Source organism: Phocoena sinus, chromosome 11, assembly GCF_008692025.1.
Source record: "Phocoena sinus isolate mPhoSin1 chromosome 11, mPhoSin1.pri, whole genome shotgun sequence".
NCBI classification, from domain to species: Eukaryota; Metazoa; Chordata; class Mammalia; order Artiodactyla; family Phocoenidae; genus Phocoena; species Phocoena sinus.
In genome coordinates, this window is record NC_045773.1 from 80,221,851 (window position 1) to 80,464,438 (window position 242,588).

Here is a 242,588-nt window from a genome sequence, read left to right on the forward strand (position 1 = left end):
TTTAAAATATTTATTTATTTATATATTTACTTGGCTACATCAGGTCTTAGTTACGGCATGCAGGATCTTCGTTGTGGCATGTGGGATCTTCAGTTGTGGCATGTGGAACCTTTTTAGTTGCAGCATGCAGGATCTTTAGTTGAGGCATGCAAACTCTTAGTTGCAGCATGTAGGATCTAGTTCCCTGACCAGTGATCAAACCCGGGCCCCCTGCATTGGGAGCGTAGGGTCTTAGCCACTGGACCACCAGGGAAGTCCCTAGGAAAAACTTTCTTGAAACAGATGAAAAAATTAATAGTCTTAGCAAAGAAATAGAAGTTATAAAGAAGAACCAAACAGAAACTTTAGAACTTAAAAATACGATAATCAAAATTTAAAACTCAATGGATTGGCGTAACAGGAAAGTGGAGAAGACAGAGGAAAGATTCAGTGAATTTAAAGGTAGACAAACAGATATTACTCAATCTTGGCAACTGAGAAAAGATAGACTAAAAAATGAGCAGAGGTTCAGAGATTTATGAGACTGTAACCCATTTTTAAATTGTCATTATTGAGTTATAAGAGTTCTTTTTTAATTTAATTTTTATTTATTTTTGGCTGCATTGGGTCTTCGTTGCTGTGTGTGGGCTTTCTATAGTTGTGGAGAGTGGGGCCTACTCTTCGTTGAGGTGCGCGGGTCTCTCATTGCTGTGGTTTCTCTTGTTGCAGAGCATGGGCTCTAGGTGTGCGGGCTTCAGTAGTTGTGGCACACGGTCTCAGTAGTTGTCGTTCATGGGCTGGAGAGCACAGGCTCAGTAGTTGTGGTGCACAGGCTTAGTTGCTCCATGGTATGTGGGATCTTCCCGGACCAGGGCTCAAACCCGTGTCCCCTGCATTGGCAGGCAGACTCCTAACCACTGCACCACCAGGGAAGTCCCAAGTTATAAGAGTTCTTTATATATTCTGGATACAAGTCCTTTATCTGATATATGATTTTCAAATATTTGCTCTCATTCTGTTGCTTGCCTTTTCACCTTCTTGAGGTGCCATTTGGAGAGCAAATGTTTTTAATTTTGATGAAGTCCAATTTATTTTGTTGCTTGTGCATTTGGTGTCATATGTAAGAAATCATTGTCTGACCCAAGATCTTAGGCAGAGATAAGGCACGAAGTGGGCTCTGCACCTTCCTGACATTGTCCTTAAACTCAGTTTCTGCCCACCACCCTCTGGATTCCCCTGCTACCTAACCACTCCTCTGTCTCCGTTACCATTTCCTCTTCTTTCTCTCAAGTCCCAGCCTAGTGCCCCAGCCTACTTTCCCACAAAAGGTGTGAGGTCAGGAAGATGCCAACCCTGATTCTCAGGGTTGGTGAGAGTAAGGGCATGTGCAGACACTACTACCAAGAATATAAAGTCCTGCACTGCTTTCTGGAGAATGACACTTAGGTACCAAAAGCTTTAAAAATAAGTCTATCCTCACTTGGAGGCTCCTTCTGCAGGGAAGAGAATCAGTCTGGAATTTACTAACATTGTTTTGCTCTCACTGAAGTTTTTGATGCCTACTCTCTATTTACAATCAGACAGAAAAAGATTCCCTTTAAAACCTAAGTTTAAAAATGGGCGGAATTCCCTGGTGGTCCAGTTGTTAGGACTTGGTGCTTTCACTGCCGAGGGTCCGGGTTCGATCCCTGGTTAGGGAATTAAGATCCCACAAGCTGCGCAGCAAAGCCAAAAAAAAAACAAGGGAGTAGACTGTTTAAATATATAAAACATATTATAGTACTTGTGGTGTGCAGGTACGGTGTGGGTGGTCACAAATGACTGTAGTTTTAGAAAGATGTAACTAGTGCTAGACACTGTGTATTTAACTACAGTGAATGTTTAAAATACGTCGTATTGAAAAATGGAGGAGACTTACAAGTAGATACATGTCCTAATTCTTCTCAAAGCCAAAAAAAAATTTTAAGTCTATCCTTTGGCTCAGTATTCTCTTCTAGGAATTTAGCCTAAAGAAATAACTAGACAACCGCTCAAGTATGTAAGTTCAAGAATATTTATTGCAAAAAAAAAAAGAATATTTTTTGCAGCATAGTTTCTCATATTTTTAAAGATTGAGAGCCACCTAAGTGCCGCCCCACAATAGGAAACTGGTTTCAGTGAACTAGAGTTCACCAAACAGTGGAATACTAGGCAACCATTAAGAATGAAGTTAGCTCCGATTTCCCTGGTGGCGCAGTGGTTAAGAGTCTGCCTGCCAATGTAGGGGACATGGGTTCGAGCCCTGCTCCGGGAAGATCTCACATGCCGCGGAGCAACTAAGCCCATGGGCCACAATTACTGAGCCTGTGCTCTAGAGCCCACGAGCCACAACTACTGAAGCCCACGCACCTAGAGCCCCTGCTCCACAACAAGAGAAGCCACCACAATGAGAAACCCACGCACCACAACAAAGAGTAACCCCCGCTTAGCCCGTACGTAGCAACGAAGACCCAATGCAGCCAAAAATAAAATAATTAATTACTTTAAAAAAAAAAAAGAATGATGTTGACTCACGTGTCTCCTGGTGTGTTGCAGTGAGGACACAACATCACTTCTGTGGTATTCCTGGTCAGAAATGCATAAACTGAAGAAATAACAGACATGCCTAAATTTAGGGACAGTCTGCAAAGTAACTGAACTGTATCCTTCAAAAGTATCAATATAATGAAAGACAAAATCTAAGGAACTGTATCCTTTTATTTTATTAAGATAAAGGAGACTGAGAAGACATGACAAATAAATGCAATGCATAATCCTAGATTAGATTCTGGACCAAGAAAAAAAAAGCTTTATAAAGGACATTATGAGGCAATTGGCAAATTTTGAACATGGACTGTAGATTAGCTAATAGTATTGTATCACTCTAAGTTTCCTGATTTTGATAGCTGTACTGTGGTTATGTAAAAGAAGGTTCTTGGGACTTCCCTGGTGCTGCAGTGGTTAAGAATTCACCTGCTAACGCAGGGGACACGAGTTCGAGCCCTGGTCCAGGAAGATCCCACTTGCCGCAGAGCAACTAAGTCCGTGCGCCACAACTACTGAGCCTGCGCTCTAGAGCCCGTGAGTCACAACTACTGAGCCCGCGCGCCTAGAGCTCGTGCTCCGCAACAAGAGAAGCCACCACAATGAGAAGCCCACGCACTGCAAGGAGGAGAAAGTCCCACTTGCCACAACTAGAGGAAGCTCACGTGCAGCAACGAAGACCCAACGCAGGCAAAATTAATTAATTAATTAACCTTCTTTAGAAAAAATAAAATCTCTAGAAAAAAACAAAAAGAAGGCTCCTGTTCTTAAGAAATTCACACCGATGTATTTATGAGGAAAGGGATATACTGTGTGCAACTTACTCTCAAATGGTTCAGAAAAAAATACTAATGTGTATTTAGAAAAATAATGATAAAGCAAATGTGGTCAAATGACATCAATTGGTGAATCTGAGTGAAGAATATCCTGGAATAATTTTTAGTATTCTTGCCTCCTTTCCGTGAGTTTTAAATTATTTCAAAATAAAAAGTAATTAAAAAAAATTGTGCTGGCGAAGTATACTTATTGGCATGGAAAGGCACTCAGGGTGCACCAATGCTGGGGCTGTGCACAGCCGCTGCTGACACCTCTAACCACCCTGGACTCTCAGTTCTCTGAGCTACTAGAGGAACTGGGTGTGTGGCTGACCCCAAAGCTGTCCTGGGTTGACTCAAGAAGGTTGAATGAGTCAGGGCCCTGCATTCTCTTTTGTGATTTTATTGACTCCAATTTTTAATTCAGTGACTGGCATTCCTTGCATCCTAGGGACCTCTGCGGTGGAGGGAGGGAGACATGGGAGGAGGGAAACCCACACAAATGCAGTGTTCGCTATGGATAATCCAGACTGCAAAATTTAGTGGAGACAATGTTCATTTATCATTGATGACGATCTTACACGTTCCCCTCCAAAAGAAGGCCTAGAGTTCCCCCCAAACCAGCCCAACATCTTCTCCGTTTCCCAGAAGGAGAAATCTAACAGCCCAGCAAGAGCCAAGGGTGGACCCAGAAGTCCCCTGTGTTCCTTCTGCCAAGATGAGTGGGTGGAAGCGTGCGGATTCTCTGAGAAACATCTGTACTGACCTCGCAAAACAAGCATCCTCTCCATACAAGGGGAATAGGAGATCTCTCATCACCCCACACCTCTGTTTCCAGGTCCTGACCCCACCCCGCCCCCAGGGCATAGGGCAGCCACCTTGCAGTTCCCACCTCTAGAAAGGGGAGACCACAACAACAACAGAAGGACTGGGACTGCTCCCAGGGACCCCGTTCCCCCTTCTATCACTTGCACTCCAGCCACACTGTCCTTCCTCGCCACCTCCCCAGGGGTTGTCAGGGACAGAAGGCCCCTCCCTCATCCCCCTCAATGTTCCTCCACTCCGCCCCCCCCCACATCACTAGGGTGTCCAGGACATTGTGTGACTCAGGAAACAGCTCAGACGTGAGGTTCGCAGCAGGCCGAAGAGGAGGAAGAAGGGGCCGTGGGAGCAGAGTGGGTGGTTATTGCCTCAGTGAGGGCTCTGAGGGTCCCACTGGAAGAGGCAGGGGGGATCTGGGCTTGGGCAGGGGCTCTGGAATGCAGCCCCCTTCACTGCTGCTGCCGCCGCTGCTGCTGCTGCTGTGTCGGTCAGTCGTCCAGACCAGAGGTGAGGCATGGGGTGGGAGAAGTGAGGGGACCCACCTTCCTTAGGAGGATGTCCAGTGGGCTGGGGACGTCAACCTGCATGCTTTGAGGCGACACTGGATGGAGAAGATTCTCACGCCCCAAATGGGGCTGCCGGCAGGGAGAGACAGCTCTGCCCCTGCAGCTACACAGACCCAGGCTATGGGCCCTGTGCCAGGGGTGGTGATGGTAGGGGGGATGGGCGAGAAGGTGCCCACCCCCAGGGAGAACCAAGTTGGCCCTGGAACTGGGGGACAGCGTGCTCTTACAGTCACGTTTAGGAGGAAGAGAGGGAAAAGAGGGACCAGCTGCTAGGGGAAGAGATGAGATGGAGACACGGGAAGGTCAAGGGCCCACAAAGTCCCTTTCCTGGTCCAGCTGTCCCCACCCCGACCCCCCCCCATGGCTCAATGCTGGGCCCTTCCGGGAGGAAATCCCTTCAATGTTTCAGCCATTCACCTCCCAGGAGTCCCCTCAGCGCCCCCCTCCTTATTCCTGTTGTCTTGCTTCCGAGGGATGGAGCCTGAAGCTAGACTTGGGAGGCCAGAGAATAAACAGGAAAGGAGGGGTGGGGATTAGTAACTGAGAGGCCTGGGATCTGGGGTCTGGGGAGTGAGCACCACGTGGGGATTAGGAACAAGAGTATCAAGGCAATGGTGGGGTTCAGAGCACCTGTGCGGGGCTGCTGCAGGCAGGTCCCTCCGGGGCGTCCCGGGAGGAAAAGTGGAGCGTAATGCTACCTGCTCCCATCTCATCCTCGTCTCCATCTCTAGGGTTGCAGTGCGGGAGTTTCCCAGAACCCTGTGCCAACGGAGGCACCTGCCTGAGCCTATCTCAGGGGCAAGGGACCTGCCAGTGAGTGCACCTTGTGGGAGTGGGAGACTGGGAAGGGGAGTAGGGGAGGGGACGGGGAGAAATGGGAAGGAAGGAGAAAGGGAGGAGGTGAAGCAGATGAAGGGAGACAAATGAAAGCAAAGGAGGGAGGGAGGAGAGAAAGCAGAGGGCCAGGAAGTAAGCTCTCCTGTCTCCTCCCCTGCCCAGGTGTGCCCCTGGCTTCCTGGGTGAGACATGCCAGTTTCCGGACCCCTGCCAGGATGCCCAGCTCTGCCAGAATGGAGGCAGCTGTCAAGCCCTGCTTCCCACCCTTCCCAGCTCCCCCAGCCCTCCCTCTCCCTTGGCCCCCAGCTTCTTCTGCACCTGCCCCTCTGGCTTCACTGGTGAGAGGTGCCAGGCCCAGCTCAAGGACCCCTGTTCTTCCTTCTGTTCCAAAATGGGCCGCTGCCACGTCCAGGCCTCAGGCCGCCCACAGTGCTCCTGCATGCCGGGATGGACAGGTGAGCACTGATGGGGGCGGCGAGGAAGGGGGACAGGCCGGGGCAACGGGCTGGGCTGTGGGGTAGGAAAGATGGAAATAGAGCCTGAGAGACTGCGAGCCCTTTGAGGAGAGAGGCCGAGAGAATCAACAAGCCAATTCTTGGTGAACCATTTACCCAAGATTGACATTCACCGACAGGATAGTACCGATTGCTAAGATGTTGAGGTGTTTCCAAGCCAGCTGGTAAATAGCTACTGCCTCAGCCCCCTTCGCACACCACCCTGACCCCTCTCCCAGCCCCTCAACCTCCCCTCGGTCCACTAGCTAGAGGGTCAATGCCTAGCACAGCAGGGGACTTCCAGGACTCTGCATTCTGAGCACCTGAATGGCTTCTATTCTGAGTGGTGGGAGCCCACACTGTCACCCGGGAAGACTGCAGTGGTGGGCGGTGTGACGGGACGTGGGTGCAGCCCTGGAGCGAGAGAGCAGGACACATGATGGGCAGGGTGTGCTACCATGAGGAAGTGGTCAGGGGTGCCCGGACAGAGCTGCGAGGCCCTGGAGAGAAAGGTTCCATAACACCTCACCAGGATGGGGAGGGCTGGACCAGGCAGCAAAGGCCACGAGGTCAGAGAGTGCTTGGGATGTGGGTGCATCCAGGATGGGGTGGACTAGAGACAAAGATTCTCAAACTTAGGTAGGCATAGCAGTCACCTGGAAAGCCTTAAAAATACCGGTGCCCTGTCCCAGAGAGCCTGCCCTCGTGCATCTGGGGTGGGCCCAGGACATGGAGATTTTTTAACTGACGAGGAAATTCTGAGGAAACGGGGCCTGAGACCGGGTGTGAGAGACCAGCATATGTGACAAGAAGGATGGTCAGTGGCAACTTGCCATGCCTTGTGCTTCAGAGTAGGGGCTCCGGGCGGCCCCCTCCTCGGGTCCATTGCCAACTCTGCCACTGACTAGACATGTGACCTTGCATAAGATATTTAAGCTGTCTGGGTCCTCGGTTGTCAGCCGATGTCCACACTTCATAAGGTTGTTGTCGAGAAGAAAGGGGGCGATGCTCAGGAAGTGCTTACTTAGCTCAGTACCAGCGCCACCGCCGCCAGCGCCACCATTCCCACTGGTGCACACCGCTGTGAAGTGAGTCTCTTTACCGTTATCCGGACCATTACACCCACCTGAAGATCAGGAAATCAGGATAAGAGAGGCAAGACGACTGCCCGAGGGCACACAGCTGGCGGGGCAAGGCAAGGGGCTAAGTCTCCTGCTTGCAGAGGCTGCGCGCTTTCTAATTCACCACCAAGGTCACCACTAGAGGAACCCTCCGTCCCAGATTTTCCCAAGCAGGGCTGATTCACAGTACTCCCACCAAGAGCTACATGTTCAGTTTTCAGCTTGAGAAATGTGGTCACTCCAGATATAACCCTCCCGAAGAATGATAAAAGTGAGGGTGATGGAATAGGGCAGAGAGGGTATGGGAGGGAAGGGAAGAAAATAGGGAAATTCGACACAGAGATAATCCAGAGTGAGAGCTGGGTCATCTCAGAGGAGCTGGAATTTGTGCAGTGCTAGGAAAATACCCCCCTGCCCCGTCCTCTGCCTCAGGTGAGCACTGCCAGCTCCGGGACTTCTGCTCAGCCAACCCCTGCGTCAACGGAGGGGTGTGTCTGGCCACATACCCCCAGATCCAGTGCCGCTGCCCACCTGGCTTCGAGGGCCATGCCTGCGAACGCGATGTCAACGAGTGTTTCCTGGACCCAGGACCCTGCCCCAAGGGCACCTCCTGTCATAACACCCTGGGGTCCTTCCAGTGCCTCTGCCCCGCTGGGTGGGGGGGTCCACGCTGTGAGCTCCGGCCAGGACCCTGCCCCCCCAGGGGCTGTCCCAATGGGGGCACCTGTCAAGTGGTTCCAGGGAGAGACTCCACCTTCCACCTCTGCCTGTGTCCCCCAGGTGTGTCCTCGCAGGGGTCTTCCTGCAGCCCCTCTCTCTGGGCACGGAGGTTGTCTCCCATGGGTCCCCTTCCCTCAGCTGATCGCATGACCCTGTCAGGCTTCACAGGCCCAAGCTGTGAGGTGAATCCAGATGACTGTGTCGGGCACCAGTGTCAGAACGGGGGCACCTGTCAGGATGGGCTGGGCACCTACACCTGCCTCTGCCCAGAGGCCTGGACAGGTGAGTCGTTTCAGCCAAGTTGATGGCACCAGTGGCCCAGATGGCAGCCCCTGTTCTCCACTCCTCACAGGGCCCCCAGCTCCAGCACCTGTCCCCTTCCCCTTGGCAGGCTGGGATTGCTCTGAAGATGTGGACGAATGTGAGGTTCAGGGTCCCCCTCGCTGCAGAAACGGGGGTACCTGCCAGAACTCAGCTGGTGGCTTCCATTGTGTGTGTGTGAGCGGCTGGGGGGGCACGGGCTGTGAGGAGAACCTGGACGACTGTGTTGCCGCCACCTGTGCCCCAGGTTCCACCTGCATCGACCGTGTGGGCTCCTTCTCCTGCCTCTGTCCACCTGGCCGCACAGGTGTGACACGGGGTACAGGGAGGCGGGAGGCGGGAGGTGGAGATGGTACGTGACAGAAGCACCAGGAGGGCAGCTGGGAGCTTCAAGCGGCCTCTGAGAGCCTCGCCTCCACCCTGCCCTCCAGGCCTCCTGTGCCACATGGAGGACATGTGTCTGAGCCAGCCGTGCCACCGGGAAGCCCAGTGCAACACCAACCCCCTGAGGGGCTCCACATTCTGCGTGTGTCAGCCTGGCTACACGGGGCCCACTTGCCACCAGGATCTGGACGAGTGTCAGATGGGTGAGGCACCTCCACATGAGACCCTCTCTGAGCCCCCAGACAGCCTCTGCACTGAGGAGGGAAACAGGCCAATTGTTTCCCAAATTAAAAATATAAACATCTTGGGGATTCCCTGGCGGTCCAGTGGTTAGGACCCCGTACTTTCACTGCCAAGGGCCTGGGTTCGATCCCTGGTTGGGAAACTAAGATCCCGCAAGCCACACAGTGGCCACGTAAATAAGTAAACATCTCTTTTTCCTGAATTTGTCCATTTTTGGCATCTCTGCCTTACACGGTCTTCTCACCAATCCTCAGCCCTCGAGGCCCCATTTAGTCCTCCTCCATTTTAAAGCCACAATCCCTTTCCCCACTTTGATCTCATCACCTTCCCTGCCACTCTGGCCTCCTCGCCCTTCCACCACTGACCCCTGCGGACCCCCAGATCTTCTCTCCTCCTAGCCCAGCAAGGCCCCAGTCCCTGTGAACACGGCGGCTCCTGCCTCAACACGCCCGGCTCCTTTGACTGCCTCTGTCCCCCTGGCTACACGGGATCCCGCTGCGAGGCCGATCACGATGAGTGCCTGTCGCAGCCCTGCCACCCTGGCAGCACCTGCCTGGACTTGCTCGCCACCTTCCAGTGCCTCTGCCCACCAGGTACCAGCTGAGTGGGCCCTCAAGTAGAGGAGACGGGAGACTAATCCCGAACCCACTGGACGTGACCCCTGTAGAGCACAGATAGCCTCAGGCCAGTTGGGGTCAGACAGCAAAGAATGCTTCTCCTCCTCTCCTCACCCCCCAGATGAAAACTCTGGGAAACTGACGGCCCCTGGGAGAAGGACTGCCACAGACGGTAGTGAGGCTGTGCACTGCTCAACTCTGCATTCATTTCATAGACACCGCAGGGTACACAAACTGGTCCACTGTACACAGAGGCCCATCAAGGGAGAGCAGAGCAGCAGTGAATAAACTTCATGCTTGCAGCCTCTGCTTATGCCAACCCAGAAGGCTCATCCTAATCACAGAACCTCTCCCCTGTAGAGATTGAGAGTAAACCTTTAAAATCCCAAAGGGTTGGGCTTCCCTGGTGGCGCAGTGGTTGAGAGTCCGCCTGCCGATGCAGCGGACGCGGGTTCGTGCCCCGGTCTGGGAAGATCCCACATGCCGCGGAGCGGCTGGGCCGGTGAGCCACGGCCGCTGAGCCTGCGCGTCCGGAGCCTGTGCTCCGCAACGGGAAAAGCCACAACAGTGAGAGGCCCGCGTACCGCAAAAAAAAAAAAAAAAAAAAAAAAATCCTAGACAGTCTGTGTGCTTGAATTTGGTACAACGGGAAAGGAATGCTGCAAGGCTGCACCTACCTACAAGTTAGTCTTAAGGGGGGTAAACATCTCTCCAGGGAGGCAGTGAGAGAGCCAATATCAGGGAGCTGAATAAAACCAGGAAAATAACAGCTTACTTTGTGCCCGAGCATCTTACATGCATTGTCTAATCTTTACAATAACCCTATGAAATCAGCATTGTTACTATGCCCATTTTATAAATGACACTGAGGCACAGAGAGGTTAAGTGACTTGTTGAAGGTTGCCCAGCTAGTAAGTGGCAGAGCCAGGATTCAACCCCAGAGCTTTGACAGTTTTACCCACTATACTACACAGCTTTCCTAAGCTGAGAAGCATCCAAAGATAAATGCTGAGAAAACTATCCACTAATCCAAGGGACAAGGTTGTAGATCTCAAGGAGCTTCAGAGGCAGGTTCCCCAGGCAAGAAGAGGGAGGCAGCCGAGGTCCAGCTTCAGTTCAGGGTGAGACAGTGGAGACCGGGAGGAGGTCGAAGAAGCAGGACAAGTATGGCAGTGACACAGGTCCCCAGATGCCCTTCAAATCCCCACCTTGGGGATCCCTGGTCTCCCTGGCACAGAGGTCTGCCCAGGTAGAACAAGAGGAGTGAATCACCTCCAAGCAGATGCCCATTTGTCACATTGGTACCTCGAGGACCTCCAGGCTGATCAGCCTTCCCGGGTGAGCCCTGCCTTCTGTGCACAGAGGAATGGCCCCAAAAGGCACTTCCCCAGAGCCGTCCCACATGTCCCGGCAGGAGCCCTGCTCCTCGAGCTTTCACACCTGAGGGGGGTAGAGCCAAACACAGCAGAGCAGCAGGGCCTCGGGTTCATCTCTCCAACCCACACGCAGACGGCCCCCTGGGAGAGGCTGCCTGCTGGGGCACAGGGCAGGTCAGGGACAGGGCTGGTTCTAGAACCCAGGCCTCCTGGACAGAAGGGGTGAGCAGCTAAGGCAAGGCTGGCCTGGCTGAGCCTCGCTCTTGACCCCTCCTCAGGCTTAGAAGGGCGGCTCTGTGAGGTAGAGACAGACGAGTGCGCCTCTGCCCCTTGCCTGAACCAGGCTGACTGCCACGACCTGCTCAATGGCTTCCAGTGCATCTGCCGGCCCGGTGAGTGCAGATTCCACTCCACGGTTCCAGCCTGGCAATCGCCCGTGGCCTCTTGAAGCTCTCTCGGGCCAGACCGTGGAGCGCCCCATTTCTCCAACTCCTTCTCTCTTCTCCAAACTCTCTTCTGTTATGTCCTCCAAATCTTCCCCTGCTTACTCGCCCACCCTCATCTCTGTCCTGCCAAGTCACCCAAATATCCCTCCTCTCCAGCCCTCCTGCAGAGTCCTCTGTACTCTCCCCCTGCATGCCGGGGGTCCCCGGCTGGTCTTGGCACTGTTCGCCACGGATGCAGGGAAAGTCGCCCCAGGCCTTCCTTCTCCAGCTTCACGGGACATCCCTCTATTCCCTGTTATGATAATAACTGATGTTTATTGAATATTTACTCTAAGCCAGGCACTTGGCTATGTACTTTTCAGGCATTATCTCACTTAATTCTCTCAGTGATACCATGAGTAGTTTATATTATCATTTCCCTTTTACAGGAGAATAAAGTGGAGCCTAGAGAGGTTGGGTAGCTTGCCCAAAGTCACACGGCTGGCAGGTGGCTGTTTCACCTTTATGCATCACCCTCCTGTCATCTCCACCTGTCCCAGGTGTCTTCTCTGGAAGTCCTCCAGGTTCACCTTTCCTAGCAAGGGAAAGGGCCAGGACCTGTATTTATTCTTTTGATAAAATGTATTTTCAGCATTAGTACACATATCCAGTTATGCCTTATTTATATAAAGACTAAAGTTGGGCTTCCCTGGTGGCGCGGTGGTTGAGAGTCCGCCTGCCGATGCAGGGGACACGGGTTCATGCCCTGGTCTGGGAAGATCCCACATGCCGCGGAGCGGCTGGGCCCGTGAGCCATGGCCGCTGAGCCTGCGCATCCGGACGGAGCCTGTGCTCCACAACGGGAGAGGCCACAGCAGTGAGAGGCCCGCGTACAGAAAAAAAAAAAAAAAAAGACTAAAGTTACCAAGTTATGCTCTATTTTGTCCTGAAATCCAAATCACTATTTGTAAAGCTCCCATATTGGTGCCTTCATTATATAATGACACATTTAGACAAAACCCCAAACCAAACCATTTGAAACAAGATTCTCTCCCTTGCAATTTGTAGCAATGTTATTTCTGTATTTGTAAAGAGAAGGCTAAATACCAGTGTTAACTCCTAATTTCTTGTTTGAATCCATGAAATCATGCCTGTAAAGCTCAAACATTTGTAACAAACTCCCCCATAAATCTAGAGAAAGTCAAGAAAAGGGAAAAAAAGACCTTGGTCATCTCTCCCCTCTCACTCCCAACCCCACCAGGATTCACTGGCCCCCGGTGTGAGGAGGACATCAACGAGTGCAGAAGCTCTCCCTGCGCCAACGGTGGGCAGTGCCAGGACCAGCCTGGATCCTTCCATTGCAAGTGTCTCCCAGGTAAACTGGGGCTCAAACTCTGGAGGCGAGAGTGAGGGCAGGCGCAGACTTCCGTGCAGGTCCCTGACCCTCCTGCTGTGCCATAGGCTTTGAAGGCCCACGCTGTCAGGCGGAGGTGGACGAGTGTCTGAGTGGCCCATGCCCCACTGGAGCCAGCTGCCTTGACCTCCCAGGAGCTTTCCTTTGCCTCTGCCCATCTGGCTTTACAGGTCAGCGGGGGAGGCATTGGAAAGAACTGGAGGGGTATTTGAGTCCATTTGGGGTACAGTAGAGGTCACTGATGAGCATTTGAGCATTGGGATGTGAGAACAGAATGAGAATGGAATCCCTTAAATTTATGCAGTGCAAAACCTGCACAACCGTACAGGAGCTGAGGGTGAGTGTTACTGTAGGACCCACATCAGGCCCAACATGAGCGGCATGACTGGGGAACAGGAGCAGAGGATGAGGTTCAAAGGCAAGCCATTCATCTGCTTATTTAGCAAACATTTATTAAGTGTCTACTATGCCAGACACAGACACTAAGTTGAGCAAGAGTTGCTATCCTTAAGTGGATTTAAATCTACTGTAGAGAGACCAACAAGTTGATTATGGGCCAGAGACATGCTCTGAGAGAGGAATGCACAGGATCCTATAGGAACACAAAGGACTGGCCATCCCAGACTAGAGATGAGAAAAGATGGCTGAACGGAGTCTTAAAGACTGAGTAGGAGTTTGTCAAGACAGAATGCTAGGCAGCGCGTTTTAACTGCAGATAACAGCATGTGCAAAGGCACGGAGGGAAGAAAAGCACACCCCGCTTAAGGGAGTGTAGGACATCCAGAGCTTAGGCTACAATGGGGCGAAGGTCAGAAACATAGCAATTGTAGGAAGGCCATGGCATGCAGGACCCCATGTGGCATTCTAAAGAAGTTGGTATCCTGAGGCATTAGGGAGCCACTGAAGGACAGGTTCATGAAGAGTGAGCAAGTCAGGCATAAGAAGCGGCCTTTGGCCCCATCAAGGACGGGGAGGGACTCCGTTTTCTCTCTGACCAATCTCCCCACACCAGGTCATCTCTGTGAAATTCCCCTGTGTGCCCCCAACCTGTGCCAGCCCAAGCAAAGATGCCAGGATCCGGAGGAAGAGGCCCACTGCCTCTGCCCCAGTGGAAGCCCTGGCTGTGCCCCAGCTGAAGACAACTGCACCTGCCACCATGGGCACTGCCAGAGGTAACATCTCCCAGGCCCTCCCCATTCATAGTCTCCTCTGGGTCCTCCTCAGCTAAGGCAGGAGAAAAGAGCCAGTGAGGGGTGAGTCTGTAGGAAATGACCAACGGGGAATGGGAAGAAGATGGCAAAGTTCTGAGATCACAACCAATGAGAGGGTTTGACTGGTGAGTGTTATCCAATGAGGGGAGAGTTCATAAATAAAGAGGGAAACAGAGGACTAGGGAGGTCAAAGCAGAAAGAAGAGTATTAAATCCCAGGACCAATTCATCTCATCATTCATTAGACAAATATTTATTGAGCATCTACTATGTGTGGATACATTTCCAGGCATTGGGGGAGCAACACAGAACAAAAGAGACAAGGTATCTACTCTCATGGAGCTTTGGTTCTAATGAGGAAAGACAGACAATAAACAAGTTATAGAAGGGATGGATGAATAGATTGATAGATAGATAGATAGATAGATCTAGTTGGAGAAAATGAGTGGGACAGGTAGGGCAGAAGGGGGACAATGCTGAGAGCAAAGACGCTGAGAAAGGGGCCAGAGTCCCAGGGCCAAAAAAGAAGTCATAGGGGTCTGACCAACGGGGAGGGGAGAAGAGAAAACCCCCCTTTCTTTTTATGACCAGATCCTCGTGTGTGTGTGATGTGGGTTGGACAGGACCAGAGTGTGACACAGAGCTGGGGGATTGCGTCTCCACACCCTGTGCCCACGGAGGGACCTGCCACCCCCAACCCTTTGGCTTCAACTGCACCTGCCCCACAGGTTACACAGGTGAGGTGCTCCCTAAACCGTATATACCCTGCGCTGACCACCATCTAAATCAAGGGTAAGGCCAGTGGAGACGTGTGTCCAAAGGGCTCTGGATCTCAGTCACCACCAAGAAGAACTGGGCAGGGGCTGGGACTTCCCTGGTGGCCCAGTGGTTAAGACTCCACACTTCCACTGCAGGGGGTGCAGGTTCCATCCCTGGTCAGGGAACTCAGATCCCACATGCCCCACGGTGCGGCAAAAAAAAAAAAAAAAAAAAAAGAACTGGGCATGGGCTACAGAGGGCACGGGTGACGTAAGAGGTGGTGAGAAAAGAAAAGAGGTTGGGGGATGGGGGTGAGGAAGGGAAGGAAACGGAAGAGCAGGAAAAGAAGAGAAAAGGAGGTTTCCCTTTCTCAGACCCCACCCGCTTCCCTCAGGGCCCACTTGCAGCGAGGAGGTGACAGCTTGTCACTCAGGGCCCTGTCTCAACGGTGGTTCCTGTAGCCCCAGCCCTGGGGGCTACTCCTGCACCTGCCCTCTGAGCCACACCGGGCTCCGCTGCCAGACCAGCATTGACCACTGTGCCTCTGGTGAGTGCCCACCATGCGCTGGGTCTGGGCCACAGGAGGATGGAGAAACTGGTCAGGGTATGTTTGTACCACATTTAAAAAAGAATTAACTGGACACAGTGAGCCGTTGTTTGCGTGGGGAAGTTGCGAGGGGCGGGGGGGTGCCCCGTGTGTGGTGTGACTGAGGCCACAGGCCAGGTTACAGGCAAGGAACCCAACCCCTCACAGCCTCCTCTCTCCAGCACCGTGCCTCAATGGGGGCACCTGTGTGAACAGGCCCAGCACCTACTCCTGCCTCTGCACCACGGGCTTCCAGGGCCCACGCTGCGAGGGAAGGATCCGTCCCAGCTGTGCGGACAGGTGAGCAGGGCACAGAGACCCCTGGAGGGAGGGAGGGAGGGAGGGAGGGAGCCCTCGCCACCCTTCCTCTCCATCTCCTCTGGGGCGCCATGCTGCCTCTCATCCCACATCCCACATCCTTTCACTCTGCCTTCCCTCCTACTTTCCCATCTCCCCAGTGGTTGCCTGCCACCACATCACACACTCCCTCCCCTTGTTGCCCTGGCCTTCCTCCTACTGTGCCCCCTCTCTTTCTTATCCAGCCCCTGTAGGAACAGGGCAACCTGCCAAGACGGCCCTCAGGGTCCCCGCTGCCTCTGTCCCCCTGGCTACACAGGAGGCAGCTGCCAGGTGAGGGGCACTGAGCCAGGTGTGCTGAGGAGGGAGGGGCAGGAGAGCTCTAGTAAGAGGGCCTCGGGTATTAAAAGGTGGCAGCAGGGAAGCTTAGGAGAGGTATCCACGTGAAAGGAGGTGTGGAAGTCTACGAGTTGAGGTCTAACTTGAGATCTGTATGGTTCACTGAAAGGATTTCTGATCCCAGCGACTGTTCTGGGATGTGGGTATCCAAGGAATCCAGGGAGGGTGACCTAGTCCCAGACCATTCAGGAGAGAGTTTTCAGGGTAAGGGATTTTGAGACACTGGCAGGGGACAATCTCTAGGCCTGGGAACCTGGTGTTCTTTCCTGCCTCACGCTCCCTCCTAACCCTCAGACGCTGATCGACTCATGTGCTCAGAAGCCCTGTCCACACAATTCCCACTGCCTCCAGACTGGGCCCTCCTTCCAGTGCCTGTGCCTCCAGGGATGGACTGGGCCTCTCTGCAACCTACCGCTGTCCTCCTGCCAGAAGGCTGCTCTGAGCCAAGGTACTGACCCAAGGACTGACTATGGGGCAGACGAAGAGCAAAAGAGTGTCCTCCTCTACCCTACCCCTAAGGACTTCCACACACAGCATTTGGACAAACAGTGGACCAAGAGTCAAAGCAACACAGACAACCAGTTATCGATGCTGCAGCTCAACACCCAGGACAGCCTAACACAACTCAACTCCTAGCATCACGTTCAACACAACACAAGCAACACCACCCAGCCCAGTCAACCAGACTCCAGTTTAACACAACCACCAGGGACATAACCCAGTGATCCAGTGTGGAACAACTCAGCACTGTCTTTACCGTCATAACTCAGCTAGAGTGAACCACGCTTAACCAACTACACTGAACACACTCGCCATGCCCCACTCACTTGGATGTTATGCCAACCCCCGGGTAAAATTATTTCTTGTTCAAATAAGTTTTGTTATGAGAAGAACTTAGGAAAGAGACCATTGTGAGGTTAGGGGATGGCTGATGGGAATCACTGTGAGAGAACATCAGAGGATGCAAAACCCAGGGGATGGACTTAGACCATTAGTTAAGCCACTTCAGGTGTCCCCACCTGAAGTTTCTCTTGAGTTCTTTCTTACTTGAGACATTTAAAGCCAAGAATATAGTTGCTTATAATGCCCTGATAAGCCAAAGAAGAGGTATTTCTCTCCATTCTGACAAAACAGGCAGGAGGAGGAACTTGATTTTTTTTTTTTTTAAGTTGGGGTATAGTTGATTTACAATGTTGTGTTAGTTTCAGGTGTACAGCAAAGTGAATCAGTTATACATATACATATATCCACTCTTTTTTAGATTCTTTTCCCGTATAGGCCATTACAGAGTATTGAGTAGAGCTCCCTGTGCTATACAATAGGTCCTTATTAGTTATTGATTTTTTTAAATTAATTAATTTATTTATTATTTACTTTTGGGTGCATTGAGTCTTTGTTGCTGCGCGCAGGCGTTCTCTAGTTGCTGCGAGCAGGGGCTGCTCTTTGTTTCGGTGCACGGGCTTCTCATTGTGGTGGCTTCTCTTGTTGTGGACCACGGGATCTAGGCGCGCGGGCTTCAGTAGTTGTGGCACGTGGGCTTCCGTAGTTGTGGCACGCGGGCTCAGTAATTGTGGCTCGTGGGCTCTAGAGTGCAGGCTCCGCAATTGCGGCCCACAGGCTTAGTTGCTCCATGGCATGAGGGATCTTCCCGGACCAGGGCTCGAACCCGTGTCCCCTGCACTGGCAGGCGGATTCTTAACCACTGTGCCACCAGGGAAGCCCTAGTTATCTATTTTATATAGAGTAGTGTGTATATGTCAGTCCCAGTCTCCCAGTTTATCCCTCCCCCACTTACCCCCTGATAACCATAAGTTTGTCTTCTACATCTGTAAATCTATTTCCATTTTGTAGATAAGTTCATTTGTACCCTTTTCTTTACATTCCACATATAAGCAATATCATACGATATTTGTTTTTCTCTGACTTACTTCACTCAGTATGACAATCTCTAGGTCCATCCATGTCGGGAACTTGATGTTTTAATCTCTTCAGGGTCAAGAGTTACTGACTCCTCAGGCTCCGAGTGGCCTCCACCCACCCCAGGAATGTCAGTGGCCCCTCCATGGACCTCTCCGCTCATTGTCTGGAGCCCCTGAGCATCCTTCCACCCCACCTAGCTTTATCAATCCCTGTGTGTCTCTCTTCCCAGGCACAGAAGTCTCTTCCCTGTGCCAGAATGGAGGCATCTGCATTGACAGCGGCCCCTCCCATTTCTGCCACTGTCCCCCTGGATTCCAAGGCAGTATATGCCAGGAGAGGGTGAACCCCTGTGAGTCCAGGCCCTGCCAGCACGGGGCCACCTGCATGGCCCAACCTAATGGTTATTTCTGCCAGGTGAGAGGGTCTAGAGGAGGTGGGGGAAGACAAATTTGGGCTGGATGTGGGAAACAGCAGTCATGGGGCAGAAAGGGGAGGGGGAGAGGGCATTTTCTTTTCATTCACCCCACACATCCAACCAACCACCAAGTCAGGTTAATTTTACCTCCTAAATATTTCTCAACTCTGTCCTTGCCCCTTCACCCTCATCCCACTGCCTTAGTCCAGGGTTTCGTTGCATTCCGCCCGGACGCCTGCATCAGCCTCCTAAGTATCACCCCTGCCTCCACACTTGTCCTCCTAAAGGTTCGGCCTCTACTCCACCACTAGGGTGCTCCGTTGAAAATATTAAGCTGGCCTGTCACTCTCCTGCTTAAAACCCTTCAGTGGCTGCCCACCTCTTTCGCAGTGAAGTCCCAAGCCCGGCACGACCCAGCCCTGCCTGCCTCTCAGGCCTCATCTCTCCCCGCCAACCCCTAACCCTGCTCCAGCAACACAAAACTGCAGCTGACTTCCCTACACCCCAGACCGGCTCTCTGGGGGCTTTCCTCACCCCTCTTCCACTGGATGGTGCCCAGGAGGCGTCTGCCTCGGGGGAATGTCCCTAACTTCTCTCCAGACTGGGTCAGGGCCTTACCTTGGTGGTTCAGGTCACTGAGCAGGACGGGAAGGCAAAACTGGGACTCAAGTCCAAGCAGCCTGATCCCTGTACTCACAAACACGAGTCTGGATAGAAGGCATGATCCTTTAACCACCCTCTTTCTTTAACTTTTTTTTTTTTTTTTTTTTTTTTTTTGCGGTACGCGGGCCTCTCACTGTTGTGGCCTCTCCCGTTGCGGAGCACAGGCTCCAGACGCGCAGGCTCAGCGGCCATGGCTCACGGGCCCAGCCGCTCCGCGGCATGTGGGATCTTCCCTGACCGGGGCACGAACCCGCGTCCCCTGCATCGGCAGGCGGACTCCCAACCACTGCGCCACCAGGGAAGCCCTTTCTTTAACTTTTAAATTTTATTTTTTAACTTTTTATTACAAGCGTTTTCAAACATACACAAAAGCAGCGTACTGATCAGTAGTGAACCCCCGTGTACCCATTACTCAGCTCTATTTCCTCTTTCATGAAACTCCTTCCTCCAGAAATTTCCAAACACACCCCTCATCTGCTTCTTCCGGCTCTCTGGCCATTCCTCGGATGCTTTGTGAATCCCTTTTCCTCCATTTTTCTGAAGCCTTCCTGGTACTCCATTCTCGCATACTCTCCTTCCTCCTGCAAGAACTTGGCACGTGATACAGACCTCATCAATGACTCTTCCCTCACTAGCAAAATGGTATGAGATAATCAGAAAATGGTTAAGGTCATCAGTTATGGAGTCATAGACGCATCGAATCCCAGCTCTGCCACCTACCAACTGTGTGGCTTGTGCAAGTCACTCATCTTTCAAGGAATCAGTTTCCTTTTCTGCAAAGTGAGACTCAAATGAGATGATTCATATAGAGGGTTGTTAGGAGGGTTTTATGAGGTTATGTATATAAATTACGCAATCAGTGCTAGCTGTCTCTCCTCTGGTTGACTGAGAATTTCATAGAAGCAGGGATGAGTTCTAATTTTCTCTATATTCCTAGAGCCTGAAAAGGTGCCTGGCATAAAACAAAGCAGGCGTTCAATAAATGGTTATAAATTAATTAAGCATGAGCGAACCCAGTGGGTGTGTGGCTGGGGGAAGAAGGATTTTTCAAAATCGGAGCTATATCTAGTGGCAATGAATCAAAGAGATTGTTTGGGACTGGGAAGTGGTTAAGTTGCGTATTATCGAATAATTGTGTATCACGTGGAGTTGAGGTACAAGGGTTAAGCTACACGTGGCTGTGATGGACGGTGAGCTGAGTGATGCTGAGTTGGAAGGTGGGGTGCTGGCAAACTACCTGGAGCTGGGTCCCCCAGAGTGCCAGGATGGGCTCATTTACTGGTTCCCTGTCTGACCCCCTTTGCCTACAAGTGTACACCAGGCTACAGTGGACAGAACTGCTCAGAGGAACCTGACGCTTGTCAATCCCAGCCCTGTCACAACCATGGAACGTGCACCCCCAAACCTGGAGGCTTCCACTGTGCCTGCCCTCCAGGCTTTGTGGGGCTGCGCTGTGAGGGGGACGTGGATGAATGTCTGGACCAGCCCTGTCACCCCACAGGCACTGCAGCCTGCCACTCTCTGGCCAATGCCTTCTACTGCCAGTGTCTGCCTGGACACACAGGTAAGGTCTGAGAGAGGGCGTATGAGCATTTCTGGGCACAGCTGAATTGACCATGGAAACCCAGACAATCCCCACCCATGAGGCAGCCTAGTCACCTGGTCCATCCCCCTGCCTCTACACCCCACACCAGAGAACATGCCCACCACCCCTTTGCCTGTGCGGCTAGTGCTGGGCTGTCTCCCAGGAACGAGCTAGCAAGGAGGCAGCGACTGAAACAGAGTGTTATGTTTAACCCCACCCCTGCCACAGGCCAGTGGTGTGAAGTGGAGCTAGACCCCTGCCAGAGCCAGCCCTGCTCCCACGGAGGGTCCTGTGAGGCCACAGCAGGACCACCCCCAGGATTCACCTGCCACTGCCCCCAGGTGAGAGACCACAAAACTGCTTTCTCTGTTGCCCCCAACGCTGACGTAAGGTGAGAATGCCTGAGCCGGGAACCTGGGGGAGCACTGGATTGGCAACTATTGGAGAAAGCCATCTCATGTCCACAGTGGTAAGTGGCTCTCAGCAGCAGTCGTGGGGAAAGGCAGGATCAGGTGGTAGCATGAATGGAACTTTCAGAAACCACGGGCACTGCCTAAGGGAAGGTACCCAAGGCCAGCTGGGTGAGCTTGGATAAGTTCCTTTAACTCCGTGTGTGTATTTGTTTATAGACCTCAGATGCATAAAAGTGGGTTAATTAAGCCTTGGTTCATGATACACTAACATACAAACTAACATTAGTTTAGGTACTGCCTTCTTTTAGTTATCCTTACAAGATAACACCCATGAACCTAAAACAAGAATTACAATACTAATAATAACTCTCATGTACTTATGTCCTCCTGTTGTATCCTGTTCCCCTTCCAGAGGAAGAGAAAGTACGTAATCCTATCTCCAAGGATCAAGATAATATAGTATTAGTTCAGTTACTATTACTCTGTTAACAGTTTCGTCTTCCAGGACTCACATCATGATGATGGTTCACCCATGTTTTGTTTTGTTTTGTTTTGTTTTTAAATTGGTGTATAGCTGATTTACAATGCTGTGTTAGCTTCAGGTATACAGCAAAGTGATTCAGTTATACGTGTACATAGATTCATTCTTTCACCCACTTTCTTGCGAACAGCTGTTTCATCCATTCTCCCCACTATGCAATATGTCACTGTGTGAAAAAAAAAGGAGGGGGGGACATGGTTTCCACTACTGTAAAACGATGAATTTGATGTTCTCTGAGGCCCCTTCCAGATATGAGAATCTAGGACCCTCTGAGTTATCTTAATGCAGGGGTTAGCTTAAGGGGAGGTGGGGAGAATATTACAAGGTCCTTCCCCCAATTTCTCTCCTCCTCTCCGCAGGGTTTTGAAGGCCCCACCTGCAGCCACAGAGCCCCCTCCTGCGGTCTACATCACTGTCACCACGGTGGCCTGTGTCTGCCCTCCCACAAGCCTGGATTCCCACCCCGCTGTGCCTGCCTCAATGGCTATGGGGGCCCTGACTGCCTGACCCCACCCGTCCCTCCAGGCTGTGGCCCTCCTTCTCCATGCCTACACAATGGCAGCTGCTCAGAGACCCCTGGGCTGGGGGGCCTGGGCTTTCGATGCTCCTGCCCTCCCAGCTCTCCAGGGCCCCGGTGTCAGAGGCCTGGAGCAAAGGGATGTGAGGGCAGAAGTGGAGATGGGGCCTGCGACACTGGCTGCAGCGGCCCAGGAGGAAATTGGGATGGTGGGGACTGCTCCCTGGGGGTCCCAGACCCCTGGAAGGGCTGCCCCTCCCACTCTCGGTGCTGGCTTCTCTTCCGGGATGGGCAGTGCCATCCACAGTGTGACTCTGAAGAGTGTTTGTTTGATGGCTATGACTGTGAGACTCCTCCAGCCTGCACGTGAGTCTGAAACCCTGAAGGGCTGGGCGGGGGCAGGGTGAGGGTAGAAGGAAGGACACAGATATCTCTTGAGCTACAGCATGACCACAGCCTCAAGCTTCAGGGAGTTTCCACCCTAATAACCATTGCTAATTAGGGGTATAAGACGCTAGACTCCAACCCAGAGGAATGGGGCAGCATGAATATTTAATGTGGGGACCAAGAAAGAGGGCACTGCCTCTTTCAGAGCTACCCTCTGAGAGCTGTGGGATCTCTGGCCTCAAGCTTCTCTCTCTAAGCCCTGTTGCCATGGAGTATCTCCCCTAGCAACCAGCATCCCTGAGGGAAAAGGGCTTCACTTCAGGGAGACAGGAGTTTGGGAGGGTAGAGAGTGGGGACAGTGTTAGCAAACAAAGGTGTCAGTAGACATTAGGGTGTCTGGACTACCTACCATCCGGGGTCTAAGCCCATTACTCCAGAGCTGCCCCCACTTAGCAACCAGAGCCCTAGAGGCTGTGGAGTATTAGGAATCCTCTCTGGGATGAGGAAGTCAGGTTTCTTTGGGGGTCCTGAGTCCCCGTCTCCTCAACCCACAGTCCAGCCTACGACCAGTACTGCCGTGATCACTTCCACAATGGACACTGTGAGAAGGGCTGCAACACTGCAGAATGTGGCTGGGATGGGGGCGACTGCAGGCCCGAAGATGGGGACTCGGAGTGGGGGCCCTCCCTGGCCCTGCTGGTGGTGCTGAGCCCCTCAACCCTGGACCAGCAGCTGCTTGCCCTGGCCCGGGTGCTGTCCCTGACTCTGAGGGTAGGGCTTTGGGTAAGGAAAGATAGTGATGGCAGGAACATGGTGTACCCCTATCCTGGAGCCCAGGCCGAAGAGGAGCTAGGAGGAGCCCCAGACCCCTCTCACCATGAGAGAGCAACCCCTCAAACACAGCCTACAGGCAAGGAGACGGACTCCCTCAGCACTGGGTAAGAAGGCTGGGAGGCGGGGAAGAGGGGGCAGACATTAGTTTTTAACCAGCAGAGGGAAGGGAAGCAGGGACCAACCGAGGGGTCTCTGCGGTGCCTTCCCCGCAGGTTTGTGGTGGTGATGGATGTGGACTTGTCCCGCTGTGGCCCCGACCATCCTGCATCCCGCTGTCCCTGGGACCCTGGGCTCCTGCTCCGCTTCCTTGCTGCGATGGCCGCAGTGGGGGCCCTGGAGCCCCTACTGCCAGGACCCCTGCTGGCTGCCCACCCTCGTGCAGGCACCGGTAGGTGGCCCCGTCATTTCCCCTGACTTTGCTCCCAGGCCAGCTTTCACGCCAGCAACCAGCAATGAAGTCAAATGAAACAGAAGCACTGGAACCCCAAATGTTCTTTGTGGAGACTTACCTTTGTTAACGTTCTTCTCCAGCTAGATCTCCTCATGGCCCATTTGCTCTGCAATCTCCTTTACTTCCCTCAGTACTTTATTCTAACCTCTATCACAGACCGCCCACAAACCTTGGGTTTCTGGTCTATTCTACTAAGCCAAGAGTATCCAACCATCCCCGTATCAAACAATTCATAGCACATGAGAGAATAATAGCTCTTATATACCACTTACTACGTGCCAGGCCTTGCTCTAAGCATTTTACAGTATTAACTTATTTAATCCTCCCAACGACCCCTATGAGGCAAGTACTGTTATTATTCCCATTTTACAGTTGAGGAAACTGAGGCAAAAAGAGGTTACTGCACTTGTCCAAAGGTCTCACCAGAGTACCCAGCCTCACGAGGAATGGCCTCTTTTTCTGACTGTGTCTCTTCCACCAGAGCCCCCCGCCAACCAGCTTCCCTGGCCTGTACTGTGCTCGCCGGTGGCCGGGGTGCTTCTCCTGGCCCTCGGGGCTCTTCTCGTCCTCCAGCTCATCCGCCGGAAGCGCCGAGAGCATGGGGCCCTCTGGCTGCCCCCTGGGTTCACTCGAAGGTCTCAGACTCAGCCAGTTCCCCGCCGACGCCGGCCCCCGCTGGGCGAGGACAGCATCGGCCTCAAGTGAGAGTGAGAAAGAACTGGGGCTCAGGGAGGGGACTCTTTCCTGTGGAGATATTTATGATCAGAAGCAATAAGAGATGCTATGCAGAAGTTGAAGACACGGGAAGGGGAGACGGGTGGGAAGACTGCTGGAAATCTTAGGGACCCTGAAGGTCCTCTACCCACCCACCCCCTTCCAGGGCACTGAAACCAGAGGCAGAAGTTGATGAGGATGGAGTTGTAATGTGCTCAGGCCCCAAGGAAGGAGAAGAGGCGGACCAGGTGAAAGCACTGGGGCAGGAATGGTCCTAAAGTGACGGAGGGGTTGAAGGGACAAGTCAACCTTCCTTCACTGATCCTTGCTTGTCCTGATCCCCAAGGCTGAAGAAATGGCCTCACCCTCCAAGTGCCAGCTCTGGCCTCTGAGTAGTGACTGTCAGGAACTCCCCCAGGCAGCCATGCTGACTCCTCCCCAGGATTCTGAGATGGATGTCCCTGATGTGGACACCCGTGGACCTGGTATGTGAGCCAACCCAGACCAAGAAAATGAAAACTCCCTTTGACCCTTTTAGAATCAGAAAGTCCTTTGACATCAGAACTGGAGAAACTAATATTAGAGTGAGTGCTTCCAACAGCCATTCTCAAAGTGGGGTCCCAGGACAGAAGAATCAGCATCACCAGGGAAATTGTTAGAAATATAAATTCTCAGGTTCCACTCCAGAGCTACCGATTCAGAAATTCAAAATATTGGGGAATCTGTGTTTTAACAAGCCCTGCAGGTGAGTCTGATCCAGGACTCAAGTTTGAGAATCACTGCCCTAGAATGTTAGAGTATTAAGGCCTGATGCTTCCTTTTACAGATGAGGAAACCAAAGCCCAGAGAAAAACAAAGTAGAAAGTCACTTGACTAAAGCCACACAAAATCAAGAACCCAAGCTGGGCTTCCTGACACCTCAAGCTGTGACTCTCCCTGAGCCTCCATGTTCTCCCCCTTCCCCAGTTGTCTCCCATTTTTCATGTCTCTCACCCACAGATGGGGTGACACCCCTGATGTCAGCAGTCTGCTGTGGGGGAGTGGAGTCCAGGACCTATCAGGAGACATGGTTGGGAAGCCCTGAGCCCTGGGAACCTCTGCTGGGTGGAGGGGCCTGTCCCCAGGTTCACACCGTGGGCACTGGGGAGACTCCCCTGCACCTGGCTGCTCGATTCTCCCGGCCAACCGCTGCCCGCCGCCTCCTTGAGGCAGGAGCCAACCCCAACCAGCCAGACCGGGCAGGGCGCACCCCGCTTCACACCGCTGTGGCTGCTGATGCTCGGGAGGTTTGCCAGGTCAGTGCACACTGGGGCTGCTAAAGGAAACGGGGCAAACTTGCAAGTAAGGCTGGGCAATAGCATCCTCTGGGTTTGGCAGAGAGGAAGGTGATGTGAGACTGGGGACTGAAAGAGAAACAAGAACAGATGGATGAATATGGATTCGGAGGTGCTGAACAGTGTGAGGGACCTTAGCTAGCAGTCCAGATATACCAGGGGTCACTGGCCCTCTCTGCCGCCCCACCCCCACCCCGCCCCAGCTCTTACTCCGCAGCAGACAGACTGCAGTAGATGCGCGGACAGACGATGGGACCACAGCCCTGATGCTGGCCGCCAGGCTAGCTGTTGAGGACCTGGTTGAAGAACTGATTGCAGCCCAAGCAGATGTGGGGGCCAGAGATAAATGGGGTATGGATCTGGGGAAGTTGATGTTGTGCTATCAAGAAGTTCAGCAAATGGGGGGTGTGAGATAAGATGCAAAAAAGGGGGGTTAGCAGAGGGACCAACTGGAAGCTGGGGCATTCCCTCCCACCCTGCTGTCAAGGTGGTAAATCTGCACAGTACGGTGGCAGTAGGCAGCAAGTGAGTCTGCCCTCATCATCCTCAAACACACACACACTACCCTAGTCCACTGGGAACTAGGATGGGGGAAGAGTGTGAGAAGGGAGGGGGTCTCGTGGGAGGGACGTGGTCTGCCGGTCCCATTGACCCCAGAACAATGCCCCATTGTCCCTCCCGCGCGCCGGTGACGTCACTGGGGCAACGCTTCCTGCAAGCCGGCGGTCACCCGGGCAACGCTTCCGCCTTTGAGGGACCCGGCGGGCTGAATAGCCCTTCCCCCAAGTCCAGAATCCGTGGGAAACAGGAACCCAGGCGTCGGGCCCCCAGCCTCGGGGTAACAACCTCTCACGTGGTGCCCTAGGAAAAACCGCGCTGCACTGGGCCGCCGCCGTGAACAACGCCCGGGCCGCCCGCTCCCTTCTCCAGGCCGGAGCCGATAAAGACGCACTGGACGGCAGGGTTAGAGCGGGTAGCGGGCCCCCCCCCCACCCCCCCACGATTAAGCTGACGCGGGAGAGGTGCAAAGCGCCGGAACTCCGAAAAACCTGAAGGGGGAGGGACCACCGGTCAAGCAGGAGGGCCAGTCTTGTGGGCGTGGCCTTCCCTGACCGCCCCCGCTGGCTGTTTCCTCCCGGGCAGGAGCAGACGCCGCTGTTCCTGGCGGCCCGAGAAGGAGCCATGGAGGTAGCCCAGCTGCTGCTGGGGCTGGGAGCCGCCCGAGGGCTGCGGGACCAAGCCGGGCTAGCGCCCGGGGACATCGCACGCCAGCGCAACCACTGGGATCTGCTGACGCTGCTGGAAGGGGCGGGACCACCGGAGGCTCGTCACAAAGCGACGCCGGGCCGCGGCGCCGGCGCCTTGCAGCGCGCGCGGACTGCATCAGGAAGCGTGCCCCCGCGTGGGGGCGGGGCTCAGCCGCGCTGCCGGACGCTGTCAGCTGGAGCCTATCCTCAAGCCCGGACTTTGTCCGTAGACTTGGCCGCCCATGGGGGCGGGGCCCATTCGCACTGCCGAAGCCTATCGAAAGGAGCAGGAGAAGGCCCGCCCCTCCGCGGCCGTAGGTTTTCTGCAGGCATGCGCGGGCCTCCGTCCAACCATGCAATAGTGCGAGGAAGATCCGGGGTTGCGGCCGGGAGCGGGGGTGTGGCCTCAGCTGTTGACTGGCCCTGCGATTGGGTGGCTCTAGGAGCCTGCGGCCCCGCCTCCAACACTCCAGTCCCACCTCCTTGCCTCACTCCGTCCCCTGAGCGGGGATCCCCTCAAGTTGCATGGGGTCCCCCAGCCCACCAAGTAATACCCTTAAATGCGGGAGGCGAGGGTGAGAAATAAAAGGCTGCATGTCAGGGAGGGATTCTAAAAGTGAGTACTCATTAAATGACAAGCAGTATGGAAGGCCTCCAGATTTTAAGATCCTTGAGCCTCAAAAGTGAGGGGTCATGAGTGTAGTGTCTCTCCCAAAATGGTGTATGCCACATCGTCTTCCACGTGGAGAAACTGCAGCCCTGGAAAGAGGGTTCAGGGTGCTGGGATGAAGCAGGCCCAACCTCTCTCACAGAAAATAAGGATGAGGTGTTACAGGAGGATGGAGTGGAATGGGAGAAGTACCCCTGAACCAAGAACTGCAGACAGATAGAATGTAAGATGTTCTTTCCTGTATACTGTTTCCAAAGGGAGCCTCTATCGCCTGTAACCCCCACTACCCACAAACGGCTGACAGATATTTATTGAGCACCTCCTGTGTGCCAGGCACTGTGTAGGCACAGAAGGCAGGGCCAAGGGTCACTCCAGCTGATGACTCCTTGCATTCTCCCCACCTCACCCCACCCCCAAACAAACCACTGCAGGGATGAAGTGCCACTCTTCTAGCCACCACTATATCTAAGAACCCCAAATCTGTCACCCCATAATAAAGCTGATTTGAAGTGTTACCGTCTTTTGGAGGGGTTGGGGAATGGAAAAAACACGAAGTTGACTGCAGAGTGTTTTCAGAATTTTGTGCCCTAGGTTCAACATTTGGATGGAAGCTTTGAGTATAGTTTTAAGGGCAGGAATGAGTAGATTTGGGGTCCTATGTTAATTTAGGGTATCATCTAAAGGCAAGAGTCTCTAGTAGCCCAATGAGAAATCACACATACACACTAAACCATGCATACTCTTTGTCCCTCTTCCAAGGGCATTTTTTTATAGCCACTTGGGAGATTCCTGAGGCCTCATGTAGAGGGAGATGGAGAGAGCACCTCAAACTTTAACCACCATTCAGCAATATGGTTATACCTCTTTCATGGCGATAGACCTGAGACACGGAGACATGAAGCATATTGAAAACGAATAATAACTACCATTTATGAGCATTCACTATGTGCCAAATGCTTTATCACATTTGATACTTGTATCAACGCTATTAAAAAAACCCTCCATTTTACTCCTTCAGAAACTGAGGCACAGAGATTGTATTTGCCCAAGATTGCAAAGCCCTAAGTGGCAGAACCTGACCTTTTCATCATATTTCATGTTCAGTCACTCAGCTAACATGACAGGCTGCCATTTAGAGGTCCCAAATGTCTCTGTCCTGTTCCCACCTTGGTGCCAGCCAGCCTGACCAGCATTGATCAAAGACCAGGGCAGGCTGCGGTCCCCTCTCCCTTTTCCATTTCATGACGAAAGGAAAGCTTCCCCTGCGTCTCTTACGTTTGGTGCATATTTTGTGCCCTAAATAGACTCTAAGCACGTATAGGGCAATGATAACTATTTAACACATATTTGTTAGACACAGTGCTAGGGGTATATGTATGTTTGAGGGCCTGACATCCTCTGCTTCCCACTGGAAACATGCCCCTCCCCGACCCAATAAGTCTGAGGGAAGCTGGGAAGCAGGGGGCAGGTCCTTCTTAGGGAAGGTACCTGGGGTAAGGAGTGGGGGGGGGGGGATTCTGAGGAGTGAAACCACTTCCTCTGTAGCTAGTTCCTGTGTTGACAGAACTGAAGGGGAGGAGGGGGGTGGAGGGAACAGAGCAGGAGGTTAGGGGGTTCCTGAGGCTCTGGAGATGAGAGAGCCAAAAGTCCTTCCCCCTCTGAACCCCCATCCCTACTGCAGCTGGAGGAGTTTTTCCAGTCTCTGTGCTCCCCCGGGGCGAGAGAGGTCAAGCAAGCCGTTGGGTGGGAAAAGAGAACTGGAGGAAGTTGACAGGGATGGGCGGGGCCCGGGGGGGTGCTGACCAGGAACCCAGCTTCCTGCTCAGTACCCAGGCATCCAGCCCCCGGCTCACCCCCACCCCTTTCAGCCCCTACTCCCCTCAGGAACTCAGGGTTCCGGCCCTCCTCCCAAATCCCAGCTACCCCTCCCCCATCGGTTTCTCCCCTCCAGGGGATGGAGGCTGAGAGACCCCAGGAAGAAGAGGATGGCGAGCAGGTGAGCTGGCACCGGGTTGGGGAGGCTGGCATTGGGAGAGAGGGAGGTGAGAGGACCTGAGGCAGAGACTGAGTAATGGTGGACTCAAGGGACTTGGACAGGCTTGGGCACAGAGGCAGGAACAGAGACGCAGAGAGAGGAAACGGGCTGCTGGCCTAGCCCTCTGCCCACCCCACCCCCACTTGACTGGAACGGATGTCTCTCAGCATCAGGGCCCCCATCAGGATGAGCATGGCTGGCCCACTGTGAACACCAGCGATCGGCCTTGGCGATCTGCTCCTCCGTCCCCTCCTCCTCCAGGGTCCCGCCAGACAGGTACCCCCACCCACCCAAGGAGCTCCCTGACCCTGGTGCCCACATCCTTCGTGATCCCATGACCAAGGCCCAATCCATCATGGGCTCTCTCCCCACCTCCTCCGGATTCCCCATCACACCCCCTTAGCTCTGACCCCCCATACACACACACCCACCACTGCTGTCTGCCAAATTCTTTGGGTGTCTGAGCCCTCCCCCTCCTCTCCCCAGCCCTGGGGCCCCGCTCGGCCTCCCTGCTCTCCCTGCAGACTGAGCTCCTTCTGGACCTGGTGGCTGAGGCCCAGTCCCGCCGCCTAGAAGAGCAGAGGGCCACCTTCCATCCCCCCCAGAACCGTCCAAGCCTAGGCCAAGCCCCGCCCCGGCCTCTTGAGGACAGAGAACAGCTCTACAGCACCATCCTCAGTCACCAGGTGAGACACCCATCCCCTCCCCACCAGGAGGCAAGACCCAGGCTTCTTGGTCTCTTGGCCCTTGTACTCTTTGGGGGTCCTACCCCTCCTTCTCCTCAGGCATCTGCCCCCCTGCCCTGCCAGGTCCTACTCCCCCTACCCCCATCACAGGTGTCCTCACACCAGCCCCTCACACCAGCCCTGGCTCCTTTCAAGCCCTGCTCCTCTTAGAACCTCACCAACAACCTCCCTTCCCTCCGTTCCTCCAGAGCCAGCGGATGGAAGCCCAGCGGTCAGAGCCTCCCTTACCCCCGGGGGGACAGGAGCTCCTGGAGTTGCTGCTGAGAGTTCAGGGTGGGGGTCGAATGGAGGAGCAAAGGTCCCAGCCCCCCCCACACACCTGCTGAGACTTGAGCCCCACCAGCCCCTCTGCACTCCTGTGGCTCAAAAGCTGGGCAGCCCACTGCATGCCCTCAACCCTGCCAGGCAGGGGCACCAGAGACTGGAAGACCCAGCAGAAATCTCAGTATTCATCGCCCTCATCCACCTTTCCTGGGAACCGGAGCGGGTGAAATCCTCAAACCCTGGGAATAGTCAAGGTAGGATGGACATTGAACTCCCACCATGACCAAGTATGTAGGAGCTTGAGGCCATGAGAGGATCCCAGCCACAGTGGGACACCTCACCCTCTCCTCTGATCTCAGGGAGTGGCTGAGAGTCTTTGTCCTGAACTGTGGGGACACCCCCCGTAGTCAAGCCACCAGGCAGGATCTGAGGGGCTCATTTCCCAGAGGAAAGGCAAATCTCCCAAGGTTTTCACCTGAGAGACAGTTCCACCCTCCTTCTCAGTAAGAAGAAAGGAAGAGAGGGCACAGAAAAGACATAAAGACTGTTCTCCCACCTCCATCACCGGCACACCCAGCCCCTGGACTGAGGGGCCTACAGGCAGTGAATGGACATTTAGCCCTGCCCACCCTCCCTTCCCACTGCTGTTCTGAGCTGTCTGATGTTTGGTTATATGAATAAATGTAATTCCCCTCTGGACTGAAGACTGGTGTTTCGGGTGGCGGGGTGGAGGGTAGGAGGGTGAGGCCGGAGGCCACCACTCTCCCCAGTCTGGCCAGAGGCCAGCTTCCCTCCCTGGCTGGTTAATTACTGGCTCATTAGGCAGCGGCTGGAGACCTCCCTAATTATCCCCCCAGCCCCCCTCTCCTGGTTTTAATTAAGTAGAACAGGGAGGGGATTCATTAGGATAAGAAATATGAACTAAGCTGTCTGTGAACCCAGGCATTCCAGCGGCCAGAGTCCTCATCAGTTAGATCCCGGATTCAGAACCCAGGTGCAAGGCCCCCCAGCCTTCAACACGCCCCCGCTTCAAGGCCACAGAAGTCCAGCCCCTGGGACCTTCCCTTATTTTCCCCACGGGCTAGTCTCCTCCCCTCGTCCCCTCTCCCCTCCTCCACTCGTCTCCGTTCCTACGTTTGTGTGTGTCTCTCTCCGCCCCCAGCTCCTCCCTGTTCCTCCTCTTTTCTCCCCTCCTCTTCCTCCCCGGCTCCCCTCCCCCAGCCTTCCTCCCTCGCTCCCCCCCTCTTCTCTCCTCCCTCCTCCCTCTCTCTCACACACACCCCCGCTTGGGCCTCCTCTCTCTCTCTCTCTCTCTCTCTCTCTCTCTCTCTCCTCTCTCTCCCTCCCTCCCTCCCTCTCTCTCTCTCTCTCTCCCTCTCTCTCTCTCTCCCTCTCTCTCTCTCTCTCTCTCTCTCTCTCTCTCTCTCTCTCTCTCTCTCTCTCTCTCTCTCTCTCTCTCTCTCTCTCCCTCTCCGGCTCCATTTTCTCCGCCGCCGGGGGCCGGGGTCTCCCGTGGGGGGCCCAGACGGTACCCCAGGTCTCCCTTCAGGGCCGGGGTGAACCCCCGGGAGAGCCGGGAGCGGGGGAGACGGGCGGGGGTTGGGGCGGAGGGAGCAGCGGCCCCAGCGAGTTTGGGGGGGAAGTAACCAGGCGCGGGGGGGGGAGGGGCGGAGCAGGGAGGGGGCCTCAGGGCCCCCCCCCAACTATGGACGAGCGGCTGCTGGGGCCGCCCCCTCCAGGCGGGGGCCGGGGGGGCCTTGGATTGGTGGGTGGGGAGCCTGGGGGCCCTGGCGAACCTCCCGGTGGTGGAGACCCCGGTGGGAGTAGCGGGGGGGTCCCGGGAGGCCGAGGGAAGCAAGACATCGGGGACATTCTGCAGCAGATAATGACCATCACCGACCAGAGCCTGGACGAGGCCCAGGCCAAGTGAGTGCCCCCAACCCGGTCCCCACACAGACCCAGCAGAAGCCCCATTCACAAGCTCTGAATCTTCTGGGAGCTCCCCAACTCCAGGACCCTCCCCAGGATACTACAGCTCTTCTCTCCTCCCCTTACTCCCGGGAGCCCCAAGATAAATGATCCCCCTCAAACCTTCCTTCACCCCCAGTCCCTGAAACCTTCAAAAAGGGGAACGCTAGATGGTCTCACTCCCACCCCACCCCGGCCTGTCACTGACCCCCGCCTACACACACACATACACACACACACACACTCTCTCCCCTGGAACATCTTTCCATCTCCAGAGCCCTCTTCTGGCTCCCAGACTAAGAAACAGCTATGCTGTCTTCTCCCCTAACTCTCCAGCCCACCCTCATCCTAGGGGCCTCCACACCCCTTCCCAGGGCTGTGACCCTTTCTCTCCATGCATGGCCCAGCCTCCAAGGGCCCTCACTCACCCTTTGCCCCTGCTCAGCTGACACTAGGAGCATCAGAGCCTCCCAGCCTGCTCGGTCCCAGGACCCTTCACACACCTCTATACTGAACTACCCACTTTAGCTCAGCACCCCTAGCCCCCTCTGGCACCTCAAACTCTGACTCCTCCCCAGCCTCCTGTCTCCGCTGAAATTTACCCCATCTCTCATTTCTGCAGCCATTCCCCAAATCCCCTCTGTACGCTTCTAGACCATCTCCCACAACCTCCACCCGGCCACGGTGCCTTTAGCCTGCTGCACCTTCCCTCTGTCCAGCCAAAGCCAAGCAGCTTCCCCATGTCTCCACACTCTGGGAGCTGAGCTCTTCCCAAGAACCTCCTGACTCCATTCGGCCTCCAATCCTGCTTTCTCCCACCACAGATTTACCCACCACCTCCCTTACTCCCAGGCTCCCCTCTCTTAGCCTCATGGGTGTGTCGTTTTGTGGTTGTCTTTCCCACTCCCCCATTTCTGTAGCCTCTCAACTTTTCTCTCCCATTCCTCCCAAGGAAACACGCCCTAAACTGCCACCGAATGAAGCCTGCTCTCTTTAGCGTCCTGTGTGAAATCAAGGAGAAAACTGGTACGTGGGTCACCCCTTCTGATTCCTCAACTCTGGGGACAGAACCCTGTTCACTATAGAACTGGGGCTACGAGTTTGACAACTTGGGGCCCTGAGGAAAGTGTGGGTCAGGAAGATTGCTAAGGGGGGCGCCTGGGAGGGAACCCAGGCCTGGAGGCTTGGGTCTCCAGGAGGCACCAGGAGGGCTGAGAGCTGGGTGTGGGGTCCCTGGGTCCCTAAGTCCACTCGCCTGCACGCTAGGCCTCAGCATTCGAAGCTCCCAAGAGGAGGAGCCTGTGGACCCACAGCTGATGCGCTTGGACAACATGCTTCTGGCAGAGGGTGTGGCCGGGCCTGAGAAAGGGGGTGGCTCAGCCGCAGCAGCTGCGGCCGCCGCCGCCTCCGGAGGCGGCGTGTCCCCTGACAACTCCATCGAACACTCGGACTATCGCAGCAAACTTGCGCAGATCCGCCACATTTACCACTCGGAGCTGGAGAAGTATGAGCAGGTGAGGAGAGGAAGCTGGAGTGGGTGGAGGGAGAGGCCCTTAGGGGGAATGCCAAGGCCAAGGGGCTCCTCCTCACCAGGCCACGGGCCCCCCCTGCAGGCGTGTAACGAGTTCACGACTCACGTCATGAACCTGCTGAGGGAGCAGAGCCGCACGCGGCCGGTGGCACCCAAGGAGATGGAGCGCATGGTGAGCATCATCCACCGGAAGTTCAGCGCCATCCAGATGCAGCTGAAGCAGAGCACCTGCGAGGCCGTCATGATCCTGCGGTCCCGCTTCCTGGACGCCAGGTGCGGCCCGGGGCCCCAGGCCAGCCCCCAGCCCCCAGCCCCCAGCCCCTTCACGTCCTCCAAGCCTCTGGGCCACCAGGTTGTGCAACACAGCACCGTATACCCCGTGACAGTGGTGCTCTCTGGAGTTGATCAACGTGGTGGCCCTGCCTCACCACCCCCTCTCCCCCCTGTAGACGGAAACGCCGTAACTTCAGCAAACAGGCCACTGAGGTCCTGAATGAGTATTTCTACTCCCACCTGAGTAACCCATACCCTAGTGAGGAGGCAAAGGAGGAGCTCGCCAAGAAGTGCGGGATCACCGTCTCTCAGGTACTGGGGAGGCGTGGGGAGGGGCTTTGGGGGCACAGCGCTCTCCAATCCTGTTGACTAAGGTGTTTACAGAGGGACAGGTTTCCACCCGACCCTCCTTTCTGCCCCACACCCCACAGGTCTCCAACTGGTTTGGGAACAAGCGGATTCGCTATAAGAAAAATATTGGAAAGTTCCAAGAGGAGGCAAACATCTATGCCGTCAAGACCGCTGTGTCAGTCACCCAGGGAGGCCACAGCCGCACCAGCTCCCCGACGCCCCCTTCCTCCGCAGGTGGATCCCGCTGCCACCCTGGCTGGCTGTTTCTGCGCGCTTCCTGCATTTGTTCCAACTTCCTATCTAGGCGGGATCGTAGCAGAGAGGGGGCCTTCTGGGGTGAGAGGGACCAAGCTGAGATGGGGTGGGGATATCAGGGGGCAGAGGCCACTCTAGTGAAGCTACTTCTGCCTTTCTTCCAGCAAGTGGCCAGGGGAGGCTCAGGAACAGCCTGCTCCTTCTGAGTGTTGCAGTGTTGTTTGGTAGAGAATTTGCGTATGGTGGCCCAACCCCCAGAGAGCTAGTTCAGGGGGCTTTTTGAAAACTGAGAGCTGTGATGAGCCTCCCGTCTGCCATCACAGGCTCTGTTACACTCTTCCCTAATTCCCCCTCTGCTCCCCCAAGGCTCTGGCGGCTCTTTCAATCTCTCAGGATCCGGTGACATGTTTCTGGGGATGCCCGGGCTCAACGGAGATTCCTACTCTGCCTCCCAGGTCAGGTGGTCCATCTCGCCTTGAGTAGGGCTTTCCCAAACTCAGTTTCCCTACTTGAGGATATGAGACTTCTTTTCCTTTGAGGCTTCTCACTGTGTCCTATCCTCCTTTGTTGCCTGCAGGTGGAATCACTCCGACACTCGATGGGGCCAGCGGGCTACGGGGATAACCTCGGGGGAGGCCAGATGTATAGCCCTCGGGAAATGAGGGTGAGTACCTGAAGCCCCTCTCTCCACCTCTCACCAGGAGGGGAGGGCCTTTTCCCTGGCAGCGCTGTCCCGTGTGCTGGATTTCCTAAAGCCTTACCTCAACTGTCTGCCTCTTTTTCCAGGCAAACGGTGGCTGGCAGGAGGCTGTGACCCCATCCTCAGTGACATCCCCGACAGAGGGACCAGGGAGCGTTCATTCTGACACTTCCAACTGATCTCGCCCCTCAGGGCCACAGGGGTAGGGGCTCACAAGGCACCTCTTGAAGAGGACGCAGGCATCCAGAGGACAAAACCCAGACAAAGGAGAAGCACAAGATAGAGAAGGGCAAACGGGGGTCATCCCCTCCCTGGCCAGACTCTCTCAGTGCTGGGGGTGCTGACTACATGGCAGGGAAGATGGGGCCCCTTAAGGGGAGAGTGGGGTCTGTCTCCCCCTTTTTTCCCTTTTTCATTCCTTTTTTTCTCCCCCTTTTTCTCTCACATAGAAACACACGCACCCAGAATCCTATTTTTCAGAGTTTTCCTCTCCTCCTCTCTCATACACGCACGTACAACTATTCTCTCTCTCTCTCTCTCTCTCTCTCTCTCTCTCTCTGGGCTCCCCCACTCTCCTTCCCTCACCCCACTTATCTGCTTTGGGATCTGTGGAGATGCCAGCCCTGCCCAGCCAGAGATGCCAAAAATGGGGACATGACTTCTGGACAGAGGACATGGGCCACGCCCCCTGTGCCTCCCCACCCCCCTGCCCCCCCAGACGGCTTTATTACCTCATACGCAGCTCATCTTAAACCAATAGAATCGCTCGGTGGACGGGAGTGTCTGACTCAGATATCTACCTCGGAGGGAGTTTCTGCTACTTTAGGGAATTGTTGACTGGGCTTTGGGGTTGAACTTTTTTTTAAAGGAAAGAAAAATTAACCCTGGGATCCATCTGTATTTTTTTAATTTTTATTTCGGGGATTTTTGGTGGTGGTGGTGGTTCTTAATTTTTAATTTAGTTTGGGGAAGTAGATGTTTTTATAAATACGTTGATTTTTTTTTTTTCATTTCTTGCTTTCCCACATTAGGGGTGATAGCCAAAGGGGTCATGATAAGAAAAAGGGGAACAAATAGAACTGGTGAAGAGGCCTGCCTGCCTCCACTCCTGTTCATCAGGAAGTACATTTAGCAGGGCACCAAGCCTGCCCCCTGAAATCACTTAGGTGTTCTCCTTTGCTTCCAGGGTCACCGAGGTGTTCTTTGCTCGTGCAGGCAGCTTTCTGCTGCATTTGGTGTGGAAGCAGTCAGGGCTTGCTCTGCCAGCCTGTTCCCCACCACCCTTGGGCAGGGCTAGACTCGGTAATTTTGAGCAAATGTCACCTTCCCCTGTGAGTGACACATCTAAAATCTTTCTTTTAAACCACTATTTGCAGATAGGAGGGGGAAGAATGGGGAGGGGGGTTATTGCCAAATATGTTAAATATGGGTTGGGGTGTTTGTGTATGTATCTCCCTCAGTTTCCCCAGAAACGAGGTATCTTTTTTTTTTTTTTTTTTCCTCAGTCCAAAATCGAGAGGGTGGGGAGAGAGAGGAGGGAGGCTTCAAAAAGCCAGGTATGAGGGAAGGTAAAATCACCACTGTCCCACCCTCGGCCCTGAACCCCTCAAATATCCTCAGGATTTCACAAGACTGTCAGTAGGGAACCCCTCCCGTCAAAGATCTAGGCAGGCCTGGGGGCCAGGTTGGGAGTGTGATGGGTGGGGGCGGGAGGCATGGGCCTGGGGCAGTTCTCTCCTCACTTGTAAACTTGTAGTTTCACAGAAAAAAAAAAAAACAAAAAACGCAGTTTTAAATAAAGAAGTTTCTTTTTTCCCTGGGTTTAGTTGAGAATTCTTTTCAAAAACATGAGAACTTTTTTTCTCTCATAAAGCCCCAAACGGGATTTTCCCCCGAGTTCCCAGGCCATGCCCTCACCACCCAGGCCCCAGGTTTCACCCCTGCCTCCTCTCCATGGGAAACAGCCAGACCTGAACCCTGTTGCCTAGCAACCTCGCCTAGTCGTCCAGTAGCCCTGGGTGGTCTGGTGCAATAGGCTGGGGGTCCTGAGGGGATGAAGAAACCCTAGGAGATGCACTCCCCACCCCCATGGATGTGGCTGTACCCAGAGGCTGGCAGTGCCCAGGGGTGGGGTGACAGCTGTTTCTCCCAGTACCTGAAGGACTCTTGTCTGAGAGAGGCATGAATTCCTAGCATTCCCTGTGACGGGACAAGACGGGGGAGATGGGGGCAGGGGAGAGGGTACAAGCCCCACCTAGGGTGGTGGCCACAGCAGCAAGGGGCAGACAGAGCCAGGAGCCTGGGAAGGAAGCAGGATGGCAGCAGGGGCAGCAGCTGGAGCCTGGGTGCTGGTCCTCAGTCTGTGGGGTGAGCCCTGCCCCCCCACCCCCACACCAATCCTCCTCACAGAAAGCACTCTGCCCCTGTCCCCGAAACTCCCCACAACTTTCCAGGAACCTCGGTACTGCTTTTCAATCTCCCTCATCCGCCCTGTTATAGTTTTATTAGCTCCCATCTCCCTTCCTGCCCCTCCATTGTGGTGCTGTCTCCCAGGGGCAGTAGTAGGGGATCAAAACATCACAGCCAGGATCGGGAAGCCACTGGTGCTGAACTGTAAGGGGGACCCCAAGAAACCACCCCAGCAGCTGGAATGGAAACTGGTAAGTGGGGCTCCTGTCTCCCCACTTCCGGAGAGACCAATGACGATTCGCATCTCCTCCTCCCCACCTCCCTACCTCCCTACCTCATGAGCCCTTTCCCAAACGGCTTGCACTGTTGAGGCCCCTCTCCTCTGTCCCCAGAACACAGGCCGGACAGAAGCTTGGAAGGTCCTATCTCCCCAGGGAGGCCCCTGGGATAGCGTGGCTCGTGTCCTCCCCAACGGCTCCCTCCTCCTGCCGGCTGTTGGGATCCAGGATGAGGGGACTTTCCGGTGCCAGGCAATGAGCCGGAATGGAAAGGAGACCAAGTCCAACTACCGAGTCCGAGTCTATCGTAAGGGTTCCAGGGCCTTGTTCACAGCCCACCTCTCATCTAAGGAAAAGCCTTCTACCCCAGCCCTTGACTCCTGGGCCCTGGCATGTGAGAACTTGGCTTCAGCTGCCCCCATTCCCACAGCTGGGGTGTATCTTCAAAGCTGCAGCCTCTGATTGGAATTTTCCCTCCTTCAGAGATTCCTGGGAAGCCAGAAATTGTTGATCCTGCCTCTGAACTCATGGCTGGTGTCCCCAATAAGGTAGAAGAAAAGGCGAGATGTGGAAAGGGGTCCTGAGAATGGGAGGGGAGTGTAGCTGTGTGTATGTGTATGCATTCTCTTATTTTCAAAGACGATGAGGTCACTTTTTCCCCAGGTGGGAACATGTGTGTCCAAGGGGGGCTACCCTGCAGGGACTCTTAGCTGGCACTTGGATGGGAAAACCCTGATACCTGATGGCAAAGGTGAGTCCCAGCGTCTCCCCTCCTAGCTGCCTTCTTTCTGATCTCTCTCCCATACCCACCCTGGAATGTCTTGCCTTGTCCTCCCCCCACCATAGGAGTGTCTGTGAAGGAAGAGACCAAGAGACACCCTGAGACAGGGCTTTTCACACTCCGTTCGGAGCTGATGGTGACCCCAGCCCGGGGAGGAGCTCCCCACCCCACCTTCTCCTGTAGCTTCAGCCCTGGCCTTCCCCGGCGCCGAGCCCTGCACACGGCCCCCGTCCAGCTCAGGGTCTGGGGTGAGCACAGAACTGGGGAGGGCCCCAACTTGGGTGAGCACCTGTCGGAAGGTATGACCCTCAGGAAGGAGAGGGTTAAGCCCATGGCCACTGGGACCATAGACAGGTGTAACTCTCAACCTCATGCCCCTTCCCACCCCCAGAGCCTGTGCCACAGGAGGAAGTCCTGTTGGTGGTGGAGCCAGAAGGTGGAGCAGTAGCTCCTGGTGGTACCGTGACCTTGACCTGTGAAGCCCCTGCCAAGCCCCCTCCTCAAATCCACTGGATCAAGGATGTGAGTGACCTGGAGAGGGGGCTGGCAGGTAGCGAGATACGTCATTGGCAACTAGGAGGGCAGGGGGTTCATGGAGAGCGAGGCAGGCGAGGAGGTACAAGGGTATCTGATGATGTGGAGGCAAAGACAGCAGTATGGGATGTGTTGGCAGGGGTTTTAAGAGTCTCCTGTTGGGGCTTCCCTGGTGGCGCAGTGGTTGAGAGTCCGCCTGCCGATGCAGGGGACACGGGTTCGTGCCCCAGTCTGGGAAGATCCCACATGCCGTGGAGCGGCTGGGCCCGTGAGCCATGGCCGCTGAGCCTGCGCATCCGGACGGAGCCTGTGCTCCGCAACGGGAGAGGCCACAGCGGTGAGAGGCCCGCGTACCGCAAAAAAAAAAAAAAAAAAAAGTCTCCTGTCCCCTTTTCCCCACCAGGGCATGCCCCTGCCCCTTCCCACCAGCTCCGTGCTGCTCCTCCCTGAGGTAGGGCCTGAGGACCAGGGAACCTACAGTTGTGTGGCCACCCATCCCAGCCATGGGCCCCAGGAGAGCCATGCTGTCAGCGTCAGCATCATCGGTGAGGAGACCTCTCTCCAAATCCCAGGGACCCTGGGGGCGGCTGAGGGACAGTGCAGGTTCCAATTCCCTACCCTATGCTAACACTGTCCCCGAGAGCCACCCCACGCTTCCCTCAGTGCAGCCACACCCAGGCCTTCTCTGCCCCACACAACCCAAGAGAAGAGCCCAGCCTGTCTCCTCTCCCCTCTAAACTGAAGAAAGGGAAAGGCTCCGCCGGGGCTCCCACTAGCCTTCTCCCAAACTGAAGCCTTCCCTTCTGACTTTGTTTTCCAGAAACAGGCGAGGAGGGGCCAACTGCAGGTGAGGGGTTGGATAAAGTCAGAGAGAAGCAGACGGACCTCAGCATGACTGAGGGGATGGGCAACAAGAAAGGAACTGTGAGGGCTGTGCCCTCAGTTCTCCTCGTCTCCCTACAGGCTCTGTGGAAGGGCCGGAGCTGGGAACTCTAGCCCTGGCCCTGGGGATCCTGGGAGGCCTGGGGACAGCCGCCCTGCTCATTGGGGTCATCGTGTGGCAAAGGCGGCAACGCAGAGGAGAGGAGAGGTGAGTGGAGGAAGCCAGACACCTCCGACTAAGGGCTTCCAGGCAGCAAGGAGGGGTGTGGGGGGAGAAATGACGGAGTGCTGGGAACCATGTGCAGAATTCTCCCCAATCCTCCTCCCCAGGAAGGTCCCAGAAAACCAGGAGGAAGAGGAGGAGCGCACGGAGCTGAATCAGCCCGAGGGGCCTGAGGCAGCAGAAAGCAGCGCAGGAGGGCCTTGAGAAGCCCACAGCCAGACCCCATCCATCAGCTCCCTTTTTTTTCCCACCCTCTTTTCTGGCCCCAGACCAGTTCTCCCCTGTATAATCTCTACCCCACCTCCCCAAACTTTCTTCCACAACCAGAGCCTCTCACAAAAAGTGGAGTAAACACCCGACACATATGCTCTTGTGTACGTGTGATGCCCTCACCCCCTGCACCCTTGAGAGCCCTGAAGGAGAGGGTCTCACCCCCACGCTTCACCACACCACACCGACATCTACTGAAGTTGGAGAGAAATGCTCCTGTCTTGGAAGGAAGGAGGGATGGACAAAGGTGGGCAGAGTTCCCGTGAATACATCTCAACTTGTTTATTGAATTTGTAATAAAGGAGGTAGTGAGGGGAAGGAAGCACTTACGAGTCAGGACCCACATTAGACACCGGGGAGAGAAAAATTAAATTAAATCAACAAGGGGAATATGGGGGAGAGTCAGAGGGAGCCTTGCCCACCTTTCAACATCAAATCAAGAAATGGGGGGGAAAGCAAAGGATCAGGAGAGAGGGGAGACAGACCTTGTCTTCAGTCCATCCTCCTCTCCCAGAGCTGGGAGTTACGATGCTACTGAGCGAGCAGTTCAGAGCAAAGGTTCTCCCATTCCATGCACAGGTGTCACTCCTCCCCACACCCTCCTGGAAAGTGGCCAGGGCTGCCCTTAGCCAACAAAAATGGAGGGCTTACAGGGGAGGGTCCGGGAATAAGGAAGGCTCAGCAGGGACCCCCAATACTGATTTTCCTCTGGCTGGAGGTGGGCAGGAAGGAGACACAGCTCAAATACTGAGCAGCCAGAAAAAGAAGAAGACGGCGAGAAACAGGAAGAGGGAGTCCTGCCAGCTGGAGGCCGGGTGACCCTGTCCTAGATCCACACCTGTGGAAGAGAGGAAAGCTGTGGAAGAAATATCCACTCGTAGGCTGGAAGCAGGGCTGAGGAGATTCAGAAGGCTCGCTGGTAGTAGCTGAGGGAAGGCTCTTACCTGTACCCCGACGGAATGGCTCGTGGGTATTGAAGACGGTGGTGAAAAAGCCAAAGGGAAAAGCGCCAACACCAAATGAGAAGTGAAAGCCCCCAGTATCGCCAAATGGCTGGAATCCCTAGGGAGACGAAGAAAGTCAGTGGGGAACGGGGCAAGTCTCTGGCAAGGAAGGAATACAATCAGACAAGACTCACCCCTCTGCTCTCTGGAGCGGGTCGCTGGCCCTGGGGGCGGGGTGGGGTTTTCAATCTGAGGAAGAGGAGAGGGCCTATCAGCAGGAAGTAGTCCCTCCTCTTCCACACCCCACTCCCCAAGCAGAACCTTCCACTTTCCCTCAGCATCACCTCCCCTCTCTCACCTGGGATCCCGGGGCTTCTGGCTCCCTCGCCCGTAAAGGGGGACAACCTTTTCTCTGCTGATCCCAGCTTTACACACTGGGCACTCTTGCCGCTCTGGCCGTGCCTCCAGCCACTGGGGGAAAAAAATGTAGTGGTTTCCAGTACACAGAAGGGTCTTCCAGCTCCTCAGACCTCCCCATCTCCCTCTTCATCTCCTCTGCGTACGCACCTGATGGAGACAGGGCCAACTGGAAGGGGAACGAGAAAGGTCAAACCAGTTACACAAAAGAGAGACACAGACCCAACCTCAGGGTCCCATCTTTCCCCCTCTTACCAGGTGTTACCTGCTGTTTCTTTTCATATTTTCCACAACCCCTACCATACTAGCCAACTTGGCCTTGCTGCTTCTCTGATCTTCCAACACCTAAAGCTACATCCATCCTCAACATGCTCAACCCTCTCCTCTCTTCTCTCCCCCAGCAAACACACACATACACACAAATCCTCACCCCTTCCTTCTCTGCCTTTCGACTTAATTTCCAGTCCTGTTCAACCACCCATTTCCAGGTCTCCTCTTTCAGCCCCAGCCCTACCCTTGCCCCCATCACTCCCAGACCAAACCCCCTTTACCAGCACCTTCTCCCGCTACTCCTTTTTCTCTCTCCTATGCCCAACAAAGTCCCTGTTTCCACAACTCCTTAACCTTTGGGGGATGCCCCTCCACAGTGCCCTTGTCCCCAAGTTTCCCATACCACCCCTTGCCATATCTCACCTGCATGTGATCCCACCTTCCCCAGATGTCCCCCTACTCAACTGATGCGTGCCTCCCCTAACCTTTGAGTCTAATCTGATCCCACCTGTACAGCTAAGACCCCTCCCTTCCCTGGGGTAAGGTGGCTCGCGTCTCGCCTGCACAGATGTGCAGAGCCCCACTTCCTCTTAACGCACCCCTTAACACAACTAGGTTGGCTCCTAGTTGCTATGACTTTCCTTTCCACAGTTCTCCTCTATACAGACGTGACCCTCTCGCCCACACATACCCCAAAACACGTAAGAACCCCCCTCAAGCCTCACCTATGAGAATGTGCCCTCCGATTATTTGTATGACTGTATGGTCGCCCCCGCCCCCAGCCTCCCCAGTATAAATCTGAGCCCCACTCCTTTTCGCACCCCTCTCAGATTCTCACCAGTACAGGTGGCCACACACACTGACCACAGCTTCCCGAGCAGTCTCCAGACATATATTACATTCGAAGGTCGCGCCCGCCCCGCCCCGCTCGCGGTTTGGCCCTTCGGGGCCCCCGTCCTCCTCCTCCGCTGCTGCCATGGCCGGTACTGTTTTGCCCCCCGCGTGCCCCTTAATCCCCCGAAACACACATACAGACGCCGCAACAAACGAGAAACCGCCTCCGGCCCACGATCTTTTGGCAGGCTTCAAGGTTTTCTAAGTACTATTGGTCTCAGTGCCTGCCAATCATACAGAATCGAAAGAAAGGACTGGTCCAAAGGGCGGGGGAGGAAAGAGGTTTACGTGGTCCCGCCCTTGCACAATGACTATTGGCTAAAACAGTCACGGTCAGTTTGCAATGCCATGGGATTGGTAAATATTCCATACGTCCTGTCGCCCCGGCCAGGGAGGGCTTTATTCGTCTGAGTAGTTGCCAGTCATAACCAAAGGCCAGAAGCAATTGGCTCAAGACTACTTAGACCTCGCCCACTACAAGCCCCTGTCTTTCTTTTACTTCCTCTTTCAGAGAACGTCCGGATTCCTTTGGACTTTGGAGCGTATAGCTCCAAAGCAACTAATTGGCTAGAACTCGACGGAAAATGGAGGCCAGGTAAAGCGCGCGTGCGCAGTAGGAGGAGGGAAGGGGTGGGCCAATCCCATGAGAGTTGCGCTTTCTCTGGTCCCACCCCTTTACCGCTATATTGTCGCCATGGTGACTGCTCTACAATTGGCGGGATTTGGGGTTCAAAAGCCTTGTCTTGGCCTCATCCGGGTCCTCCGACTGCGGTCTCTATCGACTGATTGGGCCGTTTTTTTCGCCCCTGATTGGCCGAGGTCGGAAAAGACGGCGAAGAGCTCGGAAAAGAGGACAAATGCTAGGGTCGCAGGGTTCAAAATGGCTCCGGCTTCCTTCGGTGACGTAAAGAGCAGAACTTGGGTCCGCCCCTCCCTCTTAGTGAAGAAGGGAGCAGAACTGGGGTTAGCCCGACGTTTGGATGGTGCGAGCATCGATCTGCGGCGCTGGTGTTAACCCATCTCCCTCGGCTGGACGACTCAGCCCGCCCCTCTTTAGGTGATTTACAGAGCAGAAATGAAGTAAAGGCCCATCCCCTTTTTAATGTGACACAGAGTAGAACAGAGTTGCCCTAGACACCGTTTTAAACCTTAAAGAGCCGAAAAGGTCTAGCTCCACCCCTTTGTGAGTGGGTGAAGAGGCAAGATCCACCCCCTTTTAGGCGACCCGCGGCGGAAAGGGGTTAGGCCCGCCCCTTCCTTCTTGTACTGTGCCCCGCAGAACTGGGGTCTTCCTCCTGGGCTGGACCCCTGGGACTTGGGCAAGCTGCTTCAGAGTTTGGGCCTTTCGTACGAGTTTGGGCCTTTTCTACAGTCACTGGCCCTCACTGTGGCTCAAGGAGCAGAACTAGGTAACAGTCCTCCCATTACCAGTGTTCTTTACATCTTGTTCCTCAGGGCGTGTAAACTCTTTCAGGGCAAAGGTATCTAGTGGGGGTGGAGGCCAGACACAAGCTGAGGGTTCTTCAACAACATCCTGATAAAAGGTCCCACGTGACTCAGTGAGGAACGGTGAGAAGTTAGGAGCTGCCTACGGCAGGGGAGGTTAGTGTTCGGGAAGCGTGTAGAGGTTTAGGGAAAAACCCTATTGAGAGGCAGAAGTGGAGACCAAGAAGGGAGGAGTGATGGAATGATCCTGATAAGGGGATGGTGGGAGTATGGGGCAGAGGGCAGCAGGGGCTGGAGAGAGAGCTAGGTACATACTACAAAATTAAGGAGGCATGCTTATACCAGAGGAATCAGCATTCTTCCTCACTTATTTTTTCAAGAAAGCAACCCTAATGCCCAGTTTCCACTGGAAGAAGAGTACATTTTTTCTACGTTGAGGAGAGGGGTAGTCTCAGCTTGGGTGAGTAAGGAGACTGATAAGAAGGAAGGAACTAGAAAAGAAAAGGTACTGAGGTTAAAGTACATCACAGAAGGAAACGGGCAGGGAGAGGGCCTGAGAGTGTCCCTTCTCTCCAAAGACCAGGAAGGGGTGGGGGTGGGAGGAGGTCAGTGGAGGAGGGAGCTGGACTGCTGGGAGATAGTGGCAGGGACAAAGGGCAGAAACCAGACAAGAGAGCTGGAGGGTGAGGTGGAGTGAGATGGAGTCCTGGAGAGAAAAAGAAGAGAGGTGAAGAACTCAGAGCTTGGCATACAGTAGGTGCTTGATAAATATTTGGACTTGAATGGGGGGACAGGAAGAGGGAGATGGAAAAGGGTTGGAGTTGGAGGGAATAAGCAGCAGATGTGGGAGTTAAGGAGAAAAAAAGAAACAAGTTGACAATAAGAGGAGAGCTGATGGAGAATGAGAAGGAACGAGCCAAGGAAGGAATACAGCACCAAGGGACACGCAAGCCATGTGTGCTGAAAGGAAGTTGGAGAAAAGAAGGTGCAGCTGGAGCCAGAAAAGGCCAGAGAGACCGAGACGGAGCCCAGCTGAGCTCTCGTAGGGTGGAGCTAGCAAGAGGAGACTGAAACATGTGGGGAGGAGATGCCTGGGTCCCCGGGAGGCGATTGGCAAAACAGGGCGCCCATCACCGCCCCCTACTTCCTGGCCAGCCCCGGAAACCAGCGGGCGTGGGGAGGGGTGGCGGGGGATAGCGGCAGCAGCAGCCCCAGCCCTCAGAGAGACAGCAGGAAGGGAGGGAGGGAGGGAGGGAGCTGGGGGGACAACCCCCCACCATTCCTACCGCTATGGGCCCAGCCTCCCACTCTCACCTCCCCTCCATCGGCCGGGGCTAGGACACCCCCAAATCCTGTCGCCCCCTTGGCACCGACACCCCGACTGAGGCAGAGACACAGCCACCCGCCACCACCGCTGCCGCAGCCTGGCTGGGGAGGGGGCCAGCCCCCCAGGCCCCCCACCCCACTGAGGTGGGGGCAGGAAAGGGATGGGAGGAGGAGGGAGGAGGAGGCTAAAAGGGATGTGGAGGAGGGGATGGGGAAAGATTGGGTCTGGGAGGGTGGGCTGGGGAGAGGCTTGGTGGGAAAAGGATACAGGCCGACTTGGGAGAGGGTTGCTGGGGAAAGGAGAGGGGGCCTGAGAGGGAGGAAGGATGGAAGAGACACGAGGGAGAAGAGGTGGAGACCTTGTGAACTTGAGATGGGGGTGTGGACAGGGAATCTTGGAGAGGAAAGCCCCAACACCTTCCCCAGTTCCTTTTCTTGCCCTTTGGCCCCACGTGACCCTTGCGGGGTAGTGGCAGGCAGAAGGCAGTTTAGTGCCCTCCTTTCCCCAGCAGAATTTGCTTCCTAGGGATGCCCCGAGACACCTGTTTCTCTCAAGGCACAGGACCTCTTGTTTCTCAGTGGCCTTCCATGCTGTGTTCGACCCTTACTGACATACAGATGCCTTGTGGGGGACCATGTTTTCTACATTGAGTGGGTGTGCCTTTGATGTGTTCTATGGCTTGTGTGTGGCTAGTTTGTCCTGTGCTCTCCATGGGTTGTGGAGAAATGATGTGTTATCTTCCATCAGAATTGCCTGTTCTCATATCTTATGTCCGTGTCTCATGTCCAGTCTTGACGTGTTCACATGTGTGTGTTCTCATCTGTTGCATCTGTTATGTGGTTTCATGTTTCTTGCACATCTTATGTTTACTTTAGCATGTAGAGATCATACCTTATTTTGTTTGGGCTCACAGGTTATGTGCATAGTCCCACCATATGCAGTCGTCTTTGTGTGTGGGATCTCATGGCTTAGCTACTAGCGCACACTCATGTTATGATCGGATTGGCCTGTTTATTGCATGTGTTTTCCCAGTCCCAATTCACAGCGCACACATGTGTGCCCCTTCGCATAATGTGCTGATGTGACACGTCCACAGCTTGTGTGCTTCTGGTTCCATACACTATTTATTTCATAATTTTATTGCCAATATATTTTGTGAGCTGTATGCTCAGTAACTCACTTGGCACTCCATTGTGCTTATAAATCCTCGGACATCCCTGCTCTGGAGAGAGTCACTTAATGTCACATATTAGAGGAAAAGGCAACTGGGCCTCCGTGTCCCTAAAGAACCATCCCCATACGCCTTACCTTGCTGACCCCGCTGGCCCGTGTCTCTTCATACACGTTACATCCGGTGCCTGTGAACAGTCCGTGTCCATGGAGCTCAATGCATAGCACAGCGTCAGCTCTGCCATGTACATTATCTGTCCCCCGCTCTTTGCACTGTTGGCATGTATTTGATGACAGCGGCGTCTTTCCCCTGTGGCATGTTAATCCCCTTTCTGTATGTTTCTCTTGTGTGCAAGGTTGTGTGTGCCATCTTGTCTAGATTGCTGTCACTCTGCCTTCACCGTGACCCTGTATTGTGTATTTTTATCCAGAGTAGGTTACTGTTAGGCCTGGTGTGTTCATTGCTTTCTTGGTGGCTTTTCTTTTCGTAGTTAATAGTCCTCAAGAGGGTAGCTATCTGATTGGTGTTCAGAACTGTTGTCTCGTTAATTATGGCTACGTGGGTATGTACACAGCTTTATAATCTGTTCAGCAAATGTTTATTGAGCATCTTCTCTGCTTCCTTCTGTCCTGGGCATTGGGAATAAGAAAATCTCTGTCCTCAAGCTGCTTACACGTTAGGGAGGGAAACAAAGATAACCTCAAGTGGTTACACCCTGTCTAGTGTCAAGATGAGTGGTTCTCAGACTTACGTGCACATCAGACTCACCTGGATGGCTTGTTTAAAATAGTGTACAGAGGCATGGGCCCAACGGCCTAAATTTCTGATTCAGTAATCTGGAGTGAGGTCCAAGGATTTATTTTTCTGCACTTGGAGAATCAGTGATCAAGGTAAAAGTGTAATGAAAACACAGGCCTGGAGGGGGTTCAGGAAGACCTCCAAAAAGTGACACTGAACTGTATAAGGCAAGTGAAGAGGCAGAAGAACATTCCAGCCAAAGGGAACAGCGTGTTCACGGCACAGAAGGGCGAAAGATAATGGTGTGTCTGAGGAACTGAAGTCAGTCAGTTTGACTAGAGCGAAAAGGCTTTTGTAGGGATGTGGCCAGAGGTGTAAGCAGAAGTCACCTTGTCAAGAAGGGCCTTTGGGCAAGAGAGATACTCAAATTTGTGCCACAGAAACATCTGTGGTTGCCATGTGGAAGAGGGATTGAAGGGGAAGAGTTAGGAGCCTGTTGCAAATAGTCCAGGGGAGAAGTGCTTGTTCCAGCTTGCGGGGGCAGTAGGATGAAGCAACTCAGAAAGCCTATTGTCCTAGAGCTGGCAGAGTCCCATTTCCTCTATCACCTGTTACCTTCACCCTTGGCAATGGACTTACCTTGGAGCACAGCCCTTCTGTCATTGGAAGCGCGTGCCTTTGGCCTTGATACAAGTGACAGATATTTGCCTGAACACCATTTGTGTGAACTGTGACCCTGCCCCAAACCGTGGGGCAGAGTGGAGGAAGGAGGAAGAGCCTCTTCCTCCTGAACTCTTTCCTCTCCCAGGGCAGGTGGTGTAATGACCCTTTTACTCTCTGCCCTCCTTTTTTTGCTTGGTGAAGCCTTACACACTGCATGTCTGACCACATTGCCTGCAGTGTTGCTGGGAGGGAGGGAAGTGGGTGGTGGGATCTGTTTGCCTGTTTGTGGAAGCAGGATTAGTAGATATAGGTACGTCCATGGGTTTATCTGGGAACAGGGAGCCTGCCTGGGTGGAGAGGGGTTTTACTGGGTATGAATTTACCGTCCTTTATCGGTCATGGGTGTGATTGTAAGTTTGCGTATGTGTGTGAACAGGTCAGTCTTTGTATGGCTGTGCGTGTCCGAGTTTGCGTTAGTGACGAGAGCCCTTATTCTTGCCAGTCAGCCCCTGGAGAATGTCTGTGTTTTGTCATTTCCACTGTATCTGCTGCGTGCTATGTGTGCATTTGTGTGTATATATACAGGCAGCAGCGTAACCAAGTGGTTAGGAGCACAAGCTGCTTAGCTTTAAGCTAGGAAGTGCCTCTTAGGAGTCGTATCACCTCAGGTAAGTTTTTTAACCTTTCTGGGTCTGTCTCCTTTAAAACGTAAATTGGGTGTTTCATATTTAAGGACTTAACATAGTATATAGACCAGCCCTGTCCAACAGAACTATAATGCAAGCCACATATGTAATTTTTAATTTTCTGGTAGCTACATAAAAACGGTAAAAGTAGCAGGGTGAAATTAATTTTAGTGTATTGAACCCAGTATGTCCAAAAGGTTATAATTTCACAGTGTGATCAATATAAAAGATTATTAATGGGATAGTTTACATTCTGTTTTTCCTTCAAAGTCTTTGAAATCTGCTGTGTATTTTATATCTCTAAGCACCCCTCAATGCAGACTAGGCCACATTTCACGTGCTCAGTTGCCATATGTGGCTGGTGGCTACCATATTGGACAGCAGAGGGATAGACCGTTATAAGATCCTTACCAGCTACAAGCGTTAGCTCTTATTAATGTCCTGTTGTTGTCTTGTGTCTGTGAGTTGTGGATGTCCATATCTTGTGTCTCATGTCTGAATGTATCTGGATCCTTCAGGGACAGGGGTGGGAGAGCAGTCCTGAGCTCCCATCCCCACCACCCCCATCCTAGAGAGGCTTTCTGGACAGGTTTTAACGGGAGCCCTGGCCCCCAGAGCCCCCCCAGACCCTGCCTTCTGCACCTTGCCCGCCCCGTCCCCAATCCAGGAACCAGGCCCACTGGTTCTGTCCTTCGCCCCGTCCCCTGCAGGTGACCAGAATGGAGCTGTGGCCAGGGGTGTGGCCTCTACTGCTGCTGCTCTCCCTGCTGCTGCCCACTCTGTGGTTCTGCAGCCCCAGTGCCAAGTACTTCTTCAAGATGGCCTTCTACAATGGCTGGATCCTCTTCCTGGCTGTGCTCGCCATCCCTGTGTGTGCCGTGCGAGGACGCAACGTCGAGAACATGAAGTGAGGGGCAAGGGGTTTTGGGTGATGAGGGAACCTTAGGGTCAGAAGCAAGCAGGGGCTGGGGAGGGCACTGAGTGTGTAGGAGACACTGAGCGAGCCCAGGGACAAGGAAGTGGAGAAGACTGCAAAGATGCCCAGGAAGACGGGCCGGGGAGGGGGGCTGGGGCCTGCAGGTGGACGTCAGCAGGTCCCGCGGGAACCCCTTGCCTTGTGGAACCTCCACAGGATCTTGCGTCTGATGCTGCTCCACATCAAATACCTGTACGGGATCCGAGTGGAGGTACGAGGGGCTCACCACTTCCCTCCTTCACAGCCCTACGTTGTTGTCTCCAACCACCAGAGCTCCCTCGACCTGCTTGGTGAGCAGCCTCCCCTAGCCACGCCCATCCTCCTGCAGCCCTCCCTGGGATCCCCTCCCCCTAGAGGTCCTCAACCCTCCCTCATCTGGGGCGTTGCCCCCTTGCTCCCCCTGCAGGCCTCTGCCTGGGGTAGAGCTGCCCTCATAAGCAAGATAATACACCTTTAGTCACCTTTTCTTACTTTCTGGGGCTTCCCCCACCCCTCACCCCCAGGTCTGCCTCTTCCTTTAGTTCTAGTCCCTGGGTGATGACCTGGGTGAGGTATCCTCACCCCACCCCCACCTCTGCCCTAGGGATGATGGAGGTACTGCCAGGCCGCTGTGTGCCCATTGCCAAGCGCGAGCTACTGTGGGCCGGCTCTGCCGGGCTGGCCTGCTGGCTGGCGGGAGTCATCTTCATTGACCGGAAGCGCACTGGGGATGCCATCAGTGTCATGTCTGAGGTCGCCCAGACCCTGCTCACACAGGATGTGAGTCACCCTGGGGAAATGGGGGTTATGGAGTAGAATAGTTGTAAATAAACTGATGTGCAGGGCCACCAGGCCTCACAAGTCCCATTACAGCATCACAGCCATTTTCTGATCCCTCCACATGTGTGTCTTCCTTGACTCTCTTTCTTTCCCAGGTACGGGTCTGGGTTTTTCCTGAGGGCACGAGAAACCACAATGGCTCCATGCTGCCCTTCAAACGTGGCGCCTTCCACCTCGCAGTGCAGGCCCAGGTGATTACTCCTTCCCGTCTACTACTGCCCCTCAAGCCCCCACCATCCCTTCCTCTCTTGGCAGAGGCTGGTCCTGGGGACCTCAGAAGGGAGCCGTGGGCTGATTGCTTTTCCTCTCCCTCAGGTTCCCATTGTTCCCATAGTCATGTCCTCCTATCAAGACTTCTACTGCAAGAAGGAGCGCCGCTTCACTTCAGGTGAGGGCTCTGTGCAGATCTGGGGTTCGGGGGTGGCCAGAAGGGCCATGGGAGAGGCGAGAGGGACATCCCCGTGGGGCAGGAGCTTCAGTCAGCGTCAGCACTGAGATGTCCACAGGATTATCTAATGTGACCCCACATCAGCCAATAAGTATTTATTAAGCACCTCCCATACCCTGCTAGATGGGTAACACTTGGACCCTCCAAGCGAGGCCATTACTGTCTAACCGGAAAGATAAAGCCTGTGTGCACAGTTACGGCATTCGGCGGTGAACACTGAACCCAGACAGTGGGGCCGGCAGGGTGCTGAGGTGCCTGGACTGGGGCTGGGGAAGGCTTTGCGAGGGAGGGCCTCAGAGAACAGGTGGCAGCTGGTAAGCCGAGGGGGAGTTGTCCACGGCAGAGAACTGAAAGGTTGAGCAGGGGACTAAGTATCAGGAGAGCTCGGAAGCCAGGCGCCACCTGTGGGCAGAGTCCTGGTACACAGGCCATGATGGTGCTCACCCCCCTCCCAGGGCGATGTCAGGTACGGGTGCTGCCCCCAGTGCCCACAGAAGGGCTGACACCAGATGACGTCCCAGCTCTGGCCGACACAGTCCGACACTCCATGCTCACCGTTTTCCGGGAAATCTCCACTGATGGCAGGGGTGGTGGTGACTATCTGAAGAAGCCTGGAGGGGTGGGCGAGGCCCAGCTCTGAGCTCCCTTCCCATCTACCCCCACCCCCCACCGCTGTCTCCACACCTACCAGCCCTGTGGGCCCGAAGCTGGGCCAAGCCCTGTTCCTCATTTCCCCTCTCCCCACCTGTTCTCTTCTTTGGAATCTTCAACTTCTGAAGTGAATGTGGTTACAGAACCGCTCCCTGCCCCCTTCCCAGCACCGCCCCCCAACAGACTCTTGCCTAGGTGCGGCCTCCACTCTGAACCCCACCTTCCGTGCCATCCTGTCTGTGGGACAGTCGCCTCCCCCTCATCTTCAGTGGTTCAGCCTACACAAGGGTAGGAACACTCCATTCTGTCCCCAGTGGACCCTCTTCCTTTGTGGTCTTCTCTACCTCTCCACCCCACGTTGGCCAGTGGATTCATCCATTCTGTGGAACAATTTCTCACTCCCATGTCCACGGATTCAGTGGACTCATCCATCTGTGAGGACGACTCCTCACGCTGTGGCTGGAAGCTGATGCCTGGAATACTTCTCCCAGGCTCATCCTGGAAACATTCCTCAGCACCTTCTCCCTCCTTCCCGTGGAGCCTCCTGTCAGTGGGGGCTGGACTCTGTCACTCAGAGGTCTCATCCCTGCCCTTGTCCAAGTGCCCAGGGTTGAGCACACTCTTGGATGCCACATTTCTGCTTCCCCTCATCCTCTGGGTATAGTTGTTCAGTGGTCCTGGCCCCACCAAGCCCCCTACAGCCCTGCTGTACCATTCTAACCAGACACAAGGGGAAGAGGCAGACATCAGGTGCTGCAGTCACTTCACCCTGGGGAGCTGGGGAAAGGAACTGAACCCTGGCTGGAGGGGATGGGAGGGCTTTTAATTTATTTCTCTTTCTTTTGAGGCTTCCCCTCTCTGAGCCAGTTTTCATTTCCTCCCTGTGGCATTAGCCACTCCCTGCCTCCCACCCCAGACCTGTGCTCACAACTACGGAGGTGGGCTGGGAGCAAAAGGAGAGGGTGGGACCCAGTTTTGCGTGGTTGATTTTTATTAATTATCTGGATAACAGCAAGAAACCGAGAATAAAGATTGAGAGAGATCTGGGCACTTTCTGGCTGCATTTGTTAAGGAGTTAAAAAAGCAGTTCTCCTCCAGGCCTCTGCCCCAGCCGGAAGACTCAGGGGCAGGCCAAGACAACCCGCCTTCCTCCTTTCTTCAGCTTTCCAAAGTTTCCATTGTTCATTGCTCCTTAGTGGCAGATAGCCTTATCTGCAGCTCCCCAGCCGGCCAATCCCAGAGGATTAGTGGGTCCAGTTTCTGTATAAATTAGTGGGGCAGGGGCTCTGCAGGGGCTCCTTAACTCCGCCGATTGAGGCCTGGGCCCAGGCTGTTGTCCTCGCAGGAGCCTGGTTAATGACAAGGAGACAGGCAGACACATTGACTGTGGACTTCTTGGACGCCTGGAGTGGGCCCTGGACACTGAAGGATTGACAGTCTCGCTCACCAATAAGTGGAACCACCAAGTTGGAGACAGACCAGGAGAAGGGGTGGTAAAGTGTGGGAATCTGGGGAAGGTAGGGGGTGAGTGAGTGGAGGAGAAGAGATTTTGGACAAGAGAAAACTGAGTTGGGAAAAGGTGTCTGGAAGAGCTGGGGGCAGCTGTTGGGAGATGCGGGTCCCCACAGAGAGGGGCATGGGGACTCACAGGCACCTAGCCTCTCCTCCAGCAGCAGAACCTGGTCACTGAGAGACTCAATCCTGTCGCCTCGGCCCCACAGCTCTGCCACCTGTTCGGGCTGCAGCTCTTCTGGGGGCATGGGCAGCACTGCTCGGACCCAGGCTCCAGCCTGACTGGCCCACTACAAAGGAAGAGACACCTCAGAGTGTTGGGGGTGGGGTCTGCCACCCAGACTTGGCCCCAGGCATCTCCACTCACCTGCTCCAGCCGCTCCAGGCGCCCTCGAAGCTCCCGAATCTCCCGCCTCAGGGCACGCTCATCGTGTCCAGCCTCCCGAACTGGGACAAAGGAGCGAGCCGAGCGTGACCACTGCCCTGGCCCCGCCTCTGGTCCGGCCCTCCGCGTGCCCCACGCACCCATCCACTCACCGGCCACGCTGAGGATGCTGGCACTGGTTGGGGGCTCTGGGGCCCCTTCTCCGCAAGTGCGCCCGTCCGGGCCCAGCACCAGGCCCTGGGGGCAGCCACAGGTGAAGCTGCCTGCTGTATTGAGGCATCCGTGCGAGCAGAGAGTGACGCCAGCCCTGCATTCATCCACGTCTAGTTACCGGAAAGAGGAGGGGGCTGAGGGGGGCGGGGCGGAGGGGGGCACCATAGCGGGTAGGGAGGTTCTGGCGCCACCCCGAGGGAGGGCGAGGCAACTCACCCACGTGACAGTGCTTCCCACCCCAGCCCGGGGCGCACTCGCACTGGTCTGGCCGGATGCAGACGCCTCCGTTCTGGCAGGGCTTGGCGCAGATGGCTGCGGGCGCGGGAAGCGGGGTTCAGAACCCAGCGGAAGGCCTGGCTCTCCAGCCCGGCCGGGCGCACCTCCCCCGAGGCCTGGGAAGACCCAGCCTCACCTTCATCACAGGTGAGCGCCCCGGGATGCCGCTTTTTCCAGCCCTGGCAGCACACGGCGTGGGTCTGCTGCACCTCCCTCCTTACCTCCCGCCAAGCCACATGGTACGTGGTCCTGGAACACAGCGCCGGGCTCTGGACATTGGCATATGGGTCCTGGTCCCGGTTCTGGGGGTTCGTTCCTCTTGAGAGACCCCAGAGCCCAGGCTCCCCCCCCTCACCTGTAGGTGCTGCAGACACGCCTTCCAGAGCACAGAGTCAAGTAGGGCTTATATACGGGTTGGCTGTAGGACTCGTTGTAACGGAGTGGGACCACCAGCGTCTGCTTGGAGCAGACCCCCTGACTGCACCCATGCGGGGGAAAGTGAGAGGCATTGAGTGGGCCAGGCCCTGGGGAGCCAGGAGCCCCACTTCCCTTCAGGCTCCACTGAGGCCCCACCCTCCCTAAAAATGACAGCCTCCCCCCCATTCTGAACTTTGTTTTGCCACCTGTGAAACCCCAGCCCCGTCAGGTTTCATGAAGACCTCACCCCTGGCCCTGCCCCCTCTGTTATCACCTCTCTTTGAGGGATCCACCCTTGGCCCCCTCGCCTGTCATCAGTAGCAGGAGGAATGAGAGTCCGCCTAAGACAGTGCACAGCTCAGCCCTGGACCCCATGTTTCTCCTTGACTTCAGACTCTGCCAGCTGCAGGCAAGAAGAGGTTAATGGAGGCCCTTCCCCTCTCCTGTTAACTTCTCCAGTTCCAACCCTTCCAAGAGCAGTCTGCTGGTGCCCTTTAAGTGGGGCAGGACATTCATTTGCACGCTTGCACTAGCCACCAGGATTGTCTACACCCGCAGGTACATTTAACTAACACCCCCCTTCCTTTAGCACGTCATGGTCCATGCAGCACCATACAAGCTCACAGCCCGACACACTCCCTCCACCTCCCCTCGTGACCCTCCTGTCTCTGACGTGCCCTCTTCCATCCTAATCCTCCTACCTTCAAAATATCAGATATGCACCATTACACCCCTTTACACCTTGTACACACCCACACACCTGGAAACCCCACCTTAAACACATTCCTGCTACCCTCACGCACCCACACCACCACATACACCCTGGACCCACTCCCCTCACTCAGACAACACACCCAACTCACACTCAACTTTAAGACTCTGAGTGACCCCCAGTCTTTCCCCATTGACGTTCTCTCCCCACCTGTCTTTCCCCCTCTCCTGGAGACTTCAGGCCACCAGCCTCAGAAGCAGCAGCTCAGACTGGTGGGCGGGCTGCGCGGGCTGCAAAGGAGAGGAGGGGCGGGCCAGACAGAGCCCTCCCATTCCTGCCCCCTCCCACAAGCCTCCTCCACAGCTGGAGCTTGGTCAGTTCAGTGGGGTCCAGATCCTTACTCCCTTCACCCCACCAGCCAAGCAAAGGGCCCCTCAGAAGTCTCTTCTCAACCCTATGAGGCCCCTTATTTTTGGAACTCCCCCAAATCAGCAGAGACTACTAGCTTTAAACACCAGCAGCACCCCTGGCCCTTGCCCTCCATCCTTCAACCCAACACAGACTAGGGAAGAACTGAGGGGCAGGAAAAGTCAGAGCTGGCAGACAACAAAGTGGGGTCAAGTCATGGGAGAAAAGGCAAGAGCAGATGTGAAAAGAAAGAAGGGTGCGGTGGGGACTGCCCAGGGCAGTAAAGGGAAAACTGCCCCCATTTCTTGATGACATTTGTTAGGACCTGGTGGGGGGTATGCAAAGTTGAGTCAGCCACCGCCCCCCATGCCAGAGCAGACAGGGCCTTATTGTCTCCACCAAGATTCCTTCTTTCAGGAAGAGGAGGCTCATTGTCCAGCCCCTCGCCCAGCTCTGGCCTACAAAGGTCAAAAAGGGGCACAACAAATGCCTACCCTGACCCTTAGCCCCCTCGTCTAGCCTGGGGGCTGGCTGGTGCATTCCACCCATGAGGCTGGGGCCCAAACCACTAGAGCCCTGGGCTCAGCCCCCCAATCACAGGCTGGGACAGGAAGAGAATTGTCCTCAGCAGGAAAGAACCCGCAGAGAATCAGGAACCCACACAGAATGGGCATTGAGAGAGCGGAAGCACCAAGGGGGTCCCACCCCAGACCAGGCATCCGGGCACCCGGGCCTCAGGCTGTCCATCCCCACCCTCCTTGGGGAGCCAGGTCTCCCTCACCTGGAAATGAGTCAAGCCAAACTGAGTAAATGGAACTTTATTTCCATAAATATAGGGGTAACACCCATTCAAGGGTAGCTAAAAGAGGGGCTGGAGCCTCAAAGAAACTGGGCTCCCCAAGGGCACCCCAATACTGAACATAGGGACTGGGGGATCCCCAAACCTGAGATGGGCCTCACGGGCCACAGATATTCCCCAACACTGACACTTCAAGAACGGAAATGTCCCCATAGGGGAGCCTCAGAACCCCACTCTCATGGGTGGTCCTTCCTGGGGGTTGGGAGGGCTCACAACAGGGGAGTTCAGACGAACAGGGAACATGGGGAAAACAAGCTAAAAATGTCCTGAGTGGCCTGGAAGGAGACCCCTGTGGTGGGCAGGAGCTGGATTCTGCACCTCCAGCCAGAGTCGAGGAGCAGCCACGAGTAAACCTGGCTTCTCACTTCCCAAGCTTGGCCTTAAGAGGATGGGGGAGCCCCAAACGAGAGGACACGAGATGGCGGAAACCAGGATTTGCCTTTCACAGAAGAGCGGAGGAAGGGGCCCTGGGAGCCCTGGTTGGTGGGAGAGCGATGAGGTGGTCACGGGCACACCAGGGCCCCTGACATCCAAGGCTACCACTTGGTCTCTGGACTGGGGAGTTCCTGAGGGATCCCTCAGGAGAGCCAAGGTTCAATGCAGGTCTCATAAAGGGTACGGTTGGAGTGCCAGGCCGTGTGGGAGATCCCAGCCATTGGACACCTCACTATGGCCCCCCGAGCCAGGAGAGTCTTCAACCCAAAAGAATCCCGCAGATAAACCTTCAAGGTGGGCAAAGGGGCATGGAAGAAAGACATAGGGAGGACAAAGTAAGTTCCTGCTGGTGTCCCAGACCCCCTCCCCACAGGGTGAACCTTTCAACTCCTGTTTCAGTGGCAGAGAGAGCCACGGACAGCTGGGACAGTGCGCGCAGAAAGGGAAGGTAATTCCAACGAACTCACCAGTTGCTCCTCCATCTCCAGGACCGTCTCATTTGCATCATAGAAACCAAAGAAGCTACAAAAAGATTGGGGGGTAAGGGGGAGGTTATCAGGAGAGCTGGAGAAAATCAAGGTGGGCTAGGGTCCTTCGGGAACTCATGGCCTGTTGAGGACACAAGCAGCAAGGAGGACACTCAAAATACCAATATTTAACTGGGTATCATGTACCTCATGAGGTGATGCACTGAGGGTACAGCATCACTTCTGCAGAATTCCCATCAAAAATGCACAATCTGAACCTAATCATGAGGAAATAGCCAACAAACCCAAACGAGGGACATTCTATAAAACAGCTGGCTCATACGCTTCAAAAATATCAACGTCGTGTACAAAGACCAAGGAAGTATTCCAGATTAAAAGGGACTAAAGAGACATGACAACTAAATGCAACACAGGATCCTGGGTTGGATCTTGCACTGGATTTTTTTCTATAAGGACAATTGGGAAAATTTGAATAAGGTCTACAGAGTACTGTATCAATGAATGTTAATTTCCTGATTTTGATCATTATTGCAGGTATGTAAAAGAATGTCCTGTACATAGAAAATAGACACTGACGTGCTGAAGTTTTCAAGGGTGAAGAGATATCATGCAACCTGCTCTCAAATGGTTCACACACATACTCCGTACACATATATATATGTGTATATATATATATATGGAGAGAGAGAGAGAGAGAGAGAGAGGGAGAGGGAGGGAGAGAGAGAGGATGCTAAGGTAAACTCGGTAAGATGTTAACATTTGGGAAATCTAGGTGAAGAGTATACAAGATTGCTTTGTACTACTTTGGTAATTTCTTGAGTATGAAATTATTTCAAAATTAAAAGTTCTTAAATTTTTTTAGTTAAGAATATTTAACTGGCATGGGCACTGAGTGGACACAGGCCATAAATAACTGAACAAATGCCAGTATGGGCTATGGGAGCAAAGAGGAGAGGCTACTGACCTAGTTTTAGAGCATCAACAAAGGCTTCCCAGCGATTACCCTGGACTAAGGAAGGCTGTCCCAGGCAAATGCAACAGCAAGAGCAGCACAGAGGTAAGGCACAGCTGGGTGCGGGGGGTGCTGGGTTGGAGGCCTGGAGGCCTTGTTGAAGGGCTGGATTTCACGCGGTAGGAAAGCAGTAGGGGCACAAAGACCTGGATTTTAAACTCCAGCTCTGCCACACACTCCCCACTGTGTGTGGTTGATCATGTTGCTTATCTTCTTTGCCCTGTATAAGAATACCTCCTTTGTAGAGAGGAAGCAAAACATTGTGGTTGGGCTTCCCTGGTGGCACAGTGGTTGGGAGTCTGCCTGCCGATGCAGGGGACACGGGGTCGTGCCCCGGTCCGGCAAGATCCCACATGCCGCGGAGCGGCTGGGCCCGTGAGCCATGGCCGCTGAGCCTGCACGTCCGGAGCCTGTGCTCCGCAACAGGAGAGGCCACAGCAGTGAGAGGCCCGCATACCAGAAAAAAAAGAAAGAAAGAAAAAAACATTGTCGTTAAGTCAGACAGCCTGACTTCACCACTTAACTAACTCTATGAATGTAGGCAGGTTATTTAATCTCTTTGTACTTAAGTTTCCTTATATGTCAAAAGAGGATAGTAGTAATTACCCTATAGGGTTGTTGTGAGAATTAAATGAGCTTTATTTGAAAAGTACTTAGAATAATGCTTTGGGACATAAAAGGTGCTACATAACCTTGAGCCATTCTTACCTTCACAGGATTGTTTGAAATGAGATAAAAAATAAATCCCACCTCTAACTATTATAAGGCATGTCACTCATTCACTTAAAACCTTCCAGCGTGTTCCGTCTCACTCAGAATTTTCAAAAAGCAAGGGCCATGGTTGCCAGGGGCCAGGGAGTGGCAGGGATGAGGGAGTTACCATTCTTTAAAGGGTATGGGGTTGCAATTTGGGAAGGAAAAAAAGGTTCTGGAGATAAATAGTGGTGATGCTTACACAGGAATGTGAATGGACTTGATGCCACCGAACTATACACTTAAAAATGGTAAAATTTTATGTTGTGTATATTTCAGGAAAAAAAGGGGGGGTGCTTACTGTGCCCCACAAAGGCTCTCTGTAACTGGCTCCCTGCTACCTCTTTCACCTCCTCTCCCACCCTCTCCATAGCTCCCTGCACTCTAGCCACATGGGCCTCTTTATTCCTCAGACCTGCCCCAGGGCCTTTGCAGGTGCTACTCCTGTCCCCTGGGTTGTTCTTCCCCCAGTTTGATGCACAACTCTTTCCCTCACTTCCTTCAGTCTCTGCTCAAATGGCAGCTCTTCCAGAAGGACTTCTCTGGCCAGCAGCTAATATAGGCCGTGGCCATCCTCTAATCCCTTCCCCTGCCTTATTTTATCACCACTTGGCATATAGATTTACATTTATTATCTGTCTCCCCCACAAGAATGTAAGCTACATAACACCATGGACTTCTCTTTCATTTACTACTGCATCCCCAGGACCCAGAACAGTGCCTAGGCACACAGAGTATTTGTTGAGTGACTAAAGTAGATCACGTGACATTTCAGATCACTCATGATGATCAAAGGCAGGCACATAGTGCCGTGAAGCCATGGATTTTCCTGAGGAATAGGATAGAGGGATGAGCTGGAGGCTATTACAGTAGTCCAGGTAAGTAAAAGAGGTGGTAGGAAATGTGATTACATGGCATATGGAACTATACACACGTACCAATGTCATATTCCTGGTTTTGATATTGTGCTATAGTTACATAGGATGCAACCATTGAGGGGAACTTGGTGATGGATACACAGGACCTCTCTAAACTATCTTTGCAGCTTCCTACGAATCTGTAAATATTTCAAAGTTAAAAGTTTTTACAAAGTGGGGTTGGTAGGGATGGAGAGCAAGCAGACTCTACCTAGTAGAGTCAGCAGGGCTTAGTGACTGGCTACGTATAAGAGGCTAGGAGATGACTCCCAGGTTTTGGTCTTGGGTGACAAGATGAGTGGAGGGTAGGGGTATTACCCAGTGGAAGCAGCAGGCCAGTTTTAGAAATGAGATAAAGATTGGTGGGGGCTGGAGTGTCCTTAGCCAATCTTCAGGCCACACAGTCCCTTATTACCTGGACTGCCAGGGGGTAATGACACCATCATCAGGGCCCCCAATCAGCACCAGGCGGCCCACACGAAGAAAGTTCTTCCGCCAAGCTGCAGAGTGGGAAGAAGAGAGCCTGAGTCAGTCACAGGGGTCAGGCCAGGTTGGAGAGGGGAACACAGGGGGTCAGAGAAGCAGAAAATGGGACCGGGGTAGGAGCCTGGGGTCTTACCAGTGGCATTGGGATGGTCTCTTTCCCCATTGATCAGGGCCAGGAAGCTGCTGGCATTGAGGTACAAGTCATCATGGTGGGGGTCTGGGTACAAACAGCAGTTAGAAAGGTTGTCAGAGAAGCAGGGAGGAGAGGCAAGACCAGAGGCTGGAAGACCAATCTGGAGGCTAAAGTAATAGACAAGGTGAATAGTAATATAATAGTAGCCATGATCATTGTAAACATAATAGCAAACACCTTTTTCTAACACCTACGATGAGCCAGATACTGTTCAAAGTACATTACATTCATTCATTTCTTTAATCCTCATAACCACCCTATAAGGTATGTACTATATCATTATACAGATGAGGAAAATTGAGTCACAGGAAGGTTGAGTAACTTGCCCAAAGTCATGCCACAGGGCCAGGCTTCAAACCCAAGCAGTCTGGACCCAGCAGCATCCATGGTCTTAAAAACTATACCAGGCGTTTGCAAACTATGACTCATTAGCCAAATCCAGTTCACTGCTTGTTTCTGTAAATAAATTTTATTGCCAACACAGACACACTCATTCATTTACATAAGATATATGGCTGCTTTCACATGACTGTGGCAGAACTGAGTGGTTGTGACAGAGACTGTACGGCCTGCAAAACTCAAAATATTTACTATCTTGCCCTTTAAGGATACAGTCGGCCAACCCCTGCAGCAGGCTATACTCTCTAAGGCAAATAGGGTGATACACATAAAGCATTTTGAACAGTGCCTGTTCACATAGTAAGTGCTCAATAACTGTTAAGTTATCATTATCATTGCTGTTGGTTATGGTAGAGGTGGGAGCAGCAGGCCCTATCCTCCAGGATGCCCTTTCCATGGAGGCCCCAGTTTGGCATGTCCTACTCACCATGCCAGTAGTTACAGATGGAGAATTCCTGGCCCCAGGGGCTATAGCAGATGCGGTAGAGGTTGGACCTCATGGAGGTGGGGAACAGCCACTTCAAATAGTCCGTGTCTGGCAAGAGAACAGCAGTGCCAGGTGGTTCCAAACTTGTGCCCTCAAGACTCAGGGTCCCCCCCCCATGGAACCCACAGTGCCCACTCACCTCCATACTGTCCCATCTGTGGAGAGGAGAGAGAGATGAAAGAATCCACATTGTGTTCATCCATCACAGACAGCAGTGCCCGGCATACCAGGCCCCCTGCAGGCAGAACACCACATTGGGCAGGGACTTAGGGACAGCCGGGCCAACACTGCCCCCGTCCGCACCCCCCACACACACAGTGTACCTAAAGGAAACTGAAGCCCAGAGACGGCACACACCCTGTGTCAAAACATCCACGTCATGTAAGTGACAGAGCCAGAATTCGACACTGGGTGTCCCGACTAACTGTAGGGTGCTTTTTACTGTCCCACTACCTTTTATGTCCAAGAACCATGGGTAATGGGCAAAGAAAGGGGCAGCAGTGCAGGGAGCCTCCCTCCCACTCAGGACACACACAGAGATAAGACCCAGGTACTGAGGGAAGTCAGAAAAGGAGGGCTCAAGTATCAGGGCTCTGGCTGAAGCAATGTGGCTCAAAAAAGGGAACACTAGGCAGTGTCCCTCAGATAAGGATCAAGCCTCAGATAGGGCTTAGGAGCTGGGGTGGGAGACGGTGCCTACCCTGCGAGTAGCAGATGAGATGCACCCCTTGAGGGGCCTTTGCCATGATGGGGGCCACAGCCTCTCGGAACCCTTGCACCTGTTCCCACAGGGGCCGCAAACTCTCTCTCCCATCGAAGAGATCGAGCACTGTCACCACAGTCCCAGGGTGTGTCTGTGGGAAGGGGGCAATGCCCCAACCGGGGATGGACGATGAAGCCCCTCCACACCGACCCCTGGCCAGCGCCCACATGCCTATTGTGCCCTGCTAGAACTAACGATCTCTCGTCCCCAGACTTTCCCCACGCCAGCACCAGCTCCCCGAGGAAGTTGGCAGGCCCAGCATTCAATTCCCCATTCTCCTTCCCCAGCCTCTGTAGACGCCACCACCAACGCCCCACAACCGGAGGTCCCCTGCCAGACCTCGTTGATGTATTCCAGCAGGTGGCGGAAGCTGTACGAGCTGTCAAAGAGCCCATGCACCACGATGACCGGCTTGTAGGAAGCCCGATGGGGCGCGGGGGTTGCGGGCAGCAGCAGCAGCAGGAACGGCAACAGGAGCAGGAACCCCGCCGGGGGGAGCCGCAGCCCCGGGAGCTCCAGCATGCTCCCGCCTGAGAAGGGGGCGATGAGGGCCTGTGAGAGAGATGACAACACCCCCTGCCTTCCGAACAGACGCCGGCAATCAAGCCTCCCCTGCCCGTTCCCACACCAGGTCCTTGTCACAAAATATCCTACTTTTACTCTAGTCCTCTCCCCACAAACACCCCCCCCAACCGCATTGTAAACGCACTGACGCTCACCCAAGCCCCGCCCCTAACTCAGCGGGGACTCTGTCCCCAGGCCAGCATCTTCCTAATGCATCATCCCAGCTAGGCGAGACAGGGGTTTTGCAAGAAAGACCCCTGAGCAGCAGCGCAGGACCCCTGGAGAGTGCAAGGTCCCACCTGGCCTGGCTCCGTGAGCCTCGCGCTGCCCGCTGTTTACTTCCCTGCAGCTTGGAACCCACGTGGGGGAGGGGAAGGGTGTAAGGAGAACGCGCGCAGGGGAATGACGGATGGGAGAGGGGAGGCTGCTCAGGGTCGCACTCAGCCGTCACGTCCGGGGCTTTCCCTACCAACCGTGCCAGTGTCCCCCGCAACGCAGGCCCGAGACTGGAGGGGCAATGGAACAATCCATTGCGCCGAAAGAGCGGGGGAGGAAATAGGTGGAGCGATCCACTTAGACCGGCGGGGAGAGGCAGAAGCAGCAAACCTGTCCTGGGAATTGAGAGACTGCCTCTTCAGTCCCTGCGGCAGCAGCGACCCAAGGGTCCCATTTCCCGGCCTTGATTCGCCCTACTTCCCAATTCAGGCGTCCGGCTCCGCAAAGGAACACGGAGTTTAGTTCTCTTTCCCCAGGGAGGCGCTGGGAGAACAGACTGGGGGAAGGTAGTCCTTCGCATTTCGTCGTCCGTCTGATGAGGGCTGAAGGTAGCCCAGGCGGACCCTACTCCTAACCCCTTCCCTCCCGCCCGCGCCGGATCTGCGTCTTACAACTCTTCATCCTGAAGTGCTTGTAGTGCCCTTGTTTCCAGAGACACGGAGAGCCCTCGAGGCCCCTCGAGGTAAAAGTGCAGCTTGGCCCAGTTTCTTCTGTCCTACTCTACTCCGGGGCCCATCTGTGACACCACCCCCGCCCCCCAGGGGCGGAGGGACCCTAGGGCAGCGCTGACTCAGGCTCGTTTGCTTTCGGATGAGTCTTTCCACCAGAGCGACTTCACAGCCCCGCCCTGAACTTGGAGCTCCTTGTGGGCGGCTCCTTACTCAGACCTTCCCACTCGGTCTGGACTTCTGAACTCCAGGCGACCCGCACCTCTCCACCTGTGACCCCTACCGATACCCAGGTGCCCGGGTTAGGGCTTTTACTTAGCATTTAAAGACGCTTCCCTTGATTTAAAAAAAAAAAAAATCGAAACTTCTTTGAATTCCTCTCTCTATTCACAAGGTCTTTGCCAGTCTAAGTCTCTCCCAATAAAACCAACTTGCGCCCCGAGCTGTGTAGAGGATGGGGTGGCGGTAGAGGGTTCGGGGCGAACGCGAACGCGAACGCCTTAGAAGCCAAGTGAGCGGTATGGGGCTGTGATCTAAATCTCTGGGGCCTGGGAATCGCCCTGGCAAGCGCCTCTCTTACAACTCTGTAGTTTCTGCCTGGAGTCAGAGGGGAAGGACAGAGCTCCGGAGAGCGACTGCCTCAGACGGGGGCCGGGAAGTACTAGTCTAAAGGGGGAGCGTGGGATGGGTAATAATGACTCCCAGTTACGTTTTTGCAAAAAGCCCAACTCTGGTCAATCTTGGCTGACTGCTGATCTTCACCCCCTATCCCCACGTACAAGCTCCCAAGATACAATAAGCAAAATAAAAAGACTGCAGTTACCGCTGTGCCCCCAGGTCGACTCAGGCAATGGCGCTGCGTCTTGGCGGGGGTGGTGGGTGGGTGGGATTTCAGGAATGGATCTGAACACTGAGGGCCCTGGAAACTCTAAGAAGCCCAATAAGTAAAAGGGGGAAGGGGGACCAAGCACGTATTCCCAAACCGAGCTGCCAGCAATAAGCAGTTGATCCATCCTCTCCTCCCAGTGGGCTTCAGCTCCTTCTTCCTGGAGAGGAAAGGTATCTATATATCCCCCAAGCTTCCTCTTCGCCCTACACTGCAACTCCCAGCCCCCAACACACCACAGGCCTCCTACCTCTGAACTGCTATAGACCAGAGCCTCTCACTTTACCTCCCGATTCATCCCAGGCCAGGGTGGCAGGTCAAGGTCATAACCCTGGGAACTTTTCAGGCCATGGCCGGCCTCAACTCTGCACACGGTTTTTTCTCTCTCTCTATTTTGTTTTGTTTTGTTGTTTGTTTGTTTTTGGTTTTGTTTTTACGGTTCTGTCTCATACAGTCATCTCTCCTACAGAGGGGAAAACTAAGAGCCAAGGATTTGGGAGAAAATCCTGAGATCTTACAGGGACTCTGAGGGAGGGTGAGGAGGGGGAGGCCTGACTGGGCTGAACAAGATCCAGAGGGAACTGGGGTATTGAATCCACTGAGCGCCTGTTCGCTGCCTCCCACAATATAATCACTACGGCCAGTCTTGGAGGGGAAGACTCTAGAGAGTTCTTTCTCCCTCCTTCCTTCCCTTAGTACCACCCGCCTTGCTCGGTCTTGCTTGCCTCCCAGTTTCCATGACAACTCCAAAGGAGCCCAAACTGGGGGCTTGAATGCCGGGGTGAGAGGAGGCGAGACGTAGTCCAAAAGCGGAGACCGAGTGGGGATGCGTCTGGAGGATTCCCCCTCCCTCGCCTCGGTCCCTTTAAGCTCCCCCCCTCCCTGCTTTCCCTCCGCCCCCCGCCACCACAGTCTTCATCTCTCCATCTCTGCGCTGCTGCCAGCTGCGCAATCTGCGCATCCAGACTCCGGTGCTAGCCAGGGATCCTGACTCCAGACTCCGGTTGCACGGATCCTGTCCCAGCGAGACAGCAGGCATGTCATCCGAAAAGTCAGGTAGAAAACAACAACAAAACCTCCAGCCCTCTCCAGTGTCTCCTGACTCTTCCCCCCCCCCACCCCCTCCCTTACCCCTCCCTAGCGGTTGGTTCTGTTTCATTCCCCTTGTATCCAGCTCTCCACACCCCGACCCCCAAACCCCCTCCTCTTTTTATATCCCTCCCTTCTCTTCCTTTCCTCCTGCCAGTCTCAGCCTCAGTCCCTTGCCAAAAACATGGGTTAGGGGGGCAGGTTGAGAGGGCGAGGGAAGTACAAGAGTGACTTAGCATCAGCCAGGTACTGCATGGATAGCATCATTGCAAGTGACAGATGGACAGATGACACTGGCTCGCATGGAGACATCCGATGGGGAAATATGGAGAGATGATCAGATGGGGGTTGCCAGGGGAGTAAAATCCAGATGATCCTTCTTTAATCTGTCCTAAAAGTAGTACTGAGACTCCCAAAGGGACTAGGGCACCCCCTCCCCACTGAAGGAATGGCAGAGAGGAACATGTTATCCTACCTGTGTTTATACAACTGTTGAACTGAGCACATGTTAACATAGTGTTGTATGTCTACACACGTGCACACACAGGACCAGCTCGCATAGGCTAGCCCAAAGGCAGCCATAAGCCAAGGAGCATATGAATTGGGGTCTGCAGGTTAAAGCTGTGTGCCCATTGCTGAAGAAGGGAGAGGAGCAGAAGAGAGTTATGACCTCAAAACTAGATTGAAAAGCGGGGGTGGGGGGGTAGCTGATGGCCTAGATACAACCTCTCTGCTGCCCCAAGAATGAGAGATGGCTTCTCACCCATCTCCTCTCTGTCTCTCCCATTATCTTCCTCCATCCCTGACCCTATGTGTCTCCCCCTGCCCCTCCTTATCTCATCTGTCTTATCTCTCCCCACACCCCTGCTCACCGCCCCCAGGCCTCCCTGACTCAGTCCCTCACACCTCTCCACCACCCTACAATGCCCCCCAGCCCCCGGCCGAACCTCCCGCCCCGCCCCCACAGACAGCCCCTTCCTCGCACCATCACCACCACCACCACTACCACCAGTCTGGCACTGCCACCCTCCCGCGCTTAGGGGCTGGGGGCCTGGCTTCCGGGGCCGCCGCTCTGCGCGGTCCCTCGTCCTCCGCCACCTTGCCGAGGCCTCCGCATCACGTCCCGCCCGGCCCGGCCGCTGGGGTACCCCCACCCGGCTGCGCTACCTTGCCCCGCATGCCACCCGACCCTTACCTGCAGGAGACTCGCTTCGAGGGCCCACTACCCCCGCCGCCGCCCGCCGCCGCCGCCCCGCCCCCGCCGGCGCCCGCTCACACTGCCCAGGCCCCGGGCTTCGTGGTGCCCACGCACACTGGAGCGGTAGGCACGCTGTCACTGGGGGGCTACGTAGCCCCTGGTTACCCCTTACAGCTGCAGCCTTGCACTGCCTACGTGCCAGTCTACCCGGTGGGCGCGGTGAGTACGGGGCGGACAGGGGCCTGGGGGAAGGGGGGGATAGAACAGGACCTGGAATTGGGGACACACTGAGGGGCTGGTGGGATAGAGAAACAGGGCCAGGGGACCAGGCGGCGTTCTGGGGCCAAGGGAGAGTAGAGACTAAGGAAAAGCCTGGGAATGGGGCGAGGCGGGGAGGGAGTGGTCTGGTGGTCAGCTGGAGTCAAAGATCAAGGCCTGGCAGGGGAAACAGCCTAAAAGTCCAGAGGAGGTTTGAAAGAAGGAAACAACCCTCTTTCTCTGCCAGACGTGGAAAGTTGGTGGGCTCAAGGAGAGTAAGAGTGACGTCCTCTCCCCACAACCTTCCTTCCACAGCCCTATGCCGGCGGGACCCCGGGGGGAACGGGAGTAACCTCCACGCTTCCCCCGCCGCCCCAAGGCCCAGGGCTGGCCCTGCTGGAGCCGAGGCGCCCGCCCCATGACTATATGCCCATCGCGGTGCTGACCACCATCTGCTGCTTCTGGCCTACGGGCATCATTGCCATCTTCAAGGCAGTGCAGGTGCGTGGGGGGGGTGGGAGAGGGGAGGGAATGGAGGCGGAGTATGGAGAGGAGGGCTCACTAGGTCTTCCTTAATTTCTATGGAGTGCTGGACGTTTTGGGGAGCACCTTAGAGGGAGACTGAGGCGTGCGGCCGAGGTAGCAGCTCTCTGATCTGCTCTCCCCCACCCTCCCCCGCAGGTGCGCACGGCCTTGGCCCGCGGAGACATGGTGTCAGCCGAGATCGCTTCACGAGAGGCCCGGAACTTCTCCTTCATCTCCCTGGCCGTGGGCATAGCAGCCATGGTGCTCTGTACCATCCTCACCGTAGTCATCATCATTGCTGCACAGCACCACGAGAACTATTGGGATCCGTAAGGACGCCTACAGCCCGGCCCGACTCTGCGCCCCTAGACCTCCCAAGCGCGTTTTGCCGTCAAGCCGCGGATCCAGCGAGCGCCCTGCACACCCGCTTCTGGGGCCACCGGACTTGGTTACATCCTAAACTAGGCCTCTACAGAAACTCTCGCCTTGCGGGCACGCTCCGAATCCAGTTCCTCAGGAACCCCGCCAAAACCCACACTAACAGGGACGCCACTTCCTGGGATTCCGGCCAAATGCCGGGCCCCTCAGTCGCTCCAGGCCCCCAACCCCTCTAAATACAGCGCCCCCGGCCGAACTCCCTCGGTCACTGCTCCCCAGCCTGGAAACTTGTCCCTAAAGCCCCGCCTCCTGTACAGGCTCCGCCCCGGCTCTGATAAAGCCCCGCCTCCAGGTCGGCAGGCTCCGCCTTCTTTTCTTCCCTGCGGGGTGATTCAGTCCGGTGATTGGGTTTGTGGCGCCAGGCCTCGCCCCCTTACTGACAGACTCCTCCCCTTTGCCCGGCGCGAGAGCCGAGCCCCAGGGTAGCCACGCCTCCACGCTCACTCTCATTTTTGCGAGTACTGTTCCGTTTCTCCTCCACCTCATCCCCGCCTCTTTTCTTGCTAATCCCAGAACCTCTGTCTACTTTTGATCTTTTTGGAATGAGATTTGGGAGGTTACCGGTTTCAGAACCTTCACCCTGGGATGAAGATTACGTCCCCGTTCTCTGTAAATACTCCCTTCCTCCTATCCCAACTCCTGGGCGGTCGGGCAGAAGGGAACCTAGGGTACAAACCTTCCAGTGTCCGGAGGGAGCCGGTCCCTCCCCGTCCCCTCGGTAGTCCTCACCTTGTTCTGATCTGTGTGTGAGTGTGTGTGTGAATTTCTGAAAGACAATATTAAATAGATTAAGTGGATTTATCACATGCAACTCCGAAGACTGCAGCCTTGCAAAGACCCTGCTTTTTTGGTTTCCTCTTTCACCTCCCCTCATCTCCCCTTCTGGGGGCATGGGCAAAGTGCGGGAAGAAAACTGACAGAGACAAAAGTGCGAGGAGACAGATTCCCAGGACACCAGAGAGACAAACACAAATATGGGGGGAAGGGGCCTCCCTGGGAATCCTACTGGGGAAGACCTTGAGATCCATCCTTGGTAGGGATTTCTTTACCCAGCACACCTTTTCCACTCCTTACCAGACTGGGCTTAAGGCTTTGGAGAGGAGGGAAGATTTACACGCAGACCCAGGGATCTATCCCCAGAACTCCAGGAAGTCAGGAGGAAAGAAGGCAGACCATTCTGAAAAAGTTGGCCAGGGGTAGGGTGGCATGGGGCAGGGAAAAATGCCATCTGCCCACAGCTGTTCCTGCTTGCAGGCTGAAGGGTGGCAGACAACTTGGATTAGCCCTACTTGGTGTGTTGTACCAGTGTAGGGAAGGCAAAGGGAGCAAAGAGCTGTGGGAGTCGGGCTGCTATAACAAAAATACCATCACTGGATGGCTTATAAAGAACAGAAATTTACTGCAAGTCTGAGATCAGGGTGCCAGCACAGTCAGTGCAGGCCCTCTTCTGGGTTGTAGACCTCTCACTGTATCCTCACTTGGCCGAAAGGGCTAGGGAGCTCTTTGGGGTCTCTTTTATAAGAGCACTAATCCCACTCGTGAGGGCTCTACTCTCATGACCTAAGTACCTCCCAAAGGCCTCACCTCCTAATACCATTGTGTTGCACATTAGAATTTCAATATATGAATTGGGGGAGAGGGGAGGGCACACAAACATTCTGACCAAAGCTGAGTGCCAGGGAGGAAGTCCAGAGCCTCTCAAGTCTGCGTGGGGCTAGTTGCTCTCTCCTATCCTGACATCAACCAGGAGACCTCTTGGGGAGGGGGAGGAGGCACAAGCGGTGGACTTGGTATCTTCAGTTGTACACCTGCAGGACAGGGTCCTATCTTGTATTCCATGCAGGATACTGCTGAGACATTGTCCGAGACAGCAGGTATGAACACTGAAGCTCATGAAGTTTATAATCTAGAAGGAAAGCCATGCACTGTGATAGGAGACATGGGATGAGGATGGGATGGAGTATGGAGATCATGGGTTCTCCTTTGGATGTTTCAGGTTTCATGTGCCTTCCGTACCCAATTTCGTGAAAAAAGAAGTGACATCTGCAGCTTGCACTTCCTCGCTACCTACTCACTTTTCCCCTGTTGAATAGGGTGCATTGTTGTCAGAAATGTCTTTCTTTCATACCCACTGCTTCTTAACCCTTTGAAATACGCTTCCATTCCCACCTCTACCGAAATTGTTCTTTCAAACAGTACGCAATGACCAAAAGTTACCAGGAGCCAAAATCAATGGCATTTTCACAGTACACTGCCTCTCTGAACCCTCCCATGTGCCCTAAGTATCTATATCTGGATTTCTTTTCCCTTCTCTGAGAATTTCCCTTGAAAAAATCTCATCCACTCCAAACTCGGATGTCATTTGTAACCAGATGCTTCTTTGCTACAGACTGAATGTGTTTTCCCAAAATTCATCTGTTGAAGCCTAATCTCCAATGTGATGATGGGGCATTTGGGAGATGATTAGGTCTTGAAGGTACACCCTCATGGATGGTATTAGTGCCCTTATAAAAGAGACTCCAGAGAGCTCTCTTGCTCCTTCCACCATGTGAGGACATAGCTAGAAGAAGGCTGTCTATGAACCAGAAGGAGCTCTCACCAGACACTGAATCTGCCAACACCTTAATCTTGGAATTCCCAGCCTCCAGGACTGTGAGAAATTTATTTCTGTTGTTTATAAGACAGCCAGTTTATGGTATTCTGTTACAGCAGCCCAAGTTGACTAAGACATTCTGCAACCTATGTATTTATAGGCAGACATTCTTCTGGTGCTTGTGGAACACGGACGGTTGGACAATGCTGCTGGTTCTCTAAACTCAGCAGGTTCCAAACCAAACAGATGAAATGCTACTGAAAACCTGCTTCCCTACCTTTGTAGACAGCACCATTTCCTGGGCACCCTTATCTGGAAACGTGATGCCCCTTCCACCTCCTTCCTGCCTTTACTTCTGGTGAGCTGTTAAGCCCAGTCAATTCTGCCATCACAATGTCTTTTTTTTTTTTTTTTCACAATGTCTTTTGAATCTGTAATTTTTCCCAACTCTTGCTGGAAAAATGACCTCATCTAGGATTATTGCAACAGCTCCCCTTTCCTACCTCTCCCTACCTCAAGTCTCCCTTGACACTGCTGTCAGGTTATCCTCCCTAAACACACTTCTCACAACCCCTTAACACACCTCTCAAAAGCCCTTCAAGATTCCCTATTGTTTACTCACCCGGTTACACAATTTTAATCTGGCCTTCAACCTCTTCCGTAATTTGAAATCATCCAGCTTTCTCTGGAACCAAACTGTATTATTCACCATTCCCACTTCAGGTCTTTACCCAGCTGTTCTTCAAATCTAAGACCTCTTACTCCAATCTCTGCCTGTTACAAACCAAATTGTTTGCTGCTTGTCATGTGTTTCAGACCACATCTAAGCTTTTGCTCACGATATTCTCCTTCCCTTCACATCTGCTTCTTCACTTGGCTAAAATGTACCTATCCTTCAAGGCTCAGATCAATTGACCCCTTCACTCCAGCAAGAGGGAATCTCTCTCTATTACGGGTTGGACTAAAGCAGTGGGTTTCTAAACATAGCTCCAGGCATTCCTTGGAGCCATGATTTTTACCCCTGGCTGTACATTATAGTCATCTGGGGAGCATTTAAAAATCCCAAACCCCAGGTCGCATCCTAAACCAATTAAATCACAATCTCTTGGGACTCAGGCGTCAATATTTTTAAAGACATCCCCAGGGGATTCCAAAGGTCGGGATCCCAGCCAAGGTTGGGAATCACAAGCTTAGAGGCACTTTGGGGACCACCGCAGAGAGGAGAGGCCGAAAGGTGTGGCTTCGACTAGAGCAAATTTCTTTAGGAGAAAGTATCTGGGTCTAAAACATACCCATTGTTCACTTTATCTGGATTTTTTTCCCATCTCTTCCGGCTGAGATCTTGATGTCCTCACCTTACCTTGTCAGCTACTTGAAGGCAGGAGCCAAATCTGGCTTATCTCTGGTTTTCAGACCCTCACAGATAAAACCTCTTCTGTCAATCTTTGAACTCAATTGAATGGAAAGGAATTAAGCAGAGAAAGAAGTGAATGAAAATGACTTTTCCAAGATCTCATCACCTCACTCAGATTCCTCCCTCGGAGGCGTATTCCAATTCATTTCTCCTCCTACCTTACCTCAACTCCCTCCAAGAGCAAGGATGCCCGTGGCTCTTGTCCTCCTATCAACAGAGATTCTATCCTCCAGGAGGAGAGTCTTTGGACCCTCTAACAGCTATTGGGAGCTCTGATTCCCCCATGATTCGATTCTGGATCACCACTCTCCTGTTGAACCCTCATTGAGGATTCAGTATCTAGCTTACTGCCTTTCTCTCTACCATTCCTCTCTACCATCTACCTCTGCCATTTCATTATTTTTGGTGGCTTCAATATCCATGTAGATAACCATACAGCACCCTCGTCAGTTCCTTCCCTTCCTCGACTCCAATGATGTTTCCCCCCTCCCCAGCCACTGTCTCCCTGTGTCACATCTTTGACTTGGTTACCACAAATAATTGCCTCCCCTCCAAAATCTCTTCAGTCTTTTCATGTCACCCCTCCTCCTTCACTTAGTATCCCTGTTCCAAAAATTCTTCAACCCCACCTGGACCTCCCATTCATTGACTCTCTCACTCTTCTTTGCCGCTAGATACCCTCATTTTTTACTTACCTCAATACCTACTGCAGATCCCAAGGTTCAACACTGTAATTGCCTCTCAGGCCTTGCACTGTTTTCTTGGTCCCTCTCCCTTCAACACATTTTATCCCTGGTTAAATCCAACTCTGCCTGCACCACACCTGCACCCAAGAGCTGAATGTGTCTGGGGAAAAAACACACAGTCATACCGACTGGTCTCGCTTCCTTTCCGCCTTCAGTGTGGCCTGCAAGCCTGCATTTTCCCACATTCCCCAAATCTGAGACCACAATTTCATAAGATGACCACCTTTCTTCCTATCTCAGTTAGAAAATAGAAACTCTCAGAAAAGAACTTCCTCATGGTCCCACCCCCAAATCTACCAGGCCACCTGCATCTCTGTTGAATTCAATGCCTTCCCCTTGTTACTGCAGAGAAGCTGACCTGCTCACTGCCCCCATCCCATCTGTGCGCTGGGATCCCATTCCTTCTCACCTGCACAGAAATGGGACTCTTGAAATTATCCCCTATCTCTCCCACATAATCAGTTTTCCCCTCATTACTGAAACATTCCCATCACCATATAAACACGCTGCAATAATACAGCTCATCTTTGAGAATAAGGGGAAAAAACTCTTTTAAAATATATATATATATATTTATTTGGCTGTGACAGGTCTTAGTTGCCATGTGCGGGATCTTCTTTGCGGCATGCAGGATCTAGTTCCCTGACCAGGGACTGAACCCAGGGCCCCTGCATTGGGAGCATGGAGTCTTAGCCCCTGGACCACCAGGGAAGTCCCAAAAACTCTTTTGCTACTCACCTATGTAGTAAAAGCACAATGTTCAGAATAGTGGTTACCTCATGACAGGAGGAGAATTCTTTTGTTTTTCAATTTTTTAATTGAAATATAGTTGATTTTGTGTTAATTTCTGCTGTACAGCAAAATGATTCAGTTATACATATATATATCTTATCCATTATGGTTTATCATAGAATATTGAATATAGTTCCCTGTGCTATACAGTAGGATCTTGTTGTTTATCCATTCTATATATAATAGTTTGCATCCGCTAACCCCAAATTCCAATCCTCCCCTCTCCCACCCGCCCCTCCCCCAGGAGAATTCTGAGTGGAGAGGGATACACAGGGAGGGTCAACAATAGCAGAAAGATTTTACTTCTTAAGCTGCAAGATATTCATTTAATTACTTTGGAACCTATACGTGCCGGGGTTGAGAAACTCTGGTCTAGAACCATTAGCAACATTTAACACAGTTGATCACTCCCTCCTCCTTGAAATGCTTTCTTCACTTCTACTCTTTGTGGATCCAGCTTAAGAAAGTGTCCCCTAGTTCCTTATTTGCTGCTGCTTCTCAGTTTTCATTGACTCTTTCAGGCTCCTAAGTATTAGAGGGCCTCAGGACTCTGCCCTTGGCCCTTGTCCTCTACCCTAATCCAAGCTCCTGTGTTACCATTGTCCCTTGGCTAGCCCCTTAATTGGATTTCCTGATTAATTGGGTTTTTGCCTTATACAGTCCTTCCTTCATGAAGAGACCACAGTAATCTTTTAACTTAGCAGATGATATCACTCATCTTGCTCAAACCCTCTGATGGCTCCCGATCACACTTAGAACAAAACACTTACCTTGGCTCATGAGGCCTACCTGACCTGGCTTCTCCCCACCTCTCTGACTTCACCCCCTCCTACTCTTTCCCTTGCTTACTCTGATTCACCCACTCTGGCCCCCTTGCTGTTCTTCTAGCTGCTATGATTTAGCATAAAAATCTAATTCCTTCCTGCCTCAGGGCCTCTGCGCTTGTGTTTTTCTCACCCTGGACACCCTTCCTTCAGATATCTGCGTGCCTGCTCCCTTATGTCATTTATGTCTTTGCACAAATATCACCTCCACAAGGAGACTTTCCCTTGTCATATGATTCAAAACAGCACCATGCACACCTGGGGGCGTTTTCTGTCCATTCCCTTACCCTGCTTCATTGTGTTCATAGCACTTGCTGCTTTATTTTTTCCTTTCTGGTGTAGTTATTTATCTAATACCACCTTGTACAAAATTGACATTATATTTTATTGGTTGATTTTTATTGCCTATTATCTTCACTAGAATATAAGCTGCAAGAGATCCAGGGCTTTTTTCCACTGCCTTATTCCCAGAACCTAGCACAGTGCTTGGCACAGAGGAGGCCCTCAGTAAAGATTTGCTGAATGACTGAATAAGTAGCTCATGGAGTTGTGTGAAGAGAAATGAGGTAATATACATAAGACACTTAAAGAAATGTCTGGTATTGTGGTCATAATGCGTGGTCAGGTGTTGGTAAAGACCAGCTCTTATAATTAAACATTTCACTGCGGAAAGGCTGCCTTTCACTACCTCATCCTGCCTGAAATCTCTGCCTATAAGGGAAGCATAAGCAAAATGGTTTGGGAACAGAGAGGGGAGAGGAACTATTTTGACATAAATCCCAGCAGAACTAAAAGCCACAGAAACTACCAAAGCTAAACAGAAGGGGAAATGTATTTAGCCTTTGGAAAGCTAGAATTTTTGTCTCTTATGCTGATGATAAATGGCAGAAAATAAGTACAGCATATGGTTGCATGTGGTGAGTATGGAATTCAGGGGAATGTGAGGGTGTAAAAAGTTCCAACCAGCTTGATGCCTGGTGACAGGGCAGCAGGAATGGGTATAGGAGAAGCTGAAATTGACAAGCCAGAGATGAATAACATGGGTGTAAAGTGGCTTTCCTTTCCTTAAGTCTCCTGCTTTGTGCTGCTTCCTCCACCTGCAATAAATCCCTTCAATCTCTACATGTCAAAATTATGGCCATCCTCCAAGGCTCAACCCTTTGGAGACCTTTTCAGATCACCCCCAGTTGGAAATAGCTTCCCTTCCACTTATCACTTTTGCCCTTGCATCTGGAGTTTCGTTAACTATAACTCTTTACCCTTGTTAGCCTACTGATGGGGAGTTCTGTATTTATTTCCATGTCTCACTGACTAATCCTGAGTACTCAGTAAGGGTTACTGAATAGATAAGAAAAGAATTATTACCCCCAAACTGGGTTCACCTCTTGGTGTGTCGAGCCAAAAGACACAGCCAAGCCAAGGATAGGTAGAAGGATTTACTACTTACAGCAAGTAAGGAGAACACCAGGAATCTTTCCCAAAGCAGTGTCTTCTCAAACAGCAAAACTGTGGAAGTTTTCAGCTAAGGGAGCATACTCATGAAGGGGCTTGGGCATAGTATGCATATTCTTGAAGGGGCTTGAGCAGAGGAGCACAGAATTGGGGCAAAGGTCGACAGAGTCCAAGCTTTAGTTTGAAGTCATTAGGGTCAGAAACATTAGTATCCTTCAGGTGCTAGTTGATCTGGTGGTTGAGAACTTATGAGGGGTGTTAAATTCTGCAAAATGGCTCAAGAAAGTGCTTCTGGCTAATTCTTATCATTGATACAGAACTGGGAGTCTTTACAACTGATTTATTATCTTTGCTATTGTTACTTCCTTTTTTTCTCTCTTTCTTTCTTTATTTTTGGCTGCGTTGGGTCTTTGTTGCTGTGCGCAGGCTTTCTGTAGTTGCAGCGAGCGGGGGCTACTCTTCATTGAGGTGCCACTAGGGAAGTCCAAGGATCGTTACTTCTTAAGATCATTAATACTAAGACCTGTTCAAGGGCAAGCATTGTGGCAAGGCTTAGATCACAAAATGGTTTAGGCCTAAAATGGCTTCTCTTACGTTTAAAAGCTATTATCGGGGACTTCCCTGGTGGTGCAGTGGTTGAGAGTCCGCCTGCCAATGCGGGGAACACGGGTTTGATCCCTGGTCCGGGAGGATCCCACATGCGGCGGAGCAGCTGGGCCCGTGCACCACAACTACTTAGCCTGCGCTCTAGAGCCCGCAAGCCACAACTGCTGAGCCCATGCGCCACAGCTGCTGAAGCCTGCGTGCCTAGAGCCTGTGCTCTGCAGCAGGAGAAGCCACCGCAATGGGAAAAGCCCGTGCACCACCATGAAGAGTGGCCCCCACTTGCCACAACTGGAGGAGGCCCTCGCGCAGCAACGAAGATGCGACGCAGCCAGAAATAAATAAATTTTTTTAAAAAAGCTATTATCTGGTTCTTTTCTTCTGGGGATCCCCCCCCCATTCTATCTGCTTACAGAATGTTACTTCACCCATTTAGAGGGCAAGTGTCATATGCTCCATGTGTGCTGAGACAACACGGAACAACCACCAGCTCACAAATTACCTTGCATCAGCTCCTGAAGCTCTCCTTGGGTTCTGCCATCAGATTAGATCTTCCTTCCTTCCTTCCCTCCTTCCTTTCCTTCTTTCCGCTGCACCGGCATGCATGTGGGATCTTAGTTCCCCGAACAGGGATCGAACCTGTGCCCCCTGCATTGGGAGCGTGGAGTCTTAACCCCTGGACTGCCAGGGAAGTCCCCAGATTAGATCTATAATGAAGGCAAAACAATGCCTTTATGGGGTAGGGCAAGGAGAGCAGCAGAATATGGCCAGATCCTCTGAGATCCCATGTTCTCTAGACAGGCTTGGGGATATAATCCTCCAGGCTTATTTCCTTTTTTTTTTTTTTTTTTTTTTTTGATTCCTTGGTGACTATCTCCAGAGAACTGAGCTGTAGAATACTAGGACTCAGGGGCAGGGAACTGGGAGAGAGCAATCAGTGTGAGTCAGTCAATATTCATGCAGTTAACACTTTAGGGGTACAGCCTATGCTATTTCCCATTCCTGAGTTTTCACATCTTGGCCCCTTCCTAGACCTGTGTTTCTCAAGCTGAGACCCAGGGGAATCTACAGATCCATGAATGTCATCTCTGGGGACTTTTCAGTCCTCTTATAAAACTTAACTTTTGTGTTTTCATTTTAATGGGTCATCTTTTTATTGTTTGTTTGTTTTGTTTTATTTATTTATTTATTTGGCTGTGCCAGGTCTTAGTTGTGGCACTCAGGATCTTTGTTGCAACGTGTGGGATCTTTTAGTTGTGGCATGTGGAGTCTTTAGTTGCGGCATGTGAGATCTACTTCCCTGACCAAAGATCAAACCCGGGCCCCCTGCATTGTGGGCGTGGAGTCTTAGTAGCCACTGGACCACAAGGGAAGCCCCTGGGTCATCTTTTTAAAAATAAAAATATTTCCATTCTAGATGATTTGGATTACTGTCTTCCCCCCACCCCCCTTTCCCCCCACACCGCATAGCACGCTTAGCACCACACAGTCATGTGGGATCTTAGTTCCCCAGCCAGGGATCAAACCCATGCCCCCTGCATTGAAAGCATGGGGTCTTAACCAGCAGGGAAGTCCCTGGATTACTGTTTTTAGGGGTTTGGTGCCTATGTTTGTTTTTATATATAGTCACAGATGGTGACAAGGGGTTACCTAAGGAGATAAAGTTGACCATTTAATTCAGCGTTTCTCAGTATGGGGTCTATTGGTGTATTTTCAGAGGTTCAGTTCTAACTCATTCTTTAGATGGCAGCAAAAATGTCTCATCCTCAAGGGATAGTCCCTCATCCTTCATTCACTCTCATAGCATCTCATGCTTCTTCATACCACTGTAATTACTTATTCTCCATGGCCAAACTATAAGTTCCACGAGAGCAGGGACTGTCTCTGTCTCATTCATCTATGTATCCCTAGTTCCTAACATCCTGCCTGGAACATAGCAGGTGCTCAATAAATATTTGTTGAATGAATGAATGAAGAAGGAGATAAAACACAAAAGAAATAGAGGCAAGGTCCTTGCCTCTTCAGTTCAGTTGGAACTGAAACATACACACACAAAAGAGTAAGAGACATTACAGAGCAATACATTTGTAACAGAGTACAGTTTCTTTTCATTGAGAGAAGCTAATCTTTGAAGGGTCATTGGAGTGGACCTCTCAGTTAAGGCACACATAATACAAATTAGCAATCTTTGTCCAGGGATTAGGATGTAATCAAATCTTTTGCGACTCATTCTAGACTATCTGCCTTTCCCAGAAATCCCTGAAATGCAACAGGGAAAAGTGAGGGAGAAAAGGTAGATTAATTTTCAATAGGAATATAAGGATTCCAAGAATCAGAGTATTTAGCCTTAGTTGCAGTGGACTAAGGTTACTAGAGTACAGAACCTAGAAATAAAACTTGAGAAAAAAAAGTCTAAGTTAGTGATCTGAGACGCAACACAAAACGGAGAGGACTGTTTTGACACAAGTCTGTGGCTAATGATGAAATTACCTCCCCTCCTGGCTGTCCTGGCATGGTCCTTGTAGTCTGGGGCACAATGGCCGGGTGTTAGAGAGCAAACTGAAGAGGGAGTCAAAGTGAGGACGGAGAGTGGGATTCTCCTTCCCTGAAGAGCTGTGGTAGCCCAGCCTGTGCAGGGAACTGGATGAGCAAGCCTGAATCACAAAGGGGACCTACATGTTTTATTAGGAAGAGGAGGACAAGTTTTCCACGGGTCGCCCAGTGGAGCAGGTTATACCAGTTATAGGTACAAAGTATATGACAAAACTAAAGGGGCACAGACCAAAGGGTGAAGAGAATGGGATGAGGTTATTCTAGAATCATACTATGCAAACTGTGGTCCATGGCCAGCCTCAGCAGCAGCCAAGAGCTTGTTAGAAATGCAGAATTGGGGCTTCCCTGGTGGCGCAGTGGTTGAGAATCCGCCTGCCTGTGCAGGGGACACGGGTTCGATCCCTGGTCCGGGAAGATCCCACATGCCCGGCGCGGCTGGGCCCGTGCGCCACAACTACTGAGCCTGTGCTCTGGAGCCCGTGGGCCACAACTACTGAGCCTGCGTGCAGCAACTGCTGAAGCCCGCGTGCCTGGAGTTCGTGCTCCGCAACGAGAGAAGCCACCGCAATGAGAAGCCCACGCACCGCGGCGAAGAGTGGCCTCCACTCGCCGCAGCTAGAGAGGGCCCGCGTGCAGCAGCAAAGACCCAACACAGCCAAAAATAAATAAATAAAATAAATTAATTAAAAAAAAAAAAAGAAATGCAGAATTGCAGGGCCCACCTTAGACCCCCTAATTCAGAACCTGCAATTTAACAAGTTCCCCAGATAGTGTGTAGGCACGTCAAAGTTTGAAAAGCACTGTCTAAGATTTCTTGAGGAAGAAGAGCTTGAAAGGCATTAATGAATATGGGGTGAAAGGTAAGGCAAGCTTCAGGTGGTCCCCTAAGGGAATAGGGCCGGTTGGGGAGCAAGGTTTTATTTTGAAGCACCCTGGATTGAACGGGCGAAGAAGCAGGCGGGTTGACTCTGGCTGCGAGCCCCGAATGCAGGAATAAGGAGAATAGCACAGGCGGGCCTGAGGTCGCCAGATATAAGGACTGGTCGCTGCCGTGTGACACCAGCTCCACCACTCCCCGCTATATTCTCATTCGCCCCAATCTCCCATTCCAGGCCTTCTCTAGATTTTCACTCTCAGTAGCCTGGCCAGCCGTACCTCGCCTAGTCAGGTTTGATTTGGCCTAGCTCGGTTGCTAAGGCCTGGAGCTTCCCGGTTACGGGGGTGTGGCGGGTGAGCGTGTGGGGGAAATGCCGTCACGTCCAAAAGGCGGGCTAACCTGACTTCTCCCTCCTCCCGATTGGCCGCCAGGATTTTAACTAGATTCGCTGTCTCGCGGGCTCCAGGGTTAGCCGTCAGTGTATCCGTCCAGCTGTCCCCTGCCCACCCACCACCACCCCCGACCGTCCTCTCCGCCTGGGGCAAGACTCCGAGGACAGTACCTCAGTAGCACTTAGCTTCGGAAAGAGAGGTGATTTGAAGGGTCCGGCTGTTGCCGCCAGGCGAGGCGCTTCGACCGCCCAGGTACTTTTTGACTCGATCGGTGTCCGTAGTTGGGACGGCTACCCAAGCCGCAGGGAATTGTGGAACTTATAGTTCTGGGTTAGTTCGGGGCTGGAACGGAGGCTCGAGCCGGGAAAGGAATCTAAATAAGATTCCTGCAAATGACATTATTTTTACTTATTTTTTTTAAATCAGGTGCGGACCTGAACCTGGTCCATCCCTTTCTGACCAAAACTATTTACCCACATTGGAAAGGACCAGGTACCTAAATGGAGACGCCACCAGTCAATCCAGTGGAAGAGAAGGACACCTCTCAACCGCAGCAACAATGGGAAAAGAACCTTGATTTAACTACTCAGATTAGGCAGCAGCCCCGAGACCCTCCTACTGAAATCCTTGAGCTCAGAGTGAGCCCAGATTCAGACAGCCAAATTCTAGAGAATCCTCAAGAAACTGAAAAACTGGCCGCTGGACTTGAAGGAGACTCTAAGTCTCATGGATCAGCCAGTGAGGTGCCAGAGCCCCTTCAAGCCTCTGATCTCTGGTACTGTCCGGATGGGAGCTTTGTCAAGAAGATCATAATCCGTGGCCATGGCTTGGACAAACCCAAGCTGGGCTCCCGCTGCCGGGTACAGGCTTTTGGATTTACTGTGGGGTCAGGGCTGCCAGAGGGCTGGACAGAGCTAACTATGGGGTTAGGCCCATGGAGGGAAGAAACCTGGGGGGAGCTCATAGAGAAATGCCTGGAGTCCATGTGTCAAGGCGAGCAGGCAGAGCTTCAGCTCCCTGGGTGCTCTGGACCTCCTGTCAGGCTCACACTGGCCTCCTTCACCAAGGGCCGGGACTCCTGGGAACTGGAGGCCACTGAGAAGGAGGCCCTGGCCAGGGAAGAACGTGCAAGAGGCACAGAATTATTCCGAGCTGGGAACCCTGAATCGGCTGCCCGATGCTATGGACGGGCTCTTCGGCTGTTGCTGACTTTACCCCCACCTGGCTCTCCGGAACGAACTGTCCTTCATGCCAACCTGGCTGCCTGTCAGTTGCTGCTAGGGCAGCCCCATTTGGCAGCCCAGAGCTGTGACCGGGTTCTGGAACGGGAGCCTGGCCATTTAAAGGCCTTGTACCGAAGGGGGGTTGCCCAGGCTGCTCTTGGGAACCTGGAAAAAGCAACTGCTGACCTCAAGAAGGTGCTGGCGGTAGACCCAAAAAACCGGGCAGCCCAGGAGGAGCTGGGAAAGGTGATCATTCAGGGAAAGAAACAGGATGCAGGGCTGGCTCAGGGACTGCGCAAGATGTTTGGCTGATTAAAAGTTAAAACCTTAAAAGAAACAGGAACCTGTGAAGTGTGGTCTATGCTGTGAGATTTGGGGGGTGGGGGTGGCCCAGAGGGAGGGTTTCACCCATATCCCACTCGCAGCTTTTGCCTTCCTAGGGGAGGTAGCAGTGGTCTCAGTGTCCCCCTTTACCCTTTTACCATTAAAAAGCCATATGGTCATGTGTGCTGTGTTTTGGGGGGCTTATCCATCTCCGAAGATGAATAGAAGCCGTCTACACTTCTAAATTTAGGACACGCTGGGGGGGTACAGCGAAACTTCGAAACCTGGTAGCTCCATTTCCTAGGCGCTTTCAGGCTGGGTCCTGTTTGGCGCATGCGCAAATTTCACTGCCCGATGCTGCGGAGGTGCTAGCCTCCTGCCGCACTCCCATTGGCCCGGCCTGTACAGCCTCCTCTTCTATTGACTCATGTGCTCAGTGCCCAGGTCTCTTACTGGTGGGTAGAGCTTCTGGGCCGCCCCCTTTTTTTTAAGCGCCAACTGATTAGTTGATGATGGGGAGAGGCGGGCCTTGGGAGCCGTCTCATGGTTGGGGGGGCGGGGGGGAAAGATGGCGGAGCTGATGCTCCTCAGCGAGATTGCGGACCCGACGCGCTTTTTCACCGACAATTTGCTGAGCCCGGAGGACTGGGGTGCGCGGAGTGAGGCCTCGGGGAGGGGAAAGGGCTGTGGCGTACTGTGACCCTGAGGCACGCAGGAGGAAGCGGAGGCCCAAAGAGGAAGGCTGGGCAAATACGGAATGCACCATCTGAAAGAGGGCGGAACGGGAGGCTAGTTGTGCTTTCGGGGGATGTGGGAGTTGGGGAAGACCTCCGCTCCTGCGGAAATATGGAGTTGTTCCGGGGTCGGGGAGGGAGGGGCTGAAGTTCTTTGGCTATATCACTTTTCAAGTGGGCGGGCGGTGGGTCTGACCGAGCCGAGCCAATGAGGGATGGGTCGAGGGCTTTGTGTGGATCCGAAAGCTGCGCTACCGGAAGACCCCCCGACCCTCCGCACCTCTTGCAGACAGCACCTTATACACCGGCCTGGATGAAGTGGCCGAGGAGCAGACGCAGCTCTTCCTTTGCCCGGAGCAGGATGTCCCGGTATCGCTCCCCAGCTTGGTCTTTTACGCTTGGTGGGTGAGGGTGGTCGCAGAACCAGGACTCATCCCTAGGCCTGAGGTCATCTGGAGCCACCCCTTCATCCTCACACTCTTGCCATCTAATATGCTCCCTTATTCAGTTTGGCAGCAGTTCCCTGGATTTGGGGATGGATGTCAGCCCTCCTGAACCCCCCTGGGACTCTCTGCCTATCTTCCCAGGTAAGCTACCCTGTGTGATTCCCTCATCCAGAAACCCTGAGCTTCCGTTGTTTCCCAGAAACTGCAGTTCCTCTTATCCTCACGCTTCCTCCACCTGATTGCCTGCGTACTCTTCTCCCTCTTTGATTCTTTATGTGTTCGTTCCCCCTTGCCCCAGTGAGGGGTCCTTACCCCATAATCCTGGACACTTTTTGGACTCTTGTCAGGCTCTGCTTCCAGGTTATTTTCTAACCCCTTTCTCTCCAGATCTTCAGGTGAAGTCTGAGCCATCCTCCCCCTCCTCTTCCTCCTCCCTCAGCTCTGAATCCTCGCGCCTTTCTGCAGAGCCCTCCAGCCAGGTGAGAGTCATCTCCCTCCTACTGTCTGTGGCAGGGACTCAGCTCCCTCGACTTCACCTATAGATGCTGAGGAAATGATTTGTGTGCTGTGAGTCATGGGGTGTTGGTGGGAGGCTTCTTTTCTGCCTTTGCCATTTCTTTTATATCCTCATTTTTCACATTTCCATTCTTTGGTTGTCTAGGGTTGAAGGTGGAGTTTTTTAATATACAGAGAAATGTGGCAGCCATGGGGGGCCTGGGAAGAAGAGAGTTGTTAACTGCTGAGAATTCTGGAACTTTTCTTGTCCACTCGAAGGCAATATTTGAAATCATGAGACTTCATCACCCCTCCCAGGAATAAAATAAAAAGAGAGAACCAGGGGCCAGACACAGCCTAGGGAGATGCTGAGTATGAATGTCAAGTAATTGGTGATTTGTAAGCTCGAAAGCTTTTGTTCTTGCTCTTACTCTCAACATGTCCTTTGTTTTCTTTCCTCGTTTCTGTCCCCCCTGCTTTACCCTGACTCGTACCCAGGCCTCTGGTGTAGGGGAGGTGCTGGTCGTGAAGTCAGAGTCCTTGACACCCTCACTCTGCCTCCTGGGAGATGATCCAACATCCCCATTTGAAACCGTCCAGATCAATGTGGGCCCCACCTCTGATGATGCCTCAGGTAATAAGAGCCTGCACCATCCTCAGGCTTTACCAAGGTAGAGTGTATGTATGCGTGTACACACATGCACGCGCACGTGTGTATGGGAAGCGGGAGTGCAGTCAGCAGGACGGGGAGGAAAAGGTGGGGAGGAGAAATGGCAGATAACCAGGAGAGAGGCCGGGAGCGGGAGGGAGGATTTCAGGAAATCACAGCCAGCGAAGCACGGAAGAAATGGGGATGATTTTTCTTTCTTTTCTTGTTCCTAGTCACCTGTTGTGTGATTTAACTTCCTGTTGCTTTGCATAAACTTGCAGACAGTTTAGGGCATTTTTATCTATGTGACTTTCCCCCTGAAGGTTTTATTATACAGAAAAGTTGGAATACCATATACCCAACTCCTGGATTCTACAAGTAACATTGTTTGTGCTGTTTTGAAAAGCGTTATTGAGTTTAGTTACTCTTATATGTTTATTGAGCAGCTACTCCATGCCAGATACTGGACACGGTGCTGGAGTTGCAAAGGTGAAGAACACGTTGACCACCACACTGACTTGAGGCCCCTGTAGTGTGGTGGGGGGAAGAAAGCCAAGCAAGGTGTACTAATTCTAGGATAGAGCCTGTCACAGGCACCCTGAAAGCTCACAAGAGGGGGCCTCTCACCCGATTGGGGCTGGCTCAAGGGTGTACTCTAGGCGGAGGGGTTTCCTGAGCCGAGTTTCAAAGGACACATAGGAATTAGCCAGAAGGAGAACGTGGGGACTGGTTGTGTTTGTAAGGAACCTGCATCTCTTTAGAGAGGATGTGAGGTGGGGTAGTAAAGAAGGGCTAGGAGATGCAGAGGCTGCAGGGCCAGGTAGGAACCCTGCTAAGGGACTCTTAGCTTTTTTCCTGTGGGCAGTTGGGAGCCTTTGAAGAGTCAAGCAGGAGAGCAATATTATTAGGAAGAGGACTCTGGTGGCAGAGTAGAGAGTGGATTGCAGAGACATAGGACTGGAAGCAGAAGGAGGACCAAGAAAGAGGTTCATGCGGTTAATCAAGTAAGATACTCAGCTGCTGAGAAGAAGGCAGATTTGAGGAAGCATGAATTAGAATGGATGAGTGCAGTGACCCCCCTGGGCATTGAAGAGAGATAGGGGTGAAAGAGTGTGCCTGGGTTTCTGGCTAGGGCAGCCACCCGGTGGGTGAGGGTACCGACCACTGGATAGAGCCTGCAGGAGCAGGAGCCCGCTGGTCAGGGAGCACGTGGTGAATTCAGTGTGGGACGTGTTGGTTATTTTATTTATTTTATTTTATTTTATTTTATTTTATTTTATTTTATTTTATTTTTTTTTTTTGCGGTACGCGGGCCTCTCACTGTTGTGGCCTCTCCCGTCGCGGAGCGCAGGCTCCGGACGTGCAGGCTCAGCGGCCATGGCTCATGGGCCCAGCCGCTCGGCGGCATGTGGGATCCTCCCGGACGGGGGCACGAACCCGTGTCCCCTGCATTGGCAGGCGGACTCTCAACCACTGCGCCACCAGGGAAGCCCCCATGTTGATTATTGATTTCAAAGCGACTTCAGGGTTTCCTAGCACCGCCTCCCTTTGGTTGAACTTTAACGAGAAGCTAGAAGGCAAGAAAGCCCCAAGGTGCACTCCATTCATGTTTTCCCCCGGGCCTCAGAGTAGGGCAGGGAAAGATGGAGAGTGGATTTGGAGGGACAAACAGCTCATATCCAGCATACGGATTAAATGTTACAAAGAGGACAAACAAAATACGGATTGAAAAGTCTATAACAGCGAAAGATTATTGATGGTTTTGCAAAGGATAGTGGTTTTGGAGTCAGAGTCTCCCCTGGTATTTAGGTATTTTTGAGGGCCTGTACTTTACCCATCACTTTGATAGACATGAAGCATAAGACATAATCCTTGCTTTTGGAGAGTTTCATGAGGTTTATAACACATGGTTAATAGCTCAAACAGTGGTCACCTCTGAGGAGGGGATCTGGGTGTCTGGTTGACAAGGGAATGAAATTTCCTTTTCACTGAATTCCCCTTCCTTCCTTTGGGATTTTGTATCATATGACTGTATTACCTATCAAAATATATAAGTAGTTATGACATTTTGAAATAGCAGTAGTGGCAATCATATAGTTAAGTATCAAAATGCGTGCTGTGGACCAGAGGTAGTAGCGGACCATCGACCTCAGGGCTGAATCTGGCCCTCGGACGGGTTCACCTACATGGGGCAATCAACAGGTCTTATAGATAGGTTTTTTTTTCTTTGTTTTTATTTTTATTTTTATAGATAGGTTTAACAGAAGCCATGAAGGCTTAGAGGTGACTGAGCTTTGAAGGCTGGCAGAAGGAAGAGAATCTGTATGAAGGGACAAGCAGTGAGCCCTGTTTAAGGCCAGTTGAATTTGGGTGAACGGCGAGGCTTGAGAAAGAAAGTGACCAGCAGGCAGCTTGGGAGTCAGGATCAGGGTGCAGGGGGGCAGTCAAGGGTAGAGATGCAGACTGGGCAGTTGTCAGTGTGGCAATGCGTGATCGTGTTGGGCCAGGATGAGGTGGAAATCCAGCCAGACAGGATTCTGGGCCCTTATGAATGCTGCCGAATCCTCCTGCTTGGGCCTCCTCCATGTGAATGGACAAGGTGTGTGAGGAAGAAAGAGGAGAGCAGAAGCACAGGGACAGCCTTGAGGGAAGCTGAGCAGGCGGTGAAAAACAACTGATAGGGGCCACGGAAGGAGAAAGGGAGTCCTGGGTAAAGAGGTAGGAGGAGAGGCAGCAGATTAGCAGCTCCATGGTGCCCCTCCTCTGGATTGCCCTCCTGGGCCAGAAGAGTTTTCCTTGCAGGTACAAGGAGAAATGACCATGTCTCCCATTTCCCCATCTTAGCTCTCTTCTCCTTCAGTGTTTGTCTGATATCCAGCTTTTTGTCTCATCCCACTGTTCCGCAGATGTCCAGATTAAGATAGAGCCTGTCTCTCCATCTTCCTCCATCAACTCAGAGGCTTCCCCGCTCTCTGCGGAGTCCCCCAACCAGGTGAGCATCCACTTCCTTCTTCCCTCCAGCCGCGGTGCGTTCCTTCTGGCTCTCAGAGGTGTGAGAGCTTTCTCTTCTTCAGCTCCGTCTCCTCAGCACTCCTCCTGACTCACATATCTTCTGGAATGCCCCACATAGGCTTTTATAGGAGAGGAGGTACTGGAAGTGAAGACAGAGTCCCCATCCCCTCAAGGGGTGTACTCTGCGGGATGTCTCTAGGCCCCCCAACTTGGAGCTGTCCAGATCAGCATGGGCCTGTCCTCTGATGGCTCCTCAGGTAATGAGGCCTCCTGACACCTGGAGTCTCTCACAAGAGGCCTATAGTCCTGACATTTCTTCTTCCTTCCTTCCTTTCACCTTCCTTCAGGCAAACCCCTGCCCGCCCGGAAGCCACCACTGCAGCCCAAACCTGTGGTGATAACCACTGTCCCGATGCCACCGAGAGCTGTGCCTCCCAGCACCACTGTCCTTTTGCAGCCCCTTGTCCAGCCACCCCCAGGTACTAAAGAAGGAGAGAAGGAGGTGGCCTGGATTGACCTTCTCAGGGGGCTCACAGCCATTGAGCCTCCCGACACTTGGGTGCTCAGGTGTGGGTGTGGACACAAGGAACCCACCTGACTTCCAGCTCTCTGACCTCCTTCTCCTGTCCACTTGCCCCAGTGTCCCCAGTTGTTCTCATCCAAGGTGCTATTCGAGTCCAGCCTGAGGGACTGACCCCCCCTGCTCCACGGCCTGAGAGGAAGAGCATTGTTCCAGCTCCCATGCCTGGGAACTCCTGCCCGCCTGAGGTGGATGTAAGCATTTACTGGGGAGGAGAGGAGTAGGGCTAGTAATGGGAAGAGAAGAGAACTGTCATGGGAGAGAACTGTGGAGTGAGAAGGGAGCAAAAAGTGAGGAAGCAGGCCCGTAAGATGGTCCTGAAGGTTAACGTGGACCTCTTTTATATATGAGTATCTACTCCGTGTAGTTTTAGGATCCTTGGGTTTGCTACCCCTGCAGATGGAGAGGTGGGCGTGGTCTTAGTACATCAAAGTCAGGGGAGTCATCCTGTGTTAGAGAAGAGGGAGGCTGCTTCCTAGGGGAAGACCAGGTAAACTGTTCTCTTATTTTAGCAAGCGTCAACTTCGGGTACTAAAAAGGAGAATTGAGAAGAAGGAAGACCACCCATCAAGGAAAGGAACTGAGGTTCCACCAAGAACCAGGATGGGGGAAGTTCTTCCTATAGTCTAACTTCTCTCAGTGCTGAGGAACAGCATTAGGGAGTGGTTGAGAGAAGGGCCCCTTCCCTGGAATGTTTTGGCAGAGAGGGAGAACCTCTCTCTGGCTCTGTAGGTAGAGGTTAGGAAGGCAGGAGAGTGGCCCCTGTGAGCTCTGGGTGATCGGTCCCTGGAGTTGGAGGGTGTGATGCCCCTCTCCCTCCCCTCTTTCCCTCTCTCTCTGACCCTTTTGTGCCCAGGCAAAGCTGCTGAAGCGGCAGCAGCGAATGATCAAGAACCGGGAGTCGGCCTGCCAGTCCCGGAGGAAGAAGAAGGAGTATCTGCAGGGGCTGGAAGCTCGGCTGCAGGCTGTGCTGGCCGACAACCAGCAGCTCCGGCGGGAGAATGCTGCCCTCCGCCGGCGGCTGGAGGCCCTGCTGGCTGAGGTAAGACCCGGGTGTCCTTGGGAGACCCGTGGGAGTACGGGCTCCTTGGGATGACTCCCCCTCTCTGGCTTCTCTCTTTCTCTGCATCTTAGAACAGCGAGCTCAAGTTAGGGTCTGGAAACAGGAAGGTGGTCTGCATCATGGTCTTCCTTCTCTTCATTGCCTTCAACTTTGGGCCTGTCAGGTGAGACCCTCGTTGCCTCCCCAGAGCCTTCTGGGTGGAGCCCACCCGCCGGCTGCCTGATTGCCTGCTCTGGCACAGTCACTTTCATTACTTGCACACAGACAGCTCTGATGTCCTTGGCACTGATGGTGGGTGTATCCAGTCAGTCCCTTCTTGTTCCCTCATTGCTCTCATAAGTGTTATGTCCTGGAGGAGATGGTGGTGAGAACATTGATAAAAATAGTGACTATTAAGTGCTTAGTGAGTTCTGGGTCCTTGGTTAAGCACTCTCCTTTCCTCATGTTTTCTGGCTCGATGAGTAGGGACTTCTCTCTTTCCGTCCTACAGATGAAGAGATTCAGTCTTGTAGTACAGATCGGAACCAGGCGGGCTATCTGTAGAGCCCTCCCCCTTAACTAGCCCCTCAGTAAAGCTGGAATTCTTCCTCGTGCTCTGTCCTTTCCTATCCACAGCATCAGTGAGCCTCCTCCAGCTCCCATCTCTCCTCGGATGAGCAGAGAGGAGCCTCGACCCCAGAGACACTTGCTGGAGTTCTCGGCGCAAGAGCCAGTTCACAGAGTCGAGCACCCCCAGCATCCCTCCCAGGGTCCCAAGGAGACCCAGCCCAGCTCCACGGGCCAGCCAAGTTTCAGGTGAGGAGAGGGCCCTCTCTCTTTTGAGTGTGTCTTCTCCCCCAGAGTGACCTTTCCTTTTGAGGGGAGCTGGAGTTGCTCTCTTGCCAGCATGACCTTCTCCGTTGATGGGAGAGCACTGGGCAGCCTCAGGTCATTGCCTCGTCCCTGCCTCACTCCAGGAACCTGACAGCCTTCCCTGGGGGCACCAAGGAGCTGCTGCTGAGAGACCTGGACCAGCTCTTCCTCTCCTCTGATTGCCGGCACTTCAACAGAACCGAGTCCCTGAGGTGTGGGGCATTCACAACTGGGGCGTCTTCCCTCTTGTCCCGAGGCCCCTCCGCAGACAGCCTGGCTGTCACTGTGTGCTGAAGCACCAGCTCTCTGTGCCCTCTCTCTTCCCTCCTATGCGTGGGCGAGGAGAGTGGGAGTCTTGGCCTGGCACAGAGGTTTTACCCGTCCTCTGCTTGCCCAGGCTTGCTGATGAGCTGAGTGGCTGGGTCCAACGCCACCAGAGAGGCCGGCGGAAGATGCCCCAGAGGCCACAGGAGAGACAGGTAGGAGGGGGTGGGGCTGTTCAAGGAAAGCCACTTGAAAACAAGGGCTGAATGTCCTGGGGATTTTAAGAGGGCATCTTGTTATGGGGCTTTGGGGGCAGTAGGAGGGTGGGTGTGCGGTGGCGTCAGCTCCCAGGGGCTGTCTGTTTCTTTTCCCTTTTTCCTCCACCCTCTTCAAATCCTCAGATACTTCTCCTTCCAGAAGTCTCAGCTATGGAAGAAGTTGCCTCCAGTTAAGGCAGTCCCCACCCAACCCCCTGGGCCCCCAGAAAGGTGAGTCTTGAAGGGGGGCACTTATTTGTTAAGTGAGGTTCCACCCTAAAGAGCTATACCCTCAGGAGCTGTCCTGTGCTCATCATCATTGCCACCAATGGCGTGATGCTCCCCTTATCCCCTGGGGGTCTCCTGTCTTTCTCTCATCCTTTCCCCCTTCCGCACTGGGAACTGGGCACTGGGCTTAGTTCCTCGCCAATCCCGTTTCCCTGCCCACCTAGGGATGCTGTGGGCCAGCTGCAGCTATATCGTCAACCAGACCGTTCGCAGCCAGAGTTCCTGGATGCAATTGACCGACGGGAAGACACATTTTATGTTGTCTCCTTCCGAAGGGTGAGTTTCTCCTCCTGGCCCCATCCCCGTCACCCTGGGTTCCCCAGCAGTCTGCCTGCAGGTTGAGGCTGTAGAGTAGGGCCGGGGAGCCTGTCAACATCTTTTCCTCCACCCTCCCAGCCTGGCCCCTCTGTTTCCCAGGACCACTTGCTGCTCCCAGCCATCAGCCACAACAAGACCTCTCGGCCCAAGATGTCCCTGGTGATGCCCGCCATGGCCCCCAATGGTAATTCTTTCTCTGCCCAATGTGGGGAGGGGTCCTGAAATAGAGGAACAAGGAAGTTCCAGTGGGGAGACCCAGCATGAGGAGTTGAGGGGGGAGATGGGGACAGGAGTGGTAATTCTAGAGAGATGCTAGATGCATGGGTGAGAAGAAGCCAGAAATGTCTGGAGAGAAAAATAAAATGCAGGACACTGCTGGGAGGAAGATGAAGGTGCGGGTCCTCCCTCGGTGAAGCTGCTTAGGGTGTGCGGGCAGAGGGCTGTGGGCTGGGAGCCTGCCGGCCTCTTCTTTATTGTTCTCTTGCTGTCCTCTCCCCTGTGACCTCACACTCATCAGTGTCATTTGTCTCCCGACTTCCTTCCTTCCCCCTGCGCCACCTCCCTCCCTCCCCTCTCATTTAACTCCCACTGGGGCTCTGCTTCCTCGCCACTGCCCTTCCCCCACTGTCCACCTCTACCGTTCTGACCCCTCCTCTCCGTCTGCCTACCCCTTCTCCTCTTCCCTAACTCCCCGCTTCTCACAGAGACCCTGTCAGGCCGGGGGCCCCCGGGAGACTATGAGGAGATGATGCAGATCGAGTGTGAGGTCATGGACACCAGGGTGATCCACATCAAGACCTCCACGGTGCCCCCCTCACTCCGAAAACAGCCGTCCTCAAGCCCGGGCAATGCCACAGGTGGCCCCTTGCCAGCTTCTGCAGCCAGCCAGGCCCACCAGGCCGCCCGTCAGCCCTCTACCTCAATCATCCCTGACCTCTACGACTCACACTGACTTAGAACTGGGGGGCAGGGGGTGGGGGCGACCAAGTGGGACTGTTTCGAATTTTCCTGATCCCTGGGCTGGGGGCAATTGGTAAAGGAAAGACAGGGTATGGGGGTTAAGCACTTATTTGGAGGTGGGGGGAAGTTTTCCTCTCTTCTCACCCCTTTTTGGAATATAGGGCTCCTCATTTCTGTGAACCCCGTGTCCCTGCTTCTTTCTTTGAGGGTGTTGAATGAGCTTAAGTTTTGGGGTAGGTGGGCTCCTGTACACTCTTTATTCTTTTGTTTCTGTTTGGGGGGTGGAGGTGGGAATTTAGTCCCCAGGCAGGACTAGGGAAGTTTTTACATTTTGGAGCTAGTTCCTGAGAGTCAAGGAGGAGAGGTGGAGGGAGGTCAGGTGTATGTATGTGCATATCTTCTTTTTTATTATTAAATAAACAACTTGGAGAGAGTTGAAGGAATGGTGCCTGCCTAACTGGCTCGTGACGGGGAATTCTGGGGAAAGTGACTTGCATAGGGCCAGGGTTCAGAGAATCAAGTACTGAAGACATGGCTGGCTCTGGGGTGGGGTGGGTGTGTGATCGCAGAGCTCACGTCATCCCCTTATCCCCACTCCTGCAACGCGGGTATGTCTGCTGTCTAGCGGGGGAGCGGGGGAGTGGGGAGTGGGGGAGGGCTGTCCCATGGCGTGACAGGCTGGAGGATGCAGATCCCAGAATGTGTCTGAGTAAACAGGAAGGACAGGGGGCCCCACGCCCTTCAGGGTGAGCGTCCTCCCTGGGTCCTCTGCATTCTTGCAGGTTCTCCCCCACCTTGCTTTCCAGGATTAGCAGCTTGAACTAACAGTGGAGATGGGGCCAGGGGCTGTGAGCCCAGAAAGGAGGAGACACAGTGGAGAAGGGGGCAGTGTTTGGAGGGAAGGGGCATGTTGAGGAGCATCTCCTTAGCCCTAAACTGGAGGAAACTGAAACGTGAGAGTCCAGTTGAAAGAAAAGGAGGAGCATGGGGCCAGCAGGAAAGGCTGTGTTTTCTAATTAGGAGGAAGGGGAACAGGGCAACGTGTGAGGGGCCGAGTCTCACTCAGCCTGGGGGGGATCCCCATCAGCAGCTCCTGTCCAGCAGCACCACGGGCCTGGCCCTGCAGGAGTGTCCTGGGTCAGCGGGAGGGTGTGGGCTAGGCCTGGGCTCAATGCCCAGGTGGCTGGACAGGGGCTGCCCGGGCCATAAGCCGAGGGCTGAAAGCGGGAAGAACCTCACGTGTTCAGCCAGGCTCCCCCGCTTCCCCATTACTGTGTTTGGGGTGAAAACAGACCAAGTAACTATGGCAACCTGGAACCTAGGGCCCCCAGGAACTAGGCCTCTCCTCCCTCCAGAGGGCAGCCCTGGCTCCTCCGCCAGCACTTCCTGTCCCAAGGTCCCTCCAGCCGTTTCCAGCCTTATGCAGTGAGTGCAAGGAGAACAGGGATTTTGCAGGCAGAGCACCTGAGTTGGAGTCCCTGCTTTGCCTTTTGTTAGTGGGTGTCCTTGGTAGGTAACAAACACTCTGAGCCTTAGTTTCCTCATCTGTAAAATGGGGTACTCCTACCTACTTCTCAGGGTTGATGTGGGGAGGAAAAATGACGTGCAGGCTGCCTGGTCCTTAGTGGACACACTTTTCTCTCCTCCCCTGCTCTTTTCTCCCTCCATTTACATTGTCCTTTTCTCCTCAGTTCCGCTTTTCTCCAATCTGGGTCCATCACTGTTTCATTGTCCCATCGCTTTTTCTCTTTCCTGACCCCAGCTCAGGAAAGTGCTTGAAGTACTGGCATCTCAGACTGGGTGCTCTGGGGTGGGGCATACAGCTCCTCTGGCTTAGTGGCAAGGGACAGCTGGCACTGTGGTGTGAACCGAGAGTCAGACTCTCTTGGCCAAGGGCATGGGTGGTGGGAAGGACCAGGAGAGGCGTGGAGAGTGGGTGTGCTGTGGAGGGGGAAGGCAGGTCAGTCTGCCGCCCTTCAGGCCCACGTGGGTCTCCAGCTGCAGCCCCGTCGAAGGCCACCGCAGCATGCTGGCCATTGTCACTCCTGCACCTCCTGTTGGCCCCCTTCTGGCTCAGACCCTCTTTATCTTTCAGTTCTGCTGCTTTCCTTCCTCAGAGTCTGCCCTTCGTTCCTCTTATCACCCCTGACCCACTGTCTCTCCCTCTTCTTTTTCTCTAGACTTCTTTCCTGCCTTTCTTTGCCCTCTACCCACCACGAGTCATCACCTTCTCTTTCAGACCCTTTATTCTTTGTTCACCTGTTTGTTTTTGTATTTTTCCCTTCCTCCCCCTCTGCTTCACTGTCTGCTCCCTTTCTTTTTTCTGGGTCTTCTCATCTCCTCCTGCTGCAAACCCTGTGTGCACCACCCCGTTTCCATGGCCCTTTCCACTCCTTTGTCCACATTCCCTGTCCCCTTCCATGACTTCCTCTCTTCTCCCCGCCTCAGCCCTCTCCTCCTCCTTCTGACCCCCCTTCTCCCTTCACCTCCCCACTCCGGTCCTCTGTCCTCTTCCCAGCTGTGGGGCCAGCACTGGAGAGCCTCACATGTTTGCCTCATCGTTCTGCTATGGCTTCTGGATATAGCACATCTGGATTCCGGGGCCCAGATGTGTGGTTGCTACAGCGACCTCGGTCCCTCTGGTAAATATGGGCGCCCACCCGCCCCAGAGCAGAGAACAAAATAATTGTGTGACTTTCTTTTGTCATGAGATAGAAATGTCCTCCCCCCTCCCTTTGCCCTACACCCATGTCTCCAGGCAAAGGAAGTTTTAAGGGTCCAGACCCTTCCTCCTGTGGCTCTCTTGCCCCCTTTTCAGCCCCGACCTCTTAGTTCTCTCCCATCTTTAATCTCAGGCTCAATCTTTTCTCTCCACATTCCCCTTCCTCACCATCTCCCTCCCCCCAGATCTCAATAATGGAGCGTTGCCCGCCCCCTGACTTATACTTGGCAATTTCTTCTGAATCTACATAAAAACTGGATGCGGAAAGAAGTTTCAAAAATCCACATCACCCACCCTTTCTTCTCAAACAAGTCCACCGGAAGCCCCTTCATTTATTTCTTCCCTAAGTCTTCAGTCTCTCTGGGGCTGTTCTTGTGGGAGGGGAGGAATACAGGCTTTGAAATCGGAAAACCTGGGCTGAGGCCCACCTTCACCACCACTAGTGAAGTCCCCAGGACAAGTCCCTTAATATCTAAGAGCCTCTGTTTCCTCAGCACAAAGTGGGATTAATAACGTGCTGCGGTGTAGGAAGGGCTTTGTAAACGGAAGCCCAGTACAAATGTTTTCTATCTTCCCGAGTCTGGGACTGCTTCCTTGGATCGCAGCCCCTGGCCTCTCTTTGCTCCCTCTCCCCATCCTTCAGGCCCTTGCCCTCAGTTGCCCTTACTCTTCTGTGTCTTCCTTGACTCCTCCTTAAGGGGCTTTCCCTTTCCTTCCTTGCTGTACCTTTTATCCCTTATCCTCCTGAGGGTAGGACAGGAACTTGGAGCTTCATTCAAGGATGGAGGCCCAGAGCTGAAGACACCTGGACTGAGGATTCGGAGAATAGCCAGAGCATGCAGACGGCTCTTGCTAAGACCCCAGCCTTTCTTTCTGCCCATCGCCTGAGACACCTCAGTGAAGGCAAGCCGGCTCTGACCACTGGACTTCCCTGCCTTTGCCCTGGGGCTCCCTGCCAGACACTCTTGCCACACCCTCCTCTCCCAGTCATTTCACAGCTCAGTATTGACAGGCATTTATTTATTTATTTTAGTTATAAAAATTTTTTTTCTAGTTGCGCGGGCTTTCTCTAGTTGTGGAGAGCGGGGGCTACTCTTCGTTGCGCTGGGTGAGCTTCTCACTGCGGTGGCTTCTCTTGTGGTGGAGCGCGGGCTTAATCGCTCCGCAGCGTGCGGGATCTTCCTGGACCAGGGCTCGAACCCGTGTCCCCTGCAATGGCAGGCGGATTCTTAACCACTGTGCCACCAGGGAAGCCCTTGACAGGCGTTTATGAAGCACCTGCTCTATGCGAGGCCCAGTGCTTTTCTGATAAAATGCAAACATATATAAGACATAAGCTCCTCCAAGAGCCTGAAATCCAGGGCGTGGATGACATTTTGGATAATGATTATCTCAGAACCTGGAATTATGTCTGTCAGGCCTCCAGTGGCTTCTTCTAATGCCCTGTGAGCTTGTGAATGTCTGGAGTCCCGCACCCTTCTCTGACTCTGGCATCCCGTCTCTCCTCAGAAGTGGACTTCCAAAACACCCCAGGGCCATCCTTTCAGCTCTTGCTTCTTTCTCTCCAGGGTCTTCTGGCCACTGTCTGGGCCAAGTATACCTGTGGTGACCATATTTCCTAAATAATAAAACCAAGGGACTTCTCTGGCGGTCCAGTGGTTAAGACTCCATGCTCCCACTGCAGGGGGTGTGGGTTCGATCCCGGGTTGGGGAACTAGGATCCCACATGCCATGTGGTGTGGCCAAAAAAATAAATTAAATAAAAATTTAAATAAAAATAAAAAAAAAATAAAACAAAGACAGGGTATAGGACCAAAAAGAAAAAAAAAAAAAAGGATATGACCATTAGAATTACTAGAATCTGGGGTATCAGAGAATATCTGTTCTCTGCAGTCTGCTCTCTCCACATAATGCTGTTTCAGACCCTCCTTCGTCCTTTCATCTCCTTTCCCCCAACCCCTGCCTGGAGATCTGAGGGAAGCTGTTACCTATTCCAGGCTCTGGGGGCTTCAGGCCAAGGCAGAGGAAGGAAGCTGAGCCCAGCTCTATCCAAGAAGCTGATTTCATCCTCCCCATCAAAGCCAGTAAAAAAAAAAAACAGCCGCACACACACCCAGACACACGGACACACAGGGACACCCACGTGAGGGAACATGCAAGCCTTCGCCCTCAGCCACTGGGAGTTCACGGGACATAGGGCACAGCCAGGTGCTGGGCCAGCGCGCCCTGACCCAGGATCACCACACCCACGACCCTGGGGACCTGACCAGGGTACGGACACCTGTGCCCCAACACAAGCAGCAGAATCGGGCACACACAGCCTCCTGCCCGTCCCTTTCACTCATGACCTGTGACTTGACCAAGCTACTCCTCAATGGTGAGGATTGTAGCTGGGTGGCAAGAACTTTATCCTCCGTGTGAAGCCTGGGATGGGGTCTCCCTCAGCCTGGCTATTTCTCCTCTGGCCAAAGTCTCCTTTTCAGCCCCTTGTCAGAGTGGCAAAGCACATGGGGAAATGAGACCAGAGAAGCAGCCCAGCAGCCTGATGTGGGTGTGTCTGCCACCCTGCCCTCTGGTCAGTCTTCCTGTCTCTGCCCGATATCAAAGTGACCTCTTCCTCCAGCCCATGCCTCTCTCCCTACCCCTGCTCCCCTGCAGCACCCAGACATTAGCCTTCTTCCACTTTCCAGAACGTCACCTCACCATTTGTGCCCCCACCCCCGTATCTGCACCTGCCTTTCGCTCTTTCTCCATCCCTAAACCTCCTAACTTTCGGGCTTCCCTTCCCTGTCTCCCTTGAACCCCACCTTCTTTCCCAAGTCTCCTATGTCCTGGTCTTCAGCCAAGCCCTTGTCCAGCCAGTGCCCAAGCCTCATCCGTCATTTCTCTAGGAATTTGCTGAGGTGAGAGAATGAAAAGGGGTCCTTGATCCCGAGCTGAGAACCAGAGATTGAACAGTACAGATGGGGAGAGGCGGCACGGGGACAAGGCAAGAAAAGGGGAGAGTGCAGGTGGCAGCAATGGGGCCGGGCAGGGGCAGAGGTGGGGACAAGGGAAGGCCCCTGTTGGAGAGAGATGTAGGCTTGGGAGGGAGGTTTCCTCCTGCCACCCATCCCCTATGCTCCCTGCCCTGCCGGGAGATAATTAGTTGGGGGATGAAGGAGTGGGTGCTGGGCAACAGACAGATGGGGCAAGATCCAAGCTGGAGCACTGTGGCAGCTGGGAAGAGGTGGGGAGGTGCAGGGGAGGGAGGAGGGAGAGGGCCTTGACATGGGAAAGGGTGTTGCTAGAGAGGAGAAAACAGAGAACAGGGCCAACAGGTGGAGAAATGGTGGAGGAAAAGGAGAAGTGGCATGAGGATGGAGCTGTCAAGTTGGACGGAAATTAGGGTGAGGAGGAAGGGTAAAAATGGGATAAGGAAAGGATGTGGGAGGTTGGACGAGGGCTGGAGGGGGTGAGATGAGGGTATTGTGGGACCAGTGATCCCAGATGGGGGGGTCGGGGGGGTCGCGATGACGGCGGGGGGAGAGGAGGGGTGGCATGTGATGACGTTGGGAGGGCCTGGCAGGGGCGGGAGGGCGGGAGGACCTGCCCTATCTCCGCTCCTCTCCCTGACTTCATGCTGGTCCTCCCCTTCTCCTCCCCCTGCTCGCTGCAGCCTCCCTCCTTCTCACTGTCGCAGCCCAGATCGACGGTCGGGTGGCGGCTCGGTGAGCCCCTGTTGCAGGGAACAAGCAAAGGGACATCCAGGAGCCCAGGGCTGTCAAGGGGCGCCAACCCATCCTGCCCCGAGAACCCCCTTCCCAAGGTCGGGGACAGAGCAGGTGCAGACACCGCAGCCACTTGTTACTCAGGTAAGGAACGGCACTCTGGGAGAAGGAAGGAGGAGCCGGGAGAGGCGGGGACTTCTGTTCCCACACCCCAGGTGAAGGTTGGCAGGAAAGCCTCCCAGGAGAGCCTCCCAGAGCGGGGACTTTCCGTCGGGGCAGAAGGAATAGGACCATGCGCTGGAGACTGGACTCCCTGTGGAGGGTGTGTCTGGGAGGACAAGTCAGTGTGGGTGTTGGTGAGGGGTGGGGGCGGGGCGGATGCTGGGGTTTGGACAGGACTAGGCATGGCACCCAGGTGGAGGTGGTTATCGGTGATCCGGGGGTCTGGGCCCTGGAGTTGCTGGGGCTGGAGAAGGCAGGGCCCACGCGGAGCTGGTGGCCAGCTGAAACTCAGGAGGAAGGTGCTGGTGGAACCCCAAGCGCTCCGGCTGGAGCCGCTGAGCCAGAGCTCCAGGAAGGTGCCCTAGGGAGCTTCTTTGAGCACCCAGATGGGGACTCCCCAGGTGGCAGCACGTGGATTGCAAGGCCCGGGAGGGAGTTCTGGGGGTCTGGAGACTTTAGGAAGTGCTGAAGTGAAGCAGAGTCAGGACTCTCAGGTCTGGGAAGGGCACGGAGTCTGCAGAGAGAATCCTAAAACTTGTTCTTGGCAGAGAGCTTTGCACCCATGACTCACGGTTCAGCGGGGCTGTGATGACTGAGAGATGCCTCCAGGGGCACAGGGGCTCCGTCTTCGCTCCATCCCCCTTCCAGGCTCTCCTGCTTCTGTTTGTCTGAACCTCCCCCTTACACGTGACACACCCTGGGTGGGACAGGCGGGACCCTTATCTCGCCTGGAAAGAATTTAATGGCTTGGAAACAACTGGAAATGGAACTGAGAGGAACTACTGGGAAGCAACTCGGAAACATGGAAACACCGCAGCTGCTGTCTGTTGGCTTCCAATCCCCGCCCACTTCCCAGACCCTCGGCCCCTCCCCTCTTTCCCTGGCCCTGCCTCCAAAGCCCTGGGGACCCAGCACCTCAATTCCTCAACCTTCCTTTCCCTTCAGTCCTGGTCTCTCAGTGCAGGACCAGAACCCACCTTCTATCTCTCACTGCCCCCAAAACTCTTTCCCCCTGGGGGTCCGGAAGTCCTTTCTTTTAATTTTCCCATTTCTCTGGCCCATTAGCTCCCCAGAGTAAGGGGCATCTGGATGCTCCAACTCCCCCCTCTCCGGGTATCTCCTGGTCACCTGGTTCCAACCCAGTATCTGGAGCCCGCCCTCATCTCCCTCCTCCATCTCACAGTCCTGGAATCCTTCTACCTTCACTCCTCTTGTGCCATGAGGAGCAGAGAAAAGCATGGCGATGGGGCCAAAATCCTCCACTTTTGGAACATCCTCACGGAAGCCAGCCCCTCTCCCCACTTCTTGGGACCTACAGTCCCTGATGAGCGAAGTGTCAAAGTTGGCCACGACATGAATAGCCTGCATGCTGAGTCATAGCTTTTGGGAAGATGCCCCCCGTCCCTGCCAGCCCTCCAACGCTGGGGAGGATGCCGAGAAGATGAAGCACCCCAGATGCAGTGGTGGGGGAGGGTGATGAGGGGGAAACACAAGGGACACCCAGCTTTTCTGCTTTCCTAGTGCTGAGAGAGGAGCGGGATTCTTCCAAGACTTGGGAATGGGGAGCTGGGGGGTGGTGGAGACCCGGCCAGAGAGGGGTACTGGGAAGGAGGCTCTGGGGGTGTGGCCTGTGGGGGCAACTCCTCTCCTCTCAGACCAGCTTCACTTCTTTCCTGCTGCTTTCCTTCCTGCTGCAGAGACCCTGCCCCTTCCCCCCACCACGTGGGGAGAGATGCAGGATTTGATTGTCAGGGTAGGGAGACTGGGGCACCCTGTATCCTCTGCTCCCCACTGGAGAAGGGCCTCCTGTGTGGTTCCCCTCACTCCAACTAAGTTCTTTGACTCACATAGCTGCCCTCTGAGCCAGTGAGAAATCAGCTTTTTTTAGGCATCACCCAATGACTAGGTGTGGAGGAAATGTGAAGAGAAGATTATGTGTGTGTGCCCGTGTACATGCTCAAATGTGTGTGCCTGCAAAGATGCAAGCTGCTTTGGATAAATATGAGTATACGTATACAAGAAGTGTGTTCACATTTGTATTTGTGGAGGAGCGCACATGAGTGCATTTGTCTGTGTACGTGTATTTGTGTGTGTACGCACCCAGTGATGTGCACGGCCTTAGACACAGGGCAACAGGATTTGAAGGTAGGTCACAGCCCACCTCATGCCCAAGGCTACACTCCAAGCTGAGAGAAGGGCTGAGGGGCCGAGGGAAGGGCAACTCTCTGCCTGCCAGGTCTCTCTGCCCAGGCTTTATTGGGCAGGGTGCCTCTCGGTGTGGAAACGCTCTGTCCCTTAGTCCAGCTCCCTTCCATCTCTCGTGGGGTGGTGGCGGGCTATGCTGGCTGGTAGCCCCGGAAACTTCTTTCTCTCAGACTCAGAGGAGAATTTTAAGTGTAGGAAGCCAGGAAACGTGTGCGTGTTGCAAGGAGGTGCGGGTCACAGTCCCTTCCCTCCTCCCCAGTCAGCATTCCCACAACTCACCCTGCCCTCCTTCCCACTCCAGCCTCTCTGGTCTGGAAGAACTGGGCACCTGCTAACACCTCTCCTTAACCCTTCTCCTGAACCTGCCCCCAGCACCCTCCTCTGTTACCATAGCCCCCTCTCCTTCACCCCGAGCGCCCCACTACCTTTCCTCTCTAACCCTTGTCTCCCTGTGCCCCCCCAATTCTTGCCTCAGTGGATTCCACAAACAAACACAACTTGGTAACCAGCACTGAGATCAAGAAACAGGATGTTCTTAGCACCGCAGAATTTCCCCACCACGCCCCTCTGGTCACTACTCCCCCGAGAGTGCCACACTTCTGACTTGTAACACTACCAGTTGACGATTAACGTTGTCTAGACTCAGACCTCACATAAATAGAATGTTTCAGCACATTCTCTTTTGTGTCCGACTTCTCTGCTCCACCCCGTGTTAGTGAGACCCATCCATGCTATTGCATATAGTGGTAGTTTGTTCTCGTTGCTTTATTTTATTCCACTGTGTGAACAAACCGCACTTTATTTAATCCATTCTACCGATGTGAGACATTTGGGTAGTTCCCAGTTTGAGGCTATTATGAGTAGTACTGCTGTGGTGGGTATATTCCTCGGAGTGGAAGTGCCAGGTCATAGGGTTGGCATATAGCTCTAGTAGAGTTGGTAGATTGTGCCAAATGGTTTTCCAAAGTGCCTGTACCATGCAGCCCTGCCAGGATCCACACCTGGCCTGCTCCCTGGTCAACGTCTGCCCCAGCTGCTCTTTCTAACCAACTTACAGCCCCAGACACTGTCCGTGGTCCTAGCCCTGACCTTGGTCCTGTCCTTGGTTCCAGCCCTGATGCTAGTCCTGGGCTTAAGTTGAGCTATGTAAATTGACTAAATATTTATATAGTCAATAAGTATTTATCGAGCACTTACTATGTGCCAGATGCAAGGATATAGCAGCCAAGAAAAGAAGCGGGTGCTATGCCTGCCCCCATGGACCTTACAGTCTAGCAGGCAAGATTGAGTGTGGGCAAGGAAGTAATAAAATAATCCCGCAAAAAAATATATGATTATAAATTGTCATAAATACTACAAATGGGAGTTACACAATGCTGTGATGTCACGTGATAGGGGGAACCTGACCTGGGCAGGAAAGGTTTCCTGAGGAAGTGATGTGGGGTTGACACCTGAAGGATGAGGAAGCCAAGAAAAAAGGGAAGAGCATTCCACATAGAGGAAACCATAGATACAAAGGTCTGGGGCTGGGAAGAGTGTGGGGGACTTAAGGCCAGTGAGACTGGAGTGGAGAGAGGGAGGGAAGTCTTATGGGGGATGAGGTGGGAGAGGTCAGCTGAGGCCGAATGATGCAGGGCTGTCTGTCAGTGTTTGAAGAGTATTCGGAAGGGCGACACCGAAGAGTTTTAGGGGGAGAGGGACATTCTAGTTGCCTTCGCAAGATTATAAGGGGGCAAGAATGGAAGCAGAGCGACCAGCTAGGAGGCAATTGCAGTTGTCAAGCAAAAGGTAGATAGTAGCTTGGACTATAATGATGCTTAGAGGGAGAGATATAAGCAGATTAAAGAGATGTTTACAATAAAATATGGGTAAATATGATGAAATACAGTGGTGTGGAACAGGCTGTTGGGTTTCTGGCTCGTGAGGCTGGATGACTGAGGCTGAGGCCATGAGCTGCGGTAGAGAACACTGAGAAGGGATGCAGTACAGGAAGGATGAACGTTGAGTTCAGTTTTAGACACGTTGAATTTGAGGTGCCCAAGAGGAGAGGCCAAATAGGAGGTTGGATATATTGCTTGGAGTTAAGAGGAGAGAGTTTATATGTTGGGGTATAGTTTGGAAATTAAAGTCATGGGTCTGGATGAAGGTACCTGGGTGGACGACTACTGCAGTAGGTCTCAACTCTCGCTGCACATTGCAGTCACCTGGGGAGCTGTTAAAAATACTAAAGAAAATTCAGTCACTCTAGCCGCATTTCAAGTGTTCGAGAGTCAGTGATCTCTCCTGTCTACCTTAATGACAGCACAGATACAGAATGCTCTAAAATGGAGGATGTGGTCAACAGTATCCAGTGATTTTGAGAGAGATCAAGTAAGGTGAAGACAAACGTCTTTTAGATTTTGTGACACTGAGATCATTGGGAGACCTTTGGGAGGGCTATTTGGTAACCTTTGGGTTGAAAGGAGATCGGGAAGTCAGGTGGGAACAGATTGAGGCATGCATGGGATATAGGGAAATAGAAATAGTGAGTACAGACAAATCTTTTGACAACTATGGCCATGAAGTGGAGAAGAAAAATATGTGGTGGCTGGAGGGAGTGTGAGATTGGGGAAAAAAAATTTTAAGTATATTTTTGTATATTTTGTGTATTAAGTATATTTTTGTGCCTATAGTAAAATGCACATATCTTAAGCGTATAGCTCAATTAATTTTGATTATGTATACATATGTTTAACCACCACCCAGTTCCAGGTACAAAATATTTCTAGTAATTCTATCCTATCTTGTATTAGCTCTGCCTGTTTTTGAACCTCATATAAATAGCATCATTCACAACGTTCTTTTTTTGTGTATGGTTTCTTTTGCTTAGTGTTATGTGTGTGAAATTTGTCCATGTTGTTGCATGTAACAAGAGGGTGTTTTTTCATTTTGTTTGTTTGTTTATTTGTTTTGTTTTGGTTTTGGCCTCACCGTGCGCCTTGCAGATCTTCCTCGACCAGGGACTGAACCTGGGGCCCAGCAGTGAAAGCGCTGAGTCCTAACCACTGTACCACCAGGGAAGTCCCAAGAGGGTGTTTTTGTATAGTATTCCATTTTATGACTATGCCCCAATTTATTTATCCATTCTACTGTTAATGGACACCTGAGGTGCTTCCAGTTTGGGCTAATATGAAAAAAATCCCATGAACATTCTTGTACATGTCTTTTGGAGGATGTACGCAGTCGTTTCTGTTGGATATTTACCAAGAAGTGGAATTGCTAAGTTATAGGCTGTATGCCTCAGTAGAAACTGCTTACTGGTTTTCCAAAGTGGTTGCACTCATTTCTTTCTTTTTTTTTTTTTTTAAATAATATTTATTTATTTATTTATGGCTGCGTTGGGTCTTCATTGCTGTGCGCAGGCTTTCTCTAGTTGTGGCGAGTGGGGGCTACTCTTCGTTGTGGGGCACAGACTTCTCATTGTGGTGGCTTCTCTTGTTGCAGAGCATGGGCTCTAGGTGTGTGGGCTTCAGTAGTTGTGGCGCATGGGCTCTGTAGTTGTGGCTCACGGGCTCTAGAGCACAGGCTCAGTTGCTCCGCGGCATGTGGTATCTTCCCGGATCAGGACTTGAACCCATGTCCCCTGAATTGGCAGGCAGATTCTTAACCACCGTGCCACCAGGGAAGTCCGGTTGCACTAATATCTGCTCCTGCTTGCAATAAATGAGAGTTCCAGTAGCCTCACATTCTTGCCAATATCGAGCAACAACAGTCCCTTTAATTTTAGCCGTGCTGGTGGATATTTAATGGCATCCTGTTGCCGTTTTCATTTGCCTTTCCTTGATTACTGGTTTTGTTCTACACATACATATGTTTATTGTTTATATATTAATTGGCCCTTTGGCTATATTCTTTATTGGAGAGCCTGTTTCTTTTGCCACTTTAAAAAACGGGTTGGGCTTCCCTGGTGGCGCAGTGGTTGAGAGTCCGCCTGCCAATGCAGGGGACACAGGTTCGTGCTCCGGTCCAGGAAGATCCCACATGCCACGGAGCGGCTGGGCCCATGAGCCATGGCCGCTGAGCCTGCGCGTCCGGAGCCTGTGCTCCACAACGGGAGAGGCCACAACAGTGAGAGGCCGCGTACTGCAAAAAAAACCAAAAAACTGGGTGGCCTGCCTTTTGTTTGTTGTCTTTGTTTTGAAGGAATTCTTTAGTTTAGATTTTAATCCTCTCTCTCACTCTCAATAACTGTGTCCTACTCTCCCCTTCATATATAATTTATATACATATATATTCATATTCTGACATATCTCACCTATTTTCTCCCACTCTGTAGCTTGCCTTCTTATTCTCTTAATGGTGTCTTTTGATGACCTCTGTGGTTAAGTTTTGTGGTTAGGTTTTAAGAAATCCTTTTTTTTTTTTCATTTTGGCTGCGTTGGGTCTTCGCTGCTGCGCGTGGGCTTTCTCTAGTTGCGGTGAGTGGGGGCTACCCTTCATTGCGGTGCGCGGGCTTCTCATTGCGTTGGCTTCTCTTTGTTGCGGAGCATGGGCTCTAGGTGCACAGGCTTCAGTAGTTGTGGCGTGTGGGCTCAGTAGTTGTGGCTCACGGGCTTCGTTGCTCCGTGGCACGTGGGATCTTCCCGGACCAGGGCTCAAACTCGTGTTCCCTGCGTTGGCAGGCAGATTCTTTTTTTTTTTTTTTTTTTTTTTTATGCGTTACGCGGGCCTCTCACTGTTGTGGCCTCTCCCGTTGCGGAGGACAGGCTCCGGACGCGCAGGCTCAGCGGCCATGGCTCACGGGCCCAGCCGCTCCGCGGCATGTGGGATCCTCCCAGACCGGGGCACGAACCCGTGTCCCCCGCATCGGCAGGCGGACTCTCAACCACTGCGCCACCAGGGAAGCCCGGCAGGCAGATTCTTAACCACTGTGCCACCAGGGAAGTCCCTATATATTCATTTTAAATTAATTTCTGTAGGTGGACATAAGGTAGAGATAGACTTTTTTTCCCCATGTGGATCTTCATTTGACCCAGGACCATTTATCACAAAGACAGTTCATTCTCCTCTTAATTGCAGTGGTACGTTTTTCATTAATCAGGTGACCACATATGTGTAGGTCTGTTTCTGGACCCTATTCTGTTCTCTCTATCCTTGCACCTTTGTAATGTTTTGATATTTGATACTCGGTAATGTAAGTCCTGAGGAAGAGGGTTTTTTTTGTTTTTTTGTTTTAAACAGGAGCTTTTTGAGCTCATATGGGAAGCTGATGGGAGGGATCTAGTTGAGAGTAAGGGGCTGAATACAAGACAGAGAGGATAATCTACACCTTAAGGTTTCTGAAAGACAATAGGAGCTGGGACCCAGGTGCTTGTGGAAGGATTAGTCTTTTATATTCATCCACTGATCCATTCAACAAAAATGTGTTGAATAGCCCCCGCGTGCCAGGCACAGGCGTACAGCAGTGCCAGGACAGATGAGGTCCCTGTTCGTATGGAGTTCCCATCCTAGCAGTGGGAGAAAGATAAACAAGTAGCCACACAAACAGTTGATTCAGGCAGCAGTAGGTACCTTAAGAACGTAAGCAGAGGACCCTGTGCTGGGGAGTGATGAAAGACTGCTCCAACTGGGCATCAAGGAAGACCTCTGGGGCTCAATGACATGTGAGTTAAGATCTGAACAAGAAGGAGACAGCCTCCGAGAGCTCAGTGAAGAACGTCCCAGACAGAGGAGACATATAGTGCAAAGGCCCTTTAGTCTAATGTAATCTTGTAGTGTCTGTGGAACAAGCAAAACAGACCAGTGTGGGTGGAGGGGGTGGAGCAGGGTGACCAAGTGATATCAGAAAACAAGGTAGAGACAGATCTGCCCAAGGAGGGTATCCGTTAGGGTTGGGCTGAACGTGGATTTTCCAACATGTGAGTTGGGTAGATTAGTTGTGGGTGGTGGGACTATGGGTGTGTGTGTTGGGGAAGGAGGGCATTCATCTTGTCTCCTTCTCTGTGAAGCTGCTCTCATATGTGCCCTCTCTCCCTGCAGCCTCCTGAATGATGCCAGCCCAAGGCTCCCTAACCTCCAGCCTGGCCCTCCTGGTGCTGCTGGGCACAGTCAGAGCAGGGCCTTTCTCTTCACAGTCCAATGTGACACTCGCAGCCCCACGGCCTCCTCCCCAGCCAGGAGGCCGCACACAACAGCCAGGAGGGGGAGGCCCTTCTTCTCAGCTCTATGAGCACACCGTGGAAGGAGGGGAGAAGCAAGTGGTATTCACCCACCGCATTAACCTGCCCAATTCAGGTAGCTGTGGCTGTCCCCCAGGCACTGAGCCCCCCGTCCCTGCTTCAGAGGTGCAGGCCCTGAGGGTCCGGCTGGAGATCCTGGAGGAGCTGGTGAAGGGGCTCAAGGAACAGTGCACTGGGGGATGTTGTCCTGCTGCTGCCCAGGCTGGCACAGGTGAGCGGATGATCCCAGGAAGGGGCACAGAAAAAGAGGAAGGTGGAGAAGTGGGTTAGGGTTGGGTGGGCATCGCTAGTCTATAAAGGACCTCGGTATGAATTAGAAAAAGGCATGCCTGCCCCCACCTTGGGGGCGGTGAGTGCGGCCTGGGAACAACTCTGAGAGAGGAGCCACATGACTAGATGTCAGCCCTCTCCTCCCCAGCGTATGTTAGGGCACTGGGAGGCCACATATACTGACAAGTTGCAGCTGGAAACTAAGATGGCCTTAGGAAATGAGGCTGGCTCTGCTGGAGAAGCTGACTCAGAGGAGCACGATACAGGGTCAGCCACTCCCGCAGAGAGACTGAGGCCCACCTCTTGCTCTTACTCCAGGCCAGACGGACGTGCGGAGCCTCTGCAGTCTCCATGGCGTGTTTGACCTGAGCCGCTGTGCCTGCTCCTGCGAGCCAGGCTGGGGTGGGCCCACCTGCTCAGACCCCAAGGATGCCGCGGCGACCCCCTCCTCTCCCCCCTCAGCTTCCCGGTCCTGCCCAGATGACTGTAATGATCAGGGTCGCTGCGTCCGTGGTCGCTGCGTGTGCTTCCCTGGCTACACCGGCCCCAGCTGTAACTGGCCCTCCTGCCCGGGGGACTGCCACGGCCGCGGGCGCTGCGTGCAGGGCGTGTGCGTGTGCCGCGCGGGCTTCTCCGGGGCCGACTGCAGCCTGCGCTCCTGCCCTCGGGGCTGCAGCCAGAGGGGACGCTGCGAGAACGGGCGCTGCGTGTGCAACCCAGGCTACACTGGCGAGGACTGTGGGGTGAGGAGCTGCCCCCGAGGTTGCAGCCAGAAGGGGCGCTGCGAGGACGGGCGCTGCGTCTGTGACCCTGGCTACGCTGGCGAGGACTGCGGCTCTCGGAGCTGCCCGTGGGACTGTGGTGAGGGCGGGCGCTGTGTGGACGGCCGCTGCGTGTGCTGGCCCGGGTACGCGGGCGAAGACTGCAGCACGCGGACCTGCCCCCGCGACTGTCGGGGCCGAGGGCGCTGCGAGGAGGGCGAATGCATATGCGACCCAGGCTACAGCGGGGACGATTGCGGAGTGCGCAGCTGCCCGGGCGACTGCAACCAAAGGGGCCGCTGCGAGGACGGCCGCTGCGTGTGCTGGCCTGGGTACTCGGGGCCCGACTGCGGCGCCCGCGCTTGCCCGCGCGACTGTCGGGGCCACGGGCGCTGCGAGAACGGCGTGTGCGTGTGCAACGCGGGCTACAGCGGCGAGGACTGCAGTGTGCGCAGCTGTCCCGGGGACTGTCGCGGCCGGGGTCGTTGCGAGAGCGGCCGCTGCGTGTGTTGGCCCGGGTACACAGGCCGGGACTGCGGCACGCGCGCCTGCCCCGGAGACTGTCGCGGGCGCTGCGTGGACGGCCGCTGCGTGTGTAACCCGGGCTTCACAGGCGAGGACTGCGGGAGCCGACGGTGTCCCGGGGACTGCCGTGGTCGCGGCCGCTGCGAGGATGGCGTGTGCTTGTGCGACGTGGGCTACGAGGGCGAAGACTGCGGCGTGCGCAGCTGCCCCAGGGGTTGCCAAGGTCGCGGCCAGTGTCTGGAGGGGCGATGCGTGTGCGACGACGGCTACGAGGGTGAAGACTGCGGCGTGAGACGGTGCACGCGCGACTGCAGCCAGCGCGGCGTGTGCCAGGATGGTGTGTGCGCCTGTTGGGAGGGCTACACGGGCGAGGACTGCAGCCTCCGTACCTGCCCCTCCAACTGTCACCGGCGCGGCCGCTGTGAGGACGGGCGCTGCGTGTGCGACTCTGGTTACACCGGCCCCTACTGCGCCACCCGAAACTGCCCGGCGGACTGCCGGGGCCGGGGACGTTGTGTGCAGGGCGTGTGCGTGTGCCACGCGGGCTATAGCGGCGAGGACTGCGGGCAGGAAGGGCCTCCCGCCAGCGCCTGCCCCGGGGGCTGCGGGCCTCGGGAACTGTGCCGCGCAGGCCAGTGTGTATGCGTCGAGGGCTTCCGAGGCCCCGACTGCGCCATCCAGACGTGCCCCGGGGACTGCCGCGGTCGGGGAGAGTGTCGTGAGGGTAGCTGCATCTGCCAAGATGGCTATGCAGGGGAGGACTGCGGGGAAGGTGAGTGGGCAGCCTTTCCCAGTGGGAAAAGGGACTGGAAAACTGGAGCCAGTGGGAAAGCCTGAGTCTGAGGCCTAGGAGCCCAGAGAACTGGAGGAAGAGTGAAGGGGGGGGGGGGGCGTATATTGGGGTGGGGGGCGGGGCAGTCAGAGGAGCCAGGTAGCCACTGTCCACCAGGGGCTGCAGAACCGTGGGGGCACGCCTGCAGGCGGGACCTGCCTTCAGATCTCTGATGAGCAGATTGGGGGCCCCTTTAGTTGCTTTTAGGGAGATTTTGTGTTCCTGGAGATGGGCGGCAGTAAAGGAGACCCAAGGTCTGTTCTGGCCGCTGCCGGCTTTGCCCCACCCCCAGAGAGGAGTCAGAGCTTGGGTGGATCTCTCAGAGCGGCCCTGAGTAGGAGGGGCCTGTGAGGGGCCTGTGACGGTGGAGGTTGGCGTGCCTGGGGCTAAGCATCTTCTCAAATCCTGTTCTCCTGGACAGAGGTGCCAGCCGTTGAGGGCCTGAGGATGCACCTCCTGGAGGAGACGATGGTTCGGACAGAGTGGACCCGGGCTCCTGGCAATGTGGATGCCTACGAAATTCAGTTCATCCCCACGGTGAGAGCCAAGCTCCAAGAGGGGGCTGAGTGGGCAGGACTGCGGGGAGGGGGCTCCCTCCTGCTCACCTCAAGCAGGAGTCCCAGGTAGCCAGTGGTTGCATCCAGCTGGCTGATTCCCGAAGCTGTTCTAAAGGCCTGCTCCTTCTGCCCCACACCCGGTGCAGAAGCCTTTGCAGCACTGGCCCACTGCTGCTGGAACATCTCTGGTGACCTTGAGCTCAGCCTTCCTGAGGCTGCCGACTCCACTTTTGTTCATCACTGTAGTCAGTTCTTTCTGTTATTGCTGGATCCAAATCTGCCCCATTCTAACATCCATCCATTGGCCCTAGCTGGGCCTTCGCCAGCCGTCAGAACGCGATTTTTCTTTCCCTGTGTCTTACACCATAGGCTTTCAAGTATTTGGAGACATCAGCCATCACGTCACCCTTCATTCCCTCCAGGCCAAATCCACTGGTTTCTTCTCCCCTTTTCTTAATGCTTTGTTCTCTGAATCCTTCACTTTTTGGTTTTCCTCCTCTAATACCTCCTGCTTTTTGTATGTGCCCCACCCCATCAAAATGTGGGAGCAAAGAGGACCCCAGTTTTTCCCCCGGTTCGTTCTGGCTACCCTGGTGCTTTTCTCAGAGTTGACATATATGAACTTGTGGTCAGTTCATAAATGACAAACTGTCAGTTATTTTGATCACATTTGATTTTTTTAAGTAACTTTTAATGATAAAAGTCATATAGGCTCAGTGTAGAAACTTTAAAAAATATAAACAAGGAAAAAAGAAAGGAAGAAAAGAAAGAAGGAAAAAGGAAGACATTCAACTACATACTCTTTTTTTTTTTTTGCGGTACGCGGGCCTCTCACTGTTGTGGCATCTCCCGTTGCGGACGGAGCACAGGCTCCGGACGCGCAGGCTCAGCGGCCATGGCTCATGGGCCCAGCTGCTCCGCGGCATGTGGGATCTTCCTGGACCAGGGCACGAACCCGTGTCCCCTGCATCGGCAGGCGGACTCTCAACCGCTGCGCCACCAGGGAAGCCCCATACTCTTTTTTTAAGCCTAAATATAAGCCTTTGCATTTGGCTCTCTTCAGTGTTTCATTTTTGCTTTGGGCCAACCTGTCTAGGCTGTTGCAATTATTTGAGTCTGTGAGCTGGTTCCCCTACCTCCGTGTCATCGGTGCATTGCAAAACCTCCTTTCTCTGTCTCCTTCCAACTCACTCTTAAAATATTTGGGGACACCCTAAGGATAAAGACCATGGCCTGTCATTAGAGATTTCCCTTTATGCAGATTGGGCCTTTATGATGTGTTTGGTCTCCTAGTTTCAAATCATCTGACATTTCTACTGTCCAAATGTTTTCCCGCATCATCCCACAAATGCCATTGGTGGGTAGGCCATGTCATTCTCATCTCTACCCAGTCAGGACTCTGGAAAAATAAATAAGTCCCAGGGCCTAAACCTAGGAAGCCTCTAGGACAGAAGGGACAGCTCAGAGGTGCTGGCTGTCACCCCCACCCCAACTGGCCTTGTCATTCTAAGTCTTCTTATTATCCCCTCAAGCCCAGCGCCCTGCCGTGTTCTGTCTCTCCTTACCCCCTGGTAGGAGCAGAGGCAGAAATCCCTACTTTGCTGTACAACCAAGAGAGCTTGGATTTTTCTTCTGTTTAAAAAAAAATTATTTTCGGTTATAAAAATAATGTAATCACAAGACAAGAATTTGGCAACTAGAGAAAAAAAACAACCGTTGGCTTTCACACTAAAACAAGCACTGTTAACATTGTAAAGGGTTTCTCCCACTCTCTTCTGTGTGTATATTATTTGCATAGCTTTAATCTTGAGAGGGTAGGACTTTTAAACAGAACTTTTCTAAGGAACTTCAGGGAAAGAAGAAGTAAAATAAACACTTGAGATAGAAGGAGCTTACAGGGCAGCATCATCTCCCACTCTTAGTAAATATGAACTTATCCTTGGTGTTCTCAGGGGGTGCAGCCTCCCCGCTGCAGCCCTAGGCTTTCTCCCTCTCCGTGGGGCCAGGCTGGTGTTGAGCTGGCCGGGGTCCAGCTTGGCCATGCTCTTAGCTCATCTGCTCTGCTCTGGGTATGGGCCTCTGTCACATTCTGGGTTCTCTCTGAGCCAGGGTGTGGAAGATGCTCCCGTAAGATCGGTCCCCAGACTCCTCCCTTGGACTCCACATCAGCCTGTGCTACTGGCCCTCTGACTATGCTTTCTATGCTTTTTGTGGCTGGCCCCTAGAATTGTGCCTCTTGCCTTAGCCAGCACTCTCTATCCATTTCTGTTGGCACAGAGGACATTCAGTAGCTGGCTGTCCTCTGGCCACTGCCATCTTCCTAGAAGCCTCTCTCTACCTTATCCCCTCCCCTTTTCTAGAACCACTTCTCTCTCAAAGCCCAAACTCTACTATCCCTGGCTAAGGGACATGGCTAGTTGTTGGAATGATTTTCAGAACACAGAAGAGGAACATTCCTCCTTTCCCTGCATACGTGGCATTGTTCCTCTGACTCAGTGGTTCTCAAAGTGTGTTCCCTGGACCTACAGCATTAGCATCACCTGGAGCACTAGACATGCTAATTGTCAGACTCCACCCCCAGATCTACTGAGTCAGAAGCTCTAGGGGGCAGAGCCCAGTAACCTGTGTTGTAACAAGCCCTCCAGGTGATTCTGGTGCACCCCAAGCCCAAGGACCACTAACTTAAGAAATGTTGCTATTTTGCAAAAGGCGAGGTCTTCTATGAATGTGAGAGAAAGCATGAAGAAACTGAGGGAGGTGAACCCCCGAACAGAACGACATTCAAGTATTCCCTGTCTGGGTGTATTCTGCAGCCTGGAAACTGGGGCTAAGCCACGTTTTCATTGGGACACAGGCCCTTGCAGCCTGAGAAAATTTGTTTGGTCTGGTCTGAAAAGCAGGGTGAGGATGAGGTAAGCTCCAGGGACCTGCCAAAGTGGAGTCGCCCACCTGGGGCCATGAGGTTGATATTGAGAATAGAGTTAGAATCTTGCCAAGGACATCAGTGAAGCAGCCAAAACTCTCACCAAGGGGCAGAACCAGCTGCTAGCATCTGGCTAGAGAGCCTGCATCAGACCAGACAGGTGGTGCTGAGAGATGTGGCTTAGACTGACAGTGGGACTTTTCAGGGGACTGTTCCCAAATGGGTCTCAGGAGGGACTACAAAGCGTTTAAAAGGTTCATGTAGGTGGTCTGAAGGGAGAAGGAGAACTCTGGGGGTGGGCTTCTCTTGCTGAAAGGACCAGACATCATCAGGGAGTACTCAAAGCGTGCGTGTGTGTGTGTATGTGTATTCGTGTGTGTGTGTGTGTGTGTGTGTGTGTGTGTGTGTGTTGGGGGAATAAGGGGACAGAGAATAAGTTCTGGAAAGGAGGAGAAGCACACAGGTCTTGAGTTGAGACCAGTCCAAGGCCTCCCAGGATGGGGTATCCTAGGGCAGAGTGAGTAGGAGAGGGATGGGGATCCTGTGTGCCCAGGAAAGCTTTTCAGCCAAGAGAACTCTGACAAAGCTTTACTTCATCCTGAACCCAGAAGGCTCTACGTGGACTCTCATCTGGTTTTATACTTTGGTATTTACTATGCTGATTTCCCCACAATTCTCTTGGTTTAGGAGAGTACCTTTTGAAATTTCCAATCCTACTTGGCTGAACGGAGGTGTCCCCATAACGGCCAACATAGCTAAACAGAACAGAACGTCTTTATTAGCTGTCCTAGATAGACAGCCCAGCGAAATGCTGGGCTGTTAGACTACTCACAAATGTCCATTCTTCCTGTTTCCGCAGTGGCTGGCACTCCAGGAGACCCTGCCTGGAGCAGGGGCTGGCAGATTTTCTATGGGGTCACCACAAATAATCATAATACTTTACATGAATACTTGAAGGAGGGTTGTTTTCTTACAGGCCTGTGCTACACATAGAGATTTGGGTTAGGGATCTAATAAAACTTAAGACGTGGCCACACATTTAGCTACTAGGGCATGAGCTATCTGAGGACAGGGATCATATCCTTTATCTTTATGTCTCCAGTGCCCAGATGATGCCAGGCACAAAATCAGGGAACATATTTGTGGAACTTTGAGCAGGTGGGCCTTGTTTTTGAGGGGCCTACAACCCTGCTGAGGATACAAGAAAAGTACCTGAAAGGAAATGTCGTGACGTGGGTCACAGGGGCAGGTGTCTGTGGGGAGGCTCAGGCTGGGGCAGCTGCTTGAAGGAGGAAGTGAGACTTGAAGTGGCATCCCTCATCTACTTCATCTGTTATGACAGGAACGCGCTTAGGAGAAGCCTCCTCGAGCCCAGGGAGTCAGGTTTGCTGGGGGGAAAGCCAGAAGAAGAGTCCTGGCAGGTGTCCGAATTCTGGCAGACAGCTGATGAACAGACTAAAAAGGTAGTGCCCATGAGAGGGGACTCTGAGGTCACACTGCCTGGGTTTAAATCCCTGCCACTTTCTTGGTGTTGGTGACCTTGGGCAAGCCACTTAATCCTTCTGTACCTCAGTTTCCTCATCTCTCCGTTGGGAATAATACGACCTCCCTCATCAGATTCTTGAGCAGATTAAGTGAGTTCATATCTATAAATCGCCTTGAATAGTACGTGGCATGGAGTAGGTGTTCTACGTGTGTTTGCCGATACCACCCACGCACCCCAGCTGTATAGGGCCAAGTTCTACACAGTCCCATGTTGACCCTGCCTGGAACTGGAGAAAGGATAAGGGGGGTTGAGCGGCAGGGGTGAGAGTGGCAGCCCTGATCCACCTGGTGCTTTCTCTCTCGCAGACAGAGGGGCCGAGCCCCCCATTCACAGCACGGGTGCCCAGCTCTGCCTCAGCCTATGACCAGAGAGGACTGGCCCCCGGTCAGGAGTACCAGGTCACTGTCCGTGCCCTTCGAGGGACTAGCTGGGGCCCTCCTGCCTCCAAGACCATCACCACCAGTGAGAGCTGGGGCTGTGGGGTGGGGTCCTGGGTGGAGATCTGGATTTGAGAGGGGTGGCTGGGAATATGCCCTCCAAGAGGGCAGAGAGGAGGGATTGGCTGGGGGCAAGGCTCATAGAAGGAAAGCTGGTGACTGCAGATCCAGACTCCCACCTGATCCCTCCTCTCTCTGACCTGGCTAGTGATCGATGGCCCCCAGGACCTCCGAGTGGTGGCTGTGACGCCAACCACGCTGGAGCTCAACTGGCTGCGCCCCCAGGCCGAGGTGGACCAGTTCGTGGTGTCCTACGTCAGTGCCGGCAACCAGAGGGTGCGGCTAGAAGTGCCCTCTGAGGCAGATGGGACGCTGCTGACCGGCCTCATGCCAGGCGTAGAATACGTGGTGACCGTCACTGCCGAGCGGGGCCGGGCAGTAAGCTACCCGGCTTCTGTCAGGGCCAACACAGGTATGGCTGGCCAAGGGTTAGGGAAGTTTCTGAGCATAGCAGCCACTTCCTAGGGAGTCCACATGTCCGGCTCACAGGCTGCTCTGAACGCACTGACAGGGTGTGTGGCAGTCCCAAAGCACCTGCTGGGGGGCCTTGCTGTGCACCAAGGGCTCTGTGGAGATGGAGTTCTCAGGTGCTTGGAGTGCTGTAGGAAGGCTGTGGGCTGGAGTTTGGGAGGAGCTGCCTCATGGAGAGAAGCAGTAAATAGGAGATGCTGTCCGACCCACCCAGATGGGGGAGGTTCTGATCCAAACTTGGACACAGGGACAGCCCTTGAGCTCAGTCAGTGGTCAGATCTTGGAGAGATTGGAATTAGGCAGATTAGAGCTCAGCACTCCTGTTGACTCTAGGATTGGGGATTGGGGGACTTAGGTCTCAGCAGTAATTTTCCACTAACCCTCACGGTCTCTTAACAGATGCCTGGATCTTTCTTTTCTTTTCCTGTGACAGAGGGACGCCCACCTCGCTGTAGCTCGCAGTCTCTCCTCCCACGCCCCTTTCTCTCCTTCAGACACAGGGCCCCACCCGCTGGTTTCTTCTCTCTAGGGCACCAACAGTGGCGGGCTTGGAGGGCACGGGGTGAGGGAATCCTGGGACACTAACTCCTTTCTCTCGATTCTCTTTCCAGGTGGGGCTGGGGCACAGGAGGAGGCCTCTGGCTCCGGTGGGAGGGACGGTGGGAGGGACGGTGGGAGGAACTGCCACGGGGAGGAGTGCAGGGATTGGTCGGGGGCTGCCACTGACCGGCTCTCCCCCTCCCCCTTTTTCCGCCCCGGCAGCACCAGGCCACTACAGTCACCCGGAGGCGCACGCCCCAGCCCCGTCCCCCAGGCCCCGGCCCCGGCCGGTCCCGGCCCCGCGGCCCCCGCGCCCACCAGTCCCCCCTCGGCCCTCGCGGCCGGCGGAGGAGGGGGAGGCGGAGTCTCGGCCCGGGCCGAACCTTCCCCAGCCCCCTCGGCGGGCGTGGGGCAACCTGACGGCCGAGCTGGGCCGCTTCCGCGGCACCGCGCAGGACCTGGAGCGCCACCTGCGGGCTCACGGCTACCCACTGCGGGCCAACCAGACCTACACGTCGGTGGCGCGCCACATCCACGAATATTTGCAGCGGCGTCGCCTGGCGGCGGCCATCCCCACCAGCTCCCCCGCACCCCCGGCCCGTCGCCCCCACCCCACCTCCAGCCCCGACTCGGGCACCTGGAAGCGGGACTCCAACCAGGGCACCTACGGCCTCTCGCCCGAAGGCGTCGACCGGGGGTCTGCTCCCCGCCACCCCAAGCCCGAGGTGCTGGGCAGTTCCGCCGACGGCGCACTACTCGTGTCCCTCGACGGGCTCCGCGGCCACTTCGAGCGAGTGGTGCTGCGCTGGCGGCCCCAGCCGCCCGCAGAGGGCCCCGGCGGGGAGCTGACCGTCCCGGGCACCACGCGCACCGTCAGCCTGCCAGATCTCAAGCCCGGCACCACCTACCACGTGGAGGTCCACGGGGTGCGGGCAGGGCAGACCTCCAAGTCCTACGCCTTCATCACAACCACAGGTAGTGTGGGTGGGGCCGCGGGACCACCCATCTCCTGCCCAGTCTCACCTGCCACTGGAGTCGGCATCCATGAGTTCCTCCCGCTGCCTCACTGCTCGGGCTGCCACCCCACCGCCCGCTCTGTCTTCAAGCCCTACCTGGTCCAGGCTCCAAGAGAACCCCCCCAACAAAGTGCACTTTCTCGTGTCCCTAGACGCCACCTCCACCCTCAGGGTCCTGGTGGATACCCAAGGTCAAGGAGACCTGTTCTTTGGGACTGATTTTCACTTGGGTTCCTAGGACACTTCTGCCAGGAATCCTGTTCTAGGCAACAGAAGGGGCATTTGGTGGGAGGGGCAGTGTCTGGAGCAGTTTGGGTCGGGTAGGGAGAGAAACCAGTGGTTCCCCACTCTGACTCACTGTGGTGAGAGTGGCTGAAGACTGTGGTCATGGTTACTATTTTCCACAATTTGGCCCCAACCTCAAAGGGACACATCGGAGCTGCTTGGAGGTGGCCTTGAAGCCATCAGGCAGCATGTATGTGAGAGAGATGAAACCACTGCTTCTTGAGCTGCCTTTCCAACCTCCTGGCTCACTTCACACTTGTCTCTCCCACAGGAATGACGTCCTGGCTCGGGGAAGGGGTGCTCTGTGGCTGTCGTGGGGAGGGTTCTGGACCTCTTCTTCCCCCACAGGGCCCAGATGCCACCTGAGCTGGATGTCCATCCCCCCATCCCCTCTTCCCTCTCTTCTCACTACCTACTGTCTCTGTACCCTCCTCCCCTAACACCACCGTCTCCTCCTTTCTTCCAGGCTTGTCACTGCAGCACTATTGGAAGTCACGACCACCACCCAGTGGGGAAGGGGTTCCTGTGGGGAGGGACATGGTGGTCTGTCGGGGCTGGAGGTCACAGGAGCCTTGTGGGACGAGGGATGGCAGACTTTATTTCTTTTATTTATTACCTGCGGGCCTGTCTGTGCAGGACTGTGGTGCGCGTTTGGGGCGATGAGGTGACCCAGGGGGTGATCCAGGAGCAGAAAAGGGAGGGTCTGTAGGCTCTTAGAGGCTAGAGGGCAGAGCCTGGGGGTCAGGGTTTCCTTTCTGACTCTCATACTCCGATCTCCTGTTTTCCTCCCCCTGCTTCTTCCCAGGGTCCTCCCCCTCAGACCTCCTGGGGGCCACTGATGAGCCTCCGCCCTCAGGCCCTTCAACGACTCAAGGGGCTCAGGCCCCTGTCCTGCAGCAGCGACCCCAGGAGCTGGCAGAGTTGAGGGTGCTGGGCAGAGACAAGACAGGGCACCTCCGCGTGGCCTGGACCGCCCAGCCTGACACCTTTGCCCACTTCCAGCTGCGCCTACGGGTGCCCGAAGGGCCTGGGGCACATGAGGAACTACTGCCAGGGGATGCCCGTCAGGCTCTGGTGCCCTCACCCCCTCCTGGATCCCCCTATGAGTTGTCACTTCGTGGGGTGCCCCCCGGGGGCGAGCCCTCTGCCCCTCTCATCTACCAAGGCATTATGGGTACATCCTGGGTTCTGCTCAAGACCAATGTCCTGAGGTTGGGGGAGGGGCTGGGCCATTAGGGTTTCAGAGGTGGGGTGGAGATTGAAGGGCAGGGCTGGTGTTTGGGTCAGGGTGGTAGGAGAAACAAGGAGAGAAAAGGAGTTGAGGGTTCAGAGGCAAGAGGGATGGAGGGAGTCTTAGCACAATGGTAGGGTGGGCCATGGAGGGGAGTACTCCAGGCAAAGTAGATGAGAGGACAAAAGTCAAAGGATGGGACGAGGATTCAAGGAGAGAGGCTGTTGGCCCCCTGACTCTCCGCTTACAGCTTTCTTTGTGCAGAATCGCCCTGCCCCCACTTCCTGGTTACTCCTCTGCCCCAGCCCGCCCACTATGTCTCTCAGGGTGGGTGTGGGGAGGCGTCTGGCCCTGAGGATCCTGACCCTCAGCCCTCTCCTCCCTTTCCCTTCTCCCAAGCCCCTGCCATCCCCTCCCTGGACAGGCTAGGACAGTGGCGCTGCCCCTCACCCTGCGAGCCCAGCCTGCAGTGGACAGCACCCCATGGTCCCATTAGCCAGCTCTCCCTGCAACTCCAGATCAAGCTCACCACTGGGGAGAGGGCAGTAAGGGAGAGAGGAGTTCAGGTGGACCGAGGCGTCTTCAGACTGCTCTGAAACAGCAATGGCAAGGTTCTGAACTTTCAGGGAAAACCACAGGGGACCTGAAGCTCCCCCAGAGACCTTGGTGTGAAGAGGGACTGGGACCTTTGTGAGTGGGGAGGCAGTTATCGCAAGGGCAGAGCCAAAGCTCTCACTCCAGAGCAGAGAATTGGGAGAAATGCCCACCTTCTTAGAAAAGCTGGTCCCGGAGAACAGAGAGCGGGGAATGGAGGCTTCTGGGAAGGGAGCTGTCCAGGATGGAGTGAGCCAGTGGGCAGAGGAGAGGGAAGGAGCCTGGGGACAAGGCAGTGCTTGAGCCCACGTGCTTTGCTTTGCCCCACACCCCAGACAGGGATGGGGAGAAGCCTGGGCAGCCCTTGGCCCCGCCACGCCTGGGCAAGCTGACGGTGACGGACATGACTTCCAACTCCCTGCTTCTGCACTGGACAGTCCCTGAGGGCGAGTTTGACTCCTTCGTGATCCAATACAAAGACAGGGACAGGCCCCAGGTGGTGCCTGTAGAGGGACCCCAGCGCTCAGCCCTCATCTCCAACCTGGACATCGGCCGCAAGTACAAATTCGTCCTGTACGGGCTCGTGGGCAAGAAGAGGCGTGGCCCCCTGGTGGCTGAAGCCAAGATCTGTAAGTGAGAGGGGTCACACACACCCCTGCCTCTGCCCTCTGCACAGTCCTGAAGGGGGTCTGCCCAGTGCTTCAGCAAGTCCAGGAAGGCTCCCTGGAGAAGGTGGTGCCGGAGATGAATCCTGAAGGGAAAATTGTGGTGGTCAGGCAGGGAGGTTGAGGAGGGTAGAGCAAACAGAGGGAGAGTGAGGCAGGAGAGAGTGTGGCCCTGTAAGAGAATCAAAGCCTCTTTCCTCTGGGCGAGGGGCAGGGCACCTGGCAGCTGAGGGCAGTGATCTCACTGATCTCATGTGTCCGACTGAGTCACTTGGACCTCATCTGAGGACCCTAGGGGGCCGCGAAAGGGCCTTACGTGAGAGAGTGACATAATTCAATGTTTCTCTTACAAATAACACTGAAGCTACTGCAGAGGATAGCCGGAGAAGGCAGTCCTATTCCCTGAGGCGAGGGGCAACGGACGTGAGGAGCAGTGCAGCGGGGGACACTTAGTTAAACATCTTTCGAGCATTCGTTAAGTGTCAAATGTGTCCAAGATGTTCTAAGTGTGTCATAAGCAGCCCTGTGAGGCATGCTCCTTTCGCAGATGAGGAGAACTGAGGCGCAGAGAGGGCAAGGTCACTCAAGCAGAAAGCGATGGGGCCACAGGGTCATCCTGCTGCCCTCATGGGCCTGGAGAGCAGAGGAAAGGCCTGAAGAGGGGGTGTGGGTGTCCCAACAGGCAGAAGCCGGGGGGCAGGGAGAAGAGACATGGCCACTGGCACCCTGGAGATGGCTAACACTCAGGGCAAGAGCAGAGGAAGGGGTGCCTGCAGGGTGAACTGGGGAGAGAGATGCCAAAATGAAGGGCGCAGTCAGACATGTCAGATTCCGTAAGAGTGATTCAAGGCTACAGAGTGTCCACAGAACTTAGCAATGGCGAGGTCACCACTCACCCTGGTGAGAGCGGCTGGTGGAGGGTGGAGCTGGGTTGAGAGGGTGAGGTAGGTGAGGACATGACTACAAGCAGTATAGACATCTCCTTCTGGAATTTGGGCTGGGACTAGAGAGCAGAGAGGGAGGGTGGAGGCTGGAGGGTGACGTAGCTGAGTGGAGGAGCTTGTGTAAATGCGCATGGCACAGCCCAGGGAGGGAGGGTAGGAAAGGAGGAAGTGGGGCCCAGAGCGCAGGTGTGGGGGGCTCTCCCACGTAAGAATGCGCCAAGGACCAAGCTTCCCTCTCTTGGAGAAGAAAGCAGCTAGTTGTGAGGCCTGGAAACGGTAGAGGCTGTCCTGGCAGACTTCCCTGGCCGTGGAGATGTGGAAGGGGCTGGCTGGGCTCCCTTCTCTCTGAAGCCCTTTCCAGGCTGCAGAACGAGTCAGGGCCACACTAGTCCATACGGTGCTTTTGTGCCCCATCAAAGAAAGCACCCCTTCTTCCAGGTGGGCATAGCCCTTTGCCAGGGTTGGCAAGCAGAACACTGGCTGGATTTCAGCCCCTCAGTGCTCCCTCCACCATGCACCTTTTGTGTAGTGAACAGCCTGTACAACCTCACACGGCATCCCCAGGTGGGAGATGGGTTCCTTCTTATCCTTTGACCTGTGTCCCCCCCTTCCCTCTACCTGCTCTTTCTAGTGCCTCAGACGGATTCCAGCTCAGTGACTCCACCTCGCCTGGGAAAGCTGTGGGTGACAGATCCCACCCCAGATTCGCTGCACCTCTCCTGGACTGTCCCTGAGGGCCAGTTTGACTCCTTCGTGGTCCAGTACAGGGACAGGGATGGACGGCCCCAGGTGGTGCCCGTGGAAGCCCCCGAGCGCTCGGTCATTGTCTCCCCGCTGGACCCTGACCACAAGTACAGATTCACTCTGTTTGGGATTGCCAACAAGAAGCGGCACGGCCCCCTCACGGCCGATGGCACCACTGGTGAGTAGCGGCCACCTAAGCCCCCATGGGACCCCTCCCAGTCTCCCGCATGCTTGCCCCCAGCCAGGAACCAGCTGGGGCCTCCCAGCGAGATGGCTGACTCCGAATCCTGGCCCTGCTTTTGGGCTCAGGGCCAGCCAGCCTCCCCCGCACTGCTGGGACCCTTTCATCCTGTTCAGCTGCTCCCCAAGGCCCAGAAGGTGTGTCATACCCTGGTTGCGTCAGATTTCTCAGAGTTCATCACTCGTGCTAATTGCGTAGAGACTCCCACAGGTGTGACAACCTGTCCAAACCCTAGGCCCCAATCCTGGGGTTCTGCCAACTCAGCCTTGCCTGGATCCTCTTATTTACAGCCCCAGAGAAGAGAGAGGAGCCCCGCTACCCAGAGTCCCCCGAGCAGCCCCTGCTGGGGGAGCTGACAGTGACTGGCAGCGCCCCAGACTCCCTGCGCCTGTCCTGGACGGTGGCCCAGGGCGCTTTTGACTCCTTCATGGTCCAGTACAAGGATGCGCAGGGGCGGGCCCAGGCAGTGCCCATCAGGGGGCATGAGAATGAGGTCACCGTCCCCGGCCTGGAGTCTGACCGGAAGTATAAGATGAACCTCTACGGGCTTCATGGCAGGCAGCGCGTGGGGCCTGTGTCCGTGGTGGCCACCACAGGTGAGTCAGGGCTGCACGGGGCTCCCTCCCTGGCCAACCCCCAGCCCTGTGAGCAGGACCTGACCCGGGATCCTTTACACTTCCCTCCACCTTCTCTTTCTCGGCTCCAGTTCTGCCAAACCTTCACAGTCTACTTCCCGACATCCCAGGACTTTGCATCCAGCCGCCAGCCCCTGACCAAACTTTCTTGGCCCTGCTTCTCCATCTCCAAGAACAGACCCCATTTCCCACATTCTGAGCACTGGGAATCACCCCTTCGTCCCAGGCTGTCCTCCCCGTGGATGTCCTCAGCCCCTGTGTTCTTTCCCCGCGGTCTTTGCTGGCCTTCTTCCCCTGGCTCAGGTTGTGGTCATTTCTGAGCTTCTGTTGCCTGCTGCCCACACCCTCCCGCCATAGCTGCTCTGTTCAGAGCTGGCAAATCCAGGGGACATGAGCTCCATGTTTCCCCAGCCTCCTCCCAGCCCCCTGACTCCCTGACTCCCAGCCAGCTTGGAGCAGGGCAAAGGGCTCACTTTCAGCCCCCCTGCCCTGCATTCCTCCATGAGCCCAGCCTCCCCCATCCAGCACCATTTCCATGGCTGTGTAGCATCGCAGTTGGGAGCATGGGCTCTAGAGCCAACTGCCTGGATTTTAATCCTAGCTCTGGGATCTTGTGCAAGTTACTGAACCTCTCTGGGCCTCAGCTTTCTCATCTGTTAAATGGGGATGATAATGGTAACAGCTTCACAGAGCTGTTAGAATTAAATGAGTTAATATACATATGGCACCTAGAACAGTGCCTGGCACATCGAAACTGCCATTGAAGAGTGAGCTACTATTTCTCCCTGACCCTCTCGCTTCCCAGGATCCTTTTTCTCTCCTCACCTCCCCACCTTCCCCATCCTTGCCTGTGTTATCATTCTTGCCTGCTGCCTCCTCAATCTCCTGTCTCCTTAGCAGTCCCCCGTGGACCGTGGAGTGAGTCACAGAAGGGCTGGCTTCCCTGTGCCAGTCTCCCCGCCCCATGGAGCCTCAGCAAAGACCTAGCTGCTGCAGACGGTGGGCAGATGCCTCGGGGCTGTGACTCTAGCCCAGGCCGGGGAAGAGCACGGCCCTCCACAGCCCCCAGCGCCATCCGCAACATCTCCCCCGCCCACGCCCCGCTCCCGCTCTTGTCTGAAGTGGAGGGAGAGGCAGGGTTGCCCTGGGAAGCCTTAGCGGAGCACATCCCATTTCCTGTCCTGGTCAGTGGAGCTGAAAGGGAGGAACACAGTGGGAAGAAGCCTTACTGCCCCCTCGCTCTCCTGTGGTCAGCACTGTCCATGAACACAGCAGAGAAGCATCCCTCAGAGTTCCCTCTCTTCCCATCTCGTCTCCTTTCTCAGATGTGAGAGGTGGCCGCCTACCCCCACGGTGCAGTCGTCCAGCACTGACGAGGTTTAGGGGCCTGTCTCAGCCCTGTCTCCTTTGATGAGTTACTGAATGGCTAATACAAAGGCTACAGGAACCCCTAAGCTGACAGCTTGAAGAGTATATTTGCCAAATGTACTTTATTGTCACGATTAACATCACCACAAAGCACATCACCTGTAAAGTCTAATCTCTTCTCTCAGCCCCGCAGGAAGGCGTGGATGAGACCCCCAGCCCCACAGAGCCCAGCACAGAGGCACCAGAGCCCCCCGAGGAGCCCCTCCTGGGGGAGCTGACGGTGATAGGATCCTCCCCGGACTCGCTGAGCCTCTCCTGGACCGTCCCCCAGGGCCACTTCGACTCTTTCACTGTCCAGTACAGAGACAGGGATGGGCAGCCCAAGGTGATGCGGGTGCCTGGGCACCAGGACGGGGTCACCATCTCGGGCCTGGAGCCAGACCACAAGTACAAGATGAACCTGTACGGCTTCCATGACAGCCAGCGCGTGGGCCCCGTCTCTGTCATCGGGGTGACAAGTGAGTGGATGGTGGAAGCCCCAGGGTGGGACCTCGTGGGAGGATCACCCTCTCTCAGGTGATGGGTGAGTGGGGTGCAGGAGGCCCCTCTACTCGAGGCTGAGCTATGGTGCCCTGTGTGCCTCCTCCAGGCTCCCTGAGGACCAGTGTGTCCCCCTGGGCAGAGAAGGGCCTCTGTGAGCCATGCTGGTGGCTGCCCTGGTCCCCCACAGCTGACCCTGGAGGCTCCAGGCATGTTTATGAGATGTCAGCTAAGCAGGACCACCCAGCCCCAAGGACGGGCTTCTCTGAACTGACTTCAGGGCCCAGAGCCGGGGCCAAGCCTTGGGGGGAGACCCAAGGACATCATCTGGGACCCTGCCTCACCCTCTCTGTGTCTCTCCTTCTCAGCTACGGAGGAAGACACCCCCAGCTCCACAGAACCCAGCACAGAGGCCTCGGAGGCCCCCGAGGAGCCCCTCCTGGGGGAGCTGACGGTGACAGGATCCTCCCCGGACTCGCTGAGCCTCTCCTGGACCGTCCCCCAGGGCCACTTCGACTCCTTCACCGTCCAGTACAAGGGCAGGGACGGGCCCCAGGTGGTGCGTGTCAGGGGCGAGGAGAGTGAGGTGACCGCTGGGGGCCTGGAGCCCGGGCGCAAGTACAAGATGCACCTGTACGGCCTGTACGGGGGGCGGCGTGTGGGCCCCGTGTCCACCGTGGGCGTGACCGGTGAGTGAGGCTGGGGGCTTGTTTGTTTTCCTCCCACCAGTGGCCCCCAGCTTCCCTGTGGCATTGCCCTCCCTTGCCTTCCCCACCTGCCTGGGGAAGACCTAGAAAGAACAGCTCACGGGGGACTGGGCTACAACCAGCTGCGCGACTTTGAGCAAGTCTTAAACTTTCTGTGCCTGTTTCCTCAGCTGTAAAATGGGGATAGTGACACCTACCTCACAGAACCGTTGTGAGATTAAATGAGTTAACAGACCTAAGAAAGGGTCTGGCACCAAGTAAACATGCTGGCAATGTTTGCTGCTATGGTTACTACATTTGTCCTTAGCCTGGGGTCTGCTCTGTCCCCTTTGGCTGGTTCAGCTTAGATATTCAGAATGTCCATGAGACATTGCCCTCTGCACCAGTGCAGCTGGAAACTTTCTTTACTGCTCATCCAGTGAGTGGTTATAGCAAGGAAGAATGTCCCTTCCACCCGGGTACAGGGCCACTCAGCCACCACAGAGGACCAGCCTGGGCACCTACTCTCCAGAGCCCCAGCGTGAGGGGCCAGATCACAGACAGGCCTCTGGGACCCTCCTGCTACTCTGCCCAGCTTGGCCCCAGCAAGGGGCATCTCTCTTCCCCTTTGTTCACTGAAACAAAGACACAGCTTTTTCAAAAGCAACTTTTAATATAAAGGGGAAGATTTTAAAAAGCAGAGAAACAGGTTTCCAGAGCATGGTTTCTGTACTTCTCAAAGGGACTTGGTTGGCTTAGTTTCCAGAAGCTTCCACTCCCGATTTCTTTTCTTTCTTTAGTCAGCACAGAGAGTAGGGAGAGGGGAACTCCTCCCTGAGGTACTGTCCTGCAGGCCTGAAGTAGCAGGATGGAGGCTCATGCCAGGCCCAGAAAATGTGGCCGAGGTTTTTCCTGGAGCCACCCTCAGTCCATCCATCTGTCCGGGACAGCCACACTGGTCCCTGGGTAAGGATGGACAGTGTCGGGCACTGACTGAGGCGGTGCAGTAGAGGAAAACCGAATCTTGGAATCAGAGAAACTGAGTTCCCACTCCTGGCTTCTCAGTTCTTAGCTGTGCGATGGCGCTCATCATCCGAGCAGGAAGGTAATAGGCAGCTGGAGCCCGCTGAGCTGACCCAGGGCTGGTCCCTGGCACACAGCGCGTGGTGAACCGTTGCTAGGAGAAGAACTAGCATGCAGCTTTAGAAACATGGCTAACTTGGGAAAGGATTATGCCAAATGCAGCATAGGGCCTGCGGTACTCATGGGTAGCTGTCATTCCACCTTTCCCAGTTAAGCCAAACCACCAATGATAAGGCTTGATGGTGAGGGACAGTTTCTCTCTCTCACGGAAAGAAGTACAGAGACGCAGGAAACGGATGCTAAAGGAACCAGCAGAGCTAGAAGGCAAATGAAATGAAACACAACGCACGCGTGGCCTGGCACCTGTACCTGGGAGAAGCTTAGTACGTGATGGTTGTTCTGGCCCGCCTTCAGCTGCCTGCATCCCCGCCCTCCCCACTCAGACTTATTGCTATCCTCCTGAGGCCTCATCTCCAGCCTGGCCACACCACACGGCTGGTGGGATCTTAGTTCCCCGGCCAGGGATTGAACCCGTGCCCCCTACAGTGGAAGCGTGGAGCCCTAACCACTGGACCACCAGGGAAGTCCCATGCCAGTCTGTTTTTTTGTTTGTTTGTTTTTGTGGTACGCGGGCCTCTCACCATTGTGGCCTCTCCCGCAGCGGAGCATAGGCTCCAGACGCGCAGGCCCAGCAGCCATGGCTCACAGGCCCAGCCGCTCCGCGGCATGTGGGATCCTCCCAGACCGGGTCACGAACCTGTGTCCCCTGCATCGGCAGGCAGACTCTCAACCACTGCGCAACCAGGGAAGCCCCCAGCCTGTTTTTAAAGCAGGTTTTATCAGTACAGAGCCTAGTCTTGTCCTCCCACAGGAGCCAGAGAAACAAGCTCTTGGGAAGCCCACTCACCCAGCTACCCCTCTGCCAGTTGCCTCTTGGGACCACCTTCCAGGCTGGTCACTAATGAGCAGGGCTTCCCAGACTCAGCTCATTCTGGGGCAATGGGGACCAGCAGGTCCTGAGCTTGGCCTTTTCCAGACGTGCAGACCATTCATTCATTTAACAAACATTTGTGGAGCACCCACTGGGTGCCAGTGCTGGGGACACAGCAGCGAACAAGGCAAAGCTCCTGCTGAGAGCTCACATTCTGTCAGAGGGAGACAGGCACCAAATTGCACAAATATGTCAGTGAGACCGTATGTGACCGTGACAAGAGCTGGGGAGAAAAGCAAAGCCCAGTAGGTGAGATGGTGAGTGGGCGGGAAGCAGGCAGGAAAGGGCCTCCCTGAGAAAAGGACCTGCAGGAGGGAGAGGACAAGCCACGCAGGCCTCTGGGAAGAGCATCCGGAGCAGAGGGAAGGTGCCTGAATGTCTGTGGACCAGTGAGGAATGTTTTGGAATGGGGAGGGTGATGTGAGAGATAAACAGGTGGGGCCTTGGAGGTCATTGTAAGGACCTGGTTTTTTCTCTGAGTGAGATGGAAGCCATTGCGGGAACAGACTCTGACTAATGTGTTAACAGTGGGGAACAGAGCAAAGGCGATGAGGGTGGAGGAGGGAGGGGATTTAGGAGACTGTGCTATAGTCCAGTAAGACTTAGAGATGGTGGTGGTGGAGCTGGGGAGGGGGAAGGGGGTCAGCTTCTGAGGGTAATGCGGACAGGATTTCCTCGCAGGCCGGCCGAGGGGTGGAAGAGAGGACTCAGGGATGACTGGGCGAATGAAGCTGTGGTTTTGCTGAGGTGGGAAAGCTGGGGAGGGAGCAGGTGTGGCAGCAGCCCCTGAGCTCGGTTTTGGACTTGTTGAGTTTGAGACATCAGTTAGGCACCCAAGGAAGATGCTGAGCAAACACAAGTCTGGGGGTCAGCAGGGAGGTCTGGATGGGAGGTCTTTGGAGCCAGAGATGCACAGATGGAACTTCAGCCACTTTCCCAGGATCTCAGTGGTGGCTGACACCCCTCCCCGCAAGCACAGCCCCGGATTCTGGCAGGGATTTAGTGAAGGGTTGTTGGCCAGACAGATGTCGCCAATCAGTGTAGTCTTACATCAGACCACCCGGTGGGCACCACAAAAACAACACACATAATTACTACAAGGGGAAGAGGGGCTTTTCCTAACAGCCTCCCACCATCTCTGTCTCAGCTCCACAACCAGAAGAGACTCCCACAGCCACCGAGCGCCCCCGGAAGCCACGCCTCGGGGAGCTGACAGTGACAGATGTGACCCCAAGCTCCGTGGGCCTTGCATGGACAGTCCCTGAGGGCCAGTTTGACTCCTTCGTGGTCCAGTACAAGGACAGGGATGGGCAGCCCCAGGCAGTGCCTGTGGCCGCAGACCAGCGAGAGGCCACTGTCCCCGGCCTGGAGCCTGCACACAAATACAAGATGAACTTCTACGGGCTACATGGTGGACAGCGCGTGGGCCCCCTCTCTGTGGTAGCCATGACTGGTGAGTGAGCGTGGGTAAAGGTAGTTCCCATCCCTGGTTACCCGGGGCCACCCCCTCCCCTAGCCTCTCTCTCAGGTCCTGCCTCAGTGGCCCCTGCAGGTCCTCCCCAGTCTATTACCTGAGCCCTTGGCTTCTCTCCTGAGCTGGAACCTTCCCTACCCTCCAGTCTCCACCTCCACTCTGTCTACTCCCCCAGGCAGGATTGTCTTCCTCCCATCTGACCTGAGTCTAGCCAAACGCTGTCTCTCTGACTGTCCACAGCTGTTTCCTTCCCTCTCTTTACAACCCTGCTGTGACTTGGACCCAGCTACCACCTCCCCCTGCTGCCCTTTTTCATTGGGGTTAAAGAACACACATCCCTTGAATCTCTTCTCAGGGGCCCTCAGCCCCCTGGTCTGAGCTGTGTTCCCTTCTGGCCAAGGCAGAATCTCGCTCCCTCAGGGAAGCGGCCCTTGCTCGTGGCTCCCAGCCTCTCCCACCCCTCATGCTTCCTGGGCACAGGTTGCCACCAGTTTTGTGCTATGGTGTCTGGTGAGACCAGTGAACCCCTTTCAGAGCAATGTCTTAAAATCCATAAAGTAAAACACATAGGATTACAAAGGTAACCAATTCTACTGATTACCCAATTATCAAAAATATTTTAAAACTCGAATTTATGATTCAGTAATACAGGAACTTCATCATTGGTTCATTAAATAGCAAGACTTAGTGGCATATTTAATAACCTACCCACATTTAGAAGCAGTGATGAGTGTAAAGAGTATTTTTTTTAATTTTTGAATTTTATTTTATCTTTTTATACAGCAGGTTCTTATTAGTTATCCAATTTATACATATTAGTGTATACATGTCAATCCCAATCTCCCAGTTCATCCCACCACCACCACCACCACCCCCGCCACTTTCCCCCCTTGGTGTCCATACATTTGTTCTGTACCTCTGTGTCTCAACTTCTGCCCTGCAAACCGGTTCATCTGCACCATTTCTCTAGGTTCCACATATATACGTTAATATACAATATTTGTTTTTCTTTTTCTGACTTACTTCACTCTGTATGACAGACTCTAGGTCCATCCACATCTCCACAAATCACCCAATTTGGTTCTTTCTTACGGCTGAGTAATATTCCATTGTATATATGTACCACATCTTCTTTATCATTTGTTGATGGGCCTTTAGGCTGCTTCCATGACCTGGCTATTGTAAATAGTGCTGCAGTGAACATTGGGGTGCATGTGTCTTTTTGAATTATGGTTTTCTCATATACTGGGTATATGCCCAGTAGTGGGATTTCTGGGTCATATGGTAATTCTATTTTTAGTTTTTTAAGGAACCTCCATACTGTTCTCCATAGAGGCTGTATCAATTTACATTCTTACCAACAGTGCAAGAGGGTTCCCTTTTCTCCACACCCTCTCCAGCATTTGCTGTTTATAGATTTTCTAATGATGCCCATTCTAACTGGTGTGAGGTGATACCTCATTGTAGTTTTGATTTGCATTTCTCTAATAATTAGTGATGTTGAGCAGCTTTTCATGTGCTTCTTGGCCATCTGTATGTCTTCTTTGGAGAGCTGTCTATTTAGGTCTTCTGCCCATTTTTGGACTGGGTTGTTTGTTTTTTTAATATTGAGCTGCATGAAATGTTTATATATTTTGGAGATTAATCCTTTGTCCATTGATTCGTTTGTAAATATTTTCTCCCATTCTGAGGGTTGTCTTTTCGTCTTGTTTGTAGTTTGCTTTGCAAAAGCTTTTAAGTTTCATTAGGTCCCATTTGTTTGTTTTTGTTTTTATTTCCATTACTCTAGGAGGTGGATCAAAAAAGATCTTGCTGTGATTTATGTTAAAGAGTGTTTTCCTCTAAGAGTTTGATAGTGTCCAGTCTTACATTTAGGTCTCTAATCCATTTTGAGTTTATTTTTGTGTATGGTGTTAGGGAGTGTTCTAATTTCATTATTTTACATGTAGCTGTCCAGTTTTCCCAGCACCACTTATTGAAGAGACTGTCTTTTCTCCATTTTATATCCTTGCCTCCTTTGTCATAGATTAGTTGACCATAGATGTGTGAGTTTATCTCTGGGCTTTCCATTGATCTATATTTCTGTTTTTGTGCCAGTACCATATTGTCTTGATTACTGTAGCTTTGTAGTATCATCTGAAGTCAGGGAGTCTGATTCCTCCAGTTATGTTTTTTTCCCTCAAGACTGCTTTGGCTATTCGGGGTCTTTTGTGTTTCCATACAAATTTTAAGATTTTTTGTTCTAGTTCTGTAAAAATGCCATTGGTGATTTGATAGGGATTTCACTGAATCTGTAGATTGCTTTGGTAGTATAGTCATTTTCACAATATTGATTCTTCCAATCCAATAACATGGTATATCTCTCCATCTGTTTGTATTATCTTTAATTTCTTTCAACAGTGTCTTATAGTTTTCTGCATACAGGTCTTTTGTCTCCCTAGGTAGGTTTATTCCTAGGTGTTTTATTCTTTTTGTTACAGTGGTAAATGGGAGTGTTTCCTTAATTTCTCTTTCAGATTTTTCATCATTAGTGTATAGGAATGCAAGAGATTTCTGTGCATTAATTTTGTATCCTGCATCTTTACCAAATTCATTTATTAGCTCTAGTAGATTTCTGGTGGCATCTTTAGGATTCTCTATGTATAGTATCGTGTCATCTGCAAACAGTGAGAGTTTTACTTCTTCTTTTCCAATGTGTATTCATTTTATGTCTTTTTCTTCTCTGATTGCCATGGCTAGGACTTCAAAAACTATGTTGAATAATAGTGGTGAGAGTGGACATCCTTGTCTTGTTCCTGATCTTAGAGGAAATGCTTTCAGTTTTTCACCATTGAGAATGATGTTTGCTGTGGGTTTGTCGTATATGGCCTTTATTATGTTGAGGTAGGTTACCTCTATGTCCACTTTCTGGAGAGTTTTTATCATAAATTGGTGTTGAATTTTGTCAAAAGCTTTTTCTGCATCTATTGAGATGATCATATGGTTTTTATTCTTCAGTTTGTTAATATCGTGTATCACATTGATTGATTTGCGTGTATTGAAGAATCCTTGCATTCCTGGAATAAACCCCACTTGATCATGGTGTATGATCCTTTTAATGTGTTGTTGGATTCTGTTTGCTAGTATTTTGTTGAGGATTTTTGCATCTATATTCATCAGTGATATTGGTCTGTAATTTTCTTTTTGTAGCATCTTTGTCTGGTTTTGGTATCAGGGTGATGGTGGCCTCATAGAATGAGTTTGGGAGTGTTCCTTCCTCTGCAACTTTTGGAAGAGTTTGAGAAGGATGGGTGGTAGCTCTTCTCTAAATGTTTGATAGAATTCACATGTGAAGCCATCTGGTCCTGGACTTTTGTTTGTTGTAAGATTTTTAATCACAGTTTCAATTTCATTACTTGTGATTGGTCGGTTCATATTTTCTATTTCTTCCTGGTTCAGTCTTGGAAGGTTATACCTTTCTAAGAATTTGTCCATTTCTTCCAGGTTGTCCATTTTATTGGCATAGAGTTGCTTATAGTAGTCTCTTAGGATGCTTTGTATTTCTGCAGTGTCTGTTGTAACTTCTCTTTCATTTCTAATTTTATTGATTTAAGTCCTCTCCCTTTTAAATATTTAACTTTATTTATTTTTGACTGGGTTGGGTTTTTGTTGCTGCGCGCGGGCTTTCTCCAGTTGCCGTGAGCAGGGACTACTCTTTTTGCAGTGCACGGGCTTCTCACTGTGGTGGATTCTCTTGTTGCGGAGCATGGGCTCTAGGCATGCGGACTTCAGTAGTTGTGGCACGCAGGCTCTAGAGCGCAGGCTCAGTAGTTGTGGTGCATGGGCTTAGTTGCTCCATGGCATGTGGGATCTTCCTGGAGCAGGGATCAAACCCGTGTCCCCTGCATTGGCAGGCAGATTCTCAACCACTGTGCCACCCGGGAAGTCCCACCAGTCTATTCTGTATGTCCCTGATTCTGTTTCTGTTTCATAGATAAGTTCATTTGTGTCATATTTTATTTTGTTTTTTTTAACATCTTTATTGGAGTATAATTGTTTTACAATGGTATGTTAGTTTCTGCTTTATAACAAAGTGAATCAGTTATACATATACATATGTTCCCATATCTTTTCCCTCTTGCATCTCCCTCCCTCCCACCCTCCCTATCCCACCCCTCTAGGTGGTCACAAACCACCTAGCTGATCTCCCTGTGCTATGTGGCTGCTTCCCACTAGCTATCTATTTTATGTTTGGTAGTGTATATATGTCCATGCCACTCTCTCACTTTGTCACAGTTTACCCTTCCCCCTCCCCATATCCTCAAGTCCATTCTCTAGTAGGTTCCCTCTTTTTCTTGATGAGTCTGGCTAATGGTTTATCAATTTGTTTATCTTCTCAAAGAACCATCTTTTAGTTTTATTGATCTTTGCTATCGTTTTCTTTGTTTCTATTTTATTTATTTCTGCTCTGATCTTTATGATTTCTTTCCTTCTACTAACTTTGGGCTTTGTTTGTTCTTTCTCTAGTTCCTTCAGGTGTAAAGTTAGAGTTTTTATTTGAGATTTTTCTTGTTTCTTGAGGTAGGCTTTTATTGCTATAAACTTCCCTCTTAGAACTGCTTTTGCTGCATCCCATAGGTTTTGGATAGTCATGTTTTCATTGTAATTTGTCTCTAGGTTTTTTTTGATTTCTTCTTTGATTTCTTCAGTGATCTCTTGATTATTTAGTAACGTATTGTTTAGCCTCCATGTGTTTGTGTTTTTAAATTTTTTTTCCCTGTAATTGATTTCTAATCTCATAGTGTTGTGGTCAGAAAAAATGCTTGATATGGGGCTTCCCATATCAAGCATGAACCCGGGGCACCAGGTACATGCCCTAGTCTGGGAAGATCCCACATGCCGCGGAGCGGCTGGGCCTGTGAGCCATGGCTGCTGAGCCTGTGCGTCCGGAGCCTGTGCTCCGCAACAGGAGAGGCCACAGCAGTGAGAGGCCTGCATGCCGCAAAAAAAAAAAAGAAAAAAATGCTTGATATGATTTCAGTTTTCTTAAATTTACTGAGGCTTGATTTGTGACCCAAGATGTGATCTATACTGGAGAAGGTTCCATGTACACTTGAGAAGAAAGTGTAATCTGCTGTTTTTGGATGGAATGTCGTATAAATATCAATTAAATCTATCTGGTCTATTGTGCCATTTAAAGCTTGTGTTTCCTTATTAATTTTCTGTTTGGATGATCTGTCCATTGGTGTAAGTGAGGTGTTAAAGTGCCCCACTATTGTTGTGTTACTGTCGATTTCCTCTCTTACAGCTGTTAGCAGTTGCCTTATGTATTGAGGTGCTCCTATGTTGGGTGCATATATAGTTATAATTGTTATATCTTCTCCTTGGATTGATCCCTTGATCATTATGTAGTGTCCTTCCTTGTCTCATGTAACATTCTTTATTTTAAAGTCTATTTTATCTGATATGAGTATTGCTACTCCAGCTTTCTTTTGATTTCCATTTGCATGGAATATCTTTTTCCATCCCCTCACTTTTAGTCTGTATGTGTCCCTAGGTCTGAAGTGGGTCTCTTATAGACAGCATATATATGGGTCTTGTTTTTGTATCCATTCAGCGAGCCTGTGTCTTTTGGTTGGAGCATTTAATCCATTCACATGTAAGGTAATTATCGATATGTATGTTCCTATGACCATTTTCTTAATTGTTTTGGGTTTGTTTTTGTAGGTCCTTTTCTTCTCTTGTGTTTCCCACTTAGAGAAGTTCCTTTAGCATTTGTTATAGAGCTGGTTTGGTGGTGCTGAATTCTCTTAGCTTTTGCTTGTCTGTAAAGCTTTTGATTTCTCCATCAAATCTGAATGAGATCCTTGCCGGGTAGAGTAATCTTTGTTGTAGCTTCTTCCCTTTCATCACTTTAAATATGTCATACCACCCCCTTCTGGCTTGTAGAGTTTCTGCTGAGAAATCAGCTGTTAACCTTATGGGAGTTCCCTTGTATGTTATTTGTCGTTTTTCCCTTGCTGCTTTCAATAATTTTTCTTTGTCTTTAATTTTTGCCAATTTGATTACTATGTGTCTCGGCGTGTTTCTCCTTGGGTTTATCCTCTATGGGACTCTCTGCGCTTCCTGGACTTGGGTGGCTCTTTCCTTTCCCATGTTAGGGAAGTTTTTGACTATAATCTCTTCAAATATTTTCTTGGGTCCTTTCTCTCTCTCTTCTCCTTCTGGGACTCCTATAATGCAAATGTTGTTGCATTTAATGTTGTCCCAGAGGTCTCTTAGGCTGTCTTCATTTCTTTTCATTCTCTTTTCTTTATTCTGTTCAGCAGCAGTGAATTCCACCATTCTGTCTTCCAGGTCACTTATCCTTTCTCTGCCTCAGTTATTCTGCCATTGATTCCTTCTAGTGTAGTTTTCATTTCAGTTATTGTATTTTTCATCTCTGTTTGTTGTTCTTTAATTCTTCTATGTCTCTGTTAAACATTTCTTGCATCTTCTCCATCTTTGCCTCCATTCTTTTCCCGAAGTCCTGGATCATCTTCACTATCATTATTCTGAATTCTTTTTCTGGAAGGTTGCCTATCTCCACTTCATTTAGTTGTTTTTCTAGTGTTTTATCTTGTTCCTTCATCTGGTACATAGCCCTCTGCCTTTTCGTCTTGTCTATCTTTCTGTGAATGTGGTTTTTGTTCCACAGGCTGCAGGATTGTAGCTCTTCTTGCTTCTGCTATCTGCCCTCTGGTGGATGAGGCTATCTAAGAGGCTTGTGCAAGTTTCCTGAAGGGAGGGACTGGTGGTGGGTAGAGCTGGGTGTTGCTCTGGTGGGCAGAGCTCAGTAAAACTTTAATCCACTTGACTGCTGATGGGTGGGGCTGGGTTCCTTCCCTGTTGGTTGTTTGGCCTGAGGCGGCCCAGCACTGGAGCCTACCTGGCTCTTTGGTGGGGCTAATGGTGGACTCCGGGAAGGGTTATGCCAAGGAGTACTTCCCAGAACTTCTGCTGCCAGTGTCCTTGTCCTCATGGTGAGCCACAGCCACCCCCCGCCTCTGCAGCAGACCCTCCAACACTAGCAGGTAGGTCTGCTTCAGTCTCCTGTGGGGTCACTGCTCCTTCCCCTGGGTCCTGATGTGCATGCTAGTTTGTGTGTGCCCTCCAAGAGTGGAGTCTGTTTCCCCCAGTCCTGTCGAAGTCCTATAATCAAATCCCACTAGCCTTCAAAGTCTGATTCTCTAGGAATTCCTCCTCCTGCTGCTGGGCCCCCAGGTTGAGAAGCCTGACGTGGGGCTCAGAACCTTCACTCCAGTGGGTGGTCTTCTGTGGTATAAGTGTTCTCCAGTCTGTGAGTCACCCACCCAGCGGTTATGGGATTTGATTTTATTGTGATTGCGCCCCTCTGCCATCTCACTGTGGCTTCTCCTTTGTCTTTGGATGTGGGGTGTCCTTTTTGGTGAGTTCCAGTGTCTTCCTGTCGATGATTGTTCAGCAGTTAGTTGTGACTCCGGTGCTCTTGCAAGAGGGAGTGAGCTCACGTCCTTCTACTCCGCCATCTTGAACCAATCTCTGTAAAGGGTATTTTGAAGTTTCTGCAGTAATTTTAAGGTGATGTGACAATCTCTGTGATTCCTATTGGTGACAGGGTTACAGGCACTGCTAGTACCACCGTGGTTGGTTTCCTATATTCATCATTGAAAGAAATGCTACATTTCACTTAGAGATCAGTGCAAAAGAGATGTAACTGTTTCCCATCTCAGTTCAAAGCCCTCTAAGGCCCTCGGAGCCCAGGAGCCCTGTGAGGGGGGATTTCTCCTGCCAGAGGTCTCAGCCATGTTCTTTGTCCTCCTGGATCCTAGCTCCACTCTCTCCAGCCCCGGGCACAGAGCGCCCCCTTGAGCCACGTCTGGGGGAGCTGACAGTGACGGACGTGACCCCGGACTCCGTGGGCCTCTCCTGGACAGTCCCCGAGGGTGAATTCGACTCGTTCGTGGTCCAGTACAAGGACAGGGACAGGCAGCCCCAGGCGGTGCCTGTGGCTGCAGACCAGCGTGAGGTCACCATCATCGGCCTGGAGCCCGATAGGAAGTACAAGTTCCTGCTCTTTGGGATCCAGGACGGGAAACGCCACAGCCCAGTCTCTGTGGAGGCAAAGACAGGTGAGAGGGACCCCCACGAAGCTGAGCCTAAGGCCCCAGCCCTGCTGCCCTTCCTCACGCTGCCCTATCACCTCTCCCTTCCGCCGGGTCTCCGCTTCATCCACCTCTTCTGTTTTATTTGAAAAGCCACACTGCCTGCCCCGATCCCAGGCAGATGAGAACCAGGAAAATGGGGCCAGTTCCTGGATCAGTTTCCCCTGCTTACTTTTCCCCTCTTCTCATAATTCCTACTTCTATTGAACGGGGGAGCCTCCTTCAGACCCCTTCCTGGAAGGTGGAACAGGAGAAACAGCAGGGCTAGATACAGGGGAGGGAGCCAGGAGCCGTTCCACCTCCCTTGGCCTGTGAGTCCTCAGCCCTGTGTAGCCATCACCTCCTGAGGAGTCTTCCCTCTGACTCTCACCCAGTTTCCCACCTACTGGCCCAGACACACTGGGTCCCATATCTGCCTCCCCAGAGGGACCCCTTTCCTCCTCTGCCCTCTTCCTGGAGCTTCAGAAACTGGGGACCAGAGGAGCCCAAGACCGGCTGCCCAGTCAGACCCAGTCAGGCCCAGCCCAGCTGTGCCCCTGTCTTGGGTTTTGATCCAGGCACTCCCCTGCCCCTGGGGGCTCCCTGTTGCCAGAAAACTCTCACAATAACAATGCCGTCAGCATCCTTGCTGTCCAAGAAGTCAGAAGGCCAGCTCCTTCTCAGGCCTCGGGATGGCTTCTTGGGCAGATACCAGATCCTTCTCCCGTCTGAGCTCCCCTTCTTCTCCCCAAAACCCCCTCATACATAGGCAGCCCCCACTCCTCCACTGGGTCCTAGGAGGGTCACCGCCATCATAATATCTTACCTCCCCACCAGCTGTCTGCCCCCATCAGGGATCCTTTTCCCCCTCTGACATCCCCAGGACCCTTGGATTTCCCCAGGGAGCAGTCAGATGACAAAGAGTGGGTTCCTTGGCCAAAGGAAATAAGCAGACCAAGCCTGTGATAAGCTGTACCCTGCTAAGGAAATAGTCTCTACTAGGTGCTTAGAGCCTGGACAGCAAGAGGAATAAGATAAATAGCTAGCTAGGGAATCTCTTCTCCCAGAGATGTCTCAGGACAGAAGACCCCTCCCTGCGCTGGTTAAGTGGACAGAGGCAGGGCCAGTTGGGGATGCTGGCAGGCATGGGAGGGTGATGGAAATATTGGGGGGAAGCACTGATCATTTGGGCAGTTCTGGGTTTTTCCATTCTCCAGTGGGAGGCAGTCAAGGAGTCGTTTTGGAAAAAAAAATAAACACAAGAACCTTTCCTCTCTGTCAGTTGCTCGAGGTGACACCAGCCCAGGAGCCCCACCCCGCCTCGGGGAGCTGTGGGTGACAGACCCCACCCCAGACTCACTGCGCCTCTCCTGGACAGTCCCCGAGGGCCACTTTGACTCCTTCGTGGTCCAGTTCAAGGACAGGGACGGGCCCCGGGTGGTGCCTGCAGAGGGCCACGAGCGCTCAGTTACCATCGGCCCTCTGGACGCCAGCCGCAAGTACAGATTCCTCCTCTACGGCCTCCTGGGCAAGAGGCGCCATGGCCCCCTCACCGCCGAGGGCACCACAGGTGAGGGTAACCCCTGCAGGGGGGCATCTCTGATCTGGAGGCCAGGGGAAGATCCTTGTGGTCAGTTATGGTGGCTGCCATCACGGTGGTTGTTTGGCTTCAGCTGTTGTGGCTGGGATCCAGTGCCCCCTCTCCTTGCACAAGCCGGAAGATCCAGCCCTGCAGGTTGCAGGCATGGCACAGCCCTGTCTTTAGATCTCTCAGTCCTTCCCTTCAGCATCACCCAGCCTTCAAGAAACAACGCAACCATTTCCTCTCTGTGTTTCCATCTCAGAGACCCGGAGAGCTGTGGACGAGGCTGGAACAAAACCACGTCTGGGGGAGGAGCTGCAGGTGACCAGCGTGACATCAGACTCCGTAGGCCTCTCGTGGACGGTCCCTGAGGGCCAGTTTGACTCCTTTGTGGTCCAGTATAAGGACAGAGATGGGCAACCCCAGGTGGTGCCCGTGGAGGGCAGCCTCAGGGAGGTCAGTGTCTCAGGCCTGGACCCTGCCCGCAGGTACAAGCTGCTGCTCTACGGGCTATACGAGGGCAAGCGTGTGGGTCCCATCTCCACCATCGCCATGACCGGTGAGTGCAGCTGGGGGGAACACACTGTGCCTCCTGCCCGCCTGGCTCTCCTGGTCTGGTGGAGCCACACGAATTCAGAGCTTCCTACACTCCTTCTTTTGGGGGAAGGGATCAGCTTCATAGAGGCATAATTTACATACAATAAAATTCACCCATTTTAAGCTCATAATTCAATGAAACCATTACCACAACAAACATATAAAACATTGACTCCAGAAGTTTCCCTATGCTCATTTGCAGTCAGTTTCCCCACCCCCAGCTTCTGACAATCACTAATTGCTTTCTATCATTATAGTTTTTCCTTTCTAAGCTTTTCCTTTAACAGAATCATACAGTACACAGTTTTTTGTGTTTTTCTTGCACTTAACATAATGCTTTTGAAATTCATCACTGTGTATCAGTAGTTGGTCCTTTTTATTACTGACCTCTTGTCTTCACCTCCTCCCCTCCTTCCATCCTCTTGGAGAGTCTTGGTGCAGTGACAAACCAGTCACCCATCTCTACCTGTCTCTCTGAACCAGCCCCCAGGGAAGAAGTCGAAGCTGAGACTGAGGCCCCCAGCCCTCCAGCATCTGAGCCCCGTCTGGGGGAGGTGACTGTGGAGGAGGGCACCCCACACACCCTGCATCTCTCCTGGACCGTGATTGAGGGAGAATTTGACTCCTTTGAGGTTCAGTACACAGACGAGGAGGGGAAACTCCAAGTAGTCCATTTAGGGGGCAACCAGAATGACATCACCCTCTCTGGCCTGGAATCCGACCACAGATACCTGGTGAGCCTGTACGGTCTCCACAATGGGCAGCGTGTGGGTCCTGTGCACGTCGAGGCCCTGACAGGTGAGCAAAAGAACTCTGCCCACTCGGCTTCCTTCCAGGTGGCTGTGAGGGCCCGGAGGAGGGCAGAGTCCCCGTGGACACCGTGCCCCTCTCTCAGGTCCTTCTCTCTCCATGTCTGTGTTCAGCCCCAAATGAGGAAGAGAAGGAACCTTCAGAATCTCCCTCTACCACCCCTGAGCCTCACGTCATGCCTCGCCTCGGGGAGCTGGCAGTGACAGACGCCACCCCCGAATCCCTGAGCCTCTCCTGGACCATCCCCGAGGGCCAGTTTGACCACTTCCTGATCCAGTACAAGAACGGGGACGGACAGCCCAAGGCTGTGAGGGTGCCGGGGTACGAGGACGAGGTCACCATCTCGGGCCTGGAGCCAGACCACAAGTACAAGATGAACCTGTACGGCTTCCATGACAGCCAGCGCGTGGGCCCCGTCTCTGTCATCGGGGTGACAAGTGAGTGGATGGTGGAAGCCCCAGGGTGGGACCTCGTGGGAGGATCACCCTCTCTCGGGTGATGGGTGAGTGGGGTGCAGGAAGCCCCTCTACTCGAGTCTGAGCCATGGTGCCCTGTGTGCCTCTCCAGGCTCCCTGAGGACCAGTATGTCCCCCTGGGCAGGGAAGGGCCTCTGTGAGCCATGCTGGTGGCTGCCCTGGTCCCCCACAGCTGACCCTGGAGGCTCCAGGCATGTTTATGAGATATCAGCTAAGCAGGACCACCCAGCCCCAAGGACAGGCTTCTCTGAACTGACTTCAGGGCCCGGAGCCGGGGCCAAGGCTTGGGAGGAGACCCAAGGACATCACCTGGGACCCTGCCTCACCCTCTCTGTGTCTCTCCTTCTCAGCTACAGAGGAAGACACCCCCAGCCCCACAGAACCCAGCACAGAGGCCTCGGAGGCTCCCGAGGAGCCCCTCCTGGGGGAGCTGACGGTGACAGGATCCTCCCCGGACTCGCTGAGCCTCTCCTGGACCGTCCCCCAGGGCCAGTTCGACTCCTTCACCGTCCAGTACAAGGGCAGGGACGGGCCCCAGGTGGTGCGTGTCGGGGGCAAGGAGAGTGAGGTGACCGCTGGGGGCCTGGAGCCCGGGCGCAAGTACAAGATGCACCTGTACGGCCTGCACGGGGGGCGGCGTGTGGGCCCCGTGTCCACCGTGGGCGTGACCGGTGAGTGAGGGCCCTCGGGATGAGGTCTCAGGAAAGGTCTTATAGTAGAGCCTCTTGAGCGTCTTCCACTGAAGACCCAGGACCCTAAAACTCCTGAACCTCTAACCCATCCATTGTCCATTCAACACCTCAGGACAGGTGTGATCTGGGGGCAGGAAGAACGAGTTCCAGGGAAGTGCTTTGCCCATTTGAGAGAGGCCTTTGGGGACTGAGGCCTCCAAGTCAGTCATGCACTGACCTGTTTGTGGCTCTCTGCTTTGCCTGGGAACTCTGAAAAGAGCTCTTTTTGGGTGTTGGGACAAATGCCATGAAATGCTAATTCTCAACAAGTATTTATTACATAAAATTTCAAACATATACCCAAAGAGAAAGAATAGCATAATGAACTCCCATATGTCAATCATCCCGCTTCAACCAAAACTCAACCCCTGGCCAGTCTAGCTCATCCAGACCCCACTCACTTCCCACCCTCCCCGACTAGAATGTTTTCTTTATTAACAGCTTTATTGAGGTATAATTTACATACCATAAAATTCATCTGTTTTAAGTATACAACTTACCAATTTTAGTGTATTTACAGAGTTGTACAACCAGCATCACTTACTAATTTTAGAACTTTTCCATCACCTCAGGAAGAAACCTGGTGTCTAGACCCATTCCCATGCCCAGTTCCGGTCCCCACTAATCTACTTTTTGTCTCTGTAGATTTGCCTTTTCTGGACGCATCATATAACTAGAATCATACAATACGTGTTCTTTTGTGTCTGGCTTCTTTTACCAAGCACGGTTTTTTTGGTTTTTTTGGGGGGGGCGTTTTTGGGGTTTTTTGCGGTACGCGGGCCTCTCACTGCTGTGGCCTCTCCCGTTGCGGAGCACAGGCTCCGGACGCACAGGCTCAGCGGCCATGGCTCACGGGCCCAGCCGCTCCACAGCACGTGGGATCCTCCTGGACCGGGGCACGACCCCGTGTCCCCTGCATCGGCAGGCGGATTCCCAGCCACTGCACCACCAGGGAATTCCACCAAGCACATTTTTGAGGTTGATCCATGTTGTAGCATGTAGCAGTACTTCATTCCTTTATAGCCAAATAATATTCCATTGTATGGATATACTGCTGCAATATTTTTAAACTTACTTCATCATTACATCATTACACTCTTTACTTCATCATTACATTTTTTTTTTTTGGCTGCGTTGGGTCTTCGCTGCTGCACGTGGGCTTTCTCTAGTTGCAGCGAGCGGGCTTCGTTGTACTGCACGGGCTTCTCATTGCGGTGGCTTCTCTTGTTGCAGAGCAGGGACCCTAGGCGCGTGGGCTTCAGTAGTTGTGGCACACGGGCTCAGTAGTTGTGTCACAGGGGCTTAGTTGCTCCGCGGCATGTGGAATCTTCCCGGACCAGGGATCGAACCTGTGTCCCCTGCATTGGCAGGTGGATTCTCAACCACTGCGCCACCAGGGAAGTTCCCATTATTACATATTTAAGTGTACTGCTCTTTTCAAAAAGACTATTTAGAGAGGCTTCCCTGGTGGTGCAGTGGTTGAGAATCCACCTGCTGATGCAGGGCAAACGGGTTCGTGCCCCGGTCTGGGAGGATCCCACATGCCTCGGAGCGGCTGGGCCCGTGAGCCATGGCCGCTGAGCCTGCGCGTCCGGAGCCTGTGCTCCGCAACGGGAGAGGCCACAACAGTGAGAGGCCCACATATCGCCAAAAAAAAAAAAAAAAAAAGACTATTTAGAAATAACCATGATACAATGATTGTACCTTTAAAAATCAGATATCCAGATAGTGCTACAGTTTCCTGATTGTGTCATAATTGTTATTTTGCAATTTGTTGTTGGAATCAGGTCCAAGGAAGAAAGATAGGATGAAATTGGGAGAATTGGGATTTTAAATAGGGTGGTCAGGGAAGGCCCTAAAGGGATGGTGACATTTGAATGAAAGGAGGTGTGAACATGAGCCATGCAGACATCTGGGGAAAGAACATTCAGGAAGAGGGAACAGTCAGTGCAAAGGCCTTGAGGCAATAAGCTGCCTGGCACATTTGATGGACCATAAGGAGGCCACAAAGAGATGTTGATGCTCGTAAGCAGAAATGCATCTTAAGTTAGGCCCACAGAGCTGGCCCAACTTCTGGCCTGAATCCAGGAGAGCAGGGCCTCAACAGTTCCTTCCAGCAACAGGAACGGTTCTGTTTGCATCTCTTCCCAGCCCCTAAAGAGGAGCCCCCTGCCAGCCCCCCTTTGAAGCCACAGCTGGGAGAACTGACTGTGACGGACGCCACCCATGACTCCCTGAGCCTCTTCTGGAACGTCCCCGAGGGCCAGTTTGACCACTTCCTGGTCCAGTACAAGAACGGGGACGGGCAGCCCAAGGCGGTGAGGGTGCCAGGGCACCAGGACGGGGTCACCATCTCGGGCCTGGAGCCAGACCACAAGTACAAGATGAACCTGTACGGCTTCCACAGTGGCCAGCGTGTGGGCCCTGTCTCCACTGTCGGTTTAACTGGTGAGTGTACAATAGGACACTGGCCCTGCCCTGAGCTGGACTCAGTTTCCCTTTTATTGCCAGTATTCAGATGTTTTTCTCCCACTGTTTTTGAGACTGAGCCTCCCAGGCTACTGGGAGCAGTTCTGTGCCTGTCTGCACTCCAAGCCTTTGGTGTCACCTTAGCTGTCTCACCCTTTACACGTGGGCTTCTTGAGTCCTTGAAGAGGCAGTGTGCCAAAGAAATAGCACAGACTCAGGCAGACCTGGGGCTGGCCCTAGCCTCAGCCCATTAGAGCTGTGTGACCTCGAGGGAGTCACTCAGCCTCTCTGTGCCTCCCTATCCTTATCCATACAGAAGGAATAACCACACCTGTCTGGCAGGGTGGACATGAATGTGGCTTGTCTCACACACAATGTTTGATAACTACAGGCTCCCTCCTTCTGAGGAAGAAGATTAGTTCTTGAAAACCCTTGGGGTGAATTCTTAAAATTATCATTGATTTCAGTGGGTACAATTGTATTTGTTCCCCAACCCCCAAACTGATACCCATGTATGCTGTATCAACATGGAATCCTGCTAACATGGATACTATTACTTCAATAGTTAATATTAGTCATATGTGCAACTTAACAAGGCATTTTCTCTTCATTAATTACTCCCTAACATGGCTGTTGGTTGCTTCCGTTAAGCTCTTTTGTAGCTGTTACCCTCTACATGCTTAAAACCTGGTTCCCAAACACAATGGAGTTATGAAACACGATGATTTTGTAATTCAGCTATTAAGGCAGAATAAAACCCTGTGCAGAACAGAAAAGACAAAAAAAATCTGTGGGCGTGATGGGTCATCCCTGCTGTAAGATGGCAAGAGAATTAATACAAGGTCCAAAAGCAACCCATCTACAAAGATGATCTCATGTGGTCTCATCTCTTTGCCCTCAACTGTGAAATCTAAATTAGTTTCTCAAATGCTCAGAAAAGACTTCTAAACCAGAGGAGGTATTAAAGGAAAATACGAACCTGAGCACATGTACCTCCTGATGTGACGTGTCGGTTAGGTATGGTGCTATTACAAAGCATTAGTCCTGTCCCACTAAATGAATTTACTCAGCAGCTCCTACAGGTTCCATGCTGCACATGTTGAGGTCATGGGGGTCCCACCCTACCATCTTGACATCTCCACAAGTGTGTGCTCTGTCTGCTAGAAACTGAACATTCAAACCAGGGAAATGATGTCTTTTTTTTTTTTAATAAATGTATTTATTTATTTATTTGGCTGCGTTGGGTCTCCGTTGCTGTGCGAGGGCTTTCTCTATTGGCGGTGAGTGGGGGCTACTCTTTGAGGTGGTACGCGGGCTTCTCATTGTGGTGGCTTCTCTTGTTGAGGAGCACGGGCTCTAGGCATGCAGGCTTCAGTAGTTGTGGCACGCGGGCTCAGTAGTTGTGGCACACGGGGTGTAGAGCGCAGGCACAGTAGTTGTGGCGCACAGGCTTAGTTGCTCCGAGGCATGTGGGATCTTCCCGGACCAGGGCTCGAATCCGTGTCCCCTGCATTGGCAGGCGGATTCTTAACCACTGTGCCACCAGGGAAGACCTGGAAATGATGTCTTAATCCTGGAGCACTGACTTCCAGGCTGCAGGGTCCCTGGTGTGTCTGGGAGAAATCCATCCCCTGTTAGGAGGGCACCCACAAAGCATGTCCACCCATTCTCTTTGTCTCTTGATCCAGCCTCAGAAAAAGACCAAGAAATGACCTCAGCCCCAACAGACCTGCCCACCACAGCCCCCAAGCCTCCCGTCAAGCCGCACCTGGGGGAGCTGGCAGTGACAGACGCCACCCCTGAATCCCTGAGCCTCTCCTGGACCATCCCCGAGGGCCAGTTTGACCACTTCCTGATTCAGTACAAGAACGGGGACGGGCAGCCCAAGGCAGTGAGGGTGCCAGGGCACCAGGACGGGGTCACCATCTCGGGCCTGGAGCCAGACTACAAGTACAAGATGAACCTGTACGGCTTCCATGACAGCCAGCGCGTGGGCCCCGTCTCTGTCATCGGGGTGACAAGTGAGTGGATGGTGGAAACCCCAGGGTGGGACCTCGTGGGAGGATCACCCTCTCTCAGGTGATGGGTGAGTGGGGTGCAGGAGGCCCCTCTACTCGAGGCTGAGCCATGGTGCCCTGTGTGCCTCCTCCAGGCTCCCTGAGGACCAGTGTGTCCCCCTGGGCAGAGAAGGGCCTCTGTGAGCCATGCTGGTGGCTGCCCTGGTCCCCCACAGCTGACCCTGGAGGCTCCAGGCATGTTTATGAGATGTCAGCTAAGCAGGACCACCCAGCCCCAAGGACAGGCTTCTCTGAACTGACTTCAGGGCCTGGAGCTGGGGCCAAGGCTTGGGAGGAGACCCAAGGACATCACCTGGGACCCTGCCTCACCCTCTCTGTGTCTCTCCTTCTCAGCTACAGAGGAAGACACCCCCAGCCCCACAGAACCCAGCACAGAGGCCTCGGAGGCCCCCGAGGAGCCCCTCCTGGGGGAGCTGACGGTGACAGGATCCTCCCCGGACTCGCTGAGCCTCTCCTGGACCGTCCCCCAGGGCCAGTTCGACTCCTTCACCGTCCAGTACAAGGGCAGGGACGGGCCCCAGGTGGTGCGTGTCAGGGGCGAGGAGAGTAAGGTGACTGCTGGGGGCCTGGAGCCCGGGCGCAAGTACAAGATGCACCTGTACGGCCTGCACGGGGGGCGGCGTGTGGGCCCCGTGTCCACCGTGGGCGTGACCGGTGAGTGAGGGCGGGGCTCAGGCGGTCTTGGGGGAGAGCTACCTTTTCCTCATGGGTGAGCTGGTTGACTGTTCTGCTCTTTCACCAGCCTTTGGTCCCCTTTTATGTCCTCCCTCCATGGCCCTGGGCCATGACCCGTGTGTAGTGCCCTGGCCTTTGCCAACCTACAGCCTCACTGTTCACAGTAATGTGGCCTCCTCTGATGGTCAATCACTGGCTCCCTCCAAGGGTGAAATGTGTCAGGCACAGACCAAGCGTGACGTTACTAGAGTTTTCTTTTCTTTCCATCTTAATCACAAATCACAGCATTCTTTGTCATAACCAAAAAAAAGGAAGAAAAAACAACCCAACATCGAACCACATTGAGATGATTAAGTAATTAGCCAACATCTCTAAAATGACCTACTATGGCATCATTGAAATGTTTCAGCATAAGACAATTACTTTATATTATTACAATAAAGAAAGAGTTTAAAATTTTTGTAAGGAGGCTAATCACAGCCACTTGAAAATAATTTGCATGGTAAGACAACTGGAAGGAAACGCCCGTGGGATGCATGGTTTGTGAGACAGGATAGAATGTCCCAGTACTTTTTTTTCTGTTTTATTCCATTATGTGTCGTTTACATTTCCTTTAAATGACAAGCGTTTCTTTTATAATCAGGAAAAAAAAAATTTCAAAATGTCTTCTCCTCTCTTGTATTCCTTCTGTCTTTCCCCCTCATCATTCTTGCAACTTATTTCTGATTATGAAAAAGTTACAATTTCTAGTCTCTAAGAAATTAGGAGAAAAAAATCACAAGGTGAGTTAAATTCCAAAATTGCAGTCAGGCTGGCTTCTGTAAGTCACTGTCGGCCAGATTCTTATGCCTTGTGACAGTACTTCACCAGAGTTCCTCTGCATGTGGAAGAACACAGCCCCTCTGTGGGTCAGTCTTTTGCTGGGGGAGTCGCTGCCTCTGTGAGGGTCCCTCTCCTCTCCTGAAGATACTCCAGACAGAGGAACCCTCTATCATGCAAATCACAAGCACATGTGAAGTACAGAGGGACCCATGTCCCCATCCACATCCTCCACCGGCTTACTAATTTTTATAACTCAGGATTTCTTTTTAAGTCTGTATTTTTCTGTGAAAAGAATATAACAACATGATGGAAAGTTTGGAAAGTAGGGGAAAAAATCTCTTATCGGACCACCTTCTGACCCAAGAACCACCATTCACAACAACGTACGTAACACATCCTCTCTTTCTGCATTTTCCATGCAGCACATGTTTTAAGGTGGCAGAATATTCATATAATTCTTGGCTCTTACTTTTTTTGTACGCAAGTTACACTGAGAGCATTTATCCTGTGGCTACACAACCTGCATTAATCATCATTTTAATGGTTATTGGATGCTTTGTGGTGAAAGTGCCATAACAAAATTAATCATCTTCTGTGGTTCCTTTGGAGCCCTGACACATTTTGCTATCATGAATAATCCCAAAATGAACTCCTGTGATACAACTTTTCCTGCTTTTTAATAATTTTCTTAGGATAGCTGCCCAGAAATGAGATTATTGGGTCGAAGGAAATGAGCAGTATTTGGGCTCCTGACATGTATGTCTGAATTGCCTTCTGAAGGTTCATGGTGCCTGCCAGCCAGTATGTGATGGGGTCAAGCCCGTCTCAGTCTCTCCAGCATGGAGTCACCAAATGGTGCACCCAGAGGCTGAGCCAGCCTCCAGTGCTGCAGCCTGAGGAGTACCCTGCTGGATGCAATCAGGGCAAGTCACCATCTAAGCCTCTGCCCCCAATCTCTCTTCTCAGCCCTCCAGGAGGTTGTGGAGGAGACCCCCAGCCCCACAGAACCCAGCACAGAGGCCCCGGAGCCCCCCAAAGAGCCTCTCCTGGGGGAACTGATGGTGACAGGATCCTCCCCGGACTCGCTGAGCCTCTCCTGGACCGTCCCCCAGGGCCGCTTCAACTCCTTCACCGTCCAGTACAAGGATAAGGATGGGCGGCCCCAGGTGGTGCGTGTCGGGGGCGAAGAGAGTGAGGTGACCATTGAGGGCCTGGAGCCCGGGAGCAAGTACACGATGCACCTGTATGGCCTGCACGGGGGGTGGCGTGTGGGCCCTGTGTCCACCGTTGGCATGACTGGTAAGTGAATTTGGGGGAGTGGGATGCAGGGTGGGGAAGCCAGGTCCTGGAAGAGTTTCCCTTTATTACCATCTTTGTGAAAACATAAATATTCTAGACAGCACTTCTTCTTTAGGACATCAGGTGGCCTGGGGATCTTGTTAAAGGGCAGATTCAGATTCAGATTTGGGCTGGGGCCAGAGATTCTGCATTTCTAAAATCTTCCATGAGGGACTTCCTTGGTGGTCCGGTGGTTAAGAATCTGTCTTCCAATGCAAGGGACGCAGGTTCAATCCCTGGTCGGGGAACTAAGATCCCACATGCCACAGGGCAACTAAGCCCACACGCTGCAACTACCGAGCACACGAGCCACAACTAGAGAGCTCACGTGCCACAACTACTGAGGCCACGAGCCACAACTAGAGAGCTCACGTGCCACAACTACTGAGGCCACGCACCACAACTAGAGAGAGAAGCCCCTGTGCCACAATGAAAGATGCCACATGCCACAACAAGATCCCACGTGCCAGAGCTAAGGCCCGATGCAGCCAAAAAAAAAAGCAAATAGGGGCTTCCCTGGTGGCGCAGTGGTTGAGAGTCCGCCTGCCGATGCAGGGGACGCAGGTTTGTGCCCTGGTCCGGGAGGATCCCACATACCGTGGAGCGGCTGGGCCCGTGAGCCGTGGCCGCTGAGCCTGCGCGTCCGGAGCTTGTGCTCCGCAACGGGAGAGGCCACAACAGTGAGAGGCCCGTGTACCGCAAAAAAAAAAAAAAAAAAAAAAAAAAGCAAATAAAATCCTCCATGATGCTGATGCTGCTGGTCCAAGGACCACACTTTGCTAAAACTCCTCACAACAAAGGAATTGGACACTTTCTTAGAATCTATTGAACAGAATCATACTTGCATCCCTGAGTCCTCTCAGAGGCTCAGCCTCTGTGTAGTTGACTGGAGGCTGTGGAGGAAGACAGAGCATGCTCAGAATGCAGTGTCTTGACTGAAACGCCCCCTAGCCTCATCGTTTGGGTATTAACAGACTTATGACGCCTGTGGTTCAACAAAGATGTGGGTGGCCTGAGCCAAGTACTGAGGAAGTTCACTGAGAGAAACCTTGGATACGGCAGAGAAACCAGTTCTTATCCTTTGGGGCTCACAGACAGGCTGTGAACCAGCAAATGGAGCAAAGGGGGATGTGTATATGACAGGAAGCCCCGCGGCCAGACCAAGACTGGGCAGCGATGCCTACGCCCACCTGCCTGCCCATGGGTTCCCACGGGACAGCTGAGAGCTGAGGTCGGGCAGGCGTTGCTTGGTGACACCTAGAGATAAGATGAAGGGTGCATCAGATCAACGTCACAGCTGGTACAAAGCCTGGAAACTAGGAACATCACGGCACATGAGAGGATTTTGTGCAAAATCCTCTGAGTGGGGGAGATAGTCTTGCGATGGGGGTGGAGAGGTAGGAAGAGATAGGGGTGGAGAGCTCAGGAAGCCAGGGATTTCTCCAGGGGATAAAGAGGGTTGCTGCACAGTTTTAAGCTGAGACTGACACCATCAGATGTGCATCTAAAGGCTCATTCTGGCTTCCTGTGAAGAACAAATGGAGGAGGGAGGCAGAGAGACCCATGGGGAGGTGATAACCCAGGTGACAGGTAAGGGCGGCCCAGACAGGGACGGTGGGGCTGCAGGTGTGAGGAGTGAGGAGACACAGGAGGAACTTGGGAGAGAGAATTGGACGCTCTGAGTCTGATGGCAGCTGGGGACAGGAACAGATCCAGGAAGACTCCAGGTTTCTGACTGGAGAAGTGGGGCAGGGGTTCTGAGCTGTTTGGGAGGCAAGACATTAGCCAAAGTCAGTAAGATGCCAACGAGACCCCAGTGGAGGGAGGCCCAGAGCACAGTGGCCATGTGAGCCTGTGTCCTAGAAGGGGTGCTGGTAGGTAGGGGGTGAGGGCAGGGCGGATGAGGGTAAGGTGACAGGAAGGCTGATATAGGGACCAGAAAGAATAAGAGTTAGAGCCACTGTGGACACATCCTGTTCCTTATTATTTTAATTTTGTAATACACCACTTTATATGCTGAACTGAGGACTGAGGAGACCTCATCTGTCTTTTGTGTCTCTGTCCAGATCCAGACTACAAAGCCATGACCACCAAAGCCCCGTCCACTGCGCCCCCCGAGCTGCCCGTCAAGCCACACCTCGGGGAGCTGGCAGTGACAGGCGCCACCCCTGAATCCCTGAGCCTCTCCTGGACCATCTCCGAGGGCCAGTTTGACCACTTCCTGATCCAGTACAAGAACGGGGATGGGCAGCCCAAGGCAGTGAGGGTGCCAGGGCACCAGGACGGGGTCACCATCTCGGGCCTGGAGCCAGACCACAAGTACAAGATGAACCTGTACGGCTTCCATGACAGCCAGCGCGTGGGCCCCGTCTCTGTCATCGGGGTGACAAGTGAGTGGATGGTGGAAGCCCCAGGGTGGGACCTCGTGGGAGGATCACCCTCTCTCAGGTGATGGGTGAGTGGGGTGCAGGAGGCCCCTCTACTCGAGGCTGAGCCATGGTGCCCTGTGTGCCTCCTCCAGGCTCCCTGAGGACCAGTGTGTCCCCCTGGGCAGAGAAGGGCCTCTGTGAGCCATGCTGGTGGCTGCCCTGGTCCCCCACAGCTGACCCTGGAGGCTCCAGGCATGTTTATGAGATGTCAGCTAAGCAGGACCACCCAGCCCCAAGGACAGGCTTCTCTGAACTGACTTCAGGGCCTGGAGCTGGGGCCAAGGCTTGGGAGGAGACCCAAGGACATCACCTGGGACCCTGCCTCACCCTCTCTGTGTCTCTCCTTCTCAGCTACAGAGGAAGACACCCCCAGCCCCACAGAACCCAGCACAGAGGCCTCGGAGGCCCCCGAGGAGCCCCTCCTGGGGGAGCTGACGGTGACAGGATCCTCCCCGGACTCGCTGAGCCTCTCCTGGACCGTCCCCCAGGGCCACTTCGACTCCTTCACCGTCCAGTACAAGGGCAGGGACGGGCCCCAGGTGGTGCGTGTCGGGGGCGAGGAGAGTGAGGTGACCGCTGGGGGCCTGGAGCCCGGGCGCAAGTACAAGATGCACCTGTACGGCCTGTACGGGGGGCGGCGTGTGGGCCCCGTGTCCACCGTGGGCGTGACCGGTGAGTGAGGGGGCAGCCCTGACTCCCAGGTTTCCCTCTGTTGCTCTCTTGTTTTTCCCTTTGCATCTCAGCACTCCTCACAGATGGGCCTCTGGGTCCCTTTCTTTTCTCACGTGGTGCTGACGATCCCGCCTCATCCTTGAATTGAGTGGCGGCTGATGGACAGTGTGTCCAGGGTCAGCTGGGCAAGTAGCCTGTACCTCATGCGTTTCAGCTTTCTTCCTGTCCTCTTGATCTGGCAGCTCAAACTTGCTCAATTGTTCATGTGTGGCTTCCTCAGTCTCCCTAACCGAGCATTTTAGTGGCTCGGAGCGTGGCTACAGAATCAGATTCTCTAGGTTTGAATCCTGCTCTAAGGCACTGTGTGATTTTCAAGTGTTTCTTAACCTCTCTGTGGCGCAGATGCCTGTCACATGAGGGTTGTAAGGATAAAAGCATCTGCTTCCTCTGTTGTGTGAGGGTTAAGTGTACTGTTTGTGAGCAGCAATGCCTGGGACGTATTAAGCAGTTAGAAGAGTTCGCTACAAATGTTCATTTCATAGCCAGGGAGCAGCCCTCCCTCTCTGGCCCACGGTCCTGCCATTGACCGCAGCCCCCTCTGCTCTGTTCCAGCCTCCCTGAACACAGAGCCCCCCGTGGCACCCCGCCTGGGGGAGCTGGCTGTGGCAGCCGTGACCTCAGACACAATGCACCTGTCCTGGACAGTGGACCAGGGCCCCTTCGACTCCTTCCTGGTCCGATACAAGGATGTGCAGGGGCAGCCCCAGGCAGTGCCCGTGGGTGGACACCTCCGAGAGGTCTCGGTTTCGGGTCTGGCCCCGGGCCACAAGTACAAGTTCCTACTCTTCGGACTCCAGGATGAGAAACAACACGGTCCAGTCTCTGCAGACGCAAAGACCCGTGAGTGAGGGCTGGAGGCCGCCTTTAACCCTGGAGCCCTCGACCATCCTCCACTCCCTTGTGGAATTTCACGTTTCTGTGCTCCACACTCCAGACCCATTTATTTACTGGGTCCAGTGAAATCCAGGTCCTGAGTACCCCCGTTACCCCCTCATTCCCATCCTACTCCTACATCCCGAGGGACACGTGCTTTCTTGCTTGGCTCCTCTTTTATCCCTACTCCTCTGCCTTCCCTCTTCCTGACATGTGACCTGGTCACCCCCTCCCAGCACCCAGAACCAGCTCCCAGAGCCCTAGCGCCCCGAGGAGGCTCTGTCGGCTTCATTTCTGTCACGTTCCATGCACCTCTCTCTTTTCCAGTCCCAGACACTAAACCTTCTCTCCGCCTGGGGGAGCTGACAGTGACGGATGTGACCCCAGACTCCATGGGCCTCTCCTGGACGGTCCCCGAGGGCGAATTTGACTCCTTCGTGCTTCAGTACAAGGACAGGGACGGGCAGCCCCACGTGGTGCCTGTGGCCTCAGACCAGCGCGAGATCACCATCCCCGGCCTGGAGCCCAATAGCAAATACAAGTTTCTGCTCTATGGGCTGGGAGGCAGGAGACGACTGGGCCCCATCTCTGCTGAAGGCAGCACGGGTGAGCCCTGGCCCTGCCTCCACCCCACTCCCCGCCCCCCGCCCCCCGCCCCCCCCCCCCGCCCCCCACCCCCGCCTTTTTCCAGAGCTTCCTTTCATCTGAGCCCCCAGAGTTGGCCCCGGGGCCTTCCCGCAAAGTTTATTCTCCTCCCTTCAGCCTTGGCATGACAATCCTAACACGAAAGGCAAATGTTTATTGAGTCCCTGCTGAATGCCAGGCACTGTTCCAAGCATTTATTTCCTTCATTCACTGATTAGCAGTATAATAAGAAGAACTCAGACTTTGGAGCCAAGCAGGCCTGTGTTCAAATTCTGACTGCCAGCTGTGTGGCCTTCAACAGGCCGCTTCTTTTCCTTGAACCTCAGTTTCCACACCTGCATGACGGTTATGACTAAAATCTGCTGGGGTTCAATAAATGTTCACATCTTCCTCCCTTCATTCCAGCCCTATGGCAAGAAGTGGAAAATATGGGAGGGTTTGGCTGCAAAAAGACTATGGAAAAATCTGGTCTCCTGTGCCCAATACTCAGCCCCCGAGGAAGGGATGGAGGTGGGTCACTGACCCTTACCCCACCTCCAGGACCATGAGTCACCCTGGCCAGACAAGGATGGGGCGCACAGCCAGTTGGGGCCTGGGGCTCTCAGGCTCCGTAATTCTCTTCCCCAGACCTTCATTGTGGAGACTGGATACAGGCTTCTCCAACCCCCATCAGTCAGTACCCACACCCACCTAGACAAGTCTCTTTTGTGCTCTGCTCTGCCCTTTGTCCGCTCAGCTCTGCCCCTGGCTTCTCCCCCTGCCCGACCCAGCCGCCCCGGTCTAGTGCTGTGAGTGCAGAGCTGGGGAAGCAGGTGGAGGGGCGGGCCCAGGCTGTTGGTGAGTGAGGGTGAGTTTATGCCTGGGCAATGGGAGCCCGTGAGCTTGGCTGGCTGTCCCGCCCAGCTCTGACTATTTGGGGGCATCTCCCTGACAACCCAGACACCCTCTGGGAGCCTTTCTCAGCTCTGGCCACACTCCTGCTCTGGGGGACTGGGGGTCAGAGGGAAACTGAGGCCCTTCCTGCAATCCCAGCCGCAACTCTCTCATGAGGTGCTCTTTTATGCATTTTCTGCACGCTGATCTCAGAGTGGGGGAGTGGGGGCAGGAAGGAGTTTGGGCAGCGGCCTCCAGAGGAGGAAACTGGGCTCCTTCGCACAAGGCAGGGCTGGAGCAGCCTGCCTGTCTCCCCAGGTGGCTGACCCTCCCTCCCCCCAGAAGCTGCCGGGGCTGAGGTAAAGGCAGCTCTTAACTAGGTTTTCTCCCTCCGCCCCCGCTCTCCCTACAGCTCCCCTGAAGAAGGAGCGGCAGCGCCCACCCCGCCTGGGGGAGCTGACAGTGACAGATGAGACCTCGGATTCTCTGCGCCTCTTGTGGACGGTGGCCCAGGGCCCCTTTGACTCCTTTGTGGTCCAGTACAGGGACACAGATGGGCAGCCCTCGGTGGTGCCTGTGGCCGCAGACCAGAGGGAGGTCACCATAGAGGGCCTGGAGCCTGGCAGGAAATACAAGTTTCTGCTCTATGGGCTCCTCAGAGGACAGCACCTGGGCCCCGTCTCTGTCCTGGGAATGACAGGTGAGCAGGAGACTGTCCTGCTTGGTCCTAGCCAGCCGGCCTGAGTGGGTGTCCTCACACCTCTGTGCTGAAGGCCTGGCATGAGTGGGCGAGGTAGAGCGGTAAGGGGGCCCTGCACAGGGCTCAGGGGAGGAAGAGCCTCGGAACCAGCATGATCGAGGGGTCAGTCCGAAGCAGGAGCCAGGACAGGTGGCAAGGCAAAGCCCTGGCAGTGGTCCCTAATCTGCGACCCCCGCCCAGCCCCAGTGCTGCCAGCTGCTCCCAATTACTCTACTGGGGCGGCTCTTACCCCCTGGCACGCTGGCCTTGCCCAGATGAGGGCGAACCCCCTCCCGTGGATGAGTCAGGAGCATTTTCTCAAATGGAAAATTACTGGAAAACAAAGCAGGCCAGGGTCATAGAAACCAACAGGAGTGGCCGCACTGATGGAGTTCCCCTTCCAGATTTCCTAACACCCACCTCAAATCAGCCTGGTAGTGGCGGGGCCGACTTGGCTGGCAGGATGCGCCCTTCGAGTTCACCAGCCGGTTCCATCCTCAGCTCTTCTCGGCAGGGAGGACCACGTGCCCTGAGCTCAGGGAGGGACTGAGTTAGTCCTGCCTCAAGCCATGGCACCAGGCGCCCTGGCAGGTTGGGGAGGGAACAGGGCCCGTGCAGACATCTAGAGTGGGGCACGCTGAGACATCAGGGTGAAGAAGGAGAAAGCAAGCACCGGATTCAGACAGCAAAGGAGCCCCACGGAGAGGTCATGGGGCCACGGGCTGGCACTCAAGAGAGGCCGAGGGGTGGCAGGAGTCAGTGCCCAAGCAGGGTTGCGGCAGATTCAAGAGAAGGAAGATGCTAGGAGAGCCTCAGTCCCTGTCTTCTCTCCATGCTGCCGTGGCGGGGACCGTGAGGTCCCCTGCCTCGGCCAGCCCCGGTCACCTCTCTGGAGGGTGAGATGGAGTGGGAGTGGGAGGGCCCCGCCCCACCCCCAGCCCCGCTCAGCTTCTCTCTGGGCTTCTCCCACGCAGCCCCAGAAGAGGACATGCCAGCACCCTCGCACCTGGCCACGGAGGCCCCCGAGCCCTCTGAAGGGCCCCGCCTAGGGGCACTGGCAGTGAAGGACGTGTCCCCGGACTCCCTGCGCCTCTCATGGAGCGTGGCCCAGGGCCCCTTTGACTCCTTCGTGGTCCAGTATCAGAGCACAGGTGGGGAGCCCCAGGCCTTGCTCGTGGGTGGCGACCAGAACAAGGTCCTCGTGTCAGGCCTGGAGCCCAGCACCTCCTACAAGTTCTTCCTCTACGGCTTGCATGAAGGGAAACGCCTGGGGCCCATCTCAGCCGAGGGCACCACAGGTACCGTCAGGGTAGGGCCTGGCCTTGCCTGCCTCTGGTCTGGGACTGAAGAGGCGAAAGGGGGCACCCAGAAACGGTGACCATGGGGAAGGAACACCGCGAGGGCGCCACGGAGGGAGGAAGGGGTGCGTGCACAGCCTTCGGCTCTACACATGCATGTTGTCATTATGTCCGACCCGTGGGTGCCAGCCCCTCGTTAGCTCCATTTTGCAGATGAGGAAATGAGGGCCAGGGTGGGGTGGTGGAAGGGATCTAGCACCAGGTCGCCTAGCTGGTGTGCTTCAGTCTCCAAAGCCTTCTTTCCCACCCACTCTGCAGGGCCAGCTCCTGCTGGGCAAACCCCCGGAGAGCCAGGGCCCCGCCTGTCCCACCTGTCGGTGACTGACGTCACCACCAATTCGCTGCGGCTCAGCTGGGATGCCCCACCCAAGGCCTTTGACTCCTTCCTGCTCCGCTTTGGGGTCCCGTCACTGAGCACCCTGGAGCTGCATCCACGTTCCCCGCTGCAGCGGGAGCTGACGGTGCCAGGGACACGGCGCTCGGCCGTGCTCTGGGACCTGAGTCCAGGGACCCTGTACACCCTTACGTTGTATGGGCTGCGCGGGCCTCACAAGGCCGACGGCATCCAGGGCACAGCCCGGACCCTCAGCCCAGGTAAGGCCCCATGCTGGGCACATACACATGCTGCCCTAAAGTAGGGGGTCTCTGTACTCCCTAGTGCCTCAGCCAGAGGGGAAGTTGGTGAGTGGTGACGAGCTTGGAGTCTGCGGAGCGGCTTCCATCTCTAGGCCTAGAGGAAAGGCGGGGTGGTGAGCACATCCGGAGGCCATGGGGCCCAGGGAGAAGGAGGGTGGGAAGCCCGGGGCAGGAGCCTCCCTGCCCTCTGTCCTCACCGTGATTCCTTGGCACATCTGTCCCGTCAGCTCTGGAGCGCCCCCGTGACCTCCAGTTCAGCGAGATCAGGGAGACGTCAGCCAAGGTCAGCTGGATGCCCCCGCCGTCCAGAGTGGACAGCTTCAAAGTTTCCTACCAGCTGGCAGATGGAGGTGATACCCTCTTGCCCGTGTGTCACTTGCCCCATTCCTCCTGCACCCTGCGCTCTGCCCACCCTGCAGCTCCTCCTTGCTTCCCTGGCCGCCTCCCCAGCCCAGTGTGTTTTCAGGGGAGCCACAGAGTGTTCAGGTGGATGGCCGAGCCCGGACCCAGAAATTCGAGGGGCTCGTCCCAGGTGCTCACTACAACGTGACCGTGGTCTCCGTCCGTGGCTTTGAGGAGAGTGAGCCTCTCAGAGGCTTCCTTACCACAGGTGAGACAGTCCGGGACCCGGGCAGGAAGTAGCGGGAGAAAATGCGGGCACGGGTGGGAGTTGAGAGTGAACGGGGAAAGGGAAAGGGGGTGTTGGAGGTGCCAATGGCAGACGAGAGGTCCAGCAGAGTTTGGGAAGGCGAGGAGTGGGGAGAGCAGCGGGGAACAGCTCTGGGCCCCCTCCTTTCTCCCAGTTCCTGATGGCCCCACCCAGCTGCGTGCACTGAACTTGACGGAAGGATCCGCCCTGCTGCTTTGGCAGCCCCCCCAGGCCCCGGTGGATGCCTATGACATCAAGGTCACAGCCCCAGGAGGTGAGCAGGGCTGAGGCCTCTGGAGGGGACTGGTCAGGGTGGGAGAGCAGAGGGCAGGCTGGGCTCCGGCAGGGCAGCCGCTGATGCCGCACCCGCTCTCCCAGCCCCCTCGCTACAGGACTCAGCCCCTGGCAGTGCCGTGGACTACCCCCTGCAAGGCCTTGTACTCCACACCAACTACACGGCGACCCTGCATGGCCTTCGGGGCCCCAACCTCACCTCCCCAGCCAGCATCACCTTCACCACAGGTGCGGTCTGTGAGGTGCCTTGGAGGGCGGGGAAGAAGCGAGAGCGCCAGGATGGGCCTCATCTCCATCTTCTCTTCCTCCCCCTCCCAGGGTTGGAGGCCCCCCAGGACTTGGAGGCCAAGGAGGTGACCCCCCGCACAGCCCTGCTCACTTGGACCGCGCCCCAAGTCCCCCCAACTGGCTACCTGCTCAGCTTCAACACCCCTGGTGGACAGACCCAGGTGCCCTCACCCCTGCCACTCTGGCCAGCTCCCTCCCTGGGCTCCAGTCCGGGAAGTGCTGCCTCTGCCTCCCGGGTGGGGCCCACCTCTCTCTCCCCTGACCTGCCCCTTGTCTGTTCCACAGGAGATCCTGCTCCCAGGAGGGGTCACCTCTCACCAGCTTCACGGCCTCTTTCCCTCCACCCTCTATAGTGCGTGGCTCCGGGCCATGTGGGACCACAGCTTCACTCCCCCCGTGTCCACTTCCTTCACCACTGGTACTCAGGCGCTGGGACCTGAGGTTGGGGGCTGAGTGTGTAGTGGGCGTCTAGAATCTGGAAGAAGGACTGGACCCTCACTCTCCTCTCCCCAGGTGGACTTCGGATCCCCTTCCCCCGGGACTGTGGGGAGGAGATGCAGAACGGGGTCAGCACCTCAAGGACCACCACCATCTTCCTCAATGGCAACCGCGAGCGGCCCCTGAACGTCTTTTGTGACATGGAGACCGATGGGGGTGGCTGGCTGGTGGGTGGCAGTCAGAAGCCCAGGGGTCTGCACGGGGCAGGGTTGCTGTGCCCGGGGCCATAGGCTGATGGTGTCCCCACCTGCTTCCAGGTGTTCCAGCGCCGCATGGATGGAAAAACTGACTTCTGGAGAGACTGGGAGGACTATGCCTGTGGCTTTGGGAACATCTCCGAGGAGTTCTGGCTGGGTTAGTGCCTCATAGGGATTGTGGGACCAGGGAAGGGATGGGGGCCCTGTGGACACAAGGACCCCGATGAGCACACATTCCCCACCCCCAGGCAACGAGGCCCTGCACAGCCTGACCAAAGCCGGCGACTACTCCTTGCGTGTGGACCTGCGGGATGGGGACGAGGCCGTATTTGCCCAGTACGACTCCTTCCAAGTAGATTCGGCCAATGAGTACTACCGCCTCCACCTGGAAGGCTACCACGGCACTGCAGGTGAGGGGTGGGCCTGGGGGTGGGGGGCAGGGACGGGGTGGGAATGGGGAGGAGAGGCCCTCACCGTGCCTTCCACGCCCTGCCCAGGGGACTCCATGAGCTACCACAGCGGCAGTGTCTTCTCTGCCCGTGACCGAGACCCCAACAACTTGCTCATCTCCTGCGCCGTCTCTTACCGAGGGGCCTGGTGGTATAAGAACTGCCACTATGCCAACCTCAACGGGCTCTACGGGAGCACAGTGGACCACCAGGTGAGAGGTCCAGGAGGCAGCACGGAGCGGGGGCTCAGCCTGCCTGGGTGTTTGTGACGCACGGTGTGACAAGACAAGTTACTGAGCCGCTCAGCGCCCCAGGGCCCTTGTCTGTGAAATGGAACAGTAATGCCAGTCTCTGCAAGTTTTCTCGAGGAAATGATTTATTGGATGTAAAGGGACAGCTCAGGATTCAGCCTCAGTCCTTTGTAATGGAGGGTTTAAGAAGGATAAAGGGAGGGAGGATCCTTGATTTGTGGGAACCATCTCACCAGAGGGGAGCAGAGGTGGGAGCAGATGGGATGTCAGGCTTTGACTCTCTCTCTCGACAACCCCTTCCCAGGGAGTGAGCTGGTACTACTGGAAGGGCTTTGACTTCTCCGTGCCCTTCACGGAAATGAAGCTGAGACCAAGAAGCTACCGGCCCCCAGGCAGGGGAGGCTGAGCCGCTGCTCACCCCTCCAGCGCCCTACTATGACTGCCGAGCACTGAGGGGTTGCGCTCAGAGAAGAGCCGAGGGCCACCTTCACCATCCAGCCACCGGAGGAAGCCTTCTCCACCCGCGATCTCACAGCACCATGTTTACAGGGGGGAGGGAAGGGGTTTGTAGGGGAGCAATAAAAGGAGAAACCGAGGCCAGTGAGTCCGGGCTCCGTCACTGGTCATTGGTGCTCACGCACGCCCCGGCCTCCGCCGCCCCGGGGCTGCAGCCGCACCTGGAAAGGCTGAATCTTGAGGTTGATGCCGCAGTAGGGATGGGGCTGCAGCGAGGGCAGGGCGCCCGCGGGCGACAGCAGCGTGAAGGCCTGCAGCAGTTGCCCCAGCACCACGAAGAGCTCGAGGCGCGCCAGCGGCTCGCCCAGGCACACGCGCGCCCCGCAGCCAAAGGCCAGCGCGCTGGGGTTCGCGCCCGCTTCCAGGAAGCGGTCTGCGGGCGGAAGGACGGACCTGCAGTTCAGCGGCCGCCTGCACTCGGCCTCCGCCGCCCCCGCGCCGCGGGCACCCGCCCCGGCCCGCCCCGCCCCGCCCCGCCACGCACCGGGCCGGAACTCGTGCGGCCGCTCCCACACAGTCTCGTCCAGGTGGGCACCTTGGAGGTTGGGGATGACAACCATGCCCTCGGGGATGTCGTAGCCAAAGATGCTGAGGGGTAGGGTTAAGTTAGAGGCCTGCCGGGACCCCGCAGGGGCCTTTGTCACTCGGCCCTCCCCCCTCGGGAGTCACCTGCTAGCCCGCGTGGCGCGGTGCGGCAAGGCCAGGGGCACGACGGGCCGCAGGCGCAGCACCTCAGCGATGGTGGCGTTGAGCAAGGGCAGCCGAGCGCGGTCCTTGTATGGGACTCGGGAGCCCGAGGCTCCGGGGCCCAGCTCGCGATCCAACTCCTCCTGCAGTCGCCGCTGAATCTGGGGAAGTGGGGCAAGCCCGAGGTCCGGGGCCCAAGCCCTGCCGCTGGCCGGCCCACGGCTGCCCAGCCTCCCGCCACTCCCTGGAGCAGCTCACCGGAGACTCTGTGCCAAGTAGGAGAACCCCCTCCCAGCCCGCCCCAGACTCATTCCCCCCCAACCCCCTCCCAACACAGCCCGCGGTGGGTTCAGCGAGCTGGGTTCCCACTGCCCTGGCCAAGCTGCCAGGAAGGAGCCTTTCGCCTGCCTCCAGGGCATACCTCAGGGTGGTGAAGCAGGAACGCCACAGCCCAGGAAAGGGTGTTTGCTGTGGTCTCAGTGCCACCGATGAAAAGGTCCACCACGGACATATGCACGTGCCCTTCAAGGAGCTGCCCGGGGCCCTCTTCCACTCTTTGCTTCCCCATCCCCTGGAGCATGTAGTCCGTCATGTCCCTCCACTGGCCCGCCACCATGCTCTCCTGGAGAGGGCAGGAGGAGCCAGGCTGAGTGCCTGGCTTGGGGGTGGTGGGGGGAGGCGGTGTTCAGCAGGGGGCAGCAGGTCCAGGACTGGTGGGGCGCCAAAGAAGCTGCCTAGCTCTGGGGCAGTAGCATCACTGCTGTGAGCTGAGGAGGAGCCCGGTGCGCGCACGGTTCCCACCTTGTGCTGCCTCAGCTGCTTCTCTACGATGTGGTCCCTGTTCTCCATGGCCTGCTTCAGCCTCCGGAGCCCGGGGTTGGGGAAGAACTGGGGCAGACAGCAAGAGAGTTTAGCCGCTGGGAAGGGAGCCTCTGCCCACCTCCGCCCTGTCTCCCAGGACCAGGTGTGTCGGGGCTTCACCTCCTCACCCTGAGAAAGGGAACCATGTCCAAAATTTGGATGGACCAGTGGTCCCAGGTTTTCATCAAATCCTGGACACAGTCGTGAAAGGCATGTACTAAGGTGTCCTCCTGCCAGAAAAGGAGGGAATCCTTTCGGTTCAGGACCAGGAGAGGGTACGGGAGGGGCTGGGCGGGGTGGGCGGGGGGCCAAGCCTATGTGAGGGCAAGAGAACCTTGACCTTGTCTCCAAAGGTGAGGTAACAGATGATGCTGCAGGTGAGGAGAGAGAATTCCTTCTGGATGGTCACGGGGGCACCAGCCCGGGCTTTCATGCGCTGAGGAGAAGCAGCATGAACTAACTAGGGAGGCTGCCGGGAGGGGTGAAGCTGACCTGGGCCAACTGCGGGAGTCGAGCCTCACCTCACAGAACTCCTGGGTCAGCTGCTCCACCCGGGGCTCCATGGAGCTGCGGACGCCCAGCAGCAGGGCTGAGCGCGTGAGTTTCTTGTGGGCCTTCCAGAGCAGGGAGTAGTCCCCCAGTGAGATGTCCTGGCAGTGCTGAGATACCAGCTGGTCTGTGAGTAGGGGTTGGGGGCAGGGGGTCGAACTGACCAAGGAAGCCATGGGCCTGACCTTCCCTGCCTCCCATAGCCCCTGCTCCTTCCATCAAGAAATGCCCCCCACCCCTTACAAGATGGTATCTGGGGTCTGCCGGCAAAGTCCACCCACTTCCTGATCAGGGCCTCCTCAATGGTCCTCTTGGAGTTCAGCACCACCACATCTGGGGGAGAGGAAAAGCAGGGTGTCAGCAGGGAGAGGACCCCACCTCCGCACCGCTGCGGGGCGAGGGAGGGAGCAGATGCTCACCTTGCAGCCCGAGCCGGAGCCTGTAGATGGGCCCGAGTTTCTGAGTCAGGCCAAGCAGATAGACGGGGAGGTTGGGCTGCAGCAGGTGCAGGAAGCCGGGGACAAGAGGTGGGAGGTGGAGGCTCCTGAGCTTCCACTGGCCCCACAGCAGGCGAGTGCCGACTAGCAAGGGCAGCAGCAGCAGCAGCCCTACGAGCACCATGGCTGGAGATGCGGGCAGGGGCCCAAGCCTGGCCACTTGGAGCTCTTGAGACCTCCAGCCATCTGGCTACTTGGGCTGTTCTGAGGCCTCCCTTGACTTCTTCCCTCAGGTCCTTGCCCACTGTCCCGCCCACAAAATAGTATATTCCTGGAATGGCACCAACCCTCTTGGCCTTCGAAAATCCACATATCAAAGAGCAGGCCTTTTCCCATTCATCTATCAAGAAGAAAGGAAGGGAAACACAGCCCTGACCTTCTTCAGCAGCCAGAATCAGCTTTCCGCCTCCACATCAACCAGGCAAGAAAGAAAATACGTCCCTTCTTGGGCCTGAGCCTCTCCGGATCCCCACCGCGCCCCCCCAACCCTGCCACCTCGGACCAGCTTACTGCCACGGACTTTGTCTCAGAGAGAAAAATGACAACCCCCGCCTAATACGCCCTCCCAGATTGCCTGAAGAACAAAAGGAGATGAAAGTGATTTGTGTGTTTTTCTTTTCACTTACAGATAGGGGAACCAGTTGTCCTGGTTCGCCTGCGTTATCCCAGTTTATACCTGTAGTCCCAGTGTAGTCACTAACAGCGCCTCATTTCACTCTCAAAAGTTGAAGATGAACAAGTAAATGGTCCCTTAATTTGGAGCTCTTACCATGTACCTAATGGTCTTTGGCTGCAAGCAAAAGAGACCCACTTGAGCTGGCTTGAGCCAAAATTAAGAATTGTTATACAAATACAGGGGTATCTCACGGAACCCAAGATCAGGAAAGTAGAAGGGACCTCGCTGGCCTTGGAAGGCCAGGGATAGGGAACGAAGAAGCCCTAGAGACGGGGCTGCTCCCTCACTCTTTTCTCCTCGTCCTCTTAGTCTGCTGTCTCCTCCCACTCCGCCGTCAAGCTGATTGTCCTTCCAGGTGCAGGCAGAACGGGACTGCCTTCCGGGTTAGAGTCCACAGATTACAGGTTTAGCACCAGGGCAAGTGGGGTTTCCCAGCATGAATGAACATGCCCACCATAGATTCCAAAGTCCGCAGGAAGGAACTTGATAGCCACAGCTGGGATCAGGGGTCCACCCTTATTCTGGGAGCCGTGGCCACAGGGGGTGGGGTCCTAGCGGACCAAGTAGGGCTATCAGGGGCCACTTTTATGGGTGAGGAGGCAGTTGAGGGGCTTAGGAGAGGTCATGCTAAAGAGGGGAGGCGGGGCTCCGTGAGAGGTTGGGGCACCTAGGGGATGGGGTGAGGGCTAGCAGATGACCTGCGGTCCACGCATCCCCCAATTCCCCATCTCTGGCTCTGTGAACCGACCTCAGAGCTTTAACCAGAGCGAGGCTGTGCTACCAGAGAGCCTGAGTCGAGATTCCAGCTGTGCTACCCACTAGCTTGAAGAGTTAACTTCTGGGGGTCCCGATGGAAGAGGCTCAGGCTCAGCCTGGATCCACGCCCAGCACTGGGAAGGAGAAAACGGGACTTCTGGGATTGGGCAGCAACAGCTGGAAACTTCCTCATAGTTGACAACTATAGCTGACTCTTTGGCTCTCATAGGTGGGTTTATGCCACCACCATGCTGACCAGCTTTTGGGAGAGATCTGATGGGCAGTGACCAGGCCACGTAGACAATAGCCCTCGGAAGCCTCGGAAATACTGGGGAAGGTCAGAACTTCTCAAAGTTGCATGGAATAGGAGGGGATCCATTCAAAAGGAGAGTGACCTGGAATGCTGGCATGCCTGTGAGTGTCCCTTCATAAACTGACACCATTTACCTTGCCAGCCCCATCTCTTCCACACCACCTCCAAATCCAAATTCCAGACATGATGAATGACACGCAGTGCCCCCGAATGTGCTCTGCCCTGCCCCCAGCCTCTGTGCTCTGTCCTGCCCCCAGCCTCTGGGTCTTTTATATGCTTTCTTCTACCTCAAATACCCTCATCTACCCCTACTCTCTTTGCTTGACTCCTCAGCCTTCAGAATCCCACTTAGATGTCACCTCCTCCAGGAAGCCTCCCCTGCCCACTTCTCACATTCCCCCAGACTGGGTCAGATGCCCAAACTATGTGCCCCATAGGATCATGTAGCTCCCCGACATCACACCTTTCACAGGGGATGGGAGCCTGGCACAGGGCATGGCACGGAGTGAGAGTTCCACAGATTTCTGTTGAATGATTGAATGGCAGGCTGCTGAGCTGTCTCAGTTTTCATCAAAACTGATCTCAGCAAATTTCTCTAGATGCATTTCTAGGTCAGCCCTGCAGACCCAAGGGGTGCTGCCAAAGGGGGAGAGCTAGGCAGGCGGGTGGGGAGGGTTGACCCCGGTAGAACAGCAGTTGGCCCTTTGATGACGACATCATCAGATGTGAGGATTGCACAATTCTGGGAAAGTTACCTAATACCGCTGATAAGGGAATCAAGTGTCAAACGGGCTTTCAACAGACCAGGTCTCAGCTACAAGCAAGACCCCAGAACTGCCAACTGCATGAGGACAGAGTGGGAGACGTGTAGCTGAATAGCTGCTCTCGAAGCAGAAGAGCTGAGGTGCTGGCTGAGCGCCAGCCCTGCCTGAGGCCACAGTGACGGGTTGTATGGGCGCGGGGAGCGCCCTGCAGGCACAGTGAACGGGAGGCTCTGGTGTGGACACTGGATCCTCGGAGTGCAGGGTGATCTGCCCGGGGTGGTCACTATGAGGGACTGAGCTCCCAGGGGGTCATCTGGGGCGGGGGGGATTCAGGCAGAGCTGGACACTGCAAGGGTCACCCAGGCTCTGAGAGCCTAAGATTATGCAAACCCTGGCCTGGGCCCCCCAGACCCTGGAAGGGGCAGTGGGGACGCCGGTCTCAGTCCTGGAGCTACACACTGACGCTTTGCTGCCAAAGGCCTTTATTGAGTCCCTGGTGCTGCCTGGGGCTGCGTGCCGGGGGCCGGGCACGGCAGCGATCCAGGCGCGATCTTTCCCTGGCTCCGGCTCCTCTGGGGAAGATGGGAGGGCAGCCCTTACACCTGGCAGCCCTGCATGCCGTACTCCTGGATGAAGCTTCTGAGCTGGGCACAGGCTGCCCGCTGGCGGGTGCTCTGGCACAGGCGCTCCGAGGGCATCTCCTCGATCCAGCTGTTCGAGTCCAGCAGGTACTGGGGGCTGCAGGGGCCAAGGGGCAGGCAGCAGGGGTCAGGAGGAGGGTCAGGCGGAAGAGCCCGAGGCACCTGGCTTCTGAGGGGACAGGGGATCAGTTCCCTCGTGAGGTGTGAGGAGAGCAAGAGACCGAGGGGCCCAGAGAACTCACTCTCCCTTGAGGTCCTGGGTGGTCCCGTCCAGACCCATGATCAGATATTTTTTCCCAGGTTCCAAGTGAAGGCGGCAAGAGGCTCGAACCAGGAAGTTTCTGGTCTGACCAGCAGTGGCCTTGGTATCCTTGGCTGAGGGGAGAGCGTCCACAAGAGTCGTCAGAGGGGAAGAGAAGGGGTTGGACAGCACTGGGGCCAGGGGCTTTGCGCCGAGCCTCTCATTTGACCCTCACCGCTCCCGACGGGGAGGTGCGACTGCTTTCCTGTTTATGGACAAGCCCAGAACTTCCAAGAGGCCGAGGGGATTTGGGCTCAGAATGGCTGAATTCTCACTATTCCAGGCGCGAAGGCCCCAAAGCCAGAGCTCCGCTCTTCTGTATCCCTCCAGCCCCGCCCACTTATCTGTCTCCTCACTGAAGTGCAGGACTTGAATGATACTGGTCTCAAAGAGGCGGAAAGCAGCTCTGCTGTCTTCTCGGAGAACCTCAACCTGGAAGCCTGTGGGGGTTTAGGAGAAGGGAGGGAAGGTTAGTTAGCCCGAGGCTGAGAGGGCTGTAAGTCAGTGCAGAGCAAAAAGGCTGCCCGTGGCCCGAGAGGAGCAGGCACAGCCAAGGAGACCCTGAGGGTGGCTCAGGGTCGGGGCCGGGGCCCAGGCGGGAAGACTGACCGTAGTCCACTCGGGGAAAGTAGCAGGCGAACTTCATCCTGTACCCATCCATATCCTGCCGCCCCTGCTCCAGGGCCCGGCGCTGTCGAGGGCACTTCCCTGAAGTCGGGGGCCCAGATGAGCGAGTGCAGGCCCCAGCCATGCCGTCTCCCCGCCCCTGCCCCTGGGCCCTGGGTCTCACCTTCAGCACACTGGCAGACGTCACCAGAGCACAAAGTGGACAAGAGTTTGCTCTTAGTTGGTGCCCCGTAAAACACAGAACATTTGTGCTCTGGAGAAAAAGCAGACCGGGGCGTTAGGGCGCAGTCCCCCCTCTCTGCTCTCCAGTCCCGTGGAGCCGCAGGACTTCCCTGCCACCCTTCCCTGCCACCTATCCCAAACCTCCCGAGCGTCCCCGGTGTGCTCACCAGGGTTGTAGTAGTCATACAGGACGGCGCTGGCTGGCTGCACCAGCCCCACGGCCACGTCCTGCACAGCTCCGAAGCCCACGCACTCCTGGGACATGGGGACCTGGCGTGGGCGGGGGGAGGGCGGAGAGGTCAGGCACCCACCTCTGGGCCCTGCAGGCTGCTCTGATGTATTTCCTTGGCCTGTTCAGTTCCGGTTGATCTTATCGTCAGTGTCCTTCACAGTTTGTTACCTTCCAGCCTCCGGATTTCTAAAAACTGCTCCCCAAGGTCTCTGGTGACTTCACTGCCCACGTGGTGACCTCATCCCAGTCTCCAGAGCCCTGGGCCCCTCTGCAGAGTCTCAAATCATGGACACATTCTCCATGAAACGCTCCCTAAGCTCGGGGTTAGCTTCCGGACCAGCCCTGATTCTGACCTGGTCACTTCTGACGTCCCTCTCCCTCCCCCCTCCCAGAAGCACAGTCCCCAGCCCTGGCCCTTCCCCTCTTCTGCGCTCCCCTTTGGAGGTCTCACCACTCCCTGGCTCTCCCCAAACTCTTCAGACTGGCGATTCCCGAACCAAACTTTCAGCCTTACTCTTGCACTGGGATTTTTGTAGGAGGTATTAAATTCTCCAAATTCCCTCTGCCTGCCCTCCAAACCCACTCAGCCTCTTGACAGCCTCCCTTCACTGATACAGCTGAGGCCTGCCTCATCTGCCATAACCTGACAGCGGGTGCTCCCACGCGGCCCGTCCTCCACGGCCCAGCCATTCATGTCCAGGCCCAGAGCCCTCTCTTCATGCCCACGCTGGTCCAGTCCAGCCTGGTATCCCGCGGGTTTCCCTCCTAAGCTGCGTGGTCAGCAACCTGACTTGAAATCCTCCTGGCTCCTCATTTTCCGTTGTGTCCAACCAGACTCCTCTGCTTGGCTTCTCAAGCTAATAGGGTCCATCCCCTCTGCACACACAGGGCGGGGGGGTCTCCCCTGACCGCAAACACTTGGCTAATGGCACCACAGCATTAACACGCCTTTTGCACATTTTCTCCAAGACGTTACAGTAAACGTTCAAAAAAAACTTTTGAGGGCCATCAGAGGGTTGATAACTTTGTGTTAGCCAAATAAGGCTGTGGAAAAACAAAAACAACTCGTCTAGGACCAGCATCATTTTAAAAAACAGAATACACTTTAATATCAAAAACAAAACAAACAAACACAAAAACCGGGAAGGGAGACAACAACAAAAAAACAAAAGCAGCCCCTCAAGTTGAATCAGTTCAGCTTTACAAAAGGCTCACCCCAAGCACTGGCACTGGCCCCCAAGCCACAAGGGGCTCAGCCCCTGCCCGCCGACAGGCAGCAGGGAGCCTCCCCGGCCTCTGCTCTGGCCACTCCTGTCCGGTCTCCCTGCTCACATCACGAGTTCTCTCTAAGCGCACTAGACGCTGGTACAGCTGCCTCCTGGGAAACCTCTTAACACGAGCTCAGAAAACCCGGTGCCGTATGTGCCCCCCTCTGTCACCCTCTTTGCTCACCGAGTCGAAGTACAGCAGGACGTGGGGCCCCTCGGTCTCAAAGTGACTCATGTAACGGTCAGAGAGGGAGGTCAACTGTGGGGAAGGGGAGCTGGTCACAGGGAGGTAGCCCTGGGCCCCCCTGCACTGAGGGGCTCAGCAGCTGGGGTACTGCGGGGACGGCGCAGGGCTCCCGAGGGCACAGGGGCCTCCAGGTGTCTGGCCACACCTTCTCCAGGTCCGCCCGCAGGGCGTGGAATCCACTCAGGAGGGTGACGTCTGCAATGGCCATGCCCGACAGCCCCACCTTGCCATTCCGCCTGTGGAGACACATGCCCTGTCGTCCGGGTCGCCCTGTGTCAGGCTGTAGACACCCAGCCCCAGCCTTGAGCCAGCCCACAGCACCCCACTCAGCCAGTGCAACCCCCAGAGCTCACCAGATGCACACGGTGTACTGCACCCTGGATTCCTGCTCTTCAGCCACCTTGGGGGCCTCCCTCCTGCGGCGGCTCCTCCGGCCATCAAACAGCTGCAGGGGCGTCACGAGCTGGGAGTGGGCCCCCGGGTCATCCCCGGCCGGAAGGTCCTCGTACTCATAGTCCTCGTAGTCCCCGTTGGCTTCCACTGAGCGGGGACAGCACTGTGGCTCAGGCCTGGCACCAGCCCCGCAGGGACCCACGGCCTCTGACCCCAACACTCACTTGTGTACTGGACGTGGCCCACGACCGTCACTTCAATCTGAAGATCCTGGCAGGTCGTGTTCTTCACGTCCATGACGTTGTAGGTATGAAGGACCTGGCTCAGCAAGGGGTGGGGGGAGGACACGGGACAGTTGGGGCCACAGAGCTCTCTCCAGAGCCACACCGAAGGGCACCTCCCTGGGCTAAGGGATTTGAGGCCTTCAGCCCCTTCTCATCCCCATCGCAGACCAGTCCAGGAATGCGAACGGGCCCAGGTGTTGGGTTAGACGGTGAGACAGAGTGGGGAGTGGGGGCCTGGCCTGGGGGTGAGCACTGTACGGGGTGCACAGAGGACGCTGGAATGGAAAGTTCAGGAAAGGCTTCCGACCGAGGCTTGAAGGAGGAGAATGAGCGTGTCACGTGGGACAAGCAGCAGGGGAAGCACATTCGAGGGCAGGAGACCTGTGTAGACGGGTGGATCTGGCCGGCTGGGGAGGTGGGCAGGGCTGGGGTGAAAGCAGAGGAGTTACTGGGGTCATAAGGAGGGGCTGGGGCTGGGGGGGGGGCACTAAGATGGCCCCCAGAGTGGCAGCTGGGCTCCTGTAGGGAAGGGACTCCATCAGCCAGATAAGGGGACCCAGGAAGAAGAAGGAGTTTGGGGCACAACCATGTCTGAGGTGCTGTGGGACACAGGGGCCCAGGGCTCAGCGGAGAGGCTTGGGCTAAGGCATCAGCACTGAGGGGGGTGAAGGGGATGACAGGCACCCAGAGAGGGTGGAGACCAGAGCGAGGGGGACATGCCCAGGACGGAGCACAGGGAACGCCAACCCAGGTGTCTCTTCCTCCCTCCCCAGCCGTGAGGTCTGCCGGTAGGTCTCCCACTGAACAGCCCGGCTTCACCCTGCTGGGCCCGGGCGGGCAGTGCTGCCAGCTCTCACCTTCAAGGTTCCTTTGCTGTTTCCTCCCACCTTCACATTAATCTTGCTGCCCAAGGAAAACTTTTGGAAACAGAAAAGGGAAAGAGATGTCAGAATGGCACCCTGTTGTTCCGACCTATCTCCTCCCTAAAAGCAACCCCACCTCCTCTCCCCAGCTTTCCACAACGTTTCACCTTCACCTGCATTACCTCACTGCCATCTCCTAAAAACCCCTGTCGGGTAGACTCTGCATGTTTCATTTTCGGATCAGAAAAGTGAAGCGCAGAGGCTAGGTGACTTTCTACAGGTAGCAGAGCCAGTACGTCTTCCCACAAAGATACCAGAAAGAGGTACCGTGGGGATTCTGCAGGGGTGGGGGACAGGGGGTGGCTCCTGGTCGGGCCGGGGCAGGCTCAGGTGTCCCGGCAACCCAGGTGAGGGAATGGTTCACCTGCAGCTCCTCCTCCAGCCCCTGAACTTCGCGGTTGGTCAGCTGCAGCACGTGGGACTTGAGTCCACTGCGGCCCACGGAGCTGAGGGTCACGTTGAGCCCCTTCTCCTCGGTGGTGTGGGACGCGATCCAGTACGCAGACAGGGCATCCAGGGCCATCACCGTGTCCTGGGGAGGATGGGCCAGGACTCAGGCACTTGGTCTCAGGACCACCCACCCCCAGAGCCCCAGGGCAGCCCCCACCTGGGTGCTGCGGAATCCGCCTTGGAAGCTGCCCTGGCGGGTGAGCCAGGATGCAGCCTGGTCGGCCAACTCGCCCTTGCCCTCCCAAAGCAGCAGGTGTAGAAGGCCGTAGGCTGTGGTTTCAATCCACAGGGCCGGGGCCTGGGGCACGGGGTCTGCCGGGCTGTGAGGAGCCACGGTGGGTGACAGGACATTGCTCTGAGAACTGGTGACTGAGCCCCAGTACAGGTTATCTGGGAGTGAAAGGAGACCCACAGGTGAACAGGGGGAGGATCTTAGTTGCCTGGCCCTTTGACACTCCCCCCATCAGGCTCGCCTGATTCTACCCCAACCATCCCTGCTTATGCTCTGATCCCCTCCGGGCGTCCTCACTCATTCAGTTTCTCCCTTTGGACACACTCAGGGGTCTCAAGGTTCTCCGAGCCCCAGGCTCACTGCCAAGGCCCCCTTACCGCCAGTCTCCTGGGCCATGGCCATGAGGTTGTTGTGGGCAACATCCCGCAGGTCCTCAGGGGCCTCAGTCAGCGACAGGGCGTAGGCTGTGATGGCGGCTGCGTGGGACCCCAGGAGCCCAGAACCTACTTTTGCCCCCAAGAAGGTGTTTGCCCTTGAGATGGAGTCTTCCTAGAAGGAAGTGGGGAGGAAGGTCTGCGGGCTGGACACCTGGGCTCCTGAGGAGAAAGGGGACCGGCAAAGGGCACACACGTTGGGCGCCTTACCACTCTCTTCAACTGCTCTGAATTCTCGTCCGGGAAGACAGCCAGCCCATGATGAAGGGCGATGACCACAAAAGCTGTGAGCGCCACAGTCTCATCACTTCCCACTAAGCCCCCCTGGTTGAAGCGGGGAGAAAAGGAGACGTCGACCAGGAGGGGGAGGGGCAGGGAGCGCCTTCCCTCCTGTGCTCTGCGGCCCAGCCTCCCAGCCCTGTACCTGCATGCCCCTGTGAATAACTGGATGGGGGTCGTGGAATGACCCGTCAGCCAGCTGCTGCAGTAGCAGCCACCTGGCCGTCTCCTGCAGCTTTTCAGGTGAGCCGCCCACCTGTTCCCGGGCCAAACTCAGGATCTTCAGCACAAAGGCCGTGAGCCTAGAGGGGAGGAAGGGAGGGCTAGGAATAGGGACTGGTCCCTGTAGGCGACGTGGCCCCGCTCCCCCCGGCACCTGGTTATTTACTTACCCCCGCATAGTACCCACCTCTGCCCCACCAGCCCTGGCCCCTCTCAGAAACCCAGAACCACTCTCCCAAGCTCACCAGGTGCTGCTGTCCCGCTTCAACCAGGCCCCATAGGAACCATCTGGTTTTCGAAACTCCTGGATCCGCGTGTAGCCTTGGAGAGGAGAGGCAGCTGCTGAGGTGACGCTGACTCTCCTGCTACTTGTGCCGAGGCCACGCTCCCCATCTCCACTGGCTACCCCCTCCCCTGCCCACCCTAGCCACCTAGGCTGCCCATCTTCCATTAATTGTCCTCTCCCGGCCCCCATTCCTGCTTGCCGCTGCACCCAGAACCTTTCTGGATCAGATCCACAGCGTGGTCCTTCATCTCAGGGGGCAGCAGGCTCCACTGCTCTGTCTTGTCCAGGTAGCGGGAAGCAGCCAGTGTTGGAGCCAAGAGGATCATGGTTTGTTCCCCGCAGCCCTGGGGAAGCCTCAGGAGGGAGGCCATGCCTCCCGGTGACAAGGCCCCCTCAGAGCCCAAAGTGTCCAATGGATCTGAGGCTATAAGGGAGGGAGAGGGTTAAGGATCAGCGAGCAGGTCTGGGGGCCCAGGGTCAGAGGGTCATGGAGTCACGGGATCAAACAGGGGTCCGCAGGTTTCACATGAATCCAAGGGTGGCCACTGGGAAGGGACTGGAGGACACTCCCACCTGTGACTCTAACAAAGCTCCTGAAATCTCCATCAGGGATAGTATTGGGATCGGAGATGCCAGGAATTTCCAAGGTCCGGCCTCGGGGGTCTGGGGAGATGAGGGAAGTCGGCAGTCTGTCCTGCTGTCCATATCCCCTGCCCCCTACGGCCCCCTTAGGACACTGATCGCTGGGCGTGGGTGTCGCTCACCCAGGGGGTTGAGTTCATAGACAATCTCCTCCCTCTGAATGGCCCCTTCATTCTGCCTCGGAGGAAACAAAGCTGTGAGAGATCACACAGGCTAGAGCCTGCCCCTCCCAGCGCAGACTCCTCAGGACTTAGAGTTTGAACTTCAGGGACAGAGTTGGATCAGAATCGTAGGAGGTGCAAACAGACCAAAGCATTGGGTTTGGGTGCTGAGCCTCTGGCCTGGCCAGCAGGGAGGGTGCCAGAACGGGGGGTAAATCTGGGAGCCTGGGGACCTAGATTCAGGGGTGTTCCACTCACCTCAATTTGTAGGACCTTAGATACTGCGTCCCCCACAGGGAAATCCAAGGATCCTCGAGCCACCACTTTCAGGGACACAGCAGCGGCCGCCATGGGCACCACAGAGAAGCCAATGGGCCGGGCAGAGCCCGCAGGGACCAGCACCTGCTGGGCAAGCCCTCCACCCCCAGCCAGGCATAGCCCCTCCACTGGGGACACGTGGACGCTCACCTGGGGGCAGGAAGACAGGAAGGGCCAGACCAGTTAGGCTCCCCACCCTTCACCTGCCCCAGGCCCACCTCCACCAACACCGTGTGCTCAGCCCCCGAGGGGCCTCACGGTCATATCTGTATCCAGGTAGTTGTAGAGGACAGGCCGCAGCTCGAGCTGCTCAAAGCGGCGGACGGAGACGGGCAGGCGGAGGTGCATGTGGAATTCACGGAACACTCGGAGCTGGGCCGGGGTGGCCACACACAAGCCTGATGGAGAGAGGGGGCACATATGAGAGGCCTGCAGGCATCCCAGCCGCGGATCCCAGGAGTGAGGGCCGGGAGCTGCCCCAGCTCCCCCTGCCCCCGTCACCCCACCCCCGCCCGGCCCTGCTCTCTGGCCTCGCAGCCCTGGCGCATGGGGTGCAGACTTCTCCAGGTCTCTGCTCCTACTAAGAGCAAAGGACTAAGCAGGGAGCCTGGGTCCAGGGGGCATGGAAGAGGGAGGCCATAGGCCCAGGCAGGGTGACCGCACCTGTGCTTTTGGACAGGCTCACGCCATGGATTTCCCACGTGGTCAGAGAGTCCGGGAGCAGCTGTCTCAATCTGCGTGGTGGGAAAGGTGAGAAGCCCTGTCACACGCTGAGCTGCCCCAGACACAGCCCAGAGACAAGGCCGGGCCCACCACATGCCCTCACTGGGAGGAGTGGTCCACTGCTTCCACTTTCCAAAGCCAGTTCTCAGGGAAGAAGCTGCGCACAGGGATGTCATCCTCATCGATCAGGTCCTCCTCCTGCAGGAGCTCCTTGGCTAGGGACCACAGTGCAGGGCCATGAGGAGGGTGCCGTTCTGCCCCTCCAGGCGCCCCTGCCACTCCCCCAGCCCCACTCAGCCCCTTACCTCGAGCAAGGCCCACCTGGCCCCTCGCCCGGGCCTTCTTGCGCAGGCCCTCAGCAAACTGGCAGCAGGACAGGAAGGGCCCCCGGCAGGCCGGCTGCTGCACACGGGCCACCCGCTGCTCACAGGTGCGTGCCATGGGCAGCCGCGTCAGCCCGTCCTGGCAGCAGCGCTTGGCTATGGGGGAAGTGTACTGGCCCACTGCAGGGCCAGGTGAGGGTGGGCACAAGGAAACAAAAACGAGACACACCTCTTCGCCCAGCCTGACCTCTACATACACAAGGACTCTGAGAGACTGGGAACTCAAGAGAGGCCAAAGGAGAGAGCCTCTGGCCCACCCACCTTCGACCCCAGAACTTGGATCTCTGGCCCCGACACCATATCCTGGCTCTCTCAGGAGCACAGGAGCCAAAAGGCAGACCCGCACCTGACCCTTGGGTCCAAGTGTGGAGAGCTTCACAGGCACCCACAACTCACGCTTCTCATGAATCTCCTTTTGGAAGTTCACGTTTCTCTTTTTCCGGACCTTTGTCTCCTTGGGACATCTTAGACCTGGTAGAGAGCAGGACCGCAGCCAGCTGTGGGGTGCAGGGCCTCCCACCTCCCCTCCTTGCTACCCTCTCCCGGCCCAACCCTTCCCACCCCTCCTCTTCCTGTCTTACCCCCTCAGGCCCCTCCTTCTTCTTCATCTTCCCACCACCCGCTCCCCTTCCTCCTCTGTTCTCACTCTTTCTGACTGGGGTCAGTTGGTCTCCATCAGAAAAGGCCAGACCAGCTGCCTCGAACGTCTGAAGGGCACTGTCCCCACCCCCAGGACCACAGCCAAGGTCATAGCTGTTCATAGCTTCGAAGACCTGGCGAGAAAAGGGAGAGATGTTGCAGAGACAAGAGTGGCTGTAGGCACAATTGGCCACTCAGCTGCAGGTGAGAGGGCAGGGTACGGACAAGTACGAGAGACACAGAGAGTAGGGAAACAGAGGCCACGGGGGCCAAGGCTTCAGGGAGGGCTGGGATGAGTCCATGAGTGAGATCGACCTGCTGGCCCAGGGCCCAGGGCTCAGGGCAGCAGGAGGGTGAGCCATGGGCGGGAGGGAGGATTAGGGAGAGGGGCTTGACAAACCTTGACCATGTCGAGGGGCTTGTGGGACTTGCCGCCCACAGCATACAGAGCCGTGTCCACGGCTCCCAGGGCCACCAGGGCTGGAGAATCTGTTTGCAGGTTGAGTTTTACAGTGTCCCCAGGACGATACTCCTTGCTACCATCCACGTTCAGCTCCAGCTGGCAGAGGCAGGAGGTGGGGGGCAGTCAGAGTGGGGAGAACTTCCTTCGGTCTTGTGCAACTTCAGTGTACCCCAAACTAAATCCACGCCCTGTTTGCAATCACCCTGTCTTCCTTCTCTCTTAACCCCCCTGGCATATACACACACCATCTCTCCCGATGCCAGTTACCTTGCCCTCACAGCCCCCAGCCTGGACGTCCACTCGCAGGGAGTTGGCCACCGGGACGCCCCCATGATAGTAGAAGGCCACAAGGTGGAAGGAGGGTGCCAGGTGATGGTCCACAAACAGGGAGACAGAGGTCAGGTCCCTCCTGGGCTCTCGATGTACAGACACGATCTGGCCCCGGGATACAATCTGGGGCGAGAGCAGTGTCTTCTTCACTGCACATCCTCAGCCCTGAAACTGCTACCCCACCCCAAGGGTTCTTTCCTGCCTGAGACCCTCCTGCACCCCTGTCCTCCTCTGCAACCCAGCTCATGCATACCATGTAGTAGAAGTGAGAGAAGCTCCCACTGATGCCCACGGCTCGCAGGTTTAGGTTAAGAGTGCCCCTGACTTTAGGGGGTCGAGGATCCGGCCTCTCAATGAACAGAAACCCAGATCTTCTGGACAGGGGGGCTTTCACAGTGAGCTTGCTTATGGCAGAATAGGGGGAGCCTGCAGACACCTGGAGAGAGGGGCAGGGGTGGCAGGGTCAGTGGCAAGGACCCAGGCACCCAGCTTCTCCCCCCAGCCTGGGAACCCTCTCTCCTAGCCCACCCTCTCCCTTGAGGGGGAATCCTACCGAGAGCTGCACTTCTGAGGTGGTCTGATGGACAAAAATGGAAATAAAGACTTGGCCGCTCTCGTCTGTGTTCCGTTCAAAGTCCTGGTTTTTAGAAGTAGATCCAGAAGACAACTTGGCAGAAACTTTGACAGGAATGCCAGAGGCTGGTGAGCCTGACATGTCACGGACCAGGGCCTAGGTAGGTGGGAGGGGCGGAGGGAAGAGCACAGTCAGTGAGACCCTGTGCCCTCCTGACCACCCCGCCCCGTCCCCCCACTGCTCATCCTCCCCCTTCCAGAAGAAACCTGCAGCAGGAAGGGGGCCCCAGGCACAAGGTGTCGCTTGGTTTTGCTTAGATCCAAGGAGAAGGGAGATGACACGAAACGCCAGGATGTGAGCTCTGCCTCCTCCAACTCCCCTCCTGCAAGACACAGGGCAGACAGAGGTGGAGACAGAGACCTGGGGAGAGAGGAAGAGTAGAGCCCGGGGCGGCAGGTGGCGCTCAAGTGTTTCCTGCCCACAAGGCTGAACTCTTCAGGGCACAAGACGCCTCCTATCCATCTCTATGTTTGCTGAGGCCAACACAGGACGCAGCACACAGATGGTGCATAACATGTGTCTGCTGGGTGGATGGGTGGATGGATGGATGGGTGGATGATGGATGGATGGATGGATGGTTGGATGATGGATGGATGGATGGGTGGATGGATGGGTGGATGATGGATGGATGGATGGATGGTTGGATGATGGATGGATGGACGGATGGGTGGATGGATGGGTGGATGATGGATGGATGGATGGATGGGTGGATGGATGGGTGGATGATGGATGGATGGATGGATGGATGGATGAATAGATGATGGATGGATGGATGAATAGATGATGGATGGATGGGTGGTTGGGTGGATAGATGGATGGGTGAAAAAAAATACATTGAGACGGGGGAAGCTCCCCCTTCCCCAGAAACCACCCAGAAATCAGTTGTAGAGAGATAGTCTCCTGGGTCTTTCCTGGCTTTGCGTCTCAGATGAAGGGAAGAAGGGTGGTGTTGGTGCTGGAGAACAGAGGGTCAGCTCAGAGGTCAGAGGCGAGGGTCTGGGGTTATAATCAGGGGAAGCCACTAACCTGGAGACTCAATGATGGCTGCTGCAACATAGAGGTGCAGCCCTGGGAGGTCGTTAATAGTAATATTAAGTTTCTCCAGCACACCCTGAAACTCAGCCTTTGGGAGGGAAATTCGGCACTGGCCATCTACCAGCTGGGGCAAAGAAGAAGACAGGACAGGGAATGAGACTTGAGTCTCCCACCTCACCTCCTCACCCTCCCTCCCTCTCCTCACCTACCCATGCACCCCCCACGCTCCTTCCTACCTTGGTCTGATTCTCCAGCCCCCGAAGGAAAGTCTTTTTACCGTCCTCGCCCAGGAGCCCAAAGCGCACATATGCCACCCCCTGCACTGGCTTCCCGTAGATGTACCTGCCACCACAGAGAGATTCGGAGGAGGCTGGGCTGAGGGCTGGAGGAAATAACGGAATAGAGGGAGGAGGCCCGGGGCAAGGGAGGGAAGTGGGGCTCCATAGCACGTTCATACTGAATAGGGAGCCCTGGGAGCAGGGCCCAGCGTGAGGGACCGGAGGGGGAGTTACCTGGCCTGGATGACTAGTTGGATTTCACTAAGAAAGCCAGGCGTTGCCAGGATGTAGGGCTTTTCCGGAATGATCTTCACCTCAAAGTTGGGAAGGACTGACCCAGGGCGAATGGAGGGCAGGTCAGACTCTCGTGAAAGGACCCTTTAAAACTCTCCTCCCCTTTGGGCTGTGGCAGCCGCATCACCCTGCCCCTGCCCTGCAACACCCCCTCCTCTCGTCCCACCCTTTATTCCTTGCAGAAAAGGGGCTGCTTATCCCTCGTGCCTCCAGTTCTCACCATATTTCTTCACCTCAAACTGGGTGCTGCTGTTGGAATCCAGGCTATCTGAGAATCGGGCTGAGATCTTCCAAGTCCCTGGCCTGAGGACAGACAAGGGAGGGAGACTCAGCCCACTTGTGCAGGAGGCTCACTGAGAGTCAGTGACCCAGGTCCCTAGGAAGAGGACTGCAGGGGTGAACCAGAGGCTCAGGGAGCTCAGGATTGGACCATGTGTTGGAGGCAGACAGCTGGGGGAAGCGGGAGCTGGGGAGGTGTAGGTGGGGGCGATCTGCAGGAGTGGGGAGCTCACTCTGAGATGTCTGGGATCACAAAGTCATCCTGGAAGATGGAGGAGGAAACATACACCTCCTTCTTCCGCACACGCAAGCCACAAGAGTTCTGCGATGGGAGTAGAAGGGGTCACGGTCGGAGGTCAGATCAGCAGCCCTCGCCGATCAGGAAGGTCAGAGGTCAGGGACTCACCTCCACCGTGACCGTGAGGGTATCAGTGGACGGGCGCATCTTCTGATCCAGAGCAAAGATTCGGTATCGAACTGGAAATGGAGGGCGAGGAGGTGAGCAGGAGACCATGGGCCAAGGGAGGGTGGGCCCTGGGCCCCTCATCCCTCCCAGGAAGCGACGGGGAAGAGAACAAATATTTGCAAAGCGGCCTTCCTGGGGGGCACTTCGGGGTTTCTCACTCAAGGGGCTGGGAAGAAGTGAAAGGTGAGGGCCCTGGGGCTGAGACTCACCCCGCTGGCCAGGGTTATAAACGGGCTGGTCAGTCTGCAGAAAGAGGTGCCCTCGGCGAGAGGAGAATAACAGGTTGACGCCCTGCTTGTCTGTCTGTCTGTTTGTTAGCCATGGCGACTGGGCCACCAGCTGGACCTCGGGGGCTCTGTGGAGGAGATGGAGGCGACAGTCCTCCGCGCCTTTCAGGGAGGTCTGTCAGGAGAGGGAACAGGAGTGGGTCAGAGCCAGAGCAGAAGAAGAGAGAGACAGAGACTGAGATAGAAACAGGGAAGACAACTCGGGGGGGAGGGGGGAAGGGAGGGGGGCCGGTGAAAAGACAAAGATGTTGACAAGAAGACAGAGGAGGACGGAGTGGGAGGCGCTGGGCAGCAGCAGGAGGGAGTGGCGGCCAGTTACCGGGAGGCTGAGGAGGATGAAGTCTTTGTCTGAGCTGAGGCTGAAATCCACCTTTGGGGAGCAGAGCTCCTGAGGTGCTGTGGATGGGTTTCTCAGGAACACTGATCCACTCACTACCTGTCCTGAAGGAGCATCCTGGAGCTGCACACCGACTGACAGGGGGACCCCTAGGTGAACCACAGAAGGAGAAAACAGGAGCAACCTGGGAAGAACAGGTGAGGGTCAGCGGCCAGCCTCCCCTCAGGCCCCTCCACCACCACCCGTGAATCAGGTCCCTCTGCGCCTGCTCTCCCCTCGCCAGCCCTGGCCCAGCTCGAGCTCTCCAGCATCCTGTGTCCGGGACCTGGGCTTCTGCAGAGACAAGGCGAAGAAGCCAGATGCCCAGATCAGCCCCCAGAGGAGCCTCATGGCTGGAAGACCCAAGAGGGATCAGACCCGTCTGTCCGCCTGCTCGTTTCTGGTAAACTTAGGGCTTGGAGCAGAGTTGACTCTGGACCTGGCTCCTCCCCTGGCCCAGCTAAGCCGGGAAACCACGTGATAACCAAGAATTGCAACTGGCCCCAGGCCCAGTATTGGGAGGGGGGCACCCTGGACACCTGGGTCTCTGAGGGAATCTGAAGAAATCATGGCCCAGAGACTCAGTCCTTCCCTGTTAACCCCTCTCATCCCAATGCCCTGGGCACCTCCACCTACTGCATGTATCTGGGCGTGTGTAGGCATATAGCATATACACACGTACGTAGGTGCAGGAGGGCCCCGCATGGCTCAGCAAGCGGCTGGAGACACGTGGCCTCTTTGTTGGTCCCACCAAACAAGGTACTAAGAGACTTGCCTCTTACTAAAACCCCCATAAAAATTGAACTACGCTAGGTTTTTGCTTTTTGAAAGCCTCTAACAGAAATTCTGTGGTTTCGGATATCAGGCACATCCTCAGCAATGCCAGAGGGGGAATTGACCTCAGCGTCCCTTTTTAATCTCTGAACAATGAGGCAAAGCTCAGGCCCAACTTTGGCTTTACCTCTACCCCCAAAACGAGGTGCCCGAACACACGTGTCACATTAAACAAAAGACATCCAGAAAATATCACAGGCAGAAGTACTTTATTTCAAACCAACATGTAGGGAAGAGAACCCTGTCCTCCTTCAGCAGCCTCACCAGAAGCCCCTCCTTCCTATCCCAAGACAGAAGAGTGGCAGCACCTTGCTGCATGAAAGGCAGCAGCCAGGGCCTTGGCACCGTTTCTGGCTCCACTTGCACGAAAGGGCAGAGAAGCATTGCCCAAACCCCCCGCTGGGTCAGAGCCCAGGTAAACAGCAGCAGTCACATCTGACCCTCTGCAGAGACGCGAGCCCAACACTCATCCTGGCTCCCAAGCCTTCCCAAGGTGACCCTGTCTCAGCCAGGGCAGCCAGCACTCCTGGGCCCCTTGCTCCCCACTCCGGGGAGCTGTGCAACGACGAGCAGAATCCTCATGTCTCTGGCAGGCGGAGGAGGGTTCCAGAAGTGGTGGAGACACTGTGCAAGAGAAAGACAAGGCTGGAGCCAGACACCTAGGCCTAAGGTCTGAGGAGAACTCAGAGTCTGGCCGAGGATGTTCCCGGGTTCCAGAGAACGAGAGAGGAGCTGGGCTTTGCTAGTGAATGAAGCACGAGCGGGGAGAAAATCCAACCTTGCGTCATTACACTGTCATCTGCCAGAGGCTGGGGGGCAACACTCACCAGTCCACCAGCTGGGCCCCAATGAGGTCATGCACATGGTAAGCGAGGCCGAGTCGTGCCGCGGCAGGTGCCCGCCGGCCCAGGAGCTCTGAAAGGAGCAGCTCCCGGTACTTGGCCTTTCGGACCATGCCGAGTACAGCCTGGCGCCCTGGAGGAGAGGTGGCGCGGGATAGGGGAATGGTGAGTAAGGCCTGGAGGCCTGAGGAGTCACCAAAAAGTGTTCTTGAGGGGTTGCGGGCCTGAGCTGCAGACAGGATACCTTTAACAAAACATTTGATGAATCTCCCAGCTCCAGGCACGGCTAGCCACCAACTTCCAGCATCTCGGACAGTGAGGACCCCGGCATTCACCAGCTGCCTAAGAAGGGGGAGATGAGGCATTCGCTCTGAGAACCCTCTCTCCTCCCGCCCACTAATGTTTGGACACTAAGTCTCCAGAAGCCTGGGCACCCAGGCAAAGGGACTGGATGACAGAAGCCCAGCCTGGAGCAGTTCTCTGCTCACACCACGCTGCTCAGTGCCCCGTGCCCTTGCTTGCTCTGTTCTCCTACCTGACTGCCCTCCCCCAACACTTTCTTCTCCTGTTATCATTACATGTTCACTAAAACAGCTCCTCCTCTCCGAAGCCCTCCTTGACCACACACCCTGACACACTCTCAGTCCCACCACCAGGGGAGAAACAGAGGCCTTTCGCCCGAGCTCCTGCCACTTCCTACGCACACCCCACCATAGCTCTTCCCACATCTTACTGAAAAGAAGTTTATAAAATGCTTTCATGTATATCATGGGTTACAAAGTAGGGAGCTGGAGCCAGACCCAGCCTCCTGAAACGGTATTTCTATTTAGCCCTTGCCCGGTGGTCGCTCTTTCGAATGTGAATGCTTTGGGGCATCATGGCTGCTACCATTCTCTATTCCCTTGGTCTCAGCATGGTTCCCATCAGGCATCTATGGCTCCTGCCAGGCCTCTCTCTCTATTTGATTAGCCACCCAGATCTCTCAAATTGTAGTCCAGGGCTCTTTCCAAGGCCCCAGATGGGAGAGGCCTCTTCTCTTGGGGGCGGAGCACAAATTTAGGTCATTTTGTTGAAAAGAAGAGTCAGCGTTTTTAACAGGTTCACCAAAAGAAAGAGGACGAGGCTGGATGGGACTGGAGGGAGGTAGGGAGGGGCCAGATGCCTGATTCTGTTGGTCCCGCAGGTCTCACGTGATTTCTGGGTCCCTGAAGCCAAAGGTCTGAATCATTTGGTCCTGCTGGAAGCTAAGGTCACTACAGGCTGGAAGTACTGAAGCCAGAAACTTCTGCACTGCACCAGCGTATGGGCGGCCATCACAAGCCTTGAGGACCTGGAACCAGAAATGAGACACAAGGTCTGGTCCCACCTTCACCCCCAACTGACCTCTATCCCCAAGACAACATTTCTCTTCCTATGTTTTTCCTTCTAATCAGGTCCTTCTACCTCTCATGCTTTTCCTCTTCCTCTTCTTCCTCTCCCTCATACCAATACTTACCAGAGACCTGTGCCCTCTCTGTGAGATGTGAGGTGGGGGACTCGTCTCTCTTCTTTTTATTTCCATTCCCTAATTTCCCTGTACCCCCTCCCCTGGCCCCCATGACACACACAGTCACACGCACTCTGGTCCTATAGTCCTCAGTGAAGATGATTCCTTGGGCGTCCGAGTCGAAGCCCAGTTGGATGATTCTGATCTCCCCCTGCTCTTGAAGCGCCTTCTGTCTCCACAGAGATGACAATGAAAAGAAGGGTGTCAGGGTAAGATGTTCTGCTATACTCTGGACACCTGTGCAGGGAGATTTTGTTTGCAAGTATTGGGGAGTTTTTTCCTCTAAAAAACTAAGGAAAAATTATGGGGAGAGAATCAAGTGGATCACCAAATAGTCTCTTCCAGTTAGTCTTTCACCCGCTCACCTTATCAGTTATCTGTTAAACAATCAATACATATTTTCTAAGACCAATCATAGGCAGACACTAAGATAAAATAGTGATTAAGACATGGGCCCTGCCCTCAAGGATTAACAGTCCAGATTTTGGGTGGAGAAGGTAGAGAGGAATATGGGATAAAATGTGTAAAACAAATAAAAATAAACCAGGACTTGTGTTTCTAGGAATATAGCAAGACTAACTCACCCACTGAAAATTAAGTAAAATGCTGCAAAAAATATTATTTAAAAATTGTTTAAGCATTAAAGAGCTCACAAGATAATAAGGAATTACCAGACTAATATAATATCTAAGTAAAAACAAGAACTCACAGAAGTAATTGGGGGACTTCCCTGGTGGCACAGTGGTTAAGAATCTGCCTGCCAATGCAGGGGACATGGGTTCAAGCCCTTGTCCGGGAAGATCCCACATGCCACGGAGCAACTAAGCCCGTGCACCACAACTACCGAGCCCGCACTCTAGAGCCCTCGAGCCACAACTACTGAAGCCCGCGTGCCTAGAGCCCGTGCTCCACAACAAGGGAAGCCACCGCAATGAGAAGCCCACAACGAAGAGTAGCCCCCGCTCACAGCAACTAGAGAAAGCCCACATGCAGCAACGAAGACCCAACGCAGCCAAAAAAAATAAATAAATGAACAAAATTTAAAAAAAAAAGAAAAGAGATAATAAGCTATGGGAAGTATTTGAAGAGCCAATAACAAAATCACAAAAGTACATTAATCCAACTCGTATAAACTCACAGAATAGACAAAATAGTAATCAGTGAGGAAATGAAAGATTTCAATAATTTTAGTTACTAAGAAATTAGTAACTGAATAATGCACATTCTTTTCAAATACATAGAATATTTAGCAAAACTGACCCTATAGCACAAAGCATGTCTCAATAAGCTTCAAATGACTGAAATCATATTGTGTACGTCCTCTGGCCATAATATCATTTATGCCAGAAATCATTAACAACAAGGTAATTAGAAAATGTTTAGGAAGTAAGACATACATTTCTAATCAACCCAGTAAGTCAAAGAAAAAATTCACAAAGGAAATTAGAAGATATTTTGAAATGAATGATGATGAAAACATATACCAAAACTTGACAGATGATATAGATATATTTCAGAACCCAGGGGGAAACGACAGTCTGACATGCATCTATTAGAAAAGAATAGAGGAGAAAAATTAATGGGGAAAAAAAGTAAAATAAACCCAACAGTAGAGGGGAAACATAAATGAGATGGAAAACAGGCATGCAAGAGAGAGCAACAAAGCTAAATGATAATTCTTTGAAAGACTATTAAAATTGATAAACCCTGGTGAGACTGACCAAGGAAAAAGGGGGAAAGGAGAACCTAGAAAAAGCAGATAACCAATATAAAGAATGAAAAAAGGATCATCACTCAAGATTCTACAGACAATAAAATGAGATTACAAACTTTATGCCAATAAATTTGAAAATTTAGATGAAATTGACAAATTCTTAAAAAATACAATTTCTTAAAAAAAAAAATACAATTTCTTCCACTAGAATGGGCAAAATGGGATATATTCATAAAACGGAAATCTATGAAAATGAATTAACTATAGCTACATGTAACAACTCGGATGAATCTCAAAAATATTCATCTAATGAAACAAGATGTAAATAAATACATATGGTATGATTTTGTTTATATCAAGTTCAAAAGTAGGTAACTAAGCTATATAGCTTATGGATAAACATATAGATGGCATAAGGAAAACCAAGGGAATGATTATCATACCAGTCAAGTGTGTCACCTCCCAGGGACTTAAGACATTTTGATCAGAGAACGATATATGTGGGTTGTTGGTCGTGTTGTACAGTCTGACTTGGGTGATGGTTAAGTGGGTATTTGCTTTATAAACATTCTTTAAATTGTGTGTGTTTATATTTTCTTTTGTGCAATTTTAAAGCTTTTCTAAAATTTAAGCTAACACCAATAGGTTAAAAACAACAAATACTCTATAAGGAGTGGTTCTGACTTGCTTCCTTAAGAGACTGGAGCTAGTCTCCATCTCCCTTTTCTTCTATTCTTTCTTCCTGACAGGTTGCCAAGTGCTAAATCCAACTGGATATTATTTTACTTGACCTCATCACAGACCACCGCCTTGAATCACAGGTTCTAACACTGCCACTGAATCACAAATTTTAAGGCGCATTAAGAATCACTTGGGGCAGTAGCTTTAAAATGTAGATTCCAAGGTCCTACCTCAAGAAATCTTAATGCATTCGCACTGAGAGAGTCCCAGGAACCTGTAGTTTTGAATAAGCAGTCCAGGTAATTTGGTACATGTAGAACTCAGGACATACTTTGAGAAACACTGCCTTAAACGCTGGTATCTCCCAGCATTGGGAATTTGGCTCTATTATCTGTCACTGCAAACCTGGGGTCCTTAACCTTTGGCCTCAGAGGATCTGTGAAACAATCCCCTGCCCCCCCAAATTGTACATATGCCATATATATATATATATATATATATATATGCATTTTTCTGGAGAGAGCCATAGCTTTCATTGTCTTCTAAAGTTTGCGAAAAGGTTAAAAACTGCTCCTCTCCTCCCTCTTCCTATCAGTCTCACCCACATCCACAGACTGAACAACTACTCACATCTCGATGACTTCCAGTTCTGTAGGAGTGGCCCAGAATTCTCCAAACCCTCACCCAACTGTCTACTGCCCAGTTGCCTTTGGATGCCCCACAAGCACCTCCAACTCAACTTGTGCAAAATCAAACACATCATCTGCCCCCAACAATTCAATGTTCTCCTACTCTATTCACTCCACCAACTACTCAGTCATCCAGAAAATCCGAAAGTTATTCTGGATTCCTCCCTCTTCCCACTCTCCACATTCCTCACCCATCCTCTCCCTCCCTATACACTGCCCTAATTTAGGCCTTCACCTGTTCTCAGCTGCAGTATCTTCCTAATTGATCTCCCTACCTCATCTCACTGCTTCCAGTCCGTGCAAAACACCGTCCTCTCTCCTGTTGAACATTCTCTACCAGCTCACCGCCTTCAGTGGAAGATGGAAATACTGACGTACAAGGCCTGTCCTAATCTGACGTCTGCCTGCATTCCTAGCGCTGTAGGCTCGAACCACGCACGGTGACTCAGTTTCCCCAAAAGCTTCGTTCTTTCACCTTCATGATTTGGCATGCTCTCTGTAGCATTCTCCTTGGCACCGCAGTGCCTGGCGCAATACCTGGCCCAGAAAGACCCAACGCTTGCTGAATGGCAGAATAGCTGGTGGACCGAGTGAGTGATGGGGAGAACCTCGTAAGTGCCCGCAAGGCACGGAAGCGCCTTCGGTCGGTCGCTCTGACGCCCCTCACCAGCTGCCGGTCAGCCACCGTCCGGTCGGGCACTAGGCTGTACACCTGGCTCCTCAGCGCGATGGGCGGTAGCGCATCCTCAAACAGGACTCGCGGGAACAGCCGCAGTAGCTCCGCAACTGCCGCGCGCGCAGACCCTGGGAGGAGAGACCGGGTCACTGAGACGTGAACGGGGGCGGGGAGAAGCGGGGGTACGACCCTGGGGGTGCTGTTGTCCCAACATACAGGGTTACCAGAGGCGAAGCCGCTCCCACCTGGGGGTCTTTAGCCTCGCCCCGGGGTTGCCATAGTTACCTGACTCTCCCCGCAAAGGATCTGCCTCTACATCCCCTCCTTCCCGCCGCCTCTTCTGTCCGAAGGCCTCCGGGACCAGGCGATGCCTCTTCCGGTTCATATCCCGGGATCCTGTGGATGCGGGGAAAAGGTAGATAGACACTGAAGGAAGAGAACACGAAAATAGTCATCCGGCGCAGAGCAGTGACGCACGGGCTCCCTGGGCGTCCCCCACTTAGAGACCAGTCAGCCGGGTCTTAGTAAGCCGACGTAGTGACGAAAGGGGCGTCAACTTGTCATCCCTTTGGCCCTTGCTGGGAGGGGCGGTGCCAATACAGATACAAGCGCCACCCTCATTGGCTGAGGCCCCACGTCCGCTGCTGATTGGCTTCCTCCGAGAGCCACACGTCCGGGGAGGCCTGGGAGGTGCGGAGGGGCACAGGTGGCCACGCTGTGATCTCCCTCCTGGTGTAAAGTGCACTGGCCCCCACCCCCACCCCAGAAGGGTTAGGCCGCCACTGTCGCTGAGTGATTGCGTCATCGAGAGCGGGGGTCGGGGGTCGGACCACCTTTGCGTCCCTCTTCGACATGTGACGTACCTGCCGTGACGTCATAGCTCTGTGAAGGTGGAAGTCGAGGTTGGCGGGATTTGAGGTAACCAGAGCCTTGATCTGAGCCCAGACATCCTTCCTAACCTCACTGCGTTTGGAGGAACTGGGGGTGGGGGTATAGGTCAAGGGAAAAGGTGTGATGTGCACCTGGCCATGGTTCTGTTTGAGGACATGGGGCCTGCATGTTTCAAAACCAGAGCCTGGCCATCTGGAGGCTCGCTTAGTCCTGACTAGAAGTCTCTCTTCTCCAGCCCTTCTCTTTAAAAAGGGAACTTCCCCGTCGTCTCTCAGGACCTCATGGAGTCCAGAGGGACTAAGAGAGGAGCCGGAAAGATAGAGGAAGCCGAGCCTTGGAACAAGCTCCTCCTCCCAGCATCCTCACTGCCCACAGACCCTGCCCTCTACGTTGGACCATTTCCTTTCTACCGGCGCCCTTCTGAACTGGGCTGCTTTTCTCTGGATGCACAACGCCAGTACCATGGAGATGCTCGAGCCTTGCGGTACTACTGCCCACCTCCCACTAATGGTCAAAGCCCCAACTTTGACCTCAGAGACGGATACCCTGATCGATACAGGCCCCGGGATGAAGAGGTCCAAGAGAGGCTGGACCACCTGCTATGCTGGGTCCTGGAGCACCGAGGCCGGCTAGAGGGGTGAGCAAATCATAGCACACAAGTAGCTCTCGAGACCTACACCTACCCTCTAAAACTGGGAGAGCCAAAGCGGGAGTGGGGTCAACCCTTATGCTATTCTTTGGGGGAGCCGCGTGCGCCAATGCTTGTGTCAGACCTTCAGCCCTTAACTCCTCCCTCTCAGGGGTCCAGGCTGGCTGGCAGGGGCCATAGTGACATGGCGGGGGCACCTGACAAAGTTGCTGACGACACCATATGAGCGGCAGGAAGGCTGGCAGCTGGCGGCCTCCCGGTTCCAGGGGACACTGTACTTGAGTGAGGTGGAGACGCCGGCTGCTCGGGTTCAGAGGCTTACCCGGCCACCCGTCCTCCAGGAGCTTATGTACATGGGGTACAAGTTCGAGCAGTACCTGTGTGCAGGTGAGAACTGCCCCCAGCTCTGTGGCCCACTCCCCCTTCCCCAGAGACTGAGACCCCAGCCCTGCTCCTGTTTCTCTTCTTGTGCAGACAAACCTGGAGGCTCCACAGATCCCTCTGGGGAAGTCAACACCAACGTGGCCTTCTGCTCTGTGCTACGCAGCCGCCTGGGAAACCATCCTCTGCTCTTCTCCGGGGAGGTAGACTGCATAGACCCCCAGGCCCCAACCACACAGCCCCCCACCTGCTATGTGGAGCTCAAGACCTCCAAGGAGATGCACAGCCCTGGCCAACGGAAGAGCTTCTACAGGTTCAGGATGGGGGCGGGCAGGTTGAGAGCCTAGGATTGACAGCTGGGAAGGGGACTTGGGGGAAGAGGAGGAGGCTGGAGGGTGGTGGAGGGGTCCCACTGACCCCTTGCCTTTCCTGACAGACGGAAGCTCCTGAAATGGTGGGCTCAGTCATTCCTCCCGGGGGTCCCAAATGTTGTTGCTGGCTTCCGTAACCCAGAGGGTTTTGTCTGTTCCCTCAAGACCTTTCGTACCATGGAGATGTTTGAATACGTCAGGGTAAGGCAATGGTGTCACAGCTCCCACCTGTATCCCCCCCGCACTGTGCCAAGACCACAGGTCCAGTGTCCAGGGATCTGTAGTCCACCTTCCCCTTCTCCCACCCTCGCCCTCACTGCCAGTCTTCTGCATCCTCCTGGGCTTTCTCCAGAATGACCGTGATGGCTGGAATCCCTCCGTGTGCATGAACTTCTGTGCTGCCTTCCTTAGCTTTGCCCAGAACACAGTTGTCCAGGATGACCCCAGGTGAGGCATTCAGCTCTGTCCCTCCCCTCTGGGTCCCAGAAGCTCAGCCTCCAGCCCTCAACTCGGGACTCCATCTGCCCCGCAGGCTCGTCTACCTCTTCTCCTGGGAGCCTGGCAGCCCAGTCACAGTGTCTGAACATCGAGATGCACCCCATGCCTTCCTGCCTACATGGTACGTGGAAGCCATGACCCAGGACCTCCTGTCACCCCCCAAGACACCCTCCCCCAAGGACTGATGCTTCGCAGGGGCTGGTCCTGTCTCTGTGTGCACAGATAAAGGCGTATTTCTAGGTGGTTCTCCCTGCTGTCTTTTGAGCTGTCATCCCTGTCCAACACCTCAGGTTCACACAGGGGGTTTGCTGTTTTATTGTTACATTATTACACAGGCGTCATTCACTGGGTGTAGAGGCTGGCTGCAAAGACGATGTCCCTCCGTAGCAGGGTGGCTGCCGTCTCCATCTTGGCACCTAGCACAGGCTCGCCCACCAGGCGGGCCGCCCCCCGAAGCGAACGACACATCTCGGCCAGGCGTTGGATGCAGCGGACCACCAGGCCCTCGGGGGTCCCCGAGAGCCCTGCCAACTCAGAGAAGGGCTGTGGGGGAAGTAGGGTGGGGACTGAATACGGTAGGGCCTGGGCAGCCTCTCCCCAGTCAGGAGTCCACAAAGCCCCAAACCCCAGCTACTCACCATGCCCCGGGCCCACTCGTACACAACCTCGACCAGGCCAAAATTCAGCTCTCCCACAAATTCCTCCACTGTCTGGTTCAAGCCACAGGCCACCTGCACCTCACCGATCCGCTTGGCCACAGCCCGGACACGTTCCACCCCCTGCAGGTGGGGAGGAGAGGTTCAGCCCTGCCTTCCTACTCCAGGAAGGAGACCCAGATCAAGGAAGAAACAGTTCCAGCTCTTAGGGGCACTTGCAGGGCTGGATGGGGCACGTGGGGAATACATGGGGTCGGGGACTGGAAGTGCCACGGCCGAGGGTGGGACGGAGGTGGGCGTCCCCTACCTGTTTAAGGGTGCTTGGGAGCTGATCACTAGGGTCCCCGGGGCTCTGGCAGACCAGGCCGGAGAGCAGGGCCGCGATCTCCTCGGGCCGAAGGGCACTCAGCGCGTTGTCAAACATGAGTTCAGTGAGGAGCAGCTCATGGCTGCTCATGGCACAAGCCACCCGCCCTGCCAGCTTCACGGTGCCCACTTCATCTACGTACCCCAGGGTTCGGAGCACCTGGAAGGATGGTGGGTGTTGGGAGCCTGCAGACCTCCTCCTCACTAGCCCCCCAGCCCCATCTCTGCCCTCCCACCTCTACTCGCTGGTGGTACTCAGGGAGCAGCAGAAGCGACTGATCCGACAGCAGGAAGCGCAGCCGCTCCATCTCCTCCTGTATCTGCATCCGCCCCCGCAGCTTCAGGTACTACAGGGGACCACCGGCAGGAGCATGTTAGCCTCCTCGCCCTCAGCAGGGGTGCACTGAGGACAAGGGCTGCGATGGGGGTGGCCAGTCTACAGGGAATGAGAGGAAAAGTCCCCCTCCCAGCTTGGAAGCTGGCATCCAGGAACCTACCTGGGCAGGGAAACGGGGACTGTGTACACACTGAGCCCCCCGGATCAGCTCCTCCAGCTTCCGGACCCGGAGCCCCGCCTCTACCACCGACACATCCTTGAGCTGCAGGTCATTGACAGGGTCAAGGGTAGGGGGTCCTGCTGGGTGGGCCTGAGCCAGACGTAGTAGTTCCTGGACAGCAGCTGTCGCGGCCGCAGAGGGAGGCTCCTTCCTGAGAAAGGAGCAGGTCTTGGGACCTGGGGCGCAGGCTCCTCTTCCTCAGGCTGCGGGAGCCTGCCCAGCCACACCTCCCCACCCCCCATCACGTGGTCCCCGCCCCAGCGTCTCTGACTTGAATTTTGGTTGCTGCCTCTTGCTGAAGTCCTCCAAGATCTTCTCCCCATTCAGCCGGAGCACCTTGGTGGTGATGGCAGCCACATCTCCCGGCTGGAGCTTGGCCACAGTGTGGCCACAGGGCCCTGTGAAAAGGGGAGAGCAGAGTCAGACCTTGCCGTGGGCCCAGGCATCCCAACTCTGCTGCTGTCAGGAACTCGGCCGTCTGTCCCACTCTCACCTTCAGGCAGGAACAGCTTGAATCCCACGAGGTCATCTGGGTAGGGCACACTGGGGGAGGCTGGCCCCCTCTCCTGCGGGTCCTCAGATGTGGGCTTATCACACAAGACCAGAGTCGTGAATACTCTGCTGGTGGAGCTCGAGGAGACCTAGGGGAGGCGGGAGGCCAGGACAGGGCAGTGTGAGGAGTGGACGTCAAAGGTAGAGACCAGATCACCAACCTCAGGCAGGGACTGGGGTGCAGCCATGCAGAGCCCGCCAGTATGGACTGGTAACCAAGTCAGGTGATCAGAGCAGACTCTGGGGGCAGAGCTTGGGGGAAGGACAAGGAGGTGAGCATGAAGTGGTGGGGATGGGATGGAAAGGAGGGCTCGAGTCAAAAACGAGAGCACTGGTGAATACAACCGGCCCCTCGCCAAGTGGGGAAGATGAGATAGGGCTCGGCCCCATCCCTGCCTCTGGGCTTCAAATTCCCATTGCCCTCACCTGAAGGATCACACCCAGGGCGTTGTGATGCTTCTGACTCTTCACAATCACCACCCTTCCCGCTGAGAGAGATTTCAGCCCATTCACAGACTCTATGATGCGTCGCTGAAGGGCAGGGACGTGAAGAGGGGATAAGGGAGGAAGTGTCACAGAGACACTAGGACTAAGTTCAGGAGTACCCAAAGTGTCACAGTCTCTTCCTCCCTGTCTGCCACGCCTGCCCCCAACACTCACACGCACGTACCTGGATCAGGCTCCGGGTCTCTGTCAGTTCCTCCCCGTAGCTGTAATACTCAGGCAGGTCAGCGAGTTGGCCAGTCACATCAGGCTCCTCCAAGGCCCCCAGCCGCTTGGTCAGCTCAGCCAGAGTCTGTTCATGGGCCTGGGAGAAGCCAGTGTGGGTGTGCAGCAAGAGTCTCCAGGCCCAGAACCCTCCACTTTCGCCCACCGGCCTCTGGATGCCCATCTCGTCCAGGCCTGGCTTCCCTCGTCCACATCCTTCACGGCAGCCTGGTCACGCCCACCTCCTCACCTTACTGTCCTTGCGGGATGGAAACTCAGAGAAGCTCCTCTTCATCATGTCCTCCACCCGGAGGGCGTCCACCCGCAGCAGGTTGAGGATCATGGTGTACGTGAGGCGGAACTGGGACTGCAGCTGGGACGGCTTCCCCTGGGCCAGGCCAAAGAAGCCAGTGAGGCGAGGGGAGACCTGCTGCTCAGCTGCTCTACTCCCAGCAGCTCTAGTCCCAGCTCCGCAACCACAGGGCCCTAGACAAACTGCTCGCTCACCTCTGCAAAACAAGGGAGTGAGACTAAATAGATAGACTCTCCAAGGTCCCACCTAGCTCCATATTCACAGTGAAAAAAGACTAGAGGAGAGGAGATCCAATCTCATCCTTGGATCTGCTCACTCCTACCCTGGCTCCTCCCAGGCAAAAGGAAAGCAGAAAGAGGGGAGAAGGGAAGAGGGTTGGCGGAATCTAGCAGGTGCCCAGAGCCGGCCTCACGCTGCCCCGGCTCACCATCGTCATGCGGTGCAGGTCCGCCATCTCGGGCACGCGGCCCTTGCAGAGCAGGATGACGGTGCCTGTGGGGTCCAGGCCCCTCCGGCCCGCCCGGCCTGCCATCTGCACATACTCCCCAGGGAGCAGGTCCCGGAAGGTGGAGCCATCGTGCTTACGCGTGGAGTCAAATACCACTGTCCGGGCTGGCATATTTACACCCATGGCGAAGGTCTCCGTGGCAAACAAGACCTGGGACGGGGGAGGGGATCAGCAACGGGGCTACACGCAGCTGTGGCCCAGCCCTGGCCAAGCCCACCTCACTTCGTAGCCAAGGCTAAGAAGGCACGGGGCACAGTCCCAGACGGTTCACTCACAGGACCTCATTTAACTCTCAAGGCAAATCTACAGTATGTACTGTCGTTTTCTTTGTTGTATTTATTTAGCTACCTATTCCTTTCCTTTTACCCCTATATCCCACTCCCATCCCCCCAATATCAATCATCCCGCTGTATTTAACGCGTACCTTTTTGCGTGAATGTGTTTTATAAAACGTGTCTTATTTTGTGTATAATTTACAATTTGCCGTAAAGGCGATTACACATCTCCTTCTCTTTTCTTCTTTTCTTCCATGTAGTGTTTTCAACATCCATCCACGTTCCTGTGGTATATCTAATCCACTGCTTCCAACTGCTGCAGAACACTTTGTGGGGTGCGTGCTGTACACCTACCTACCGGCTCTCCCAGTGAAGGGGTACCACCAACACCCTGCCACAAGAGTACAGCCAACAAAGGAAGAGCAGGCGTGTTCCCTCAATGACCAGGGTTGAGAATTTCATTGTGATTTACACTCAGGAGGGGAATTTAGGGACAAAGAGTATGTATATACTTAGTTTTGCCTCCAGAGTGCCAGGATGCACTTCAGACTGGCCACACCTGTACAAGGGTTCCTGTAATCCTGCAGTCTCCTACGTCTTGGGCAACGCTTGGCATTAGCCACTTTCCTGTATTTTACCGGTCTAATAACTGTAAAGTCCTAGCTCGTGAGTATTTCAATTTGCATTCTTCTGATGACTAATGACCTTCGTAAGTTTGCTAGCTTTTGGGGTTTCTCTTCTGAATACTGCGTGTTCATACCTCATACACCTCCATCTTAAAGTGTGAAATCTACAGTTCAGGGAGCTTTAAGTAATTTGCCCAGGGTCACACAGTGAGTAAGTGGTGGAGCTGGGATTCACACCCAGGCAGCCTGGATCCAGAGCCCAAGTTCTTAACCACAGCACTGTCCTGCCTAAAAGCTTTCCCCTCCCCTAAGGGGGCAACGAATGCCTTGGGGAGTCCCTCTCCCAGCAGCATGTGCACCTTGACCAGGCCACGGCTGAAAAGCATCTCCACGATCTCCTTGAGGATGGGCAGGATGCCGCTGTGGTGCACACCCAGGCCGCGGTGCAGGAGTTCAGACATGTGCAGAACCTGTTGGGGGCCGAGGCCCAAGATCAGGGATGGGGTCATGGAACACCCAATCCCCACCAGTCTCTGGGTTCCCCCCTCCATACCTGCGGCAGCTGGCGGTCAGAGCCTCGGAGGCGAGCGAGGCAGCGCTGCAGGAAGAGGTGAATCTCACTCTTCTCTGAACTCGTGGTGAGGTCAAGGGAGGTGAGGCCCGAGGCCTGCTCATCACAGCGGCCACGGGAGAAGGTGAACACCACCACGGGCAGCTGCGCACGGGTGCGGAGGGAGGCCAGGAGGCACAGGTACACGCCACGGTCCTGGGGAAGTGGGGAGAAGGGAGTGGAGACTGAGTCCCTGATCCAGTGGGGGCCGAAGTGGCGGGAACTGAAGCCGAGTCAGATCAGGCAGTGCTCAGAGCTCAACTCCAAACACCTAGGGATGAGGGGAGAAGGACACGGGAGAAACAGGCGGTGGTGGGTACAAAGCCTGCCAGTTCTCACCTGTGCAGACCCCCCCTGATGCGTGGGCTGCTTGGCCCCAAAGGTCTGGGCGTGTTTGCTCATCCGCTCCTTCCTGGCCTCCACAGCCGCGTAGTACCTGGGGCAGGGGAGGGGCAGCGATCAGTCACACCCAGCTAAGCCCAGCCCTGACTCTTCCCAACTCAGGCTTACCCCTTTGTGTGGAAGGTGCCTCGGGAGTCCAGCAGCAGGAAGAGCTCCCCCTGGGTCTTGGGGCTGTTCCCCGTGAAGAGATAATGCTCCAGGGGGACTGGGCGAGCAACAGTGCTGATCACATAGATCTGGCGACGCTTCAGCCTCCTGAGTGAGGAGGAGAAGACAGAAGATCAGGGGTGGGAGTGCGGGGAGGAACCCACATCCCCACCATCTTCCCGCACTCTGGCTTCACCTGGTCTTTTCTGGGAGCCGGACTGGAAGGCCGTCCCCGTCATCCTGTCTCTCAACTTGCGAAGCGATCTGAACCCAGGTGGGATCCCTCAGCCTCCCAAGCTGGACATGTTCCCCGGCTGCACCCCTTTCTCATCCCCACCCCCAAGGCCTGACCACTCCCCCTGCTGTGATAGTCTATGCCCCCGGCCCCGACTGAGGCACGCTACAGCCCCCTTCACCCAAGCACCCCAGGACACAAGTCTCACCCAATCCAGTCAGCAAATTCAAGGGCGTTGGGGACAGTAGCACTCAGAAGGATGATGGAGACGTGGTCAGGAAGCATGATGAGCACCTCCTCCCACACGACTCCGCGCTGCGCACAGGGATGGAAGACAGCTCAGAGGGGGATGCCCTTCTGCCCCTAGGAAGGGGCACAGGGTTCCGTGTCGGAGCAGAGGAGGCAGTGAGGTTCGCAGGGTGTGTGGAATAGAGGAGCTGCTGAACCAGCCCCACAGGAGGGGACTGCCAGGATATGGGGACCCCGTCCCCCTACCTCAGCATCGTTGATGTAGTGAACCTCATCAAAGATGACCCACTCCAGGTCTCGGATGACATCCGAGCCACTGTACAGCATGGAGCTGGAAGAAAGAGACCCAAGGCTGACTTCCCAGTGGCTCCTGTCTCTACCCTCAACTCAGCCAACATGCTCTCCAGAGCAGCCTCACCTTCCTGACCAAAAACCCACCCGTGTTGAGTGCCCATCTCTCACCGAAGGATCTCTGTTGTCATAATGAGGCAAGAGGCCTCTGGGTGCAGCTGCACGTCCCCGGTGAGAAGTCCCACATCCCCAAATGTGTTTCGGAAGTCCCGGAACTTCTGGTTGCTCAGAGCCTTGATGGGCGAAGTATAGATGGTGCTGGGAGGAGAGCATGAAGTTAGCCGGTCCCTCCACGCTGAGGTCACCTCCTCTCCCACCCCGAGCCTTCCCAGAAGCCTGCCACAGAGCTCAGGCGCCCCCCTTCACCCTAACTTCCCTCACGTTCCCCTTCATGGAATTACCCGGGAAAAATTCTGTCCCCCAATCCCTTCCGAAACTAACTAAACTCCCCACACTTTCTCATTTCCCCCTGGACCCCTGCCTCAAGTTTCTCCCCCAAAACTCATCTAAAGGAGGAAGTAGGGAGGTGGAGAAGAGATGAGACTTAGAAAGGTTGCAGGAGAGAACAGGGCTGGTGAAGGGGAAGCGGGGGACGGGACTGTACCGCGTCATGTGTTTCTGGGCAAGGGCAATGGCGTATTCAGCCACAACCGTCTTCCCTGCGGACGTGTGAGCTGCAACAAAGACCGAGTCATGCCGTTCCAAGTGTAGGATGGCCTGTTTCTGAAACACATCTGGCTCAAACGCCCACTGTGGGAGAGAGAAATAGATAGGGGCTGGAGAAGGGAGAGGGGTCTTCCTGCCTCCAGCTCACAGGATATTCAGGGCAGCGGGGAGAAGGCCAGAGTGAGGCCAGTCTGGGACTGAGGTCCAAGCTGGCCTGAAGGCATCTGGCCTCTGGTGGGGAGAGGAGACAGGGAGTGGGCTGGGAGGAGGTGGGGGAGCACGTGAGGACTGGGCCACACTACCCGGAAGGCTGGCTGGGGAATGAGTCGGTAGAAATCATCGACAGGGGAGGTGACATCCACAGGAATGGCCCACTGCTCCTGAGGGGGGGGCTTGGGAGGCTCTGGGGGAGCTACAGCTGTGGACGCTTCCTGGAAGGGGAAAGAGGTGTAGGGTCAATAAAGATACAGTCAGAAACCTCTCTGTTACTACTCCTCCCAAAAGATGCTCCAGTCTTCCCCTTGGACCCAACCAGGCCAGCCCACCCTGTCTGTGACAAGACCCTTCTTTCCTGCCTCAACCGCCCAGAACCACCAACCTGCAACACTAGGTTCTCCAAGCTGCTTGCTCGGGCCAGGGGAGCACTGCAGGGAGAGGCTGAAACAGTGTCCCGTCTGGGACCGCCTGGCTGTCCCACTGCCTCACCACTCTCATCCTCATCGCCCCCACCCAAATCCAGGGGCTCCAGCAGACGGCTGAGGCTGAGCAGGCCGGGAGCTGGAGCCGGGTGATCTGAGGAGCAAGGCGAAAACGGAGGCCTGGTCATGTCCACCCCTGCTCTGAAGAAGAAGGGCACCACTTCCCCTACACGCCCCCATCTCAAAACTAAAACTCACCCTCTGGTGCAAAGTCCACACCTTTCTTGAAGCCAGGTGGGACAGTAAGAAGATCTGGAGGACAGGGACAGAGAGAGAGAATCTGGGCTCCTGCACACTGCCGTATAAGTCACGTGGTACATTAACCTAAAGGACATCCTTCACAGCACAGACGTCGCAGTTGCGGGTATTTATCATGACAATTTTCCAACAGATGACAGTAAAGGTTGTTATGGAAGGGGTACCTTTTCCTAATTTACTCAGGGAAATGGAAGAGCTAGCAAGGACCCAGTGACAGGCCCGGGCCCCTCTTCCTCAGGGCCCAGACTCAGAGCCCTACCTCCCAAGGGTCCATCCCAGCACCACCTCACCTTTCTCAAAGTCTATCTCCTCCTCAGCCTCCTCTCGAGTGCTCAGATCTGTTATGGTGGGCTCATCCATTCCCCCTGGGGAGAGGTTGAACAAACAGGGATTCATGGGGTGGGAGTGACACAGGAGGGGTGGAGACTAAGGGCTTCCTTCCCTACCATCCCATTTCCACAAGCGTCACCTGGCCAGAATGGGTACTGTGTTGGATTCCCCCACAGGGACTGGGAGATGGGCCCAGGTGGCCGGCGAAGAGACAAGGAGGTCGTGGCCGACAGGTTTGTATTCTCTAGCAGGACCTGACGCAAGAGATCAGAGCGCCAGTGAGGCTGAGCTTGCCTCTGACTCCCCTTTTCCCAACCCTGCTTCTCGTGGCCCGTGACCTCTTACCTCCTTGTAGCCTAGTATCTGGCCTGTGGTTGGGTGTCTTTGGGCCTGTAGGTCGGAGGGGACTGGGGCCCCCAGTGTGGCCAGGAGAGACCAAGGATCCATCTTCCTCTGCCATTTTCTGGACAGAAGGAAAGTAATTTTCAGGTCTTCTTTCTCCTGTGTCCCAGCTTTCTTCAGGGACCCACCTCCCTAGTCCAGGCCCCTCTAGACCCCTCACCGGGCTGAGTGTTCCACACCGTGCAGAGGCAGCCAGGCGGGAGATGACAGAAACAACTGCTCTGCTTCTTGCTGCAGATCTGGGGCACAGGGAGGGAGGCCGTGGGGAAGCTGGAACAAGGGCAAGATGAGACGCATAAGGTAAGAGAAGAGAGTAAGACACAGAGCAAAGAGAAGGTGATAGGATTCATACTTAGATCAGAAATGGGAGATGTCCCAGAGAGACTAGGACAATCAGGCTGAAGGACTATTTTCCAAAGGTGGTTCTGCTTTACAGGACAAACGGCTTGCAACCGAATTACCTGGGGTGCTGGTTAAAAATACAGATTTTGGATTTCAGGACCTATGGACCTAAGAATTTGTATTTTAAAAAAGCTCCCCCACTCAGCTCGGTGCTCTGTGATGACCTAGATGAGCGTAATGGGGGGAGATGGGAGAGAGGTCCAAGAGGGAGGGGTTATACGTATACATATAGCTGATTCACTTCGTGGTACAGCAGAAACTAACCCAACATTATAAAGCAATTATATTCCAATAAAAAAATAAATGAAAAAAGCCCCCTACTAATCATGAGGCACACTGACATTTCAGAATCACTAGTTTTAGGAAAAGGGGTCCCAGACCTAAGGATGAAGAGCCAGGTGCTCAAAGGCTAGCATCTCAGCCACCAACAAGTGCCCTGGAGAGAGAAAAAGACTCCAAGGAGAAAAGACACATTTGAAAGAGCAGTTCTCAGAGTTAAGGTATCCCTAGGGCTTCCAGCTCTGTCCCCCCATGGGCTCTGACCCACAGCAGGTCCACTGGGTTGGGAGTCTGTCCAGCACCAGTCTAGGCCCGGACGACAGGCGTCCAGAGACAGAAGAGCCAGGTCAAGTTAGATCCTACTGTGATGAGGGTGAAGGAGGTTCTAAGTTCAATGAGGGTCAAGGTTAGGGTCAATCAAAAGTCACTCACGGTGCTCTCTGGAGCCCCAGGCACATTCAGCAGCTCCCAACGCCCTGTGCATCCCAGCTCTACGGCCCGAAGGGGCAGGTCCAGAGGATCTGGGGGAGGTAGCACTACGGGGGAAAGGTCACAGGTCAGGGGTCAAGGGTCATTCCCTGTCTACTCCTCCTTTCCACCCACTGCCCCTCACCGATTCGCTCCGTCTCCATCATCCTGGAGCCTCGGCCGCTACCTGGCAGCCCGGAAGTGTAGGGAGGAGCCGAAACGGCGGAAGTAGAAGCGACTTCCGGCACAACCCCTCCGGGGGCGGGGATGAGCGCTACCGAGGGGCGGGCCCAAACTGGTGGGATGCCGGGCGGAAGTGTGTGCGCCGCGGGCCGCCTTGGTTACCGCGTTCTCCGCCCTTCGCTACGTCATCGCTCCGAGCCCGCGATCCGCTGCCCGCTTGGGCGCCGCCCGAGACCGTGGGACTTCGGTTGCCGCCCCCTCAGGTAAGGCCTTCTCCTCAGCCTTCGTCCCTTTTTTCCGAGCTCCTTCTGTCTTCTTGCCCCTTTGGTTGCTCTGAAAGCGCTGCGCGGGTTCCATTGCCTCCTCTGCTTTTCGGACCCCGCGATTGCCATACTAACCCCAGCGAGGTAGGGGGGTCTGGTACCATCGTCTTGGCGACGGAGGGGGTGTTTCTCCCTTCCTGGGCCACATGGTGCCCCTAGGCGCTGGTATCCGTGATTCCTGAAGTGAGAAGGAAATTCTGGTTGATCCCGACGAGCGGGGGTTTGGACGGCAGCCTGGTTTAAGCAAGGGGTAGGGAGAGGCAGAAGACAGGAGTAGGCAGGCCTGGAGGGGTGGGGCTGGGGTCAGTGTGCACGGCGTGTGAACCCTGGGCGGTGACAGTGGAGAAAGATGTCTTGGGCCCTGCCCCTGAACCAGGAGCCACCATGTTGGTGATACCCCCCGGACTGAGCGAGGAGGAGGAGGCTCTGCAGAAGAAATTCAACAAACTCAAGAAAAAGGTGAGGGAGTGTGTGCGGGTATGACCCAAACTTTCAAAGACTCTACACTGAGAACACCTGGGGTGAGTGTGCGGGGCTGGGGGGGGTGGGGATTCAGCTAGCTCATACCTGGAGACATACCACCTCTCAGTGTAGTTTCAGCAATGGACTTTCTCAAGTGTGTACTTTCTTTTGTCTCTTTTCTATGCAGTCTGCCATGGAGTTTTCTTCCTTTTCCATGGCTTTTAGTACCACCTAAGAGCCGGCGATCCCAGGCTTGGTTTTTCCAGTTCCATTTAGTGTTTTGCTGATAACTTTCACATATCCAAAATTGAAGCTATCATCTTGTCTGTCCTAAACTTGGTCTTCCAAATAGGGCTGACTACATTTACTTATCCCATGTGTTTGGAATGAAAGTCTTATCTGTCTTCTGCTCAATTTGCATAGCCAAACATTTGCCGAGTCCGTCTTGATTCTTCCCTTGAAGTAATTGCTTCTGTTTACTTTTTCCTGTGTATTCCCTAGATCAGGTCTTTGCTGATGCTCACCTAGCCTGTCGTAATGGTCTCTCAACAAGTTTCTTTTTTTGGACAGACTTTTTCACTCCTGTTAAAATGGTGCATTGAAAACACAAAACACCGCCTTTCTTTTTGTCAAAACCCAGTGGTTTCACATTGTCTATAAAACAAAGCCTTAATCAGGCATCCCTTTCTGTAGAACTATTCCTTGATCCCAAAACATGCATTCCCAAAGCTTTCTTATCTCTGCATCTTTGCCACCCTGTTTTCTTTGTCTAAAATGCCCTTTCCTCTCAGTCTGTGTTATGCAGATTGTATCCAGGACCCAGTTTAATAACCATTTGGCATCAGAAAAATCTTACTTGCTCTCAGCTACAATCTGCACTTATGATCAGTCTTGAAAATTCAACCTAGTCGTCATCTAATTTCTCAGACTGTAAGCTTCTTGAGGGGAGGATCTGTGTCTCATACTTTTGCGTATCCCTGTTTCAGAGCAATTGTGTGTTCTTATTAAACATGTAGGGGTGGATGGATGAAGTCCCTAAGAAGGCACGGAGGCTTATATTTAATTGCAGCTTATATCCGGGGGCTCTGGTCTATGATTGAATGCCTTGTTTTCAACTTGAAAAACATGAGACTGTGGAAAGCCTCTGGAGGCCATGGTTTGAATAGATTAGGTATGGCTGGCTTTGTAGATGATCTGGGGGACTATGTAAGAGGCAGGGCAGCCTCAATGTACCACTCCAGGGGCACCATTTGCATTGTTTTCTCTCAGCAAGGTGTCCCCGGAGTGATGCGCCCAGGGGCCTTGGGAGAGGACCTGCCCAGGGACTGGCCCTCACCAACTCGTCTCTTCTCACTCTTGTTCCCAGAAAAAGGCATTGCTGGCTCTGAAGAAGCAAAGCAGCAGCAGCACAGCCAGCCAAGGCGGCGTCAAACGCTGTGAGTGACAGGGGAAGCGGGGATAGACTGGAAGTGAGCAGCACAGGCTGACCTGTGTCACAGCCTGGCCAACATAATGCCTCTTTCCCTCGCCACTCCAGCACTGTCAGAGCAGCCTGTGGTGGACACAGCCACGGCAACAGAGCAGGCGAAGCAGCTGGTGAAGTCAGGAGCCATCAGTGCCATCAAGGCTGAGACCAAGAACTCGGGCTTCAAACGTTCCCGGACCCTAGAGGGGAAGTTAAAGGTGAGCACAGGCACAAAGATTGTTCAGGGACTCCTTAACTTCAGAGGGCATCCTTCCAAGTTGGAATGGAGGTAAGTTTAGGGGGAAAGTAATGCCAGTTTAATCATGGGCAAGTTGCTATACCATCCTGAGCTTCAGGTTTCTTATCTGTAAAGTGAAGAACCTGGATGACGCCTAGATTCTCCTCCATTTTACGCATCGTGTGACTCTAATCTGTCCTGTAGTAGAGCTCCTGGATTGTGTTGCTCAGAGGAGTTGAGCAGGCCGAGAATGTCATCAGGTTTAAGACATTTTTAAGTAAACTAACTGCTTTAAGTGTGTATTAAATCTTTTATGTAAAAGGAAAGAAAAGAAAAGAAAAGATAGGCCAGGGGAGCCGAGAAGAGGGTGAGAGAAAAGGACCTCCTTCTGCCCCGTGGTTAGGCAGCCTCCTGCTCCCCACTGAGGTGGGTCTCTGCCATCTTCCCAGGACCCTGAGAAGGGGCCAGTCCCCACTTTCCAGCCGTTCCAGAGGAGCATATCTGCCGATGATGAGCTGCAGGAGGTAATGGTTTCCAGTTGTCTGTCTCTGAGCGGCTTCTGGGGGACTGAGAAAAACGAGCGACCCACATATTTGGGACCACATGGCAGCAGCTGGGACTCATCTTAACCGTCCTTGGTTTCCTTTTCAGTCGTCTAGACGTCCACAGAGGAAATCTCTGTATGAGAGGTTAGAGAAAGATAGGACTGGGTCCCACTGGCGGGCGGCGGGGCCGGGGGGATTGCCTGGGTCCTTAGGAGGTTTGGGACTGGAGTGGGTGGAGCTGGGGCTACAGAGGGATTGCTGAGTCTCCCCAGGCTCTGGGAAGGTGAGGTAGAGGCCCCCTTTGATCCTCCCTGTCTACCTCTCCCCAGCTTTGTGTCTTCCAGCGATCGGCTTCGGGAACTGGGACCAGATGGAGAAGAGGCGGAGCGCCCGGGGGCTGGTGATGCCCCCGCTCGAAGCTTCGACTGGGGCTATGAAGAACGTGGTAGTGCCCGCTCCTCAGGCTCCCCTCCCCGAAGCCGCAGCCGGGACCGCAGCCGCGAGCGGAACCGGGACCGAGACCGGGAACGGGATCGAGACCGAGAGCGGGAACGGGAGCGAGACAGAGACCGCGATCGAGACCGGGACCGGGACCGCGATCGAGACCGGGACCGGGACCGAGACCGGGACCGGGACCGAGAGGGCCCTTTCCGCAGTGAGTGATCTTGGCTGGTGGGAAAGTGACTTCAGATAAGGTTTAGGTGGGTCCTACTAAAGTGGACTCTTAAAGTGGAGGGTGAGCTAGACTATGTCTCGTTACTGATTTCTGTCCTGTAGGGTCGGACTCGTTTCCTGAACGCCGGGCCCCTCGGAAGGGGAACACTCTCTATGTGTATGGAGAAGACATGACGCCCACCCTCCTCCGTGGGGCCTTCTCTCCCTTTGGAAACATCATTGACCTCTCCATGGACCCACCCAGAAAGTAAGGATGACAGTGGGGCAGGATGGTAGTCCTTGGAGGACCTGGGGTATGAGACCTGAGGGAGGAAGCTAGCCTGTCTTCACAGCCTGTAACACTGGGTTTGATTGGGTCCCGAGGAGCCCATAGGCCCTCTACTGACCCTGTGTTTTCTCATCCCAGCTGTGCCTTCGTCACCTATGAAAAGATGGAGTCAGCAGATCAGGCCGTTGCTGAGGTTGGGACTTCCCAGATCTGTTCTTCCCATCCCTCCTGCCATCCTTATATTTTCTTTCTAAAATACTGGGAACCAGGAGGAAGTCATTTCCTCTTGACAGAGACGGTCTCTCCCTGTTTACGCAGGAAACCTTGCATTCTCAAGTCCCTACTTAGTCTGTTCCTAGGATGGTAACTCCTGGAAATTCTCCTTTGGTTTGTCTATAATGTTTCCCCCCATCCTCTGCCCCCTCCCCTCTTCTGCCCCAGCTCAACGGGACCCAAGTGGAGTCCGTACAGCTCAAAGTCAGCATTGCCCGAAAACAGCCCATGCTGGACGCTGCCACTGGCAAGTCTGTCTGGGGCTCCCTGGGTAAGAATGGGATTCTTCCTCTCTCATTCTGTCCCCTACAGCTCACCCCTTTTTGTTCCCCAGCATGTCCCTGGGTTCTGTAGAGGTGATAGAGGTCTGGATTTGTGTGGCAGCTGTGGGGATGGGAAGGAGAATCGTCAGGCCTTCTGTCAGTTAGAAGTAGAAGGAGAGAAAAGTATTGAAAACAATTTCCAAGGCACTGACCGGAACGGGGAAAAAGTGGAAGTGACTGAGGTTGGTGAAGAAGGTGAGCATCTCATGCGGCCTTATTCATTTTGAGTTGCAGTATAGTTGGTGTTATAAAATAAGCCTTTGAAATTAGGGATATGGAACTCAGGTGTGAGGTGAGGCATGAAAATGTAGACTAGAGTCATCTGTATCACGGGGTAGCTGCAGAACCATAGCGTTGGCAGGGGAGACTGAATTTCAAGAGCAAGTGAACCGGGCCTGCGCTTGAGGAATAGTCAGGGGATGTGGTGGGAAGCTGGGCTGTGTTCCTCATGCCCCACACGTCCCCAGCCGTCCTGGCTTGTTAGGCTGAAGTTGAGGGCGCTGCAAAGGAGACAGAAGGAGAGGTCATGGGGCCTGCAGCAGCACCTGAGGGGCTTGGGTCATTGCAACCAAAGGATACAAGCTCTGAGAAAGAGGAAGTGATCAGCAGAGTCAAGATACAAAGCTCCCAGAGAATGGGGGCTTGTATGGGGGGTTCACTCTAGCCCCAGAGTGGCAAGGATGGAATCCTTGGAGGTGGGGTGAAGAGAGGGGACACACTGGGGGTAGGGAGGAAAGAGGAAGGGGAAGGGACGGCTCGAGGGCCAAAGCTACACCCAGAATGAGTTCTCCTGATGGAGTGAGTAACCCGTTTTACCTGAAATAGATTTTCACGTAAAGGAGTGGGCACAAGGGAGTTCAGAGCAAGAGTGGCCCTCTGTACAAGCAGGAACCAAAAGGACCAGCGCGTCAACAAAGGACTATAGAGATTTTTAAATTTTTGGTGTACTGACTGAAAGTTGTGGGCTAACATTATTCACACGTCTCAACGATAACATTTGGCGTTTTTCTAAGAACAAAACACTCATTACGGTATTTGCATGTGCCATGATAACAGTGTACACTCTTTTTTGCTGGGGCCACGGGTTGGTAGCCACTGGTCTAAGGGGGCTAAAGGTATTAATAGAAAGGCCATCCCGGCCACCAGAGGGCAGCATGGAAACTGGGCATCCAAGGGCCAGAGGCTAGAGTTGAGGTGGTCAAACTCTGGGCCTCAGGTCTCATCAGTGCCCTCCTTCAGACCTTAATGAATACTCTCCTCCCTCCCTAGCTGTGCAGAATAGCCCTAAGGGTTGCCACCGGGACAAGAGGACACAGATTGTCTACAGTGATGACGTCTATAAGGAAAACCTTGTGGACGGCTTCTAGGAAGTGGAACTGGATTCCGTGTGCCTCATCTGCCCCAGCGCTGGTCTCAGTAAAACACTGAGGTGGAAGCTCACACATCTCCCTCAGCCTCTGGTCTTTCAGCACTTGGGATTGGGCTTGAGCCTTTAAAAACGGCTGTTAGATTTGATCTCAGTTGTAACAACATGGTCAGTGCACGCTCCCCACTCCTTTACCCCAAAAGGATCTTGAACACAGGTGTTGTCGTAGTTGTTTTAATTTGATCTCATGCCCGTTTCCAACAGGAAACCCCTTATAGAAAACCCAGATCCTCATCTCGGAGTTTTTCCTTGAGCCAGGGCAGCACTTGGTAGAGGTTGATGTGAAAGTCTCGGGCGTAAGCAGGTACCTGTTGCTGCCCCTTGCAGACGTCCACAACGCCCCAGCTGATCACACCAACCTGAAGAGGGCGAGGGCGTCCCAGGAACCATTTGGTAGAATTCCTTCCTAATTCCAGGGAGCGCAGCTACTCCCAGCTGCATCTGAGCTGACCTGGGAGGGTTAGACTAGGGGCCCAGCTCAGTCCTATCCCCTGGCACACAGATCAGACACACACCCCTAAGTTGGCCAGTTCAAGGAAGAGTCCAAAGGTGAGGCAGGCTCCACCCTCCCCTTTCCAGCCACGTGCAGTGAGCTTTCCTGCTTTGGGGGCCATGCTGACTACTTGGCATCTCCCCACAGAGAGGAAAGGGGAAACTCACTTGAATGAAGCGACTCTTCTTGTGAATAAACAGGGGACCACCAGAATCACCTACAGGGAGGGAGAAGCTGTAGGGGAAAAGACTCTTGGGCCTCAGGAACTTAGATCACAACCAAAGAGCCTTCTCTCACCTTTGCAAGTGTTGGGGTCAGCATAGGGAGCCACCCCGCCGGTGCAGAGGAACCTGGGGGTGACTACTTCAGAGACGTCCTTGACTTTGTCATAGCCTATGGCACGTAGAGCATCCCTCTCACAGCCAGTTTTCTGTAGGTGAGGTGGGGATGCACGCAGGAGAGGAGTGATGAACAAAGCTTGCTTAGGAAGAATTGGGGCTTAAAGGACCTCAAGATCCCACATTCCTCACCTTTTCCCCATTCTTGATGTAGACCTCCTTCCGAGTTAGTGTCTTCTTACCATCCTTAGACAGCTCGGACACAAACAGAGCTTTGATATCCTTTGCTGGGAGCAGCTCTTGCACTGGACAAATAGACTGGGTCATTTCAGCACTCTCCCTTCCCCCATTGTCCTTGTCCTTTGTCACTCAGCAAATGTTCCTCCGCCCCTTCCTGTGAGCTAGAGATGGCTGGGCATCACCTGCCCTTCCTGCAGCTCCCTCTCATGCCTCCCTTGTCTCTCAGAACCTCACCCTACTCTCCCTGATACTGTCTTACTCTGTTGCTGGCACGTGGTTGACTGTGGAAGCCTCAAAGCTTGATTTGATCCCTCAGTGCAGGGGAGACAAATGGGCCTGTTGAGGAGAGACGGGAAAATTCGGGGATGGTGAACCCTGGACCTGCCCCAGTCTTCCAGCCCTGCCTTTCGCAGCCTTTTCTCTTTGGGAATCCAGATGGCTCACCTGATGGTCTCATCATACTTGAGCTTCTTCTTGAGCTTGATGAGGGCCACGTCATAGTCATAAAATTCAGGAATACCTTTTGCTTTTTTCGCATTGAGGTCGTAGTTTGGATGAAATAGGACTTCCTCTATCTCCCACTCCTGCTTCTTCCCTCCTGAAGTAGGAGAGTGGGTACCTCTAGACCACCCACTTCTCTGTAGGCAGTCTTCTGCCCCCATGTCATCCCTAACTCAAGTCTTCCTCATCCCTAAGTGGTCCAGCGTGCAAGGGAAGGGGCTGCGTTGAGGTCAGGTGGAGTGTGGCCTCTTGAAGAGAGTGGGAGGTTCTGCGCAGAGGGCGTGGCTGAAGCTCAGGATTGATTGGTTGCATCCTTACCCATGCTGACCTTGATTGAGTGTTTCTCGTCATCCACAGTGAAACAGTGTGCGGCTGTCAGCACAAAGTACTCGGACACCACAGCACCCATACAGCTCTCGTGTCCCTTCAAAGGACGCTGGGAAGAGAGCGGCAGAGGGAAAGCTCGGCTTTCACAGACAACGCCATCTACGAACACTTTGCCCTTCCCCCGACCTTTGTTTCACCCTGACCTCCCCCCTCATAAGTCCCCGCCACCAGGACACTGCACTCACAGTGACTGAGATCTTGGCCTGCCATGGTTGCTTGTGATAGTCAGTACCTTTCTTGTGCTCCCAAACCATGCCGCAAAGACCCAGGGTCCGGGTTTCATCTGGCAAGAAAGGAGATTGTACTGAAAGGCGGGACACTTCATTTCCAAATGGCAGCAGCCTTTCGGGGAGGGACGCCTACATGTCTATGGGGACCAGATGCCCATAGGAGGAAAGGGAAGGCAGGGGCACTTGTTTCCTTACATTGAGGGCAGGGAACCACTGTGGTATCGTGAAAAGAACGGGGAACAAAGATCAGAGAGCTGGATGTTTTCAGGCCCAGCTCTTGCTAACTTGTTCCTTGACCTCTCTTGGCCCCAGTTTCCACATCTGTAAAACGAGGGACTTAGGAAAGATCTCTGTATCATTCAGAACTCTGATTCTAAGATCAGGGAGTGGGCAGTACCAGGAAGCAAGAATAGTGACACGGAGGTAGAGAAGGAGGAATGAGAAAGGACTTGCAGACTGCCAGGGCTTCAGGAGGGGTCGAAGAATGAGTGACCTTGAGGGGTCTGGGGAGAGCTGACTTTCCTGACCATCTCCTTATCCCCTTCTGATATCTTCCTACCAAGCATTTGTATGAAAACATCCTCCAGGTTATCTGTGTCCTTGAGTTTGAACACGTGTTGCTCCTTATCCTTCTTGGAAGCCAAAGCATTGATGCTGTCTTGGTTCACCAGCGGCCCAACCCCAAACACATAGATGTCTGGGAGAGAAAAAGGGAGAGTGAGGGTCCAGGCCCTGGGGGGCAGGAGCTAAGAAAGTGGGGTGCTGAGTCCTAGGCAATAAAACTCACCCAGATAATCCTCCCTGGGCTTTTTGCGATTTCTACCAATGTCCAGCAAGTCCCGGATATCGTGAATGACAGAGACTGGATCCCCACCCATGTTGTGCAAGCCTGCAGGAGAGACCAGGACCATGAAGGTGGGAGACAAGGAAGGAAGAGGGTCAAGGAAGATAAACTGGCCAGAAGGAGTGACATATACGGCAGAGTGAGCAGGTTGGGGAGGAGATGGACGTGAGAGATGGTGGCGAGAAGGGTCCCTCCTCATAAAGGTTCACAGGAAGGGGCAGCATTCAGGCCCCCAACCGTGAGCCCAGCGCTGCACATGGACTTCAGGGCCACACGCTGGTTGGAGAGGGTGAGGAGTCAGAGGCAGGGGAACAGTCCCTCTGACCATCAGTCACGAGGAGGATGACGTGGCGGGTGCGGTTCCAGGCTTCAGGGAGTTTGTTCACTTCCCTGCTCATCATGTTGTATACTTCCAGGAGAGCCTTCTTGGTGTTAGTGCCTGCCCTCAACTTGTGGTCTGTGGAAAGGGAAGAAATCATCACCTCCACCTGGACTTCCGAGCCATCCTTGACCCCAGAGGCCTAGCAGCAACTGAGATCCCCCTCTGTCAACTTTTTGAGTTAATTGTCACCCCAGTGACTTCCCTTTGACAACGAAGTGACCATCTCAGTTCCAAAGGGTTCCCACCAAAAATCCCCATTTTCCAATGACCCTGCTGCCCATCCATGGATTAAAAAGTAGTCCTCCTTGTCTCACTGCCCTCCCCACAACACTCCTGAAACTTCAGACCTCTCTGACCACAATGGTGGGAGCGAACCTCCCACCATTCCCTTCCCTGACTTCTGACCTTTGTAGTTGATTTGGTTGAGCTGCTCTGTGACCCAGTCTGCATCGCTGCTCTTTGGATCAGACACTCTGATCAAAACTTTGGGGTCTGTGGCATATGTCACTAGACCATATTTTGGCTTCACCCCATAACTTGCCACCTGTGGGTGAGGGGAGCAAGGGGTCATGGCATTGAAAGTAGAATATATGGCTGGGAGAATTCAGCAGCTTTACTGGGACAGACAGTGAAGGACATAGTAAGAGACTCATCACCCTGGGGTTCGTGGAGGAGTCTGGGTTAAAGATCAAGAAACTGCTTCAAGTAAAAGGAAAGGAAGACAGAATAGGACCTGGAGATTTTCTGGGACCCTGTGGCTCAGAGGGGCTGGGGGCATCAGGGAGCTAGTCCTGGCAGGGCAGTGAGGTCCATTCAGGGTCCCCACATTCAGGGGGAGGGGGCCCCACCTTCTCAATGAAGTTTCTGAGACAAGTCTTGGCCACTGTGAAGTTGTTGGACCCAATGCTGTCTGATCCATCCAGCACCAGGTAGATGTTCATGGAGCCCGAGGGGTCCAGGATAATCTTCCTCTTCTGTTGTTCCCCTGGGTGCCAACAGAGAGACTCGGGCTCCAGGAGGCATGGTTCTCCTGCCCCTTCTCCATCCTCCTCCCACCCCCAATTCCCTGCCCTGCCTCCCCTCTCTATCTTCAAACCTGGGCTGTGCCCATCCTCAGCATCAACTCCTTCTATGGTCTCTGTCAGGGAAGACAGGAAGGCTTCGGCCACCTCTGCAGGGGTATCGTACATAAAGGAGTCTGGGAGAAGTCAGAAAGCAGGTCAAATGTCTGGGAGGGTCAGGAACATAGTGACGAGAGATGGTGGGTTTCCAGGGTGGGAAGGGCTCAGAAGTTCTTTGGGGAGGTTTAGAAGTGAGCAAGGAGCTGGGTTGCAGTAGGGGGAGAAGGCAGTGCTCTGGTGTGGGAATGTGAGGATGGGAGAGCAGGATCTGACGTGAGGGTACGGATCAAGGGTCACCTTGGCAAGAAGGCTCCGTTCCACTCCAAGAGCCACCTTCCTGACATGTTCGCTGCTGGGAGCCACGTAGGGTGAGCCCCCGGCTGCAGTAGTAGGTGACACTGTCTTCAAGGCGGTACTGGCTGCCCACCTTCCTTGTGCCAATGGGGATGCCCGGGTTCAGGCAGTACCCCGCTGCAGAAGCATGAGACATGGAGGTAAGGGCCAAAGCCTGAAGGCAAGGTAGAGCACAAGAGCTACGGTGCCAGTTCCTCAGGCTGAGGGTGGTCGGGAAGAAGGTAGTGTCGTGGGAAAGGGGGACGCTTCTCACCTCCATCATCGCAGATGGCCGTTTCCCCGTCCCACCGACCCGTCACTTGGCAGGTGCGATTGGCAGAGCCCCGGAGATTGTAACCATCATAGCAGTGGAAAGAAATCTCATCACTCAAATTGTAGTAGGGGGCCCGGGGCCAGTACTCCCCGTTCTCAAAGTCCTGTGGTCTGGGACAGCGAATTGCTTTGGGGGAGGAGAACAAGTAGACGTTACTGAGATGGAAGGACTGCCCTTTAGGATATCCCTCCTAGTCTCAGGGACCCTATCACTGAGAAACAGCGCCTTCTCGGTCCTACAGGATCAGCTGCTACCCTTGACCCCTGGAGGGTACCTCAACCCATGGGGAATCCTCCCACTCCCCCCTCCCCATTTCTGAGTGTTCTTTGAACTGCCAGGGCTGCCTGACACGGGGTAAACGCTTAGTAAAGATTAGCTCCCCTTCATTCTCCCTCCATCCCACCTCCAGCCCTTGCTCAGCTCCTACCCTTGCTCAGCCCAACTTGTCAGCCTGCCTGGTCTCCACACAAGTCTAATCTTATCCAGGTCTGGACCTAGGCCACCACCTGCTCTGTCCCTCCGCTGGCCCAGGTCCATCCTCACTGCCCTCCAACCTTTGCATTCGGCCCTCTTGACAATCTTTTTGTCTTGGGTCTGCAGGGTACTCCAGGATCCCGTGGATCTGCAGGTACGAATCTGCACAGGGTATGGGTAGAAGCCAGAAGGACACAAGTACTCCAGTGACTGGCCCGCCTTGAGAAGCCGGAAGGAGCCACCTTTGATCTCTACTCCCTCCAGAGAGCAGGGGCTCTGGGGCCCAGCCTCAGGCAATGGCGTCATGCTCACACCTAAAGAGAAAGGCTGGTGAAGCCCAGCCTCATAAGGCCAAGGACGGATCCTGGGGGCAGCAGGGGTGGGGGGGAGGGGGGCTGTGACCTCACTTACCTCCAGACAAGAGGCCCAAGATCAAGGGTACCAGGCAGAGTTGGGGGCTGCGTTTGCTCCCCATGGTGACGGAAGACAGGAGAGAAACTGGGGCTGGTGGCAGGGTGGCCTCTCCTGGCTCCTGCTGCGTGTCTGCTTGGCTCGATGGCCAAGCTGAAACTCCAGACCTGAGCCTGGTCACACGCCCTTCCCCTGCCCCTCACAGCCTCCAGCCTTTTACGCAATCTGTGTTCTCCCACCTGCTGCCCGCTCCACCCACCCTACCCATGTCATTTTCCGGAATGTCCGAGTGGGAGGGCCCCACTGCCAATCAAGGATACGGAAACTGCAAAACCCCACCTTTTGCTGCCCAAGGTCCAGGACTCTGCCTGTCAGCACCTCCTCTCAGCTCCAGTTCCTCCCCAAGCCCAGACCTCCCCCTTGGGGACTAGATATAAGGCCCTCACTGGCTGCCCTGTGGACTCTGTTATGGAGCAGAGTCCAGCCATTGTTTGTCCAGCAGGGTCTCTGACCTGCCTTCTTGCCGTTCCTGGAATCATTCTGGCCTTTCTCTCCCCCCAGGCCAGCCCCCAGGCAGAGGCACAGACAGATGTGGAAATCATTGATTTTTATTAATTTCATAGCCAGGTAATTCCCTGTGAAAGCGGAAGGAGAGTGAGGCAAGTAAAGCAGAGGGTGGGGTCCGCACTGGCAGGAGCGCCAGGGCTTCCCCAGCGTGGATGTGCCGCTGCTTCGGGATCCTGGAAGCAGGCATGCGCTCAGAGCAAGGCGTGCGGATGGGTCATGGAGGCTGAGGGTGGACGTTCGGTGGTAGGAGACGGGAGAGATGGCTGGTCCTGGCGGGACAGCAAAGGGCTCAGTGGCCGTGATCAGAGGGGCAAAAAGTTCAGGACACCCTCCAGGTGCTGTCTCAGCCAGGGCTGCATGTGGAAGAGATTGATGTGGAAATCTCGTGGCGGTGGCACCCTGCCACGGGGCGCGATTTTGCGAGAGTTCTTATCAGAGCTGCCACAGGGGTTGTAGAGACCCCAGCTCACCAGGCCCACCTGAAAGAAGGAGAGGTTGGGGTGGGGACGCTGCCCTGGTCCCAGCCCCAAGCCCCAACCTCCTTAGTTCCTTCGAAGGCCTGCCTCGTGCCTCCTCAAGGCCAAGATCCTGTAACTCCAGTCCTGCGAGCTTCCCCCCTCTCTCCTCACCTGAAAAAACCTGAACCTCCGCTCAAGGAAAACTGCTCCCCCAGATTCTCCTGCCAGAAAGGAGGGACAAGAGACTGTCATCCTGACTCTCATCGCCGCATCAGGGTGGTACACCGGTGTCCTGGCATGCGAGCTGGCCAGAGGGACACAGGTGGCCTTCCCCTCAGGAATCCAGACTCCAGGGTGGGGACTGGGGATGAGAAGTGGGGGGAGGGAGCTCACCCTTGCAGGGATTGTCATCCCCCTGCATCCCACTGCATAGGAACTGGTCTGTCACCACCTCTCTGACATCTGTCAAGTTGGGGAACGTGGTTTTGTCTTGGGAGACAGCCTTGACACAGTTTGTCCACTGCAGTAGGGGTGGAATAGGACAGAAGGATGGAGTGAGCAGGCAGGCCCGGGGGACACCTGGAAGTGCAGCTAGGCCTGGAGGAGGGGTGACTTGGAGTCAGATGGAGAAAGCACTCAGAGCTAGGGGATGAAGAGAGACGTTCAGGGAGTTGCCACAGGGGGATCCCATCCGCCCACAGCATACTGGACCCGAGACCCTCACCTCCGACCCTGTCTTGAGGTTAACGTTCAGCTTGTTCCCATTCAAAGCCACAAAATGAGCAGGAATGCTCCGTTTGTTCAGAAGTTCACTCTCTACAGTCAAGGAAAAGGATGTCAGTACTGGTCCCTTTACCTAGCGTCCAGACTCCCGACTTGGGAACTGCAGCACAGCCCACGTCATCAACCCCCAAGCCCTGATCCCAGTTCTTCATGCACCCTAAGCCCAGCGCTCACCGTGGTCTCTGCAGGTGCTGCCTGGCAGTCTCCGCAGAGCCAGATTGGCCCCCACCGTGCAGGGAAGGCAGATAGGCCTGAGGAGAAGGACAAGGGTCACAGAGGCCCGTCCTTGGTGTCCCCTCCTCCAGCACTCCCCAGAGCACTTCTCGCCCAGAGGGCACCCTCCCATCCCAGACTCCGGCACCTGGCGTGGGTGGACATCTTCACTTTCTGGGCCAGCTTTAGAAGAGCGATGTCATCGCCGTAGAACTCCGGGATTCCCTGATTCTTCTTGGCAAAGACATTGAACCCTGAGGAGATCACCGCCTTCTCAACTTGGAATTCTTTGCCCCACTGGGAGTTGGGATCCCCTGGAAACAATGTGGCAGATTAGGCTGGACCAGGGCTGCTGAAGGGGCCAGAGGCTAGGGACAAGGGGTGGGAGCTCTGCCCACGGGGTTGGGAAGCGGGTGCAGGCCCTTCCTTACCCACGCTGACCCTCCACAGGGGGTGGGCCTCGGCGTTGCGGAGGCAGTGAGCAGCTGTCAGGACCCACTGGTCCGAGATGAGGGCCCCTCGGCAGGTCTCCTGGCTCTTGGGCTGCAGGGGAACAGGTGATCTTCAGGGACTGCTGTGTCTCTGGCTCATGGCCGCTGTCACCTCTGGGATCCAAGCCCCATCCCTCCTTCCTGGTACCTTAATAGTGACATGCCAGGGTGTCCTCTCCTGGGCAGAGGCATTGGCAGACATGTTCCCTACCCCACAGATGGTGTCCATGAGCTGGGAGACATCTGTGGGCGTGAGGAGCAGATGGTGAAGGAGGCTGGTGCCGGGCACCGCGAGCAGGTGCCAGCATGGACCCTTGGCCAGCTCCACACTGGCCACACCACTCTGGAGAGAGCAAAGTACACTCACCCAGCATGTGCTCAAAGACCTGGCTCAGAGCCTCCACGTCCTTCAGAATGAAGGCATGCCTCTCGCCATCCTTCTTGGACCCCAGCTCATTCAGTTCTCTCCAGTCCACATCCAGGTTGCCCACGCCAATGGCATAGATGTCTGATGGGGAGGAAATCACCAGAATCTTGTGGCTGAGGGGCTACCCCGTGACAGAAGACTGTAATTCCGAACTCGCTGCATCCTACAAAGCCCTACATGAGCGGGATGCCCCTCCCTCCCCCCACGACCTACCTCATTTCCTACCACTCCTCCCCCTTCACTCTCTTCCAGCCACGTGGCCTCCTTGAAGTTCCTCAAACTGACAGGCACACTCCCACCTCAGGCCCTTTGTATGAACTGTGTCTCTGCCTGGTTCACTCCTCCTCCCAGACTTCTACATGCCTCACTTTCTTACCTTTTTAAGTTTCGACTCAAATGTCACCATCACAGGGAGGCCTTCTCTGGCCTCCTTGTGTAAAACTGCAATGCCCCAGACACTTCGATTCCTTCCCTGCTTCAGTTTATACCTTAGCACGTGTCACTATCTACCGTGCCATATGGTTTCCTTATTTATTTTGTTTAATGCCTAGTGTGGGTAGAATTGTGTCTCCCCAAAAGATATGTTCAAGTCCTAACCCCCAGGACCTGTGAATATGCCCTTGTTTGGATATAGTGTCTTCGTGGATATAATCAGTTAAAATGAGGTCATGCTGGATGGAGGCAGGGGTGGGGAGGGGTGATAATCTGATGCCTTTATAACAATAGAGGAATCTGGACACAAACACAGAGAGAGAGAAAACCATGTGACAACACAGAGATACACTCAGGAAAGAAAGTGACGTGAAGACAGAGGCAAAGACTGAGTGATCTGGGACTCCCCTGGTGGTGCTGTGGTTAAGAATCCGCCTGCCAATGCAGGGGACACGGGTTCGTGCCCCGGTCCGGGAAGATCCCACATGCCGCGGAGCGGCTGGGCCTGTGAGCCATGGCTGCTGAGCCTGCGTGTCCGGAGCCTGTGCTCCGCGATGGGAGGGGCCGCAACAGTGAGAGGCCCACACACCAGAAAAAAAAAAAAAAAGAACTCATGATGTAGCATGGAGGCAAAACTTCAGATCTGGTCTTCCTCTGCAAAATGTCGGCTCTAGGAGAGGACCCTGGAGGCATCTCTTCCCGCAGGAGAACCTGGGCCCACACAGCCATCCACACCAGCCTCTGAGCCAGCGTGGGTGTGAGTCAGAACTGCCCTGGGGTGGACCATAGAGTCTGGTCTTCTCCCACCCTTTGTACCCCTCATGGGCCTTTTTTGCAGTTATGATAGGAACTGGACAGTTATCACGCCCCACGTGTTTTCTCTATTTCCCTGCAGTTCCTGCCTCTTTTTCATGAGGTGCGTTCAAGCATTTAACTCTGGCCCAGTGATGCTAAGGAGTTAGGGAGTGGAGTTTGTGATTTGCCTTCCTTAGGCCAGGGTTTTCAAGAGGAATACGCTTACCTCCGAGGGGCAGGTGAAGTGGGTGGCATGAACAGAAATGAGAGGACCCAGGGGAAAGTAAAACTTGGGGCCTCAAAACCAGCTGCCCTCCCTTATCTGGAGGATTTCTCTTTGAAGTTCTTTTCTGGTCAAAGGTCAGTGCAATTTTTGTTTAGTCTGAATTAGAGGAGCTGTTCTTTCAGAGACTGCAACTTCCAGAGCCTTAGTTATCTGCACTGCCAAGGGAAGAAAGGCCAGGAACAGCCCCTATAAGGAATCCAGGCCTTTTCTTCCTGGAGAGGTTTGTGGAACATCAGATGGTGAATGAAAACGATGACGATGACGATGGTGGTGGCCGCCACCGCACACTGTGTTTGTCTGTGCCAGGCAATGTTTGAGCATTTGCCCTTATCGGCCAGTGAGGTAGGTCCTTGTACTATATCCTGACAAGTAAAAAAATAACCCATGGCCACAGCCAATCAAAGATGAACCCAAGTTTGAAACCACGGGCAGTTTGACTACTCTTCAGTGTGACACTCGGCTGCCTTCATGCAGAAAAACACAGCCTGGGGTCTCGATAGAAATACAGCCAAGATGCTAGAACCCCTGGCTGTGGGCCCTGGGCCCCCCTGCAGGGCAGCACAGATGGGGCGGGGGCGGAGGCTCACCCAGATAGTCTTTCCTCTTCTGGTTGATGTTCAAGACCTCCTTGATATTGTCAACAGCCACCTTGGGAGAGCCACCCATGTTGGACTTTCCTAGAACAAGGAAGGAAAAGAATTGTCCATCTGGGTGATGTATCACGATTCCCCCCCAGCCCTGGAAGAGAGGGGAAGGATTCATCCTGGGAACCTCAACACCTACCCTCCCTACTTGAGTTTCAAGATACATTATTTACAGAAGTTCTTTAGCACTGGGCCAGGGGCATCCTACACTTTATCTCATTTGATTTTCATGAAGCCCCAGTAAGTGTGGGTCTACTCATTTTATAGACAAGAAATCTGATTTATAGAGGAGCCATGTAATTTGGACAAAATCAAGAGATAAATGGCAGAGCCCAGATCCACTAGCCAGTCTGCCCTTCCATCGGTGGACTTCAACATCACTGGTCCAGAGCCACGCCTCCCCATCCAGCTCCCCCTATGTGACCTCCCAGGTAATAACAATAACTAACACTTATAATCATAAAGCACTTTTACACAAAGTACTTAAATTGCTCTTCATAAAAACTGTGTAAGGGGACTTCCCTGGCAGACCAGTGGTTGAGACTCCGTGCTTCCACTGCAGGGGGCGAGGGTTCAATCACTGGTCAAGGAACTAAGATCCCACATGCCGTGCGTCGCGGCCAAAAAAATTAAAAAAAATAAACAACAACAACAAAACTGTGTACGGAAAGGAGGGCAGCTTCCATTATCAGTAATTGTTGCGGTTGTCATTACCGTCATCATCGACACTATTTCTACTTTATAAATAAGAAACCAAGGCCCTAAGTGGCAAGGGGAGAACCAGAGTGCAGGTCTCTGACCCCACATTGCTTCTCCTTCCACTATGCCAGACTCATTCACAGAGACGACGATACCCACCATCGGTCAGAAGGATGATGGCATGTCGGATTTCCTGCCAGGCCGCCGTGTTCATACTGAGCCGTCGCATTTGGTTATTCATCATGATATAGACAGAATTTAGGGCCTCGTAGATGTTGGTCCCGGTTCCGTTTTCATGGTCTGGAATATGTGAAGACGAAAAGCTCTCTTAAGAAACTTCCCACCTACCACCTGGGAGAAGGGAGTCACTCTATTTTCCCCAAACACTGGAAATGCATTTATCAATAGATTTGATAAACACAGACTTTTGACATCTAGTTAGAGATTTGGCATCATTGCCCATTCAGACATTAAAAGCCTTTCCCTTTAGAAATGCTCATTGCATAACCCCACTGAAGGCCATCCTAAAGTCCCAAGATTCAAAGATGGGGTTTCCAAAGAAAGTGGGTTGTTTCAGCCATCTGCTACCTACCACCCAGGTAGTTTCCTAATGACATGAGGAGACTATGAAAACCAGACCATGTTGTTCTGGCATCAGGGAGAAGCCAAAGACCTGCATGATGCATCTGGACACGTAGCACGTGCGAGGAAGCCCGGAGCTGGTAGGAGCTGGGACTCCCCGACCATGAACCTGACTTGGAAGCCACCGCACCTAAGGAACCTTAGTCCCAGAGCCCTGGGACTTGAGTGCCACCAAGAAGCCCCACTCTCTCTCAAACTTGTCCAGTATCTCTGCAGGCACAGAGAGCTCATCCCCTGCCCCCACTTCCATCACCTTCATTTGATGACATCATACCTTTATAGTGGGCGTTTTCCAGACTGTGGGCCACTTCAGTCACATCCTTGGATTTGCTGTCCAGGACAGACATGATGACTTTGGGCTTTGATGCAAAAGTGATGATGGCGACACTAACCTTGATCTCAAAGCTGAAGATCTGTGAAGGGCAAATGAGAGGTAGTGTGAAAGGCTCCCAAACCAAAGGGGAGTTGGTAAGGGAGCCAGCAAAAGGCCCTTGACGAGGCAGAGATCCTGGACAGAGACTGACGGATGCAAGGCCCTTGGAGAGTCCCTTCCTGGGAAACGGTTGCTTGAAGAAGCCAGGAAAGTGACATTTGTTGGTCCTCTCCTCTCTTTGACTGGCTCACTCTTCATTTAATCGTCACCTCAGTGCTGTGAAGGGTCGTGATGGTCCCCATTATACAGATGAGGAAGCTGAGGCTTGTTTACCTTGCCCCAGATCACACCCCTGGTAAGAGGTGGAGGTAGAATTCAAACGTAACGGCACTTGTCTGTCGAGTTTTGCAGCCTCACAGCTTAGTGAGTTACTTAACTTTACGTCTTAAGAGAGACACTAAGGAGCACAAAAGCTGCCTTCTTTCAAACGTAGCTGGGAGGGAAAACATATATCTACACAGACTATTGTGAAAAGCATAACTACCAAGCAGAGTCCTGGCAAGGAATCTGAACCAAGTGTTTCCAAACTCTTCCGTTCATGGACCTCGTCAGTCGAAACATTCTGAGCACGTACCTCAATATAGGTATATGTATTTATAAAGTATACTCATACTTATAAAGTGTATCACTATTTAAATATATTATACACATTTTAAAACATATAGAAAATATTGAAATTTTAAAAGGAAATTATTAAGTTCTTAATTTAAGTTAAATTACAATCATTCACCATGGATACCAGTATTTTCCTGCCACACGCCAGAAGCTTATTTGGGGTACCCCTCTGTGAAGACCACTGTTCTAGATGATGAATTCCTGGAAAGTGGGGTCTCAGCCTTGTTCATCTTTGAGGTCCCCCCACACCCAGAACAGTGCCTGACATAGAGTAGCTACCCCAACAGTGTTTGTGGAATGAAAAATAGGATCCTCTAAATTAAATCCGTGATTCCTGCATGGCATGTGTGTAATCTGGGAAGACTTCTTGGAGGAGGTGGGCTGTGAGTGGGATTCTGAGGAAGGGAAGGAGACAAAGACCGTGAGTGCAGGAAGGCTGCTGGTATGTGTGAGCTCCTATTTCCTGACCCTGTCCACCAGGTGGGAGGCGCTCTTCTTGAAGATTTCAAAGTCCTCTTCCTCCACACTCTGAGATGCGTCCAGGAGCACGTAGAGGTTCAGGTGACCCGAGCGCTGGATTTGTATTTTGCGGCCCACGTTTTCTGGAAGAAATGTGGAAGGGGAAGATTCAGACTCCACCTCCTACCCACTCTCTTGCCAAGGCAATCAGGCCCCTCTACCTCCCCTCCAGTCAGCTCAGCCCCGCTGAGCCCACCGGAGGCTCCTGGCCCCTCGGAAGCTTGCCCCTTCTCTGCACCCGCCCAGCACCCTGCCACCCCCACTTCAAGCACTCACGCTTCTTCTTCTGGGTGGGATTGGTGGTTCCAAGTAGGTGGGACAAGGAGGTGCCCAGGGCAGGGGCCACATCCTCGGGAAAGTCGTAAGAGTAGGGCTCTGTGGGGAGAGCCACCGGGGTCAGCTGTGGCCAGGGGTGGGGGCCCAGGAATCTCAGGAGGGTCAGAGCAGCTACTCACGGCGGCAGATGGGCTCCATCCCACTCCAGACCCCTTCATCCTGGCACTCTCGCTCCACAGACCCCGTCAGCACCAGATTCGAGGAGCAGCGGTAGCTGACCTTGTCGCCGAGGCCGAAGCGAGACCCTGTCCGCACTGCACCCACGGCAATGCCCGGGTTGGGGCAGTGGCTGGCTGTGAGGAGCAAAGGAAGATGGAAATGAGCAGGGACCCGCCTCAGCCTCTGGGTGCTGCTCGGACACCTTTTCCCGCCAGACTTTTCCTCCTCTACAGACCCTCAGAGCCTCTGCGGGTCCCTTGGCCCCTCCCTTGGGAGACACCACAGCTGTGCCTCCCAGGTGTGTGGATAGAAAACCTGAAGTAGGGAAAAAGGTTTAGAACTCAGTGGCCCAGTTTCCAGCTAAAGCATACCAATCCCAACCCAGGGACTCTGCCTGTATCCATCCCAGAGCCTCAGGGAAGATGCTGGCTTCCTCAGGGAAGGAGCCCTACCTCTCCACAGAGAATATCTGCAAACAATGAGACATCACCACACACCCACCAGAATGGCTAAAACTAAAAAATGGGTAATTCCAAGTGTCAGAGACGATGTGGGACAACCAGAACTGTTAAATTGCTGGAGTGTCAATCAGGAAGCTGTTTGCAGCCTCTTCTGAAAGAAAACATATGCCAACGTGTGACCCAGTAATTCCACTCCTAGATAATGTGCTCAAGAGAAATGTGTCTAGTGCATCCAATCACACATAAGGATGTTCATAGAGTTTTACTTACAATAACCAAAGACCAGAAATAACCCAAATACCCATCAACAGGAGAATGCATAGATAAACTGTAATATGAAATGGAACTACAAAGCAATGAAAAATAACAAACTGCTGATACACAGGAAAACATGGATACATCTCACAGGCAGAATGCTGAATAAGGGAAGACACATGCGAAAGAGCACATTCTGTATGATTCCACTTCTACGAGGTGTAAGAATAAGCTAAACGAATCTGTGGAGACAGAAGTCCGAAGAGTGGTTACCTTGTGGGAGGGGACAGGAGGCAACCTCCTGATATAATGGACCCTCGGTCTTGGGTGGTGATTACGTGGGTGGATACACGTAAAAGGATACTTGTGGGTATAAAAGTTCATCAAGCTGAATACTTAAGATTTGTATGCTTTAGGTAGTTTAAACCTCAATTTTCAAATGAATTATATTTATGTTTGAATAAATGGCTATTGTCAAAGAATCAAGGACGTAAATATGGAGCCAACAGCTGGGCACCAGGTGAGGGTACGGTCCTGCCATCTCGTGGACTCTGAACCTTCTGTATTGTGTATTTAGAACTGTGATCCAGGAAGCTTCCAAAGCCCACAGGCCAATGTGGCTCCAGGGAATCCCAGGAACCCCACTTCTGTCAAGCAGAGCCCCCCCCATCTTTCACAGGGGCAGTAATGACCATGACAAAAGTATATGTGGCGCTTAGTACATTCCAGGGGCTGTTCCAGATGCAACTCACTTGATCCACACGGCAACCCCATGCAGTCAGTACTCTTACCATCCCCATTTTACAGATGTGAAAACTGAGGCACAGAAAGGTTAAATAACCTGCCCAAAGGCTGTCAAAATCAGAGCCAGGCTTGGAACCCAAACTTGCTGCTGAGGCAAGGCACCTAAGCGCGACACTTGATTCCCTTCATCATATCTTCCCTACAATAGCCCAGGGCGCCCAAATACCAATCTGGTTTTGAGGCATTTGGAAAAGCTGGACAGAGTATTTGGAGCCTTTGTGTTGGATCTGAAGCTTAGCACCAACTTCCTTGAGCCAGGATCCCCACAGGCCAGAGATGTGTCATTATAGACCTCAACTGACCAAAATCTAGGAATATGATTTTGGCACCAGAAACACCAGGCCCTGTCCCCACAGAAGCTCCCTAAACACATATCTGGTTCCAGGGCTCCTGGGAGACCCCTGCCCCCATGCAGCCATCTGTCAGGGCACTCACCGCCGTTGTCACACACAGCTGTCTCCCCATCCCACATGCCATTGGGGCGACAGTGCCGCACCGGCGAGCCCCGCAGTGTGAAGCCATCCTCACACTCGAAGCTCAGGTTGCCGCCCACAGGGTGGGACCCCAGCCGTGGTGTGTATACGCCGTTCTCAAAGGTAACAGGGGCTGGACAGCGAACAGCTGGAGGGAGAGAAGGGCATGAGAATATAAGGATGGAGGGATAACAGCTGGGCTGGACACTAACTGGGTGAAGTTCAGCTTGGATGCATGGGTAGAGCCAGCTGGTTGTCAAAACGTTAGGTTGATGCCTGTGAAATTGCTACTTTGGGCAGTTGGTAGAATATTGGCAATTTCACACAGTTCAACCTAATAGATTGAGAAACAGCCACTTCTCTCAGCCCCCTGAGGGCCATGTCCACCCCAGCCCCTCCCCTGGGGTCCTCAGACGTCCCATGAGTGGATAACTAGAGGGGTGACTCCTGGTACAACAGGGGATGCCAGGACCATTCAGCATCCATCCCGAATGGTCAGTACTGTGCAGTTAATTGTTCAGTATTCTAACAATCATCCCTGGGCTTCCCTGGTGGCACAGTGGTTGAGAATCCGCCTGCCAATGCAGGGGACAGGGGTTCAAGCCCTGGTCCGGGAAGATCCCGCATACCACGGATCAACTAAGCCCATGTGTCACAACTACTGAGCCTGTGCTCTGGAGCCCGCGAGCCGCATCTACTGAAGCCCGTGTGCCTATAGCCTGTGCCCTGCCACAAGAGAAGCCACTGCAATGAGAAGCCCGCGCGCCACAAAGAAGAATAGCCCCCGCTCGCTGCAACTAGAGGAAAGCCCGCGTGTAGCAACTAAGATCCAATGCAGCCAAAATTAAATAAATAAATAAGTAAATTTATTTAAAAAAAAAAAAAAGAGTTCACCCGCCAATGCAGGGGACACGTGTTCCATCCCTGGTCTGGGAAGATCCCACATGCCACAGAGCAACTAAGCCCGTGAACCACAACTACTGAGCCTGTGCTCTAGAGCCCGCGAGCTACAATTACTGAGCCCGCGTGCCACAACTACCGAAGCCCGTGCACCTAGAGCCCGTGCTCCGCAACAAGCCACCACAGTGAGAAACCCGCGCACCGCAACGAAGAGCAGACCCCACTCACCGCGACTAGAGAAAGCCCGTGGGCAGCAACTAAGACACGACTCAGTCAAAAATAAATAAACTTATTTTTTAAAAAATCATCCCTGGCTTTGGTACCCCACAATCTACATCAGAGCCTGCCTCCGGTGCCTTGCTATTGGGCAGTTGACATTTTCCCACTATTTTGAAAAGCCCTGTGGAAAAGAAGCTTTGCCACCCCATCTAGTCATATTAAGCCCCACCCTGATTAAACTAAATAGAAGTCCTGGGGTGGCCGCTGGTGGGAAGCCTCACGTTTGCAGACCGCCTTTGTCCGCTGGGTGGATCTCGGGAAATGCCACCGTCCGTTGCTCTTGCACAGGCTTGTCGCCACCGGGTACGGGTAAAAGCCCAGGGGGCAGGAGTAGGTGAGGATACTCCCAGGGGCCCAGCCGTTGCTGAGGGTGAAATTGCCCCCAGAGATATTCACGTTCTGAGGGCAGGAGGGAGTGGTCGTAGCCAAGCCTGTGGGCATGGGGACACGACACAGAAATGAAGAAAAGAAGGAAGGCACGGATAAGAAAAGGAGAGCAGAAGAGACAGTCCGTTTCACACATGGAAACTCAATCTGGGTAGCACTGGCCTTGCCCCACAGGACCCCAGCATCCCCCCTCCCCTGCTCCTACCTGGGTACAGGGGCAGCAGGCAAAGGACGGCCATCAGTGGGTCCATGGTGTCTACCTTAGGGGCACGGACAGGCAGAGAGCCGGGAGAGGGAAAAGGTCATCTGACTTCCCGAAAACCAGAGCTGGCTCAGCAGCTGCTTTGTCTGCTGCCAGAGAAAGAAAACTAGGGAGTGGCAGAAGGTAGGGGGCACGTTCTCTCATTAGGGGAAAAAATAATCAGGGATTGGGGACTGAGCTGAGGGCGTGAAACTTCCGGTCTGTCTCCCTAATCCTGACACATCCATAGAGTCAGTTGATCTGCACCACAGGCTCTGTACACTGCTCCCCACTTCCACCGTCTCACAGACACAAGTGCACGCATGCTCTCACATGAAGAGTCTAAAGCACACAAACCCACAAACCAACCGAGATATTGCAAAACGTTTTATTTAAGTAAAGTTTCAGTTTTCTTTTGGGTTTTCCCAAGTGGATTTTACTTCCTCAGAGTCTAGAGTAGTACTGTCTTCTTGAACATAAACTCCCAAGGGATTAAACTAGAAATTCTTAGAAATTCTTGATACTTAGGAGGATTCACCATCTTTTTCTTCCCTGCAGTCCTTCTGCAGAGAGAATCTAGGGAGAAAAATGAAATCAACACTTAGTTTTAGAGACTGGGAAAAATATTGAGAATGTTTTTACGGGAAGTCCAGTAGATAAAATCTCCAACTTATAAAATAACTAAATCTGGGGTTGGTGATTCAAAGGAATGAAAGTATTTTTGGAATTGGGATGTGCCTTTAAATTACAACTGGCCTTTTGTATGAAATGCAGAAAGCAAAGAAACTCTAAGCTAGTGTGTTAGCCTCCCCATCTCACAGAAGTCTCTTTAATATTTGTCAAACAATGTGGGGTGTAAGTAAATAAGATCAATCAAAGATGAAGATGAAACGTCTCTGAAGTGATCAGTTACATTTATGAAAACTCTTTTGATTTACAAATAACTTCTCAGAAACGCACATACACAAGGTGGACATACACAAAGTCAGTTCCTTGGACAGAATCGACTGAATGCAGGAAGACCATGACACCCCTGGTGTTGGGGGTCCCAAAGCTGCCTCTGTGACTGAGCTGCTGGTGCCTCCCTTGCACCCAGTATCTGTTCTCCCTCCTTCTACAGTAAGAGATGTTTAGCAGAACACACAGTCACCCAGATAAAGACTACATTTTCCAGCTTCCCTTGCAGCTAATGGCCAGGTGACAAGACTCTGGCCAATAGAATGTGAGTAGAACTGATGTGTGTAACTTACAAGTAAGGTAAGTAAAGTAACATCCCCCCACACACACTCCCATGGGCTGGAATATAAATCTGATGGTGACTCAAGAGCAATATCCTGGAGATGATAGAGCAAAGAGACAGAGGAGCCTGGGTCCCTGATACTGTGTTGATGTCATACCAGCCCTGCCCACCTGCTCGGATTTTTACAAGAGAGAAATAAACTACCTTCAGAGCGGTGAGTATTAGAGACGTTCTGGCTTCATCTCCTTTCAATCACATAGTAGGTTTGAACTTCCCCATCCACTTGCTTTGACCAATGAAATGTGACTGTAAGTGACATGGACTACTTCTAGATGGAAGCTTTATGAGCCAATGCAGTCTTCCTCGTGCTCTCTTTCCCTCTTTATGGCACGTTTGAGATGGTGGCTGCTCTATCAGCCCTGAGTGATGCCAAAAGCAGAACCTTTGCTGACCCTTAGCAGGTATGCAATGTGAGCAAAAAATAAACCTTTGTTGTTTTAATCCACTGCATTACCACTGCTGTAGGAAAAAAAAAATACCACCCCAAATTTAGGGGCTTAAAAGGATGATTTATTCTTTCTCATGATTCTGTGGGTTGGCCAGGCAGTTCTGGGCTGGGCTCACCCACACAGCTACAGTCAGCGGAGGGCTGAGTTCAGTGGGAACAGGAGGACCCATGGTCTATCACCCATAGCCCCTCACAGCATGGCAGTCTCAGGACAGCATTCTAAGAAATCCAGAGCATAAGCTGCAAGGTCTCTTGAGGCCTGCCCTCAGAAGTCACATGACATCACTTCCACCATGTCCTATTGGTCACAGCCCAGATTTAAGGTTAGGGGAAACTACCTCCTGATGGGAGGAGTGGCAGAGTCACATTGCAAAGAGGCATGCGCACCAGAATAGGAGAGATTTATAGCCATATTTTGCAAGGCACTATGGCAACCAAGATTGGGGGGCTGTCATCAAGACATAATGAATCCTCACCTGACTGAATACTTAAACCACTGAATTTTGGGTGCCTCTTAAAGCTGCTGCTTTGGACTGAATTGTATCCCCCCCCAAATTTGTATGTTGAACACCTAACCCCCAATGTGACTATATTTGGAGATAGCACAGCCTGTAAAGGGGTAATTAACCTTAAATGAGGTCATAAGGGTGGGGTCCTGATCTAACAGGCTAAGTATCCTTTAAGACATACCAGAGAGATTTCTCTCCCTCCCTCTTTCTTCCTCTCTCCCTTCCTCCTTTCCTGTCTCTCTCTCTCTCCACACACATAATATCCCGCCTGCCCCCACGCAGAGAATTGCCTACATGCCAGGAAGAGAGCTCTTACCAGAAACTGACCTTGATCTCCTCCTTCCAGTCTCCAGAACTATGAGAAGATAAATTTCTGTTTAAGCCACCCAGTCTGTGGTGTGTTTTTAAATTTTATTTATTTATTTTTGGCTGCGCTGGGTCTTCGTTGCTGCGCGCAGGTTTTCTCTAGTTGTGGTGAGCGGGAGCTGCTCTTTGTCGTGGTGTGTGGGCTTCTCATTTCAGTGGCTTCTCTCGTTGTGGAGCATGGGCTCTAGGCACACGGACTTCAGTAGTTGTGGCACGCAGGCTCGGTAGTTGTGGCTCACGGGCTCGGTAGTTGTGGCTCACGGGCTCTAGAGCGCAGGCTCAGTAGTTGTGGCGCACGAGCTTAGTTGCTCCGCGGCACGTGGGATCTTCCTGGACCAGGGCTTGAACCCGTGTCCCCTGCATTGGCAGGCAGATTTTTAACCACTGAACCACCAGGGAAGTCCCTTTTTTTTTTTTTTTAATGGCAGTCCAAGCAGAATAATACATCAGCCCAGCTCATATCTAATAGCTGCCTTGAAAAGAAAGGGCCTTTCTTTCATGAATTTCTCCCAATATTGGTTGAGTTAAATAAACTCTGCAGAGCATGTCAGAATCCACTCTCCCTTCTTTTTTTTTTTTTTTAAGATCTTTTTGATGTGGACCACTTCTAAAGTCTTTACTGAATTTGCCACAATATTGCTTCTGTTTTTTTGTTTTGTTTTGTTTTGTTTTGTTTTGTTTTGCAGTATGCAGGCCTCTCACTGTTGTGGCCTCTCCCGTTGCGGAGCACAGGCTCTGGACATGCAGGCTAAGTGGCCATGGCTCATGGGCCCAGCCGCTCCACGGCATGTGGGATCTTCCCAGACCGGGGCACGAACCCGTGTCCTCTACATCAGCAGGCGGACTCTCAACAACTGCGCCACCAGGGAAGCCCTTGCTTCTGTTTTATGTCTTGGTTTTTTGGGCGCGAGGTATGTGGGATCCCAGCTCCCTGATCAGGGATCGAACCCACATCCCCTACATTGGAAGGCGAAGTCCTAACCACTGGACTGCCGGGGAAGTTCCTCCCTTCTTTCTTAAGTAGTAAAACTCTCAAGTTTTTTGCTGGACCCATGGAGTATACTCTTGAGAAAGGGGTGTGCTCCTCAATTTTTCTTCTCCCCTTCCCACTGGCTAGCTGGAATACAGACAGACTGGTGGAAGCTGGAACAGCCACCCCAAACCACAAGGTGGAAGTCATGTTGATAATGACAAACAATAAAGTTCCAGAAGCCCTGCTCCCCAGTCCTCTAGAGCTCTCATAAATGCCCCGGAATTCTTATGCTCAGACCATTTAAGCCATTGTTATTCTAGCCTTTGTTTTAGCAGCCAAACCTTTACCCAACTCATATTCTTAGCCAGAAATCAACATGGGAGCCAAAGGCAACACCCAGAGACATGTGTTTATCAGGGTATAATCTAAACTGCTGCAGTAGGGACTTCCCTGGTGATCCAGTGGGTAAGACTCCGCGCTCCCAATGCAGGGGGCCTGGGTTCTATACCTGGTCCGGGAACTAGATCCCGCATGCATACCACAACTAAGAGTCTGCATGCTGCAACTAAAGATCCCACATACTGCAACTAAGACCTGGTGCAGCCTAAATAAATAAATATTTTTTTAAACAAATAAACTGCTGCAGTAAAGAGAACTCAAAATATAGTGACTTAAATAAGACAGGGGACTTCCCTGGCTGTCCAGTGGTTAAGACTTCACCTTCCAATGCAGGGGTGCGGGTTCTATCCCTGGTTGGGGAGCTAAGATCCCACATGCCTCGCGGCCAAAAAACCAAAACATAAAACAGAAGCAATATTGTAACAAATCCAATAAAGACTATTAAAATGGTCCACATCAAAAAAATCTTAAAAAGAAAATAAGATAGAAGTTTACTTCTCTCTCAAAGAAGAGCCTCAGTGTAAGCTGGCAGGGCTGATACGGTGGCCCTGGCTGGAAGGGCAGTGCTGCTCGTCAGCAACATTCAGGACCCCAGGGCTCCTTCCATCTTGTGGCTTTGCCATAACCATTGATAACTGTCCTTGTCTGTGTGGTTGAAACACGTTTCCATCAAGTCTGCATTCCATTCCCAGGAAGTGTCATGAAAGAAGAAGCAGGGGGCAAGTAACGATATGGAATTTCACTTAACTCTTCCACTCATATTCTGTTGGAAAAAACTTGGTTAAAGGGGAGGCTGAGAAAGGTGGTCTCTAGTTTGTCTATCATGAGCTCAACTAGAACTCTGATACTATATAAGAAGAGAATGGATTTGGGAAGACAACAAGCAATGTGCAAGAGGAGGTCAACTTTGATGGGAAACTGTCCACGGGAGCATCACATTGCACGGTGGCAAATCAAGGTGAACAAAGGGAAAGTGAGTCACCAGAGTGGGTCCACTGGTCCAGTTCTCCATGGGGCCCAGTCCAATGTGGAAGGGCCATGACCTGAGAGCCTCTGGGGCTAAAGACACTAGATCTTTATTCCCCTCTCTAGGCTCCTAAGTAGATTTTCAGTAGACCCCCATTAGGTGAAGGTGGCTTATCTATTTTTTTGCCCCATTAAAAAGCCTGGCAAATGGGCTTCCCTGGTGGCGCAGCGGTTGGGAGTCCGTCTGCCAATTCAGGGTACGCGGGTTCGTGCCCCGATCTGGGAAGATCCCACATGCCGCGGAGCGGCTGGGCCCATGAGTCATGGCCGCTGAGCCTGCGCGTCCGGAGCCTGTGCTCTGCAGCAGGAGAGGCCACAGCAGTGAGAGGCCCACGTACCGCAAAAAAAAAAAAAAAAAGCCTGGCAAATGCAACCTGTATTTTCACTCCAGATGAAAGGAAGAAGGTAAGTAATGCCTAAAATGACAGACCTTCCATTCCTGCCAGCTTCTTCCCTCTTGGCCAAATTTCTTCGTATCAGTTCAAGGCTTCTAATATTTACTTCCAGGAGACCAATTCCAAAGAGAAGAAAGCAACATCCACATTCTGCAATTCATCTGCTATTCGCAGGTTAGAAAAAGGAAATGATGGCATGATAGCCTCTCAGGATGCCTTTCTACTCCCATGGGGAGCTCAGCGCCTCGAAGCTGAAAATTTCATAGGAAAAGTGGTTAGTCATTAAGACAGGCAGAGCTACTGTAGTAGAGTCTCCGCTGGGTCACAGTCTACTCCTTGTCCAGTTTGGACACTTAGACATGGACTTGACCTCCCAGGATCTGCCACCCTCAACCTTCCATGGCAACTGCAGGGCTGAGTCCCATTTCCAGATCAACCCCCAGTTTGGGAAACTAGGCTGACCTGGCCTGGTTCAAAGCCTGCTGCTGAGGATTCAGTGTTACTCAACAAGCCTCTCTGTGTTTGTAGTGGATCCATCCTTGCCCCACTCACATCCCTTGGGCCTCACCACTGGGTTGTGCCTCGGCCTTCCGATAGCAGCATCTCTATCTCTTTGCCTGAGGCTTTCTCCGGTGTCCTGATAGCAGCATCTCTATCTCTTTGCCTGAGGCTTTCTCCGGTGTCCTGTCCCACCTGTGCACAGAAAGCTGGAAATGCCAAAGAATTAGGGCTCCCTGAAAGCAGCCCTCAGGCTGTGACTGCGTGGAATGGGAATGTAAATATCCTAGCCTGCTCGCTCCCACCACAGGGTAACTCTGATATTTTGCACGACTCCAGGGTTCCTGAGTGGGACTAATCACTCACCGGCAGTGGTAAGTTCGCTTGATAACACACACTTTACTGGCTGCCTTCCTTCCCTATCCCACTTTCCCACTCCGCTACCCATGTCTCCTGGGAGCGCTTCCCAAATGCACTGTGTGCACTTGAATCCTGGTCCCGGGGCTGCTTCTGGGGGAGGAAGGTGTCACATTAACAGACACTGTTCTAAATCCTTCACATGTAGGAGCTCACTTAATCTTCAGATAAGCCTAAGACGCAGGCCTTATCATTACCCCCACTTTACAGATGAGGAAACTGAGGCATAGAAATATTAAATGCCCCCCCACCCGGTTCACACAGGTACTAAGTAGTAGAGCTGGATTCAAACCAAGACAGCATGGCTCCTGAGTCTACACTCACAACTCCTGTGCTTTAGTGCCTCTTCCTAACATCTTCTCTGCAATGGCTCTTCTGAGATCCCCAAACTTCCTTCAAGTCCCATTTCCTCCCCCACTCCCTTGCACTGCGCCTTCCCCAGCCCTCTCTCCCCTAAGCACTTGCCTCTTGCGACCCCTTCTCCTGAAACACCTTCTCCATCCTTCTCAAGTCCCTCATCTTCCGAGGAGCTCTCTCAGTCCTCCAGATTCCTACGGCCCTGTCTACAGGCTGTACTGCCTTCTAGTTATGTGTGTGCTTATCTCAACCTCTCCAGAGGAAGGATCCCAGGAGTTGTTGAAACAATGAGCTCCATGGATAAGGTCAAGGCTGATGTTTATACCCTAGACTCCAGATTATACCCAAAACCTCCTCCCCAGCTCTATCCTCACTCCAAGCTCCTTTAGGTCAGCAACAAAAGTGTCTTTGGGGGCTTCCCTGGTGGCACAGTGGTTGAGAGTCCACCTGCCAATGCAGGGGACGCGGGTTCGTGCCCCGGTCCGGGAAGATCCCACATGCCGCGGAGCGGCTGGGCCCGTGAGCCATGGCCGCTGAGACTGCGCGTCCGGAGCCTGTGCTCCGCAACGGGAGAGGACACAGCAGTGAGAGGCCCGCGTAACGCAAAAAAAAAAAAAAAAAAGTGTCTTTGGTTTCTATTCCTTCCATTTCTTTTTGAATAAAAATATTTACTTTGGGTCAGTCCCCACCCTCTTCTAACACACCCTACTGTTAGAGCACTAGGTACACGACCACGCCCATGCTACTGTGTATCAACCTACTTACTTTGAGCAAACTGCCCAAATGTGACCTTGAGAAACCTTTTACATGAATCATCCTTAGAGAACCCAGAAAAGGGTTACGCCCAGCCCCTGGCCCCTGCCCCATCCCCAGGGTCCTCCAGGCCCCTGGGCCCAGAGGCCACCCTACAAGGTCAGACTCTAGGTCGGGAGCCTAAACCTCCTCTCCTCACCCATCCATTGCACAAACAATGCCTGAGAATTAAGCAAGTGGGGAGAGGGGACCGCCGAAGAAATAGAAAACCTGTCCCAGACCTCTATAAGGGGCCACATCTCCTTCAGATGAAACTTAGCCCATGGGAACAGCTAGACCTGGGCTCTGCCAGTGTGCCTGTCTGCCCACAACACAGCCCCTGCCTCACCCATGTCCGTCCCACCCCTCTGGGGTCTTCCAGTCCTGGGCTGCCATTGGTGCCTGTCATCCCCCCTCCCCCACTTCTTGCCGCCTACGGGGAGGCAGCCCTGTGTAGCCCAGGTGAGAGGGTGATCATGGCCCATGTAGTCAGGGGTCAGCTGGAAAAGGGTAAGGGGAGGGATGGCCCCTGGCTATAACACCCCGACTCCTCTCTTATCAACCCCACAATCCTCCCCCCTTGTCTGGACTGAGCTTTGGTGGCAGGGGAGACCTAAGTGCAGTTCCTCTGCCCTTTCGTTCCAAATGCCTCTCTAATGTTTTCCTCTGTATCCTGGAGTGTGGGGAGGATGATCCGTTTTCTTCCCGCCCCTGGATACCAGGTCCCTCCCACCAAAAGGGCAGCCCTGGGCTTGGAAGATGGGCAGCCTGCTGCCCCCACCCCGCAGTGCTGCCCAGGGACAGGGAGAGAACTTTCCAGTGTAACAGGATAGACATTCACGCCTTGCTGTCCCGCCAGACTCAGATGAAAGGTCGCAGCCCGGCAATCTCAGGTTCAGCTTGGAGAATCTATTAGCTGTTTCATAACCTTACTCACCCTATTTTGTCACCTATCACACACAGCAGAATACACTGCCCTTAAGAGTACCTCTGAGAATTAAATTAGGACTAACGAAATGAGAGGATCTTCTCCCCTACAGGTGTGGAAGGGTGAGGTACAAAGACAGCCACTGCAGCATTCACTGTGACCAAGAGGAAAAGTCTGAGACTAACCCACGTCCATACCAGAGGACTGACACACAGTATGTTGTGGTTTGGAAAATGGAAACTCTGCAGCCTCTGAAAGCTTAAGGCTTATCTGTACGTACGAAGTGGAATGTCTCAGGATATTATATGTAATATAACATATACTTTTTAACTAAGTAGACATTCAAAACCGTGTGTATGGGATGCCACCTTGATTGCAAAAGGGGGGAGAAAGAGGATGTAGCCATATATGCTCTTTATATGTGTGAAATTTCTCTGGAAGTTTCGACGGGAAAGTAGACAGGAAAGCTGCCTCTGGGGAGAACTGGGGGCTGGAAAATGGGGTGTGGGACAAGGAGAGAGTTTTTGTTTTTTTGTTTTTTTGGCTGCGTTGCATCTTTGTTGCTGTGCGCTGGCTTTCTCTAGTTGTGATGAGCGGGGGCTACTCTTCGTTGCGGTGCGCGGGCTTCTCATTGCAGTGGCTTCTCTTATTGGGAGCATGGGCTCTAGGCGCGCAGGCTTCAATAGTTGTGGCACGTGGGCTCAGTAGTTGTGGCATGCAGGCTCAGTAGTTGTGGTCTGCAGGCTCAGTAGTTGTGGCGCAAGGGCTTAGTTGCTCCGCGGCATTTGGGATCTTCGCCGACCAGGGATCGACCCTGTGTCCTCTGCATTGGCAGGCGGACTCCCAACCACTGCGCCACTAGGGAAGTCCCCTGAGATGATTTTTTTTTTTTTTTTTTTTTGGTCGCACCTCATGGCTCGTGAGACCTTAGTTCCCCAACCAGGAATTGAACCCGGCAGTGACTGTGCGGAGCCCTAACCACTGGACAGCCAGGGAATTTCCAGAGATTTACTTTTCATTAAATTCCCTTTATTATTCTTTGAGCTTTTTGTTGGGTATGAATAGTTCCTGTTTAAATAGATAGAGGGAAACACAGGGAGGCCAGGAGAAAGCTCTGGAACCGGGCAGGAGGTTTCTGAGGGAGTTGGCACCTTCTGTGTCCTCAATCTGTGTCTCCAGTGGAAGCCCTGTAAAAGCCTTTTACAGGAAAAAGCAGCTTGAATATCTGCCTACATGTAACCAGGCAACAAAAGAAGCACCCTGCTGGACTACTAACAGGAGAACCTGATGCAGTCTCTCTGCAGACTTTTCAAGTTTTATTTTGTAAAACTTCAAACATATGCAAAAGTAGAGAAAGTAATATAATGAACCTCCAGTGTGCCTATCACCCAGCTTCAACAATCATCAACCTACAGACAATCCTGGTTTATCTCTGTATACCCACCCACTCCTTCCGGGATTATTTTTAAACAAACCCAAGACATCATATTACAGTTTACCTGTAAATATACATCAGTATGTACCTCTATAAGATAAGGACACTTTTTTGAAAACACAATCATAATACAATTCTCACATTTTTTAATATCAGCATTATCAAATCTATTTTTTAAATTTTTTTATTGTGGTAAAATACACATAACATAAAATTTACCATCTTAACCTTTTTTTTTTTTTTTTGCCGTACACGGGCCTCTCACCACTGTGGCCTCTCCCGTTGCGGAGCACAGGCTCCGGACGCGCAGGCTCAGCGGCCATGGTTCACGAGCCCAGCCGCTCCGCGGCATGTGGGGTCCTCCCAGACCGGGGCACGAACCAGCGTGCCCTGCATCGGCAGGCAGACTCTCAACCACTGCGCCACCAGGGAAGCCCCATCTTAACCATTTTTAAGTGTGCAACTTAGTGGTATTAAATACATTCATAATGTTGTGGCATCCACAATCAAAAGGGGTGGGGGCAGAGTTGGAAAGGAAAGAGGTTTTGTATGTTATTGAAGGTAAGCTGGTATAAATTCAAATCGGAGTATTATAACTTTAGGATATTAAAAGTAATCCCCATGGTAACCACAAAGAAAATAGCTATAGAATATACACAAAAGGAAATGAGAATTTAAACAGTTCACTATGAGAAATCAACTAAACACAAAAGAAGATAGTAATGCAGGAAATGAGGGACGAAAAGTCAGAAAGCCTATAGAAAAGAAATAGCAAAATGGTAGGAGTACCCCTTACAGTACAATGGTGACACTGTGAGCTTTTTTTTAACTTAAATATAGTTGACATACAATATTATGTTAGTTTCAGGTGTACCACATACAAATAAATATTTAACATTTGCATGAAATGATAGCCACGATAAGTCTAGTAACCATCTGTCCCCATGCAAAGCTATTACAGTATTATTGACCATATTCCTAATGCTGTATATTACATCTGCACGGTGATACTGTTTTAAAATTCTTTTGATGTTAGGTGTGCAAACAGCAGTATTTACACATCAGTTGTTACGATGTCTGGCATTTGCTTTAAAATTCTCTAGTGGGAGGGGGAGGCCAGATGAAGCAAGTTTGGCAAGCTGTTGAAAATTGTTGAAGCCAGGTGACTATACATGAGAGTTCTGTATACTATTCTCCCTACTTTTGTTATGTTTGAAATTTTCCACAATAAAAAGTTAAAAATAAAATATTTTTAAACACTCTTTTACCATTAAGTGACTAAGATTAAACACAGAACTAAAAAAACCAGACAAGACACCAAGACCCTGGCACACGATAGGCACTGCCGAAAATATCGAATGAATGGCTGATAAATGTAACTCAGGGAACATAAGTATTGAATCATCTTGCAAGTTACATCTACCACTGAAACTAGTAAATGAGCCATTCGCACGTCTTTCATGAGTTTTACTATCATGAGTCGGTTCCCTGGGGACCAGGCATTCTGCGGACATTTTAAAAATCCCCTTTCTGAGTTCATAAAGCCCTTTGGAAAATGACCATAGAAAAGTAAAACCACCCTGCCAGGGTCACCTGTTGTCCTTCTCCAGATGACATGCTACTGTCTTTCTATAAATTACCACAAAACCTACCTCATAAGGCTGCTGTACTAAGTGAGGGTAAAATGTACTAAATTAGCACCTAGCACAGCAACTGACAGGAAGCCGTCACGCAACATCAGGCCCCTGTAGCTGCCACTTCCGGTACCCTGCGTCTCCTCGCCCACCTCTGTTTTCCACACGGGCTGAGGTGTGCAGTTCTTTGCAGCTCAGTTTCACCTTGTGCTAATCATCCCAACCTGGGCCTTCTCTGGCGCTTCGATGCCCAAGGGGCACACACGAGTGGGAAAGGCAGGGGCACTAAGCCCCAGAGTCAACCTGCAATCAGTTGAAGAATGGAAATGGGGGAATAGATGCTCCTGCTTTCATCGTCCTTCGGGTGGACAATTTCTGGAGACATTCTGTTTCTCTCCTCAGAAAGTTCCAGTGGAATCGAATCGCTGTCACTGTCCTAAGTTGGCTTTTCCTCCTTCATGTTCTCACACTCCCTCACTTCTGCTTTCGGGAATCATCTAAATTGACTGCCTACACCTCTATCTCAGGCTCTGCTTTCAGGGAACTCAAACTAAAACAGTCCCTTTCCGATCCTTCTCTCCCATATCCCATTGCTCTTCCTTCATGGGCTCCCCCACCAACACCCCAGTCACCCCTGGACTGTAACATTAACACAGAGAATTAGGATCCATCGATTTACTGGTCTCTCCACATTGCTGCAGCACAAACTGCTCAAGGGCAGGGACCCTGGGACATGCTTGGGATCCCTCTGTGTCCCCAAGGAGAGAGACATGTAAGCTAGTCAGCACTGCACACGGCCATGGTAGTCATTGAAGCTGTTCACCAGTCTTGCCATTTTCTGCCTTCCAGGCACATAGTAGATGAATTTCTCAGCACTCTTGAAGTTAGGCATAACCACAGAGCTTGCTTTCACCAACAAGGCATGAACACAAGCCGGATGTGTTGTTTTCTACTGGCAGAAGCGGTCATTGCCAATGCAGTGTGACACACTGCAGCGCCCTCTTCTGACAGAGCCTCCTTTAATCTGGACCCCGAGCGACTATGACCATCAGAGCCCCCCAGGACCACTCCACTGACCCAATAGGTAGCGTTAGTAAAAATTCAGGGCTTCCCTGGTGGCGCAGTTGGTAAGAATTCGCCTGCCAATTCAGGGGACACAGGTTGGAGCCCTGGTCCGGGAAGATCTCACATGCCGCGGAGCAACTAAGCAGGTACGCCACAGCTACTGAGCCTGTGCTCTAGAGCCTGCGAGCTACAACTACTGAAGCCCGTGCACCTAGAGCCCTGCTCCATGACAAGAGAAGCCACCGCAATGAGAAGCCCGCGCACCGCAACGACCCCGCTCGCCGCAACTAGAGAAAGCCCACGAGCAGCAACGAAGACCCAATGCAGCCAAAAATAAATAAATTAATAAATTTTAAAAAACCATAGTGTTATCAAATTGATAACCAAAAAGGGCCTACTGTCAAAATAAATAAATTAATTAATTTTTAAAAAATTAGGTATGTCCCTGGTGGCGCAGTGGCAGAGAATCCGCCTGCCAATGCAGGAGACACAGGTTCGAGCCCTGGTCCGGGAAGATCCCACATGCCGCGGAGCAACTAAGCCCCTGCGCCACAGCTGCTGAGCCTGCATGCTGGAGCCCGTGAGCCACAACTACTGAAGCCTGCGCACCTAGAGCCCTGGAGCCCGTGCTCCTCAACAGGAGAGGCCACAGTAAGGAGCCCATGAACCACAACGAAAAGCAGCTCCACTCGCTGCAACTAGAGAAAGCCCGCGCACAGCAATGAAGACCCAATGCAGCCAAAAAACAAAACAAAAAAAATTAGGTTGTGTGAATTTCACCTCAATAACATAAAGGGTAGAAAAAAGTAACCAATCGGCTGACAATCAGTGAAGCTTCCTTCAATTTTGTTGAAAGTTAAGAAAAAGTATCTGACTTGCAAAATCAGGTCACTCACTTTCTCAGTGAGATTTTGAAACTGTCCCTTTGGTGCGTGGCATTTTTACCCCCCATGATTCCCCCTTGGGCCTTCTTTCTGTGGTAAGGAAGGGTTGGGCAAGGGGAGGGGAAAGGGATACCTACTCCTTCTTAGGGGCCCTCTCGGGCCCACCAGCGTCCCAACTCATGTGGGAGTGTCAGACCTGAGAACAGTTCCCTTATATCAGGTCCACCTGACCCTTGGACAGCCCTCTCACATCAGAGATACACATGCCTAGTTTGAAGGCTGTAGCCCTGGAGAAAGTTACCCAGAGAAGAGTAAAGAGGGCTCACAGCAGCACTGTGGTGATAACCACCAGTTTAAACAAAAAGAATTGTCCATTGACAGGACAAGGGATTTATAAATTTCAGTGTAAGCATACAACAGAAAGAAAGTGAATGAATCACAGCTACACAGTCAACGCAGTCATAATGTGGAGTACAAAAGCCAGCCTCAGAAAAACACATGGAGTATGGTTCCCATGATTCTATCCCTGTGAAGATCAAACAGGCAAAACCGAACAGCATACTGTCTAGGAATACTTACAACATGCATAGATAGTGGAGCTATGAAGACAAACAGAGGAAGTGAACCTAAGGAGTTCAGAGTGGAGTTCACTCTCCCGGGAGGGAGAGGGATGCAGTCATCGTGGAGCACACGGGACATCTGAGGTCCTGGGAATTTATTTCATTTTGTGTGTGTGTATGTGAATTATGATTTTTTAAAATCTTATATTGGAGTATAGTTGATTTACAATGTAGTGTTGGTTTCAGGTGTACAGCACACCGCTTCAGCTCTAAGGGGATTTCTTTCTTAAGCTGCGATCAAATACCCAGGGGTTCTGTTACACTCATCCTTCACTATACATGTTCATTCTATACACGCTTCCATGTGTATCATATGTTCACAATAAATATTTTTAGGGAGAGGATGAGTGTGAAGAGTGAGTGAGGAACTCGGAACGCTGGCTGTGCTGGGAAGAGGGGAGGAAGCTGGAGAGGGTCCAGGATGAGGAAGCAAGAGCCTCAGTTAAGAGACAGGGCCGCTTGCTGAGCGGGACGCCTGCAGAGAAGGGGATCCCGAGTGCGGCAGGGGACTCAGGAGAGAGGACAGGGTCGGAAGGGAGCTGTGGGAGGGGGAGGGGCTCTTCCAGGTGCACAGAGTGGCACCCAGAGCCCAGCTGAAGCGATGCACTGTGAGTGGTACCTTGGCTGGACAGGGAAGGAAGGGAGGGAGGGAGGGTGGGAGAGAGGGAGGAGGGCCTGAAAGAAAAGGAAAGACCTGGTGACTGGAGGTTCCCCTGGGGAAGCGAAGCAGGTAAACTCGCTGCCCTCTAGGAGGGAGCAATCTGAGGGCTACTCAGAGAATGGTATGCTGGCATTTTAAATTTCAGAGAGGATGTAGTTCCAGGTGCTGATATTCACCAGAGTATGACTCTGGGAAGAAAGTGGATGAGACGGAGTCAAGATAAAAGTTGTTGGAAGGAGGTCAAGAAGCTTTGAAGAAACCAGTCACATAGGGATGGGGTCTGGGTGGGGGTGGGAGGGAGGCCTTTGACAACGTACCCTTCTATCCTTTTTGAATTTTGAACCATACAAATGATTCTATGAAAACATAAACAAAAAGAAATTTTAATTGGGGTGTGGATTAGGTCATTTGCATGGACACTGGCAGGCCTGGAAGCCAGTTGCTCATGGCAACAAGCAGAGGCAGGGAGTAGCAGAGGAGGACTCTTGAGGCTGGAAGGAAAGGGTGTTTGGCATGAAGTGGAAGAGTCCTGTTCCTGGGGTTGACAAGCAGCTAGGAGAATCCGCCATGGCCATCGTTTCCCCAGACCTAGTGCTGAGCAAAGAGGGGGTGGGGGGAGGGAGGAGGGGAGGTGGGAGTGTGACTTGGAGGAGGGGGAAGATCTTCGGCTGCAGGGAGAACTAAATTCCCTCTAAAGCAGGAGGGGGAGGGAAGAGTGTATCAGGAGGCTGAGGCTGTGAGAGGGTTCCAAAGAGTGGAGGGAACAGGTTATTGGAGAAGGTGCCAGCATTGAGGAAAGGTCGAGGAATGGAGTACGCTGCAGGAGACGGATGGGAGTTTAGGAAAGGTGATTTTACAAATAGAGGGGACTGGTGTGGGCCTTTTGTTTTTGTAGGGTTTCTTTTCTCAAGCTGTGAGCCCCTGTCACCATTGCCTGAACAGGCTGCCATTTCGCCAGGATTCCTACAGTGAGGGCAGAGCTGAGTGTGGGGCAAAGGAGAAAGGGGGAAAAGTTGAAGCTTTTGTTGTAACACAGGAAAGTCTTATCAGCCTATGGATTAAAAAACCCAGGCTGGGGCCTCCCTGGTGGCGCAGTGGTTGAGAGTCCGCCTGCCGATGCAGGGGACATGGGTTCATGCCCCGGTCCGGGAGGATCCCACATGCCGCGGAGTGGCTGGGCCCGTGAGCCATGGCCGCTGAGCCTGCGCGTCCGGAGCCTGTGCTCCGCAACGGGAGAGGTCACAGCAGTGAGGGGCCCGCGTACCAAAAAAGAAAAAAAAACCCAGGCTGACTTCCCTCCTCCTTTCTCTTGGTTGCTCAAGGAATATAGTTATTTCAGTCTGGGCGAAGTACAATTGTAAAAGTAAACCCACTGCCAAAAATACTTTGAATGTCACAGGGAAATGTCTAAGCTTTCCTACTGCTTAGACATTTCCTACTAGGCCACTGCTCACCTCCATTAGTAACCAAGAGTGATGCTCTAAGCCCTGAGTTCGCTAGTCCTTGACCTCTTCTCCCAAACATACACACAAAAATACATACACCTCTTTTCAGGTTGAAATTTTGTGGACTGACAGGGCTGGAAGAGACTTCAGAGGACAAACCTCCATTTCATTGAAGAGAATAGTGAAACCTCTGGGGCCTTGAGGACTTCAAACCTGGACTAGAACCTAGATCTTCTGTTCCCTAGCTTTTTTTTTTTTTTTGGCTGCACTGGGTCTTCACTGCTGCACGCGGGCTTTCTCTAGTTGCGGTGAGCGGGGGCTACTCTTCATTGCGGCTTCTCATTGCGGTGGCTCTCTTGTTGCAGAGCATGGGCTCTAGGCGCGTGGGCTCAGTAGTTGCAGCACGCAGGCCCTAGAGCATGTGGGCTTCAATAGTCGTGGAGCGTGGGCTCAGTACTTGTGGAGCGTGGGCTCAGTAGTTGTGGCGCACGGGCTTAGTTGCTCCATGGCACGTGGGATCTTCCCGGACCAGGGCTTGAACCCATGCCCCCTGCATTGGCAGGCGGATTCTTAACCACTGCACCACCAGGGAAGTCCCCCTAGTTTTTTCTTGAATCCTTAGTCAGATTTTATTTCTCAGTCCCACTAAGAATCCTGAATGTATCTGTTCTTGACACTATGCCAAGGTGTTTGATACTGCCACCCAAGGACGGGAGGGCCTCTCCTTTTACATTGGCAGAAGTTGGGGGCCAAAGGCCAAGGATCTAGACATCCCTGCATGGGGTATGTGGGAAAACAGCCCTACAAGATCTCCCCACCAGACTGTACAGGAAGAGACAGCCTTGTGCACTACAGCTTGTTTCCATATAAAATGGCAACTGGGTGGGCTGGGCATTTGAAGGATTCAGCAGCTGTCAACTCTACCTGCCACCTAGGACCACCTGTCTTAAACTCTAAACTGAGATAAGGACCCCTGTCCCATTCATACTCCCAGAAAGGAAAAGCAGCAAGAAAGGGACAGGATACAAAACTTTACAAACTTAAATTCTTACCTTGACAACTTTTAAAATTTCTGCTCTCACTGGAGTGTGAACAATTCTTCTGAGAAGTTTGGCAATGAGGGAAAGAAGAGATAAGATAGGGGAGCAGATTTTTAGTTAAAGTTCTTTTGAAATTTCAGTCTGTCCCCCAATTAGGCAAAGGAGAAGGGAGCTCTCATTGATTCAGCACCTACTACATGCCAGGCTCAGTTAAACTTCACATTAGCCCTGTGAGGAATCAGGGCCCCTCCAATTCAAAGATAAAGACTCTGTGATTCAGAGAATTAAGTAACTTTCCCAAGGGCCCTTTTCATAAGTAGTGGAATATGGCTTTGAGCCTAGGTGTTGTGTCCAACACAAATGCCTGACAACAAAGATATTTCTACAAAGAGGGCATTTTAGAATAGAGAGAATGAGATGAAGGCAAAAAAAGTCAGAGAATTTAAAAGGGAAAGGCAAAGAGTAGAGGCACCATCTAGACACTGCCCCCACTCCCCTACCAGAGGGCATCCCCTGAGTTCGGGATTCAGTTTAAGTCAGGAACAAACTTTTTATGGGTGGATGCTGGCTGGACTGAAGAGGAATGACTTCAACAGTCTTTTATTGTATGACTTTTATTTGCAAAACATAACCCAGGACATAATTCATGCAATCAAGAAGTTTACAATCCAATGGGGAAACCAGATATTGAACACATTCCACCAAATTTGATGCGTAAGGAAAATGCTCTAGTCTCCTGGAGAATGTAACAAACAAATCTAGTTGGCAGGAAACAGGGGCTTCTTCACCTGGACTTGGTTGGGTGGGGAAGTGAGGGTAGGTATGAGAGGTGCAAGGAAGAGGGAGGGAAGGGAGCCAGTCTTCGAGGCTGGTGATGAAGCCATGGAGACTGCAGCTCAGTTTGGGAGCGACAGAGAAAGAGAAGGCAAAGGTGCAGAGTTGAGGGAAAGTTTTGTTTAAGGCAGTGGAGCTCTGACCTTATCAGTCT

General features: G+C 53.8%; 20 protein-coding genes across 77 annotated transcripts; 11 read left to right on the plus strand and 9 right to left on the minus strand.

Moving 5' to 3' along the window:
* The first annotated feature begins 4,482 nt into the window (after positions 1–4,482).
* Positions 4,483–28,153, plus strand: NOTCH4 (notch receptor 4). 3 transcript variants are annotated; one of them, XM_032650067.1, is made up of 30 exons: positions 4,483–4,685; positions 5,476–5,557; positions 5,744–6,036; positions 7,629–7,976; positions 8,076–8,198; positions 8,308–8,544; positions 8,669–8,824; positions 9,263–9,457; positions 11,136–11,249; positions 12,544–12,657; positions 12,744–12,866; positions 13,709–13,868; positions 14,498–14,643; positions 15,060–15,212; positions 15,434–15,551; positions 15,794–15,881; positions 16,242–16,395; positions 18,097–18,281; positions 20,257–20,509; positions 20,759–20,871; positions 21,844–22,367; positions 22,943–23,326; positions 23,435–23,610; positions 24,155–24,374; positions 24,554–24,635; positions 24,734–24,872; positions 25,387–25,682; positions 25,925–26,072; positions 26,587–26,684; positions 26,865–28,153. In XM_032650067.1, the coding sequence occupies exons 1-30, from the start codon at positions 4,616–4,618 to the stop codon at positions 27,552–27,554; spliced, it is 5,982 nt and encodes a 1,993-aa protein (XP_032505958.1). In that variant the 5' UTR covers positions 4,483–4,615; the 3' UTR covers positions 27,555–28,153. The 3 variants fall into 3 exon arrangements, with proteins under 3 accessions (XP_032505958.1, XP_032505959.1, XP_032505960.1); XM_032650068.1 differs by lacking the exon at positions 8,308–8,544 and having other exon boundaries at positions 4,484–4,685; XM_032650069.1 differs by lacking the exon at positions 7,629–7,976 and having other exon boundaries at positions 4,484–4,685.
* Positions 28,154–29,592: 1,439 nt separating this feature from the next.
* GPSM3 (G protein signaling modulator 3) lies at positions 29,593–31,398 on the plus strand. The gene is made up of 4 exons (XM_032648926.1): positions 29,593–29,634; positions 29,841–29,949; positions 30,160–30,359; positions 30,608–31,398. Exons 1-4 carry the CDS (start codon positions 29,593–29,595, stop codon positions 30,743–30,745), a joined length of 489 nt encoding a protein of 162 aa, XP_032504817.1. The 3' UTR covers positions 30,746–31,398.
* PBX2 (PBX homeobox 2) lies at positions 30,800–37,576 on the plus strand. Of its 3 annotated transcripts, none has more exons than XM_032649479.1 (9): positions 30,800–30,937; positions 33,604–33,677; positions 33,918–34,165; positions 34,265–34,455; positions 34,632–34,767; positions 34,887–35,040; positions 35,428–35,516; positions 35,639–35,725; positions 35,848–37,576. In XM_032649479.1, the coding sequence occupies exons 2-9, from the start codon at positions 33,629–33,631 to the stop codon at positions 35,938–35,940; spliced, it is 1,047 nt and encodes a 348-aa protein (XP_032505370.1). In that variant the 5' UTR covers positions 30,800–30,937; positions 33,604–33,628; the 3' UTR covers positions 35,941–37,576. The 3 variants fall into 3 exon arrangements, with proteins under 3 accessions (XP_032505370.1, XP_032505368.1, XP_032505369.1); XM_032649477.1 differs by lacking the exon at positions 30,800–30,937 and adding an exon at positions 32,055–32,609; XM_032649478.1 differs by lacking the exons at positions 30,800–30,937; positions 35,428–35,516 and adding an exon at positions 32,369–32,609.
* Positions 37,577–37,711: 135 nt separating this feature from the next.
* AGER (advanced glycosylation end-product specific receptor) lies at positions 37,712–41,233 on the plus strand. 12 transcript variants are annotated; one of them, XR_004352267.1, is made up of 11 exons: positions 37,712–38,128; positions 38,315–38,421; positions 38,563–38,755; positions 38,932–38,996; positions 39,112–39,199; positions 39,295–39,477; positions 39,621–39,751; positions 40,219–40,308; positions 40,584–40,610; positions 40,727–40,853; positions 40,976–41,233. XR_004352267.1 is itself a non-coding variant. In XM_032649466.1 (11 exons), the coding sequence occupies exons 1-11, from the start codon at positions 38,077–38,079 to the stop codon at positions 41,070–41,072; spliced, it is 1,263 nt and encodes a 420-aa protein (XP_032505357.1). In that variant the 5' UTR covers positions 37,712–38,076; the 3' UTR covers positions 41,073–41,233. The 12 variants fall into 12 exon arrangements, 9 of the variants coding, with proteins under 9 accessions (XP_032505357.1, XP_032505360.1, XP_032505354.1 ...); XM_032649466.1 differs by having other exon boundaries at positions 39,295–39,528; positions 40,167–40,308; XM_032649469.1 differs by having other exon boundaries at positions 40,167–40,308.
* A 168-nt stretch (positions 41,234–41,401) lies between these two features.
* Positions 41,402–43,966, minus strand: RNF5 (ring finger protein 5). Its single transcript, XM_032649496.1, has 6 exons — positions 43,608–43,966; positions 42,650–42,668; positions 42,441–42,553; positions 42,277–42,331; positions 42,083–42,200; positions 41,402–41,976 (listed from the first exon to the last, which is right to left on the minus strand). The coding sequence occupies exons 1-6, from the start codon at positions 43,745–43,747 to the stop codon at positions 41,879–41,881; spliced, it is 543 nt and encodes a 180-aa protein (XP_032505387.1). The 5' UTR covers positions 43,748–43,966; the 3' UTR covers positions 41,402–41,878.
* A 70-nt stretch (positions 43,967–44,036) lies between these two features.
* Positions 44,037–53,638, plus strand: AGPAT1 (1-acylglycerol-3-phosphate O-acyltransferase 1). 4 transcript variants are annotated; one of them, XM_032649493.1, is made up of 7 exons: positions 44,037–44,258; positions 50,405–50,601; positions 50,827–50,960; positions 51,254–51,429; positions 51,585–51,680; positions 51,805–51,877; positions 52,393–53,638. In XM_032649493.1, exons 2-7 carry the CDS (start codon positions 50,414–50,416, stop codon positions 52,575–52,577), a joined length of 852 nt encoding a protein of 283 aa, XP_032505384.1. In that variant the 5' UTR covers positions 44,037–44,258; positions 50,405–50,413; the 3' UTR covers positions 52,578–53,638. The 4 variants fall into 4 exon arrangements, with proteins under 4 accessions (XP_032505384.1, XP_032505386.1, XP_032505385.1 ...); XM_032649495.1 differs by lacking the exon at positions 44,037–44,258 and adding an exon at positions 45,051–45,072; XM_032649494.1 differs by lacking the exon at positions 44,037–44,258 and adding an exon at positions 45,725–45,862.
* On the minus strand, positions 53,562–57,166 carry EGFL8 (EGF like domain multiple 8). 3 transcript variants are annotated; one of them, XM_032649476.1, is made up of 9 exons: positions 56,314–57,166; positions 55,666–55,794; positions 55,330–55,452; positions 55,111–55,223; positions 54,915–55,010; positions 54,638–54,808; positions 54,468–54,547; positions 54,237–54,390; positions 53,562–53,937 (listed from the first exon to the last, which is right to left on the minus strand). In XM_032649476.1, the coding sequence occupies exons 2-9, from the start codon at positions 55,764–55,766 to the stop codon at positions 53,888–53,890; spliced, it is 888 nt and encodes a 295-aa protein (XP_032505367.1). In that variant the 5' UTR covers positions 55,767–55,794; positions 56,314–57,166; the 3' UTR covers positions 53,562–53,887. The 3 variants fall into 3 exon arrangements, with proteins under 3 accessions (XP_032505367.1, XP_032505366.1, XP_032505365.1); XM_032649475.1 differs by having other exon boundaries at positions 53,780–54,390; positions 54,638–54,792; positions 54,915–55,223; XM_032649474.1 differs by lacking the exons at positions 55,666–55,794; positions 56,314–57,166 and having other exon boundaries at positions 53,780–54,390; positions 54,638–54,792; positions 54,915–55,223; positions 55,330–55,603.
* PPT2 (palmitoyl-protein thioesterase 2) lies at positions 55,791–64,987 on the minus strand. Of its 10 annotated transcripts, none has more exons than XM_032649490.1 (9): positions 64,341–64,454; positions 63,643–63,833; positions 63,241–63,394; positions 62,680–62,775; positions 62,481–62,588; positions 61,595–61,678; positions 61,391–61,475; positions 58,273–58,327; positions 55,791–56,393 (listed from the first exon to the last, which is right to left on the minus strand). In XM_032649490.1, exons 1-9 carry the CDS (start codon positions 64,396–64,398, stop codon positions 56,340–56,342), a joined length of 885 nt encoding a protein of 294 aa, XP_032505381.1. In that variant the 5' UTR covers positions 64,399–64,454; the 3' UTR covers positions 55,791–56,339. The 10 variants fall into 10 exon arrangements, with proteins under 10 accessions (XP_032505381.1, XP_032505379.1, XP_032505373.1 ...); XM_032649488.1 differs by lacking the exons at positions 55,791–56,393; positions 64,341–64,454 and adding exons at positions 57,314–58,092; positions 63,958–63,971; XM_032649482.1 differs by lacking the exons at positions 55,791–56,393; positions 64,341–64,454 and adding exons at positions 57,315–58,092; positions 64,755–64,987.
* A 1,629-nt stretch (positions 64,988–66,616) lies between these two features.
* Positions 66,617–70,003, plus strand: PRRT1 (proline rich transmembrane protein 1). The gene is made up of 4 exons (XM_032649699.1): positions 66,617–66,753; positions 67,668–68,203; positions 68,558–68,743; positions 68,924–70,003. The coding sequence occupies exons 1-4, from the start codon at positions 66,735–66,737 to the stop codon at positions 69,098–69,100; spliced, it is 918 nt and encodes a 305-aa protein (XP_032505590.1). The 5' UTR covers positions 66,617–66,734; the 3' UTR covers positions 69,101–70,003.
* Positions 70,004–81,494: 11,491 nt separating this feature from the next.
* On the plus strand, positions 81,495–83,009 carry FKBPL (FKBP prolyl isomerase like). The gene is made up of 2 exons (XM_032650547.1): positions 81,495–81,703; positions 81,878–83,009. The coding sequence occupies exon 2, from the start codon at positions 81,952–81,954 to the stop codon at positions 82,984–82,986; it is 1,035 nt and encodes a 344-aa protein (XP_032506438.1). The 5' UTR covers positions 81,495–81,703; positions 81,878–81,951; the 3' UTR covers positions 82,987–83,009.
* Positions 83,010–83,554: 545 nt separating this feature from the next.
* On the plus strand, positions 83,555–92,889 carry ATF6B (activating transcription factor 6 beta). The gene is given in 19 exon segments (XM_032650540.1): positions 83,555–83,648; positions 84,022–84,101; positions 84,241–84,319; positions 84,566–84,657; positions 85,172–85,307; positions 88,229–88,314; positions 88,453–88,591; positions 88,682–88,813; positions 88,975–89,108; positions 89,771–89,956; positions 90,049–90,140; positions 90,593–90,772; positions 90,934–91,041; positions 91,227–91,308; positions 91,511–91,581; positions 91,803–91,914; positions 92,056–92,140; positions 92,661–92,867; positions 92,870–92,889. Coding segments are annotated over 19 exon segments (2,103 nt in total). The 5' UTR covers positions 83,555–83,566.
* A 6,022-nt stretch (positions 92,890–98,911) lies between these two features.
* Positions 98,912–160,634, plus strand: TNXB (tenascin XB). 9 transcript variants are annotated; one of them, XM_032650531.1, is made up of 43 exons: positions 98,912–99,027; positions 99,297–99,492; positions 107,794–108,204; positions 108,582–110,321; positions 110,803–110,918; positions 115,713–115,869; positions 116,053–116,316; positions 117,138–117,890; positions 119,022–119,390; positions 120,377–120,670; positions 122,282–122,572; positions 122,926–123,231; positions 124,824–125,156; positions 125,547–125,867; positions 129,086–129,391; positions 137,242–137,541; positions 138,836–139,123; positions 139,398–139,694; positions 140,216–140,530; positions 140,656–140,979; positions 141,369–141,689; positions 143,901–144,197; positions 145,907–146,239; positions 146,630–146,950; positions 148,760–149,092; positions 151,198–151,521; positions 151,912–152,232; positions 152,845–153,132; positions 153,493–153,771; positions 155,096–155,383; positions 156,397–156,720; positions 157,039–157,374; positions 157,644–157,766; positions 157,883–158,026; positions 158,220–158,339; positions 158,444–158,587; positions 158,678–158,808; positions 158,933–159,065; positions 159,161–159,312; positions 159,403–159,499; positions 159,591–159,752; positions 159,840–160,003; positions 160,347–160,634. In XM_032650531.1, the coding sequence occupies exons 3-43, from the start codon at positions 107,802–107,804 to the stop codon at positions 160,446–160,448; spliced, it is 12,414 nt and encodes a 4,137-aa protein (XP_032506422.1). In that variant the 5' UTR covers positions 98,912–99,027; positions 99,297–99,492; positions 107,794–107,801; the 3' UTR covers positions 160,449–160,634. The 9 variants fall into 9 exon arrangements, with proteins under 9 accessions (XP_032506422.1, XP_032506424.1, XP_032506425.1 ...); XM_032650533.1 differs by having other exon boundaries at positions 99,321–99,492; XM_032650534.1 differs by lacking the exon at positions 117,138–117,890.
* Positions 160,012–163,403, minus strand: LOC116762931 (steroid 21-hydroxylase). 5 transcript variants are annotated; one of them, XM_032650545.1, is made up of 11 exons: positions 163,075–163,326; positions 162,899–162,988; positions 162,628–162,782; positions 162,447–162,542; positions 162,235–162,336; positions 162,047–162,133; positions 161,667–161,867; positions 161,228–161,406; positions 161,043–161,146; positions 160,720–160,931; positions 160,012–160,208 (listed from the first exon to the last, which is right to left on the minus strand). In XM_032650545.1, the coding sequence occupies exons 1-11, from the start codon at positions 163,274–163,276 to the stop codon at positions 160,203–160,205; spliced, it is 1,434 nt and encodes a 477-aa protein (XP_032506436.1). In that variant the 5' UTR covers positions 163,277–163,326; the 3' UTR covers positions 160,012–160,202. The 5 variants fall into 5 exon arrangements, with proteins under 5 accessions (XP_032506436.1, XP_032506432.1, XP_032506433.1 ...); XM_032650542.1 differs by having other exon boundaries at positions 160,153–160,504; positions 163,075–163,276; XM_032650541.1 differs by having other exon boundaries at positions 160,148–160,931; positions 163,075–163,403.
* A 2,717-nt stretch (positions 163,404–166,120) lies between these two features.
* LOC116762652 (complement C4-like) lies at positions 166,121–180,412 on the minus strand. 4 transcript variants are annotated; one of them, XM_032649893.1, is made up of 41 exons: positions 180,297–180,412; positions 179,954–180,155; positions 179,557–179,749; positions 179,288–179,358; positions 179,115–179,203; positions 178,823–178,905; positions 178,543–178,639; positions 178,267–178,372; positions 178,022–178,154; positions 177,202–177,317; positions 176,915–177,091; positions 176,615–176,797; positions 176,299–176,484; positions 175,969–176,127; positions 175,576–175,702; positions 175,326–175,400; positions 174,852–175,049; positions 174,650–174,761; positions 174,487–174,557; positions 174,082–174,221; positions 173,764–173,973; positions 173,467–173,518; positions 173,276–173,365; positions 172,917–173,126; positions 172,662–172,737; positions 172,340–172,496; positions 172,126–172,239; positions 171,859–172,030; positions 171,407–171,639; positions 171,164–171,331; positions 170,734–170,793; positions 169,817–169,910; positions 169,553–169,739; positions 169,345–169,435; positions 169,137–169,211; positions 167,620–167,722; positions 167,394–167,483; positions 167,213–167,311; positions 166,960–167,043; positions 166,545–166,677; positions 166,121–166,399 (listed from the first exon to the last, which is right to left on the minus strand). In XM_032649893.1, the coding sequence occupies exons 1-41, from the start codon at positions 180,359–180,361 to the stop codon at positions 166,258–166,260; spliced, it is 5,223 nt and encodes a 1,740-aa protein (XP_032505784.1). In that variant the 5' UTR covers positions 180,362–180,412; the 3' UTR covers positions 166,121–166,257. The 4 variants fall into 4 exon arrangements, with proteins under 4 accessions (XP_032505784.1, XP_032505780.1, XP_032505781.1 ...); XM_032649889.1 differs by having other exon boundaries at positions 174,852–175,400; positions 180,297–180,407; XM_032649890.1 differs by lacking the exon at positions 167,213–167,311 and having other exon boundaries at positions 174,852–175,400; positions 180,297–180,407.
* A 624-nt stretch (positions 180,413–181,036) lies between these two features.
* STK19 (serine/threonine kinase 19) lies at positions 181,037–187,904 on the minus strand. The gene is given in 10 exon segments (XM_032650359.1): positions 181,037–181,468; positions 181,672–181,819; positions 181,931–182,028; positions 182,877–183,016; positions 183,306–183,401; positions 186,984–187,120; positions 187,278–187,428; positions 187,431–187,490; positions 187,599–187,756; positions 187,759–187,904. Coding segments are annotated over 10 exon segments (1,146 nt in total). The 5' UTR covers positions 187,871–187,904; the 3' UTR covers positions 181,037–181,422.
* Positions 187,660–190,028, plus strand: DXO (decapping exoribonuclease). 4 transcript variants are annotated; one of them, XM_032650357.1, is made up of 7 exons: positions 187,660–187,910; positions 188,159–188,520; positions 188,684–188,919; positions 189,007–189,226; positions 189,350–189,485; positions 189,637–189,731; positions 189,817–190,026. In XM_032650357.1, exons 2-7 carry the CDS (start codon positions 188,165–188,167, stop codon positions 189,965–189,967), a joined length of 1,194 nt encoding a protein of 397 aa, XP_032506248.1. In that variant the 5' UTR covers positions 187,660–187,910; positions 188,159–188,164; the 3' UTR covers positions 189,968–190,026. The 4 variants fall into 4 exon arrangements, 3 of the variants coding, with proteins under 3 accessions (XP_032506248.1, XP_032506247.1, XP_032506249.1); XR_004352355.1 differs by having other exon boundaries at positions 187,669–187,910; positions 188,119–188,520; positions 189,608–189,731; positions 189,817–189,955; XM_032650356.1 differs by having other exon boundaries at positions 187,669–187,910; positions 188,119–188,520; positions 189,817–190,028.
* A 42-nt stretch (positions 190,029–190,070) lies between these two features.
* SKIV2L (Ski2 like RNA helicase) lies at positions 190,071–200,088 on the minus strand. 3 transcript variants are annotated; one of them, XM_032650338.1, is made up of 28 exons: positions 199,986–200,088; positions 199,805–199,908; positions 198,852–198,961; positions 198,635–198,752; positions 198,429–198,543; positions 198,250–198,324; positions 197,900–197,953; positions 197,602–197,795; positions 197,306–197,434; positions 196,942–197,087; positions 196,449–196,595; positions 196,233–196,317; positions 195,946–196,052; positions 195,464–195,610; positions 195,293–195,389; positions 194,897–195,109; positions 194,703–194,813; positions 193,362–193,592; positions 192,872–193,009; positions 192,584–192,721; positions 192,340–192,444; positions 191,855–192,002; positions 191,633–191,759; positions 191,302–191,512; positions 191,041–191,151; positions 190,746–190,964; positions 190,421–190,561; positions 190,071–190,325 (listed from the first exon to the last, which is right to left on the minus strand). In XM_032650338.1, exons 1-28 carry the CDS (start codon positions 200,005–200,007, stop codon positions 190,125–190,127), a joined length of 3,744 nt encoding a protein of 1,247 aa, XP_032506229.1. In that variant the 5' UTR covers positions 200,008–200,088; the 3' UTR covers positions 190,071–190,124. The 3 variants fall into 3 exon arrangements, with proteins under 3 accessions (XP_032506229.1, XP_032506230.1, XP_032506231.1); XM_032650339.1 differs by lacking the exon at positions 192,340–192,444 and having other exon boundaries at positions 190,074–190,325; positions 199,986–200,054; XM_032650340.1 differs by lacking the exon at positions 191,041–191,151 and having other exon boundaries at positions 190,074–190,325; positions 199,986–200,054.
* Position 200,089: 1 nt separating this feature from the next.
* On the plus strand, positions 200,090–206,177 carry NELFE (negative elongation factor complex member E). Of its 5 annotated transcripts, none has more exons than XM_032650349.1 (11): positions 200,090–200,286; positions 200,723–200,805; positions 202,175–202,244; positions 202,346–202,491; positions 202,961–203,035; positions 203,163–203,200; positions 203,386–203,711; positions 203,834–203,978; positions 204,138–204,192; positions 204,441–204,543; positions 205,865–206,177. In XM_032650349.1, exons 2-11 carry the CDS (start codon positions 200,731–200,733, stop codon positions 205,960–205,962), a joined length of 1,131 nt encoding a protein of 376 aa, XP_032506240.1. In that variant the 5' UTR covers positions 200,090–200,286; positions 200,723–200,730; the 3' UTR covers positions 205,963–206,177. The 5 variants fall into 5 exon arrangements, with proteins under 5 accessions (XP_032506240.1, XP_032506239.1, XP_032506243.1 ...); XM_032650348.1 differs by having other exon boundaries at positions 200,093–200,286; positions 200,723–200,867; XM_032650351.1 differs by having other exon boundaries at positions 200,155–200,286; positions 203,401–203,711.
* A 2-nt stretch (positions 206,178–206,179) lies between these two features.
* On the minus strand, positions 206,180–212,308 carry CFB (complement factor B). Its single transcript, XM_032650341.1, has 18 exons — positions 212,110–212,308; positions 211,779–212,012; positions 211,165–211,350; positions 210,855–211,028; positions 210,533–210,634; positions 210,285–210,421; positions 209,842–209,980; positions 209,380–209,511; positions 208,998–209,099; positions 208,770–208,907; positions 208,166–208,263; positions 207,912–208,029; positions 207,537–207,690; positions 207,352–207,428; positions 207,045–207,157; positions 206,812–206,944; positions 206,682–206,731; positions 206,180–206,380 (listed from the first exon to the last, which is right to left on the minus strand). Exons 1-18 carry the CDS (start codon positions 212,171–212,173, stop codon positions 206,234–206,236), a joined length of 2,298 nt encoding a protein of 765 aa, XP_032506232.1. The 5' UTR covers positions 212,174–212,308; the 3' UTR covers positions 206,180–206,233.
* Positions 212,309–212,701: 393 nt separating this feature from the next.
* Positions 212,702–224,722, minus strand: C2 (complement C2). 5 transcript variants are annotated; one of them, XM_032650342.1, is made up of 18 exons: positions 224,373–224,722; positions 224,002–224,211; positions 222,564–222,749; positions 220,569–220,742; positions 220,390–220,488; positions 220,063–220,196; positions 218,821–218,959; positions 218,064–218,204; positions 217,149–217,238; positions 214,989–215,129; positions 214,770–214,864; positions 214,562–214,673; positions 214,279–214,444; positions 214,092–214,168; positions 213,859–213,950; positions 213,528–213,654; positions 213,306–213,355; positions 212,702–213,155 (listed from the first exon to the last, which is right to left on the minus strand). In XM_032650342.1, exons 1-18 carry the CDS (start codon positions 224,416–224,418, stop codon positions 212,979–212,981), a joined length of 2,256 nt encoding a protein of 751 aa, XP_032506233.1. In that variant the 5' UTR covers positions 224,419–224,722; the 3' UTR covers positions 212,702–212,978. The 5 variants fall into 5 exon arrangements, with proteins under 5 accessions (XP_032506233.1, XP_032506235.1, XP_032506237.1 ...); XM_032650343.1 differs by having other exon boundaries at positions 212,703–213,155; positions 214,279–214,384; positions 224,373–224,699; XM_032650344.1 differs by lacking the exon at positions 222,564–222,749 and having other exon boundaries at positions 224,373–224,698.
* Positions 224,723–242,588: the final 17,866 nt, after the last annotated feature.

Excerpts from the sequence above, each read along its gene's own strand:
- NOTCH4 (XM_032650067.1), top strand. The coding sequence starts at position 4,616 with ATGCAGCCCCCTTCACTGCTGCTGCCGCCGCTGCTGCTGCTGCTGTGT. Across the intron at positions 20,872-21,843 it reads TCACCTGCCACTGCCCCCAG|GGTTTTGAAGGCCCCACCTG; the intron begins GTGAGAGACCAC and ends TCCTCTCCGCAG. Across the intron at positions 26,073-26,586 it reads GGGGGCCAGAGATAAATGGG|GAAAAACCGCGCTGCACTGG; the intron begins GTATGGATCTGG and ends GTGGTGCCCTAG.
- EGFL8 (XM_032649474.1), bottom strand. The coding sequence starts at position 55,577 with ATGGGGGGGAGGCTGTCATTTTTAGGGAGGGTGGGGCCTCAGTGGAGC. Across the intron at positions 55,224-55,329 it reads CGTGTCTGCAGCACCTACAG|GACCACGTACCATGTGGCTT; the intron begins GTGAGGGGGGGG and ends GCTGTGTTCCAG. Across the intron at positions 54,793-54,914 it reads TGGGAAGCACTGTCACGTGG|GGCTGGCGTCACTCTCTGCT; the intron begins GTGAGTTGCCTC and ends GGATGAATGCAG.
- PBX2 (XM_032649477.1), top strand. The coding sequence starts at position 32,389 with ATGGACGAGCGGCTGCTGGGGCCGCCCCCTCCAGGCGGGGGCCGGGGG. Across the intron at positions 33,678-33,917 it reads TGAAATCAAGGAGAAAACTG|GCCTCAGCATTCGAAGCTCC; the intron begins GTACGTGGGTCA and ends CCTGCACGCTAG. Across the intron at positions 35,041-35,427 it reads GACGCCCCCTTCCTCCGCAG|GCTCTGGCGGCTCTTTCAAT; the intron begins GTGGATCCCGCT and ends TGCTCCCCCAAG.
- SKIV2L (XM_032650338.1), bottom strand. The coding sequence starts at position 200,007 with ATGATGGAGACGGAGCGAATCG. Across the intron at positions 197,088-197,305 it reads TTCCCCAGCCAGCCTTCCGG|TGGGCGTTTGAGCCAGATGT; the intron begins GTAGTGTGGCCC and ends TCTCTCCCACAG. Across the intron at positions 192,445-192,583 it reads AGACCCGGAGCCTGATCCAG|CGACGCATCATAGAGTCTGT; the intron begins GTACGTGCGTGT and ends CCTGCCCTTCAG.
- PRRT1 (XM_032649699.1), top strand. Across the intron at positions 68,204-68,557 it reads CAGTCTACCCGGTGGGCGCG|CCCTATGCCGGCGGGACCCC; the intron begins GTGAGTACGGGG and ends TTCCTTCCACAG. Across the intron at positions 68,744-68,923 it reads CCATCTTCAAGGCAGTGCAG|GTGCGCACGGCCTTGGCCCG; the intron begins GTGCGTGGGGGG and ends CCTCCCCCGCAG.
- GPSM3 (XM_032648926.1), top strand. The coding sequence starts at position 29,593 with ATGGAGGCTGAGAGACCCCAGGAAGAAGAGGATGGCGAGCAG. Across the intron at positions 29,950-30,159 it reads TCCAGGGTCCCGCCAGACAG|CCCTGGGGCCCCGCTCGGCC; the intron begins GTACCCCCACCC and ends TCCTCTCCCCAG. Across the intron at positions 30,360-30,607 it reads GCACCATCCTCAGTCACCAG|AGCCAGCGGATGGAAGCCCA; the intron begins GTGAGACACCCA and ends CCGTTCCTCCAG.
- LOC116762652 (XM_032649889.1), bottom strand. The coding sequence starts at position 180,361 with ATGAGGCTCCTCTGGGGGCTGATCTGGGCATCTGGCTTCTTCGCCTTG. Across the intron at positions 174,558-174,649 it reads GCAGTGGACCACTCCTCCCA|ATTGAGACAGCTGCTCCCGG; the intron begins GTGAGGGCATGT and ends CCCACCACGCAG. Across the intron at positions 166,678-166,959 it reads CATTCAAGTCCTGCACTTCA|CCAAGGATACCAAGGCCACT; the intron begins GTGAGGAGACAG and ends CTCTCCCCTCAG.
- C2 (XM_032650342.1), bottom strand. The coding sequence starts at position 224,418 with ATGGACCCACTGATGGCCGTCCTTTGCCTGCTGCCCCTGTACCCAG. Across the intron at positions 218,205-218,820 it reads GGAAAACGCCCACTATAAAG|ACCATGAAAACGGAACCGGG; the intron begins GTATGATGTCAT and ends CACATATTCCAG. Across the intron at positions 217,239-218,063 it reads CATCATCCTTCTGACCGATG|GAAAGTCCAACATGGGTGGC; the intron begins GTGGGTATCGTC and ends TCCTTGTTCTAG.
- PPT2 (XM_032649480.1), bottom strand. The coding sequence starts at position 64,398 with ATGGATTGTTCCATTGCCCCTCCAGTCTCGGGCCTGCGTTGCGGGGGA. Across the intron at positions 63,834-64,340 it reads TTGCGGGGGACACTGGCACG|GCGGGAGCATGCTGGAGCTC; the intron begins GTTGGTAGGGAA and ends CCCCCTTCTCAG. Across the intron at positions 58,093-58,272 it reads TGGAGATGGAGGAGCAACTG|GTTTATCTGCGGGATTCTTT; the intron begins GTGAGTTCGTTG and ends CCCACCTTGAAG.
- AGER (XM_032649463.1), top strand. The coding sequence starts at position 38,077 with ATGGCAGCAGGGGCAGCAGCTGGAGCCTGGGTGCTGGTCCTCAGTCTG. Across the intron at positions 39,752-40,166 it reads AAATCCACTGGATCAAGGAT|GGCATGCCCCTGCCCCTTCC; the intron begins GTGAGTGACCTG and ends TTTCCCCACCAG. Across the intron at positions 40,309-40,583 it reads TGTCAGCGTCAGCATCATCG|AAACAGGCGAGGAGGGGCCA; the intron begins GTGAGGAGACCT and ends TTTGTTTTCCAG.
- FKBPL (XM_032650547.1), top strand. The coding sequence starts at position 81,952 with ATGGAGACGCCACCAGTCAATCCAGTGGAAGAGAAGGACACCTCTCAA.
- CFB (XM_032650341.1), bottom strand. The coding sequence starts at position 212,173 with ATGGGGAGCAAACGCAGCCCCCAACTCTGCCTGGTACCCTTGATCTTG. Across the intron at positions 208,264-208,769 it reads TGTTTTCATACAAATGCTTG|ATGAAACCCGGACCCTGGGT; the intron begins GTAGGAAGATAT and ends CTTTCTTGCCAG. Across the intron at positions 206,945-207,044 it reads ACATCAAGAATGGGGAAAAG|AAAACTGGCTGTGAGAGGGA; the intron begins GTGAGGAATGTG and ends CCTCACCTACAG.
- RNF5 (XM_032649496.1), bottom strand. The coding sequence starts at position 43,747 with ATGGCAGCAGCGGAGGAGGAGGACGGGGGCCCCGAAGGGCCAAACCGC. Across the intron at positions 42,201-42,276 it reads CCGCTCCAGAGAGCAGAGGG|GGATTCCAGCCATTTGGCGA; the intron begins GTGAGTCTTGTC and ends TCGTCTCCCTAG. Across the intron at positions 41,977-42,082 it reads GCCATTCCGTCGGGGTACAG|GTGTGGATCTAGGACAGGGT; the intron begins GTAAGAGCCTTC and ends TCTCTTCCACAG.
- LOC116762931 (XM_032650544.1), bottom strand. The coding sequence starts at position 163,276 with ATGGTGCTCGTAGGGCTGCTGCTGCTGCTGCCCTTGCTAGTCGGCACT. Across the intron at positions 162,337-162,440 it reads CCTTTGGAGACAAGGTCAAG|GAGGACACCTTAGTACATGC; the intron begins GTTCTCTTGCCC and ends CTTTTCTGGCAG. Across the intron at positions 162,134-162,234 it reads ACATGGTTCCCTTTCTCAGG|TTCTTCCCCAACCCCGGGCT; the intron begins GTGAGGAGGTGA and ends TGTCTGCCCCAG.
- NELFE (XM_032650348.1), top strand. The coding sequence starts at position 200,108 with ATGAGCGCTACCGAGGGGCGGGCCCAAACTGGTGGGATGCCGGGCGGA. Across the intron at positions 200,868-202,174 it reads CTACACTGAGAACACCTGGG|AAAAAGGCATTGCTGGCTCT; the intron begins GTGAGTGTGCGG and ends TCTTGTTCCCAG. Across the intron at positions 202,245-202,345 it reads CCAAGGCGGCGTCAAACGCT|CACTGTCAGAGCAGCCTGTG; the intron begins GTGAGTGACAGG and ends TCGCCACTCCAG.
- AGPAT1 (XM_032649493.1), top strand. The coding sequence starts at position 50,414 with ATGGAGCTGTGGCCAGGGGTGTGGCCTCTACTGCTGCTGCTCTCCCTG. Across the intron at positions 50,961-51,253 it reads GAGCTCCCTCGACCTGCTTG|GGATGATGGAGGTACTGCCA; the intron begins GTGAGCAGCCTC and ends CCTCTGCCCTAG. Across the intron at positions 51,878-52,392 it reads GGAGCGCCGCTTCACTTCAG|GGCGATGTCAGGTACGGGTG; the intron begins GTGAGGGCTCTG and ends CCCCCCTCCCAG.
- TNXB (XM_032650531.1), top strand. The coding sequence starts at position 107,802 with ATGATGCCAGCCCAAGGCTCCCTAACCTCCAGCCTGGCCCTCCTGGTG. Across the intron at positions 117,891-119,021 it reads CGCCTTCATCACAACCACAG|GGTCCTCCCCCTCAGACCTC; the intron begins GTAGTGTGGGTG and ends GCTTCTTCCCAG. Across the intron at positions 144,198-145,906 it reads CTCCACTGTCGGTTTAACTG|CCTCAGAAAAAGACCAAGAA; the intron begins GTGAGTGTACAA and ends CTCTTGATCCAG.
- DXO (XM_032650357.1), top strand. The coding sequence starts at position 188,165 with ATGGAGTCCAGAGGGACTAAGAGAGGAGCCGGAAAGATAGAGGAAGCC. Across the intron at positions 189,227-189,349 it reads CAACGGAAGAGCTTCTACAG|ACGGAAGCTCCTGAAATGGT; the intron begins GTTCAGGATGGG and ends CTTTCCTGACAG. Across the intron at positions 189,486-189,636 it reads AGATGTTTGAATACGTCAGG|AATGACCGTGATGGCTGGAA; the intron begins GTAAGGCAATGG and ends GGCTTTCTCCAG.